General features: G+C 36.1%; 3 protein-coding genes and 1 long non-coding RNA gene across 5 annotated transcripts in view; 2 read left to right on the forward strand and 2 right to left on the reverse strand.

Moving 5' to 3' along the window:
* The window catches only part of PRRG1 (proline rich and Gla domain 1), a 13,575-nt gene extending 11,230 nt beyond the window's left edge, over nt 1-2,345 (reverse strand). Inside the window, exons 1-2 of one of the 2 annotated variants that reach the window (XM_039329580.1) lie at nt 1,788-2,345; nt 765-885 (exon numbers count right to left, since the gene is read on the reverse strand). The gene's annotated coding sequence lies outside the window, so the exon portion shown is untranslated. The remainder of the gene's footprint in view (nt 1-764; nt 886-1,787) is intronic. The other variant, XM_039329579.1, reaches the window with a different exon arrangement.
* Nucleotides 2,346-20,276: 17,931 nt separating this feature from the next.
* On the forward strand, nt 20,277-36,137 carry LOC120301867 (cilia- and flagella-associated protein 47-like). The gene is made up of 7 exons (XM_039329588.1): nt 20,277-20,338; nt 21,103-21,479; nt 28,941-29,092; nt 30,175-30,290; nt 34,166-34,304; nt 35,013-35,241; nt 35,982-36,137. Exons 2-7 carry the CDS (start codon nt 21,294-21,296, stop codon nt 36,135-36,137), a joined length of 978 nt encoding a protein of 325 aa, XP_039185522.1. The 5' UTR covers nt 20,277-20,338; nt 21,103-21,293.
* A 30-nt stretch (nt 36,138-36,167) lies between these two features.
* On the forward strand, nt 36,168-220,585 carry CFAP47 (cilia and flagella associated protein 47). The gene is made up of 59 exons (XM_039329589.1): nt 36,168-36,206; nt 37,537-37,666; nt 42,754-42,986; nt 43,918-44,110; nt 46,890-47,100; nt 47,423-47,575; nt 50,084-50,267; nt 52,292-52,388; nt 53,364-53,580; nt 57,118-57,362; nt 58,364-58,494; nt 62,976-63,098; nt 63,239-63,370; nt 64,151-64,228; nt 64,904-65,042; nt 66,685-66,779; nt 73,203-73,371; nt 76,982-77,082; nt 81,801-81,960; nt 90,901-91,096; nt 94,984-95,217; nt 100,019-100,119; nt 100,854-100,985; nt 106,870-107,092; nt 108,276-108,482; nt 109,712-109,805; nt 110,337-110,444; nt 112,930-113,125; nt 120,293-120,390; nt 123,712-123,828; nt 126,751-126,885; nt 127,679-127,791; nt 129,896-130,046; nt 131,216-131,304; nt 133,343-133,429; nt 133,854-133,930; nt 134,149-134,294; nt 135,749-135,857; nt 138,096-138,322; nt 139,011-139,185; nt 143,888-144,081; nt 144,733-144,876; nt 146,365-146,538; nt 149,676-149,787; nt 152,139-152,276; nt 155,254-155,351; nt 164,006-164,184; nt 165,941-166,048; nt 170,111-170,222; nt 171,430-171,534; nt 175,906-176,062; nt 184,163-184,255; nt 191,560-191,719; nt 192,493-192,590; nt 197,957-198,124; nt 204,078-204,249; nt 205,473-205,634; nt 212,143-212,311; nt 219,938-220,585. The coding sequence occupies exons 1-59, from the start codon at nt 36,168-36,170 to the stop codon at nt 220,145-220,147; spliced, it is 8,598 nt and encodes a 2,865-aa protein (XP_039185523.1). The 3' UTR covers nt 220,148-220,585.
* A 42,710-nt stretch (nt 220,586-263,295) lies between these two features.
* LOC120301869 lies at nt 263,296-267,313 on the reverse strand. Its single transcript, XR_005555053.1, has 2 exons — nt 267,027-267,313; nt 263,296-265,553 (listed from the first exon to the last, which is right to left on the reverse strand). It is a non-coding gene; the product is annotated as an uncharacterized LOC120301869 (long non-coding RNA).
* Between the last annotated feature and the right edge of the window lie 19,260 nt (nt 267,314-286,573).

Below are 286,573 nucleotides of genomic sequence, written 5' to 3' on the forward strand. Positions count from 1 at the left end.
ATTTCCAATACAAGATCAGTACCACCATATAATTTGTGCCAACTGAATTATTACTGGCATTAGATTACAGGCATGGAAATTTTTTGGATCCTGTCATTCTTTGGCTGTCATGGCACATTCTCTCTGAGAGTGACTAGTTCAAAGTCATCCAATAAGTTTGCCCCAAAAGGATAGACTTCATCCCAATACATCTAAACCACTACACCATGGTTTGAGTGTACATAAATTGTATACAATGAGTATATGTGAAGAGAATAAAATATAAATAATGCTGACAGTACAAGTGTAACTTTGATTTACAATAGCCAGTTTCTCATAATATGGAACTGACTGGATTTCCAAATTATTTCTAGGAATTTATTATGTAAAACCACTATTTTTTGCAACAGAAATGTAATACCTATTTCAAAAATCTGTTTAAAAGATTTTTTAAAAATGTCTATATATGATTGAATAGGCTTAAATGCTCAAAATGCAGAAAACTTCATAAAAATGCATTACAAGATATATACAGTACCTCCCTCTACTGTATATATTTGAGTCTGATGTATAGATATTGTCTCTTACATTTGCCCATATATTTAGTCCTGTTTCACACTACAAAACACAGATGCTTAAGCAAGTTTAACATGTTTCTTGAATTTTAAAAAGACACACATGCCCTTTGATTCAAAGTACAGATTGTACATGTGTACTGACATAAATAAATCAAATCATAGCTTGTAGCAACTACTGTCAATGACTACACCAACGTATTAACAAACCTGAAAATTAATTCTGAGACTGGTTTGAAGCATTTGATGTAGCCAGCAAAGATCCAATCTATTGTTGACAGACGCCACGAAGAACAATAACACCACCACCACGTATGACCTGGGGCAAACACTACAACAGAGAAAAACTAAAAGTGAAAAAGCTTTTCCCAGCAAATATTCTCCAGTTGGACTGCTATTCTCATCATCCTGAATCAACGCGGAAGCTGCGTGAAGAAACAAGAAGACATAATGGAGGAGAGTTTCCTGCTAAACTCGACAGGATTGGATTGCAACACGAGTGAGCGATTAACGCCGTGAAATTGAGAGAAGTTATTTTTTAAGGTCACTTCATTGGGATGAATGAAGTTCGAGGCCATCTCCACTAGAGAACGGATAACGTCTAGGCGTTCCCCTAAATTCTGCCGCGTCTGCTTTAAAATTAATCGTTATATTAAGATTAATTTACCACTAGATTAGCATGCACTTCCTGTCCCGAACGTTGTTTCAAATCCTCAAACTCCAACTTCTCGTCGCGGTTTTATGTGCCTGGCTTCCTAACATTTAACTTATTCCGGAAAAGGGCTGGAGTGCATTTTCACAACCAGGTTACCACTTTTGCAAAGAGCCGCTCACAGCAATACTGGGACTAGTTTCATACAAAGTATTAGTAAGAGGTGCCTTTGACAAGCAGCACAGGATCTTCTTCAATACCGAGAATCTCCGGACCTCAAGCTAAGATTGGGGGGGGGGGTACGCATACATATTGGACTATCCCATTAGGATCGCAAGCGAGTCCATCGACCCACCAAGGATCTCCAAGCACGGGAAGCCAAGCTGACCTTCCGTCCCTTGGCTCAGAACTGCTAATCCAAGCCTTCTTAAAACTTTCTTACGGCCGCTCCAAAGCAAAGCCCTCTTCCTGGGAACCCCGCCATGTAAGAACAATTTGTTTTCCGTAGATTGCAATACGCTCCTTCCCTCATCTGTCCACTCACCCGCCGACTGGGCGCCCGTTAATAACCCCGAACCCACCTTCTTTTTGCCTTTACAGGCGGCTTCGGGACTTCAACTAGTCCTTACAGCTGGAACACTTTGGAAAAGCACGCTCTGCGCAAGCGTCATTCCAAAAATCAACTCCACCCTATAATTCCTAATGGTGGAGAACGAAAGAAAGCCAAGCTGTATGGGAGGAAAAACTGTGCGAGAAGAGGCCGTAGCCCCGCCCCCGTTTATTCTGATTGTTTCAGTACAGTAACCCCTCCCCTGTTCTTTCCGTTCTCCCCATATAAGATAAGTTTGTGTTTCCAGTTCAGTTAAGGGTACAAGGCAGCGGGAATGGTTTCAGAGTTTAGGCAAAGAACTGAGTTACTTTCCCTACAAGATAGTTTTCCAAAAACTCAGCTAAAATACTAGCAAATACTTCCTCAGTTTTACTCCTGGAAAGTCTGCAGGACTCATGATAGGAATTGGTATATAAGTGATCTGACTGAGGGAAAGAATGTTTTAAGATACAGGTAGTCTTTGACTTACAACAGTTCCTTTAGTGGCCAAAGTTAAAATGACGTAAAAAAGTGACTTGACTTTTTCACACTTATGACCGTTGCAGCATCCCCATGATAACATGATCAAAATTCAGACACTTGGCAACTGGGTAATATTTATGATGGTTGCAGTGTCTGGGAGTCATGTGACCACCTTTTCCGACCTTCTGAAAAGCAAAGTCAATGGGGAAGCCAGATTCACTTAACAACCATGGTACTAACTTAATAACTGCAGTGATTCACTTAACAACTGTGGCAAGAAATGTCAGAAAATGGGGCAAAATCCATTTAACAACTGTTTTGCTTAGCAAATCCATTTTGGGCTCAATTGTGGTCATAAGTTGAGGATTACCTGTATTTTTTTCTGAACAGTACAGCCTCAATTATTCTTATGGCCAGCATTTTAAATAGTATCTCACTCAGGAAAAACCTTTAGGACAGTTTAATTGTTATGTAAGGCCAATTTTGTGAAACTAACAGCCCTTCTAAAGTTGATTAAAATTACCTAAAAACTTTACTTAGACATCAAACAATGCTTAGTTACACTAGAAAAATTTGGGTATATTATATATTTTGAGTGTTAATAGTTAAACCATTTTTTAGCTTACACTACAGCTTTAGCATGTTTTCTAAATAATTCCAAAGAAGGATACAATAGATCAATGAAATCATACAAAAATCAAGCTAAAACGATAAAAGACAATGGCAATACTTTTAAGGCTGTTCCCACTTTAACCTAATCACTGCAAAAACCTATCCTAGCAAATGTTGTTTTCTGAGGTGTCCCATTATATTGGAATTTATCTTGTCTCAGCCCATGAATAACAAAGTTTAAATTGTTCTTAGTCTGTTAATCATTTCCCACTTTTTCTGACACCACTTAAGGGCAGCCTCAACATGTTCAACATCTGTTTGTCATTCATTCCTCAGATGGAAGTCAGGTGACTGGCAGTGACAAGAAAGAGGTGTATAGGGATCAGCTATAGAGACAGCAAATTACATGCCCTATAGTTTTCTGGGCACTTAAGGATGGGTGGAGAATGCTATACCTTAATTGTGGGGAAAGGCCCCATATGACACACTATCTTAGTTGAATCAAGGTAGTGTGATCAGTTAACTAAATCTGTGCTAATGGTAAATAGACAGGAATTGTGTAACCTGGAGGTTTGCATCACATATGAACTCATAAGATGCTGCATAGTCGATGTATGGCAGGTGATACATGTTGATTTTTAATTCTGGTCATGCAAAAAGTTTGTGTGACTCAGAATGATCCAGATCCATGGAAATAAGGCTTTATATTTTATGACAAACATCTTGAATTTGGCTTAGTAACACTGAGGTAGCAGATGGGTTTTTAAAATGTTTGCAAAAATCACCCTAGTAAATTTTTGGCATTTTATTGTTAATGAGCTTCACATTTTTCTTGACCTGGGCTTACCAGCATGGCCCTCAGTGGCTGTTTTAGTTCTTTATACTCTAAGCCCATATTTGGAATACCAGTGACAGTATCTATACAGCCTGTATTTTGCTGGCTTTTCCCCCCTTTGTCTTCATTATTCCAAATGTCAGGGTCTTTTTTGAATGATGTGTCCAAGATACCATACAAAGTTCTAAATGAATAATTTATAATAAAAATTCTGCTTCAGGAATGGCACCACACAGCCTCCCTGCTGCATAGTGAGGCCAAGGGGAGGATTGCTTGCTCTCCTTCCCAAATTTCTTGGGTTTGGGGAGGAGGGTGTGTGTGTGAGGGGGGGAGGATGTGCTTCAAGGAGTAGGATAGGTCCTGAGAAACTCAGGCCAGAGATGTGTGAGATGAGAAGGTGCTACACTGTCTGGGCCTGTGTTAAGCTTCCCCATCCCTGAGGCACCTCATGCTCCACTTAGCAACCCATGCAGTTGCTTAACAGTTTCCACAGGGAGAGCAGGGATTGGGATCATTAAGCAAGATGATCATATGGGCACCTCACTTAATAAATGTCATTACTTGTGGCTGTAATGGGCAGGCTCCTTTACGGTTATTAGTTGAGGACTACTTGTAAGTGCTACAGAACAAAAAACAAGGAAGAGGACGTGCAAATGAATAGCAAGATCTATCTGGCAACATGGACGTAGGAGACTCAGGTGGTTCTTCCCCAATCTTCCTCTCTGCAGTATAGGCTGAAATAAAACACCTGAATCAAAGAAGTATTAAGTAATTAGTAGTTTTGTTAGGTAGAATGTATTTGCCTTCCCATATTTTCATTAGAGTCCCATTTTCTAAATAAACTACTTCTTACATCTTAAGGCTTGGTTTGACTGCTTTTAGAAATTAATTTCTCATTAAAACTTTCCAAGCCTATGTGGTTACACAGCCACCTCAAAAACACATTTCTTTTTAGATTTCCTAAAGTTCAGCTGAAGGGTGAAGTCCAGCCTATAAAGCTTAAGAACTCTTCAGCCGAACAGAAAAGGAGTGTAAGGCAACCTTTTGTAATTATTGTATTATGGGGAAACTTTGCACAAAGAGGTCCGCCAGGGAAGTTTTCAACTTTTAAAGCGTCAATTTAAAATTTCTCCAGTAAGAATTGTAAGACAGTCCAGAAGATTTAAGCTCAAAAGACAGCAATAAAACTATACTTCCAAATTAACAACAACAAACGTACCCTACAGAATAGAAAAGTAATAGAGTAAAGATGAATGGGAAGGTTCTAGAAAAGTTTAAAATTTTCTATTCAGCAACAGGCTCACTGAGCATGTGCAAGAAAACCTGAGTACGTGCCTGGAACTAAGTAAAGAATGTCCGCATGTAGAGAACAAAAGAATACCCATATATGGTAAGGTAGGAGGTAAGATAGAATAATTGTGTCGTCTGATAGGTTTGTGACCTGCCACGTCAGGAATAGCTGACGTAGGTATAGGAGGAGATAGGGAGGGGTATAACTGCTGTTACGCTTCTGTAGGAGGTGTGGCTTTTCCCTGCAACTCTTGGGAGTGCATGGTTAAGTTTCACCACGCTTTGCAAACCGTTTTCTTTTACTAAACTCAACTTTGATAATAAAAGAAACTTTATTCTGCTACTCCGAACCTCGTCTCTGAATTTCTTTCAAGGAATTCTACAAACAAATTGGGGGCTCGACCGGGATCCAATCTGCGCTGGGACTCTGAGGGGTCCTCCTTAGGTGCACCCCTTTCCTTTTGAAAGGAGGGGAACCACCCAGAGGACTGCGGAGCTCTTGGAAAACCCGTAAAATTTTAATAAAGACGAGTATTAGGAGAAGGGTGAATAAAGTGCGGAACAGCCTGAAGACAGACCGGGTAACATCTGCGCGCAGACCCTGGTGAGTACTGGTTTGAAAACACCAGAACACAAGAGTCCAGGGCGGTCGGGATAGAGTGTGTGGATGTGAGAACTGGCAACGGGGCCGGGTGGAAGTCCTTTTGAGGGACCTCGGGGAGGTCTGCAGGACGGAGTGAGTGAAGGGGATATTATTGAATATCCGGAGACGGTGACGTGTGGAATTGAGAAGGAGTTGCTGGGAGGGACATAGGCACACATACTCAAGATAGGCTGAGCACCCATAAAAGAAATGGGGGGCAATACAGGGTCGACCAATCCGGGGAAAAAGTGTGTTAAAAGGATCCGTAAAAACCCCAAACTTAAAATCGACCCGAATGGCCCTTTGGGCAAAATATTGGCTGGATGGGGATCCCCGCCCTATAACCGGGAGATTTTGAGGTTGGGGTTGAATAAAGAAGATATGGTCAATTTATGTTGTTTTGTTTGGTGGGAGGACGATAATGTGGAGTGGCCAAGGAATGGCTCCACAGATTATTTTCAGTGTCACAATTTATATAACTATGTGAAGAAAAATAAATGTAAGAGTTTAGATAATGAATTAGATTATGCGCTAATTTGGGTGACAGATGATGGTAGCAACAGAACAGCAAGTAATGAAGCAGGAAAAACCTCCTAGAAGAGAGTTTGGGGATAAGAAGAGTCCCTTTGAGACAAGATATAGGGGGGATGAAAGGAACCAGTATGTTAATGGGAGTAGAGGAAGGGGATTTGGAGGATTTCAAGGTGGATACCAGAATAAGGAGACAACGTGCTTTGGATGTGGAATGAAGGGCCACTTTAAAAAAAAAAAAAAAAAATTGCCCTAAACGCGCGAGAGAACAGCAAGTTTACTCAGTGTGGGAAGAAGAGGATAGTTTTTACTAGGGGAGGGAAAGGAGCTCATTGGCTTTTGAACAGCTCCTTGAAATAATAATAATAGTTATTGATTTGTCAAGAGAAAGTATGAAATGAAATATCCCTATATGAAAGTGTTTATACAAGCAGTTTGAATGGAAGTGAATGTATGGATATGCTGATCCTGTCTCTCTCTCTCTCTCTCTGTGTGTGTGTGTGTGTGAGTGAGTTTCTCCCCCATTTAAACTGCAGGTTTTATTGTTTTAGCAAGTGTTTGCATGAGAAGAGTTCCATGGAGAATGTGAGAGAATTTATGGCAAATTCATGTGAAGGAGAGAAAGCTATTCCTCCCCCTTCGTTTTCAGCTGGCTGTGTTGCTTTAAGAGTGAGAGACAGAAAGAAAAGGGGGGGGGCTGCTCATTTTAACTTTTTTTCTCCGCTTGGAATTCTGCTTTGGGAGGAAGGTGGGGTGGATGTGAAATTTAATACCCATTCTTATAGTAATGAAATATGAGAAGAACTTGAATACACCTATACTGTAGTTTTATTTTTATGTTTTTATGTCTGTGTGCAGGACACACTGATAAAAACATAATATCTAGGAGACCTGAAGGAATGGTAATTCAACCCTTGTTTAAAACGAAGGAGTTGAGAAAATTTTGGGATTATAAATGAGCTATGTTTTGAATAAAGATTTGTATGCAAACAAACTCAAGCAGAGTTGGTGAGCGCTCCTTTGTTGGCTCTTTACTAAGCAATGTGTTTGTAAATACGGATAAAAGAAATGGCTAGGGGAGGGATAATTGATACTTTTCTATGGTTAATATATGGTTGGTTATATGATATGTAGACAAATACATAAAATGCTCTATAACATCTAATGGTGAGGCTATTTCAATGCATTCAAGTTGATTTTAAATCATCTCAAGTAGGAAATTCCACAATATGAAAACTAATGACATGTTTATAAAGAATTAGATACTGGGGCTGTTTTCTGCTTTGTCTTATCTCAGGAAACAAGGCTTGCTGATCTAAACACCCCCTTTGAAATTTCCTGTCCACAAGTTTGAGGTGGGACAGTGGATCCTGATCCGAACGTGAAAGGAGGAAAAACTGCAACCTAAGTGGGAAGGACCATTCCAGTGTTGCTGACCTCTGAAACAGCAGTCTGGACGAAAGAAAAAGGGTGGACCCACTACACACGAGTGAAGGGACCAGTAGCTGAACCAAAAGAACAGTGGACCTGTGTTCCAAATCCAGAACCTTTAAAGCGACAGTAATCGAATGTCCAAACCAGATCTATGACTGGAGAACGATATAGGAGAGCAACAAAAACAGAAGGATGTGAAGCCTGCATTACGAATGCCACCAAAGGAAACGCAGTAATTAAAACCTTGGTATATTATACCCCAGCACCTAGGGGATGTATATTTCAATCTATGTGTCAATTAAATAACACACAATATTCAGTTTGTAAGGGAGAAGACAAGAAGATACAATGTTATGATCCATCAATGCCAACATATTTCAATTTTAGTATATATGTAGGTCTAGCTAAAACAGGAGCAAGACAGAGACCTGAAAATGAATGGAAAGATTAAAACTATGTTAACGAAATTATATTTGGAAACAGGAATGAATTGGATGAAAACTTTGCCTATAGCCCTGTTTAGAATAAGAACACAACCTAGGAGGGATGTTGGGATTTCACCTTATGAGATGTTATTTGGCATGCCACTAAGAAATGCTGGTATACAAATGGGGAATCTACCTAGTAAAGATAAGGGACTGATTCAATACTTGCAAATACTGTCCCAGACTTTTGATTCTTTCAGAAAAACTGGCTATTTGATACAAACTCCTCCTCTAAGCTTCAAAGTCCACTCCATAGAAGTCGGAGACCAAGTGTGGATAAAGACGTGGAAAGATGATTCCCTCAAACCGAAGTGGGATGGACCGTTCTTGGTGTTATTGACCACAGACACTGCCATTCGAACACAAGAAAAGGGTTGGACTCATTATACCCGAGTAAAGAAGGCTAATCTTGAGGAGTCGGAAACATGGAAAGCATTTCAAAAAGAACCATTGAAACTGGTGTTAAAAAGACAATGACTTATATCCTTTTGAATATGACAATAGTGGCGATTGGGGGAGAATTATGGATTGAGCCGCCTAGAATCTTTGAACCTAATGGAACTTGGACACGAATTCGATGTTATAATGACAAAGAGAGTGAACACTGTCCCATGAATTGGATCTTTAACCCAAAATTTGGTGGTGTGAATCTAAGTTGCAACCAAACTGGCAGCAAGTAGGTCAGGAAAAAAAAAGCTGGGTAACGCAAAATAAAGGGGGTAAGTGTCAAAATACTCTATATTTACAAGTAACCAGGGAGACTATAGGTAAATATACCTGTACCATGTGGGAAGGGAAAACTTATTTGACTAGTCACTCTTTAGTGGCTTCTCCAGACTCCTTTGAATTTCCTCCTATTCCCTTGTGGATATGGACAGCTTCGGCTATGAGGAGACACTTTCTGCGGAGAGAAAAGAGAGCAACTAGTACTATTATCTGTCTAAAAGGTGGGTGACATCAAAAGGGAGAGTTCCAATACTGGAAAACTACTCAATATGGATGTAATCTGACTCTGGAAGTAACACCAAGGCAAACCCAGAGAGATCCAGCTTGGACTTGTAAAAATCAAAGTAGAGAGTGGATGAGTGGAATTACCCAGATGTGTGAAAATGCAACCAGGGGAGACCCAAGGTGCCATTGGATAGGGAAGGCCTTGTGGTACAGTGGTTGTGGCACAGAAGGGGAAAGCACTGATTATCTCTACTTTCTATGTAACAATACTAGGAGTCAGTATTTACAACCTGAATGGGAAGGGCTGTGTGAAGTATTATGGGAAGAACTTGTTCAGACTCATCAGCCTGTCCATTCCTTATCCCCTCCTGTTAGAAAGATGAGAACTACTGTTACTACAAAACAGACCACAACGAAGTTCGGACCCTGCCAAGAGTGCACAGAATGTATTAAAAAGACTAAGCCAGGGAATATAGTTACTAGTACCTTATTATATCACACTCTAAGACCAGAGTGTAATGCTACTAAAGTGCAACCTTGTGTGTGTAATCAAACTCAATATTTTAGGTGTTATACAGCCCAAGGGATGCAGTGCTATGAACCAAAAGCAGTAGGTCCAATTACTGCTAACATTTATGTATATGGATATAAAGGGGGAGTTACTGGAACAGAAGGGTTATTTGCTATAGCCCAAACTAAGGGAGGATACGTTGCCCACAATACCACAAGAGGAAATACCAAGCTGTCTGTGTGTTTTGACACTTGTAAAGCTATAAGGATAGGACAAGGACATGATAATAGACAAGGAATGAAGTGTGGTAACTTTGAGTGGGAAAAAGATTATATGAGGGAAGAAAAATATTTATTCCAAGTTGCTATGCCCGCTGCGAATACAGGCCAGGTGGCTTTTGCTCCAAGTCACACTTATTGGTATACCACTAAGACCCCTTGGGAATGGAGGAAAGGACCCCAGGGGTTCAACTTGTCTATGGCCTCAGTATCAACAGATTGTAAGCCAGAACAGTGTACACGGATTTGCTTACAAATCAAGGCATCTGAAACCCCCTCTACTAATTTTTATTATTTTGGTATTGGTATAAGTGGAAGAGGAAGAGATCCATATGGGTATATTATAGTAAAAGTGAGTTCAACAAAGTTAACTTCAGAGCCAGTAAAAGTATATTGGGAATATCAGGAAGAGATTGCAAAATTTAATAGTCTCCCTGTTCCACCAAAGGCTAAAAATATGTTTATCGCTTTAGCCCAAGAGGTTGCTCAGAAGTTAATGCTGAAAAATTGCTTCGTGTGTGGGGGAACCAATATGGGAGATGAATGGCCATGGCATGCTAGAGAAGCTAATTATACTGAAATTGAGAAATGGAAAGGAAATTTCACTTACCAGAACACCTATAATGAAACTTGGAGGATGTCCATTAACCTGGTGGGCAATATATGTTACTCGAGGAGTAACCATAGTGGGAGAACTAAACCTATGGGGTTCATGCGCTGTTTGAATACCTGGGAAAACAATACTTGGATATCACAAACGAATCAAAGTGTCCCTAACAACTCTTTATCTTTAATTCCCGAGCTTGCCTTCCTAAAAGATCCTGAAAACGATACCCTCCTCTGGACCACTCCTGATGGGTTATATTGGATCTGCGGAGCATTTGCATATAATATTCTCCCTGCTGGATGGTTTGGGTCTTGTATTCTGGGTGCTATACAACCCTCTTTCTTCCTCTTGCCATTACAAAGAAGACAATTATTGGGTGTCCCTGCCTATGAACATGTGGGAAACTTGGTAAGGCGGTCTGTGGCTAAAGTGGGAGAAGGGTTAAAAATTGGGAATTGGAAAGATGATGAATGGCCACCCGAACGAATAATTGCTTATTATGATCCAGCTACTTGGGCCCAAGATGGAAGTTGGGGGTATAGGACCCCAATTTATATGTTAAACAGAATTATCCGATTACAAGCAGTAGTAGAAATTATAACCAATAGAACAGCTGAGGCTTTAACTAAGTTGGCTAAAGAAAGTGTTTTGTCCAGAACATATATTATGCAAAACCGCTTGGCTTTAGATTATTTGTTGGCTAAGGAAGGAGGTGTCTGTGGAAAATTTAATTTAACAAATTGCTGTATACAAATTGACGATTCAGGCATGGTAATTAACCAGATAACGAAAGACATGGTTAGAATTGCACATGTACCTGTACAAACTTGGACAGGGATATTGGATGATGAAGGGTTCTTGGGAGGAATATTCAGAAATTGGAAACAGGCTCTGTTTATGGTATGTATTATATTCATTGGAATAATGATGTTACCTTGTCTGATTCCAGTAATAAAGAACCTAGTAAACAGTTCAGTCCACGGTATATTACAAGCCCAACAAAATGCTAAGTCCATAATGGTATTAAAAGAAATTGAGGACCAAATCCAGTTGTTGGAAAATATGAATACTTCACATCCAATGAAAACTACCAAAGAAGAAACTAGTAGGTTAAATGAAATAAAAGAAAATATTAAACTAGTGACCAAATAAGAAATGGGGGAATTGAATGGGAAGGTTCTAGAAAAGTTTAAAATTTTCTATTCAGCAACAGGCTCACTGAGCATGTGCAAGAAAACCTGAGTACGTGCCTGGAACTAAGTAAAGAATGTCCGCATGTAGAGAACAAAAGAATACCCATATATGGTAAGGTAGGAGGTAAGATAGAATAATTGTGTCGTCTGATAGGTTTGTGACCTGCCACGTCAGGAATAGCTGACGTAGGTATAGGAGGAGATAGGGAGGGGTATAACTGCTGTTACGCTTCTGTAGGAGGTGTGGCTTTTCCCTGCAGCTCTTGTGAGTGCATGGTTAAGTTTCACCACGCTTTGCAAACCGTTTTCTTTTACTAAACTCAACTTTGATAATAAAAGAAACTTTATTCTGCTACTCCGAACCTCGTCTCTGAATTTCTTTCAAGGAATTCTACAAACAAAGATAAGCAATATAAAACATATCTGGAAACACAAAAGGCAAGATGCATACCAGAATGTGGTATGTTTAAAAATTGAGGAATTCATAGTTCTTATGAACAGTTACCACTGTTGACAACGGACTGAGAAGGGTTTAGCAGATTTTGAAATCTTCATATGCAGACTTTATCAACTAATTTAAATTGGTTATTTATTTATTTGTATCCCGCCATTATTATTTTTACAAATAACTCAAGGCAGTAAACATATACAACACACCTTCCTCCTCCTCTTTTCCCTACAACAATAATCCTGTAAGGTGGGTTTTGCTGAGAAAGAGTAACTGGCCCAAAGCCACCAAGTTGGCTTTCATAACTAAGGTGGGACTTGAAAGCACACTCTCCCACTTTGTAGCTTGGTGCCTTAATTACTACACCAAACTAGCTCTCACAACCAGCTATAACTGGTTGTAACTCCTTTTCCCCTCAACAGAATTATTTCATTGCTTCAAGAACTGTGGAACATCTACACAGAATCATAAGCTATTGGGATATTTGAAATAGAAGTTCTTTGAAACTAATCTATTACTCCAAGCTGTAGTCTGTCAACTGAGACTTATACATCAACAAATAATAACTTTAAAATAGATTGATGATCTACAAAAATGCAAAATAGAGAGTCTGAGCTCCAGATGATTCCATTTTTCTCCCAGAAGAGGCCATCAGAATGATTCATTTCTGGAATAAAAGAACCCTAGCCTAGAACATTCAGCCTGACTCTTTGTAAAGATTGAACACTGTAGTAGAAAAAAATTCCAAAGCTGATTTACTCCAATTTGCCTATAAGCGTTAATCTCCCATCAGAATTGAAAGGAATAAATGTAATAATGTGGCAAGCTTTTGCTAATAGAGAAAATGGGGTTACTATCAGTTTTATTGCAATGCTCAGTATTTGAATTATAAACAAGTTACACACTCATCCTCCATAATACGAAGTTTTCCTTGCCAGGTCACCTCTGCGCTGTTTCTCTCCCTCATATAAGACTCCAAGTTATTGTAAAATCAATAAAGCAATGAAATAAATCCATTTAACAGCCAACTGCTACTGGAATTTTTTTCACTAAGAGCCAGTCCAACAGATCTAGTTGCAACTGCTATAGCTACAGTCAATAATCACTTGGCTTTTATACAAATAGCAAAATGGGACAGAGAAAGTTTTTACTCAACTCTTAATATAAACAGACAAGATAGTCATGTAATGTCTAAATAAATAAATTTAATTAATTAATTAAATAAAAATGTGTTTTTCTGTATATTTGCCAGTGTGATGCAGCTGCCAAAAAAGCCAACGCGGTCTTTTAGATTCCATCAAGAGAGAGAGAGAGTTTAAAGATTACGTGAAGTGATAGTACTGCTTTATATTGCACTAGTGAGACCACACTTGGTATACTGCATCCAATTCTGCTCATGACAATACAAAAAAGATATTAGATTCTAGAACAGTGGTTCTCAACCTGTGGGTCGGGACCCCATTTGGGGTCGAATGACCATTTCACGGGGGTCGCCAAACAACGCAGTCCGCCATTTTTTCCCCCTTTTCCTTAGCTGTGCTACTCCCTTTTATTCTATTGGCTTTTGAAAGCCAATAGAATAGACTCTCTTGAATAGAGTCTAATTCTATTGGCTTTCAAAAGCCAATAGGAATTGTCCAGGCTGTCTCTGCCCTGCTGAGCCCGCCAAAAGTCACATTCTGCAAATGGTGCTACACCAGTTGAGTAGTCCTCGATTTACGACCGGTTGAGTAGTCCTCGACTTACGACCGGTTGGGGGTCACGGCATTAAAAAGGTTGAGAACCACTGTTCTAGAAGAATGCAGAGAAGAGGAACAAAGATGATAAGAGGTCTGGAGGCTGAACCATATAATGAAGAATTGAGGGATCTAGGTAAGTCTAGTCTAAGGAAGAGAAGGGCTGGGGTAATATGAGAGCAGTACTTGAGGGGCTGTCAGAGAAAAAAGGGAGTCAACTTATTCTCCAAAGCACTGAGAGCAGAAGAAGTGATAAGTAGATCATTAAAGAGCTTTTCAGCCTTGAACTAAGGAGAAGTTTCCTGATAAGAACAATTAATTAGTGGAATACCTTGCCTTTGGAAATTGTGGGCACTCCATCACTGGAGGTCTTCAAGAAGAGACTGGACAGTCATTTGTCAAGAATGGTATAGGGTCTACTGTTATGGGCAGGGGTTGGACTAGAAGACCTCCAAGATCCCTTTCAATTCAATTATTCTATGTTCTAATCTTATTTCTACAATTTTTAATTGAATTTGACCATTAAACTAAACTTCTAAATTGACACAAGCTCAACTGAGATCTTGTTTTCAAAAAATGAGAGTTTATTGTTTGTAGATCTATGTTATGATCTGTGAATCTCCAAGGCTGAACAGACAGATCAGACAGGCCACTAGTCTGAACTGGTGGTCAGTCTGATCTGTGGTTAAGCAGACATCTGTGCCATCTCTGCAAGACTCTGAGCAGACTCAATGAAGGGCCTGATTCTGGTAGGAGTCTAAGCCCTCATGTTGGCAGCTATAAAGGGTAGAGCAAAATGACTCATCAAGCTATGTAACAATGTTCCTGTTTCTTCCATTGTTTGGGAACAATGACTCTGGGCTCATATTCGTTGCCCTTTAGTCAGACATTCAGACTGGCTTATGCAATTCTCTGGTGCTGCTATATATACCCTGAACTGTTACAGACAATGCTTTTACTTCCGCCTTTGTCTTGTTAGTAAAAAACTGCTGCCTCATATTTGGAAGCAAATCATAGTGCTCTCTAGCTAATTGTCCTGGCTACTCTCAGTAAGTTTAGGGAAAGACAATTGTGCCTTTCCACTTACAGAATAACAGAATAACATACATTTGCCTGGTTTTTGGTTTTACATCATTTGGCTCCAGCCTCCAACAAACATAAGCTAGGTGGGAAAAGAAATTACTCAAAAAATCTAAATGATGGTTGAATGGTGTACAGGTAGTCCTCGACTTACAACAGTTCATTTAGTGACCATTCAAAGTTACAACATCACTGAAAACAGTAACTTATGACCATTTTTCACACTTATGACCATTGAAGTAACCCCATGGTCACATGATCAATATTCAGACAGTTGGCAACTCAAGTTTATGACAGTTGCAGTTTCCCAAGATCATATGATCACCCTTTAAAACCTTCTGACAAGCAAAGTCAATGGGGGAAACCAGATTCACTTAACAACTATGTAGTGCATTGATTCACTTAACAACTGTGGCAAGAAAGGTCATAAAATGGGGCAAAATACACTTAACAAATGTCTCACTTAGCAACATAAATTTTGGGCTCAATTGGTTGTAAGTCGAGGACTATCTGTATTTAATTTATATATCCTACTAGATAATGGTATCCTTCCCCTTTTAGTTAATGTGAAAATAAACATTTAGATAACTAGGAGCAATCTTTTTCCTCATTAGATAATCTGTTCTAATGAAAGGACTTTTCCTTCAGCCTATAAAATATTTGTTTCTAGTTCCTCTTTTTTCTGGTTCTCTCTTATGGATTACTTCGGCGGGCAAAAGTCTGAAGAAGAGATCAAGTTGCATCATAACTCTGATGTAGATTGCAAAGGCACAGATTTCAAGAGAGGTCATTCTGAAGAATAAAGGGGGAAGTGGGATATGGATATGGCAAAGATGAGCTTAGAAACAAAAATCTGTCTGAGGTAAAGAACACTTTGCTGAACATTAGAATCGTGTCTTTAAACAACCCTCTTTTATGAGACAGTAGTGGTCAGTGCAGTAAAATTAACAACAAATTTGTGATAAAGATTAGGAAAACCCACTATCTGTTGTACATTACAGATAGTGTGAAGCTGTATGGTTTCCCAAGAGAGAATTTGATTTTTTGTGGGAATCCATTGGATTCTTTCAAAGGAAATATGACAGTCACCTTACTCCAGCTTGGCAAAAAGTTTGTACCTATGAAATGCTTGAAGAACTGCCTGAACTTGTTCAGTGTGAATTGTTGGTGTTTTTGAGTAAATCAGCAAATGAACTTGTTTACCCTACTGTGAAAAATTGATTCATAAATCTTATACATAAATCTTTACCCAGACCAAATTGCAATCTCAGGAATAACGTTTGTAGCAATTGCAGAATGAGTGGGAAGAGAATAGAAGTAAAATAAAATGAAAAGTAGAATAAAAAGATTTTTAGGAGGAATGCATTGTAACATTACCTTCTTGCCTGCCATTATATTGAAAGACCTGAAGTGTAATAGGAATTACTTCAATGTTTATTACTATGTTAAGATCTAATCTTAATATTGGATGTTCTCCAGTCGTGTTCTCTCTATTAATATTTTTTAGGCTTCTGAGCTGAGCAAATTACTGCCATTTGTTTCCCCATGAAATGGTTATGAAATTAACAAAAATAAATTATATTATTTTTCTCATGCATAAAAGTACTCCTTTTGTGGTATCAAATAATGACAGTATCTCACAAAAAAAATTCCACACTGTTGTTTTACACAATAGGCAATTCCAAACTGAATCCTTGGTTCACAAACAATTACAAATTGTTGTATTACACTCAGGATATGCCCACTTTAATTACCCTCAGCTTAAGAACCACTGTTGTTGCAATAGATTGGCTGTTTTAACCTTTTGTTGTGAATATGTATTTGAGAAATACACCTGTCATGGTTCCGAGTAGAAGTTTTCAAAGAACTTTGAGACATTGTTTTCCTTAAAAAATCTTTTTAATTACTACATAGCTTCAGCACGTACATAGTGAAGCCAAAATCTGAATTCTCCTCCCCCCAATCACTCGTAACAAAGCATAACTCACTCCTTCATTTAACAGTCATCAGTCATGTTCTCCAATTAGTTTGAAGTGTGAACTTTCCCTCCCGTATCTCTTCTGGTTACAACTAACCTTGAAAAATACTGTACTGAAATATTCTTATGGCTAACTATTCCCCAAGTACATCCTTTCCCCCCTCCCTTCCAACACTATCTAACTTTAACTCTAGAGCAGTGGTTCTCAACCTTTTTATACGGCGACCCTGGACATAAGCAGGCGGCACGCATGCGTGGCACCGCCCCTGCACAGCACGCATGTGCGGCGGCACCCCCTGCATGGCACGCATGCGCGGCGCCACCCCCATGCACCGCCCCCTGTGTGGCGCGTATGTGCGGCGGCGCCCCCTGCACCGGCTGACAAAAAATGGCGGATCGCGTTGTTTGGCGACCCCCGTGAAATGGTCAATCAACCCCAAATGGGGTCGCGACCCACAGGTTGAGAACCGCTGCTCTAAAGTAATACACAGGTTAAATAGGGAATGTCTGCTTCTTCATATATTGTCAAGCAAGAACATTCGATGTTAGCAGCCTTGACAATACCACAATAAAAATAGTTACAGTTGCATTTATAATATCTATAAAATCTTTGCCTTTGTTAATGTTACATAATCACCAATTAAAACTGACATAAAATATTATTGCTTTTTTAAAAATTTTATTGAGAAATTTTACTTGAATGAAAGAAAAGTAAGAAATATATAAAAAGAAAAAAGAAAAACCACAGGAAACAATACAAAGAAAACAAAGAAAAACAGATAAAGAAGTATCTTCTTCATAGCAGTTACAATCAAAATTATTATCCCTCCTTCTTAAACACATCCATAATTTCTTTGTCCCCTTATTCATCACTTTTCGATTGACTAATCTAAAATTCATTATTTTAGCTCTTTCTATTTGGAGCAAAAGGTTCATAAAAATTTCAGTATTGTGCAAAAATACTTGTTATTTTATCTTCTATTGTATTTCAATATATCACCATATTATGGAACAATAATCTTAATAGCTGACAAAATAATGATTAATACAAACTAAAATAAAAAATAAAAATAGTTACAAAAAAGAAAGAAAAGGTAGAGAAAAAGTAAAGAAGGAAAACAATTAGTAAAGAAAAAGAAAATGAAGAAACGACTTAAGAAACTTTAGAATCTTATGACTTCCTCATAAAATAATGCATGAGGAAAACCCTTTGGGAATGAAATCCACTTAAGGTTGGCATTAGGTCCATATGAAAGAAGTTAGTCAGAGCAATGTGACAGAAGGTTTTGGAGATTCTTTTTATGGTTATTGGGGCTCTTAGTTTTCCCTGTTTCCATATATTATTCTTCTGGCAGAATGCATGGAAAACCACCTAAGATTAAGTTAGGTCCCCATTTACTCAGTGAGTAAATCCAACATGACAGAGAGGTTCAGATAAGCAGTTCATGGTTAGTTGGCCTCTTACATTTCTGTTCTATCTCATATTATGTTTTTTGGGCAGGGGATATATATGGAAATCTGTTATAGAAATCTAGCTAACTAGGTTAGTCCCTCATGAAATCAGTTAGAAAAAGCAAGATGGGAGAAATATTTGGGGGGGGGGGGTGAGAGAAACTATATCTGGTGAAGCAAGGGGAATTGACTCCTACACTTTCCATAAGTATGGATACCTGATTTTTATGAGCAGGAAAGAGAAACCATCATTTTTACATCCACTTTCAATCACTTGTGGGTCGCCAGTTCCATCATACAATGAGTTTTAAATGCAGTCTTTGAAGGACTCATGGTTTGACTAAATCTCATCCTTTCAATCACTTTATAATTTTATTTATTAGTTTTTTATGATAAAAAAACCTTTAAAACCACAAGTCTATAATGGGTGGGATTCTGTTCAATTTGTTTAAAAAGAAGCAAAATTATGCCCTTTCAACATCATAAGAGCTTTATTTTTTGCTATTTCTAGCTCCATACAGCAAAGATGTGATTTCCGGTTTGTTTATGGAACACTTTATAAATGCTAAGGATTTATGAAATTGACCTAAAGAATGTATAAGTAGAAAGAGCCTCATGTGGGAAAAATCTGTCTTATTTACATATGGATTGCAAACAAGACTTTGAATGTCAATTACTAGAGCACATAGTGGCTGTTTTAAAGGAAATGTTTAATTTATGAGTTGCTGAAGTACTCAAGCTTTTTAACTCTTTACTGAAACCAACAATTATTACTGAAGATGAGCAAATTCCTCTGGATATAATTGTAATTGATTTTAAGGCTTATTTAAAAATTACAAATGAAAGATGTGGAAATATTGAATGTACAATTAGATGATAACTTAAAAACTGTAAAAGATATACAAATAATGTATCAAAAATAGCAATGTGGTCTACCCACTAAAATTGAAATATAAGAGATTTTCTGGAGCTACCTCAGGGAAATTACAAGTGAACCTCAATAAAGGTAAGAATGTTGAAAGAAGAGGTAAAGATGATCGAAGGAAAGAGGAGTTAGCATTTTGTTTATTGGGAGGAAGAAGCAAAAAATTAAACTGATTTATCTGATCATGGTTTAAAGAAAGAGTTCCTGTTTCTGGGGTGCTTTGTGATTATCTGGATTGAATAGTTTTTCTTTTGCAAAAGTTAAAATTGTAATGGATTTTTTATTATATTATTTTTGACATTTAAATAAGGGCTTATTATTTTGGTAATGTTAAACGGTTTTTCTTTTTCTGCAATGTTTATGTGAGATTTTTTTGCACATAAAAGGGTCCTGGATGAAATGGATTATCTGGACCCTTTCCGTTAAGATTCAGGTCTGGATATGGATTAAAATGGTATTGGTTGCACTTTTCAATTATTTCTGGCAAATGCTATTTGGATGGAAATTCAGCTAGGATTAGGCTCCTGTGAATTTAGTGAGAAAAAATGAACATCACAGTTATATGGGGAGACACATTTTATTGATTATGGGGCTGTTACATATGCAGCTAGTTACATTTTAGTATCTTGGCAAAATGCATGGGAAATCCCTTTTGGCTATAAAAACAATTCATAGAAATTAATGTTTAACATGTTTATATTTAAGCTTCCATGAAATCATTGAGGAAAACCAAAATTATTAATTATGAGGGCCCCTTTATGTTTCTTTTATTTCTGTTGTGCCTAGTTTTAATAGCTTGGTAAATAGATTAGGAGATCCTATTTGGTTGGAGATTCATGTAAGGTTAGGATTAGGCTTCAATGAAATTGAGAGAAAGCAACATCACTAGTATGGAGAAGCCATGTATATGTAGTGGGTGACCAACATTTCTGTTCTTCCACTTTTAATTCGTAGGCAAAGCACACTGGAAATCCTTTTTGGGATGGAAATTCATAAGGCTACAGAACCAGAAAATGTATATAGACAACAGAGTGAACATGAGCTGGTCACTGTCTCAGCCTTAGGAAAAAGGTAATAACAGAGCTTCTGAAAATGTTACCAGGAATCTAAAAAACATGGATTAAGAAAAAATATGTAAGATTGCTCTCTCTTCCTCTTATAATTATTAATGTATTATGTTGTACAGGTAGTCCTCAACCTACCACCACAATTGAGCCCAAAATTTCTGTTGCTAAGTGAAATATTTGTGAAGTGAGTTTTACTCCATTTTACAACCTTTATCAGTTGTTAAATGAATCACTGCAGTTATTAAGTTAGTAATAGTTAAGTAAATCTGTTTTTCCCATTTCTCATTTTATAACCCAGCAGCTTATAAAAGGTGATCGCATGACTCCAGGACACTGCAACCGTCATAAAATGAGTCAGTTGCCAAGTGTCTTAATTTTGATTACAGGGTGTTTCAGTGGTCCTAAGTGTGAAAAATTGTTGTCACTTTTTTTTCAGTGCCATTGTAATTTTGATCGGTTACTAAATGAACTGTTGTAAGTCGAAGATTACCTGTAGTTGGTTGTTATATCTCATCTATCACTGAATCATATATTCAATACTTCTGTGATTAAGAGAAAGCCATCGGGATCACTGAGCAGAAATTCCAGTTGGTCAGATTCTTGTCCTTACTTTATAGTACATGATTGTGCCTTCAGAGATGCCTTTGTTTCTAGAACATAAAACGGCGGGAGTAACAAACACCAAAATAAAGCTCCCCCCCCCCAATCACTCATGTGCAGCGTTTCTGCTTAGCTTGTTATTGAACAGCCGAATCTTTCTCTTTGCAGGACAAGGATTCCCTTCTATTAGAAGCTCCGCGTTCACGGGCGGAGTTTCAGTTTGAAGCCTTAGTCGCCAATCAGAATACGGATTCCGGTTGCGGGGCAACAGCTCTCCAGCCGCTGTGTGCAAAAGAAGCTTGCGTCTCCTTGGAGACACGGACTCGCGGTGCACGAAGCTGGCTCGCTTAGAGGCCGCCATGAGCTCCCGCGGAGGCGAGCAGGGAAGCTGCGGATCCATGGACGTCGACGGAGTGCGCATTACGCCGCCCGAGCTACGTTTCGTGGATGCGATGCCAGGCAGTTGTTACAGAGCGCTGCTCAGCGTCCAAAACCTGCAGACACGCAGCTGTTCGCTTCATTTACTACCTCCGGAACGGCCTCAGGTGGGACGGGAACAAGGCAGTCTCAGCCAAGGGAGTGGAGCGAAGAAGTTAGAAATCTTAGTCAGGACCTGACTGAGGCTTGGGAATGCCCTGCTGCTTTACCGTGAAATTAGCTATTTCTGTAAGCTCCGGACAAACTCTTTTTTTAGCCGGTATCATATTGGACGGAGTTAGTTTTGTTTCGGCAGCATCAAACCTAATGAGTCTTAATGAGAAACCTCTTTGGCAACAAACCTTTAATTTGGTGTCCATCTTTGGGAAAGAAGCCTACTTAAAGGGGGGGGGGGGAAGAATACTGAGTGGGTTACTGGAATTAATATAATAATAGTAATAATAATAATAAAAAATAAGATATACAACTGTTCTCATTTGGAAACCAGGTATCTCTTCCTCAGGAAGAACAAAACCCTCTAACTAAAGAAACAAAAGAACTGAAATGAAGAATAACTGAGCATCTGGAACAGCACAAAAACAACAGAATAAGGCTGCCTGCACTGAAGCTTGTTCCAAAGAAACAGCTAGCGCAAGCATTAAAAGATGCAAATATTGCACTATCAAGTATAAGCACCAATTTACTGCAAGAAACAAACCAACTAATGTACAGCACAGCTGCAGTTATAACTGAATACCTGGGATGCAAAATCAACAAAGAAGAAAAACAAACTGCACCAGAAAAATGGAAGGTTAGACTAGAAAATAAGATCAGCAAGTTAAGATCACAAGCAAGCAAGCTAGAACAGATGACAGAAAAGAAGCTGAAGAACAAGAAGACCAAAGAATACCTAATCAAGAAATACCACTTAGAAACAAGGAAGATCAAGGAAGCACTGGAAATAATAAAGCAACAAATAACAGCTATAGCCAGGAAAATCAATAGATATGAAGCTCGAATTGCAAACTATAGGCAGAACCTCCAACTTCAATCCAATCAGAAACGTTTCTATCAATCCATCAATGGAGAAACTGCAAGGAATCAGTCAGTACCTGACAAGGAAGAAACAGTGCAGTTCTGGAAGCAGATATGGGATAACCCAAAGAAATACAACAAGGATGCAGCTTGGTTAAAAGAGGTGGATGCAAATAAAACAGAAGTTGAAATGAAAGAACTAGTAATAACAACAAAAATGATAGAAAAAAAAGCAAGGAAAATCAAAAATTGGTCAGCACCAGGTGAAGATGAACTGCATGGGTTTTGGCTGAAACATCTAACTGTTATACACCCACTCATTGCCAAGCAGTTCAACAATATACTACAAGGAGGAGAAATTGAAAAGTTGCTAACAACTGGGAAAGCCTACCTAATAATGAAAAATCCAACAAAAGGGGCAACACCAGGCAACTACAGGCCAATTACCTGCTTACCAACAACTTTCAAATTACTAACTGGTGTAGTAGCTGATGCAGTACAACAGCATCTAGTAGAAAACAATCTCTTTCCACCTGAGCAGAAAGGAAACCGCCCCAATAGCAGAGGAACAAAAGATCAACTTCTAATAGACAAAATGATCTTGGAAAACTGCAAGAAAAAGACCAACCTGAATGTGGCATGGATTGACTACAAAAAGGTATTTGACTCTCTGCCACATGACTGGATAATCAAGTGCCTAGAAATAACAGGAGTCAGTAGAAACATCAGAAAATTTGTGCAAATATCGATGGCACAATGGAAGACACAGTTGCAGATCAATGGTGAGAGGCTGGGAGAAGTTAATATCAAGAGAGGAATATTTCAAGGAGATTCATTATCACCATTACTATTTGTTATTGCACTGTTTCCTCTGTCAACAATACTGAATAACTCAGGACATGGCTATCAAACATCAAAAACATCTACCAGACTATCACATCTCCTTTACATGGATGATCTGAAGCTGTATGGAAAAACATCATCTGAAATAGAATCGCTGCTCGCTGTATGGGAAAACATCATCTGAAATAGAATCGCTGCTATATGCACTGTCCGTATATATAGCCAAGATATTGTTATGGAGTTTGGCTTGGACAAATGTACCACACTTACTATCAAACAAGGAAAAGTAGTGAAAACTGAAGGAATCAAGATGCCCCACGAAAATAACATTAAGAGTCTGGATGAGGAAGATTACTACAAATACTTGGGTATCCTTCAAGCTGACAGCATCAAGCACACTGAAGTCAAGAAAAAGATTAGAGGTGAATACATCAAGAGAGTGAAGAAGATCTTAAAGTCCAAACTCAATGGAGGAAATACCATAAAGGCAATCAACACCTGGGCAATTCCAGTCATTAGGTACACAGCTGGAATAGTGGACTGGACTCAAGCAGAACTAAAAGCAATGGATAGGAAGACCAGAAAAATAATGACAATGAATCATGCCTTTCATCCATGCAGTGACATTGACAGACTTTATCTACCAAGGCAAATAGGTGGGTGTGGAATGCTACAAGTACATCAGATGGTTGAAGAAGAAAAAATGGCTTTGGAACAATATCTGAAGAACAATGATGAAGATGCACTGAAATTAGTATATCAGGAAGGCTTACTGACTACTGGAGAGACAAACTGGCCTACAAGAAAGACCAAATGAAGAACAGAATAGAGGCATGGGAAGACAAAGCACTACATGGCCAATACATTAAAAAAATAGCTGGGAAAGCAGATAATAATCAAACCTGGCAATGGCTGAGAGCAGGAAAATTGAAGAAAGAAACCGACCTGGCTGCACAAGACCAAGCCTTAAGGACAAATGCATACAAAGTCAAAATTGAGAAGACAGCAACAGACAGTAAGTGCCGCCTATGCAAAGAAGCTGAAGAAACAGTGGACCACCGGGTAAGCTGTTGCAAGAAGATTGCACAGACTGATTACAAGCAGCGGCATGACAAAGTAGCAACAATGGTGCACTGGAAGATCTGCAAAAAATATCATTTGCCTGTAAGCAAAAACTGGTGGGATCATAAAATAGAGAAAGTCATAGAAAATGATAAAATTAAACTGCTCTGGGACTTCAGAATTCAAACAGACAAGCACCTGCAACATAACACCCCAGACTTAACAATTGTCGATAAGAAAGACAAAAAAGTCTGGATAGTGGACGTGGCAGTGCCTGGAGACAGCAGAATTGACGAGAAAGAACTGGAGAAGATAACAAAATACAAAGACCTACAAACAGAAATAGAAAGACTGTGGCAAAAGCAAGCAAGGATAGTACCAATAGTCAAAGGCGCCTTGGGTGCAATCCCAAAACAACTGGAGCACCACTTGAACACCATTGGTATTGACAAATTCGCTATTAGTCAATTGCAAAAGGTGGCCTTACTAGGAACTGCTTCCATCCTGTGACGATACCTGTAATACCATCAAACATCCATATCTGCCTATCCCAGGTCCTGGGTAAGGACTCGATTGATAGACAAAATGCCAAATCCAGTCTAAACGTCTGGCTGACTGTGCGATGATCCATAACAACAACAACAACAACAATAATAATAACAACAATATAAAGTTGGAAGGGGCCCTGGAGGTCATCTAGTCCAACCCCCTGCTCAGGGAGGAAACCCTATACCATTTCAGACAAATGGCTGTCCAGTCTGTTCTTAAAAACTTCCAGTGTTGGAGCATTCACCACTTCTGGAGGCAGGTTGTTCCACTGGTTAATTGTTCTAACTGTCAGGAAGTTTCTCCTTAGTTCTAGGTTGCTTCTCTCCTTGATTAGTTTCCTTCCGTTGCTTCTTGTCCTGCCTTCAGGAGCCTTGGAAAATAGCTTGACTGCCTCTTCTTTGTGGCAGCCCCTGAGATATTGGAATACTGCTATCATGTCCCCCCTCGTGCTTCTCTTCATTAAACTAGACATACCCAATTCCAGCAGCCTTTCCTTATATGCTTTAGCCTCCAGTCCCCTAATCATCTTTGTTGCTCTTCTCTGTACTCTTTCTAGAATCTCAACATCTTTTTTACATCGTGGTGACCAAAACTGGATGTAGTATTCCAAGTGTGGCCTTACCAAGGCATCGTAAAGTGGTATTAATACTTCACGTGATCTTTTTTTTATTTTGAAAATATTTTATTGGTTTTTTAATTTCTAAGAAAAAGTACTCAGGACACACTGTGGTATTTGGGCAATCAGACACTTCAGAATAAAAACATGAATAAACAACTCAACTCAATACATTCACAATCTCCTTTCCATTTCCCTCAAATAACATAATACATTCAAAACATTCCATTTCTAAACCAAATCTCCATCACTACTAAACCTGTTCTAAAACTTTATCAGTTTACAATTACCAAAATCAAATTTCACTTTAACTCAACAAGTTGTCAATTCAGGTATCCCTTCCAGATATATTCTAGTTCTTAATTTCTCTCATCCCTCTTTTTATCACCAATCTCATTTATGTCTTCTTCCATTATACAATAGCTATCTTAATTAAAAAATAATGTTAATTCACTTCAATTCATTTCAGAAACTTCAAATTTCATCCAATTAATTGTGATACCTTATCACATCTATGTTATTGTACAAAAAAATCATCTAAGTTAAAACACTCCATTAATTATTAAAACCATCCCAATCTAAAAAATAAACATTTTTTCAATTCCAACACATAATTTTTATCAAATAAATCTGTTATTCCAAAAAGTATTCTTAAGCTATTTAAAATATCTTTTCTAAAAGTCACCCTCATATATATATGTTTATATTTTTTCTTGCTTCTAACTCTAAATCATAATCCTTAAAACAATCCATAAATCAAACATTGCCTTTAAATCCATTACACACTTTTAAATTTCTCTTTTCAGTCTAATTCTGGCTATTTTCCTGTGCCAAGCAGGTTTCCATAGGGACACTTCCCTTTCAGCCAGTAGATCTGTCTTTGTTGCTTGCTGTAGCCTTTGCAGTAATAACAATCACATCCTCTGCATTAGACGTCTGTATGTCTCCTCCTTGAAGGGTCGTTGCTTTGTAGTTTGAAATCTCAGTTTTTGCTTCTTCAGTTCCTCAGAGTTGCAGATGGAAGGTTTGTAAGATAGAATAAGTTCCTCTTTTATCTCTCTTAATTCCTCTTCTAATATATTTTGATTTATACCATAGTCAGATATAGCCTGGACGTCCATTTGAACATTTGAAGTGAAATCCCTAGATCTTAGTTCTGTAGTAAACTTTTTCATTGTAGCACATATTTCTGCGGTAGCCTCATAGATCTTTTCCAATATAAGTGTACAGTTTAAATGTGACTGAGGTTTCTCCATTTTGATAGTAATTAAAAAGAGTCTCTTTTTTCTTTTTTTGTGGAGGCTATATTTAATATAATTTAGGCAATATCCACCCCCACAGTTCCCACAGTTACCCAGCTTATCTTTCCTCTTCAAAAGGAAGGTCAGTTGTCTTCAGACCAAGTAACCAGAGGCTGCAGTATTAAATTTTCGCCACTAGATGTCCTCCGTAAGTTAAAAAAGGTCTTTTCCAAATGCCATTTCCCTTTTTCTTTCTTTTAAAGTATAATGTGAAAAATAATCTTCCAGCATAGGATGATAGTACAGTTCTTAGAAAAAGAGGAAAAGAACAGAATTTTTTTTTTCTGTACCCCCAAAAATATAAAAGTAAATATAGTCTTTAGAATTTTGTTCTATTTTTATAGAACGCCTTTCTTCCCAGAAAAATGTAGAAGCTGCCTTTTCAAGCCAGGGAAATAATTCCGAAAAGGCTCTTTCAGGTAGCAAAAACAAAATAGAATAGAGAGAATCTCACCCGGATTTACCACGGGGGGTTCTTATAGCTTAGATGTTCTTTGACTTGCGGTTTGAAGCAGCAGAGTGATCGGCCATTTTACTGGCCAATCTTCTCCGTCAGCCCTCAGAGATGTCTCGGACAGCTGAGAGAGCCGCCGCTCCTCAGCTGCCGAGCAGAGCCTCCTCGACAGAAGTCGCGCCCTCCAGGGCGACTTTGGACCCGCATAAGGGTCTGCCGGCGGAGGGAAAGCTAGCCGACGAGGAGACGAGTCTCCCCGTGCGACTAGAGATGCCGCGAACCGGAACCGGAAGTCAATCCTTCATGTGATCTTGATTCTATCCCTCTGTTAATGAAGCCCAGCACTGTGTTGACCTTTTTGGCAGCTGCAGCATACTGCTGGCTCATATTTAAGTGATTGTCCACTAGGACTCCGAAGTCCCTCTCACAGTTACTACTATTGAGCAAGGTACCCCCTATATTATACCTGTACATTTGATTTTTCATGCCTAAATGTAGAACCTTACTTTTCGTTTTGTTAGATAGCGCCCAGTGTTCAAGTCTGGCCAGATCCTCCTGTATCAGCCTGTCTTCTGGAGTGTTGGCTATTCCTGCCAGTTTGGTGTCGTCTGCAAATTTGATGATTTCCCCATCTATCCCCTCGTCCAAATCGTTGATGAAGATGTTGAAGAGCACTGGGCCCAGAACAGAGCCTTGGGGCACCCCACTACACACTTCCCTCCATGTAGATGCGGTTCCATTGAGGACCACACACTGAGTACGGCTGGTCAGCCAGCTACGGATCCATCTGGTGGTGATGCTGTCTAATCCACATTTTTCTATCTTATCAAGTAGTAGGTTGTGATCTACTTTATCAAATGCCTTACTGAAGTCCAAGTAAATTATATCCACAGCATTCCTCTGATCCACTAATTTTGTCACTTGGTCAAAGAATGCAGTAAGATTTGTCTGGCATGATCTGTTTTTGACAAACCCATGTTGGCTTTTAGTAATTCACGAATTGTTTTTGAAGAGCCATGATTATTATTTCTTGCACTAAGATTAGTATATGAAGGGGGAATAGTTTTCGTTCCCCCAGTTATTTATAGGTTAGAAACATGTCTACAATCTCGAACAAAGGTAGTTCAATGGTTAGATGAAATAAGAATTCAGTCAATAAAAAGTTAAAATTCAAAGGTAGGAAATACATAACTTTGCATCAGCACAATATTGTCTAGTAATGCAGGTTTATTATACAATTTTTGAATCTGGTGCTAGATCTATTACTATGCCATCACCAGTCTAATACAGGCATAAAACTCAGTGGCTGGAAAAGATACAAGATATCTGCAGGGTGTAAGTTTGGGAAAGAATCTTACAAGATATTACAGGGTAAATAGTTCAAAGAGAATAAGAGGCATGAATGAGATTACAGTCCCTTTAAAAAAGCAGGTGATCTTCCTAATTGGTACTTCCTCTTTCATTTTTGTTGTATGTTTCCTATGTTTATGATAGTTTCACACTCCTTACCACAGTACTTTCTCTTGCAGTATTGTTTCCTATATCTGTCTGTCCATCCATCCTGTTTTGCACTAGTTGTTGCCAGAATACATCATGTAACTAAAAGAAAAATGTTCCGTTTAAAAAATCTTTATTTGCACTATAATTTGCTGAGTGATAGTTGTATGGTGGTGAAGATCCTCATGTTCAGATAACATTTGTAAAATTGAATGGTTTATTAATTTTGCAGTTTAAACTAATTGTGGAAAATCCAAAGAAACCTGTTGCTTCTGGCCTTTACATAACAGCCACTGTGGAATATCATCCGGACAGTGAGGAAGACCTTCATGATAGGCTCCTCCTTCATGTAGAAAAAAAAGTAATTGAAATTCCTCTGATTGGGTATGGCATTTCAACATAAAACTATACTGTTGGTTAAATATTTGGCAAGCATTTGCACACTAAACCCTAACAAATGAGCAAAACTTTAGCTTAGTTTATTGTGATGATTAGTTTGTTTTAAAACAGGAAGTTCTTAAACTTTGTGGCTCTGCAGAGCTCTAAAATAATGTTTTGTGACTTCCAGCTAAACCTAATTATCTAATTAGAGTAGCATTGGATGAGAAAAAAATACACCGCATTTAATAATTAAAATTTTAATCTATATATTTCAGGGGGTCTCAATCTTCGTTGTTCTGAAGCAGTCCATTGGTCTTGCACTAATGTGGAACAAAGCTTGTTCTGACTGTTCCTCCATTTTGTCTGTGCAAGGCCAATCAGGTGGAAAAAAAACATTAACCTTACTTATAAGTGCTTGTGACTGCTAACATGCAGTTTCAGGTTCTTAATTTAATGTGCTTTGTTTAATCTGCTTTGTTATGTGTGAAATATGGCAGTGTCTCTTATACCAAGTACTGTGAGTTTATGTAATACTGAATTAATTTACAGTGGTACTTTTGGTACCCATTGTTAATCAGAAGGCACAATGAGAACCAAATACAAGTACCAAACAAATTTTTCCCATAAGGAATAATGTAGTGAGTCACAAGGCAGCTGACATCAACAAGTTCTAGTTTGTACATTGAGCACCAAACAAACGATGAATATTGGGGTAAAATTTTCGCATCAAAATGCATTGAGTAGCAAATTTGATGTGTTTCAAAGCAGTTGAGTACTGAGGTCCCACTGTAATAGTACCAAAACGATGGTGATATTTCAGGTATTAATTGTGTACTAAATTATTATCTTGAATAGAAATAGGCAATAAGTATTAAATATTTTGACATACAAAAATTTCAAGCTAAATAAAATATAGTTGCAAATTAATATGATTTCATTGTGCTTACAATACTTAAAAACATAGCAACATAAGTAGTTAGTGTATCTGTTGAAAAAATCCCAAAATACTTTATTTCCCTTGAAATGTATTTAAAAATTAAATCAATAAAATGATATAAAACCAATAAAATACATTTTTTTTGCAGATTACGTCCATGTTGTTTCTTAGAAATTGAACCTGAGATAAATTTTGGAACAGTGATTGCGAACAGTAAAATAATACATGCAGTAACTAAAATTACAAACTATGGATCATCCCCAGGTAAATATTTTTATAGAGTTTAGTGTATTTAGCTAGCTGTACACGTAGACAAATCATAATGTAATTTATTTTTGGTTCACCATGAAATATGAACCCATCAAAGCAAAAACAAATGACAATATGACATAGCTCAATGGCTGGACATAGCTTTGGTTATCTCATGCGACATAATAAACCATATTGTACTTTTATTTAGGATATTAACTAGATTTGAACTGTGGCATACATTATGTAAAGACTAAGTGCTTAGTCAAAATATGAAACTGGTTTATTTTATGATAGTGTATCTCAACCATCAATATATTATCAAATCTTGAATCTGCTGTTTATCCCTGGCAAATGCTTTTATGAATGATTGCACAGTGAAATCTCTGTAGCAACAATGTTCTAGTGCAGGGCTTTTCAACCAGTGGTACGGGTACCACCTGTGGTACATTGGCACCTGGCAGGTGGTATGCGACCATCCTAGAAAAGTGGTAGAGGGGGAGGGGAATGAGTTGAACCAGTGGCAGCACCGCACAACCCTGAGCGAGAAATGGCTGGAACTGCAGGGCTGTCAGGGCTCAGCAAAAGCGCCAAGATCAGTGCCAGGCTCCAGCTGGAGCTCGGCACTGATCCTGGTGCTTTTGCTGAGCCCTGAAGAAGCACCAATCAGCTGGAATGTTGCAGCATCTCCAGAGTCTTGTGATTTACATTCAGATGCTTGGCAACTGATTCATATTTATGATGATCACAGTGTCCCAGGATCATGTGAAGTGACCAAAACCTGCTGCAACCACCCAGCAGATGGGAATAAAAACCAAACACTCCCCCCACCCCACCCCCGCTGCCAATCCTCAACAGAAATGTTCACAACAATGCAAACCTTGGACAGGAGGAAGAGCGTGGCCGGGCGGGCAGGCAGGTGTCTCGCTTGGCTGTGGCTTGGGGGGCACTTTTTCAGTGCCATTGTAATTTCGAACAGTCACTAAGAGAACTGTTGTAAGTCGAGGACTACCTGTACTTTATCACTTTTTTCCTTTTTTTGGGGGGGGGTCATCAAGTTTTTGACACCTTGCTAGGCAACTGGTGGTACTCGGATGTTGCCATATCATAAAAGTGGTACAATGGGTGAAAAGGTTGAAAAGCCCTGTTCTAGTGCATGAGCCACTTTTTATACTTTTTTAAATACTTTTCCCCATCATGCAGTCCATAGCCATAAATAGGTGCCCCAGTTGAAGAAAAATGAAGAATTGAAAAATGACAGATTAGTCACTTAACCCAGGTTAATGTTGTATGACCCAATGAATGATGTAAATATATATAAAGAGAATATGATTAAAAAGTTAATTTCTATATAATCTCTCTATATTAATTACATTGGTGATTTTCCTTTGATCCTTAGTGAAAGAAGTTTCATGTAAGTTTAAGAAATTAAAGAAAAAAACTCTTATTTGGAAATAAGCAGCAAAAAGGAGATTAGAAGCTTGATTATGAAAAGTTTTGAAATGGACTAAGGGCCAGATTGACTGGAAATAAAATTATGAAATAATTTTAAAAATATTTCCTGTGGTTTGTTCAGAATGTTATCAAAATATAGAAAGAATCTGAATTTAAGTGTAAGAAATCTTTTCACTGGGAAAATGTGGAGTAGAGAAAAACATGATAAAAGGAGACTTTGGCGGCAGGTTATTAAAAGCAACCATGACTCAAGATTTAAATTAAAGAAGATGTCACACTAATATAGAATGGAGAAAAGTATTTTAACTCTGGGAGAATTCAAGGATTTTTGTCAACAAGGTACTCAGAACTTCCTTTTCAGATTGTATAATAATGGGCTCAAAAGAGGAGATAGAAGATGATACAACTGAGAATCGGGCTGTTTTGGATATGGATTTAAAACTGACAGATTACAAGAATGATGTGAAAGATATACTGAATTTATAAATAAAAGTGGCTGATATTTTAATAGTTTACACAAATAATCAGAAAAATGACTTAGAAGTGTGGATGTCAAGAAAGTTGTCGAAATAAGTCTTTTATTTTGGAATTACAAAAGAGATAGGTTATACTTCTGAAGAAGGTCCTGAGAAAAGAAGCAAGAATGAAAAGATATCGACTTCAGACAGATGATTTTAAAGGAGTAAACATCAAGATTTCAAAAGTAAAAAAAAAAAGATTTATAAAATTGGATTATTCAACCAAAATTAAAATGTGTATTTTTTTCTAGCAGCTTTTTCTTTTTAAAATAAGGACTGAAAGATGAGACTTTAAATATTTGTTTATAGATAAGATATGAAAATAAAAGATTTTTTGTTGTAGTTTTAGAGAAGAAAAGTGTTATATTTGCAAAGGAGTTTCTGAGGAGAGATGAAGAGAAAATGATAAGAAATTTCTGGGATATTATTTGAAAGGATTAAATTTCAGTATGTTGTTTCTGGTAGCTCTTGATCTTTTCTGATTCCTTGAACGGTCAGGGTTTAAATATTTGCTTATAGATACAAAATATGGAACATTTTTTTTTGTATTTTTAGAGAAAATTAGGTTAAGTCACATCAAAGTAATATGAAATTTATTTATTTCTTAGATAGATACATAGATAGATAGGATGAAAGGTTAGGTTAAAATATTAGCGAAGTCATTGTTCTAACATTGCTAATTTACTGAAAATGTATTTGTGTTGATGAAGAGAGAAGTATTTTTTAATATTTTCCACTCTCTTTTACATATTTCTTCCAGCCTTCCCACATTCTTTTTTCTCTTTGCACTTTTTGCTTTTTTGTTTTTTGTATTTTTCTTAATTTGCATTAGTTTTTTATCTTTGTATTTTTAAATTTCAATAAAAATCATTGAAAATGATTTTTACTTATGCATGAATTATAAGTAGCTAATGCTAAATGGCTTACAGGTAAAAATAATAAAAATAGTAAAAACATGTTCAGATGCATCATAGAACCTGATAATTTTTGTTAAAATGACAAAAATAGAGTGACAGCACAATGACGTTTTTGTTTGTACATTCAACTCACAATGGATGTACAAAAGGGCTGGCACTTGTGATGGTTTGACATTGGTCTTTTGTCCTCTTATGAATGAAAAATTAAGATATATTACATCATGCAAATGATATCAAATGATAAACTCCCATAAGCAGCAATTTCCAGTTAACTAGCATCCTCTGCCTTGAAAGCTTATTGGAAAAGCAGTCTTCACTGCTGTCCAAAGTGTAAGCAGGGAATAGAGTATTCCAGAGTAAGGACAATATCATTATTTTGGCATTTCCTCTCCTGTAATATCTTGGAAGGGGGATTTGCAAACTGCCATTACAAATAGGGTAGAAGGAATGGACAGGCTTAAATGTTTAGTTTTCATATAAAGTTAAAGCATAGCAATAGTACTTAGACTTATATATCACTGCATAGTGCTTTACAGCGCTCTCTGAGCAATTTACATTGTCAGCATATTGCCTCCAACAATCTGGGTCCTCATTTTACTGCCCTTGAAAGGATGGAAGGCTGAATCAACCTTGAATTTGTCTGGATTGAACTCCTGGCTGTGGGCAGAATTAGCCTGCAGTACTACATTCTTGAGTTGTGTGATTACTTGGGATTAACATTTATTGTTAGCTTTACCTCAGAGGAATGTATAAGTATACATTAACAGTATCTGAAGAAAGATTGTACTTTTTATAAACTTAGAATGATGTCTTACAATATGACTGAGGAGAAATAGCTGAGGAAGATAGACAACCTTGATGAGATCTCTTGATGATGATGCATCTTATTATGCTGTTATTGTGATCCTTTTATCATTGGAGGCAAAAAGATTAGTACATAATTTTATGTGTATTGACTAGATGGTTTTGTTTTTAATTTATTTAATTTTTATATTTTAAGGTACATTTGACATAAAATACAGAGGAAATGTTCCTATTATTATTGCACCAATCAGTGGCGTGATAGAACCAAAAACAATGAAATTGATTAAAGTGGAGATATGTACCGATGTACCAAAAATAATTAATCAACTAGCCACGTAAGTGCAGTATATTTAAATTGCAGTGTTGTCTCTTTTGATTTACTTCTTGAATTAAACTTTATGATACATATAAATAAATAGAAGCATATGCCTTATTCTGTAGTGTTCTTTGCCCTTTCACTGCATAGATATGTTTAGTTACTTGAGTCATTGAAGTAAGTAAAAGTATTGCCAATTCAAGTGCAGTCTATGTAATAAGAACAATTTGAGTGAATGATAGAATCTTTTTGTTGCATACTACTCAATTTCCTATCTAAAGAATGGATGGCTGTTACTTCAATAAATTATATGACAGCTCAGTACATTGGGTATTACAGTTTAATTAAATCAGACTGTTTAATTTTATTTAGGTAGAATGCAACGGTAAACTCCAATTCTAAGTAAAATCTAATTTGAAGCCTCATTTAAAAATCCTTCTTATATTGAAATTTGGTGTTTCCTTTATTATTCCAAATTGGGGATAATGAAGAATTAATTCAGTTATAACTCTTCTAATATTATGTAATATTAAGAGCACTTACTATTCTGATAAGAAACATTGAATGTTACAAATAGGCAACTGTTATAAGTATAAGTTATAAATGTGTGTGTGTGTGAAAAATGCTAATACAATCTTAAATTCCAAATGATTAATATGGCATTATTAATCTTAAACTGTGATTGTCCTGAAGCTCACAATTCCGTTTTATCTATTGTTATCCAAAGTGTGGAGTTGCAGGGAGGACCCACTGCTGAGATAAAAATCAAAGCCAATATTGTGGAACAAGTTCTTGAGGTTTTAGGTGTGCCTCACTCAAATACTATTCAGTGTGTTAATTTTGGATGTGTCTACTTTGGAACTTCCAAGATGGAAGAAGTTATTCTTCACAATAAAAGTCCAGAGCCTGTGGATTGGGTGGCAGTCTTGATGGATAATGCTGTTGGTGGAGAGATGGTAAGTAAACTCTTGATTTTAGGCCTGCTTTTAAACACCTATCTTTTTTTCAGCAGAATTCCCTTTCTTCTCTGTCATACTTAGAAGCTATCAAAGGACAAACAAAGTTTGTTACTTTTTACATTTTGGCTATTATTTGTATATAAATGAGAGTTCCTATTATTCTTGCCCTTGATAATGTGAAAAGGTAAGAGTATAACTATAGGCCAGATTTGGGCTTGTTGTATTTTTAAACACAGTTCATATAAGCGTTCAAAAGCCATTTCAAAAGGCAGATTTAGATTTCATTCCAGTAATGTCCACAAATTTACTTCTGACATCTCCCACAAATAAGTGAATGGTATGAACATGGACAATATGTTAAAGTAGAACTAAAACTTACCCATTGCTTTGATATTATATGACTTTATTATTTACTTTTAAGGTTTCATGAGAAAGCTGTAGGGATCTTATACACCAGATGAATGTTGTAATAGTTTGGGTATTTCTGAAGTGCATGCCTGTCATATCAATGGACATTTGTTGATGAATAATAATTGTAGACATTTATTACTTTTAAAATAATATACTAGCCATTTTTTAAAGGAAAGTTTAGTGGGGTCTAGACTTGGTGACAAGTTTTGTTCACATTTTTATAACTGTTACCTTTTCAGCAAGTTTATTGATCTTATATATGAGACATCCATGTAAATACATGGAGTAATTAATTTTTAGCATACTCATTTTATGTTTTCTTAAAGGGCACAGATATTCAGCAGAGTTCAAATGCTGCTTTGAAAGATTATCCTGAAAATCAAGGAACAGATGTTTCAACTTTGATTACTTGCATTCCTAATGAAGGAACACTGCAACCTTATCAGAAGACTGTGGTTTTTCTTTCTTTTAGTCCAAAGTAAGTAATTTTGTAAACTGAAGTAATGAGCACAATGAAAATGATAAAAGTTGTAGTGCGTGTATATATGTACGTAGGTCTATATACATGTATACGTACACACAAAACCCATGTATGTATATTCCTAATTTCATTTAACAGAATTTATTTTCTTCACTATAGCAATAATCTGTATCTATTGTATTGTAATTAGCCTATTTTGATATCACCCCCACAATATAGAACATACCAAAATATAAATTCTATAGAATTTTAAAACTATTCTTTTTTAAGATGAACTGTAGTAATATAATTTTCCAAATCCGATTATGCTTTCCCTCTCTTATATCCATGTGAATTGGGGCGCTGGTGACTGGTTATGAAACATTTACACATACCTTCTTGTTTTGGGCTTAAGCAATGTTCTCCTCATTGCTTTGGTAAGAGATCTGTTCTTTGTCAAGGTCGAGGTGGCGCAGCAGTTGGAGTGCAGTACTGCAGGCCACTTTAGCTGACTGTGTTCAGCAGGTCAGCAGTTCAAATCTCACTGGCTCAAGGTTGACTCAGCCTTCCATCCTTCTGGGGTAGGTAAAATGAGGACCCAGATTGTTGGGGGCAATGTAAATATATATATATATACATTGCTTACTGGTGTACACCGCTTAAAGAGTGCTTGCACTTAAAGCGGTATATAAGTCTCATAAATAAATAAATAAATAAATAAATAAATAAATAAATAAATAAGGTCATCTTCCTTATTTTCTATATTAGGTGAAATGCTTTAATGAATTCCGTTTTCAAGAGGCAGTGAAAAATATGTATGGTTCTTCTTTTTATTCTTTCAGATAGGGGAAATAAGGTCTCTATCACTTGTTTTCATTTCTTGCTGAGGTGAGAGTTTTTTTAGTACAAAAAGATGATTGTTCTTACTGTTAAAGGATTATTGAACTATGCAAGCTCAAGGTGCCCCAATAGTAGAGGCTAGTATAATTAGGCAACACAGCATCAGAAATTATAAAAAGGGGTGGAAATGCCAAATACTGTATATGCATATGTGTTCAATGATTTAGAATTTGGTAAATTGAAATTTTAATATGAAAATAATGTCATTGTCAAAGATGGCAAGACAGTTTTGAAATATTCATTATTCTGAATTGTGAATAACATAATCTAATGTAAGTATTACATGTGGCCTTATGATTAACAAATGAGAATATTTATTGTGAAAAGATTCTGTTGAAATTACATAGAACATTTCAATTCTACATATCCTGATTTTGGATAAGTTAAATTTACAGCCTGTGGTTCCTTAAAATTATGGTATCTGATGCCCTTTTATTTTACTATGTAGTTTGATATCAGCAGTTACAAATCAGTAATCTGAATGATAGAAATGTAAATGTAATTTTAAATTTTATATGCAGCTGCAAATTGACAGAGACTTTGACAGAACTCCATCACGAAAAGATTATGCTGTCTTTTTGAAATTTGAAGCTGTAGGAAGCAAAGATGATTTCTTACACACAATGCTTGGTGCTGAAATACCCATCCAAGGTATGGTATGGGTAAATACTGAATTAAGTGTAAAATAAATGTATTTTCTAGGAAAAGTAATGAAATCAATGTATGTATTGTTAAAAAAACATAAAATTAATTTCTTGATGAGCATCTAATAAAAACAAGTTCTTCTTTCTAATGTTCTGTGTAAGATAAAGATTTTTTGAAGTTTGTAATGCTATAATGCTGATCTCATGGAATTATTTATATATTTCATTAGATAACATTATAACCATAATATTGATCACAATTATTGCATCCTATGGAATTTCTTGAAAGTACATTAATTCATATTCACAAAATAACATTTCTAATAAATTATGCAGCTTTTGAGAGGCCTTATTTTGTTAGCCTTTCTGAAATTATAAATTCTGGTTCTAGATGGGACTGCCAAACATCACAGTTTGGGCTTTAAGATACTTATTATTGAATGTAATGATGAACATTTTCACTAGAATAAAATTTGAAAATTATAGCAATAGAGTATATGTAGAGTTGTTTAAGATTGTTTGAAACTATAGTTTTTACATAGATTATTATAGGATACTGAGAATCTTGAATGTTTGAACTATATTTGGAAATCACAGTTATTTGATACTGCTTAGTTCCAGAATATAAATCTTTTTGTAGTCTTCATGGCAAGAGTCAGGGATATTGTACTGGCCATTATTTCCTGTCCATTTTAACCAAGAACTCTAACTCATTAAATCAAAGCATTCATGAGCTATGTATTGGTTTATGCAACCTCATTACTTGTTTTAATGAATGAACGTTTTAATATAGGTAATTTGATATTACAACTGAGTTTAGGAATATTGATCATTTAACCCAAATAAGATAGATTTGTTAAGTCATTTTAAGCTAGAATTTTTTTGAAGAATCCTGGATTGTTTTAATATGGCAAACTGTAACTCCACCTTCAGACATCACACTAAGTTAATTATCCTCATTTGTGTTTTTGTTCCTAGGAGCAGATAAAATCAGCTTATGAACAGGCTATTTGAACTATCGCATAGTTTATGCCCAAAGATACAAACAATATATGATTATGGCTATCTTCTTTGTTTTGATGAATTATTTATTTATTTATTTATTTATTTATTTATTTATGAGACTTATATACCGCTTTAAGTGCAAGCACTCTCTAAGCAGTGTACACCAGTAAGCAATGTATATATATATTTACATTGCCCCCAACAATCTGGGTCCTCATTGTACCTACCCCGGAAGGATGGAAGGCTGAGTCAACCTTGAGCCGGTGAGATTTGAACCGCTGACCTGCTGAACACAGTCAGCTAAAGTGGCCTGCAGTACTGCACTCTAACTGCTGCGCCACCTCTGCTCATGTAATTCTTAAATAATTACAGAAAGATCTCATTTCATGCTATGCAGAGGATGCTAGACATTAATATAAACAAGTGACATCAATTTCCTTGTTATCTATAGTCAAGGTTAATCTGATAGGGAAGATTAAGGTACTGCTAGTCCATCCACTCCCAACTTGCCCCTCTCCTTCATTTAATTATTTCTGTTAATTCAGCAGACTTTAAAAAGTCACCTACAGTTGATGTATTTAATAATACCTGGGCTTTCCTTTAGGAGTTTTCACTTAAGGCAGCAACTGCATAGCTTTACCATTTGAGTGCAACCATTTGTTTTCAAGAATGCTTTATTATTCATGTGTACTGTTCTTTGTCCCCTTCATGGATTACTGCCTTGTCGTGGCGAAGGGGCTTTGTGTAACTCAATGAAGCTATAAGCTATGCCGTGCAGGGCCACCCAAGACGGACAGGTCATCTAGCAGAGAGTTCTGACAAAATGTGATCCACTGGAGAAGGAAATGGCAAACCACTCCAGTATCTTTGCCATGAAAACCCCATGGACAGTACTAAAAGGCAAAAAGATATGACGCTGGAAGATGAGCCCCTCAGGTCGGAAGGTGTCCAATATGCTACTGGGGAAGAGCAGAGGGCTAGTACTAGTAGCGCCAGAAAGAATGAAGCGACTGGGCCAAAGCCGAAAGGACGCTCAGCTGTGGATATATCTGGTGGTGAAAGGAAAGTCCGATGCTGTAAAGATTTTTTCTCCATAGGAACCTGGAATGTAAGATCCATGAATCAAGGCAAGCTAGACGGAGTCAAAAAAGAGATGACAAGATTGAACATCGACATCTTAGGAATCAGCGAACTAAAGTGGACAGGAATGGGTGAATTTAACTCAGATGACCATCAGATATACTACTGTGGGCAAGAATTCCTCAGAAGAAATGGAGTAGCCTTCATAGTCAATAAAAGAATAGGAAAAGTAATACTGGGATACAATCCCCAAAATGACAGAATGATCTCAATTCGAATCCAAGGCAAACCATTCAATATCACAATAGTCCAAATCTATGCCCCAACCACTGGTGCTGAAGAGGATGAAATTGACCGGTTCTATGAAGCCCTACAGCACCTTATAGAATTAACACCAAAAATGATGTCCTTATCATCATGGGGGATTGGAATGCTAAGGTAGGAAGCCAAAAGATAACCGGAATAACAGGCAAGTTTGGCCTTGGAGTACAAAATGAAGCAGGGCACAGGCTGATAGAATTTTGTCAAGAGAATACGATGGTCATAACAAACACTCTTTTCCAACAACCCAAGAGACGGCTCTACACATGGACATCACCAGACGGTCAACATAGAAATCAGATTGACTATGTGCTCTGCAGCCAAAGATGGAGAAGCTCTATACAGTCAGTAAAAACAAGACCAGGAGCTGACTGTGGCTCAGATCATGAGCTTCTCGTTGCAAAATTTAGGCTTAAATTGAAAAAAGTAGGGAAAAGCACTAGGCCACTCAGGTATGAACTAAATCATATTCCTGATGAATATACAGTAGAGGTGACAAATAGATTTAAGGAATTAGATCTGATAGACAGAGTGCCTGAAGAACTATGGATGGAAGTTCGCAACATTGTACAAGAGGTAGCAACTAAAACCATCCCAAAGAAAAAGAAATGCAAGAAAGCAAAATGGCTGTCTGAGGAAGCTTTGCAAATAGCTGAGGAAAGAAGGGAAGCGAAAGGCAACGGAGAAAGAGAAAGATACACCCAATTGAATGCAGAATTCCAGAGAATATCTAGAAGAGATAAGAATGCCTTCTTAAATGAACAGTGCAAAGAAATAGAAGAAAACAACAGAATAGGGAGGACCAGAGATCTCTTCAAGAAAATTGGAGATATGAAGGGAACGTTTCATGCAAAGATGGGCATGATAAAGGACCAAAATGGCAGGGACCTAACAGAGGCAGAAGAGATTAAGAAGAGATGGCAAAACTACACAGAAGAACTATACAAGAATGAGCTTAACGTCCCAGATAACCACAATGAGATGGTCACTGACCTCAAACCAGACATCCTAGAATGTGAAGTGAAATGGGCCTTAGAAAATCTGAGCAACAACAAAGCTAGTGGAGGTGACAGTATTCCAGCTGAGCTATTCAAAATCTTAAAAGACGATGCAGTAAAAGTGCTACACTCAATTTGCCAGCAAATTTGGAAAACTCAACAGTGGCCACAGGATTGGAAAAGGTCAGTTTACATTCCAATTCCAAAGAAAGGCAATGCCAAAGAATGTTCAAACTATCGCACCATTGCACTCATTTCACATGCTAGTAAAGTTATGCTTAAAATCCTACAAGCTAGACTCCAGCAGTATGTGGATCGAGAACTACCAGAAGTACAGGCAGGATTTCGAAGAGGCAGAGGAACTAGAGATCAAATTGCCAACATACGCTGGATCATGGAGAAAGCTAGGGAGTTCCAGAAAAACATCTACTTCTGCTTCATTGACTATGCTAAAGCCTTTGATTGTGTGGATCACAACAAATTGTGGCAAGTTCTTAAAGAGATGGGAATACCAGACCATCTTATTTGTCTCTTGAGAAACCTATATGCGGGTCAAGAAGCAACAGTGAGAACTGAACACGGAACCACTGATTGGTTCAAAATTGGAAAAGGAGTCCGGCAAGGCTGTATACTGTCGCCCTGCCTATTTAACTTATATGCAGAGCACATCATGAGAAAGGCAGGGCTAGATGAATCAAAAGTTGGAATTAAGATTGCCGGGAGAAATATCAACAACCTAAGATATGCAGATGATACCACTCTAATGGCAGAAAGTGAAGAGGAACTAAAGAGCCTCTTGATGCGGGTGAAGAAGGAGAGTGCAAAAGTTGGCTTGAAACTCAACATTAAGAAAACCAAAATCATGGCATCCGGCCCTCTCAATTCCTGGCAAATAGATGGGGAAGAAATGGAGGTAGTGACAGATTTTATTTTTCTGGGCTCCAAGATCACCTCAGATGGGGACTGCAGCCAAGAAATTAAAAGACGCTTGCTCCTGGGGAGGAAAGCTATGGCAAATCTAGGCAGCATACTTAGAAGCAGAGACATCACCCTGCCAACAAAAGTGCGTATAGTCCAGGCCATGGTTTTCCCAGTTGCAATGTATGGCTGTGAAAGTTGGACCATAAGAAAGGCTGAGCGCCAGAGAATTGAGGCCTTTGAACTATGGTGCTGGAGAAGACTCCTGCGAGTCCCTTGGACTGGAAGACGTTCAAACCGGTCAGTCCTAGAAGAGATCAACCCCGACTGCTCTTTAGAAGGCCAGATCCTGAAGTTGAAACTCAAATACTTTGGCCACCTAATGAGAAGGAAGGACTCACTGGAGAAGGGCCTAATGCCGGGAAAGATTGAGGGCAGTAGAAGAACGGGACGACAGAGAATGAGATGGCTGGATGGAGTCACTGAAGCAGTAGGTATGAACTTAAATGGACTCCAGAAGATGGTAGAGGACAGGAAGACCTGGAGGAACATTGTCCATGGGGTCGCGATGGGTCGGACGCGACTTCGCAATTAACAACAACAACAACTGTTCTTTGTAGAACATATTTTTGTTGTTATTATCTATAAGTTTTTTTGGGTGCATTAGAGAACAATATTTATATTTGTAATGCATCATTTGCTCCTTTATAGCAGTATATCTTATGAATACTTACTGGTATACTGTTACTCTCCATCTCAATGTCTTTTTCAGGGAATCCCCACTGTGTTGAATTAGGATTGATAGGCTCAGGACTTCCAGTCATGTTGACATTCACCCCAGGACCAGTTGTCAGTTTCAAAGATTGTTACGTTGGTGAACACACAGATCTTGTTTGCACGCTCCAAAATGAAAGTGATGGTCTTCCAGTGACATTTGTTTTTCATAAGATTGCACATTATAATATTTGCCCTGAAAAGGGAAAAATAAAAGGAAAGTCTGCAAAGGTATTAGCATATTTTCTTTCATTCTTTATACACTATATATTTAATTTTTAAGATATTTCATGTTAGAGTGTTGCATTACATAATATTTAGGGCAGAGAAGGTAGCAGAAAGCTATAGATGATGTTTGGAGATGAAAGAACTGCTACTTTTCTGTACTTTTTTTTTTTCAAACATGGCAAAGAAGAGAATGTAACAATCTCACATATCACCACTTTCCATTCTTAGCATTAAATCTTTTTTCTCTTCTTCAGTTTTTGGTTAAACTACATTAGCCATTTTATTGCTTCCATTTGCTGCTTCTCTCATTATTGTTCACATTATTTTAACTGTAAATCATTTTCTCCTATGTAGTATTACTATTATTTTCTTTATATTTATCTCTTAGATACTTCATCAATTACAAGTTTATACTCAATTCTAAATTATGTTTTCTTGTCTTGCATCTTCCTTATTTCCTCTTTTCTTTCTATCCTGCTCAGCTGTATTTTGCTGGTGTTCATTCACATCCTCATTTTTTCTTCAGCTGCTAAGTGGAATGCTCTCTTCTTCTTTTCTTTCCTGGTGAGATTCACTTTTTTAGAATATTTTATTATATAAGCAACATGTACCTAATTCCTAATTTACTTCTCTCATTTTATTTTATCATTATTTGTTTGGCACCCTCAATTTCTCTCTTTCATTATCCATTTGTATATTTAAATGTTATGTCTATTTTGTATGTGAATGAGAACATAATATATCATTCAATTCTGTTGCATCATTTCAATTAGACAATTTTTATGATTTTATTTTTTAAATATAAGGAACAAATGAAATTAAAGTTTTAAGTAAATAAGAGTAAGCATAATGTAACAAATTGAACTTTTTATAACTTGTATTAGCGTTTGGTTTCCTTTTCCTATGCTTAATACTTTTATCCTTTTATTTTCAGGATGTGATATTTTCATTTATCCCACGACATATAGGAACCTTCACAGTGAGGCAGAAAGTAGATATTATAGGACCAGTACCAAAGAAAGATGACTTTCGGGTTTTAGAGATGAAACCATTTCATCAAATACATTTAGTTTTTTCTGGCCTCTGCAAGTCGGTATCCACTAATGTTGTGCTGAAAAGCAACCCTGGTATGTTATTAATTAAAAAGTGCTAAGTTTTTACTGAGTTAGAAATATGTTTCTTTCTGAGAAACAATTTAGCCATTTTCCCAAGATAGAAGTGATCTATTTATCACTTGAAATGGTAGAATTTAGACATGCTGTCCTTGTGAAGAAGTAACTGATTTAAATGCATTATTAATTTTGAAAATTGTCTGGAGGTCCATGCTGCTTAACATAAATCTCTTTTGAAATGAATTTTAGTTTTCAGTTAAGCTTATTTGTAAGCATTGATTTCATTCCTCTGTGACTAATATTCCTTTTAAGATAAGTAGGATACCATATATCTCGAAGATTCTAAATAGATCATGGAAAGATGGGAAAGTCTGGACAAGCTAGCTGTTTTTCCTGTGATTTTTTAAAAAAACTAAATAGAAAATTTTAATGTCTCAATTACATTTCTAAACACGTGGATTTAATTTCCTATGTGGGTGGGAATTGTTGATTTTAATTTTAGCCTTTTACTTTCTCTTTTACAATTTATAATAAGCTTAGCACTTAGACTTATATACCGGTTCATAGTGCTTTACAGTCCTCTTTAAGTGGTTTACAGAGTCAGCATATTGCCCCCAACAATCTTGGTCCTCATTTTAACGACCTCAGAAGAATGGAAGCCTGAGTCAATCTTGAGCCAGTCAGGATCGAACTCCTGGCAGTGAGCAGTGAATTAGCTTACAATACTGCATTCTAACCACTGCACCACATGTCTGTAATCTGCTATTATAATCTGCTTTTTGTGTGTGAGGGATTGGATATGAAAAATATGCCATGATGTTTTCTTTCCATTTGAAATCTACGAGAACAGCTAGTTCAATTTTCTTCAGATTAAATTTAAAAAAGATGTGTTATTTACCTAAAAGTGATAAGTGTTAAAACCCCTAGTTATTTAGAAAAAAGATATATGGGAAATGGAAAGGCCAGATGCCTTTTTCATCTTCCAGGAAACTGTTTGCTTCTACCCTTTCTGGCCCCAGGAAAAACCTTGCTGCCTTGAAGATATATATATATAGCAAACTATTATAAGTTAGCATAAATTGGTTGGAAGTTAATTTGAGAGGGAGGTGTACTCAAGCTACAATTTTGTTCATAGAAATCAAAGGTGTTAACTTATATGGACACTGTTAAATATTCTTCTCCTGGTTTTGGAGCTCTCTAAAGTTATGTTTTCCAGTAAAGGATGATTGTGATTGTCCTAAGTTAGTGTCATATCAGATCATTCAAATCAACACTTACTGGGGCAAAAATAATAATGTAATATTAAACAATATGACAAGTCTGTAAGTTACAGATAGTTTTTAACTTAACATCTGTAATTGACCCCAAAACTACCAATTTTACAATCGTTTCTGTGGGAGTCATTAAGCCAAAACAGTGATTGTTAAGTGAACCTGTTTTAGCCAATTGATTTTTTTTTTTTGCTGAAAAACGGAAATAAATATTGCTTTTCAACAAAAAATATCAATTGTGGTCATGTGACTATGAGATGCTGCAAATGGCTGTAAATGCAGCCCGGTTGCCAAGCATCCAAAATGTGTTTGTGTGATCACGGGGAAGGGGCGTTGGAGTCACAAAATCAGGTCCTAAGTATTTTTTGAAGGGTCCAATGTAACTTTGAATGATTGTTAAGTGATAGGTCGTAAGTTGAGAACTACCTGTACTCTTTTGGAATGGAAAACTAGGATTGCTAGAGCGTTTTGGAATTTCAGATTTCTAACCGCAGTTCAGAGGAGCTCTACTCCATGTACACGGTTTCCTGAAAGTCTCCCCTGGATTGTTCAAGGCATGCAATGCTGATTTTGCATTAAAAAAAATATTTTACTTAAATGTCAAGCTGAATAGCTGTGGGTATATGGAGCATTACTAGTAAGCTAATAAATGAGTAACTCAGATTATTCAGGTACTTATAATGTGTAGAATGCGTGCGGATGCTTTCGATTCTAATTGGTGACAAGCAGAAACCATAGCTGGTTTCCTATATTTCAAAATGATGTTCCTTATTTCCATAGTTCTTTTTTAGTACAAGAATACCTTTTTTATATAGTTCCTGATATTTGTTTGGAAGTGAGCTATAATTTAGTCCTGGAGCTTAATATTTTATAAGGAAAAGTGCATTTTGCAACAGGATCTTCACAACCTTTAGTTAGTGTACTCAACTAAAAAAATACTAGCTCTTTGGGATATTTTTGTAATTATTGAATGACTTCAGTTAATTTTTATTTTTTATTTTGATTTATTTATTAGTATCTGCTCTCACCTTATCTGTGAAAAGATTGAAGCCTTTGATCATTATAGAAATATAACATATGAACAGATACACACGCACAGAATGATTTAATTAAATCTCTTTTTGGTGTTTTATATTTGCCTGGTTTTAGGAATAAGAAATGGAATTAATTTATGCATAAATTCTGAAACATATTACCATAAAATAGAAATCAAATATGTGATACTAACTAGTATATTTTGAAATTTAAGTTGTGTGTAATATCTTAGTTTAGCTCTTTGAATGATGCAGTTTATTTATTTATTTTCTTTGTGTTTGTTTTCTTCAATCAGTTTTACTGAAACTCATTTTAGATTTTAAAAGGCTCCGTCTGAAAATTGTTACATTATAAGAGGTTAGGTGTGGATATGATCCTTAATTGAATAAAATGTTACTGTGAATTTAATATTGTAGAATTTGTGGGAATAAAGTACATTAATTTATTTTTTTGTTTTCTTGTCCTTTTTATTTAAATCCTGACCCAAGGTTTAACACCATTGATTTCCAATGCTACGGGGATATTTATAGCTAACAAGGGGGATCAACTGAGTGATGTTGCACCAGTAGCATTACTTAAATCAGATAAGACACAATTACATGCTCACCGGATTAATAGGAACTTAAGCAATGTACTAGTAGCTCTTCCCAATGATCGTCCAGCCAGCATAAGACCCGCTGAGTTACATAAGGATTACAGGTAATATAAATAATGATGATCTTAAGACAGATTATGTTTATTATTTTATATGATTGTTTTGCCATAATGAATATTACATTTATACTGGAAATTATTTTCTTCTGTAAGTGATTATTATTTGTCCAGAAGTATGTGTGCTGTTAATATTTTCTTAAAACAAATTCCAATTATGTTGTCCTTACTTTTGTGCTCGCCAGATGAAATGATTAGTGGAATAATAGGATATAAAAATATATAGTAAAAGCAATAATATTTTGATTCTTCAATGTATATTTAAATATTACATGTACTGATGAAGTTGTATGTCATTGTTCTGACTTAGGACTATTTTCACAAAAGTTCCCAGATATTGTTATATAGATCCAGAGTTCTCTTACACAGTATATGAAGAACTGGAAAAGCAAATGAATAAAGACTACTATGCAGACTACATTCACAATTTAAGAAAAGTCCGTTTAAATAAAAAAGAAGCTCAGTAAGTTGCTTCTAGATGAAATACCCAAATCTATAATACTGATTATATATCTTTACTTATTCTAATGTCTTTAAATCTCTACTTATTCTACTAAGCCTTTGGAAAACAATACTTCAAAGAATATGGAGGCAGAAACAGCCTGCATATTTTAAAAGTAACTGTGCCTTTTCCTGAAATAATTTATACAAGGTTTCTCAACTGGACTTCTGTGAAACCCTAAGGTTTCATAAAAATCATCAGATGTTTCCCAGGAGATCTTGATTTATTTTTAGAAAGCAGAGACCAAACACAAATCCTATAAACTCCAACATGGGGTTGGCCTGCTAGATGGGGGGTGGGGAATTGCTGAGGAAAAAAGACAAGTAGCGGATGCAGCCTTTTTGCAAGTGCAGTGGCTGGGAGAGCACTGACTCAGCGTAGGAGATCCAGGACTAGGCTAGCCTGGGCACCAATGGTAGCAAGTGCCACCACGAAGGGGGGGGAGGGGAAGGAGGCAAGGGAAGAGGAAGAGAAAATGGTGGTGGAGGCTTTGGCATTAGATTTCAGGAGAGGTTGAAGAGTCCAAATACAATGGTACCTTGATACTCATCATTAATTGGTTCTGGGAGGTGCAGTAAGTACCAAAAACCAGTACCAAACAGATTTTTCCCATAAGGAATAATGTAGTGCAGGGGTGTCAAACTCAATTTCATTGAGGGCCACATCAGCATTGCGGTTGCCCTCGGGGGGCCAGGTGGGTGTGGCTTACTGGGTGGGTGTGGATGGAGTGGGTGTGGCCTACTGGGTGGGCATGGCCAGCTCTACATCGTTCGCGTCAAGAGTGCCTGTGGGTGCCTGGGCAGGAGTGGGACAGATCTGAGAGTCTCTGGCAGAAGGGGGTGGGACTGGGACATTCCTCACAAAGGGTGACACCTCCCCAGCATGCATCCAGGGGGCTGGGTGGACACGGCAGGGGCTGGTTCCTTGCTGTTTCTAGGCGGCTTTGTGGAGCTAAGTCTGAATGTGTTTCAGCATAGATGGCCACCACAAAATTGTACATTGGCTCCTGGCCGGCCTGGGCCAGGGCCAAAGCCGTGGCGGCCATTCCCTCACTGTTTCCAGGATGGCTTCGTGGGCCACATAAAACCACTTCGTGGGCCGCATCTGGCCCCCGGGCCTTGTGTTTGACATGTCTGATGTAGTGAGTTACAAGTCAGCTGACATCAACAAGTTCTAGTTTGTTCGTTGAGTATTGAACAAACAATGAGTACTAGGACAAAATTTTTGTGTCAAAATGCATTGAGCACCAAAGTTTGTGAGTTTCAAAGCAGTTGAGTATTAAGGGGACGGTATTGGAAGTTGCAAGATATATCCCCCTTCTAGTTTTGTAATGGGGTCTTTGGGACAAGGAAGGGTAAATTAGATTTGGGGAACAAGCTTCATGAAATGAATTTAATAATTTTATAACTTCTGGTCTATATTTGAGCCTGTATATGCAGGAATTCCCTATTGCATGAAAAATGTTTCAAGGGCTCCTCCAGGCTTAAAAGGTTGAGAAAGGCTGATTCAGCAGCTACAATGGGAAAAGATAAGACTGCTTCAAAGAAGCTGCAGATGGCTGATCCCAAATATTCCAAATTTTGGGGTATTATTCAAAATTATTTCAAAAAGACTTTGAAGTTCTGTTTTCTGATCAATTTTTGTAAAATGTTTCTTAAATGCTGAAATAATTCTGTGTAGCTGAATATTAGAATATAGAACTCTATGTACATTCCAGCTTTACTTGCTTTATCCAGGTATCAGTTCTGATCCTAACTACTTACAAATTGATTTCACATTTGTGGTGTCACATTAAGCTGTATTAGAATTTTAAACATGTTGTGCTGTTAATACATAGAATTGTAAAATACAAATTAAATAAGCGAGGGAATGTCTATTTAAATATCCACCAAATCAGTAGTTTAAAAATCCTCAGATTCCTGCTGTATCAGAATTGATTGTTGTGAACTGAAATAACTGTCTCTCATTACTTTTGAAATGCTTGCTATTACATAGGGTTTAGACTTCTGGAGGACTCACATGATTATTTGTTATTATAAACGAGGCAAGAAAACATTGGTTCAGTGGTCTTGATAAAGATTTCAAACAGGTGTACCTGGCAGTTCTGAGGCTGATGAGCCAAAGAGGAAGAAAATGCCACTGGTTTGGAGTGGCCTAATTTGGAGATTTCACTGAAAGGACATAGGGTAGCAATGACATTGTTAAGAGAATTTTACTTTCATAATCACTTTATAGAAAGTTGCCTTTGGAAAATAAGCAATAATTGCTTTTGAAGAAAAAGTTGAAAGGTAGCTGGGGAAACTGGATATCAATCAGAAGTTTGAATAACAGTTTGGCAAGACATTTTTTTGTAAGAAAATGCATTCAGTTAATAAAATCCAGCAAATAAGTTAAATCAAAGTTTTGCAAAACTGTGTAATATATGGGCTAGATAGTTGAATGACATTTTTCTTTATTCTGACACAATAGGATCTTCAAAATGCTTAATAATCCTGTGGACATAGGATTAAAGCCAGCATCAGGGCTAAAATCCCCTATGCTCAGAATTTTAAAGCATGATAACATGGAGAAAGAAACTGCTTGTGTAAACAGAAATAGCCTGTTAACTAGTAAACAGCTAGGAAAAATTGAATCTAGATCTATACAAAAAGAGGTATGTTTACTATTGATGATTATAGTCTATCTTTTAGCGTCTCATAATATACTTGATTTACACTGTTTATCCCTGCTCTGTTAACTGTTTAAAGTACTTTTCATATTCTTTGTATTTACTTTTCATATTCTGTGTATTTGCTCTGAAGTCCCATTAAAACTAATAGGATTTATTCCTAGAAAAGAATAAATTATTTGCAGTCTATTGCATCGACCTGAAACCCCTTTCTCCAAAATCTAGTACCTTCTAGTAAATGTGCTCATGCAAGGTTCTTCTCTATATTCAGTGACAGCCAATGAGAGTCTGAGCTTTAGTCAACATTCAGGAGGGAGAGTTTGTCATAATCCGATACACCAATCCTCCCTCTCCTGGATAGGTAAACTCTTCATTTTTTTTAAGAACTAGAAGCAGAAACCTGGGGAAGCTGTGTGATATGATTGAGTGAAGGAGCAAGCTACTATTGATTCCTCCAATGTCTGATTAAAATGAATTACCAGGGAAATGGCATTTTCAGTTAGCAGAGCCTATAGCACTGGGGAAAAGTTTTAGTTAGAAACAGTACTGTTATATTTATAACACTCTGTTTTGCTATAATCTACGTAGAGACGTTTGTATTGGAGAGGGGGTGTTATAAAAATTATAAAATAAACTTGAAATGTCAAGTTTGTTTTACCATACTTGAGATTGGCAGGAATATATTAGATTTATTTGGAATATTTTTGTAGTCTATGTTATACTGTAGCATTGCATCTTTCACAAAGGAGATTGTACCATTTGTAGTGAACCAGTGCCATCCTGTGGCCAACTATTATATATTACTAAATTAGGGCATCTCTATAATTCATTTTCTGCAGTTTGGCATGTGGATATTTAAAATTAAAATATTTTTTTAACCTCCCCTCTTTTAAATAAGCTTTGATTTTTTTAGAAACCTTGTGAGTTATTTTATCTCTTAGAGGGAGAAAGGGGGCTCAAACCTCTAGTCATATGCCTATACTCCATAGGTTCAGGAAATTATAATGTAGCAATTATTTCAATTTTTGTACCACATTTACTTTTTTATTTGCCAGGAGGGCACCATATCTGTCTTTCTCATGGGCTGAGGATAGCAGGAGAATGCCAGGTGAAAGCAGTTGAAGAAGTTGCTGTCCAATAGTTAGACTAAGGAATGTATGTTTATACATTGATTCGTAGTAATTGCAGACATAGTTTTTTCTACATGACACATTTATCTTGATCCAGTATTGTTTTTATTAATTTTAATATTAATAAATTGAGGTGTATGTGTGAAGGAGAGGTATTAAAGTAAATGAGTATTACATGGGAACAGATAGCCCCTTCTCTAAATAAAAATAGGATAACAACTTATGGATTGAATTTAAGAAGATGAAGAATGTGGATTCATTGTAGGAATGCAAAAATAAAGGTGAACAGGAGGAGATTGTTGGCATGAGAAACTAAATAGGAATGCTTACAAAACTAATATATTCCTGAGCAAGAGCACACTATTTGAGCAGGGCCTGTTGTTTATCTGTGAGAAAGCAATGAGCCTGAATACCAATCACTTGCTTCACAGCTTTTACCCATCAACGACCTAATGATTTCTCAGAATTGCTAGAACAAGTAGCTGTTTGGCTCTGTTGTTGTTGCTTTTTGCAAAGGAGGTAATCCATGAAACCTTGAAGAGTTGTTTCTCCAGTGGAAAATTGGCTCTTAGGAGATGGTGGAGCTTGCAATCCTGGGTACCTCTTTAGTGGGGATGACATTTCTTTAAGGGAGGTAGTGAGTCTTCAACAGTTCTTGGAAATGGGAAAAAAACAGTGAAGGCAGGAACTCTGTCAGCCTGCCAGATTTTCTGAAGCATTTTAATTTAGGAGTCACAAAAGCACAATTTTTTTGAATTCAGTCTTTAGGACTTTCATATATCATCAGACAAGAAAATAGGTGCAATACTTTTGTATCTAAACAAATTAAGCTCTTTTAATAATGTGTGGTGTGGTGTTGGCTTTTTTTTTTTTTAATAGGTGAATGGTTGTCTTAATCCCGAACCATTGTCTCAGCAAGAAATTGAAGATTGCAGTCTAGTTTTGACACCAAAACAGCTTCACAAAATAGTCATTGGTAAGATAGTGATTTGCTAAAACATATTTTCCTACCTTAAATTATCAACTATTATATAGATGAATGGAAAATTGGAGAGAGATAGAATAATTCTAGAAGAGCATAGAGATTAAATGCTCCTGAGATTATTGCTCTCTTTTTCTCTCAAACCAACTTTGACCAGTTGATTTGTGGAAACCATTCTTGATCATATGTACAATAGTATTTGGGTATGTTTGCCAAAAAAGAATTACATTTTCCTCTTAACTTGTACAAGCTGAACTTTTGTTTGAGCAAATCTATTGTCATTAATCCCTTATCTGCAGAATGAGAAAGGAAAACCACAATTGCAATTGTATTATCATGTTTTCAGTTTTTAAAAATGTAATTTTCAAAATAGTTATAATAAATTCAATAAAATATAGGAATATATAAATCCTCTGAAACACTACAAAATAATAGACCACCACAAATAGTAAACAGACAATAGCTGAAAAGTTAATAAAAAAGCCAATACTATAACTAAGCTAAATAAATATTTTAATTAAATTAAATATTTTTAACTTCCATACAAACACTTCACAGTAAGGACATGTTTAAAATCTGTGGGAAATTTATATCACTAGCTGGGCCTCATTACAGGGAATACCCCTCTACTACAACTGAGTGAATATAAATAATGTGGTAGTCAGTAGTGCATCCTGTCGTAGAAAGCTTGAATAAATGAACTAGTTATAAAACTATATAAAAACTCTTTGAAAATGTCTTAGTAGTTAACTGACAGATGGTACTGTATAATTAGGGGTTTCACTGAATAACCTAAATACATATTTTGCCTTGGATGTGGTCCTTGCACAGCTTGAAGGGGAGTTCTAACACAAGTGTGTAGTCTGAAAAATGAATTGTATATGGAATATTGTACATATATAGGTGTGTGCTATGATTTATGAGTATATTCCCTTTATAAAACTATTATGCCTTTTCTATTCCTTCCAGGTCCTTCCACTATTGACTTTGGAGAAGTCTGTGTGCATTCTACAACTATCAGAAAAATGCATATCATAAACAACCTACCTGTGCATATATGGATACAAATAGAAATGAAAAGTGAAGAACTGCAACGGACTAATTCTTTGTCGCATGTCATAACACCTTTTATGAAAACTTGTATTCCTGTGGTGTTTGAGAGGGACACATTAGGCAACTTTAAAAAGTAAAACTAATTTCTTTATATAATAATTTGGTAGTCGAGAAATAATTCTTCAGTAATAACACTCTGAGATGAAAGGCAGATAGGATTCTTGTTGGAAAGGAGTTGTAAAAAATAATTAAAAATTAAGTATTCTTTTGTAAGGAGATTTCATATATGTTGTCCTAACCAAATTAAATTGTAAGAATTATGTTTAGAGAGTGTATGAGCTTAGCACAGTGGTGGCGAACCTATGGCACGCGTGCCAGAGGCGGCACTCAGAGCCCTCTCTGTGGGCACGTGCACCATGTCCTGGAGATGGCAACCGTCCATCTTCAACTAGCTGCCCACTAACTCACTGAGCTCCCATGTGGCCGAATGCATCCCAGCATGGCTGGTTTCCCTCCCTTCCCCCATCCCATCCCTCCTGGCTCGCATGCTCTCCTTTTCCTGGACACGACCCACTGCATTGCCTTCTCAGCTGTCGGCCAGCTGTCCAGCTCAGAGGCAGCTTCTCTGAACTGCTGGCGGTGGGCTGTGGAACCCCAGAGTGCGCCAGTTGAGGGGCAGCAGGCTGTGGCTGTTGACGGACATTGTCGGTCCCCACGCACTTGCTGCCCCGGCCCCTGCCTCGCCTTGCCCTGCGGCAATGGCACCTCTGCTCTGCCTTGCCTCAACCTGCAGGATGAGCCTCCTGCCCACCGCCCCACCTGCCAGAGACCCGCTAGATCTACCCTAACCCTGTCCGGGCCCCATAAGTGTCCCTCCCCATAAGCAACATCAAGGTGACTATGCCCACCTTGGCCACACCCACCCAGTCTGCCATGACCACAGCCATGACCACCCAGTGGGCCACGCCAACCCGGCACCTGGCGATAAATAAGTGGGCTTTGGGTTGCAGTTGGGCACTCGGGCTCTAAAAGGTTTGCCATCACGGGCTTAGCAAGTCTAAGTCAATTTCAATATTCCTAAATTAAATATAATCAATGGCACAGTTTTACCATTGGTGCTGCTTGATGGCATGGTAATAATAATATTTCCATCTGTCAGTTACAAAAGGATACACTGCTTGGATCTGCACATATATCAGTGATGGCGAACTTTTAGAGACCAAGTGCCCAAACTGCAACCCAAAACCCACTTATGTATCGTCGGGTGCTGGGTGGGTGTGGCCCATTGGCTGGGTGTCGCCAAATGGGGGTGTGACCCATTGGGTGGGCATGGTTGCAGTGGTAACGGCAGACTGGGTGGGACTAAAAAGTTCAATCAATCAATTCCAACTTTGTGAGATTTTTTTTCCCCCGCAAGAAGTTGAAATTGACTGATTGATTGAACCTTTTTTTTTTGCACACGGCAGCGGAGGCCTAAAGCGAAAAGGTTTTATAAAACCCAGCTGAAGGACTAGGACTGGGGCGATGGCGCACGTGCCCACAGAAAGGGCTCTGAGTGCCGCCTCTGGCACCCATGCCATAGGTCCGCCATTACAATATCCAAGGTTCTTGAGAGGAGCCCAGTGTGCTTGAAAACCTGAAAACCCACCAGCTAAAGAACTGGTAGCTAAATAAAATATAGGTAGCATGTAACATACAAAGTTAGTCTAAAATCTATAAAAGCTAAAGCAAATCTAAAGTTTTCTCTAACTATAGAAACCTACTGCTGCCTATTGTCTATAAATGTTTTATGCTTTTGGATAGTTTCTGAGCAGAATTTTGCCATTAAGTTGGAATGTTAGGTAAGCCATCCTTCAGTAGAAAATGAGGGCCGAATTTTGTAGCTTTCCCATCCAATTTCTTATGGAGTGGAATCATTTTCCATCTGCAGGCTTGCTCATAAATAGAAAAGTTTAGAAGGGTGTTTGCTATAGATTCTATTTCTCTTTATCTGTAAGATCAGACTCTTTCAAAATAAGAAGTCTTGTGATATTTGTCCTCTGTTGCTGCAGAAGGATATAAATTAATGTGTACACTAACATTTGTGTTTATAAAAGGTTAAATTATATAGATATTTAATAGGAAGTCCTGGAGAGACTTTCTGAGACTTTTGACAAATCTTTGTAGGATTCTTTTTTGGCTATCCTTAATTTGACTATATTAACAGCATCTTCACAGCTTATGTGATGTAGAAATTCAAATGAGAATCTATATGTCTAACTTTTCCCCCCAGTTTAATTGCCAAGTTTCTTTGTACTTATCTAGTAATAACAGATTAATAAGACACTAACGTGGGTTAACTATTCTTAACCAGGCTTGAGATTTAACATTAAACATTTCTGTTTCTAGCCTTAATGTTGTATTGAACACACCTATATTGGCTTTGGTGCACCTATAATGGCCTTAAGGAAGATGGCATGATAATTATGTTTTCTTAGCAAGTGTTTGGCTATGTGTAATTGCACCAGCAACAATAAGGGACCTCAATATCACAATAAGCATACATAAATTGAGGAAAAATAATTATCTGTTCCAACTCTAAAACTGTAAGCACAATTGAAAAAAAAATGCAATTATAAAGCAAAATCAAATTCTAAAGTTAAAATTTTTAAACATGTGCTATATTCAGACACTATGCTAGAATTTGACTTCCTTTTTATGACATTAAACAAGGTATCTTATAATAATTTATATATTGAAAAAATACTCAATTGGTTTTTAAAGGGATCAATGTAAATTTTTTTTTATAAATGTCAAAAATTGTCAGAAATTTTCAAGATGCTGCAAATATCATCTTTATCAAAAACAAGGACAAATTTAAATTTGAACTCAGGCTTCCTTTGTGTGTGTGTGTGTGTGTGTGTGTGTGTAGGAGAGAGATAATGAATTATTTGCACTCGCACCTTGTCAAAATGAGCAATCTCCCACCTTGTCAAAATAGAATTGCTAATTCCAGGTGAAATTAGTGTTAAAGCTGCTTCTCCAATCCAAAAATGTACTATATGTGGGTGCAGTATGTAGGTGTGCATGTATACCTGCCAAAAGCCACACTCCAAAGAAATGCAGAGTCAAGACAAATGAATTTATATTAATTTAATAGACTATTTAAATTACTAATTTAAAATAATTGCCTTTAAAATAAGATATTCCACTTTCAAAATTAATTTCCATCTACATAAACTAACCATACTTTCTCTCAGGCAGAGCACACTCATATATCCAGAAATACCGATCGATTTTCCTTTCTACTTCTAGCAAAAATAATAACAAGACAAGGGAGAAGTGGGGTAAGAGAGGGAGTAACTGCAATGGGAAAGGAAAAGAAAATTGGATCTGACTTGGCTAGAAATGTGATGAAGCAAAGAGACTGCTGAGTAAGAAAAGAATTTTGCCCTGTGACTACGTGGATCTTCTGTTGGGTTTCTTTGGCAACACAGGAAATTGATTTATCTTCTTTCAAAGGTTTCTTTTCTTTTACAGTCCAGCCTGCAGCCCTGGGATTTTCCAGTGGTCTTATCCTGAGTAGCACTTTTTCCCTCAGCTCAGTCAGCTACAGCTAGGAGCTTCTATATTATTGCATATATGATACCTTAAATGAAGCATCTGATGAAGAATTTTTTTTGTGTTACAGGTCTTTCGTGTATTCAATAAACCAACACCATGTTGGACATATTTTAGTGATAGCAAAAATTGTGCCAGTTGCTTTGGAGCTATCTACGAGGGAATTGACTTTAAATCCTGCTTTTAGCTTTCTAGCAAAAACTGGATTTAGAACAACAGTTACTCTATATAATAAAAAAAACTACCCTGCACAATTTACTTGGAAGCCTGTCATCACGGATAACACAATGGGATTTTCCATCTGTCCAGAAAAGGGTGATGCATAATGTGCTTTTTTTTTTCAATCAAACAGCAATTTTCAATCAAATATATAATGAGAGAATATTAATTTAAACCTGAGGGGACAAATCACATGTAGCTAGCTTTTCTTGAAAACACACTGGTAATAATTTTGTTGTTCAAAATATTTATAGTTATTCAAGGTTGGTTATGTTTCATCACTTTCTTAGCCAGCCTAGCTGCTATGCATGGTCCATGTTTATTGCAACCTAATCTCTTAAATTATTATATTAAAACCTTTTTGGAGAAGAATTGATCCCTGGTTTTTGAACACTTATATTATTGATGCTGTACTAGCTAATAGCAGTTCTATTGCACAGTTTATATCAAAACTAAGAGTTATTGAAGTTATTCACTTATTGAAACAATTTATCAATAGATTAAACAACTTTATGTGTAACATCAATATTTCTTAATAATGTTTCCATGTGTTGGATTGGTAAAAAATATGGAGAATTGTAAATGAAGACAAATGAAGAATGGCTTATAACATAATATAAAAGAACCACCCTAATCTGGATACATGATTTTGTGTTGTTGTCTTGTAATGTTTAGTTGTCTAATTGTATATTATGTCAATGATTAGCAATCATGTTTTTATAAATATATTCTCCCTGTTTATGTATGCTGAACTTTGAGTAGGAAAGGGAAATCATTGTTTTTCAGTACTCACCTGAATTAAAATTAGATCTTCCATATGGCAGGGTTTTTTTAGGGATGGCATGGAAATAGGAAATAGCACTACTGGCTGCAAACAAACCTACACTAGATAATTATTTGAAATTCAGTAAATTAATTTTGGGATATTTCAGATTAATTAAAAATACAGCTGTAATTAATATGGACAACTTTATCAAGTAATTCTGTGAAATGACTGAATATTGCAATGCATTAAAATTAGTTTTCAAATTACTATTCATCTTTCATAATAGTTATATTTTTAACAGCTGTAATGTTTTCTCTCCTTTTATATTTAGGTATAGTAGAAGCAAGCAAAGATCTAGAATGTGAAGTTGTTTGGCATCCAAGTTTCTCTTCTTCAGCAACTGGAGAATTTGATTTGTGTGTGCATGAAGGAAAAACACTTAGATTAAAATGTTTTGCAAAGGTATTAGTATATTTTTTTGCCTACATAGTTAGCATTTCTTTTATTTGTAATAATGATACCTATGTGTGTAATATGTAAAATTCTAAAGAAATAAAAAATGCCAGTACATTGAGTAAATGTTAAAGAAACATTCTCTCTTCACTAAATTCAAAGCTATCAGGAGAAATGTTTGCCACAGTGGTACTTATATGTACCGATAGTCCTCAACTTAACATTTGTTCATATAATGATGATTCAAAGTTATGATGGCCTTGGAAAAAGTGATTTATGACCTCACCTTAAAGTTATGACCATTGCATCATCCCGGGAGACACAAGATCATAATTTGGCCACTTGGCAACTGACTTGCATTTAAGACCAGTTATAGTATCCTGTGGTCGCACAATTGTGATTTGCAATATTCCCAGCCATTTTCTGTCAGGCTGCAAAAACCATATTGTGATTCTTCTGAACAAATTTCTTTATTGTTCCTCGTCTAAAGACAGAAACTTGCCAAACTAAAGCAGATTACCAGTAACATAAAGCATATACTCTGGGAACTATCAGGGAGGATCTGGCTTTACCTTCTTTGTTTCACATAAACCGTCTGAACAAAGTTGTCTCTTGCTCTTCTGGAATGGACTCCTTCCTCCTGGGAATCCAGACTACATGTCATCACAATTTCCAACAAACATTCAGTTGGGGAAGTCTGAATTTGCTTGGCAACCATGACATTCAGTTAAAAACTGCAGTAAAAATGGTCATAAAATTGGGTTAGGTCACATGATGATTTGTTTAACGGTCACACTGCTTAGCAACTGAAATTCCAATCCCAACTGTGATCCTAACTTATGATCACAGTTGGGATTGGAATTTCAGTTGCTAAGCGATGTGAACATTAAACAAGTCATGTGACCTAACCCAATTTTATGACCATTTTTACTGCAGTTTTTAATTACCTGTATGCTAGCATAGAGATAAGTAATATTGAAAGAGGTGCTTTGCAATAATCAGAGTACAAATGTACTACTCTTTAAATAATTACAATAACTATCTTTTTCCAGGTGTACATAACTGCTTAGTAAGCTGCTACATATGCACATTCATGCATAGCCAGTTTATTTAATTTCCTTAGCAACAAAATAATACCGCCTCAATAGTAGTAACTGTGAGGGATCTCACAATAATAATCAAATTTATCATGTTTAAGTGATTTTCTGCTAGATCCATTTCACAGTAGTAACTGTGAAAAGTATCTAGTGGACAATCACTTACAGTAAATATGAGTTATTACAGTTATTACAGTAAATATTAACAGAGGGATGGAATCAAGATCACATAAAGTACCACTTTATAATGCTTTGGTAAGATCATGCTTGGACTACTGCATCCAGATTTGGTTGTCACAGTGTAAAAAAAATGTTGAGACTTTAGAAAGAGTACAGAGAAGAGCAACAAAAATAATTAGGGGACTGGAGGCTAAAACATATAAAGAACAGTTGTTGGAATTGTGTATGTCTAGTTTAATGAAAAAAAGGACCCGGGATGACCTAATAGCCGTGTTCCAATATCTAAGGGACTGCCATAAAGAAGAGGGCATCAAGTATTTTTCAAAGCAACAGAAGGCAGGACAAGAAACAAAGGATGGAGACTAATCAAGAAGAGAACCAATCAAGAACTAAGAAGAAGTGTCCTGACAATTTCTTAGAACAATTAATCAGTGGAACAACTTGCCTCCAGAAGTTGTGAATGCTCCAACACTAGAGTTTTTAAAGAAGAGATTGGACAACCATTTGTCTGAAATGGTATAGTATTTCCTGCTTGAGCAGTGGGTTGGACTAGAAGATCTCCAAGGTCCCTTCTAATTCTGCTATTCTGTTAATGCTGATCCACTAACAAACAGTCAGAAATACTTTCCAAAGCAGTTGCCTGAGGCTGAATAAAATGTTGACTCTTGTTCCATTTTTTTTTGTCCAACATTTTTATTTGCCCACCAGTAAATTTTGGGCAGCAATCAATTGCATCTGCTTATTTCAACTGTCTTACATTTTCCCCCACCAAATGAGTTATGGTTAGGGTTATCGATTAATGTTGACAGTTACCTCTATGAATATATGTTATGACAAATAACTTATATTGTGTAATCTGCTGTAATCACAATAACATCACACCAATCAATGATATTCATGGCAGACAAACACTTTTTGGATATGAGATTTTAACACTAGTGGTGGGCAAATAAATATTGTCTATTCAATGCTTAAAAGAGATGCTTAATATGAATCCTCATATATTGCTAAGAACCTCTTCCAAAGGATGTTCAAGTTCTAGTAAATAAGGCAAAATCATGATAAGGATTAAGATAGGCACAGTAGAATCTGATTTTGATAGGATTAGAACTGGTTGATTAGCCTATGGATAGGGAACTATTTTATCAACAAAATTCATAGACATTCTACTACTTTAAGGACATTGGCCAGTTCAGTTCTGCTGAATGTGCCTCTTTAGAGAGTTCTTGTGCCTTAATGGATTGCTGTCTGGATTTGAGTTTGATCTCTTTGATGTGAGTGGTAAATTTAAGGTATCTGTTAAATGAATACTTACTTTTGGGCTAGAAGCACAGCATTTTCACTAACAGAAATGTAATGCATTCCCCAATTTCTGAGATCAAGCTGTTTCATTTCAGAAGGTGAAATTTCAGACAGCAGCTGAGGTTTCACTGATAGCTGCTGACCTATCACGAGGAAGGAGCAACTATCCCCACCTATTTTTATTCTCTGATGATAGTAATAGGTTTGGGCCCACATAATAGAATTGAAGTGGACTGTCCAGATAGAATTAGTCATCTTGCAAGACAGAAAGTAAAGAAATAAGGATAGAAGGACATTCTGTTATATTTATAATTTTAGTTCTTGCTTTGTACTACAGATATTTATTCAGTCCTTTTTCACACCAACAATTTTAATTTCTAAAATGATCTGTAGAAATATTTCACATTTTGACACTAATATGGAAAACCCTAGTTTCATTGGATTTTCTCTAATATACAGTATATAGCTTGATACTGGTCAGCTTTTTTTCTAAACAGCATACTTTTTTTGTCCTGTTATTCTACTAATCCATCAGTTTTCTTTTCCATATGCAACTAAGAATCAATTTCTCTCATGGATTTTTCCTTCTGAAAATAAACACTGATAGCAGTGTTCCAAATCTCAGGGGTTGCCACAAAGAAGAGGGAATCAAGCTATTCTCCAAAGCACCTGAAGGCAGGCCAAGAAGCAGTCTAGAACTAAGGAGAAAATTCCTGACAGAACAATTAATCACTGGAACAACCTGCCTCCAGAAGCTGTGAATGCTCCCACACTGGAAGTTTTTAAGAAGAGACTGGACAGCCATTTGTCTGAAATGGTATAGGGTTTCCTGCCTGAGCAGGGGGTTGGATTAGAAGACCTCCAAGGTCCCTCCCAACTCCATTACTACTACTACTACTACTACTACTACTACTACTACTACTACTACTACTATCCTTAAAGGAATAAAATTCCAAAGAGAAGAAGAAAACAACAATCTACTCTTTCTGGTTATCCTTATTAGCAGAGGAAATTATGTGTGTGTGTGCGTGTGTATATGTATATGTATATGTATGTATGTTTCACATTTCTTAACTGCCTATCTTTCTCGGAAATGAGGGCAAATTAGAAACACAAGTCTATCTTAAAACATCCTCACTACTGAGGGCTCTATTACCCAAATAACAACCCAGCTTCCCACAAGAAGAATTATGTAAGAACATTATTCAGAAAGGCACAAACATACTCTAGCAACCCCAATACATCAGAAAAAGAAAACAGACTAGCTATATAGTATCTTCCAGCAAAATGGATACCCAAATACTCAACCCACTACAATCGATCCAACGCTATTTATTCATGTTGCCTTTTCATTCTTTTGAAGCATAATGTCTGAGGGATAGTGCAGTATATAGCATCTCAAAAGAATGAGACATATTCCTTGATTGTTTTTAGAAAAAAACCACAATTGTTTCAAAGGATATTTGGTTCATAATGTTGCTGAATTCAATGCCAAAAAGTTTTTAAAAAGCTGTAGAAAAGTTTATGGCTTTATTTTTGTTAATTAACACCTGGATTGTTTTAAGTTTTGCCAGTTTACCATACAGTAAATGAATGATTTGTCAATGCCTTTGTCACTGTTGGCGGTTCTGCATTAGAAGTAAAAAATGTATTAATAGAAATTAATTTTTTTACTATTGATTTACTGGCAATGATTAAACATATTTTTAAGAATGCTAGGATGTGTTTAATGGTTTTATATATTTATAATGCAATTAAGATATGCTTCTGTTTTTATAATTTTAATTTCTCAAAAAGAAAACAAAATTTTACATTGTTTCTGTAGTGTACTCACATTATTGTGAAGTGAAAGAAAATTTGTCTGCAGAAAAATAGACATTTGATACATTTTTTCCTTTTTCACAATATTAGCTTGGCTCTACCAGTGTTCAGTTTAAGGAACAAAGGATTACAGTTAATAATGCTCCTCTCCATTTAACCACTTGCAAAACAGCTATTCTTCGAAATTTGGGACATAACCATGCGTATTTCCAGGTAAGGTATATTCACAATCGATATTGGGGTGTATATATCTAGCTTTACCAGGGATACTCCAGCATGTTTGGTGATAGAATACTTCTAAGATAGTGGGAAAAAAAGGACTTTTATAATACTGTACTTGCTTTTATTGGCAGGTCCTTGATGTCAATCCAGTTCCTGGAATGATTATAACTCCTTTTCAGGGTGTAATTCCTGTGGGAGGCTGTACTGAAATTAAAATTTATTTCAGACCCAATGCATTAATGAAATTTGACAGCAGAGTAGAGGTATTTGATTTGTTCAAAAGCTTTTATTAACTTGGATAATAAATATAGTTTTCAAAATATATGCATATTTTATTGTTTTATTCTGTGAAACTTGTGATTAACCATGTTTAGTTGAATTTCTATAGCAACATAAAATGTATATTAATATTCTGTTTGCTGAAGGGATAAAGTGGCAGCAGACATATTGGTTGATTTTTGCTTTTGTGAGATTCAGTTGAAACTTCTCATACTACAGTGGTACTTCAGTATTCAAGTACTTCAAAACTTGTCAAATTTGGTACTCGACGCATTTTGATGAGAAAATGTTGTCCTGATATGCATGGATTCTTTGGCATTTGGCACATTGTAAAAGGAAGAGGGGGATGGCCACGGAGGGTGGGCAGGAAATTGGCCATGCTGGGAAGGTTGCTGCAAAAGGAAGGGTGGGAAGGCTGTAGATGTTGGCAGGAAGTTGGCCATGCTGGCAAGGTCACGGACATAGGAAAAGAGACAGACAGAAAGTTTTTCCTTGCTAAAACAAAGGGTCACGAGGTAAGTCACTTAGCTTATTTGGCACTTGTAATTTTAGTATTCATTGTGCCTTCCAGAACCAATTAATGTCGAATACCGAGATACCATTGCACTTTTGAAGCAAGGACTTGAACACAGAAAGGAAATTGAATACTACAAAGTTGACAATGAAGAATCTTAGCAGGAAATGCAAAGAATACGTAAATAAAGTAGAAATGAAACTGAAAATGAGAAATTAGGAAATCACTGTTTTTCCCTCTTGTTATTTAGATAGCAATACGCAATGCAAAATCTTTGGAACTTAGGATTGGTGGATCTGTAGAGGTTCCTGACATATATATCAGTGTGGTAAATATGTAACATTTTGTGCATCCTTTAGGTTCTAAGATTTATAGTACTGAATATTATGCATTTATTCATAAGAAAGTCTCCATTTTAATGAAAGATATGATAAGATTTAAAATGCTGTGTGGTGCTAAATGCTCTATGTGTGTAGGCGTGTCCTCAATCTCAAATATGTTTACCTGAGATAATGTTATTACAGAAATCAATATTTTTGCTCTGTCAAATAATAACACATCCCTTTCATAAAAAAGCAGTAGCTGATAACTCCAAAGACTTAATTATTCACATTCTGTTTCTAGAATGTTTATTAGGTCCTGAGCATGTTTAAAATTGTTACTTCTTAGCTCATGGCAAACTATTCTTTAAGATAATTACACATCTTTGTCATGATCTTTATGGTGATGCAAATTCTTTGGAACAGTTTTTGTAATATGCAGGACAGTATATGAGGCACCTGCCTTCAAATTATTAAAGCAGATTTATTGTTTTTCCATATTGATGTAGCTGTTTCATAAGCTGTCCCATAATAATGCCACATATTCACAACAATAATATTGTTATATCTCCATATGCATGTAGACATCCTATCTGTACAGCTTCTTCAACAGAATTGTTTGTAATTTTGTTTCTTATCATTACCTTGGTCACTCAAATGATTATTTATTGTTTTCTTTAAAGTGCTCTTTTATCTTCCCTGGTGTTTATGTTGATTCTACTCAAGAAATTCCATTTTCTATTGAGAACAAAGGAAAGTCATATGCTAAAGTGACAATAGATTTGTCTGAACATGATGACTTTACTCTACATTTTCAGCCAGGTATTTCTTAATTTAAAATTGTAATTGTCTAGAAAAATCTTTTTTGTTTTTTTTAAAAGGAAAGGCTGTTATATTTATCTTAAAATCTAAACTTTTAGAATGAATTAAATATTTTCTATTTAAATACAGACATGTATGTATTTATTCAGAGAGTTCCATTTAGTAATTCTATTAAAACTTTCTGTGATAAATGAGATGAAGATTAGTTGTAAGCCTGCACATATTCTTTTGATGTTCCTACATCCTATAATAAAGTAATATCAACCTGAAAACTATATAGGATATATATTTGTGTAAAAATATGGAAACCATCTCCAGCACCTTCCTCCAAAAGTGAAAACTGGATAAAAATTATCCAGAATGGTTCAGTTTGGGGGGGGGGGAGGGATGGGAGGAAGCTAAAATAGATGTGGCTGAGTTTATAGCTGCCAGAACTCTGTCCAGGCTCCAACTCTTCACTTTATCAGGAACAAACTCAGTCATTTCCACAGGATTTGCTTCTAAGCTAAATTCCAATTTAGTGTGAATCTGATCAACTTCCTCCCTTAGATTGCTAGCTTATTCCTTACAATGACCTTGTTGATGAACCTCTGAACTATCCCCTCCCAGGAGGGCTTGGGTTATCTAAAACAAGGCTGCTAGACAGCTAGTTATTATGTAGATAGTAAGAGCCAGGTATATTGACATTTGATTGCCATTATCACCAAGGGATAAGCCCTAATAATGGCTCTAACTCATGTTAGGTAAAATTTGCTCCAGTTGTTTCTTTAACCAATTTATCTCTCTCAGCTCCTATAAAAGAAGGATAATTCTGGGATTCCCGAGAAAGGAAAGGCTTCTTGGACAAAATCTGATTCAGACACCAACTTTTTAGTGGTTGAGGCCACTGTGGTTTCAGTTGGATCATGTAGCATACCCTCATAAGCAACTCTGTTTGCTTTAGAACTCAACTGGGTCCATCTGTTACTTAATAAATATGACTGATACTCATATATTGAGGTCTGGTCTCTAATCAGTTTCAGATAATTGTTACTTAATGCATGTGCCAAAGGGGTGGCAGCTTATCTTCTTCTCTTAGCTATTCACCAAAAAAGCCACTCCATGAGGAATTTGAAGAGGACAGTCGGGATTAAAGATGAATGTTAAGATAGAAATATATGTTATTTTAGAACAAGTATTGTATATAAAACTTAGATTTATATGTAGAGATGAAGAATTGATTGTAAAAAATGGAATAATCTGATAAGAATGTATATACTGGAATTTCATGTTAAATCCGATGTTTGTTTTTAATTGTATTATAAATAAAATTTGTTAAAAAAAAAAAAAAGAAAGCCACTCCATGTTCACTACATCGGTTTTACTGGGAGTAAGATGCAAGGGGAATGTGGGCAATGCTAGGGTCCATGAGTGTGACTGGGAGATCACTGCAACCAGATCTTCTTAAATCTTTGAATGCTAATGCTATCTGCAGACTGTGACAAGCTCTTGTTTGTACTATTGGATATAATTGCTACCTGCAGATTGCTTATAGCTTTTTGCGTTCACCATAAGCAGGATTTAAATATATAGAATAGAAATATACTATTATAAAATTGAAAGTACAAATAATTGATAAAATTATTTTTATATTTTCTGATAGATATGTATAATACATCAGAGGCCTCTCGAGTATATCGTATGACTATAGAAGCCAATACTATTATGGAATGTTCTCTGAATTTCACACCAAAAGAAGTAAGTTTATGTTATAGTGAATATTAATCTATTTATATTGTTTTAAAATGTTATTTCCCATCTTCCCTGCCCAAGTTCTTTTAGGCTGCCTCATCATGGCAGTGTGTGTGTGTGTGTGTGTGTGTGTGTGTGTGTGTATGTGTATGGTGGGGGTAGTGGGAGGGGTGCTCCTGGGAGGGATGAGTGAGGATATGCCAAGATTATATATTCCCACTAGAGTTACCCACCATGTAAAGATCATCCCACCTGCTCAGCTAAAGTAAATAGGCACCCATATTGTCCAGCAGCAGTATAGGAAAATAATGGAGTGACAATTGCAAAGTTGTCAATTATTGTATGGGAGAAAGGGAAAGTAAACCACACCTATATTTTTTATCAATAAAACCACATGGATAGAAAATATAAAATGATTAATGATATTACACAACATCTGTAAAGACATTGAAGTTGGAACCAAACAAGGAAATACAAGGAAAGTCTTTTAAAAGATTTCTGAATTCAAGTTCCAATCTTGAATTGGGCATACTAAAGAAATCCAGTGGACAGGTCATAACCAATTTAAAGGTTATCAAACAAAAATAGAAATAGTATATTGAAATACTATATAATAGAAATATCAACATTTAAGATTCCTTAAAAGATATTTCTACATGAACCTCTGGTACTAGATGATGAAGTTAGATCAGCATCCTGATCATTAACCAAATCAAAGGGCTACAGGAATCAATGGAATACCCACTGATATACAGCAGCCAAAAGAACAAGGTTGGTTAAGGTTTGGTTAAAGTTCCAGTCAAACTATGCCAGCAAATCTGGAGAATGACACAGTGGGCACAGATTGGAAGAGATGAGTCTACATTCCAGTATGTAATAAAGGAGTGTGCAAATGAAGCATTCGGGTCCAACTGACCCCTTTTCATGTCTGCATTTATTGTATCTTGCATCTTTGCTTCGGCCTTCCATGTGGTCACTTGCCATCTATATTAAAGTGGAAGGAAAAGCAGACAATGGCATGGAGTGCTGCTCGTAGAACACGCCCATATCACTATTTTTAAAATGTATGTATGTATAAGAACTCATTATTTCTAAGAACTCAATATTCAGGATTTATCTATTTGATAACCTAGTGTCATTTCTTCATACATTAGTAGCTCATCTCTTCGCCCCACAGTAAACTCTGTTATCAAGTTTCATCAGTAGAATAGTGAAATTATTATATTTTTAATATATTTTATTGATTTTTTACAATAGCAATCTTTAGTGCTTAGTAAACAGTGTATGGTCTGGGTTCATATATTTAAAAAAAAATAATTAATTTCTATAATTCCATAATCAGTATATTAATTAATTATATATTTCCCTGATCTTCTCTTCTTCCAATAGTATTCTCCTTTGTCAACATTAAACAAATATAATTCTTAATACTTTTGATACATACAAGGTTGGATATAAACATTTTTCTTTTATTTGTACAAATAACAATAACATCAACATATAACATCTTTTCTGATCGGCTTATATTTCAATTGTATTTGTAAAAGTCATCTTATTAAGTCGCTGTGTGTCCTGTTTTCAAGATTCTTTAAGCTTGTTTTCCCCTCAGTATTCAAACCATTCTTATCAGTCATAATTTTCTCAAAATTAATTACCTTTAAATATCCAAACTTTTCATTCACATAACCATCCCAATATTTTTACATTTCATACTACTTATACTATATTACTTATACATCTTATCCCTCTTATTGTAGGGCCCCTTTATATCCAAAATTTATCTATTCTTTTAACCCTATTCAGAAAAGTGTTTAATCATATAATATTCCATCTGGTAATTCGAATCAAATCTCTTGAATCTAACTCTAGCCTTCTGCTTTTGCCAAGGAACTTTCCGAGCAGTATGTTCCGCTTGCTAGGGGATTCTTCATGTATTTTTGTGAGTGTTGTTGGGAATGGGAAAGACAAATTAAGTAGGATGTATGTTTTTTCTCTCCCAAACTCCAATGATTCTCCTGGCAGCTCTATAATCCATTTTGTTAGATCTTCTTTCTTATCCTCAAATTTGTTTTGAAGTCCTGAAAGATAAAATAATTTTTCCATTTTCATTGTTGTGGCAAAATCTTGTAGATTTTCTTTTGTTTGTATTAAGCTGTAGTTCTCTTCATTGGTAGCTTCCCTATTTGGGTCACTTTCCTCTGGTTTATGTTCTGTTATCTGATTTGTTTGTTCATTATTTATTGTCGTTTTCTGACTTTTTTAATTGTAACTTTAGGTTGAAGATATGCTCATTTATGTCATCAAAGTTGTTTTTAATCTCATCATAGTTTGTAACAATTGTCATTTGAATTTGTCGCAGCATTGCATACATTTCCTCCTGGAAAGTATTTGCCTTGTCTTGGAGTGTTGGTCCTGCAGATCTCTGATGTTCCAGGTTGGGGCCTTCAGAAGGGAATATTAGGTGTGATTTCCTGTCACTTTTAGATAGGTATGCAACATCCATTTTGTCTCTCCCCTCCATATAGTCTTTCACCGGTACCATAGTCTCTATGATTAGTCTAATCAAACTAGCCAATCTTAAAATCCAAACAACCAAATCTTATATAGTTCTTACCTTTATATATGGTTTTTGTAATCCAGTGCATTTCCAATTGTCAAATCAGCATTGAAAGCAGTGTTTTATAACAGTTCTTCTGTTCAGAGGTCTTACGATTATCAACCAGCCAAAACTGCAGTCCAGAATGTTTAGCCACTTAAGAGTTTTCCAGTAAATTCCTCCTAGAAGATTAGCCAAAAGTTGAAGTTTTTCTTTCTCTGCAAACAATTCTTGAGCTTAAAAATCACAGTTTAGTAAGTATTTTAATCCCAGAAGGTCAATAGTTTTTAAAACAAATGTGGTTCTCACTCTGTAGTAGATGGCCCTGTATATTTTCTTTCCTCTGTTCCCAGCTGTTCTTTATTTGGCTAAAAGTCTCTGAGGTTCAAAATAACAAGTTTTCTCTATTTCTGGGTGTCTTGCCAATCTGAGTCAATGCAGCTGTAATTTTATGTTCTAATCCTCCACCAGATGTCAGTAGCAATTCATTTTCCAACTTTTAAGACAGAGAATTATTTTCTTATAATTTCATCAATACTCTCTCAGATATGGAATCTTTAACAGTTTTCATAATTTTCAGATTTATCCAGACTCTAGTATTATTAACTTCATTTCAATATATTTCTGTCCCCCATAAACATTAATTCGCTGTTTCTATCTATGGAAGAGTGGGGGTATAGTCCCCTTCTCACTTTCAAAGGATTTTTTGCTTCTTGGGGATCTTTTCCAGGAAATCAGTTATGAAATAGGAGAGAGAAGATCGATATTCTCACCTAATTCCAAGTATGCTGTTCACAGTTGTTCTGGTTAGCGCTTTTGGACTTTGGCTGCTGGTAGCTTGGGCTAATCAGCAAGGCGTGGCTAGCCTTTCTCTTGCCGAGTTGGAGGGCTTACCCCTGATCAAATGGACCAACCGCCATCATTCTGTGATCAGCAGGAGACCTCTCCTTCATTGCCTCTCTAGGGCGACTTTAGACCCATTTAGGGTCCCCTGGCAGGGCAAAACCAGCCGTGGGGTGCGGAGCCCCACAATCCATCGGCTGTGGAGCTACAACGCAAGACCAGAAGTCTCAGAATAGTGGAATTATTGTTTCTTAGAAAATACATTGTACTCTTGCCATTTTTTTTTAGTTAGAATCAATTACAACAGCAGCCTTTTAGGGCAATCACCTATGAATTTTCTCAGTCATTGTTCATTCTTAAGGAAGATTGTCTTGTTTCCTCTCCCTTCTTTTCTCACTCTTTGATGGATATTCCTAAATGAGAGCTGATTTTCCTAGGATGATAGAAATAACTCTAATCTATCTGATTTTATTTTGCCAGTAGTAACAGTTCTCAAGGTATTGATAAAAGCTGAAGTGGATGGATAACTTGAGGTGTGAGGTCACTTCACCTCCTCCCTGCTGCAATCATTTTTCTCAATGCCACATTCTAATGATCCTCAGGAAGATGAATTTTGGTTATGGTGGTGGAGATCTGAAGCACCAACTTTCATCATGATTAAAAAAACAAGTCTGAGAATTATTATTTGTTACATTAATCAGTTAATTGCTAGCTGGCTAGAATAATGCAGTCCTTCATAGCCTCCTGACCTATTGTTCTTCTGGCTGGGCATTCAATCGGGGTGATGGTATATAGTTAATCTCAGAAAGAAAGTGGCTAGTGGTGGGATGGTGATGACTAATAACTCTCATGGTTCTTGTGTGAAGGTTAGATTGAGCAAGCTCTGAAATGAAGGGCTTTGAATCTGCTTTGTTTGACATCTGGTATCTTAAAAAAATGATTTGATTGAGAGTTATACCTTTGCATCTGTCCTGCTTGTGAGTCATCTACTTCCAGGATTGGACTTGATGAAGCCTGACACCTATGTTCACTCCTGAATATAAAGGCTTAACAATTTTGCTTTAAGGAAGGGTTTATTTACAGCTGAAATGCAATCTATAATTTTTAACTAGAAATGCAAGTGTAGTTATAATATATCATTATTTAAACTGTTTGCTGAAGATAGATAATCCCATTAAAAAAAAAAAGGTGGCATGCAGCTCTTATTTTCTTAATGGCATTATTTAAATCTGCACTGATATTTAGTTCTTCACTCTTAGCAGAAGCACATTTAACTAAAACAGCTGCACATCAAAATTACATTCCCTTTTCTAAGTGTTATTTTTTATCCTTTTTTGCTTTAGGTTAAGATTCTCCAATTGAGATTTGTTTAGATTCTATTATTTATATAATTTGATTTTAATATAACTTGAACTTTCAAATCATTATAATCTTAGACACTTAAAAGATGATTGGATGCTCACTCATAATTATCCCAGCAAATGGTTTTGATTTCCTTCCTATCACTATTGTACATCAAACCCACTATAGGCCATCTGGACATTTGTTATAATTGATACAATTAATTCTGGTAATTAATGAATCATTGGGGAGAGAGAGTGAGAGAGGGCTGCTTTTTAAAAAGAAAAATTACATTTCTTTTATTGGTGAGTCTGCAGTAATAGGGCACTGTTTAGTTTTTTTTCTTTTTTTGCTGATAAAATATTTTTATGTGTGATGCATCTACTTTTTCTCCTTTTAAATTTGGTTATATATGTCAACTGAGTCTGCTTTAATTTTTATGGCAAATTATCCCTGAGGATAAATAGAATGTTTTTCTATACAGTAGCTTTTGATATTTTGCTAAGCCAGATTTCTTGTTTCATTATCTCAGCTCTACTATTATTTTGAATTGGTTTCACTCCACTTCGTTTTTTGTAGAAAACAGTTCTAAGAAAATTATCCCTGGAACTCCATGTTCAACTGTGTTCAAAATGTTATATCTGCCATATTAGGATGTATATTCATCTATTTAAAGATAAATTGTCTGAAGCTATAGGTTTGGTATCATCAGTGTACGAATAAATACAATACAGAACAAATAATTAGTACAACATAACACCACAATACCACTGATATTTAACCTATACTTCTTTAACTCTACTGGCCCTGCTATTACTATTTGTAACTTGCTTCTGGAAGCAGGGATAGGTAGAAGACAATGAACAAATTGAAACTGAATGCAGATAGGTTGTCGTTCTTTAATATAAGAGCAGTTTTATATTTCCAATATACTCAATCAGATGCTACTGTTAAAAAAACAGAGGTTAGGAATGTGGTGTTTCAGTTGCATTTGATGCATTGTCTTCTTTCCTCTACTGAGATTCAACCTTGAACTGTTATTTCAGATTCAAAAGAATAAAACTTTAGAAAATTAACTTCTTAAGAAGAATAAATCCTAAACTTCTAGAAATGCAACAATGGTAAAGTGCAACATACGTTCTGAGGGCTATCCTCAAATATTGTTTGAAAACTAACACTTTGGGCAGAATGTGACAGTGGATCTAGTTCTTTTGCAATACCTGCTTATAAACTTCCAAGTTCTATTTAAAGTGCTATTAATTTAACTCCTTTCATTGCATGGAATGATAATTCATGGAGTACATAATGTTTTATACTATTCACTTGCTTTTGAGATAATTTTCATAGTACTTCCTCTTAAAATTATCTATATAGGTCAGGTTGCAAGAAGTTCTTTGTATATTTGGCGGAACGAAGGCCACAAATTTAGTTTTTCACCAAACAATAGTTTTTTTCTAATTTTTAGAACTATATTTCCATTTACAGTCTTTTTAATCTTAATTTCATTTCTTTGTGGAGTGACTTTTCTTTCTTAGTATTTTGGGAATATGAATTGACTACTGCCTGAATACAAACTTTGCTGGTTTCTGGTATTGAAACATTTGTATTGTTAGCAATAAGAAAATTATAAATTTATATTCATCCTCTAGGTGGCAGCCTATGACTTTATTCTTCCAATAAAAATTAATGCTGATGAAGCTCAGTGTTCCACAAATACTTCAAAAAAGTTAAATTCTGCTAGTTCAGCAAAGCATATGGTTGTTCCTCGACCTCAATCATTGACTATACCTACTCAAGAATGCAAAGTTCAAGCAACTGGTATGTAAGCCTCAGAGGTAAATATAGATGTGTACAGTGCTTTTTTTGTTAAAAAAAAAAAAGGTGCCGGAACTCACACACATTATACAACCCGCCTTGCCCACCCTACAAAGTTCCATCCAAAAAAGGTGCCGGAACTCCGTTCTGGGTGTTCTATGACAAAAAAAAAAGCCCTGGACATCCTTTAATAATTTTTAAATGTGATAAAATGGACAAATCAGCTGACAAGAACAGATGTCTAAATTAAGATATTTTTTTAGGAATTTATTTATTCACATTTTTGAATTGCCCATCCCCCTCAGAGAGGGGCTCTGGGTGTTGTACAATAAAATATAAAAATAATGTATAAGAATTTAAAAAAAAAAATAAAAAAATAGAATTTAAAAGGAGGCAAGGATGATTGTACCTTGTTAAAAATTAGTTAAAAAGGTGAAGAGAGGGCTCCCAGGGCACAGTCCAACCTGTGTGCTTCTCTTGGCTTCGCAGATGAGGCCACAGAGCTTTGTTTTAACTCTTTTTCAGAAGGCCAGGAGAGTGGTGTGCGCCTTTCCTCCAGGGGGAGAATATTCCACAGGGTCGAGGTGACAGCAAAGAAGGCTCTCTTTCTAGACCCCACCAGTCAAAATTATTTAGCTGATGGTATCTGCAACATATCTTCCTTGCCTGACTGGGTGGAATGAGCCAATGTAATGAGATAAAGATGTTTCCAAAGGTAGCCTGAGCACATACCATGTAGGGTTTTTTAGATCACAACCAATATCTTGAATTGGATCTGGAATCAAGCTATCCATTGTAGTTCTCAGAGCAAAAGTGTTACATGCACCCTTTTGGGGGCATCTAGAATTGTTCCTGTGGCTGCATTCTGCACTAGCTGAAGTTTCTCGATACTTTTCAAGGGCAGTCCCATATGAAGCTCATTGCAGTTGTTCAGACAGGAGATAACCAGGGCCTGGGTGAAAATGTCTGTATTATCTAGATACTTTCTGTGTGGATTCAGACTTGAAATGTTCTTGATTACCAGATGAATGATCTGAACTGAGAGACAAAAGCAAGAGAAGTGTGACCCAGATGATATTTATGGGTCTTTTAAATGATCATTGACTATGTTATACAATAATTTCAAGGAGCTTAGAGAAGGAATACCTTGTAGTGGTTCCACCTTTATCACTCTAGCAGAAGTATTATTGAGATATCTACTCAGATATTTTTATTTTCTATATCATATGCTGCTACATTTCACAAGGACCTATGATTGTGTACAGTATAATAAAATGACATAATAAATCAATAAACCAAGTAACATACCCTAAATAGTAGTTTTGAAGATCACATCTTCCATAATACAATAAAGCTGATAATGATATAGACATGCTGTGACCAATTATCACCCCCCCCCAAACACCCTGTTTTCCTAGCCTTCCTGAAGTTCACAAATGAAGATGTCATCCTGGTCTGCAGTGGGAGGATGGTCTAGAGCAGGGGTGTTAAACTGCCGGCCCATGGGCCGGATGTGTTGTGGTGAAATTGCGCCCACCCTATTGCCGGCAATGGAAAAAAAGTCACAATATGTCACAACACGTTATGTGACGTTGCAAGTTTGACGCCCCTGGTCTAGAGAGTGGGCCTTGTTACCCCAAAGCAGTCATTCCTTTCTGTCTCCTGAATTTATGATGGGAGAGGAACTATTAGTATATTTATTTAGGATGAATACATTAGACAGATAAGACCTCTTTGAAATCAACTGTCCTGTAGCTACTGGAGTACCAAATTTTGTTGAGCTTTGTAAGTCAGAATGAGTATTCATTCCTTTTTTATATATTTATTTATTTTTCATGCTTCTATGCTGCTTTAGACATGAGACTCTACGCAACTTAATGCAAAGCATTCAATATATACATAAAACATTAGCAAAATGATCAAATGTATCAATAATAGTAATAATAAATACAACTAAATATAAATTCAACATAATGCTATTATTATTCTAAAAATAATGCACCTTTTAATACCAAAGCAGACAGTTTTATCCCAATGCACATACAACTTCCATTCTTATCTCAGCCCTCAAAGATGTATTTAAAAATTAAAAAAATCAATAAAATATATTACAAAAAAAGATGTACTTAAAAAAACCATCCTGAATATTAGAAGAGAAAGGAATACTTAGGAAGGAGCAGAATCACTCTCACACTCTGTACTGTCCTGTAGAGATACAATGAAATCAAACATTGCTGAGAGATCTAAAAAGATAAAGAGGTACGCATCCATATTCTCACACAGGATCTCACCCAACACTATAACCAGTATGGTTTCTGTTTCATGCTTAGGCCTGAATTCTGGATGAAAAAAAATCCAGATAAACTGCATTCTATAGGGTGGGTTTGCAAGTGATTGGACACTGGATGTTAGTTGTCTAGCATGTCTAAATCCAGAGATGTCTTCTTCATGATGGAGTATACCATTGCCTCTTTCAGGTCAGAGAGCACCATCCTTTTCCACAATGAGGCATTGACCATTTTCCTGATCCATCCATTGCCTCCCCTACCTGCTCCCAAGATCCACAAGATTTTATAGTTTCACTTTTAGAACAAATCAATGTACCATAACCGAGTAATCAAACATTTTAGCCTGTACCAAAAATATTTGGGCTCAAAGTCTGAATGGACACAGTGACATTATCAGGATCAAATTTAACAACCTGCTTTTTGGAGAATTTGTGAGTTGTTTTACAACAAAAATAGATATGGATGCTTTAAATTGGGATTTATTTAATCTTTTTATGATTTTGAGAATCTAAGAACCTTCTTAGAAATATGTATTTAAATGCATAAAATTAAATACATAGGTATAGATTGTATTACAAGGGAAACCAATTGTACTCAAACATAGTTTTATTAAAAATACATAACAGGATAGTACACTAATATATATGATTGTTAATCCATAAATCATTAACAAAAGAATACCCTTTGTTGGGCATAATAATTTTAGATACTGAGATTTACAAGTTAGCAAATAATTTTGGAATTTAGATGTCATAAATTACTTTCTTGCCTATATACATTATTGAATGAAAAGCTAAATTTCAATTATAAGTTGTTGAAAATAAAGTTTTAATTTTTTCCCATCCATCTTCCTAAAATCTCTTCATAGACCTTTCATCAAGAATACCTACTTTAAATTATTGCATACGTTTTCATGTTAATTTTGCTGTGCTCAGCTACAATTCCAGACCCAGAACCCTATTTGTAATGTTATGAGGTAATGTTACGAGAATTTTCTATCTTGAATGCTAACTTAATTTGGCAAACCTATACAGGTCTGGATAGAGTTTCAATTTTATCTCCCCATCAGGGTACCCTGAAGTTTTCTCTATATAGTAAGCTGAGGAAAGATATATTCAGTTTTGTTCATGTACTGAGTGTATTTCTTACCATTTCAAATCAATCAAACTTTTGAAATCTAGATTCTTTATTGAGTTTTGTTTAATTTGAAGATTTTCCAATTCTGGTCAAAATTACTGATTTCATCCAGATTTAATCCATGTGTAGTTTAATAAATCTATGTTCCTGAAGTTAAAATAGTTGTCTATGTTTGTTTGTTTCTACAGTGTTACAGCCGCCACTGCATATTTATCCTTTAGAGCTCACCTTTCAACATAGTGTAAAATGTATCAACATGGGTGTTATAAGTGACAGCAGTAATATAAAGGTTGGTACATATTATAGGGAAGTGTGGATACTTCTAATTGGGCCACACTGTTGTTCTGAAGTTCTGTTTATGCAGTGTTTTCAAACAAGAATTAATAATTCAAATGCTGGTAATTTTTGTTCACACGATTTCTGTATATTTTCTTTTAGATTCTATATCTTCTTTTGATTTCCTGTATGATGGCAGAATAAAAACATACCACACACAAACATACACAGATACATATATACACTAAAAAATATAGTGCTTCTTTATATCTAAAATAAATCAAATATACGTTACAGAATATATAGTATAGGATTAATCTACTTGCAGATTAAAATTTGAACTGAAAGACCTCACTGAAACATAAGGCTAAGCTACTAATCAAATTTATAAGCCTTAAGTCATGCCTTAGATTCAGTCCTCTGATGTCGCCAAAGATAGGAGAAAAGTTTTATTACCCCTTTCTCTCTTTTTTCCTATTAAGCACAGTTTAGGATTATTTCAAATTAATGCTGAATAGTGGTCATTTTTTCCATGAAAAATGTATATTTATTGCATTTACATCTGTTTTTTTTCCCTTGAATAAAATTTTATTTTATTCAGAAAATTAAGGTAAAATAAAAACTCAAAAAAGACAGAGAAAGAGAGAGAAAGAAATGTTATAAAAACAAACAAGGTTGAACAAAATATTAGATAGGAAAGAAAAAATGTACATTAAAAAAGAGAAAAGTAAAAAAAAGCATAGTAGTTAATGGGAACAAATGGCAAAGTTAAAATTCAGAGCCATTTTTTAACAATCTATTATTGTATTTAACTTGTAGAAAGTCTACAACAGCTTCTTATCTATCATAAATCACTGCAATCATTGTCTCTGATCTGGCTGGGATCAAAGATCATTCTTTGATTTTTAATTATAAAAATTTTCCTTAAGATTTTGGTTGAGAACTTTTCCAACAATTGTATCTTTTCTCCCTAAATCATAAACCTCTGTTGTCGATCCATTTTTTCAAAAAAGTCCAATTGAAATTATTTTCCAGTTAGATATAGTAAGTCCATTCCCCAATTACCATCATTCTTCTTTAGAAAGTCCAGTTCATCACTCGATTCTGTTAACTCCAATTCTAGAATAGAATAATACCTTTATTGTTACTCTGAATGTACACTAATTGGCATACATTAAAATGAAATTTTGTTGCTACAGCTCTCAAATGCTCACTACCTCCTACATAAATATGTCAAAAATAAATAAATACAGAATTATGCATATACCCACCCATATTATATGATACAGAGAAACAACAGTTTAGTTCGGGTTATGTATGTGCATGGTGAGAAAAACGAATCTTGAGAGTTTACCAGACAGATGGCATAGGGAACAAAGCTATTACAGAATCAGGTAGCCCTGCTAGAAATATTTCAAAACCTCCTCCCAGAGGGGAGCAACAGAAACAGACCATGAAGTGTGTATGAGTGGTCTCTAACAATGCTTTGAGCTTTAATAATAATAATAATAATAATAATAATAATAAGTTGGAAGGGACCTTGGAGGTTATCTAGTCCAACTCCCTGCTCAGGCAGGAAACCCTATACCATTTCAGACAAATGGCTGTCCAGTCTCTTCTTAAAAACTTCCAGTGTTGGAGCATTCACCACTTCTGGAGGCAGGTTGTTCCACTGGTTAATTGTTCTAACTGTCAGGAAGTTTCTCCTTAGTTCTAGGTTGCTTCTCTCCTTGATTAGTTTCCACCCGTTGCTTCTTGTCCTGCCTTCAGGGCACTTTGGAAAATAGCTTGACTTCCCTCTTCTTTGTGGCAGCCCCTGAGATATTGGAACACTGCTGTCATGTCCCCCCTCGTCCTTCTCTTCGTTAAACTAGACATACCCAATTCCAGCAACCGTTCCTTATATGTTTTAGCCTCCAGTCCCCTAATCATCTTTGTTGCTCTTCTCTATACTCTTTCTAGAGTCTCAACATCTTTTTTACATCGTGGTGACCAAAACTGGATGCAGTATTCCAAGTGTGGCCTTACCAAGGCATTGTAAAGTGGTATTAATACTTCACGTGTTCTTGATTCTATCCCTCTGTTAATGCAGCCCAGCACTGTGTTGGCCTTTTTGACAGCTGCAACACACTGCTGGCTCATATTTAAGTGATTGTCTACTAGGACTCTAAGGTCCCTCTCACAATTACTGCTATTGAGCAAGGTACCCCCTATACTATACTTGTACATTTGGTTTTTCTTGCCTAAATGTAGAACCTTACTTTTTTCACCATTGAATTTCATTTTGTTAGATAGCGCCCAGTGTTCAAGTCTGTCCAGATCCTCCTGTATCCTAAGCCTGTCTTCTGGAGTTTTGGCTATTTCTGCCAGATTGGTGTCGTCTGCAAATTTGATGATTTCCCCATCTATCCCCTTGTCCAAATCATTGATGAAGATGTTGAAGAGCACTGTTCCCAGAACAGAGTCCTGGGGCACCCCACTACACACTTCCCTCCATGTAGATGCAGTTCCATTGAGGACCACACACTGAGTACGGCCTTATAAGCAGCATCCTGAATACCAGGAAACAAGCTTCCTATGATCTCGGCTGTCCTTACCATTCTCTGTATGGACTTTCTTTTTCCTTTTTTATTAAAAGTTTTACAAATTCAATACATTATAACCCAAACCCCTCCCACCCCTTCCCCCCCTCCCCCACTTCCCAGAGCTGATTACAGGGTAAAAAAATATGTGTATGTTTGTCTGTATGGACTTTCTATCTGCTGCCATCAAACCAGACAGAGATGCAGTTTGTTAAAATGCTCTCAATTGCGCCTTTGTAAAAAGTGGCCAGGACAGAAGGAGAAAGATGTGCTCTCCTCATCCGACGCAGGAAATGCAGAGGCTGGTTTGCCTGCTTCACTAAGGATGACGTGTGGAGAGACTAATTCATATTGTTAGTTATCTGCACCCCCAGATACTTAATACTGTTGACCACCTCTACAGCTGCATTCTTTATACTAAATGGAGTATGACTATGCCGGCTCTTTCTAAAATCTACAATGATCTCCTTTGTTTTATCAACATTTAGAACCAGGTTACTTTTATATTCATCTCTTCCCTATAAGCATCTTCATTGTCATCCCAGATAAGACCCACCACTGCCGTGTCTGCATACTTCATAATATGTTTTGTAGCAGATTTGGCACCGCAGTCATGGGTCATCAAGGTGAACAGTAGCAGACTCAGGACACAGCCGTGTGGAGAACCTATACTCAAGGAGATGGAATTGGAAACTTTCTTTCCAACTCACAATAAGGAAATCAAGTGTCTGTAGAATCTGTAGAAGCCATATCCCCTTCAGCCTTCTCCAACAAACCTACAGTTTCCAAACCAAGCTTCTTCTCCTTTAAATCTGCCAACAGCAGTTTAGATTCCAATCTATCCACTTGTGAGCTTGGTTTGGCTGTAGTTGATTGTGTCTGAATATCCTGTTTAGATAGATTTAAAACCATTGTTATGTTATCAAACTTTTTACCAAAGTCTTCAGTTTAAACGTACAGGTTAAAGGGTAATTTTTTCCCCTAAAGGCTTCCCAGAGGGCTTTATCTTTAAGTTGGTACATTGTTTTCATTTTTAATATAGTCCTGTAACTGGGCATTCATAAATAGACATAAACGATTCCTTTCAAAGATGGGAGTAAGATATATTGTAACAAAGTAATATATATATATATATGAAGGGAAGAACTAGGGTGACATGATAGTAGTGTTCCAATATCTCGGGTTGTCACAAAAAAGAGGGAGTCAAGCTTTTCTCAAAAGCACCTGAAGGTAGGACAAGAAGCAAAGGATGGAAACTAATCAAGGAAACACCCAACATAGAACTAAGAAGAAATTTCCTGACAGTTGTAACAATTAATCAGTGGAACAAATGGCCTCCAGAAGTTGTGAATGCTCCAACACTGGAAGTTTTTAAGAAGAGACTGGGCAACCATTTGTCTGAAATAGTGTAGGGCTTGCTGCCTGAGCAGGGGGTTGGATTAGAAGACTTCCAAGTTCCCCTCCAACTCCATTATTATTATTATTGTTGTTGTTTTTGCCATTGTCATCATCAAAATCTTGGGCCATTTTTAGCTGCCCATTCAGATCTAGGAACCCACTTTGGTGACAAAATCAACTGTTTATCGACAGGGGAAACAGATTGCCCTTCACTCAGCATGCCATCTTGGAGGAAATCCAACAGTAGAATGAAACAATTCAATTCTCACAACTGCCATAGAGATAGGAAAAGCCTTCTCTTTGGGCATTATTGTTTCAAAAGTGACCTGATCAGTGCTCCTTCAGTAAAGTTGAAGTATCTTTTGTATCAGAAATGAGTCTGAAATATCTTTTGTTTGGATTTCTAAAACCTTGATTCTGAGCATAGCATTTTTTTTATATTTATTACATGCGTATCAAATGAGTAATTTGTTCGTACAGCTCAAAATTCATGCAGAAACATCTTTTGCATTTGTCACTTTTACATCACTTTTACATCACTCATTTTAATTAGCTATCAGAACACCCCACTACTATTTTGCACAATATTATAACACTAGTATTTTTCAGTAACAGTCATAATTTGGAAATAATATGCCTGAAATTTGGAGGACACACATAAATCTTTTGAAGATAGGTCTTTTTGGTGTCATTAATTATTCATAAAGTAGCCCATCTTATATCATGTGGCTTACCTCATGTCTTTCTGCAGAAACTGTATTTGAAAAACATCTCAAAGAAACAGCTTACTTGGCGATTTGATCTTGATGGAGCAGGCAAAGCCGTAGATGATGGTATTTTCAAATTTAGTTTACATACTGGAATTCTCTATCCGGGACAAAATACAGCTGTTACCATATGCTTCTGCCCATGTAAGAATTTGTTTTCCTGTCTACTCTGTATATGTTTAAACCAATTCTACATTTGAAATGCTTTATAGATACTTTCTTACTTATTTTTCTAAATTTGACAAGTTAGTTATTTTGTTTAAAACTATAAATATATATTCTGAGGTTTTCGCGGGTGTTTGTATGTAGGTCTTTGGTTATTCGGGTTTTCTCCCGCATCAGATTTTAAGTGTCTTGGCGATGTTTCGAGGAAGTCCCATTCGTCATCTTCAGGCTGGTGTTTTCGGCTTCGTACTTCTAGGAACAATGTGTGATCGTAGCTGTTTCTTCCTTTTAACTGCTAGTGGGGGTATGAACTGATTGGATGAGAGCTTGACTATGTTCTGATTGGGTGGAGGTGTGTTCTGATTTGTTAGGGGCTTGGCTGTGCTCTGGAGGGGGGTTGGCTGTGCTCTGATTGGTTGGGGGAGTGTTCTGTTTCGGTGGGTGCTTTGTTGTGCTTGGGTTAGTCTGAGTTGCAGGGGGGAGTGAGATGGTGAGCTGTGTTGCTGTTGTTTGGCTTTGCGTTCGTGGTCGTGCCTCATCTTCATGGTGGGTGTCAGTTTGCTTCATATATGGATTGGAGGAGTTTAAAGTGGCTAATGATGCAGCTGTAGTCTGGCTTCTGGTTTGTGGTCGTGCCTCATCATCGGTGTGGGTTTGTTTGTTTTTGCATGGATGTGTGGTGGTGACATCCTGTGTGGTTTTCGTGAGTATGGGTCTGGTGTCATTCTTTGTATTAGGGACTCATTCATCAATAAGGGCGGGTTTCCAAATGGCTGGTAGGCGGGAGGTATCATCTCGCTTGTTCATGCTGTGTGGGCGTTTTTCTATCTCGATGGCTTCTCTGATTATTCTGTTATTAAAATGTTCACTTTTGGCAATCGTTCTGGTATTTTTAAAGTCAATTTCATGTCCTGTGGCTTTAAGGTGTTGGACCAGGGAAGAAGTTGGTTCCTCTTTTTTGACTGAGTTCTTATGTTCCTCAATGCATGCACTTATTCTTCTGTTGGTTTGTCCGATGTATATGGTAGGACAAGCAGTGCATGGGATTTCATATACTCCTTGATTTTCTAACCCAAAGACATACATACAAACACACACATACATTATGTATAGTGTATATATATATAATTTATACACACATATTCATACACACACACACAAACCCACAAACAATAATATACTGTATAGAAACATACAAAGTATATACAGTATTCTTGTACATTTACTTCATTTGCTAGGCTTGAATGAGCAATAGAAGAAAACCTTCGTAAAGATATATTTCCCATGGGTTCTATTGTTAATTTAATGATTTGAAGGAAGAGATGCTTTTGTTTGGAAAGTTTCAAAGAAAATCAGTTTTCCACCTCTTCATTTAGTTGGAAGGTGACTGAAAATTACCATTGTAGGGGTGATATGACTTGTCTCAAATCATCTCAAACAACATGCAAAGCTGCACAATCACATAGTATACATTATAGGTTAGCCTTTTAACTTTTCAATTAGTAAATGATTATGGTTCTTTCTAAAGATGAAGACTACCAGACTTTTTCTATACAGTAAATATTCCACCTAACCATAAACATGTGCACTGTCTTCCTCTGGAAAAAGACATACAGCAGCTTTTATTTTTGAATATTTATGTCCTGCAGCACCGATTTTAAGTCAGTTGAAACCATTGCACTTAATCACTTATAACTGAAAATATTAGTGCAGTACTCTTTGTACCTTAATTTTCTGTTGGTTTTTTTTAATGAGAATCTTTACACCATTCCAAAATACCTTGTTTGGTCTAATCATTTTAGCACTAGAAATTTATAATGTATTTTACCTTCTCTGAAGATGTATTATGAATCTTCAGTCACCAAGACTAATTTAATGACATATTAAAATACATATTGTAGTATAATTACTTACAAAAGTCTTTAGAACTGATACTGTATCTGCAAAATAAGTAATGAATAAGTATAATCAATATATATTGAGATGCTACAGCTGCAAACTATTTTCTATACAGTAATGGAACTTTTTAAAGATATCAGCTGTGAATGAAGATTTTAATGCAGATATGTATATGATTCCTGGAGGTACCACATATTAATTACTGTATATTCATATTATGATTCACATAATTAAGCAAGATGAAATTTTACAGAACTTATGTTAAGGAAGCCAAACAGTTTGGAAACTGAACTATAAAGATATTACTACTGAAATTAGAAGCTGACATCTAAATATTTTACTTTTAACTCCTTCAGCCATAAATTAAAATATTACTTTTCCAACTTCTCTTTGACTATTTTTGTTTCATATGTGGAGATCACTTTCTTAATCTGTGGTATTGGTTTTCTTCAAGACTGAAAAGCATGCACAAAACTGTTCCTAAGTTTTCTATTAGAGTGATTGCTCTTTTTGTGAGTTGTTAAAGTTATATTGAACTCTTGCCCCTTCCACTGTACAGAGAGACTTAATTTTCATTTCCTTATGTACTGAACAAAGTAGCAGAGGATTTTGACAACTTTAGTAATAGGATAGGATAGGATAGGATAGGATAGGATAGGATAGGATAGGATAGATAGATAGATAGATAGATAGATAGATAGATAGATAGATAGATAGATAGATAGATAGATAGATAGATAACCCTTACTGTGTTTTCTTTTTACTGTGGGCACAATGGCACACATTAAAAATGAAATTTAGTTGCTTGCTTTCAGAGTGTATACATACATAACACACATTTAAACATACCATATACAACATACAGTATGTATAGACCTACACCCTTACATAAAAGTAACATATAAAATTGTGGGCTTGTTAATATATATTTCTTTTTTTGATGATTTAACAATTTAATAATTTAATAATTATAGATGACTTAGATGAGGGAATTGGAGAACTCATTAAATTTGCAGATGACACCAAACTGACAGGTGTGGCCAACACCCCCGAAGACAAACTCAGGATCCAAAAACATCTTGACAAACTTGAACAATGGGCCCTATCCAACAAAATGAGTTTCACTGTGGAGAAAAGCAAAGTCTTACATCTAGGCAGGAAAAACCAAAGGTGCAAATACAGATTGGACGAGACGTGGCTTAAAAGCAGCAACTGTGAGAGAGACTTTGGAGTCCTAGTGGACAATCACTTGACTATGAGCCAGCAATGTGCAACAGCAACCAAAAAAGCTGACACAATCCTGGGTTGTATAAATAGAGGCATAGAATCAAGATCATATGAAGTATTGTTACCGCTTTATAAAATCCTAGTAAGACCACACCTGGAATACTGCAGCCAATTTTGGTTACCATATCACAAAAAAGATGTTGAGAGTTTGGAAAAAATTCAGAGAAAAGCAACTAAGATGATCAAAGGCCTGGAGAATAAAACATATGAAAACAGCTATGGGACTTGGATTTGGCTAGTCTAAAGAAAAGAAGAAATAGGGGAGACATGATAGCAGCATTCCAGTATCTGAAAGGCTGCCATAAAGCAGAGGGGGCCAGTTGTTCATCAAAGCAGCAGAGGGAAGGACAAGAAACAATGGTTGGAAACTGATCAAAGAGAGAAGCTACTTGGAATTAAGGAGAAACTTCCTAACAGTGAGGACAATCAACTAGTGGAACAGCTTACCCTCAGAAATCGTGGGCACTCCATCACTGGAAATTTTTAAGAAGAGACTGGACATTCACCTGTCTGAGACAGTATAGGTTCTCCTGCTTGAGCAGAGGGCTAGACTAGAAGACCTCCAAAGTCCCTTCCAGTTCTATTCTATTCTATTCTATTCTATTCTATTCTATTCTATTCTATTCTATTCTATTCTATTCTATTCTATTCTATTCTATTCTATTCACAAGAAATTAACACTTTCCATAAAAACATATAATCCATTCAAAAGACCTCACTTTAAATGATAGATTTCATGTGATGTTCCACATTAAGTTACTTGAATTTGGCAGTGGAGATCATCAAAATACAAGATAGGATGATTTGTAAAACTGTATGTTTTGAGACTGTGTGTATATGCTAAGAATTGCTGTTTATCCAATGTGATTGATTGAATTATTATTTCCCAATAAGAAACAAAGGCTTGTTTTTTGGAATGAGTTTACTAAACAAATGAACAAGGACAGCTAACAAGAATTTGGTGATGGAGTTCAAACAGGAGATTCTCAAAAAAAATTTTCTAAGTCAACAATGTGCTTGGCTAATATGAGAGCTGGGATGGGAACAAGAAATAAAAACATTTCTATTTGTGGTGCCTTGAGAAGCAGAGGTGAACATAAATGGACATGACAAGGCAATAATGACTTGCAGTACTTGTGGCATGTTTTTGTTCTTGCTTGAAAACAATTTGGTATATATTTGCAGCATACAGTTTTGTAATGGTACTTGAAGAAAAAAACAGGTTTGCAGCAGTGAGAGGCCATATTTCAGCTTTTCAAAAAGATTTATTACACAAAACAACAACAACAAAAAGTCATTACCAAAGGAGTTGACAGAATAAATTTCTACAAGGAGAAGAAAACAGGAAAGAGAGCAAGTCCAGTGGATAAAAATGTCAACTAAAAGAAGAGACCTGGACTGTTAAAAGCATTCAAAAGAGCTGCTTTATAAACCATTTAAAGTTGCCCCATCATGGGGAGGCTCACTAACATTTCCTATGCATGTATGGACAGCAATTTTATTTTTATAATATTGGAAGTGTTTGTACACAAGCAAAGGGTTGTAGTACTTGATGAATGTGATAGAACATTTGCAAGACTGAGCACTTCTTCCTTATTCAATGCAGAGAGATGATAGTATTAAGAACACATCACCTTGGCCCTAGAAAGAAGCTGAAGAACTTGGACCTATCCTTTTCTTCCCTGAAATATTAAAGCAGCTGGATCCTTTTGAAAAGTTTATGTGTGTGCATTGAAATTCTGACACTCGAAGGTTCAAGTATTTTGAGTACATGGAGGCTGATAAATTAGGTTTCCTGAATAGAAATAGTGATATAATAGTTATCCAGAGTTTATTGTTTTGTTATTAGACCCAGGTTTTTTATGGCAATCATCAGTAATACAATTGGAAACAGTAGTTGGTAACCACCATGTATTTTGTACACTAGTACAAAATAATATCAGATTTTAACAAGAATAGTACCTTAGAAAGTGTCTTGACAGAATTTTAAAGTAGCATCTTCATTACTTTTTTGTTTTGATTCAACTGTAGGTCCTTGTGTTAATTATTCAAGTCTACTCGTATCTTAAATCATTAAAAGTCTGTCTTCATATCTAAAGTCATCTATTGATGGTCTTCAGATCGTGTACAATTGGAACAGATTATGATTTGAGTGTGATTGTAAATGTGCCCACCTTAAAACTTATGGAACTGCTGCTGGAGATGACCATCTGCTATATAGTCTGTTGTATTTTTAGGAAACATAAACCTCTTTAATCTCTCAGGCTTTATATTATTCTATTTTTTTATTCTCTTTCTCCTCCTCCTTCTGATTAAACTTAAAAAATAAATGTCATGGAATCTTTTATGAGGTGGAATAAATATTTTCCCCTGAGTAATGAAACTACAGTTGGCCAGCTAGTACCCCTGGCACTTATAAAGGCTTCCACATGTCCCATTCTCAATTATACAGGTCTGAATGATGTGAACTAAAAATTCTGGGGAATACTTCACTGAAATGTCAGTTACATGCTCTTGGTGCCACCTGGCTGCATTTAATACAGTATTCTAGACTGAAAGTCTTCATGAGATTACTTTGTATCATCAATAAAGTTAAATTCAGCATCTTACAAGCACCACCCTATTCTCCTGAATTTCACCAAAGCCAGCAATCTGAAACTTGACTGCTATGTAATAATAGTCTGCTAGACAGAAGAGGTTTTGTAAAGTGATATTTAGTCTGAACATTTTCCCTGCTTACTCTTAAGATTTTCTATTACTTTTTGCTGGAAAGGTCAGAATGAAAGGGCTAGGGATAAAAGGGAAGATGACATCAAAAGTATAAATGGGTCAGATTTGCAGAGGTGTTTGCCCCAGGATCTGAATTGTATGTATCAAGATGAATGTAAATGATTAAAAGAAAATTATACTATTTTTTCTTCTTTTTAAATACATTGCCAGATAATACATATTAATATTAGTAAGTTGTAACTTATAAATGAACAAAACATGAACTTCTGTGATACTTTTCTGTAAAAAAATGGAGGGATTTTTTCATTTATCATAAGTCACTATGAGCAATTATGTTCAAACCTGTCAGTTATAACTGATTATAAATGATACGCATTGAACATTAATATATATAAGAAATGTAAAAACATGTACAATATTGGTGATGTTAATATATCTTATACCTTTGTATACTATTATACCTTCATTAATATCTTATAAGAAAATAAGGTATATGCTCAAATATATCACATTTTAAATTGGCCAAATTTGAACTGGCTGCACAAAAATAAATCTTGTATATTATAAAATCAATTTATTAATGGCAGCCTTTGGCATCTTCATAAAATGAGTGATAATGTAATTTTTAAAAATGTATAAACATTGATCTGAGAATGGAGTTTCAATTTCTGTTTTCTATCTACGATTAATCTGTTAGGATAATGGGTTCTATACTATTTGTGTCCTTTCGAGTTAAAATATTTTTATTCTGTTTTTTCATTCTGTTAGAGAGCCACACCATGGAAAAGCATTTAGGATATATTAAAGGATCATTACTGGCAAAATGTCACTGCATTATCAAATAGATACAGCTCCAGCAACATTAGATGAGTTTGCATTCTAAAATTAACTGTATAGATGCTTCATATCTGGCTTAATAATCTGATTTAGTGGAGAAGAAAAACAAAAGAATTTTAAAGCAGAAATACTATTTAGGTGCTTCTGACCAAATAAGATGCAGTTGCCTCTACTATAGGTTCTTCTTCTGGAAATCATTGTATTTCCTTTTTTTTAAATTTATTTATTTTTTTTTATTGAAAATTTTTATTTTTTAAAACATACAATCATTTATAAAAATACAATAAAATTTTAAAATAGAGAACCCCCCCTTACCCTCCCTCCCACCCCACCCCCCCTCCCTTCACTTCCCAGAGCAGAATACAGGGTTAAGAAAAAAAAAGAAAAAGAAAATTATAATAATTAAGAAAAAAGAAAAAAAAAGAGAGAAAGAAAAAAAAAATCATAATTAACCTTTAACTCCATAACTTATAAAACAATTCTCTATAATATTTGATATTCATTCATAAAATAAATAAAACTTTTTAATTCCATATTTTTTCTGAATATAATCTATCCACCTTCCCCATACAGTAATATATCTTTCTTGTGTATGATCCTTTAAATAAGCAGAAATTTTTGCCATTTCTGCAAAACTAGATACTTTAAATATCCATTCTTCTAAAGTAGGCAAAGAATCTTTCTTCCAATATAGACCTACTAGTAACCTTGCTGCAGTTAATAAATTCAACATCAAAGTAGTTTCTTTTTCATTTAAGTCAACAAAAATACCAAGTAAAAATAGTTGAGGAGTAAACTTTATCTTCTTTCTAAAAATCTTTTGAATGTTCCACCAAATCATAATCCAAAAAGCCTTTACTTTTTTACAATTCCACCAAATATGAAAGTATGTCGCATCATTATTGCCACATCTCCAACATTTGGGCTGTATGTTGGAATACATACAAGATAATTTTTTAGGATCTAAATGCCATCTATAAAACATTTTATAAAAATTTTCTCTCAAATTTTGAGCTTGTGTAAATTTAACATTTCTTATCCAAATTATCTCCCATAAATCCAATGAGATCGGCTCCTGTATATTCTGAGCCCATTTAATCATACAATCTTTAACCAATTCTGTTTCCGAATCTAACTCTAATAAAACATTATATATTCTTTTTATATGAGCCGGACCTTGGTTTTTAATCTGAATAACCAATTGTCTATCTTCTAGTGTTATTCCCTCTTTCTTGTCTACAGTCCATCTATCCATTATTTGTAAATATTGAAACCATGACTGTAGAATATTTTGCTGCCTTAATACATCTAGGGATTTCAAATGCCAATTCGAACCAGAACAAATTAACAATTCTTTATATGAAATTTTATCAAAATTTGTCCCCTTAGAGGTTCCCTCAATTGCATGTCTGGGAATCCCCCAGATAGGTATTTTATAATTTAATCTATAATAATACTTCTTCCAAACACGAAGTAAGGCATTCCTCAAAATATGTGATTTAAAAGTCCGATCAACTTTCTTATTAAAAATTAAATATGCATGCCAACCATATATTAAATCCCAACCTTCCAAAAAAAGAATATCCATATTTGTTAAATTAAGCCAATCACTTAACCAAGTTAGGGCGGCTGCATCATAATATAATTTCAAATTGGGTGCCTTAAGTCCCCCTCTTTCTCGAGCATCCTGTAATATCTTAAATTTAACCCTTGGTTTCTTCCCGGCCCATATAAAATTATTGATACCCTTTTGCCATTCCTCCAAATTTGCCTCTTTTTTAAGAATAGGTATCATCTGAAACAAAAAAAGAAACTTTGGTAGAACATTCATTTTTACAGCTGAAATTCTCCCCAACAATGACAATTGCAATTTTTTCCAATCTATTAAATCCTTTTGGACTTTTGCCCATAGTGGTTCATAATTGTTCTTGTACAATTTTCCATTTGAAGCAGTTAAATTTAATACATTGATGGATTTTATCATTAATACATTCATAGCAATTCATACATAACTTTTTTGTAGAAAGAAGTTAATACAGATCAGAAATTCCAGTCCTGTATTATGTCCTCATGCTTTCATTTGGTAATAGGATTTTATAACATTAATTTGGCCTGTTACATAAAGAACTGCACACATTGCCAATTGCACTTTTTCCCCCCCTTCAGATTGGCCTGGAATATATACCGCTCAGCTGCCTGCATTTTTGAATGATGAGCTACTTGTTTATAGAACAATCACATTATCTGGAGTTGTGAAATCAAATAAAATCAACTTTAAACCTCAGCTTTTGATATTGATGCCTGTTCCTCTCAATGTTAAAACAGGAGCAGATGTCTGTATAATTCCCCAGGATTATTTAAGGTAACTAACAATTCAAATTTTGACTTCATTAGGTGTTATTGTTTATTGTCTCTATATAGTTTCAGATGGTGAATCTATGCAATTAATAACAAAAACAATAACTAGCAAGTAATGAATTTCAACTAATTTAAACCTTTTCTCATCATCTTACAAAAATATATGTGGATATTTAAAATTATTCATATTATTTGCCATTTGAAATATTAACATGCAAACGTATGGGATGCTAAACATTGTGATTTTTTAAAATTATTGGTTGGGTCAGTTGTTCCTTGTTACTTTTAGCACTAATCATTATTAGATGAACTTCATTACATTCACCGTCAAGTAAATTAAACAACTGATTTTATAATAAAAAAGTGGAGGGAGCCATAATGTAGGAAAGAAAACATAAACCAAAATATTGTCAACTTCTAAACAACTCTGCCTGAGGCCATTCACTTTCATTTCTCAGTTGCCACAGAAATGGGGGGTGGGGGGAGGATTGTTTTAGCTACACTGTGCCAGACACAACAGAAGACAGCTCTCATGGGAACCAAGGTCATCCACAGGTGTTTGGTGACAACAGAAGCAAAGTTGAGCCCACCAATTGCATTAATTGGTCAGTGTGATCTATGACACTTGGGGGGAAGGGAAGCATTTATTCTTTTAATTATGCAATGTAAAGGAATTTATTTAGAGTTGGTTTTGAACTAAGCCTGCTGATATGATGTACCCAATAAAGGAAGACAGGAAACATCAAGCTTCGGAATCCTGATTGATTGGGTTCATTATTCAGAACCTTAACAAATATTTTGTTGTTAATCAAATTCATCATCTTGTTCTTTTTTTAGTTTGTGATCTGCACTATCTTACATTTTTTATTTTGTTTGTTACATTGTGAGCTGCTTGAAGTCATTATGGAGTTGGGTGGGATCACGTCTAATAAATCAAATAATTAAATGGGAAGACCATTAAAAAGCCTCAAATTTAAAACACTTCTAAGACATTAACAGGAATGCATATGACCTTAGTATAGTACAGTAGAGAGTCAGCTTGGCATTGTAGTTAGGGGATCAAGCTAGAAACCAGGAGACTGAAGGCACAAAGCCAGGTAGGTGACTTTGGGCCAAGCACTCTCTTAGCCCTAAGAAGAAAGAAATAGCAAACCACGTCTGAAAAACCTTGCTAGAAATTGTCCAAGCAACTGCCAGGAGTCAACATTGATTCAAAAGGCACCAAAAAGCAACGACAGCACAGTAAGTAGAAGTAACAGGATATTAAAAGTGATAAGAACAAAATTACTGAATAATAGTAATTTAAGAATGAATACTAAAATTATAGTGAATTGAGTGAATATATAGACAACGTGAATTTGTGTGTATGTAAATGTGTAAAAGCAAAATCATATTGATCAGTGATATTTGCGGCAAGAGAAAAAACTTAAATGTAAGAAACTTGAAAAAAATAAAATTGTACATGGCTGATGAGAGAAATTTTACAAATTTCCTAGTGATTTTAATGTTGTGTGACAAGAAACAATTGAGATTGTTCTCAAGGCAAAAAGGAGCTTTGTTTGCGAGTGGCTATAAAAAGATGGGGTATAAATTACTGCAAAAGAATCCCAAAAATATGTGGGCTGAGGTCTCAGGGAAGAAACACAAAGTACATGGGAAATTTTGCTCTGAAAAAGGAATGTTATAGTTTCCAATAATGTAAAAGGCAAGACATTAGCGTGTAAAGAAAAAATATAAAGAAAGTTCTGCATAGTGATGGGCAGGTGATGTTCACTACATAGTTAAGATCTCCTGCATGTATACTGCCAGTTAAAATTGTTACTAATCGTTGGTATAACCCAAACTGTAGTCCAGTATTGATATGCACAGACATTTAAGGAAAGAATTAGGTGTAGCCAGAATGGACACTTGATGTGTTAAAATTCTTTTTGAAAAATCCATAGATCTGTTATTGTCTTATGTAAATTTCATAAGCTGCACTATATTCTGAGGCAACATTTTAACTGAGGGACAAATATTTTCTTTTACTGATAGTAGATTCTCAGCTGCTATAAATTGTCCTCCATTCTACCTCCAGTGCACAAGGTGGCCTGTCTTAAATAATGTAATATTGTAGGCATCTTAAAATCATTGGCATCTTCAAAAGTTGTAGTAATTGTTTGGGCTTTAGTGAATGATCATATCCCCAGGTGACATTTTGGAAACTGTAATTACCATCTTGGGTCAATGAAACAAAAAAAATCTGTTAGGCAATTATAGAGCCGTGGTGGCTCAGTGGTTAGAATGAAGTACTGCAGGCTACTTCTGCTGACTGCCGGCCGCCAGCAGTTTGGCAGTTCAATTCTCACCAGCTAGGTTGACTCAGCCTTCCATTCTTCCGAGGTCAGTAAAATGAGGACCCTGATTGTTAGGGGCAATAGGCTGACTTTGTAAACCGCTTAGAGAGGGCTATAAAGCACAGTGCTATTGCTATTGCTATTGTTAGGATGTCCAATACAACAATATTTGTTAAGCTTATTCCTTTTCTGCCTCCTTTATAAAAAGTATTATAAATGTGACAAAATAAACGGTTGAGGTTTGGGTTAACCCCTTCAATCTCTTTTTTTCTTATTTTACTTTGCCACATTGTTACTTATTTCCTAATAAGTGTTATCAGTTGACTTAAATTGACATTTTATAATGAGGCTTCTTAAATAATTTAGCAATACATATATTATTAATGTCTTAGTATTTTCCTTAACATCAAATAACAATTATTTTAAAATCTATAACAGACTGTCAGTGCCATTCTTTTACTTCGATCATAGTACTGAATTTAAATTTGCTTTAGTGGACACCCAAGGAAAATTATCTAGATAGCTTTTATTCATTAAATGACACTGATTTATTTATTGGATTTAGATGCCATCCAATTCCAGAATATCTCTGGTTGACTTACCATAAGAAATAGAAAACAGTAAAAAGAAAATACTATATACTGTATTTGGACAAATCTACTCTCTATAAGATAAAACAGAACCAAAAGGGAGAACAGCCAATTTCTTAAATACTTCCAGGATATCATGGTGGAAACCAAATGGATCTCTAGAAATGGTTGGGATATTCTACAGGGCAGGAACCATGACAGAGGAAGTATATTTCCTGTGTCCCAATGGATGACTTTGTTTGATTGAGGGGACCAAAAGTGATTCAATTCTGCCTGATTTTTCTTGGAGGGGTAAATGCCATGGGAAAGAGGTGATCCTTCCAAAAATCTGACCCTATGTATTCCCCCCCCCCCGTTTTTACATATTTAGGTCAATTACAGCATTTCTTAGATATTGGTGATAGAAGGTATTCAAAGAACAATTCAGCATTGCATTGCATTGCTGAATCATTCTGCACTGTTTTTCAGACTTTGAACCTAAATTTCATAAATCATGTGGAATTGAACCATTCAAAAAGGAGGAAAACAAATCCACTGAATGTGACCTTGCTACACCAGAGATTATTTAGCCCAAACATTGAATACAATTCCAAACTAATTTAAGATAATTGGCATTAGAACTCAATAAAGGAAAATTAGTGCATTATTATATTATACCATGTAGGCTACTTCACTTTATATTTTACTGCTTAGGAAGCTAGAAATATAAAAGTATAATTAAAAATGTGTAAAGTTAAATATAATTTTCAGTAATTTCCCTTTAGATCTAGCTATTTTAACAAACCATCTTTATTGATAACTTTTCACTGTGTGTTTTTCCTTTGAAAATTACTATTTTAGCCTAACAATGAGATACTGTAGATGTCAAATAAATTAACAAAATAAATTAACTAAATATTAAATAAATAACTATTTTAAGTCCTGTTATTTTGAAATTTCATGTCTTACTCTCTTGGTTTTAACAGGCCATCAGTTTTACAAGCTGAAATTCCAGAACTTGATTCTGGAGATTATGAGGGTGGTGGTGATATTAGTGCTCAACAGAGACATCCCTTAACAGTGGACTTTCCAGAAGGCAATAGAATTGAAATAACACCAGAAGGAAACTGTATTGGATTCAGCTGCCGCATCAATTTCATTTCTTCAAAGCCATTGTCTTTTTTGAAGAATCTATTCTTTGTTGATGAAGAAAGAAACAGGTAGCTGCAATATGATTTTTTAGATACTTAAGTAACTTAAGACATTTCAAGGCTCAGCGTTATTTTACTTATATGATATTACATGCATAATTTGAAATGCTTTATGTACCCATATCTTATTGCTAAAATATTAACAATTTTTGGCTAGTATAAAAGAAATAGTTTAATATTACTTATTTTAGAAGAGAGTCAGCAAAGACCATCTGTTATGGGCTCTTGTTCAAAAGTTAGTATATAGAAATAAATACATGACGGGAATTGTTCATTCTGTCTGTGATATAACAAACTTGAGTTGGAAATGAAATGGCAGCAGTGGCCTATGTAAAAACTCTATTTCAGTTTTGAACTGAAAGATTAGAGCAATAACACTTTATCATTACAGTTATCCAAGATCAAAAGTATATATGAGACGAAGTCTCATTCGTCATCTTCAGGCTGGTGCTTTCAGCTTCGTGCTCCTAGAAGCAATGTGTGGTTGTAGCTGTTTCTTCCTTTTAACTGTCAGTGGGAGTATGAACTGATTGGGTGGGAGCTTGGCTGTACTCTGATTGGATGGGGGTTGGCTGTGCTCTGATTGGCTGGGGGAGTGTTCTGTTTGGGTGGGGGCTTTGTTGTGCTCAGTTTAGTCTGAGTTGCAGTGGGAGTGAGATGGTGAGCTGCATTGCTATTGTTTGGCTTCGCATTTGTGGTCGTGTCTCATCTTCATGGTGGGTATCAGTTTGCTTCATGTATGGATTGAAGGGGTTTAAAGTGGCTAATGATGCAGCTGTGGTCTGGCTTCTGGTTTGTGGTCATGCCTCATCATCGGTGTGGGTTTGGGTTTGCTTTTTGGGTGGATTTGTGGTGGTGACATCCTGTGTGGTTTTCGTGAGTGTGGGTCTAGTGTCATTCTTTGTGTTAGGGACTCAATAAGGGCGGGTTTCCAAATGGCTGGTAGGCGGGAGGTATCATCTCATTTGTTCATGCTGTGTGGGCGTTTTTCTATCTTGATGGCTTCTCTGATTATTCTGTTATTAAAGATAGGATCCTCACCAAAGCCAAAACCAATGTCGTTTCCAAAAGATTCAACTTTGCAGTCGCTCCCAAACACATCCTCACTGAAACCATTATATGCGGAGTTAAAACCAGACTGACCAAAATCAACCCCGACGATGCTAACAGAATCAGACTCGACATCACCAACATCCTCTGCACCAGCAAGCCACCCAAAAGCAACTTACCCAAAGAGGAACAGACAGCACTACTTAACCTGAAAGAAGACACCAACATAATAATCCTACCAGCAGACAAAGGCAATGCCACGGTGGTTATGAACACATCTGACTACCAAAACAAACTAACCAACCTACTCCAAGACTCTACATACAAACCCCTAAACACAGATCCCATCACCTACCTCATTCCCAGAGAGAAATCATCCAGATGCCCTAAGCTCTATGGTCTCCCCAAGATACACAAAGAAGGAACCCCACTTAGACCCATAGTCAGCTCCATAGGCTCACATCTACAAAACCTAGCCAAATTTCTCGCCAATGCAGAATCCATCACCTCACACGTAAAAAACTCATTCCATTTCTTAGAGATTATAAAGAAACAAAACTTACAGCCCAGCGACCTACTTGTGAGCTTCGATGTCATATCCCTCTTCACCCAAGTGCCTATCAAAGAAGCCTTGACAGCTATCCAAAACAAATATAGCCCCCCTAAACACATCCTAGATCTGACCAACCACTGCCTATCCAACACATACTTCATCTATAACAGACAAAAATACAAACAAATAGAAGGAGCACCCATGGGATCACCCCTCTCACCTGTCATTGCCAACCTCTACATGGAACACTTTGAAACCCAAGCTCTAGAAAAATCTGATCCCAAACCCAAACTCTGGCTCAGATACGTAGACAACACCTTCATAATCTGGCCACATGGGAAAGAAAAACTGGACAACTTCCTCACACACCTCAATAGCCTACACTCCAAAATACAGTTCACCATGGAAACAGAAGCTAATAACCAACTTCCCTTCCTGGATGTCTTAGTCTACAAGAAATCCAATGGCTCCCTAGGACACACCATCTACCAGAAGAAAACACACACAAACCGCTATCTGCACGCTCTCTCACACCATCGCCCAGCACAGATCAACTCCGTAGCCAAGACACTCATCTCTAGAACAAAATGCTTAGCTGATGAACAACACCTAAAAACTGAACTACACACTCTCACTAATGTACTAACATCCAAAGGATTCCAAAGAAATAAGATTACCAACTAATCCAAAAAGAAACCCCCACTAAAATCCAAGACAGAGAACAAGAAAACGGCAAAGTCCTCCTCCCATACATAAAAGGCACCACAGACAGAATCAGCAAGATCCTCCACAAACACAACATCAAGACAGCATTCTGCACAAACAGAAAAATATGCACCATCCTAAGAAACTCCAAAGATAAAATTGAGTTAGAAAATCAAGGAGTATATGAAGTCCCATGCACCGCTTGTCCCACCACATACATCGGACAAACCAACAGAAGAATAAGTGCATGCATTGAAGAATATAAGAACTCAGTCAAAAAAGAGGAACCAACTTCTTCCCTGGTCCAACACCTTAAAGCCACAGGACATGAAATTGACTTTAAAAAGACCAGAACTATCGCCAAAACTGAACACTTTAATAACAGAATAGTCAGAGAAGCCAGCGAGATAGAAAAACGCTCACACAGCATGAACAAACGAGATGATACCTCCCACCTACCAGCCATTTGGAAACCCGTCCTTATTGACAAACGAGTCCCTAATACAATTGCCCGGGGAGGGGGGAAGGCTCTGGCGGAGAGCCTGGTGAAGAGCCAAGTGGCAGGACATCCGGGGCCTCGGAAGCTGCACGGAGGATCCGTGCGCCTTGGAGCCACTGGCTGCCCTTTCACACATGCCAAGGGATGTAGATAGAGATGGAAGGAAGGAAGGAAGGAAGATTGAAGGGGAAAGGAAGGAGATGGAAAAGGAAGGAAGATTGAAGAGGAAAGGAAGGAGATGGAGAAGGAAGGAGATTGAAGGGGGGGCGCTGCCAAGGACGCACAAGCAGCTCCGCACAATTGTCCGGGGAGGGGGGGAGGCTCTGGCGAGAGCCTGGTGGAGAGCCAAGTGGCAGCACATCTGGGGCCACGGAAGCTGCGTGGAGGATCCACGCACCTCAGAGCCGCCAGCTGCCCTCTCACACACCCCAACCTGGAGCCCCCATCCTCATCCCAGCACCTCTTGCTCTCTCCCAGCCATCCCCGGGACCTGCCTGCCCCTCCAGCCTCCTGAGTGCCATCACAGCAGTGGGGTCACGGGAGCCCCTTTTCATGCCACGCAGCCCATCGCACAGAAGAGGGGCGCAGCCAGAGCGCCAGCTCCCGCTCAGAAGGCTCTGCTTCTCCCCTCCTGGCCCGGCCGGCTGGCCTCCGACGCACATGCGGGCATCGCTGCCACCTTGCCCCCACCCCCTGGCCGCTTCCGAGGCCCAGAGCCTGGTGAGCTGGGAAGGAGCCGCTCTTGCCTGGCAGCCCCATGGCCGCGCCGGGCACCAGAGGGCCGAGGCGGCCTCCGACAGCGAGAGAGGCTGGCCAGGCGGCGCAGGGGAGGCTCCCGCATGGGGCAGAGGGCGGCTGGGGGTGGAGCGCGGCTGGGCAACCAGGAAGCGTGGAGACCGGCTCGGTGGTGCAGCTCAGCTCAGCCGGCAGTGGCGGCAGTGACAGAGCAGCCCAGCGGCAGCGCCAGCAGTGGCCCACACCCGGCTCGGCTCGGACCAGCCGCTGAGCCAGTCCAGGGTGGCGTTGGGGGTGTGCGTGATGGTGCTGCAGCAGCAGGAATAGGCGCAGTTGGAGGAGGGCGCCCTGGAGGCGGAGGAGCCGGCGGAAGAGGAGGAGAAGGGTGGCGGTGGCTGGATAGAGGAGCGGTGTCTCGGTTTCTAAAACCATCGGAAATATGTGTTTTCTGATGGTCTTAGGCGACCCCTGTGAAAGCATCGTTTGAACCGCACAAGGGTCGTGACCCACAGGTTGAGAACCGTAGGTTTAGAAAGTCGTCTTATACGCTGGAAAATACGGTATTTTCTGGCGCATAAGACGACTGGGCATATAAGATGACCCCCGACTTTTGAGACGATTTTCATGGTTTAGAAAGTCGTCTTATATGCCGGAAAATACAGTATATCTATATCTATATCTATATATCTATATCTATATCTATTTATCTATATCTATATCTATCTATACATACATACATACATACATACATACATACATACATATATATATGTTTGTCAAGATTTGTCACTATTATTGCTGTACATGAATTGAACTGGGGTAAACAATCTCATAAACTGTAACTGTAGTTATTATTACAAGGAAAACAGTATCATGGGGGCAGAGATAAATATATTTGAAAGAGATTTGATCAAAATAGGCAGTGCCACATAATATTCCAGGTTTTTTTTAATAAATACATTTAACCTAAGATACTGTGAAAAGCAGTTTTGGTTTCCCAGCTTCCAGTTATTCAACTAATTTACAATCCTCTAATAACTTTACATTGCACAGTGAACAGTTCTCCTTCCTAGAATGACAATATGTTTTAAAAGTAATAGTGACAAGCCTGTTTTATTTATTTGGAAGCATTTTCTATACATAATGCAATGTTTGTACTTTTGCATAGATGCCAGAACAGTGAGAAAATTGAGAATTTAATTATAAAATTCTGCTAATAGCAGGGAAATATTCAACTATATTTTTAATGAAAGTTATTCTATTTTTAGATTCTCACTTCAAGTGTCTGCAACAGCAGAGAATTGCCTTCTTACAGTGTATCCCTACTTGGCCTGCCACCTTACTAACCAACAAATTGTCTTGGAAAGTGGTGAGTAGTTTCTGATTTGTTTTTATATTATTCTGATTAGTGTTGCTTCAAACATTTGACAAATTTAATGTGTTATATCAAGATTCTAGTTTTTTTTTATTGTTATGGGTCACCAAAAGCTTGGATGGGTGAGATACTACTGAAAGTAATACAAGAACATTTGAAGAGTTATACATGACTGAGTATGCTAAAATAAGGCTGGTAGACATGAAACAGTGGGATGAAATAAGAAATAAATAAGATTGATGTACACAAAGTTTAGAATGGATATTAAAATTAAGCTTTCTAGTTCCAAAAACAATTGATTAATCTAAGTTTTCTAAAATGCTAAAACATAATGCAGTAATATAAAATAAGAGTTAATAATTTGTTTAAATGAAATGAATTTGATGTAACTTAATAATTTTAAGTGTTTCACAGCTAATTATATCCTAATGCTTTAGCATTAGTATTTAAAGAATTTTCATTAATTGAAATTGTTTTTTAATTCTTAATTACTTAGAACATTTATATTCTTTCAAAAATTCCGAATTATTTTCTTAGCAATTTAAAAGTCTTTACTTCCCTGACCTGCTTAGAGGTTAAGAATTTGTAATGAATGTGATGGATTAGCATTAGCTTTTGCTAGTTTGAATTCATGATATATTTGTACCTACTATAGAGTTAAATATTTTAGAATGTACTTTTAGAATGAACTGCATGATAGCTTTTGTGTGTGTTTTCATCATACTTAGATTCTAGTAAGATAATTTACAGCACTGGAGATACTTTACAACATCCCTGCTACATTCCTGGAACATGTATACAATCTTCTTCCAGTATTTTTGATCCAGTTGCCAACTCGGATTATGAAAATTCTGTTTCAGGTATAATTTACAAATGATCTCTAAAATGAAGGAATGATTGAGAAATATGGTTGAGCTTTTCAAAAGTTATTTGGAGATAGTAAATTTTGTGCTCTTTTCTAAGACTTGCAGCTGACTATAATTGGCCCAGTTGTTGAACAAATGGGATATCTATTTGGGAAGCCTGATTTATATAGCAAAGAAAAGTTCATTAATCAGATTTTAATTTGCTCAGTTTTCAAATATATACTTAAGAACTAATATCAAATAGTTCTATCTTTGGAACTAAAAATGCTAAATAACTTTTCAGTGAGTAGTTTTGATTGTGATATACCAAAATAGTATAATATAATTTTGCACTGTGGATGTTAAAAATTACATTGAAAGTACCAGTTGTCATTTTGTCTTATTAATACTAATATCTGGAAGAACAATGCAAAATGGTTTCTTTGGAAGATTTCTGCAAAAAAAATTATACGAAGGAAAATACTGTTCAGGTACCATCTGCTTTATTTAATTCAAAACTAGTTCTCTGAACCTTGCTTGAGAATTATTAATCAGCCAGTGGAACTGCTACAAAGAAAAAGAAGTTTAGTTGTTTTTTGTAATAGTTTCAAAGGAGATCAATATAGATTTAATTATAATCAAGACAATTAAGACATGGTTCATCATAGCAAAATCAGAACATTTCATAAAATATTATCAAATCTTATTTTGTGCCAAAGATCTTCTGGCAAGAAACAAATTGCTAGGCCTTTCGCTAGATCTAAGAATACTTCATAGTGAAGGATCAGAGTGAATATAAACACTTCTAATACCAGCTGAAGATCCAAACTGAGATCATTGCTAATTGAACAAAATGGTTGCCAAAAGCCAGATTACTAGAAGCCAGCATGGCCTTTTTAAAAATAGGACATGCCAAACAAACTTTATTACCTACTTTGATAATGTGACTAAATTAATGGGCAAAGGAAATGTTGTGACTATAGTATATTATAGGCTTTAGTAAGGCATTTGATAAAATAGGTCACAACCTACTTCTCAGAAGAGAACAATGTAGGACAGACAATATCATCACCAGATGGATTTGCAGTTGGTACTCAACATGTAGTCCTCAATGGAACTATATCTATGTGGAAGGAAGCAAGCAATGAGTACTTCAAGGTTCTGTTTTGGACCCAGTTTTCTTCAACATCTTCATAAATAAGCTAGATCAGGGAATTGAAGGGGTCCTCATCAAATTTGCAGAAGACACTAAGTTGGGGGGAATTGCTAACACTCTGAGTGATAGACTCAAGATTCAAAAGGATAGATAACTTTTATTGTCATTTTTTACTGTGGGCACAATGGCACACATTAATGAAATCTAGTTGTCGCTCTCGAAGTGTACACATACATAACACATACTTAAACATACTATATACAACATACTATATAAGGATCAGACTTGAGCATTGGGCCAACCAACAAGATGCAGTTGTTAGATAGTGTGAAGAAAAGTAAGGACCTATACTTGGGAAGCAAAAACTAGATGTCCAGGTATAGGATAGGCAGTTCTTGGCTCAACAGTAGTACCTATGAGAGGGATCTAAATGTCCTGATAGACCACCATTTAAGTATGAGCTAGCAGTGTGCTGCAGCTACCAAAACAACAACAACAACAACAACAACAACGCAGCTGCATTAACAGAAATAGCATCAAGGACATCTAGCCTGGAAATAAGGAGGAATTTCCTGACAGTCAGAACAATTAATCAGTGGAACAACTTGCCTCCTGGATTTGTGGATGCTCCATTGCTGGAGATTTTCAAGAAAAGATTGGACAAACATTTATCCAGGATAGTATAAGGCCTCCTCCCTTAGGAAGGAAGTTGGACTGGAAAACTCCCAATGTCCCTTCCAGCCCTCCGCTTTTAAGATTCTATGAAATACTACTACAATACCCAAACTTCATTTCAATATAATAATGTTTATCCATCCTATTTCCAACACTAATCCACCCCTATTTTCACAACAGAATCAAAACATTTTTTTCAGATAAGTTTATCAACAGGCATAGGGTACAGTAACTAATCCTCATCTCTTAATTAGTCAACTTCTAGACAGTTAGATTGCAACCCCTCTTTCATCCTTTCATCCATAAGAGCCGAGGTGGTGCAGCAGTTAGAGTGCAGTACTGCAGGCCACTTTAGCTGACTGTGTTCAGCAGGTCAGCGGTTCAAATCTCACCGGCTCAAGGTTGACTCAGCCTTCCATCCTTCCGAGGTAGATAAAATGAGGACCCAGATTGTTAGGGGCAATGTAAAATATATCTACATTGCTTACTGGTGTACACCGCTTAGAGAGTGCTTGCACTTAAAGCGGTATATAAGTCTCATAAATAAATAATAAATAAATAAATCCTCCCCCCTAATTAAGACATTAAAACAAAACTTTAGGGGATAACATGGAAAAACATGCAACTCCCCCCATATATTGGCTGGACATATTTTTATAATATTAATTTGCTGATTTTACAAATGAGTATTTAAAAAGCAACGTGATGACTGGGTTAATCAATAGTTCAATAGCGTACATAAGTCTTTAGTATAAATCTCATGTTACAACATTAGATATTTCCTCTCTTTTTCCCTTACTATCTACTATCTCATATTGGGCTAGTATAGTTCTTATTATCAACTAAATAAAAAGATCTTTGTTACAATTATCAATAATTTTTAGCTTATACATACCTTAATTGCATTTGCATTCGATCCTTATATACAATCAATGTCCTGTTATTGCTTTTTTCCCCAAGCTTTCATTTCCCATCAATATTCAAATTGACATTTGTTATTTATGATTTCCAAATATTTTATATTTAGGTGATCAAAGTTTCCCTTATCTCAACTTCTTCCTTTTTCCCTTTTCATAACAAAGTCTAATATTCTAGATACACATCTTATTTATTTGATTATAGTCTTGTTCTGTTTTCTAAAAGTTATATATTTTCCATCATGTTAAACCATCTAATTCAGTGGTTCTCAATCTGTGGGTCGGGACCCCATTTGGGGTCAAACGACCATTTCACAGGGGTTGCCAAACAACGCAGTCTGCCATTTTTTCCCTCTTTTCCTTAGCTGTGCTACTCCCTTTCATTCTATTGGCTTTTGAAAGCCAATAGAATAGACTCTCTTGAATAGAGTCTAATTCTATTGGCTTTCTAAAGCCAATAGGAATTGTCCAGGCTGTCTCTGCCCTGCTGAGCCCGCCAAAAGTCCCATTCTGCAAACAGTGCTGCACCAGTTGAGTAGTCCTCGACTTACGACCAGTTGAGTAGTCCTCAACTTACGACCAGTTGAGTAGTCCTCGACTTACGACCTGTTGGGGGTCGCGGCATTAAAAAGGTTGAGAACCACTGATCTAATTAATAATACAGTATCCCCTCTAATAAGTCAAAACCATTATATGTTTTTTCTAGGTTAACCAATAATTTAGTAATATACATATTTTTTTTAGTTTAGGTCTAATATTGGAAGCTCAAATACTCTCTCTCTTTTTCTAGTAATATCTGTATCTCATATTGGGCAAACAGAATTCTTATTTTCAACTAAGTAAAAACATTCTTGTTACATTTATCAATACTATTTAGCCTATACACAAACTTTAATTTCCCATCAATATAAAAAAAAGAAAGGGAAAAAAACTATTATTTATGATTTCCAAATATTTTATGTTAGGTGACCAAAAGTTTCCCTTATCTCAACTTTTCCCTTTTCATACCAAAGTCTAATAGTCTAGTTCCATATCTTAGAATGTTACTCTATTTTCTAAAAGTTATCTATTTTCCACCATATTCAACCCCCTAAGTAATATAAAATTCCCTCTGATAAATCAAAACCATTATTTTCTTCAGCCTTACCTTGGCTTTCTTACTTTGCCAATTAACCTTCCATGTCAATGCCTTTGAATCATCAAATATTCTTCCTCTATTATTACATATATTATTTGGAATAAGAAAGACCATTTGTTGAAGTTTTTTTGGAAGAACGAGCCCATTTGTATCCATTAAATCGCCTCCCTATTACTCCAATTTCCCACAATTGTCCTGATAGGTTTATCTTCCATTCAGTCTGTTCTTCTTCCTTTTCCTCAAATTTCTTCTGATTTTTGTAAAAAGTCTTTTCCAGTTTCAATGTTGTCACTCCATTTTCTGATTTTTTTCGTTGGCTGGGTCTGTTGGTCAATTGGGTCCTCTATCTTTAGAAAAGAATTTTCCTTTTTCTGCATTGTTAGTTCTTTGGTTGTAGTCAAGATCTGGGTTTGTATATTTAAGTTGGCACCTTGTTTCTTTATGTTGCTTTTTATTTTGTCACAAGCTGAAAGGATGATTTTTGTGTATTGATTTCAGAATGAAAAGGATTTTTTCCTGATCTTCATCAATATTCTCTTGATAGTATGTTAAGTTGGCTGGACATTTTTATAGGGGTTGCTTAATGTATGCGGGATTAAAGTAGGGTATAAATTACAACACATAAATAAATGAGTAAATTGTGCCAATAAATAGTTATTTCTGAGGGCTCACATGGAAGGAAGAAAAAAGAAAAAAGAGAAAAAGTTAAAAGTTAAAATGTAATAAAGAAAAAGACATATATGAAGAAGTGATTTCAATCTTAATCACAACAAACGTAAATAAATTAAGTGACTATCTCTTCTAATTTTATAAACAATTATTTCTTTATTCCGTATTTATTTATTTACTAAATTTATATTCCACCCATTGACTCTGGGCAGCTTAAAGTAGTATAAAAACCCTAGATATAAAAACATTAAAAGCATTACAACTAAGATTAACAATTAAATTCCCTTATCTATAGACAAAACCATAAAGCATCATCTTCTGAAGCTTGGCTTCAGCAGAATTCCATAAAAGATTGCCAAAAGTAACAACATATCTTCTTTTAACCATGAACAACTAAATCTACTTTATATTCCTTTTTTTACTTTATCTAAAGTTTTAATTTTCATTCATTCATATAATTTCATTTTTCTTCTTTGTCTCATTGTACAGGGTTTTTCAAGACTTTAACAAGCTTCTTTTGTAAATTCCATAAAAAATTGTGCAGGTCACTCTCTTGGTTTATCATTTGTATTTGCCCCTTTGAATTTTAAAACAGCAATAAAATCCTTTCCTGGATCTTGTAAAACATTCTTTTCCAAGTCATATGCCTGTCAATTTTAAATGTATTTTTGATACCATCTCTATCTTGTGGGCTAAAATGTATTATTTCATTTCAATACATCTTTTGAATAATAATCTATCCATAGAAGGAGACATCATTTCTGATATTGTTAATATTATTCTGATTCCATTCTTCAAAAGTCTCCTTCAGTATTTTCATTGTTACCGTATTTTCTGGTGTATAAGATGACTAGGCGTATAAGATGACCCCCGACTTTTGAGAAGATTTTCATGGTTAGAAAGTCGTCTTATACGCCGGAAAATACGGTATTTTCCAGTGTATAAGATGACTGGGCGTATAAGATGACCCCTGACTTTTGAGAAGTTTTTCATGGTTTAGAAAGTCATCTTATACGCCGGAAAATACGGTACTATACCTGTATAGTAATTCAGTTTCGTAGAAACTGTGATTGAATGATTAGGTACACCATCAATTTTATCAAACAAATAATGGCATATTCATAATCAGTGTAACCCATCCAATATGAAGCTATGAATTTTATTTTATTGGATAACTACTTATATTTCCAAAGTAAGAAATGGATACATTACTGATTATTGGCTCATAATCACCTATATTTGATCTTGTGTTCAACAAAAACTGAATATTAAATAACTAAATAAAGTTTAATTGTTTGCTAGAAAGTGGTACAATGATAACCAAATTACTGTATTTTTATGCAGAACTGGAAAAGATCCTTGAAAATGAAAAGATAAAGAAATGGGAGGCTATCATTCAAAGTAAATGGGTTAGGAGGAATACATGTGATGAATTAGTTTTTCCTGCAGAAGAGACAGCAAAACATACCTTTTTCCAGAAAATTGTAATGGCAGTTCAGAACTGGTTTACTCTTTTTGGCTGGTCTAAAGGGCCAAATCCAATTTCAATTCCATATACTCTAAGACGGTAAGAGCAGATTGTTATCATATCATATTTTTTTAAAAAATGAATGATTTATTAAACTTAGGAGATATTTTAGTATGAGTTGAAAGAAAGAACAGTGATTTATATTTATAATTGTAAACTAGACAACCCTTGATTTATTGGAGCATTGTTTCGCTGATATTTCCTTACCAGATTTCTCAGTGTTTTCAACAATGGCAAAGCATCTAATGTATTGTCTTCACTGGAAAAGTCCCTAAAAATTCAGAAAGATGTTCAGAAATTTATCTTGAAAACAGCCCATGTTGAATGCATAGCAGTCAACATCAGGAACCAATTACAGGAGTGTTTTACTCCATTTTGTATTATGTCATAAAACATCGTATAAATTTGCCATATTTCAATTCCATGAGAGTCATGAATTCTGCATTGTGAATGTGTCCTGTATTAGGACCCCAAAACTGTGCGTTTTCTATAGCAGTATCCACCCTTTGGAATGAGGTTCTCCCTGAAATCTGCATATCTGTTTAAAAGGCCTTGAAGACCTGGCTCTTTGCCCAGGCCTTTGGTGAGATGGATGAAGCCCCCTTGCTTCCTTTTTTGGGCCTTATTGTTTATACCATCTTTTATTTTTCATTCATTACTAAATCTGTTCTTATTTAGTTTTTGTATGCTATCTAGACTTGTTGGTAGTAAGACAGTATACACAAATAATAAATGCAGCTAGTCCTCGACTTACAACAGTTAATTTAGTTACCGTTCAAAGTTACAATGGCACTGAAAGAAGTGACTGATGACCATTTTTCATACTTATGACTGTTGCAGCATCCCCATGGTCACATGATCAATATTCAGATGCTTAGCAAATGACTTATATTTAGGAAGATTGTAGTGTCCTGGGAAAACGTGATCTCTTTTTGTGACCTTCTGACCAGCAAAGTCAATAAAGAAGCCAGATTCATCTAACAACCATGTGACTAACTTAACAATAGCAGTGATTCACTTAAGAACTGTGGCCAGAAAGATCATAAAACAGGGCAAAATTCACTTAACGAATGTTTTACTTAGCATCAGAAATGCTGGGCTCAATTGTGGTCATAGGTCAAGGACGACTTGTACCAGAAAATAACAAAATAAACTAGTAGGAGGTTCTTTAATTTACCTTACTTTTAATAATAAAACAGATTTCTTTCTATCCTCTATCTAGTGATATTTGTAAAATTCAAATGACTTCATCAGATGAAAAACTCAAGCTAAATCTTGGTAAAGACACCAAGACAATTTATGACTTGTTGCTTCATTTAAGTGGACAATTATTGCCTGGAATTAGTTCAAGTCAAGTTTTGCCTTTTGATCCCATCCAACGAGTAGTGCAACTTCACTGGCAACATTCTACAATGATCGCTTTTCTCAAGTATGTGCTTTGAAAGTACTAGTATGATTTGCATGTAGTTTCAAAAGTTTTCCAGATCTGTACATTTTTACTGAAGTACTAATATGCTAGACCAGTGGTTCTCAACCTGTGGGTCGGGACCCCATTTGGGGTCGAACGACCATTTCATGGGGGTCGCCAAACAATGCAGTCCACCATTTCCCCCCCCCCTTTTTCTTAGCTGTGCTACTCCCTTTTATTCTATTGGCTTTTGAAAGCCAATAGAATAGACTCTCTTGAATAGAGTCTAATTCTATTGGCTTTCAAAGCCAATAGGAATTGTCCAGGCTGTCTCTGCCCTGCTGAGCCCGCCAAAAATCCCATTCTGCAAACGGTGCTGCACCAGTTGAGTAGTCCTCAACTTACGACCGGTTGAGTAGTCCTCGACTTACGACCGGTTGGGGGTCGCGGCATTAAAAAGGTTGAGAACCACTGTGCTAGACCATCCTGAAATACAATGATATTAATTTTAAACTGACCTCAAAAATCACAACACACACACACACACACACACACACACACACACACACATATATATATTATAGATGACTGGCCAGAGACCACATTCGATAAATGAGCAAGGTAAGGGCAAAAATATAATATCAAGATCAGTTCAATTAAAAGGTGTTAACTTACTTCACAGGCAAATAGATTTAAAAATCTAATTTTTAAAATCAATAAAGTATATGAAAGTACATATATTAACCCTCATTTTCTCCCTCCTTTCCATCAAATGCAGTAAACAAGAAGATGGTAATAAAATGAAAGGAGAAAGGACAGAACTGGGAAGAGATGAGAAAGGGAGTTACAATTTGGGTAGGAGAAGAAGAAAAGAAAATAGCTGTTTGCAATAAGCTGAACAAGCTTTCATGTGCATTTTGCAATCATAAACCTATGTATACTTATCCTATAGAAAATTCTATTGAGTTCAATGGTTTTTATTCCCAGTATTGTTAGGATTCCTATTCTTTGGTTGTGAAATCCTGCAATAATCTACTCCTCTATTCAAGAGGATAAATGTTCTTGTGAGAAAAAGTAATCTGTTAATTATCTCTTTTGGAGGATGTCATATTTATAAGATTTCATATTTATGGCTATGGATAAAACCTCTTGAAGTGAGTGCATTCACAGGTAGTTGAAGAAAGGGTCATTCTTTTCCAATATTTTGCATTGTTTTCTATTTTTTAATTTTGCTTTGATGTTGACTTTAGAAGTCAAGGAGCATCTCTTTCCCACATTATGCCTCAGTTTCTTCTTGACTTTGAAGATTATATGATTTGGTCCCATTTACAACTTATACTAAAGGTAATTTACCTAGCTAAACTTTGTGTTTTTAATCTTCATGTTAATATATTGTAATAATTGAAAATATGTTTTCTTCTGGTTGTATGAATAATAGTATAATTTTATTTTGTTGTGGGTTATTTACAAGCTATGGCCAGAATGTAGTGCTTCAATGAAACTTACATCAAGAAGAAAATGTACAGATTTGTACAAGGATGTTTGCTGGAAATATAACATACTTTTTTTCTCTTTCCTGCATGGCAATATATTAACAGCTCACTGAAGCCTATTTATTTGAAAGCATAACAAGTTACCAAATAAATATTGGTATGACTAATATCATTTTTATAGTATTAATAGAATTTTGGACACAGTATTTTCTGCATCCACAGATTTATTGCTACTACTAATTTATGAGACTTCAGTGTCATCCAAATGTGCAGAACATTTAATAATAATTTTATTTCAGGTAATAGTTAATATTAGTTCATTGTGGTAGATAATGAAAGAAAACCAACATGTAAATCAGAATTATTTTATCTTTATTTAAAGTTTCAAAAATCTGATGAAGATGACAATTATATTTATGTTTTGGATGACTCTATCTTTGAGACTGTGAGTAAGCGAGCCTGGACTGATGTGCTACTTCAAATATACAAGGTGAGATGAATGTCTTTATTCACATAACGTGATTGACATAATGTAAAAGAATTGTTTGTTTTAGCTTTATATATGCAAATAGGTATTGGAGTCTATGAATTTGGTTGTATGGGCAAGGAACATATTGTACAAATCATGACTAAAAATTAACTTCACATTATCATATCAATCTGAAAACTGATTGGATAGCTTAAAAGCAATTTTGTACTTAAAGAAAAATAAGATTCCTGCTGAAGAATGTAGACTGAATCTGGACACTTGAAATCTTTAGTGAATTCTCTGAAACATTGGAAAAAGACATCCTGTCTGATAAAAAAAAAAAACTATCACAAGAGATGCTGTGTAAGAACATTATTCAGATGAGTACAAACATTCTACAGCCCCCCAAAACACCAGACTACGTCTACAATATCATCCAACAGAATGGCTTCCAATGCAATTTATCAATTGCCTGACCATTCAGCCTAGTATAGCACAATAAGCACAAGCTATGGAAAGGTTAACGCTGCCATATTTCAAAAACATCTCAGAAAGAACAGACAAACTATTATAACTGCACTCATCAGTCTAGCACACAAATCAACTAAGCTCTCCAAAACATTTTACTGTAGGTTAATCAAAAGACCCAGTACCCAAGAAGAAAAAAATAGGAGTTACTTACAACATAGATGTAAAGACTGTAACAACTACTTTGTAGGACAGACAGAAGATTGAATACCAACTAGCAGTCAGAAGACATGATGAAAATTCCTTAACCTCACAACACATGGACAGTTCAGCCATAGTTTCAACTGGGAAACATCCTAGATTAGGTTAAATCCAGAAATGCTAGGGAATTTCTGGAAATTTGGAATGAGCCATTGATAGATACATAAACCACATTTACACACCATTCAAAAGAGACAATAAAAAACAAGGAAACAAAAGACCAGAATACATCCTCTCCACAGCCAACACTCAGATGAACTTGGATTAACAACAACAATCAATCAATCCAATCAATCAATCAATCAACAATTAAGGAACTACCAAAGAAAACTACATCCCCCACCAAAACTGGCAGGTAAAACTCCTCTCTTTATAAAGTGAGCATAAGCTACATTCACTCTCATTATTTAGTTGGGTAATGAAATGTCTGTAAACAAACAACTATGCTCAGTGAGCAAGAAAAATGTCATAGTTTGCTTGATCATCGAGATCTTCAAAAGGTAAGTGAGGTGGGTCAGGATGGGGGGGGGGAAGCATGAAATATCTCAGTGGGCTGAGGGAGGCCTTGGGTGATCGGAGGCACTAGGTCTCCCAGGGTCTTCCCCACCCTGAGATACCTCATGTGCAATTAATGACCTGCGTGTTGATTAGCAAATGCATTGGGTAAATCAGGGAGGGATCATGTACATTTATTGTTATCCGATTAACAAATCCCTAGGGTTACAAATGTAATTGGTAGGCTTTATTACATTCACAAGTTGACAACTACCTATACTTCATGTATTGATTTATATATGCACTAGATCAGTGGTGGCAAACCTATGGCACAGGTGCCAGAGGTGGTACTCAGAGCTCTCTCTGTGGGCATGTGCGCCATCGCCCCAGTCCTAGGCCTTTAGCTGGGTTTTATAAAACCTTTTCGTTTTAGGTCTCCGCCGCTGTGCAAAAATTAAAAAAAGATTCAATCAGTCAATCAATTTCAACTTCTCGTGGGAAAAAAAAGATCTTGCAAAGTTGGAACTGATTGATTGAACTTTTTAGTTCCACTCAGTCTGCCGTTACCACCACAGCCACGCACACCTAATGGGCCACGCCCACCCAATGGGCCATGCCCAGCCAATGGACCATACCCACCCGGCACTCAACGATGCATAAGTGGTTTTGGGGTTGTAGTTTGGGCACTCAGTCTCTAAAAGGTTCACCATCACTGCACTAGATAGCAGCAGAAAGATACAGGAAAAAGTTGCCATCTAGTGGTTATCTAGATTTCCACAGCTCAGATTTGGTAGCCCTTAATCTTTAATCCAAAACCGAAACATTGAAAGATAGTGATATAGGTTGATTTGCTATAACTGGCGTGAGGGGGAAGGAATGGAATGTGCCATAAACAGGGTCCATCCTATAATAGTATTACCATGCAACCACTGAAATTACTGGCATTTTGGGCCCTGGATAAGAGTGGAAAGATTTATAGCTCCAGTGGACATAATTTGTACATTGTAGATTGCTATTGTAGCAAAGAATCAATTTTATTTTTCAAAAACATAAACTTTCATTTACTTAGGTTTGTTTCTAACACTGATAGGGACTCATAAGCCCATGTGTCGCATTCAGCAAAGATAAATATGAAATGTGAATATTTCTATAGTAGCATTATAGTTATAAAATTTAACTGTTGCATAAGTAGAAAGACCACAATATTAAAGTTCATTTAATAGGATTTTACATAAATGTACAATTGGTTATTGGTAAGAATCATTATAGCTTGCTCTTTCAGATTCTGATTCTCCAGCGAGTTTCTGTTCTTGAGGACACTAACCAGACCAATATGGAAGACACAGAACACCTTCCAAAAATAAGCATTGATCCTTTGTCAAGTAATATATATTCTTCATCTGAAAGAATTCTTCTTATTTGGATGAACAGACATTTTGAGAAGACACGAAAAATTGTGTGGAAAAATTGCAAGAAAGGTGGGGAAACTCACTGAATTCATTAAATGTTTTTATAGATTCCCCCCCCCCCCGCTGTACAGGAAAGAAGTTCATCTTATACTAGTGCTATACAGTAATTTCCTAGTTTAGTTTTACAATTTTAGAGTTAGTGTACATTATTATAAGTTTCTCAAATATACTGCATTACTAAGTTCAGAAATATAATTTCTCCTCTGAACAAAATTTTCATTTACACACTTTTTTTACAGCAGTTGTCCCTTGACTCTCCCTTGTCTTAATAACTTCCATTCATTGGTAGATTGTTGTTGGGAATGCAGGAAGAAAAGATCATATTTTATCATTCTTCTTGTCAGATGAGTTCCAAGGAGAAACTACCAGAACTCTTGTCAATAGTATCTGGGATGAAGAAAAAAAGTCCACCATTTTTTAAGGTGATAGGTTCCTTTCAAAAGGGGCAGGCAGTCTAACAGACCAGAATGAAATGACTACGAAAGCTTGTGATCAGGGATTACAAGAGAGAGGCACTCTTATTATAGCACAGAGTAGCCAACTAGTTTATTACGTCACTGAAAATATGGTAACTATAATGATAAAACAATTTTGGGGTATTGATTGCAGATGCAATGCAGAATTTCAGTTTGATGAACATTAATATTTAAAATAACCTGCAAAATATTCTTTTAGTTGAATTATTTGAAATACATTTTTGCTTATTTAAATATATATTATATGGCTCATGATACAAACGTATAGTATACATATACATAGGGCATGACCGTATGTATATCTTGAAAAACATTTTGAAAGAAATCCTCTGGACTTGCACAAGCATAAATTCGTGATACTCATTAAAGCACACGTAATTTTTAAAAAGTTATTCATCCTAATATAGTAGTTACAGGTATTAATCAGTCCAAAAATACTATAAATACAATTTTTGTAAAAGAATAACAGAAACAACAAAAACAAATTGCAAAGCAGATAGCTGTTGATGCTATACATTGACTTTATGTTTACTGCTATAAATATAATTGAATTGTTTTTAACAGCCATGCTATTTTGTATTTTTAGTATATATTTTTACAGTTGACTAAGGTATTTTAATATATAGATAGATAAAGAGTGAATAGGTGAAGTACTTTTAGATCTAACATCTAGATTAGGGGTGTCAAACTGCCAACCCACGAGCCGGATGCATCATAGCGAAACTCCAATATTTGTATCACTGCCAGGTTGTGCATACCAATTTATGTTTTCTTACTAGTCTCGATAATTATTTTATGACATGAAAGATTGCTAAATTTGGGGCAGGAGCTTGTAAAAAGTTAATTAGATGCAACAAAATCCTTACACATTTGCACAGTTATGGTGTTGTTTGCTACATGCCTGGTTATTTGTAGTCATTTATTTATTTAATTATTTAATTTCTATACAGCATTTGCCCATTTCAGGAAAGTAATTGTGGGCAGTGATCAATCATAAAACAATTACAATATTATATATATATATATATATATAGGTCTTTGGTTGTTCGGGTTTTCTCCCGCGTAAAATTGGAAGTGTCTTGGCAACGTTTCGACGAAGTCACATTCGTCATCTTCAGGCTGGTGTTAATGTGACTTCGTCGAAACGTTGCCAAGACACTTCCAATTTTACGCGGGAGAAAACCCGAACAACCAAAGACCTATATACAAATACCCGCGAAAACCTCAGAAAACAAATATATATATATATATATATATATATATATATATATATATATTCAATAATGATGGTGAAAATGCGACTCCCGGGCATAATTATAAATGAAATGAATAAAGCGCGTTCACCAGGAGAGTTTAAAGTTAAAATACTTTAATTAAAGTATTTTACTATATTAAAAGGTTGCCAAGCTTTCGTTGGGAAAACTCCCCAACATCTTCAGGGCTGAGAGACCGTTTCTAACAAGGTGATTCAAACGGGTTCCATAGACGTCTGCGCGTGGTTCCTAGACTGTGCTAGCATTCCCTGCTGAACAGCTGATAGGTGGGAGGGGGAATCGGAGTAAAGATTTCTTCCGTCGTTCTCTCGAGCACTTTTGTTCACATTTCCGTCGACCTCAGGGGGTATTGTTAAAGTTATGTTCCGCCCTCTCCCGCAGTACTGGCTCTCGTTGCAGTGGGGGGATTTAGTTTGATGTCATTGTGTATCCTACCATGGAGGCGGGGCTTCATCGGCTGCAATTTAACATCTTTCCTCTGCTGCGTGCTCCCGTATTTATCTTCGCTCGCATGTACAAGCATCAACTGGATGTGGTATTTTTCAATGTTTGAATCATCCTCCTCCATCATGGTGTCCCCCATGCTCATCTTCCCTCGTAGGTTAATATTCAAGTTAAATCCCCCCCCCATTTCTGTGAGCAAAAGTCTGTTGGTATTTGGGCAGATTCCCCGCTCATGTTACTTTCCCTTTTATCAAGCGAACGGGTCGTCATCACATGTTTTTTCTCCCCTCTTGTATGGGATATCCACCTTCATTATTATTATGGGTAGTGCTAAATTTAGTGGTTCTATCCTCAAATTTCTTAAGCGCTCCAATGTCATTATTGTTGTTTTCTCCAATTAAAGGGGGTGTGGTTTCCCCTTGATATTGTTGGGAGGTTTCTGGGTAGTCTATATCAGATTGTTTCTGGTAGGGAGGAGGTGTAGCTCCTGGTTTAGAATGTTGTGGATGTTGATTGTAAGGTTTGTGATATAAAGGATGATGGTTTGAGTTCCATTTTCGTAGCGCTTGTTGTGCTGGGTGCAAGTCAATGTGACGATTGATTGAGTTGTTATTCGAGAACCAGGCTTCTTTTAGCAGCCGACCTCCCTTCGTGGCATCACTGGCTATGATAAGGGTGTTATTGAAGTCAAACTGATGGCCTTGTTGTGCCATATGCATCCAAAGTTGTGAGTGTGGTTCGCCTCGTTTTATGGCCAGTTTGTGTTCGTGGAGGCGAGTTTTCAAGCGTTTGGCTGTTTCTCCCACATAGTTGCCTTCGCAGTTTTTGCAGTTGATCTTATAAACAATAGCAGATTTCTCCATGGTAGGTAGGGGGTCCTTTGGACGCATAATTTTTGATCGTAGGGTTTGGTTAGGTTTGTGAGCTACTTCTATACCATGGGGTGCTAGTAGTCTGGCTGTGGCCTCTGAGATGTTACTTATGTATGGGAGGGAGATGCGTGTTTTTTGTAGGGGGGAATCCCTTCTTCGTTGGGTGGTCTGGTGCTGGAAAGTTGTACAATGTCATTTGATAAATTTTAATGGATAACCGTTGTATATGCACGTACGGAAGAGGTGTCTCCTCTCTTCTTTCTTATATTCATCCGTGCTGCAGTGGGAGTCAACGCGTTTAAATATCGTTTTTATGCAGCTGATTTTATGGGAAACAGGATGATTACTCTGGTAATGGAGGATTCTATCCGTGTAGGTTGGTTTACGGAATACCTTCGTATGTAGGTATCCATCTGGTTGATGGTGGATGGAAACATCTAAGAAGGCAAGAGAATTGTGTCTTTCTTCTTCTACAGTAAACTTTATGTCAGAGTAGATGAAATTTAATATTCCCATAAATGTAGTTACATGTTGTCTTTTGACAATGGCAAATGTATCGTCCACGTATCGAACCCAAAATTTGGGTTGGTATAAAGTCATAGCCTTATGTTCAAGCTGTTGAAGGACTACCTCAGCTATAATACTGGAGATGGGGGAGCCCATCGGGGTTCCTTTTATTTGTTCATAGATGGTACCTTGGAATGTGAAATAAGTCTGGAGACATATTTCTATCAATTTCACGAGGTCTTCCATCTGAAGGGAATCTTGGTGATGACTTTCACTCATAGATGTCAAACGTTCTTTCAGGACAGAGATGGCTAAGTCCTGGGGAATGGAGGTGAAGAGAGAGGTGACGTCGAACGACACCATCATCTCATCATCCTCCACCCTAAGGGTCTTAATTCTAGTTAAAAATTCTTCTGCAGATCTGACCATGGTGTTACTGCCATCTACGAGGTGGTTGATGCGGGTACTAAGCCATTTAGCTAGTCCTGAGATGGGGGTGCCCCTGAATGATACAATGGGGTGAAGGGGGGTACCTTCTTTGTGGATCTTTGGTAGACCGTAAAAACGGGCAAGGGCCGTGTCACAGGGACGTATCCTCTTTAGGGTGTCATCTCCGATCTTCTTACAACGCTTAAAGTTGTCTAGCAGTTTGTTGATTTTATTTTTGAGCGTTATTGAGGGGTCTTTTTTAATTACTCTATAGGCCAACTTATCATTCAAGAGTTCAAGTGCTTTAGCTGTTACAGTGTTCTATCCATAATAACAGTCACCCTACCTTTCTCTGCAGGAAGTATGACAATAGTATCATCTCTTTTAAGTTGTGTAAGAGCTCCAGTTTCTTCTCTAGATAGGGTGTGATGGTACCTGTGGTTAGTAAGTAGCCATGTGATCTGTTGTCTAATGGAATTTCTGGTGTCTTCATCTGTCCCCATATGATGCATAGCAGGCTCCAGTGCAGATACAAAATCTAAAGGGTAGGCATCCATAAGGTTATGATTAGTATCACGTTGCAGTAGGGTGAGTTGTGAGTTGGTCAGAGGTTTGGAAGACAGATTACAAACCACTCTATTGGTAAAATTACTATATTGGGACTTACGTATGGCATTCATCTTACGTTGGAGGTGTGCTGTTGTTTCTTGGTTCGTTTTTCTAGCTACCATTTGGATGTGATGACTCAGTGCTTGGAAGTGGTGTTCTAATAAAGTCAAGTTACAATGTCTTTGAAGTTCAAGAGCCCATTTTTTTAAATTTTCTACACGTCTGTGCTGGTCGTTAATAAGGGCTTTAACCATCTGGCGTTGAAACCGATGGAGGGCTTGTATGCATTCATTTGTATCAATAACAGGTTTCCTTCTTAACATCTTGGGTGGGAGGTCCTCTCGAGCGCAGGTGTGTAGGAACGCTATTCTGCGGTAAGCTGCTGAGATGCGTCTTGTCAATTTCTCCCATTTTCTGGCTGTGAGCAGTACTGCTCAATCATAAAAGAAACAATCTGATATAGACTACCCAGAAACCTCCCAACAATATCAAGGGGAAACCACACCCCCTTTAATTGGAGAAAACAACAATAATGACATTGGAGCGCTTAAGAAATTTGAGGATAGAACCACTAAATTTAGCACTACCCATAATAATAATAAAGGTGGATATCCCATACAGAGAGGGGAGAAAAAACATGTGATGACGACCCGTTCGCTTGATAAAAGGGAAAGTAACATGAGCGGGGAATCTGCCCAAATACCAACAGACTTTTGCTCACAGAAATGGGGGGGATTTAACTTGAATATTAACCTACGAGGGAAGATGAGCATGGGGGACACCATGATGGAGGAGGATGATTCAAACATTGAAAAATACCACATCCAGTTGATGCTTGTACATGCGAGCGAAGATAAATACGGGAGCACGCAGCAGAGGAAAGATGTTAAATTGCAGCCGATGAAGCCCCGCCTCCATGGTAGGATACACAATGACATCAAACTAAATCCCCCCACTGCAACGAGAGCCAGTACTGCCGGGAGAGGGCGGAACATAACTTTAACAATACCCCCTGAGGTCGACGGAAATGTGAACAAAAGTGCTCGAGAGAACGACGGAAGAAATCTTTACTCCGATTCCCCCTCCCACCTATCAGCTGTTCAGCAGGGAATGCTAGCACAGTCTAGGAACCACGCGCAGACGTCTATGGAACCCGTTTGAATCACCTTGTTAGAAACGGTCTCTCAGCCCTGAAGATGTTGGGGAGTTTTCCAACGAAAGCTTGGCAACCTTTTAATATAGTAAAATACTTTAATTAAAGTATTTTTACTTTAAACTCATATATATATATATATATATATTAACTCCAGTTGGTTTTAACACCTCTCAGAGTGTTAATGACTGGCTGCTATAAAGAGTATAAATCTTTCATTCACCATCAGTTAGAACTGAAGAAGCTTGTTAGATGAAAAGCAAAATGTCTTCAAGAAAAATGAAGTAAGTCCAGTTGTTTTTAACGCATCTTTGGGATAGCCATGACTTGGATGACTGAGAGCATCCTTAGACATGTGGCAGCTGAGAAAAATTTTCAAGATAGATATCTATATAGCCAGGAAATAGAATCTTTTACACACTCAAGATCCCATATCCACACACATAACCAGGTCTTCAAGGACTTATGAAAGGCCAATAAGGTTGGAATCATTCTAATCTTTAAGGGAGAATGTTCCAGAAGGCAGAATTATAGTGGAGAAAGAATGTCTCCTAGTCTCTGCCAATTGACATTCCTTGGCTGACAGGACCCTTAACATGAGCAACCTGTTGGACTCATTATGACCTATACTCTATTGTTATTCTTTTATTTTTATTTTCATAAAACATTTTATTTTTTTCATATTTTGGATTTATTATATACAATTTAATTGTTTTTATAGCAATTTTCAACTCATATACTATATTAAAACATATTAAATATATTTTAGTATTAATATAATTGATCTTTACATTATTTACAGACTTTAGTTTTCCTTGTTTCTGTGCTATTAATTTTAATCCTTTATATACATTCCTCATAATCTATAGAGATTGTAAAATTTTAGTTTTAGGCTAGTTTATGCTGTTCTGTGGCCAAAAGAACTAACTATAAGAAAACAAATGACCTTATGGAAATGATCTTATGCCCCAGGATGTGGTACCTCTTCTGCTCCATTCTCAAGCAGCTAATAAGATTTTGGGCAGATGTTCTACATTGGGAGTCGGGACCAATTCCTAAGAAGAAAGAGCACATTCTGGGTGCCACAGTGTCTTGGAGCTGTAATCCTAAAGACAAATTAGAAAATGAAGCAGCAAGAAAGAAAATTACTCGCTGTTTCTCTTAGTGTACCTATTGTATGTATAAGATTTTTTTCTGCCTCAGCTTGCATCAGTATGATCCTTGTCTAGCAGATATATGGAGAAGTTGGAAGCCTAATATAATTCAATGAGGGAGTGATAATTTATAATAGTTGTAAGAAGAGTTAGGTTTAACAGATACATTGCAACGTCTTTCCTATAAAGAGCAAACACAGCATTTTTATAAGTCCACAAAATTTGCATTGTGAAATTCTAAAATCTCATTTCAAATAGGGGACATACCTCCAACAAGATGGATAGTTAACTTCGATAGAGATCTTCATGATGGCCTTGTTCTTGCTGCACAATTGGCAAGCTATTGTCCCTATTTGGTAAGAAAGATTTAAAAAACTTTTTGATAGAAACGTTATTTAATGTTTGTTTATAATATATCTTAGCATATTAATGGAAAGAGCTAATGTGGTACTTTCACGAAGTTTGAACCAAACAAAAAAAATACAAATTTAATTATTTTATAACTATATAAGCTGTTTCTTTAATATTGTTATATTGTACATTTTATGTCTCCTCTTCTAAGTATATTACTTTTTAAACTATATTCAAACTCATTGCCAAACCTTCTCTTTTATCTGAGTTTCTCACTCCAGTATTGAATCTTATTTATTTTATTCAATTTGATGCCACCTCACTCTAAAACAAATATGGACAGCTAATAGCACAGTGAATAGATTTTTTTTTAAAAAAACCTAGATAAATAAAACAAGATAATACAGAACAAGAAGCACTGGAAAAGGGAAGAGAAGAACACAGTGGGAAACTGGCTGAGAACACCAGAGCATATTTAACCTGCACCCAAGGGGTTCCAGATGCCTTGACTCAAGGCCTGTAGAATAGTCAGGTTCTTAAAGACCTCTGGAATGCCATGAGAGCGAGAACCACCCAGATCTCAGGGAGAACTTCATTTCAGAGAGCAGGCACCACAGTAGAGGAGGCACACTAAGTCCTGATAGAAGACACTGATCACAGGAAAGTGTGCCAGCATTAATTTTTTTTCTGTTGAACATGCTATTTCCTGTGTTTGAATTCAACTGTTTTCTTTACCTAAAAGACTGCCTCTCTTCCTCACTTGGGTGTCCACTGAACAGCAAATAATTAATGTGTGTGACAATACAAATGCCACGACTTAAGTAGTTGTATCAGGTGTCAAGGCACAAGTATGTAATTGGAACATTCATGTCATGAGATCCCTTTTTATCTATTGTTGTTTTGGTACCATTGCAGCTTGCTGCAAATGCTTCTGCTTCCTCATAGCTGTTCTAAAGACTCTCTTGCCTAATGTAGCTTTTCTTGAATCATCATATAGTTATACCGTTTTGTAATTCTGTCTCAGTGTCAGCAGCCATATTCCCAATTGTTTCATTACAGCAAAGTTACATTCTCTCTTTGTTGAGTCTCAAGTAGTTTAGATATCCTGTCAACAGGATGGCTAAATAATTTTACAGTGGAACTGTTCTTGTTTTACTATGGTGGCTTTGAATTTAGTTCAGGTAGTTTCAAGGGAGGCATTGGTTGAACCACTGAGTACACTTGAAATCAGAGGAATGATTGAAGATTTGGTTAGGGAAGCAAGGGATGAAAAGAGCAAAAGAAAGATAGGTAATATTTATTGTAATATAATTTTGTCCTGAAGAAACTAGAAAAGAAAAAATTAAGAGTAATTTTAGTAAAGCACATATTTTTATATAGTTTCTGAATAAATCTACCAGGGAACTGTTCTTGGAATGATCTTTGTACTGAAATATTCGAGAGTTGCTGCCTGACAAAAGTAAGTAAAGATAGTCCTTGACTTACTATCAGTTGCTTAGCGACCGTTTGAAGCTACAACGGATCCTCCAAAAGGTGCTTACAACTCAAAGTTCTGCTCTCTGGGCCCCTCTCATGGCCACATGATTGCATTTTGGATGCTTGGGATCTGGTCATTGGCCATTTGCAGCATCTTGATATCGTAACCATGATTTACTGATTCACATTTTTTGCTGAAAATTGGATTTACGAGGGCAATTTGGAAATAAACCTCCGTTTGGTTATCAATGACAGACACTCACTGATACAGAACTTTTATTATACACATTAGAAAACTACAACATTACATTACTTTTTGACATAATCACCATTCAAATTGAGGCACTTGTCATAATGTCTTACAAGGTTTGAAATTTCTTGGTAGTAGTCTCTCAGTGCCAAATCTGTGCTATGGAGGGAGTGATCAAAAACTTCCCAGCAGAACTGCTTCAAAAGTTCTTGGGTGTGTCTAGTGGTGGGTGGGTGAGCATTATTGTGAACCAACACCACATCAGAAGTGGTATCATAGAAAATCCTGCCAAATGTGAAAATCCCAAAGGAGTACTGGTAGTGAAGTTCATGGAGTGTGGTTCGACCATCAGTTCAGAAGTCTACTGTGAAACGTTACAAAAACTCAAACGAGCCATCCATAACAAGCATTGGGGCATGCTGACTTCTGGTGTAGTGTTGGTTCACGATAATGCTCGCCCACACACTGCTAGACACATCCAAGAACTTTTTAAGCAGTTCTGTTGGAATGTTTTTGATCATGCCCTCCCATAGCCGAAATTTGGTGCCAAACGACTACTTCTAAGGAATTTCAAACCTTGTAAGACGTTATGACAAGTGCCTCAATTTGAATGGCGATTATGTCAAAAAGTAATGTAATGTTGTAGTTTTCTAATGTGTATAATAAAAGTTCTGTACCTGCAAGTGTCTGTCATTGATAACCAAACAGAAGTTTATTTCCGAATTGCCCTCATACTTCCAGTTTATAGTAAAAAATCCCCATTGCAAAGAATAGATTCACTTAATGAACATGTGTTTATTTAATGACTGCCACAAAAAAGATAAAATTGGCTGTGGTTGTGTGGTGATGTAAAAGTGGCATGACTTACAACCATAATTCTGGGCTTAATTATAATCTTCATTGACTACTTGTATACCATTGGCCAAACTTGGTGTAAGGAGAATTTAAGTATTTAAGAGGGGAACAGTTGATTCATGAAGGGCTAAGAGGTAACCAAATATGGATTATTACTATACAGATACAGAAGTGCCCTAATCAGGTAAGATGTTATCAAAATGAGTTGCAGTTTTCAAAAGAAAGAGAGGGATTGAGGGAGGGAGGGAGAGGGAGGGAGAGAGAGAGAGAGAGAGAGAGAGAGAGAGAGAGAGAGAGAGAGAGAGAGAGAGAGAGAGAGATATTTATAGGAGTGGAACAGATATAATATTCAGGATTGGTCAAATAGGGTTGCCAATAAAACACTTAGATCAATCTATTTTCCAAAGTCCCTGAAGGCAGGATAAGAAGCAGCGGATGGAAACTAATCAAGGAGATACCCAACCTAGAACTAAGGAGAAATTTTTTGATAGTCAGAACAATTAATCAGTGGAACTTCTTGCCTCTGGAAGTTGTGGGTGCTCCAGCGTTAGAGGTTTTTAAGAAGATACTGGACAGCTATTTATCTAAAATGGTATAGGTTTCCTGCTTGAACAGAGTTTTGGACTAGAAGGCCTCCAAGGTCCTGTCCAACTCTGTTATTCTATTATTCTTATTCTGTTATTCTTCACCTGTAACTATTCAATAAATTCACTCAGAAAAACTTTCATTTTCATTTTGGTTGCAGATTTCAACCCACTTTGTGAATATGTACACTCATCCCACAAGTTCTGAACAGTATTTGCACAATGCCTTGATACTTGTGAATGCTTTTCATGCAATAAATCTTGACATAGATATAGTGGTAAGTGGTCCTATATTACGAATACTCTAGGAGTAATTATATTCTTTCAGTTATATTATTTTATATTCCTATTTTTAAAGTATGCACATAGGTAGTTAAATTAATTATTATAATTCCCATTATAATTGGTATAAAACTATCTAGTTAGCTTATTTTAACCTTTTGTAAGAATAAAAAAGGGATTAAGAACTTTAACTTTATGGTGGTTTGTAATGTTTCAAAATAGGGAGGATTTGAATTAATTATGCATGAATTTATTTGGCTTATATCTTGCCTTTATTTGTTATATCAAGTCAGTGTACATATAACTTCCTCCTCATATTCTTACCACAACAACAGTGCTATGGGGTCAATTAGACTTAAGAGAAAGAAATAGATCCAACATCTCTCAGTCAGCTTCCATCACTAAGGAAGAAGTAGAATTTACAGATTTCTGGTTTCTAGGCCAGCATCTTAACCATCACATCAGATTTTAATACGTATGGATAGGAAATTTGCTTTTCAGAAAAGTAACCACTAATGCTATCCATGTTGTAAATCCAACTAAAAAATGGCAATTGTTAGAGGAGGTTAGGATGAATCACAATTTTGCTCTGCTATCATATTTTGAGTACAATTAAGTTATCATATTTTGAATACAATTAACAAAGATTTAGCTATCTGGAGAAGTTTATAATTTTGGGAAAGGCGCAAGGAAAAAAAAATGAGGATGGCAGCAGCAAGATGGACAGTTACAGCATCAATGAGTGTACCATAGAAAAATTTGAAGAATTAGGTTGGGGACAGGATGTCCTGAAGAAAATTTATTTTATGTGATCACTTGGAGTCAATGCCAGTTAGATATTGGATAATCATCATTAAAATGCAAACTTTTTTTAAAATGAGTATGCAATACAATAGGCTAGAGCTGTATGCATCATATTCAAACCCAAACCAAGGGTAAGTCAGTACCAATAATACTGGCCCAGTTCCCGATTATTGTCCAAACAGTGAACAGGGTAGCTCCTAACCTTTGGAGTTGGGAGAGATTTAAATTCAGCACTTATCCTGTTATTCTAATTGTCAGCTCAGCCTGGTCTTGGATTTTGTTTTACCAAGAATTGGGTTGTGGATATCTTTCTCTTAAAGAGTTTGCTCTTGCTGCTTATGTTAAACATTTGCTGCAAAAGAATATTGTTTTTTAAAAGTAGGAAAATGTTTTATTTATTTAGTTCACGATGTATAATACTTTTAAGGTATTTTTAAACGGCTTTGTATGTGTTTGATTTCCTAGTCCAGCTTTCCTTTCCTGCACTCCCATCCAATTACTAATTAAACCATATTATACATAGCTTTTTGAAATCTATTAATAGAGTAAGCAAATGATTAAGTGAAGCAGTACATAAAGAAGTAATAAAATATTACTTGAAGTTTTATTTTTGGCTTGAAAATTGTGTTTTTATTATTTTTTTACATATAAATTTTTCTTCTGTTAGTTTTCTTTCTTGAATGATAGTTCCTTTATAGGAAATATGTGATAATCTGAATAAATAGATATTTTGTATTTTATATGTGTAAAGAGAAAGTGTTATCCTTCTCTGTAAATTTCACTTCCTTCACTTGTGGAAGGAAGTGAAATTTACAGAGAAGGATAACACTTAGTAATCTAGTGGAAAGTTTATTAGAAATAGGAAGACAATCATATCTCATCCTTCACCGTTCAGAATATAATTACCTTTTTGTCTTTTGCCTTTAACATACTGATTTCAAGAAGCTGTATAATATACTGTATTTATTACTGCTAAATATCATACTGGTAGTAATTGATGCTGTTATTACTACTGAGAAACCTAAAAGCACATTATCATGAAATAGTTTTTCATTGATTATTGTTCATTTCATCAAATAAATGTTATACTAAGATAGCAATAAATACAAACCTGGGAGTTGGTATAAAACTATAAACAATGAATTTTGCAGAAAATAAAATTTGTAAAGTACAAAAAGTAATGCTCCAGAGTATTAAATATTATTTCTGTATACTGTATATTTATGAATATTAATCAGTTATTTTGAACAGTCAATCTTGTTGCTTTAGTGAAAAACTTTGAAGTAAAACCACAGTAATAAAGGAGTGAATATATCCTCATTATGATTGTTCCCTCATCTTGATTATATGCCATCAATCATTGTTGATTCTTAGCAACCACATACAGTAGATAGATTTTTCTTCATGACAATTTGTCTGTAACCAGGTCTTTCAAATCTTTCAATGGTGCACACATTGCCACTGTAACTGAGTACATTCACCTTGCTGATGATTATCATTTTCTCTTTCCTTCCTCCTTTCCCAGCATTAGAGCCATGGCCAGACAGCTAGGTCTGCGTAATATGTCTGAAGTAGAATAATTTGACCCTGGTCATTTGTACTTCAAATGAGAACTCTGGGTTGATTTATTCAATGTTTTCTTGAATGGTATTTCCAGGATTCTTTTTTCAAAACCAAAGTTTCTACCTTAGAGAAACACATAACTGAATTTCAGTAAGCTGTTTTAAAAGTGTATTTTAAGGTTTTATTGGTATACTAAATGTAAACAACCAGTCACTATAAATATATTTGTATGAAAAGAGTTGTGAAAATTTAATATTTTCTGTATTATTTACTTAATTAATACTTAAATATTTCTGTAAATTTCCCCTTGTTTGTAACACAATATACTCAAAGGGTTTGTTTCTCAGATAACTGCTTTTATCTACTTCTTTATGTTGATGTTTGAAATAAAATTGGTTTTAGTTCCTACGTTTTACTTTCTGTTTTGTACTGGCTTTATATATGGAATATCATTAGTTAAGAAGATAACTAAAATTATAATATCTTAACATTTTTTAAAGATTTTATCTATAGCATCAATTTACACTGCCTTATTTTTAATGTAAAATTAGGCTGCTGACATTTGTGATCCAAATCCAGTCATGATGCTTATGCTTTGTGTCTATTTATATGAGCGGCTTCCTCAGTATTTACCTAAGAAAACACTTGTGTTTGCTGGCCAACTTCATGCTACTATTCTTAGAAAGGTATTTGTATATAAAGATTTTAAGTAATTATTGATAGAATTGAAAATAGGCCTGGAGATTTCTGCTACTAATAGTGGAAGAAATGAACCTTTATAAATTAGTAGATACTGGAAGATAAGCTATAACATGAAGGAAAAAGAACCTGAACCTACTGATTCATAGCTAGAGGGCTGGTTTCCGAATTTTAACCTTAATAGGCAGTCATGCCATATCAAATATTAGGTTATTATCTGCAGATCTGAAAAATGTTTTCACATTGTTATCCAGATGTTTTACACTTCAGTTTCCACAATACTTATGATTACTGGTAATTAAATTCTTCTAACACTCAAGATAAAGATTGTCTCATCTTTCACTATACTTTAACACTTTTACTATTTGAAGTGTTTTTGATAATGAGGCAATTTATTTGATTGTTTTCATTTCTTTTTTCATCAATTTTTATTTAGCATACTTTTTCTATGGTTTTGAATGTCCCTGTTTTGTTACTAGAGCTATCATTCAATAAAAGATGTAATTTAAAGTCTCAATACAACACACTATCTTTTAGCTTTTCTTTCATCTGTAATATATGAATTATAATTCTGTCCTTTTTAGTGATATGCCTCTACAAAAAAGCATATAATATATAGCTTGCTGCTTCCCCCAACATCTTGTTGCATTTACTGAAATGGAAAAAAAGTAATATCACTTGTCATACTTTTTCTGCACAGTTTTATGTAAGCCTTTGGGGGTTGCTCTGAAAAGTAGAGAAAAAAGATTTAATAAATGAAATATTGTATTTTTGCAACAGATACAGTTGAAAAACCCCAGCATAAGGCCCTTGGTATACAATGCTACAATTTTAGGAAAAGAATCCTCTACCTTTTCATTACCTAAGGGAAATACTGTCACAATTTCCCCAAAGTAAGTAAAGTTCTATTTGGTTTATGATTGTAATTAAACTTTTCATTTACTTTGATTTATGAGTATTAGTTAAAACATGTTGGTTTTATGTGACTTGGAATTCATTTATGGCAGAATTCTTGAAATTAGGGCTAGATCAATACAATCTTGTTATCTATCCTGAAATTTACATTTTTATTGCTTTTTTTTTTGGGGGGGGGGGAATTGCCTTTCAAATTGTTTTCCTTGTCTTTAGCAGCCATGTATTTTTATTTCCTTTGCCATTGTAAAGTAGCTTGACTACTTCAAGTAGGAAAATAAGGCTTTCTTTCTTTCTTTCTTTTTAAAAGTAATTTTATTATCATTTCTGAGATTGGTGATCATATGGTGACTAGGGTGATGCTATGGAATTTATTGCATTTCTATTTTTCTGTTTGATAGTAAGATAAAGTTGCATCTCATGTGCTAGGGTGGGGCCTGGAAAATGTCTGTAACGATACATATTTGTTATTTTACCAAGTATAGACCAAAGAAATAAGATGGACTTATACTATTGAAAACCCAGAGGAACTCTAGGAGAGGTACTTTGAGAACTCACTCCAACCTTTCACTAAATGGCTTGAACCCTCATATTACATATTTATTGAATTATACTTAAAATATTTTTTTCAAAACACCATTCTTTAATGTTTGTAATTATTGCACTTTTAATTATCATTTGAAAAAATGACCAAACATTTAAATAATACTATAAACCACTGGTTGGAAAAAGAAATAATTTTCTCAAATTCATTATGTAGACCCTATCTGAAAGTCTAGGTTGAAACACAAAAAATATCTCAGTTTAGTATAATTGGATGTATATCTGAATACAACAGCCAACAATGCAAGTACAATACTAAGTGAGCAAAACTGGCTACTCTTCGGGACATTAGAGAAGTTATGTGAACTAAAAGGAGGAGAACGTTCCTTCTGATTTAGCAGATTAGGCCAAATAAAAAAAGAGCATTATAGAAAAACATGTGAAATGGTTTGAAGTCCTTGGGTCCAGAAGTGTTACTCAATATTTTTTCCAGTAAATGGAGAGCAAAGCATTGCACTTGGTAAATGTGAAAGCTTTTTTTATGAGATGGACATAAACTAATGGCTAAATAGACAATTGCAGAATAGTCTTCCAATTAAACTCATCCCTTACAAAAAGATATTTGTGCTCAGATTTTTCTGAATATCATTCCTGATATTGCATCTGAGCCAATGAGGCTTGAGTAGGGTTACATAGTAAGGTTACATAGACTATAGCATTTTATGTCCATATCTATGCCTTTCTTAAATACAGATAAATAATTATTCTGTAAGATCACTGAAGAGAGGGAACTATCAGTAAATACTAATTTACGCCATTTGAGGCATCAGAGTTCTTAAATTGTAAAGATTTTTCCAGAAATAAAAAAAATGTTGCAAGTACAGTTGGGGACTCACAATAAGGCTTTAAAAAATTTATACTGGATTATAGAAACCTTAAGTATGATGATTGTATATATGTGTACCATATAACAGATGGCTAATTAACTTTGCTCTGTGACTGGTGCATAATTGTTGCCATTACAGCTGGCATAACATAAAATGGCATTTGCAGGTATGTAGGTCTAGACAGAAACAGCAATTGGTAGTTCTTTCCAGAGTGCTTGCTTGATAATGAAAGACAATGTACAAGAGTTTAAAATCCTAATTTATCCACTAGAGAATTATTAATTTTCTGAAAATTTCATTGTGAAATACCAGTTTTCAAATGTCCATAGTTTTTAATGATTTTGTAGACTTGATAGATGGCAAGACTTGACTAATGCAGGTCCATTTGGACCTTTTTAGGTGTTAGACTTCCAGGGAATATCAGAGCTATAGGTTAAATCTGGAATTAAAAAAATGTCCTGAAATGTAGCCATGGGAAACCCCTTCTATACTGTTGCTTAGACAACTTCATGGATATGTCCATTAATTCACAAGAAGTTAAGACTGTTCCTTTCAGTTTGTTTTAGCAAAAGATATTCAGTATCAGGTGTATAAAGGTGTTGTACTTTGCCTGCCGTAATTGCATTAGAAGATATCTTATTATTCCCCAATTCAGGAATCAAGTAAAAGTTAATGTGGAATTTACTAGCCGTTTCCTGTATCCTGCTGAAGCTGTACTTTTGCTTGTTTCAAAAGCTTTAACCGGAGTAGGAGGCTTTACAATGGCTTTTTCTTTGAAGACAAAAATTAACTCTGTCAAACCTAGTGTAAGTATATATTTTGAGGAAATCTAGAAAATATGTAGTTTATTATAATTAATCCATCTGTAATACTCAATAAAATTAAGAGCACTTACAGTTTAAACAGAGAAAGAAGAAACTCACTCATGCATGTAAAAAAATAACATTTTATTTATAGATGGATACCTGGAAAGAGGAAGAAGATACTTGGCAAAGAAAACTATTTGATCAGTAACATATTCATTTGAATTATTAATTTCCTCTTCCTCCCTTCTTGCTGAATTATATGGTTCATTCCTATAACCAGCAAAAAGGATACAATAGCCTTGTTCTATTTTCCTGCTTCTCTCATTTCTTCATAGGCTCCTTCTTTCTGAATTCAAAGTTTTCTTCAATCTATGTTTGGACACATTTAAGAACATGTTATTGGAAATATATTTCAAATTATCATTGTGCAGTAAAATATAAAAATCAGAAAAATGAAATTTAGATTCTTTGTAAATCACTCTAGGATTTTGTTACACTTTTTTTAAAAAAACTCAAAGCAGCAAACAAACATAATCTTTCTTCTTCTTCCTATTTTCAGCAAAACAATTTGGTGAAGTATTGGGTTGGGAGAGAGTGACTGGCCTAAGGTCACCTAGTTGGCTTTCTATTTATTCTTTTCTATCAAAATGCCTAGGATTATTAGACAACCTGATATTTTCTGGAAGTTTTGGAGTTCCACACCTTTTTAACATTCCCACAAAGCAATGAAGGAAACTATACAACACGGGTGTCAAACTCACTGCGTCATGTGACGTGTTGCGATGTATCGCAAATTTTTTCGCATTGCTGGAGCAGGGGTGGGCGTGGCCTCCGCATGATGCAACCGGCCCGTGGGCTGGCAGTTTGACACCCCTGTTATACAATGTCTGGCAGGCACTTGGTTGCCTTCTTCAATTGCAAAGTAAGTTAATTCCCATACCTTAAAATTTCATAGACATTTATGCCTCCATCTAAATCAGCAGAACCTGTTCTACACTTTTCATTGAGAAGATTTTCTGAAAACCTGGTCCATTTGTACTGGTCATGCCTAAAAGCTGAAAGAGATTTTTTTTTGTTTGTTTACAAAATAGCAATTTAACAACTGTGTTTTTATTTCATAAGCTATGATGTGAATTCCCAAGCTAATACAAGTTTCTATTTATCTAAAGGGCATGTTAAAATGCAAATCCTCATGTTATGAGTTGAAAAAATATAATCTACAGGTTACTAGTCCATTCAGAACTGAAGGGCCATTCAGGTATGCATTTGTAATAAAAAATGTAATTCATTCTGAAAGTAAAATTACTGAATCCTTCTTCCCCCCCCTCTATCCCCCTCTTGTTTTATAAAACCTGACAGGAGATATGGCATGTTGTAATTGAGGGGAGGAGCTGTTGATGTTTTAGATCATAAGCACTCCACATTTTCATCTGTGCTTCAAAGACTGGGGAAAAACAAACAGTCCAGATCTAAATAATTTAGTTCCATTTATTTTCAATGGAAAGGAAATTTATTTTAAAAAATCAGAAAATAGCAGGTGCAAATAATCTTTCTGTCCACATTTCCATCATATTAGTATTAGGCTGCCAGCATATTCAGTTTGCTCGATCAGTTTGCTTTATAATTCAAGACATGGAAGAATCCATGAATTGCTAATAATTATTTTCAAATATATGTTAGGATATATGGTATTATACACTTTAAACTTTTCCTTTAGCTTTTCTTCTCCGAACAAATTCATTTGATTTTAAGCATTTAACATTTTTGGCTGCAAATATTATATTCTTTCATTTATTTATACTAAAAAAGAAATTATTAGATTGAGGATCACAGATTGATAAATGATGGTTTCCCCCCCCACCATGTACACAGATAAATATATTGCATTTTATATATATAAAAAATGTTTTCTGAGGTTTTCGCGGGTGTTTGTATGGAGGTCTTTGGTTATTCGGGTTTTCTCCCGCGTCAAATTGGAAGTGTTTTGGCGACGTTTCGATGAAGTCTCATTCGTCATCAACCGAAAACACCAGCCTGAAGATGATGAATGAGACTTCGTCGAAACATCGCCAAGACACTTCCAATTTGACGCGGGAGAAAACCCGAATAACCAAAGACCTACCTACATACATACATACATATATATTAAGAATTAAACTAAAAACCGAAGAGTGTCGATTCCTGGGTATATACATACTTGACAGATAAAAGACGACCACCAGGAAGTAAAAGCAATCAAGTATTTAATAAATAAATAACTGAGCTTTCGATGGCTGTATCACTGCCATCATCGTCAGGGTGTAAAAGCCAGAGGGTGGGGAAGCTCACTTAGGAGCGCAACCGGGCCCTCATTCGGCTCATAGACCTCGTGACGGGCCCGGTCGGTTGATCCTTGCATTACTCATGTAAGACGTGCTTTTAAATTCAAAACCATAGGAGCACAGAATTTGAAAGCACATCTTACATGAGTAATGCAAGGATCAACCGACCGGGCCCCGTCACGAGGTCTATGAGCCGAATGCGGGCGCAGTTTCGCTCATAAGCGAGCTTCCCCACCCTCTGGCTTTTACACCCTGACGATGATGGCAGTGATACAGTCATCGAAAGCTCGGGTATTTATTTATTAAATACTTGATTGCTTTTACTTCCTGGTGGTCATCTTTTATCTGTCAAATATATATATATATATATATATATATATATATATATATATATATATATATATATATATGTGTGTGTGTGTGTGTGTGTGTGTGTGTGTGTGTGTGTGTGTGTGTTCTCCAGATCCAGATAGTTTTTTGAACCATAAACACAAATAAAGGGTAAAATAGAACATCTGGTGTAGATATAAAAAACACTGTTACTTTCAAGGAGCATTAAGATACATAGGTCTAAATTCTAAGCATGACATCAAATATTATGGGAGTTACCAGGACCTTAGCAAACTACTACACTGGGATTTGAGTAACCCATATGAAAAAAATGGATTATAATGATATTGATGGGATGTTGGGGGAAAAGAAAGATGGGACAAAATTTTGGGGTAGTTCTCATTAACCCTCATGCCATAACATTGGCTACACAGGAAGATTGGCCATCTATTCATGCAATATTTTTGCAAAATTTGGATGGGACAAGAAGTCTGCTGATAAGTTGTTTTCATAACTTTCCTTCTATCAGTACCAAATTAGATATCATCCTGGAAAGCATTATTGTGTTCTGGTTTTGTAAAATATTTTTATTTTATTATTTTTGAAAACTATAGACTTTCTGATAATTTAGATTTCTTTTTGCAGTGTCATTTTAATTGAATCAACAAATTGCATCATGGATCCTGAGACACTTGATCACATCAGCAAAATAAGGCAAGGAAAAAATAAAAGGTAAGTCTTTACTAGGATTATACTCATAGTACAGTTTGTCAGGCTGGTGTTGAAGTTTAAAACAAGTTGGCTACTTGAATGTGTAACTGAAAGATGCTGTGTTCATGGTCATGCCCAAAGCATTATTGAGATTATGCTTCTCAGTAATTTCTATTTAGTAATGTTTTATTTATTTATGAATTCATTTGCCTCCTCAATCCAGATTTTAGGCAGTGTACACATCCTAATTTTAAAGCATACACAGCCCTGGTATTTAATCTTATACTATATTGTACATATTTCTTATGATATGTAACTTTGTTTTAAATCAAATCTGTTCTATGTCAAAAAAACTAAAATGCAATTTAATGTTAAAATCAAATTGGCTTTTACAATTGGAATCTTAAGTTATTTCATTGTTTCACTTCTGTTTCTTTTGGCTTAGTTCTGAAACAGATTTCCTAAAGGATGCACAAGATGTGATAGATGTATGTGGATTATATAATCAGGAGGGAAATGCTGGTAAATGTTCTTTTTTTTGGTTTCTAACTAGCTTTCTAAAATATGCATGAATTTTTTTACAAATTGCTCTTTTTAACAAATAAGACTTCCCATCCGATTAATTGGTATTAATTACATTGCATATTTTAGTTCTCAAAAACATTGCAACGTTTCAGATATCTGCCAGTCATTTCTTAATTTTCATATTGCATATAAACCTTTCTATTATCTTCTGACAGCTAATGAGTCCAATTGCTTGCAAGAGTTCTTTAGTCCATTGGATACAGTATTTGTGGACCAAGATAATTCTATCAGTCTTGATCTCCACTATCTTCCTTTTAAGATGGGAAAACGTTATTGTGTGATTATTTTCATCAATGAGCAGGTAAATTTTATTATAATGCTGAAATGGATTAAAGTCACCATGGTGACAATTAGAATGAACAAAATAATATGGTGCAACTTAAACTTAATTTCAGTGAAATTGAATAGTAATGTCAAGAATAATAGCATTAAATATGCTGTATATATAAAGATAATATATGTTTTCTGAGGTTTTCGCGGGTATTTGTATGTAGGTCTTTGGTTATTTGGGTTTTTCCCCCCGTCAAATTGGAAGTGTCTTGGCGACGTTTCGACAAAGTCCCATTCGTCATCTTTAGGCTGGTGTTTTCGGCTTCATGCTTCTAGGAGCAATGTGTGATCATAGCTGTTTCTTCCTTTTAACTGCTAGTGGGGATATGAACTGATTGGATGGGAGCTTGGCTGTGTTCTGATTGGGTGGAGGTGTGTTCTGATTGGTTAGGGGCTTGGCTGTGCTCTGATTGGATGGGGGGTTGGCTGTGCTCTTATTGGATGGGGGAGTGTTCTGTTTGGGTGGGGGCTTTGTTGTGCTTGGGTTAATCTGAGTTGCAGGGGGATTTCGGATGGTGAGCTGCATTGCTGTTGTTTGGCTTCGCGTTCGTGGTCGTGCCTCATCTTCATGATGGGTGTCAGTTTGCTTCATGTATGGATTGGAGGGGTTTAAAGTGGCTAATGATGTAGCTGTGGTCTGGCTTCTGGTTTGTGATCGTGCCTCATCATCGGTGTGGGTTTGGGTTTGCTTTTTGCGTGGATGTGTGGTGGTGACATCCTGTGTGGTTTTCGTGAGTGTGGGTCTGGTGTCATTCTTTGTGTTAGGAACTCATTTGTCACTAAGGGTGGGTTTCCAAATGTCTGTTAGGCGGGAGGTATCATCTCGTTTATTCATGCTGTGTGGGCATTTTTCTATCTCGATGGCTTCTCTGATTATTCTGTTATTAAAGTGTTCAGTTTTGATAATATAGTATATAATGTTTGACTATAATTTTCTTACTGTTTATTTTGGGACTGTGGTTTGTTTTTTCATCAAAAGAAAATATTGCCATACTTTTACTAGTAGAATTTTGTTGTAAATTTGTGATTTTTTTCAATGTGATATACAAATTGACAAATAAGAAAAAATAAAATAGAAATAAACCACAAATGCTTCTGCTTCTGCTTAAATCAATTTCATAATTCAGCAAATGAAGCCATACTAACAAATGAACAGCCCCATATTGTCATATGTTCATCCTTGAATCTGCTGTAGCATTTAAAAAATAGCTCACATGAGAATGACATCATATAGGTATTCAAAATATTGAATACTGTACCAAATAGATGTCCAGTTATTTTTTTTCTAAACTTGAATTTAATAAGGGACACTCTATAAATAAGGGTCACCTTATAATCATTATGAACTAGGTAATCTAAGAAATTTCTAATTTATTCTGAGGAATTGTTTCCAAGAAATGATTTGCATATATTCTTGTGTTTCAGATTGGGGAATTTTTGTATTTGGTGGAGGGTATATGTGATTTGCCATTACCTTCAAGCCTAATTCAAATGGACAGCTCAAATATTTTGTACATTAACAGCACATGTGAAGGTAAGGGGCAGACTTTAAATTTTGAGGTGCAATGAAGTTTTTACAGTAGCAAGAAGAGTTGCTGTTTGATGTGTGTGTGTGTGTGTGTGTGTGTGTTCTTCAGCTAAGGTACTTTAATTGTAAGGTACTTACTACCATATGAGAACTTTGTGCTCGTGCTAATATCTAATAACCAGATATTGTTTCAATATTTCATATCATTTTTCTTTTTACTAGTTATAGTCTCTTTTCTAGCTGTCTCAGCATAGCCATATTTGGTCATGAAAATTAGTGCAAGTAGTAAAAGCTATTTGTGACTATTATATAAGTGAATGGTCTGAAACTTGGAAACATTTCGGAAATGTGTCTTGTTCAAGCTACCTGAAATAATTTTGAAGTAAAAAAAAGCTAAAAAAATATTATTCTTAGAAAATAAAAAGGTGAAATACTTTTAAATATATTTGTATTAGACTGAAATTTAATTTGGTTTATCAAAATTAAATTGGCTTTGTTCAATTGAACTTTTCTAAGAATGCTGCCACAGTATTTATTGGTGGTTGATATGACCACAAACTGGTATCCATAGAAGAAATAGCCAGAGAGAAAGAAAGGTTACTAAACAGAAATTGTAATTCTCAAAGATAATGACTTGTATAGCCTTCATTCCCTTTGCATGGATTCATGCAACAAATTGTCTTGAAAGAACTACAATTACTGCCCAAGAGACTTTTCTGTCATGAATTTTGATTCAGACATAGTTTTGTATGCCAATTTAATGAAGGCTAAACAATCTTGTCAGTAAGAGACTGATAATCATGGAGTTACTGTGTACTAGGTTTCTCCAAAAAAAGGCTTACTGTACATTGACACAGTTGTAGCAAAGAGAAATATATCTACAGATCTGAGTACAATTGATTTAAAGACATATAGCATTGCCAACAGGATATGCAGTGCCTCTTAACAGTTTACAGTACTTGACCTGTCTCTCTTTAATACATCAATTCTTTTACAGTCCGAATTTACTTTGTTTTCATAGGTTTGAATAGCTGTTTCAGTTGTAATCCTGAAAGTGACTTTGTCAACTGCATACCTACATGATCTTTGGTCTATGTATGTCATGCATCAATCACTACACATTTTTCATAGTTTTGCTCTGTTTTTATGTTTTGAAATGATTACATCAAAATATACATGACTTCATTTTGACACATTTAAAGTGTACTTATTTGTTGTGGTGGAAAGTATATTTTATTCTTTTTTATTTTGTATTTAAAAGTTCTTCACACCCCTCTTTCACATCCTTACTCAATCTTAAAAGCACTCACTTTTTTGTTTAAACGTTTTAAATCAGTTTTCTCAAACTGATGTTCAATTGAATAATTAAAGTGTGTATTATAAGTGAAAATTGTCAACTTTTTTCAATGGCATTTATTAATCTGTTTCATGAATCTGCTATTTCACATTTTAACTATTATGGAAAACTTCACATTTATACACTACTAAAACATTCATGTTTGTCTGTATGTAATCGTTAACTTGAAAAATAGCGCATCGCATGACAGTTTTTGAACCAAGGTACCTCAAGTGGGCTAACTTACAGAATGCATCCAAAATCCAGGACCCATGATTCTCATGAAATTGAAATTTGACAAATTTTATAAAACATTTTATGACATAAATATTATCATAAAACGTTTTGACATAGTAAAGTTAAAAATGTCATAAAACTTTTCCTATGATCAATTTCTGGTGTTTGAATGTGCTGTACAATTCAATATGGGCTATTTTTAAGGCAAGTGCATCTCTGAAATTTTCCTTCAAATTTTAAGAGTTTTCTAGTGAAGGCAGTACATTAGAGGCTCTGCCATTATTGAAGATATTGAGGAATCGGGTAAGGAAATATCTCTGAAAGGATGACCCAAGGTTTCCTATTTGGTCTTTAAGGGAACAGAAGCCTTGTTAAAAGTCTGCAACATTGGTTGTTGACTATACTGAACCTGTCCATTATTTCCAACTTTATGTTAAAGAAGCAAAAAAAAAGTTAGTGCTATTCTAAATTTAATACTGGCACATGCAAATTAACTTGCACAAACAGAATTTTACTGGGTAGTTTATGATGCTGCTTCACTTTCCTACCAGCATTAGAGCAACAGAGAGGAGGCACAGCATGACTTTATAGTGATGAATCTTTCTTGCTTGCTCGCCGTCTCCTCTGTGAGTTGTGAATAAAAGGGCAGATGACAAATGATTTCATTACAGGTCAGAGAGAAATGCCACCAGTTCTTTATCTGAAGTGTCACCTTACTGATATACTTAGAGAAAAGCTGAAGATCCCTTTGATCAATGAAGCTAGAGAGAAAGCATTGGCTATTGCAGCACAGCAACGTATGTCTGCTCTGGAATATGAGCGAAGAAGGGCCACAGGAACACTTGAGAGCAGTAGCGTTCGAGTTGCAGTTGCAGCTTTGGGATTGTCAAGAGTTGAGGTGAAAATGCTAATTATTTAAAATACGACTGTAATTTTGCTTCGTACATTACCTTTAAAACTGCTAGCTAAGCAGATTTTTATTGCACATAAAACAGACCGAAAAGGGACCTTATCCTCCTTTTGCACCTCTTATCTATCTTTTGGACTCTAGTTTTCTTTCTTCTGTTACAAAATCACGAAAGCTTTAAAAAGATTGGATTTCTTTTAACCATAATGCTGCAAAATGGAACATTTATGACTTTTTCTTATACTGCTATTTCAGAAAAGTCTTAAAAAGAATTAAAGAACGTGTTGCTGTCATATGTGCAATTTCATGGCATATGTATCTTAGCCAAAACAAGTCTGATTGAATTGGATTTACTAATGAAGTCTAGTGGATAATAATGTTTAGGCCCCCTTTGGAATAATTTATAAATAATAATATATTAAAATTAATATACTTGTCTCTCCTGAGTTTAAATGGGCTATGGTTTTGATAATTTTCTAAGTTTGTAAGAAATTCTGTATTCATTTATTCTAACTTTTTGATATATCATCCAATGGGGGATGTTTAAACAAGATATTCAAGATTTCTCAGCCATTAATTTCTGCTATTCAAAGGTGTATTCTTAACATAATCACATATTTTTCTTTGAATCTTGTTTCTAAAAATTCTTTTACATCATTATTAAATCTATGTTTTACAGAAAGATGCTCTGCACAACTATCCTTTATTCTCTGAAAAATGTATTGAATATAATGTTGAAGCGAGCATGCCTGAGTGTTTTGAAATTCCTTCAAAAATATATATACCCGTGTTAGCCTCAAGCAGAGTTAATTCCTCAAAAGCTAGAAAACAAGACCATTGGCTTGATAAAGCAGGTAAGAAGCATCAAATTAGTTCAACTAAAAATTAACATTTAGGTGCCATCTGATCCAGGAACAAAATTTATCTAACATTACTTAAAGGTGCCACCTACTGTACTGCAATTTTTTATCCTAAGCTTTGTATAGCAAAGAGATACCCCGTGAGTAGTACATATCCAGTACTGGACAGAAAGAAATCAGTTTGGAGTTGTTTATGAGTCATTAGGACTAATGTAGGCTACAAGATAGTTATCTAATTTTCCACCAAAATCTCCCCAGTTCTGGGATAATAACCCATACTAGTGCTTGATTAATTTTATTTCAGATTAGACAGATGGGGATGTCATAATCATTATGTAATTGTTATCTTTTCACAAGTATCAGCAAGGTACAGGCATTCCTTGACATACAACTGCAATGATTCTGCCTATTATGGTTGCCTTGCTTAACCACCCCCTACCCCATGCTCTCCTTGATGTGGCTGATAAATGAATGTGAGAGTTGTAAAGTGGAGCACAGGTACCTCAGTGGTGGGAGAGGCACATGGAGGTCCAGTGCAGACCCAGGCCTGCTACCATAGGCCTCCTAAGGCCTCCTCAGCTCTCAAGATACCCCATATTCTACTTCCCACCCCTTGGCAGGCCTTCCCAGTCTGCAAACCTTCTCCTCCCATTGATTCACCATAGGTCTTTCCCTCCTCCAATGGTTCTATGTAGGCTTTATTTCCCCTACTATGTCCCTGTAGGCATTTTCCCCCTCCTACTGGGTCGCAGTAGGTCTCTCTTTCTCACACCAGGTCTCTGCAGGCCTTTTTCACCTCCCCCTGGTTCCTCACAGGCTTTTATCTCCCCCACTGGGTCCCCATAGGCCTTAGGCCTAATTTCTCACCCCATCAGGCCCCATGCTCTCCTCACTTATCTTTTGAAGAGCTCCAGGGCCTACAACACTGGAATGGATTGCTTCATTGCACAGACTTTGGAAGTGGTCACTATGTTCCCAGCTACCAGAGTTCATTTGACAGCTGGGAACATGGTAGTCACGTCTGGAATTATGTTGCATGCAACAAAAAGCATTAAGTCCTATTAAAAATGAATCCTTTTAAAAAAAAACTTTGGGAGAAAAATAAAATAAAAAATGGGGTAGAAGAGTTGTATTAAACTTAGATAAAGATGTATCCTCTATAAATTATTAATGAACTTTATTTACTTCAACATATTAACTGTGTCAAAAATTGCTCATATAGTTAGATAAATTAAGAGTGCATTGTATTAAAAAAGTTCTTATATTGAAGTATTAGCATTTGTTTTAATTTGGATGTTTTCTGTGCTCCTGTTTAAACAAAAAGAGACAGTTATAACCTTATTCAAGCAAAATTTATTTATGAGCCAGGAATATGGATATTAGTTGTACTGCTTCTCTAATTGACAAATCTGAGTATTTTTGTGAGAGATAGCCAGTGAGGATAATAACTTGATGAAAAAAATAGAAACAAGGTAATTCATGAATTAGCAGGTCATAATCTTACCTTTAGGAGACAAGAAGCTGATTTTTTTCTGATAAATTTGAACCTTAGGTGCAATCTGTAATCTGATAGCTAGTGATAGCATGATAGTAACGTTGGAGACATAATATAATGGTGTATTATTCTCCTTAAATAATAGTTCACTGAGGGAAACTATTAAATACAAAAACGATTATATCCACTAGCTTGCACATGTCTGCTGTAAAAATCTTAACTTGTGACTGAATTTTAATTTGAAAAGGTCCATTTACCAGTGAAGATATTATAAGAAATTATTCTAATCACAAATTAGCAATGAAAATTGTGCAACAAAGTAGTAGACCAACAAGAAGGAGCAATTTACTGTATAAAGCTGATCAAACTCATGAGCAAAGTAAAAAAGATTAAAAACAATATGAGAACTAGCAATGGTAAGGTGTATATTATATATACATTTGTATATATAATATACAGGTGTATATATATATATATACATATATATATATATATATATATATATATATATATATATATATATGAGAACTAGCAATGGTAAGGTGTATATTATATATACATTTGTATATATAATATACAGGTGTATATATATACATATATACAAGATTTGCTCCTAGAAGCAAGAAGCCGAAAACACCAGCCTGAAGATGACGAATGGGATTTTGTCGAATTGTTGCCAAGACACTTCCAATTTGACGTGGGAGAAAACCCGAATAACCAAAGACCTATGTACAAACACCCACGAAAACCTCAGAAAAACATACACACACACACACACACACACACGCACACACATGTATATGTATGTAGGTCTTTGGTTATTCGGGTTATTCAAAAAACAAATATATATGTATCATTATATATACCATATACTAAGATTTATTTTTTCAACGTATAAGTTGCCCCAATTCTCCACATATCTCTAGGTGTTGTATAACAAGGAATAAAACTCCAGTATTAGTGTAGAGGCATATACTCTCCTATCCTGAGGTCTGTTTAAAAGCCCACTATTAGGGCTTCCCTAAATTAAAACAATCAAGGCCATGTGGTCTTTAGGCCATTAGGCAAAGACAGCCACAGAAATGACACATTTTTGAGGCCCCAAAATTTATATAACGGTGAGACATGGAACATGCTCCTTCTAAGTTTAGAACAATGGTGCAGGAATCCAGCCTTGGTTTTTTCCCAATAGATTGTCATGTTGAGGGAGAAAATGCTAACTTTTCCTACGTTTACTCAGTCTAATAAACTTGTTTCTGATTCACAGAACAAATATAAAAATGGCTCATCTTTATATTTGTCTTCTGGATGGAAATAATTGTTAAAGGAAATGTGTACTTTAACATCTTCTTTCCAATGAACAAATTTATTATAATTTGCTTATATCGATCAATAATTTTTTTTAATACAGGTTTTCCATATAACATTAATATCACTTGTTAGCTGTCATGGTTCTGATAGATGAAACCCATCAAAAGAACTTCAAGGCAAAATTCTTCCTTAAAGAACATTTTATTCAGGAAACAAAGTATCAGCACTACATAGCTGAATCCCAAAAATAAATTCCCTTCCCCCCCCCCCCCCCCCCGATACAGAGTAACAAAGTGCAATTCCCACCTCCAATAAACTGTCATAAATCACATTCCCCAATTAGTTAAAAGCGTGGGTTTTCTCCTCAGCCCACCAAAACATTATCAGTTTGTCCTTGGGTTCCCACGGCAACGTTATTATCATGACTAGCTGAGCTTTTATCCCAACCCCCCTGCTGCACCTATTTCTTAAAGGAAGAAAAAGCATAGTAAAGGAGAAGAGAAAATGGCTGCATTTTCAACAGTTGTCAGATGGGAACATCCAATGTTAGCAGCGTTAACATTAGCTTTTTTCTATGTTGTAATGCTGCTATCTCCATGTTATATTACATCATTTCAAGTCAAGTTCCTAAGTCAGGGGTCTTCAAACTTGGCCCTTTTATGACTTGTGGACTTCAACTCCCAGAATTCCTCAGCCAGCGTGCCTGGCTGAGGAATTCTGGGAGCTGAAGTCCACAAGTCATAAAAGGACCAAGTTTGAAGACCCCTGTCCTAAGTTATTGGCTTTTTTTGGTAAGTGAGGCCACTTTCACAAAAGCATTTGAAGTCATTGTTTATATTTTTGTAATTGGACAATTGTACATTGAACTGCACAGTGCTGAGATCCTAATTTTTTCATGGTCTTAATAGAAATCCCATTAATGTATGCTGTTAACCAAACTTTTCAGTCCCAAAGTTCATATAAATTGCTTGTTACATTTTGGCAGTTTTGTATATACATCCTACCTCTAGAGTAGCACTCTTATAAACACCAGAACTTAATTACTGAAACCATATCATCTGTGTCTCCCTCTTCTTCCCAGCTATTGTGATTTCTACCTTTGGATCACCACTGTCATTTCTGAAGCAGGAATCCAGTGGTATGTTTCCCACTGATTAGGTCATTGTGCTGGTATTTGACTGATATTCAGGGAAATTGGTCAAATGTGCTTTATGCAAACCATCTCTTTTTGTGTTCAAATATTGATTAGGATTGCTCTAAACAATATTATTGTACTAGCCTCGGTCTACAACAAGTAACTTATACAGATAGTCCTTGACTTACAACTGTAATTATGGTTTGAAGTTACAGTGGCTTCAGAACTTTCTTATGACACATTCTGGAAGTTACAGTTGTTTCACCACCACACATGATTGCAATTTGGATGCTTGGCAACTAGCTCAGGTTTATGACAATTGCAGTGTCTTGTGGTCAGGTGATCATCATTTGCAACCTTCTCAGCCACTTTCCAACAAGCAAAGTCAATTGAGGAAGCCAGCTTAGCTTAACAACCACCTGATTTGGTAAACTACCGTAGTAAATTCTAGTCCCAGTTATGGTAGTAAGTTGAAGAATGCTCGTAACAATAAACATGAATGAGCATCGGAAGACAACAGTAACAGCTATTAAGACTGACTCCTGTTGCTAATTTCAACAGTCTTCTGCATATTCAAATTGTCAAATTGACTAAATCAATTTCTAATCAAATTTTGTTTTCATTTTCATATATTCTAGCCAGATGCATAAAGTGCACTTTCTAATTAGCTTCTGAAAAGTTTCATGCATCCCAGAAATGTTTATAATGCTTAAGTATGGAATTTAACTTTAAACTTTAACTTTTTCCCTCTACAGAAGATGATGCAATTGAACTTCCTCTAATATTTAAGCCTCAGTATGCTGGCCGATATCCTTGCCATATCCTTCTGGAATCTAAATATGACATCCGCCTCTTTAAGATAGAATGTGTGGTGAACACAGATACCTACGAGGCTGAACTAGAGTTTGTAACTCCAGCATATCAAGCAGTGATACAGGACATCCCAATAGTATGTCTTTTTTTACTTTATAAAAGTTAAATATGACATATTAAATAAATTAAATATTACTATAGTCAAGATGCTATTCTGAAAACTAACAAACTAAAATACAATTATGCAAAAAATATCAACCCTTTTTTCTATAATTAGTATTTAATTAAGGGAGTAAGTTCATATTCATGGTAGCAGCAGGAAGAAACAGAAGATTTTTATCCCTTCTCTTTATTGCATTCAAAACATCTGTCTGATTTCAACTAAACTATGAAATCATTCTAGCAATATAATGATATATTTACTGTACAACTCAATCCAATATAGGTTTATTCGAACCATATATTTTCTACAAGTTTAAACTTGAATTCTCATTCATGTTGTTTCTAGCAACATTTCAGCACATTAACTACAATATTTTATATCAGGTCCTCTCTCTTCGCTCTCTTCTGTCAATATTAGCTGAAAGATGTTAATCTTTCATAGTAAATATTTTTTGTTATTTTACCAATTACAGCAATAATTTGGCAGTTTATGTAAAGATCAAAATATCTAAAATCATAGTATCTTGTTATTGCAATACTGAATTGAGATTTTTTTCTGTGCTGTTCCTTAATAGTTCTTATATGTCTTGCACCTCATAAAATATCAACTGCTTTCATATTTTAGACTAATCTGAGTCAACAAAATTGGAAACTTAAAGCAGATTTAAAAGGATACTGTTTTTATGGTCCTCCTGTTATATATGTAGTTCCTGGTGAAACAACTCTGTATCCTCTCATGTTCAAGCCAACTGCTGAATGTTTAACTATGGTAAGAAATTAAAGCATTGCTTGTGTGTGGTTTTTTGGTCCTTTGGCATGATATTCGCTTGCACTTATGACAAGAGTATTTTAATCATATATGCATCATATGCTAATAGTGACTATAAACCAGACTAAAGTAGCATGCAATTTGTAAATATATGTAAGCACATATAAAATAAAATCTAAACCCAGAGCTTATAAAATGTTTTCTATAGCCATCTCTATTTCAGTTTATCTTTTGATCATTCACTAAATTATTAACTCTTTGATTACATTAACACAGAGAGATAATCCAGAATTTCAGGAATCAGCATATAGTATTGACAAGCTATGTGCTGATATAGCACATATGTTAATATCCACTTGCTGCTCCCATTCTTAGGTGCAGCTAAAATAACCAGAAATTCAGAAATTCATTTTTTGTGGTGTCTGGCCTTTGGACCCTTATCCTTCCCAGATATTAGATTGGATCCCAACATTATCTCTTTTTTTAAGGGCTTAAAGATGTGGTTTTATTATCAAGTTTGGAGATCCAGGTGTTTGGTATAGCTTATGTAGTAACTTAATTGCTGTTGTGATATTTGTAACTTGTCTGCTGACTGTACTTGTATAGTTTTTATATAATGTTTAATTCCTGCTAGATGCTAAGAATCATGAATTTGAGATGGGCAGCAGCCATATAAATTGAAATAATTAATAAAGGCGCTTATCTGCTCCTGACAATACCAAGGAAGTCCTTCTTGGGTGTAGTATTACCTGGACAGTCTAGGTTTATAGGCTAGGTTGTATGGATGTGTCCGTAATAATAAGAAGGTTGGTGAGCATATTCATAATATAAGGAGAAAAGAACAGAATGCATACGTGAAAGTACAGTTTCTTTTCTCGCTCTCTGTTCTGAAGCAAGGTCTCCCCAAAATCCAAATGGGTCTCTCCTTGATAGCCTTCTGAAAGGACTTGGAAGCCTGATTGTTCTCCTAAGCCTCGGGATGTGTGGATGGATTCCAGTTTTAGAGAGCCATTTGTATGTTACTGGGACTGCCATCTTATAACTACCTTGGACAAAGTAGTTCTCTATTTACCACCATTCCTTTAGCAACTGTTCAAACTTACAGTGACGTTGCAAAAAGTGTCTTATGACAGCTCCTCACACTTTAAACCATCACAGGATCCCCATGATCAAGTGATCAAAATTTGGGCAAACGAAATCAGTGGGGGAAACTGAATTTGCTTAACCATCATATAATTCACTTAACAACTGGGGTGATTTACTTAATAACCATGGCAAAAAAAGTTTGTAAAATCAAGCACAACTTATTTAATAATCACCTCGGTTAGCAACAGAAGTCCTGGTCTCAACTGTGGTTGTTAATAGATGACTATCTGTAATTTTTTTTGGGGGGGGGAGTGTTAATTTTTATTCTTATTGCTTTTTTTGTTTTGCAAAAATGTATTTTGCCCTGATAATAAATGTTCCATTTCTTTTCTATAATCATAGGGGCAGCTTACTTTACAAAATGAAGCAGATGGTACGGACCATATCTTTCTCTTGAAAGGAATTGCAACAAAACCATTGGCACTGGATCATATTAAGATAGATTGCCAAGTTAGACAAATTATACAGAAAGTCATAATGGTGCCAAATTTTACCAAGAATGAATTGATATACAAGGTATATATGTCAGCTGGAATGAGACTGTATAATTGCTTTACAGAATGTTCAGTCTAATAAATATACAATGAAACCTCACGTAACGGACCCTCTTTTAGCAGACTTTGGATGTAGAAACTAAATTGCTCCACAGACATCCCCCTGAAATAATAGACAAGTCTATTGCTTGTGACATAATCTAAATGACTCTGGTAAATTTAAACTGGTTTTATATCATTCAAGCTGATTTGTATCATATTATTTGCAAATGATGCAAATAACTTCATTTCTGATGATCTGTGCAATGATGTCAGTGATATAATATATGAAGCACTGGGCTTTCAGAAATAAAAGGTATTCTATTCATCCAACTAGTTTGAGATTCCTTGATCTTTATTATTAATTAAGTCATCTTCCATCTTGTGATCCTTTATATGCTCAGAGTAGTAAAATAATAGAAATAAAATTTAATATTTTTCTCTCTTTTCATAACATCTTCTCAAAAATCAGAAGATTTGTCTTCAAAACCAAAAATAAGAAATGGCTCAATTGTGTATTTGTGTTTGTTTATTTTTAATATTTTAATACAGTATTAAATGCAGGAACTAGTTTGTTTTGGTGGTTAAGGCATCAGGCTAGAAACCAGGAGACCGTAAGTTCTAATCCCACCTTAGACACAAAGCCAACTAAGTAAGCTTGGACCAGTCACTCTCTCTCAGCCCTAGGAAGTAGATATTGACAAATCAGTTCTAGAATTTTTCCAAGAGAACTTGTGGGGATTTTTCCAGGCAATCACGAAGAATCAACATCGACTTGAGGGTGTTCACGAACACACACACACACACACACACCACCACCACCACCACCACCAAACCCAAAACTTATTCAATGCATGTTTAATAAAATGTTTATATTCTTCCAACCTCCCAACTAGTGAACAATTTTAACATACTTACTTTCTATAAACTTACACAATTCTCAATTAGATATAATTTTAGACATTTTAAAGATGCTAGTATGTTCGAAAGATTAAATAATTGCAGGGCATAGCCACCACCTTTAGAATGTACAGAATATATGTCCTTTTCATCTGCTGTTAATTATCAATCTGGTATATGACACAGAATTTGGTCCTTGGCATAAGATAGCCCAGAACCTTAAATTCAATGAAATTGCCTTCAGATTGTCTTGTTATCGCTTCTATTCCATGTTTATATTTTTACCTGCAATCCCACTCAAGTAGCTGACCTTAAAGATTTTGTTAACTATGAAGGAAAGTTTTAAACCATTGGATACAAGTTGGGTGGCAAATAAATTTCATAAATAATAAAGATAAATCAATATTTATGTTCTGCACAATGATTAAGCAGGAAAAAAACTGTCAAATATCAGGACAGTACAATGTTTTAAGTGCAATAGAAGAGGTTTGCTCAAATTTGCCTTGTTGCTGGCTTATAAGAACATTGTGTATAGTATGTTTATTTGGTGGAATAGCTTTTTTAGTGCAAAGTATACTTATTGCAATAACAAAAGCAAGTACCAGGGGGACTTATGATAAGTAATAGTCAACTGCTGCAATTATCTGGTTTTTCACATGCACCTGTAATGATATTAAAAGAAATTTAACTACTATTAATCTTTTAGCTTAGAAATTATTGCAGAACGCTGCAAATATATATTTTCCAAGCAAATTTTTCTGAATATACAGCTTAGACCAGTGATGGGGAAAAGATTCTGTGTTGTCAATAGCTTAGTCTTTGGCAAAGCCTGGGAAGATTGGTCTGCTTTCCTTATTGCCAAAGGCTCCTGTTAATTGGTGAAAAACTGACATCCAGAAATACTTAGTCTCTTTCATTACCGTATTAGAAAAATGAAAAATCTATTCGACTTTTATACTTTAAATTATTATTTTTATATTATAATCTGACATTGGTCTCAATTCCAGCCATAAATAGGTTTAGATCTGAGGTTATTGATATTAAGGATATAATTTTTCTAGTGCAAGAGTTGCCTTTGATTTTTGAGTGCTATGCTCGGGGCCTGCATTAGAAGAAAGATAATACAGTTAAAGCAAATTAAATCAGATTTATTTCATTTTAATTTATACTTAATTATCTAGTTAAAATATTTCTCCTAGTCATATATTCAATAATTTTTCTCATTCTTAAACAATTAAAATTTTAACTTTTGTAGATCTTTAGGATGTGTATTTTTAGGAGCTTTCAAGAGCTGCATGATGTCTTGAGGTTTTAGGCTGCCTACCTCTAGTTTACATTATTTTATTTGTATCAATTACGCATGTTATCTATCCCCTGAGAAAACAGTTTTTAACACTAGAGTGGAAAGAAGAAAAATATTCTTTTAACATAATGAATACACACATACACACACACTTAACATACATACACACATACCTCTAAAGTATCACTTCGTAATTTTTTTGTGACAAATGTCAATTAAAATGATGTTTGTATGTATGTTTACATTATGCATATAGAAGTATATAGAGTATTTCTTGCTTTTTAAATTTATTGTATGATTTTAAAGTGTTAGAAAAAAATCTTGATCTTGCAAGCTTTACTTTGTCAGAATATTTCAAAAGTTATTACAGTGGTACCTCGGTACTTATTGTTAATTGGTTCCAGGAGGTGTGATGATACCAAAAATGATGAGTACCAAACAATTTTTTTTCCCATAAGGAATAATATAGTGAGTCACAAAGTAGCTGACACCAACAAGTTCTAGCTTATGCATTTAGTACCAAACAAACAATGAGTGTCGGGACAAAATGTTCACATTGAAATGCCTTAAGTATCAAATTCAGTGAGTTTCAAAGCAGCTGTGTACCAAGGTACCACTGTATATCTAAATGTGATAGATTTGAAATGACACCCTAGAAATTCTTTCCTTCATACAATAATCAATTAAGTTGGAGTACAAGATCTAGATGATTACTAGATTGCAGCAAAATGATCAAGGTGATAGCAGCAACAAGCTACCTTTGCAATGTAGTTATTTGCCCTTTTATAGTAAAAGACCTGGTAGTTCTTATTAAACATGGTAGAAAAATACTGGCATTTGAACTCATTTTAAGAGCAAAATTTTCTATATTATTTCAGGAAAATTGTAATGGAGCTTTTTTTTCCTGGTCCTATTAGGTATCTTCAGATCTTTCCATAGTGAGTGGTGAAATGACTTTGAAGGTAGAACCTGAGGATACAGCTGCCTATACGCTGAATATATTTCCAAGGAAACGGGGAAAATTTAATGGTATGTTTTAAATTTAACCTAGTGTTAGATTACAACTATGGGATAATTAACAAGGAATGCTAACTACTCATTACATTATCTGATCTCTAACCTGTTCTGTTTTTCAAAAAATCAATTACAAAAGCTTTTCCTTTTTCCTGTTTTAAAGCCCATTAAATATAATTCTAATCTAGAACATATGTTTCCCAGAGTTTAGAAAAACTATTTTTCATTTCTTTTATCCAGCCCATTGTCTCTTCTGGCCTGTTGCTTTTCATCATGTTGAACTTGGTTTGTATCATTTACCGTATGTCTCTTGTGATTTGATTACTTCTTTCATAGACGTTTTTCTGCTATATTTGTCACAGCGGTTCTTAGCGCTAAAGAGGGTAATCATTTTTTAAATAAAATAGCAACCTTCTTGATGAGTAGCAATATCTGTAGAAAAAGCCATTACTTGTCTTCTGAGATTCTCGTGATTTCCTTACCAGTAATGTCAGTTATTTTGAGCAAAACTGACCATACTTATCAAAATATATATACCCTTTTAAAGTTATGTCATAATACTTCGCCATACTTTAAAACACTGACTGATGTTGATTACTCAAAAGAAGGAAATCTTTAGTTTACCATTCAAATATTTACCCATTCTGCAAATGGGAAATAACAAACTTCAAAAACATTGTAATGTTTTATTGGGCTTATAGTCTCAGTCAGACACTGGAACATTTTTAAAATATGACTTTTTTGCATGTGAAAATAAGTAATGGGTTAGTTGTCTAGTTTTCCATCCTCTTTCCATTGCAGCCATTATATTTTTCTTCTCCTCTCCTTTTTAACTGAAAGTGCAAAATGAGAAATTGGACTGATGCTTTGTCGCTGTCTCCTTTATATTTCTGCAAACCTATGTTTCCTTTTCTTTTTATATTTATACTTGACCTGTTTTTAACTGGTCTGAGTGCTCCTAGCACCTAATTGATAAGAAATGATTTTATTTTTTCCCCTGAGAAGATGAATTTGAAAAAGGTTTTTTTTTTTTTTACTTTAATTCCCAGAATTCTTCTTCACAATCACTATAATGTCTTTAAGGGAAAAAAATCCTCCATGGTGGCTCACTGGGACATCTACAGCAGAGAAATTATTCCATTCCCCCTCTTTTCTTACTGCAGAAGAAAATATGTTTAGTGTTAATTGCTAAAAAAATTGGCAGGAGAACAGTTTTCCTCTGGGAACTGGGAATTCCTCTAGGATTTCTAATTTATTGTTAACCAACCTTAAAAAGTTGTTGAAGAGGCATTTCGTATTAATGCAGATAGCTTTGGACAGCTAGCAACAAATTTCTGTTGCTATATATTTTTTCCAATTCTAATTACCAAAATGGATAGTTCATTTTCTAAAATCTGTTTGATATGTAATGAGCAGATCATTATTTCATATCTGATGGTGATGTTGCAAAATTCAACAGTTCTAGAAATTGACTCATACTGGAATGAAACAACTTTTGCCACAATGAAATAAATCTTAAAAAGTGAATCCAATTTTCACCTTCTATATTTTTTTAAAACTTTACTGTACCATATATTCCTTACATTTTTACTAAGTTAATTTTGTAAATGTTAATTGTTTCAAGGTTATTATGTGGTTTTTCTGGAAAAGCTGTTAGCAAAACATCTCATAACTGAAGGTTATTCATGTTAGCTAGATTAACAAATAATAAACCTTTCTTAAGTTCATATAGTCCTTAATGACTTGTTGAAGAACAAAAACCTGTTCTCCACATTACCTACCTGGCATAATGTCACATTACACTTCCCAGGTTTTGTTCATTATCACCTCCTGTATTATTTCAGTCAGAATTCTATCAAATGCGTCTGTAAGTTTACCTTACAAACTAATTACCCTGTATTTTTTGCATTCATTCTTGGTACACATTCCTCTGCATAGTCTCTGCCTTTTACAACTCTTAACTATTCCTTGCTCTGTAACTACATCCTTTTTTATACATATACATTATAAAATATTTTCATGTCTTTTTCGCAGCATTTGTTTTCTTACATGGCTTTCCCTCCTTATCCACAGTCTGTTTAACTTCATCCACCAAGTATTATTTGTCTTATATTCCATTCTATGTATTTCTGTGGAATTTTATTTTTCCCAAGCAAATGTGTGTAATGGGCAGAGGAATAACCTTGAATAACTGGATAGCAACCAAGACAATGGTCAGACAAAAGAAATATCAAAACTCAATTTGAATTAAAATTTTGGATATTCTTCTGTAATTAAGCACAATATCAGCATTGAGATGAAGATAGCAATTGATCTTATGAAACAGATTCTTTCGTTAATAGAACATCTGGTAACTATTTGCTTAGGTATAATTGTATTTGTTGCTGAAGAGAGAGAACATCAGCAGTATCAACAAAACTCCTTACTGGAGGAGCCAGATGGTGTTCAGTACTCTCAGAAATCATCAACAGAGAAGCTTGAAACAGGCAATGGGGCAAACAGTGGTAGGTTTCTTTAATAGTCGTTTTATTAGTCTGCTTAAATGTTCTATCATCAGTCATTTTGCATTGAAATACTTATTTTATATGTCAAATCAGATTCTCCTTAAATAATGCATTTTGCCTGATTCTACGACAAATATCTATTTGTTGTGCAGAAAACTTGTTTATTTTTCAATGTATAATCAGATTGTATAATCAGTTTTTTTCTAGTGTTATAAAATTAGCATTTCTTTTCATTAAGAATATTGAATATGAGCATAAGTTTCAAAGGTTTCTTTGGATATTAACTGAAATGTTTATATGGTCAGTATATACAAATATAAATTAGCATTCTAGTACAAATAAACTGGGAATGCTTCTTGGACAGTAAATATTGTATGGCATGAATATTAACTATTTTGTTATTTTTCAATTTTAATATGCAGTCTTTGTTTGCATTTAACATTTATGGCTCATAATCAATATAGGAGTCTTGGGATAATCCTGAGCCACATTCTCATCTTAAATAGAAGGATATTATTTAACAGAAACTCCTTTATCTTCTGCACTTGAGGAAACTGTAGAAATTTTAAGAAACATACCTTCAGGACCATATAGAGTCCAGCTTATTTTACCAACCAAAAACCTCATGTGATTTCCCCCCCTCTTTCTAACCGTCGTCCTAGTATTCTCTCCTGATTATTTCGAAGAGTTTGAAATGGAAAATGTGCTTTATTGTAACCTTGGGACTTGGGCCTAGCTGGAATTGTAACACTTCATTAAGATCTTCTGACATCTATTTAGCCATGCAAGAATATATTCTGGCTTAATGTCAGACCTGCCTTAATTTGAACCTTTAAGCAAGAACAACCTTTAACTCCATTTGTTGAGAAAGGTCAAATGAAATACAGTAGAGTAAAGCCAGAACTGAAAAGTGCACCCCAAAATTCCCAAGTGTAACTTCCCCCACTTTAAGTCCATCCCCCTGCTGGTCCCCATTGTCTAATCAAATTCAAAGCGATTGTTTTTGGAATGGTTGATTCACACATGGGCTGGAATATAGCTGGGGTCTGTTTTCAGCTGTCTGACCTTGAAGTCACATCTCTGGGTGAAAAGAGTGAACTCTTCCTTACCTCTGAATCCTCCCCCCTCCTAGCGGGAGTTCATGGCAGACTGCATCAAGCGATAGCAGAGAACAAGTGTGAGATGGCAGTTCTGACAGAGATGGGTGGAATGGTTGGGAGCTGTAGTATTAAATAATGAATATCAAGAAATAAATTTTGAGACAAGCAAAAATGGTTATATATAAGAGCATCCTTCGCCCTCCTTTTTGTATTGAAGTAAGAATTGAGGATGTCAAAAAATCATAAAAGTAGTTTGAATGGAGTGCTCATGGGAAACTAACTGTGTATGAAAAAAAAGGAACAATATGGACAATGCAGAATGAATGCAGAATGCAAAATGAATGACTGCTCATTATGAAGAAAGTATGTTAAAGTAATTTCATTCTACAGAAAAAATAAGGATCAGGTAATATTAAGTGACTTGGGGAGAATTGCTAACATTCTGGAAGATAGATTCAAGATTCAGAAGGATCTTGACAGACTTGAGCATTGGGTCCTATGCCAAAAGATGCAGTTTCAATGGCTAGAAAATTAGTATCTTGCATTTAGACAGGAAAAAACAGATGCACAGGTACAGGCTAGAGCCAGGCAGTACTGGCTCAGTAATGCCTATGAGAAGAATGTAGGGTCCTGGTAGACCACTGCTTAAGTATGAAGTAGGAATATGCTGCAACTGCTCAAAAAAACCCATAGTCTTGGGCTGCATCAACAGAGGTAGAGTATCAAGATCAAAGTAAGTAATGGTACCACTCTATATTGCACCAATGAGGCCATAATTGGGATGCTGTATCCAGTTCTGGTCATCACAATATAAAAAAGATGCTGAAGCCCTGGAAAGAATGGAGAAAAGAGCACCAAAGATCATAAGAAGTATGGAGGCTAAATCCTATGATGAACAGCTAAAGAAACTAATTATGTTTAGCTTAACAAAGAGAAGACTGAAGGAAAACATGATTGCTGTCTTCCAATACTTGAATGGCTGCTACAGAGAAGATGGTATCAATTTATTTTCTATAACATCTGTGGACAGGATAAGAAGCAGTGGGTGAAAACTTGTCAGAGATAGCTCCAACTTGGAAATAAGGAGGAATTTTCTGACAGTGAGAACATTAAGCAGTGGAACAGGCTGCTTCTGAAGATGTGGGTGCTTCATTGTTGGAGGTTTTTAACAAAAGATTGTATAATTATTTGTCTGATATGGTATTAGGACTCTTGCTTTGAACAGAGAGTTGGACTAAAAGATCTTTAAGGTCCCTTCCAACTTTAGGATTGTTTGTTTCTATGGGTGAGCCTGCCATTATAAATATAAATCGGCTATATAAATCAAATAAATAAGGAAATACATTTGTGTTTGTGTATGTGTATGTGAGAGAAAGAGAGAGGGAGAGGGAGAGGGAGAGAGAGAGAGAGAGAGAGAGAGAGAGAGAGAGAGAGAGAGAAGGTGCTTCATTGTTTAAGACAGGGGTGTCAAATTGCCGGCACGTGAGCTGGTTGCATCAGGCAGAGGCCGCGCCCATCCCAGCTCTGGCAATGCGAAAAAAGTTGTGATACATCATGACACATCACGTGATGTGGTGAGTTTGACACCTGTGGTTTAAGGCATCTGATGTTCACCACTCAGATGACATATTGACTCTAGAAAGCACATAGTGGTTTAGGGCTTCCAGCCTATATTCCAGTGTGTATAATTTAATTAATATAGTGACTGGTACTGTCACAATCCTAAGAAAATAAATCTCTCAAATCATTCTATTCCTTGGCAGTGTATTTGAAATACTCAGGATACTTCAAAAAGAGCTATGATAATTTAAATACTAAAATGCTAAAATGTGCTTGAAATGCTTCAGCCAAAACTCAGGACCTTCCTTCCTTCCTAGAATACAAGTCATCATGCTGTAAAGTGTGGTTCTCCTTGGAAATACATAGTATGCCAGCACAGCCAGAAAAAACTCTGAAGGTTGAATGTGCAGTTTTGGTAAGTCAGCTTTCATTAATAATTCCGGGAAGTATATTTTAGTTGTATGGTGAATTGTGATTTTACTGATGAGGCAGGATTCCTATTTTCTGTCTTCCAGGAATCCCCTTATTTTAGAAAGATGTCAAATTACTGCTGTGTTTTATGGTGTAAAAAAAAAAAAAGGAAAAGTGCTTCGACAAGTGCCTTGATATTCTTTTATTATACAGTTTAAGTCTTTTCTTAAACCCCATCATCTAAGACTATAGAATAATTTACTGTAGTCTGAAGCTTCTTTATCCTTATTGTGGGATAATTCTGTAAAATGTTATATTTTCTAATCCATCATGAACTTTTTAAAGACAGTACAGTGAATATTACTTTAAAAAGTAAGAAAAATTATAGGATTGTGTGCACTTTCTATACATTCATCTATCCTTCAATGTATTGCTCGTTTTGAATCAATTTTTAATTTTAATATAATTTCTATATTGGCGCAGTGGTTAGAATGCAGTATTGCAGGATAACTCTGTCCACAGCCTGGATTTTGATCCTGATAGGCTCAATTTTGATTCGGCCTTCCATCTTTCTGAGCTTAGTAAAATGAGGACCCATATTGTTGGGGGCAATATGCTGATATTTGTAAACCGCTCAGAGATGGCTGAAAAGCACTATGAGGTGGTATATAAGTCTAAGTGTTATGGCTATAACTACTGATTATTCTATTTTGCAAATTATTGGGATTGAAGTCCAAATATCCACAGGACATCTGAGTTGTTGCTACAGTTGTTATATATGTTTTTACATTATATAGTTGTTATATATAATGTTTTTATTTCTAGATATGTTGGGCTTTTTAAACGTTCTATTATATAGTATATGATTCAGGACTGTTCACCAATAGATTTTTTTTCTGAAATAAATTTCAGAAAGGAGGTAAGAAATCTTGTGCCAGGATTACACAGAGGGATTAGCATAGAAATTTCATATATATAAGAAATGTCTTCTTATCATAAAAATGTCAGGCTCAGAAAAACTCAAAAAATCTTGCTATTTCATGAAAAATATAGAAACTGATAAGAAAATGTTAATGAGAATAAAATCAAATGAGAACTGATGGTTATTGTCAGAGGACAAGAAGGGACAGGAACTTCCTAGACAAGGCATACATCTCTTCTCTACTTACAGTGATAGTTAATACATATATTGTAGGAAAAGAGCCACATTAGAGCAGCAAAAAAAAATCAGAAAGAATAAAGTTTTGTGATTGCTTTCCATCATAATTCTTAAAGTACTTTTGTTTTTTGTTTAGCTGATGTAAGAATGTTAATGCTGAAAATGTTATTTTTATTACAATAAAATCTGTATAGAGAAACAACTGCATTAATTTATCTTGCCAGTTCATAAGAAGCAACTATCAAAAAGAGAAATACACCATCCCTAGAGAGAGAAAACTTTGATTAATACAGAATAACTGCTAAAGATTACTATAATCAGTTCTCTGATATATCACTTTAGGCCTAGCATTAATCAGTACATAATTATCTTCAAATGCAAGCTGAAAAGACCAAAAATATGGTAACTAGAATATATTATTCACTATATACCTTATATGGATATTTAAGAAAAGGAATTGCTTAATGTGCTATATGTATGTACACATATATGCAGATTTTTAATTTGCTTTTTAAATATAAAAATATTCTGTTGATTTTTTATTCTGAATACTATAAATAAATGAATAGTATAGTCTCAGTTTTTAAATTCATAGAGAAGAAGCTTGTTTTAAACACTTTCAAACACAAATCCATAATACTTGTTTTTTTCTGTATTAAATTGCTCCAATTAATAACTCATTACTGAATAAGAAGTTGGAATAGCTACAAGGTCTCCCCCCCCCCCCCCGTTTCAATATGCAGTAACTCTTGGTAACCAGAATAATATCAGACTTGATTTTGAGGACAGCTACATTAAATGCATCATCAGATTGAAAACATATTAATGATCACAAATATAAGGATTTGTTTTTTTAAAAAAATAATTTTGTTTGCTGAATAATGCAACAGACTTTCATCGTTAGTCATTCAGTCATGTCTGACCTTTGGCCACTCTATAGATCAGCACACTTCATGCCCCTCTGTCTCACATTGCCTCCTTCCTCTCCACTGTGGTCATCCAGGTGTCATTCTTTAGAGTGTCCAGCCAGTGGGTACTACAATGGCCCCTTCTCCTTTTTCCTCTGATCACTCCCAGCATGATTTGCTTTTCGAATGAATCAGCTCTCATGACATGACCAAAGTATGATAGCCTCTGTTTGGTGATCTTTTTGGCAATGTTTTTGGTGAGGGTCGGTCTAGGACAGTGGTTCTCAACCTGTGGGTCGGGACCCCATTTGGGGTCGGACGACCATTTCATGGGGGTCGCCAAACAATGCAATCCGCCATTTTCCCCCCTTTTCCTTAGCTGTGCTACTCCCTTTTATTCTGTTGGCTTTTGAAAGCCAATAGAATAGACTCTCTTGAATAGAGTCTAATTCATTCGAAAAGCAAATCATGCTGGGAGTGATCAGAGGAAAAAGGAGAAGGGGCCATTGTAGTACTGTAATGGAAGAAATGAATTTTGGTGAAAATATATTACAAGCCCTTAAGGTAATATATCAAAAACAAACAGCACAACTTATTGTTAATGGAGGTCTTTCGGAGGTTTTCACAATAGAGAAAGGTACTAGACAGGGGTGTCCTTTATCGCCATTGTTGTTTGTTTTAACATTGGAAATATTATTGATCAAAATTCGAGAGTCTCAGGAAATTAAAGGAATATATGTTAATAAAAAAGAATATAAGTTAAGAGCTTTTGCGGATGACTTGGTTGTTACTTTGTCGCAACCTGATTATTCTGTAGTAAACTTATTACAGTTGATTCATCATTATGGCTTGGTCTCGGGTTTTAAGATTAATGTAAATAAGACCAAAATTTTACCTAAAAATATGTCTAGTCAGGAGAAGCAGATTTTGACTAACCTGACGGGTTTTGAGATTGTTAATAAGGTAAAATATTTGGGGGTGATGTTGTCTGTTTCTAATGTAAAATTATTTAAAAATAATTATGAAAGGTTGTGGGTCAGGGTACAGAAGGACTTGAAGAACTGGGAAAAGTTGCAATTATCCCTCATGGGAAGAATTGCAGTGATAAAAATGAATATTTTACCCAAGTTTCTTTTTCTGTTTCAAATGTTACCAATTTTGAAAAATGAGATTAATTTAAATGAGTGGCAGAAGGGTCTTAATAAATTTATCTGGGCAGGGAAAAAGCCAAGGGTTAAGTTTAAAATTATGCAAGACTTCCGTGAGAGGGGTGGACTTAAGGTACCAAATTTGAAATTATATTATGATGCGGTGGTTTTAACACTAATCAGTGATTGGGTAAATTTGACAAATTCTGAGATACTTTATCTAGAGGGATGGGATTTACTTTATGGGTGGCATGCCTATTTAATATTCAATAAAAAAATGGATTGGGCTTTTAAATCTCATATCTTAAGAATTTCTTTACTTAGGATTTGGAGAAAATATTATAAAAGTGATTTCAAAGTACCATTATGGGCTATACCTTGGCATGCGATAGAAGCAATAAAAAGAGGGGTTAAAATGGATATGGTGTCTTACAGACAGTTACTTAAATGGGATGGACAAAACTGGCAATTAAAATCACGGGAAGAGTTAGCGCAAGAAAACTTTATTTATTCTTGGTTCCAATATAGGCAATTATTAGACAGATGGAAGATGGATTGTAAGGTGGGTTTTCTTAGAGAAGATGAAAATCTTATCAAGCAAGTGAAGGATTCAAGACAAACCCACATTAAGAGAATTTATGCGGTTTTAGTTGAATTGGATTCAGAAACGGAACTAATTAAAGATTGTATGATAAGATGGGCGCAGAATTTTGGTGAGCCAGTCTCATTGGACACCTGGGAAAATATTTGGGTGAGAAATGTCAAATTTACACAAGCACAGAACTTAAGGGAGAATTTTTATAAAATGTTTTATAGATGGCACCTTGATCCACAAAAAATGTCTTATATGTACCCTGACGTGCAACCCAAATGTTGGAGATGTGGTTATAAGGAGGCTTCCTATTATCATATTTGGTGGTCATGCAGAGAGATAAAAGCATTTTGGATCAAAATATGGTGGAATATCCAGAGAATTTTTAGAAGGAGGGTAAAATTTACTCCGCAATTATTTTTGTTAGGTATTGTTACAGATTGTGATACAAAGGAGGTTGTTTTGATGTTAAATTTGATTACAGCCGCTAGGCTGTTAGTAGGACAATATTGGAAGAAGGAATCTTTGCCTACATTGCAGGAATGGTTTCTTAAAGTAGCTTATCTGGCGGAAATGGCAAAGATTTCGGCTTTCTTAAAGCAACAAACGCAAGAGAAGTTTCTTGCTGTTTGGGATAAATGGATAAAATTTATACAATTTAGATTGGGTATACAAAAATATTATATAGTTTTTTCATAAGTTTTATTTTTATATATATTATAGATAATCTTTTTATATATATAAATATAAAGTTCTTAATTTAATTTTTATTTTTACTTCTTAAGCCTATATTCTGCTCTGGGAAGCTCAGGGGGGGGGGAAGGGAGGGGGGGGTTTTGGGAGGGGTGGGGGTTTTTTTTTTATATATATGTATTGTTTAGTTTTATTTTTTTGTATATGTTGTCTCTTGTTTTGTATTCTTTTTTCTTTTTTGTAAAATTTATAAAACTTTTAATAAAAAAAAAAAAAAAAAAAAAAAAAAAAAAGCCAATAGGAATTGTCCAGGCTGTCTCTCCCTGCTGAGCCCGCCAAAAGTCCCATTCTGCAAACGATGCTGCACCAGTTGAGTAGTCCTCGACTTACGACCAGTTGATTAGTCCTCAATTTACGACCGGTTGGGGGTCGCGGCATTAAAAAGGTTGAGAACCACTGGTCTAGGACTACTTTGTTATATTTGCAGTCCATGGCATGTGTAATAGTCTTCTCCAGTATCACAGTTCAAAGACATTTACCCTTTTCCTATCTTCCTTTTTCAGAGTCCAGGTTTCGTAGCCATAAGCAGCAATTGGAAAAATTATTGTGTTAACTAATCTACATTTGGTTGTGAGGCCAACGTTTTTACTCTTTCAGACGTTATTCATACCAGACATTGCCGTTCTTCCGAGTGCTATATGCCTTCTGATCTCAGGGATGCAGTCACCACTTTGGTTGATTTTAGAGCCCAGGAAGATGAATCCCTTTACTGTTCCGATGATGAAATAGGCCCCCAAGGCCTTGCTGACGCACTAAGATACCTCATGCTTCCCTCTCCCTTCCTGAAGTGCTGGACTCACTTACCTTGAAAAGATCTATCTCCTCTCTGCCGCGGTTTCTGCCTTTGAGGGAGAGGAGAGTCAATGGAAGCTCCTGGGTGCCCGTAATATCATGGGAGTCCAGGCACTGATCCTCTTTTGCACTGAATGGGAGCCTGAACTCTTGCAGTGTTTGCTCCTGCCCCCAACTCCTTTCTGCCACTGCCAGAACAATTTTTACCAGGATGGAGATTTTGGGGAAATTAGAAGCCTCGCTTTATGGCTCTGCTTTTGCCAGAAAAAGCTATTTCTCAAGCCCCTTCCTGGTGAAAATAGAGCCAAAGAGCAAGGTGTGCTTGCTCTGGAGGCTTGTTTTCATCAGGAAGGGGCTAGAGAAATGGCTTTTTCTGGCAAAAACAAGCCTGCGAGCCCTGATGCTGGCAGAGTGAGGTAGCGGTAGCCAGAGCAGACTCTTCCACATCTCTCCTCACTTCCCCAAAGCCTCCTTTCACTAACCTTTCCAGCTCCGTCTCCGCCACCAAGTGCAGAGCAACAAAAGAAGTTTGTAGGACTATGGGTAAATAAAAAATTCAATCAGACCTTCCAACTTTGTAAGATTTTTTTTTCCGCAAAAAGTTAGAAGGTAGGATTGATCTTTTTTTTTAGTCCTTTTGTTGCCCTGCACACGGAGAGTGGAGCTGGAAAAGAGGTTAGGGAAGGAATGTAGTTGCCCTGGGGTAGGGATTAGGATTTGGCATTGTGGATGCCCTGGGATGTGGTGGGGGTTAGGATTTGTTTTAGCACCTATGGAGTGCTTCCAAATGCAGGGACTGGCTGCATTTGGGAGTGCTGTATAGGCGCTGAAAGACTTTTTATCCCAACGGAGATCTGGCAGAGACTGCAAGCTCCGTATGCCTGGAATGGGGCACTTGAGAAACAGAGTGCTCCTTTCCATGCAGTCACACAAGGTGCTTCAAAATGCAGGGAATCCCTGCATTTTGAATAGCCCCACCAGAGCATAAACACTCCACAATCCATAATGCTAAATCCTATTCCCCCTCGCAGGAAAAAAAAAAAGATCTCGCAAAGTTGGAAGGCTTCTTTTGTTGCCCTGCACGCATTGGTGGAGAATGGAGTTGGAAAGGAGGTTAGTGAAGGGAGGCTTTGGGAAAGGGAGGGGAGAAGGAAGGATCTGCCCTGGCCACTGCTGCCTCAATCCGCCAGCATCAGGGCTTGAAGGCTTGTTTTCACTGGAAAAAGCCATTTTTTAAGCCCCTTCCTGATGAAAACAAGCTTCTGGAGCGAGCGTGTCTCGCTCTTTGGCTCCATTTTCACCAGGAAGAGGTTGAGAAATGGCTTTTTCTGGCTAAAACAGAGCCACAGAGTGAGGCGCTCTCGCTCCGGAGGCTTGTTTTTGCCAGGAAAAAGCCATTTCTCATGCCCCTTCCTGGTGAAAATGAAGCCAAAGTGCGCCTCACTCTTATTGAGAGAAATCCTGCTCTGCACCTCCATTTTCTTACACTCAGAGCAGACAAACTCAAGCCTGCCGCTCAAACACCTTTCATCTGAACGGAGACCTTCCAATCTCTCTCAGGTCTGCGTTTGGATAAAAAGTGTTTGAGTTTCTCCAGTCTGTCTCAAAGGAAGAAACCAGAGGTGCAGAGCAGGATTGCTTTCTAGAAGATGCAGGTGCTCTGCTCTGTGCCTCCGTTTCCTTTCACTTGGAGCAAAGAAACTTAAGCTGCTGCTGCTCAGTGAGTGAGGGAGGAGGAGGAGGAGAAGAGTGGTGAGGATTTGTGCTGGCCAGGCGAGGACTAGGTCAGACGGGGTGGATGGCTGGCTGAGGTGGAGTATCATGGCCGGTCAGGTGGTTGCCATTGCTGCCAGCTTGGATGCAGGTGCAAGGGACCTGGCCCCGCTCAGTTGAAGGCTTTGTTCCTGCCCTCACACTAAGGCTGGTGCACGTGAGTGAGCAGCGCACCCAGGCTGGTTCCTGCGCCTGGCTGACTCCAATTCCACGCTTTGCCCCATAGGAATGGAAGCTTCCGGGGGGCATGATCTCTTTTGCAGAAAATTTGTGCTTGAACTCATATGATATTATGGCACCCAGGAGCTTCCATTGTTGGCGCAAAAAGCATTTCAAGCCGACTGTCCTCTCCCTCAAAGAGAAAGAAACCGCAGCAAGCAGGAGACAGGTTTTGCAAGGTAAGTGAGATCTCCCCCCCCCCGAGAAGTTGGAATTGATTGATTGAACTTTTTTAGTCCCACTTCTTTTTTTTGTGGGACTGCAAATGGCAGAGGAGGACTGGGACCGCAGTAGAGGGATGAAAGAGCTGGTCTATAGTGTATAGTTTGGATCAGTATACACACACACACACACACACACAAAACTTTGGAAACAAATTCAACAGAGGACAACCAAAATGATCAGGAATCTCAAAATGCCTTTATTCTGCCTTTCATTGCAAGGAAATGGGTCTTATTTGATTAGTCTGTCCAGGTAACTAATGGAACTAATGGGGTTCTAAAGGGAGCTTTGAGTTGTTCTTGATGGTCTGCTGTAAGATCCAACTGAGGGCCTTGATTGCCACATGAAAAGAATGAGCAGTAGAGTATTTGGCTCAGATTGTATCGATGTAGCCCTTGCACAAATCTGGTCCTTTTCCTGCCATCTTGACTTTTCTTGATACTCCATGGGCGTCCCTGAGCAGATTTGTACACAAAGATTATTGATCCCAGCCAAAAATCAGCACTATGCATTGACCTGTAAAGAAATTAAAATAATTTTATTTTAAAATGATGTTTTTTATTTAAAAATGGCATCTGCCTTTTGCAGTAAAGTATCTTCTAAATCATCTAAAAGTTGGGAAATTAAGAGATCAGTGACAGCAGGGAGGACTGCCTACTCTAGGAAGAACTGGATGTACAACTGCAGATGTACAACTTGAAGTAGTTGGACTCCAAAACATTTTGTTTCTCATTTGAATAGTTTTTACATTTGTACATTACTTGAGTATTTTCATGCACAAGAGGTTATCCCTCATATCTGAAACATTTTGTTTGTTTGAGGCCATGTGAAATACAGAGTTTTCAAACCCCAAAAAACATTGCCTAAACTTTACCATTTGTTGCTTGCATTGTTATGTGGAGTTTTCCTTCTTTCTCTTTTGGATTCTTTGGGTGTATTTTCATCAGTAATGAGATACAGTCAGTAAAGGAACCTAAAAGATCCATACTATGTAGAGAATTGCAATACTGTTTCAAATAAACATTATTTCCCTGCCATTTTACTAAATTGTTTACTAAAGTTTGAAGATATCTTTTCTTTTGTCTCTCTTAGGATACTATTGACATTGGAATTCCAATAACTAATCCCACAGCTGATGTTCTGGAATTAGATGTAGAATTAATAGATGCTATTATACTTAGTGGTGAAAACAAGCTTGTTCTTGAATCAAAAGAAACACTGTTGTATGAAGTAAAATATTCTCCAGCTACCACTGGCCAGATGGACGGAAGGTATGTTCTGCTATTTTAGTTGATATATCTCACACATTTCTTGTCATTAAAAGTTTTCAGTTTACCTTCATTCTGTACTTTATTGTGAACTTTCATATTTAATAAAAGCGGCTTATTGCTCAGTGCATTTATCTTACGAATAAGTGACTTTTAGATTGCTTCAGTACTTGATTGTTTTTCTTTTTAATGTTGTTTTTTTAATGTTTTATGAATATTTCTCTTTCGGATACAACCTTCAAACTGATGGACTTTTTCCCTTGAAATACATTCCTGATTATGAACGACTTTTGTATCATACTTTCTGTGAACTTTATTTCAGTCAACTAAAAATAAGATACAATTTTTTTAAAAAATGGAAAGATAATGTTGATTATAGTTACATCTGATTACAATAACAGAGACTTGGCTCATCCAGTCAGAAAATATATATTTTTTCCAAAGACTACTTAGTTTTCCTGTTGACCTTTCTTGTGCTACTGAGAGGCTGTGCCATCTAGCTTTCAGAGGAACAAACAAAGCTCAACAAAGCTAATGGAAGAAACACAGTGGAAAAGGCAGTGATTGTTTTCTTCTGCCTTCACCACTGATTTTTTTCCTTTAGCTTCTTTTTTGTTAGACTGATCACTGTGATATGAGTTATGATGTAAACTTAAAAAGAAATAGAATATGTTAATCTATTTCAGATTGTCTCCATGAAATAATTAATTGATTATTAATTAATCAGACTATTTTTGGTGAAATTACCAAGAAATTTATCGGCATTCTTTTTATCACTGAATATCATTACACATTATAGATTTTGAAATTGTAGTTTTATCTAAATAATGGGAAATAATGAAAGGAACACAATTTATTGCAATTTTGGAGTATTTTTAGTCCTTTTAAAAGCAAAACTAGTTTTAGAGTGCAAAGATAGGATATACATATATTTATTTTGGCATATCCAAAATTCTGCAATATTTTAAGAAGAAATGTAATGCAATCTTACTTCTCTATATTCTTTGTGGATTAGATTCTTTTCTATGGTCTGACCTTTTTAGTTTTATTTATGATAGTCTTTATGTTTTTTAAACCTAATATTCTTTTTAATTCTACTAGTTAGCCTATTGCAGTGGTGGCGAACCTATGCATGCATGCCACAGGTGGCAACCAGAGCCCTCACTGTGGGCACCGTTGCCCCAATCCTAGGCCTTCAGCTGGGTTTTATAAAACCTTTTGGCTTTAGGCCTCCGCCATGTGCAAAAAAAAAGGTTCAATCAATCAATCAATTTCAACTTCTTGCGGGAAAATAAAAGATCTCGCAAAGTTGGAATTGATTGATTGAACTTTTTAGTCCCACCAAGGCCGCCGTTACCACGGCAGCCACGCCCACCCAATGGGCCATGCCCACCCAATGGGCCATGCCCACCCGGCACCCGATTATTACATAAGTGGGTTTTGGATTGCAATTTAGGCACTTGGTCTCTAAAAGGTTTGCCATCACTGTATGGCTATATAATGTATGCCTCATGATTTACTTTGTGCTAGTTCATATTATAGGAGGAGGAGGAGAAGGTGATCATGATGATAATGATTATGATAATTATGGTGTTGATGATGATATAGACATCTAATCTGTGATTAGATGTAAGAAATTAATTGAGGTATAACAGAAAAATGCATTTTGCTGACCCCCTTTATCATCTTCCTTTCCACTTTGTTGCTGTCTTTTATATAACAAGATATTTTACCAACAGATTTATAACTCTCATTTTAGTGTTATATTTACATCAGAGAAACTAGGAGAGTTTTGGTATGCGTTGAAACTGAAAGGACAGATGCCTCAACCAACAAGATTGCCTGAAGTAGAGTGTGAACTTGGAAAGTAAGCAATCCTACATTTAACCTGAATCATGGGTTTAACTATATAACAGTACACAAAATATTATTTTCTTTTGGCTAAATTGTTCTTTTGATATTGAGACAACTAACCATTAGTTCAGCTCTTGGCAGACTTGGCAGGTGATTATAGACCATTAGAATTTTTACTGCAGACAAAAATGAAGTTTTCAGCATAATAGTTCATTGCCTACTATACTATAAATATTTTCCTGAGACCTACAGAATACAGAATAACAGGACTTCCGGTTCTGGTACGTGGCGATGCTGGTCCAGTCCGGCTGGGTTTTCTGCATCGGTAGACCCCTCAGTGGGTTGAAAGTTGCCCTGGAGGGGCAACCACCGAGAAGGAGGCTTTCTGGTGACTGCGGGAGAGTGGCAGCTTCTCCCACAGCTCCAGCTATTTCCTTAGGGCCGATGGAGCAACTATCGTCCTGCAAGATGGCTGATTAATCTGCTGCACCAGTCGAAGTCACAATTATACCTAGCAATATTAGACCCACCATGGAGGATCCGGGTGAGACCCTTTTAGTCCCTCTCTTTCCCTTACTTGGTTTTTTTTTGCCTGAAAAAAACTTGGTTGGAATTATTTCCCTGTTTGGAAAAAGCAGCTTTTGTATGTGTGGGAAGACAGGCATTGAGAATAAAAATTTTCTAAAGACTACACTCTATTTTCAGTCATTTTGGGATACAGAAAAAAACGCTTTTTTGAATTGTATTAATAGCTAATATTGGAAGATTACTTCTTTCTCCATTCTTTCCTTTAAAAGAGAGAAAAAGGGGAAAAAATGGTGTCTGGAAAATATTTTTTATTTACTGAGGACATCTAGTGGTGAAAAGTCAATGTTGCAACTCTTCTTTGGATAGAAACCTGATCTTCAAAATATTCCTGGAAAAGATAAGCTGGTGCAGCTGTGGGAACTGAGGGGGTGGACACTGTTTAACTACAACCTTCATTAAAAAAATAACAATAATAACAAAGAAACGACTTTCTCTTGATCACTTTTAAAATGGAGAAATTCCACTCTCATTTAAATTGTAAGCTTATACTGGAAAAGATCTATGAGGTTTCTGAAAAAATATGTGCTATAAGGAAAAGGATTACTACAGAACGAAGAGTCAATGCTACCCCAAACTTTCAAACTGACTTTCAGATTACATATGTTTATTCTACAAAGCAAAACATACCAGTAGAGGAATTAAGGGAAATTAAAGAGGAATTTGTTACAATGAAAGAGGTCACCACAGAACTAAGAATCAGAGATTCTTCTTCAAATTTTAAAAGTGACTTTCACATTTCACCTGACTACTCTACAAACCAAAATACATTAAAAGATGACTTTATTGAAGATACAGAGGAACTTATTTCACCCTGCAAGCATCTTATCTATATTTTTGAGGACCAGAAAAAACAAAGATTGAGATTTGAACCTTTAATGCAACGAGGCTTCAAGAATAAGAGAAATGGAAGTCCAATCCAGATGACAGGAAGCTTATTACTGCCTCAAATAACATCACAAGCAAAGAAGAGAGAACTACTGGCTGAAAGGGAAGCGTTGTTATGGAAACCTGCTTGGCAGAAAAAAAAGCCTATAATTTAAAATTATATATATTGGATATAAGGCATTTTAGAACTATGGATTGATTTAAGAATTAAATTTTTGAGTAGAAATAAGAAAAAATGGGTGATTATTGTATGAAAATTATTATATAATGGAATGAAGAAAAATGAAGAGATGTTTTAGATCGGGATTGAATTAATAATTAATTGAATGTGATTTTAATGATGTGTTTTGTCTGATAATATGGATGATATTAAGTTTGATAATTAATTGGATGAAATCAGAACCTTGTCTAAGGGATTCAAATGATTTAAGGTTGATATTATTTTGTTAACTTTAAAAAAAAATGATTGATTGGTGGATTAGATATGTATAGGATAGATTAATATGTTATTTTAACTGGGAGATATTTGTGGAAGAAGGAATAAACAAGATTTATGATGAAATTAAAGAATTAGGACATATTTGGAAGGGATACCTGAACTTATAATGTGTATATTTAAAGTTAAATTTGATTATGGTCTTGTAATTGCATAAAGCTTTAAAACAGGTTTAGGATTAATAGAAATTTAAATTAGAAATAGACTATTTTAAATATATAAGCTATTTGAGGGAAATAGAGAGGGAATATTTGATGTACTCATTGAATCACTTATATATGTTTTGTTTCTGGATTTTTGATTACTTCAGCCCCACGGTGTGTCTCGAGCACTTTGTATTAATTAAAAAAACCAATAAAAATTATTTTTTTTTAAAAAAAGAATACAGAATAACAGAGTTGGAAGGGACCTTGGAGGTTTTCTAGTCCACACCCCTGCTCAAGTAGGAGACCATATACCATTCTGAACAAATGACTATTCAGTATCTTTTGAAAACATCCAGTAATAGCATACCCCCTGGCGGCAAGCCATTCCATTTATTAATTGTTCTCACTAGCAGGAAATTTCTCCTTAAATCTAGGTAGGATCTCTCTTTGATAAACTTCCATTTGTTACTACTTGTGCTGCCCTCAGATGCTTTGGAGAATAGGATGATCCCCTCTTCTCTGTCAGAAACCCTCAAATATTGGAAGACTGCTATCATATCACCCCCGGTCCTTCTCTTTGTTAGCCTAGACATACCAAAATAGAAATGATAGTTAACATAACTGGGAAAAACCTACCATTCATTTGACTAGAAAGCATAAACACAATCATCTTATTTTTTGTGTTCAGACTTCCAAGATAATCACCTCACATCTGGACTACTGCAACGTGCTCTACATGGGGCTACCCTTGAAAAGTATTCGGAGACTACAGTTGGTCCAGAATGCAGCCGCGCGAGTGATAGTGGGTGCTCCTTGGTACACCCACGTTACACCTATCCTCTGTGAGCTGCACTGGTTGCCTATTGGTCTCCGGGTCCAATTCAAACTCTATATGGCTCAGGGCCAGGTTATTTGCGAGACCGCCTACTACCTCATAGTTCCCTTCGTCCGGTTAGATCCCACAGGCTGGGCCTCCTTCAGGTCCCATCGGCCAAGTAATGCCATTTGGCGGGGCCGCGGGGGAGGGCTTTCTCTGTGATGGCACCCACGTCTTGGAATCAGCTCCCCCCGGAGATTAGGACTGCTCCCACCCTGTTGGTTTTCCGCAAGCTGCTTAAGACCTGGCTTTTTCGGCAGGCCTGGGGTTTATAAAATCTGACCCCTGGATGAATGTTATTGTATTGTTTGTTTTGTTATGTTAATGCTGTGTTTTTATTGTTAACCGCCCGGAGTCCTGTGGGAATAGGGCAGTCTATAAATTTTAATAAATAAATAAATAAATAATCAAGACATATAACAAATCTGCTATAATAAATGCTATTTTGAGGAGTTAATGAACGACAGGTTGCTCTTGGCAATTATTTGTATTGAAAGGAAATGCAGTTATTATCACTTACATTTTGATTGTTACTAATTTTGTCTGGTTTTTCTAAAGACAAATTTTTATGAAGTGTAGGTGTGTATATTACCTTTTTCTGGGTGCAAAATATTTTTTTCAAAAATATTTGTAATTGGTGCATAGCTAGCATGACCTATATAATATCTTTAAAAAATACCTAATTTGATCCTAAAGCTCTTAAATTTCATTTCTGAAAGCATTGTAATACTTTAGATTTTTTAATACATTATGCTTGCTGTGTTAATTCTATTAGGGTCTATTATTGATTTTTAAATATGGTCATGCTCTACCTTGAAGAGAATTGAAAGAATGCTTCTTTTCTTTGATCAGAGTTTCTGTCAATTCATAATGTCAAAATATGTTAAATCTTTGCCACAAAAGTAGGATAATCAGTATTAGCATTGGTAAAACATAATGAATAGTGCTGAAGATATTTGTTTGAATAACTTTTCAAAGAAAAGTAAGTGTTATATAAATAAAGTAACCAGCAGCAACATCAGAATTAGTCAAGTACTTTGTAATGATTAAATAACTGGATTTTTTTGTGATGCTTTGTTACAGATGGGTCCGCCAACATATTCCTCTGGTTAATCCTACAAATGAAATTCTGGAATTGGAATATGTGAACAGCAATCCAGGCCACTTTTCAATGGAAATTAACCCCAAAGCCCAGGTAGGTTTTACTGATAAACATTTGTATTTATGAAAATGTTTCATATGATTTTTACATAGTGGCACAAGCACAACATCACTTGAGAATGGAGAATGGAATAGAAATAATCCTACTAAACTGAAGAGGAAGTGGAACCAACAAAAAAAGGGAAAACGAATCATTTTTTCATTGGAAAGGTCATTCTTGTTACTAGAATTACAGTATCCAGCAAATGAACAAGAACAGATGAGGGCAACCTATTTCTCATTACCCTAAGGTCCCTTTCCTTAGTAGAACTATCTTCCAGATTGTTTCTAGCACATGAAATTATCAGTTTTATTGTAGTAGAGAATTGTTGTCTGTGGTTTTTATGTGTTAGTTTGACTGTAATAGTAATAATGTGCAAACATTCAGCCCAGACCTGGGCATTTTACAGCTCATGGGCCACATCCAGCCTTTTGGCTATCTCTGTCCCTGTCCATCCCAAACAGTTTAGAGGGATGTATTAAATCAGGCAACAATAAACTAACATCAAGCTTGAAACTGGATTGAAAATTATTTTATTTCTGAATGTGCATGTGATCCTTCCTTAAATGCTTTGAGCTTTATCACATCTTATAATGATTACATGGCCATTGCATGTAGTCATGAACCCATCTCTTTTAATTTAGAGTAAATAAGTCACAGCAGGATAGTTTCTTTATTCATATGAATGTGTATAACTATTGGAAGAGCATAGAGACACTGCAATTAAAAATAACCTGGATAATGCTCTTTAAAAATTGCATTTTAACTTTTTAAGATTGTGTCACATGTAAGACTTAAAAGTATCTGTGTGATGTGTAAAAAAAAAGGAAAAAGAAATTCGACAGCAGCTCTCTTTTCCCCCATATTTTAAAAGTAAAGCCAAATTCATTTTTGTGGTTAGCAACACATTTTTTTTTTTTTAGTTTCTAGGGAATAAGCATGCTGTGATTTCACTTAGTACTGTTTACTACAGTGTATTTTATCAGTTTTATCAGTATTTTATCAGATCCTGCATGCTGAGAGTTGGGAAGGCATATAGTAGAACACATTAATCATGTAAACATCAACAGTGTTGATACAAGGAACAAGGAAAGAACTGGATTGAAAAGAAAAGAAAGGAAAAAAAGAACACTGGAGTTTTTTGTTTGTTTGTTTACTTACTTGCTTTTCATCTCTCTCTTTGCTACCCATGTTTTTGCAGTTGACTGTTGCTCCTCATTCCACCACTGAAGTATCAGTTCTGTTTTGTCCATCTGCACTAGGAAGAACAAATCACGCTGCAAGCATAATTTTCAAATGTCCACAGGTAGGAATGTCCAATTACATTTAATGAATAAAAAAGTATCTAATATTAATACAAGTAATAATTAGGCTGACAATAAAAGCGAGTTTTTATAACATGGCTCAATTGTAATTCTCTTCCTCTTCCCTCCTTGCCCCTCCTCTCTCTATCCTCCTCCTCCTGTTGGACAACCCATTCCCTCCTTCTGTCTGACCAAGAGGATTTCTATATACTTGGAAATAAGTTGAGAATTTAGGTCCCAAAATGCACCTCCAAAATTGGGTTTGGCTTATCCATAGATGTGCTTATCCATCAGTATATATGGTATATAAAGATAAATAGTATCCTTCCTTCCTTCCTTCCTTCCTTCCTTCCTTCCTTCCTTCCTTCCTTCCTTCCTTCCTTCCTTCCTTTATTTTTCTGAATATAGTTTATATTGTAATTAAGATCTTTATTAAGAATTATGGGTGGGGGGGAGAACAGGTAGTCTTGGCTAAATGATGGTATTTGAGACCGTTATTTGCATTGCTAAGCAATGTAGCTATAAAACACAACATGTGGCCATATTAGTTAGCAACAGCAATTTCAGCAATCTCTGTTGCCATACTGAATGAGGATTGCAGGTCATTAAGCAACTTCCTGCTGGTTTTCCAAAAGCAAAGTCAATGGGAAAGCTGGTAGGAAGTCACAAGTCTCAGGTGGCTGATGGGCAGGTAAGGGGCTGCAGTGCAGTGCAGAGCAAATGTACTGTAGCTGGGCAGGGGATGGATGCTTTGGAGGGTAGAAGAATGCTGCTATAGACTGATACAAGCGCAGCTTGATGGGAATAGGTACTATGTAGTGCAGGAAGTATGAAAGTGGCAGAAATGACTGGCAATCTTCCCTAACTGCTTCCTCGTTGACTTTGATTTTGGGAAACCATCAGGAAGGTAGCAAATGAAGATCACATGACCATGGGATGCTTCCATTATCATAAGTGCAAGCTGGTTGCCAACTACCCAGATCCCGATCATGTGACTGGGGTTGCTGAGATGGCTTGAACTTTGAGGACTAGTTGGAAGTATTGAACACTGACATAACTTTGAATAGTTGCTGAACAGTTGGTTATTTACCAAAAATTACCTGTTATATTTTTCAAGGTACCCTATATCTTGTATAAGTCTGTTCACATTGTTAAATGCTACACTTACTAAAGAAATGAATGACTCTTGAAAGTAACATAGTGATATTTTTGATCTGGTTTTTATAGAAGACAAATCATAAAGATAGCAGGATGGCAAGTCCTGCTCTTTCCCCCACTGTTTTATTTGCTACCCCCCAGTAGGTTGATTGGAGTCTTTGATCTGTAAGCTCTTTGTACCTGCCAATATTAACCTGCTAGCAGGTTTCTATTTATAGACAATTCTCACTTAGCAACTATTTGTTCAATGACTGTTCAGATATGATGGTACCAAAAATAATTTTACAGTCCGGTTATAACCATTTACTGTCTTTGAATCATCTCTCAGTTACATAATCACTATTATAATCAGAACATGTTGTCCTTTGCCTAAAGTATGATTTTTCCCCCTCCCCTCTTCCCTTGCAAAGCACAGACTTTAGAGAGGAAAATATTGCAAGATAATAAGCTGTTTTGTCTTCTATACATCAACGGCAATGCAATTATGCCAGCAACCCAGACTGAAAATTGTAAGTGTGTTATTCAAGCTAGCTTGCGGTATTGTCTTGAAATCGTTTCCTTGCAATCTCTTTGTTCTGTGGAGGGGAGAAGGTTTGAGAAAAAAAGCAAGCAATTTCTGTAGGCAATTTTTCCTTTGCCTACCCCACCTTCAAGAGGAGAGATTGGAGAGAAAGAAATTTGAAGAGAGTAAGTTATTTGTGTAGTGTACCTGTGGTTCCCAGCCTGGCACTGTGGTCTGATTGCATTGCTTTTGATAGGAAGAAAATAGTTAGCAGGCACTGAATATTTCAAAGGACAGGGGAATGGTTAGGAGGCAAACAAAAGCCTTAGATGTGAAACTGAGTAGTTTTGTTTCTTTCCAGCCAGAAACACAATAGTGAACACATGATTTCTCACTTAGCAATCACTTTGCTTAGGAGTGAAATTGCTGATCTCAGTTAGGGTAATTATGGGAGGACTACATCTACTATTTTTAAAATAAGTTGGAAATAAGTTATTGGGACTTTGCAAATGTTTCACAAAAGGTTTCTTGCAATCCTTGTCTTTGCTGGGAAAAATCTGGGAAGCAAAGAGTCTAAGCAGGCACATGGATATGAGACAGCTGGGAGTATAGTAATTTACAAATCAGCTGTGGAAAATCTGGCAAAGGATTCCAAGAAAGATGCTTTACTCCCATGTGTTGAAAGATATGCGCAACCCTCATATTTGAACCTTTACACTTTTTACTCTTAATGTTTTTGCAATACTTTATAATTTTTACACCAAAAGTTAATTTCAAAAATAATGTAGATTATTTCTTTTTAAATTTTTATTTGGAGGAAGAGTTTAAAAAAGCAAGTACTACTATTTCTGGAATATATAGTTTAATAACTGACTCAAAGGTGGTTCAAAACAATAAAGTGATATTTTGTTTGAAACTATGAGAGTTCATTAAATGAAGAGGTTAATTCTTTATCAAAAGCTAAAGAAACAAAGTAATAATTTACTGAAAACTTTCTACTTCAAACTGAAACTTAAAAATTTTGTCAACTTTTGCTTCTGTCAAACAGTGATAAATTTCCAAGTTTTTATTTCAGCTGAACCTTTAATCAGTATCTTATTTTTATATTTGCCATGTCGTGCTACATTAACCTTTTCCATGATTTTTCCTTTAACACATATTATTTTTCTTTGCTCTTTTAATCTCAAAATCATTTAAAACCTTTGACTTCTTAACTGCATCTCCTAAGAAAAGGTACCAGTTTATTGTACTGAAAATATATTAGTAATTTGATTGTGCTGATTAAGTGCCCAGATTTTGTTGCAAGGCCCTTCAGAAGTTATTTTGATAATGTATCTAGAAAAGTTGGCAAAACTTCAATTAAAAAAATGATTCTCTTTTCTTGATTTACTGATTAAATTCTTCTGAATTTATACTTTAAGCCATCTCAAAGATAAATAGCTGATAATCTAAAATCAACTAATGACAGCACTTACAGGACAAGCAATAATCATATATGATTGTAATAAGTGAATTGAGAGAAGTTGCTATGGTTATTGGCTGCTTCTTTTCTAAATGTTTTGAGAAAAACTGTTGACAATAAAAATTTGAACCCGGTAATCATCTTGCTATTTTTTTAATCATTAAATTTAATTGAGTTGGGACAGTAGAATTGAAATACCAGCCTGGATGTAATAGTTAACATACTTGTATAACTAGCTCCCTTGACAAACCAGCAACATTCATTTAGAATGGAATGAGACTAAGTGCTTTTAGAGGTAAGAAGGATCTGTTATCAGGCCCTGCAAAATATTCTTTGTTTAGATTTATTATTTAATATGCTACTGTGACTATGCAGCTCCTGTAAATAAGCAGAACTCTTCAAAAATAACAAGTATAGGAACACAAAGCTTGTAAAAAGATTAAAATTATTTTAAAATTGGGTTTATTATCTTTCTTGTTTTGACTGAATATAATTTCTATTTAAGTGAAGCCTTTATTACAGTAGACTTTGTTGCTTTAATTTAATGACTTTAACTTTTTAAAATATTTTTCTGGAATGCTTTTAGAATTGTTATTTGTATAGTTGTACTATTGTTGATCCAATTGTCAAATATTGTGCTTAACAAAGTACTTGTTTCTATAAAAGTTGTTCTCTATAATAATTCTTTTCTGTGTAGAATGCCCAACTTATTTGCTCTCAGGGCAGTGATTTTTCATTTAATGTTTTTATAGTTTTTTTCACTGTTATCGAAATAGTGTAATAATTATTCATGGCAGAATTCTGATTCATAAGAGATTTGTCATGTTTTTGTTTTATAAAAATGCACAAATTAGGTCTCCATGAGAAGCCATTGTGCCATGTGCTATTTATATCAATGGTGATGAAGAAACTAGTCCACCATCACAAAGACAGGAATAACCAGTTTGCTAAGAATGAAAACTATCTTATAGGATTTCCCCAAATTGTAATGATTATAGTAATCATAATCAACAATGGCTTCAGTGGGAAAGCAGCAGAACACTCTCTTGTGGTAAAAGAGTATTTTGCTTACACTGTAGCTCTGAGTTTGTGTTATAATACTGTAAGCATAGGAGTACCAAAGCTACTTGACTGGTATGGAGTCAAATGTATTTATATATTTTTAACTGATATACATTTTATATATTTTATTTTAGAGTAAGCTAAAAGACTTGATCTGGTTAAAATATGAGCCTTTCTATCCATTTACAGCTTGAAGAATGGGTGTTTTATTTGTCGGGTATCGGTCGGATACCTCAACCAATGGAACCAGCTAGTGTTAGTTCTTGCCTTAATCACCATTCTTCTATCATTGTAAACTTCAAGAATCCTACATTTGAAGAAGTAGTGGTAAATATAATTTTAACAGGTATGACAGTGCCCTCATATTCGTCTATGACTGGGAAATTGGATTATCCATCTAAAGAAAGATTTAAAAAAATCTACTGTATACCATAGAATGATTTTTTTAAAAAAATATTTATATTACATAAAACTAATTTCTCCCAACAATGAAGATTGGGTTTCATAATAGGCCTTCTACCGCAGTAACTAGGATGCAATGTAAGGTTTTATTCTGCCAACCACTACCCAACTCTAGAGAAAATAGGTATGATACTGATAGATAAATAGCAAGTTGGACAGTACCTTTCTGGATCAGTTTGTTTTCTTGAGTAGCAAGAACAATATAACTTTGCAATAATTGATGCTGCATGATCATTGAAATTGACAACTTCTGTCAGCCATTTTAGAATCTTTACTTAGAAAGTCCATAAAACAGAATGAGAGATACAGGGTATAACTCTATTGTCTCTTTCCAACAAGAACCAATACAAGGAAGTTCTGAATCCATCCATGTATAATTGTATAGCAATAATTGTGCAATGCCATAACATAGCAATAGAACATTAATATTCTTTATTTTTATCTATAGGAATCTTGATTTTCATGTTAGCAGGCCCTCACTGGGGAAACAGCAGCTAACTTTTATGAAAATCAAGACAGAATTTTGCTGAACTAAAAGATTAATGCCTCTGTGCAATTACTAATGTTCTAGGTGGTAAATTTCATATTTTGGATCAAGTTATATCTATTGTGAATGCTTTTTAAATTTTAAACCAAACTCTGCAGAAATATTTGATATTGCATTTAATTGATATATTTTATTTCACAGACAATAGCTGTTTCACTTGCAGAGGGCATTGCTAAATTAAGAGCATTTGCATAACAAAATTGTAGACCATGCACCTCAGTCATTTCATTTCCATTGTGAAATTGCTGTTTTTCTGCTCCTCTGCTTCTTAGGGATACTATTATTTAGATAAAATATTTAGCAGTATTATATGCTGGATGCAATCTAATCCAAATTCATATTGTTGCTTATAGATATAGTAACTGGTATATTTTAAACTGTGAAAACTATTAAGTATATTAAGAACAAATTATTTTCACATTTATTTACATATGATAATGAAAATATTGATTTTGAGAACAGCTATAACTTTCATGTTAACTATATTATAGATTAACATGCATAGGTGGATATTCTGACAAATACAATTAGTAAGTTCAGTGGTAGTTTGGTAACTAGTAGCATAATTCCCTCTTCAAGCTGCTCCTGAGGGGTTTAGTTATGATATGTTTATGTTCTGCACTAAGTATGTGAAGTTAATGTGAACTGTATCCTGAGACAAATCACTCTATGATTGCCTTCTGGCTCACTGGTGTCAATCTCACCCATTCAGTTGGTCCATCCCAGGTGACTGTTGGATTCAATGGGGATCCAATTACCAATGGAATGTCTGGTTACTGTTTGTCCTTAGAGCAGTAAGATGTTGTTTCTAATTATATTTCTAGGCTCAGTATAGTTGCTTAAGAAATGTTTCTATTCTCATATTCATCCATTTTTTTCAGGTTTACTGTGTTGATGATGTAACTTTTGACTGGTTGCAGATTATAACAACGTAATCATTCAAATCATGCTATTCTTTAGAATCTTTTTTTTTGGTAAATTAATAGTAATATGTTGTTGTTGTTAATTGCGAAGTCGTGTCCGACCCATCGCGACCCCATGGACAACGCTCCTCCAGGTCTTCCTGTCCTCTACCATCTTCTGGAGTCCATTTAAATTCACACCTACTGCTTCAGTGACTCCATCCAGCCATCTCATTTTCTGTCGTCCCCTTCTTCTATTGCCCTCAATCTTTCCCAGCATTAGGCTCTTCTCCAGTGAATCTTTCCTTCTCATTAGGTGGCCAAAGTACTTGAGTTTCAGCTTCAGGATCTGGCCTTCTAAAGAGCAGTCGGGGTTGATCACTTCTAGGACCGACCGGTTTGAACGCCTTGCAGTCCAAGGGACTCGCAAGAGTCTTCTCCAGCACCATAGTTCAAAGGCCTCAATTCTTTTGCACTCAGCCTTTCTTATGGTCCAACTTTCACAGCCATACATTGCAACTGGGAAAACCATGGCCTGGACTATACGCACTTTTGTTGGCAGGGTGATGTCTCTGCTTTTTAGTATGCTGTCTAGATTTGCCATAGCTTTCCTCCCCAGGAGCAAGCGTCTTTTAATTTCTTGGCTGCAGTCCCCATCTGAGGTGATCTTGGAGCCCAGAAAAATAAAATCTGTCACTACCTCCATTTCTTCCCCATCTATTTGCCAGGAATTGAGAGGGCCGGATGCCATGATTTTGGTTTTCTTAATGTTGAGTTTCAAGCCAACTTTTGCACTCTCCTTCTTCACCCGCATCAAGAGGCTCTTTAGTTCCTCTTCACTTTCTGCCATTAGAGTGGTATCATCTGCATATCTTAGGTTGTTGATATTTCTCCCGGCAATCTTAATTCCAACTTTTGATTCATCTAGCCCTGCCTTTCTCATGATGTGCTCTGCATATAAGTTAAATAGGCAGGGCGACAGTATACAGCCTTGCCAGACTCCTTTTCCAATTTTGAACCAATCAGTGGTTCCGTGTTCGTTCTCACTGTTGCTTCTTGACCCGCATATAGGTTTCTCAAGAGACAAATGAGATGGTCTGGTACTCCCATCTCTTTAAGAACTTGCCACAATTTGTTGTGATCCACACAATCAAAGGCTTTTGCATAGTCAATGAAGCAGAAGTAGATGTTTTTCTGGAACTCCCTAGCTTTCTCCATGATCCAGCGTATGTTGGCAATTTGATCTCTAGTTCCTCTGCCTCTTCGAAATCCTGCCTGTACTTCTGGTAGTTCTCGATCCACATACTGCTGGAGTCTAGCTTGTAGGATTTTAAGCATAACTTTACTAGCATGTGAAATGAGTGCAATGGTGCGATAGTTTGAACATTCTTTGGCATTGCCTTTCTTTGGAATTGGAATGTAAACTGACCTTTTCCAATCCTGTGGCCACTGTTGAGTTTTCCAAATTTGCTGGCAAATTGAGTGTAGCACTTTTACTGCATCGTCTTTTAAGATTTTGAATAGCTCAGCTGGAATACTGTCACCTCCACTAGCTTTGTTGTTGCTCAGATTTTCTAAGGCCCATTTCACTTCACATTCTAGGATGTCTGGTTCGAGATCAATGACCATCTCATTGTGGTTATCTGGGATGTTAAGCTCATTCTTGTATAGTTCTTCTGTGTAGTTTTGCCATCTCTTCTTAATCTCTTCTGCCTCTGTTAGGTCTCTGCCATTTTGGTCCTTTATCATGCCCATCTTTGCATGAAACGTTCCCTTCATATCTCCAATTTTCTTGAAGAGATCTCTGGTCCTCCCTATTCTGTTGTTTTCTTCTATTTCTTTGCACTGTTCATTTAAGAAGGCATTCTTATCTCTTCTAGCTACTCTCTGGAATTCTGCATTAAATTGGGTGTATCTTTCTCTTTCTCCTTTGCCTTTCGCTTCCCTTCTTTCCTCAGCTATTTGCAAAGCTTCCGGAGACAGCCATTTTGCTTTCTTGCATTTCTTTTTCTTTGGGATGGTTTTAGTTGCTACCTCTTGTACAATGTTGCGAACTTCCATCCATAGTTCTTCAGGCATTCTGTCTATCAGATCCAGTTCCTTAAATCTATTTGTCACCTCTACTGTATATTCATCAGGAATATGATTTAGTTCATACCTGAGTGGCCTAGTGCTTTTCCCTACTTTTTTCAATTTAAGCCTAAATTTTGCAACGAGAAGCTCATGATCTGAGCCACAGTCAGCTCCTGGTCTTGTTTTTACTGACTGTATAGAGCTTCTCCATCTTTGGCTGCAGAGTACATAGTCAATCTGATTTCTATGTTGACCGTCTGGTGATGTCCATGTGTAGAGCCGTCTCTTGGGTTGTTGGAAAAGAGTGTTTGTTATGACCATCGTATTCTCTTGACAAAATTCTATTAGCCTGTGCCCTGCTTCATTTTGTTCTCCAAGGCCAAACTTGCCTGTTATTCCGGTTATCTTTTGGCTTCCTACCTTAGCATTCCAATCCCCCATGATGATAAGGACATCATTTTTTGGTGTTAATTCTATAAGGTGCTGTAGGGCTTCATAGAACCGGTCAATTTCATCCTCTTCAGCACCAGTGGTTGGGGCATAGATTTGGACTACTGTGATATTGAATGGTTTGCCTTGGATTCGAATTGAGATCATTCTGTCATTTTGGGGATTGTATCCCAGTATTGCTTTTCCTATTCTTTTATTGACTATGAAGGCTACTCCATTTCTTCTGAGGGATTCTTGCCCACAGTAGTATACCTGATGGTCATCTGAGTTAAATTCACCCATTCCTGTCCATTTTAGTTCGCTGATTCCTAAGATGTCGATGTTCATTCTTGTCATCTCTTTTTTGACTACGTCTAGCTTGCCTTGATTCATGGATCTTACATTCCAGGTTCCTATGGAGAAAAAATCTTTACAGCATCGGACTTTCCTTTCACCACCAGATATATCCACAGCTGAGCGTCCTTTCGGCTTTGGCCCAGTCGCTTCATTCTTTCTGGCGCTACTAGTACTAGCCCTCTGCTCTTCCCCAGTAGCATATTGGACACCTTCCGACCTGAGGGGCTCATCTTCCAGCGTCATATCTTTTTTCCTTTTAGTACTGTCCATGGGGTTTTCATGGCAAAGATACTGGAGTGGTTTGCCATTTCCTTCTCCAGTGGATCACATTTTGTCAGAACTCTCTGCTATAACCTGTCCGTCTTGGGTGGCCCTGCACGGCATAGCTTATAGCTTCATTGAGTTACGCAAGCCCCTTCGCCACAACAAGGCAGTAATCCATAAAGGGGAATAGTAATATAGGAGGGAGTAATTAAGCTCCATAACATTTGCACACTGCCAGCCAGGAGTACATAGATTACTACTGTGACATGAATTAAGTCTGTACCAGAACAATTGGACAAAATGACTCATGGCAGTTAGACTTTGTGCAGTAAACTGCTAGATGGTTTGATAGCACAGATGTAACATTGTTTTATTCTCCATAGTCTATCCATTTTTTTTGTAAAAAATTTTTATTTTCAATTTTACAATACATTACATTCATAAAAATACTTCAGATAAAAAATAAAACAAATTGATACACACAACTTTTGGTATTGCTCACCCATTTCCCCCCAAACCGCATCCACCCTCTAACCTACTTCCCCTCTTCTTCCTCTTCCTCACTCTCCCCCTCTCCTCCTTCTCCTCAACATCTTCTTCCCTTCTTCCCATCTTCTCGCTCTGGATGCGGTCCAGGGAAAATGCCCGAGCAATTCCTCTCTCCAAATTAAAACATCAATATTATATACAATAAAACTATTTCTACTTATCTGAGCTACTTAAACTTCAACCCATCCTCCCCCCACCCCCACCACCCTCCCCCGACTTCCCAGAGCCAAGTACAGGGTTATACAAACATATTAAACATAATCTATTTAAGTTTACTAATTATACAATAACCAAAATCATACTAGCCCTTAACTCTCTTCAAACTTTAACATCATAAGTTTATAAACAAATTCATTACTCATAAAATAAGTGAAACTTTGTAGTTCCATACTTCTTCTGAACATAGTCTATCCATTGATAGTAACATTTTTCTGTACATCATTTACCATAGCCAGTGCAGAGCTTTTGAAATCCATTATTCATTATACCATGCAAAAACTAACCCTACCATACAAAAAAGGGGTGTTGAAAATGACAGCCAGAATTCTCTAACCCCTAGGAATAGCAATAGCCCATAAACCCCCCAGTCACACTCTATCGGGAATTATCCAGAACAAAAAACAAGACACAGAAGGATGAAAGAAACAATGTAATCTACAAAATCAACTGTAACCATTGCAACCAATTTTACATGGGACAAACGTCACATCAATTAAAAACCAGGATTCATGAACACTGGCTAGCAATCAAACACCACTATCCCAAATCCTTAATCTCTACCGATACTAAACAGTACCAGTTCGATTGGAGCAATACAAAAATCATTGGCCATGCTATCAACTGTCATGCTTGTGAGTTCATCGAAGCCTGGCACTCCACAAGCAATTCCTTCAATGGACACACTGATCTGCAACCAGCCTATAAACCAGTCAGGATCTGAATCAACCACACAGCCAACCAGAGACCAACCCACGCAAGCCCCCCCCCAGCAGTTCACCTCCCAATGATCCTGACCTGATGTAACCTCTCCATCACAAGACCCATCACAAGACTCACTGATGACTCACACCTGGTCCATCACAAAACATACCACAGACCCCTCCACTTGACACACCCACACCTGAAGCCCTGATAAACAGAACACTGACATTGACATCCCCTAAACTCTGCTGAAGATATTACCTAGCTTGGTGATAAAACGTTCAGAAACCAACCCACAAGCTCAGAGAATGAATCTTCACCCTCATTCATTATACTTTTTATACATTTTCCATAAATGTCATCTTTACTAATTAGTTACCTATTTTTTCATATGCATTAACTATCTCAAGATAAATTTTTCAAAACAGATAAGATGAGTTAACAAACAATTATATGAACAATTTGTAATTATTAAATTATGAAAAGTAAATCTGTTTAGGTTATCATAAATCTTTGTATTCATGAAAAAAGATAAAAAACGTGATTGGTTTGCTCATAACTAGCTTATCTGAATATTCATCATAGAGGTCTTCCTGCTACCCATTTACTCTTATTGCAAATTGTATAGTTTTACTAAAGAAATATGTATTTCTTTCTCATTTCCTAGTGCTGGAATGGACAGTCTGTGGATCAGAAAACTTAGTTTGTTTTTTAAAATATTAATAAATCTGGTGCAGGATATTCATTTGACACTAATTAATATAAAATGTCAATAACTTTCAATAACTCTTTAGAGAGTCATGGTATTGCATATATTAACAATTCTTATGTTACATGTCTGCATACCAGTTATAAGTAGGGCCATTCCTTCTCCCTCCCTCCCTCCCTCCCTCCCTCCCTCCCTCCCTCCCTCCCTCCCTCTTCTACATTATTTTCCATTTCTTTTTCCTCCTCACAGTTCTGTCTCTCTGGCTTTGTCAAAACTCATACTCAAGAAACCACTGGGGAGTCTGCAGAATATAGTACTTCCAGAATTCTGAATTCATTACAAAGTTATATCATAGACAATATAATTCTAGGTCACATGTGTCCCTAGGGTTCCACATAGCTGACATTGGTTTGTTTAATCACCATATTCTAAGTGGGCATCTCCTATTTGATCAGAAGCTGCTCTTTCCAATATGAAATGTGTCTCTTTTGATTGTCATCCTGATTGTCATTTAATCTTTTAATCTATTTATTGTACTGGATTGAGCAAGAGCCAGTTGAAATAGCATGTACATCTGATAGATAGATAGATAGATAGATAGATAGATAGATAGATAGATAGATAGATAGATAGATAGATTATTCAACTATGTAAGCATATATAATCAGATTATCCATTATTTTCCTTTTTTATTTTTAACTAGTCTTATTTTTCTCTCTAAAGTAGCACTCATTGCTTTCTGCATTACAGCAGTAGCATTTATTCTTTCCTATTGTATTATTCTATTATATGATATTTAAGAAATGATTTTATTATCAAACACTATTCAGAGACTTGTTGAATCAAGAGAACACTATAAATCTTCAGAAAATGTATAGCAAATAAAATAAAATAAAGAATTACTAAAAGTAATTCTCATTGTGTTTTCATTGCAGATAATTTCTTTTAAACTATGTAAGCATTATTTTAAATAGCAAACATCTAACTCAACCCTTTTCCAAAATGGATATTTTTAGGGGAGGGTAGGAAAGAAATTATTTATACATTATTTCAAAGCATTTTAATACGTCTCCATGAATATTCATAGGGTTTTTTGGCATGTAATACATAAATTAAAATGCAAAAAGACCTTTTAACAAATTCAATTTCTGTTCCAAGGACTATTCTTTGATCATTTCAATCTTTAGCGAATTCTCCTCCTTGAATGTGACAAGATTTTTTTTTCTTCATTAGATCGAGATCATATCATGGACCATCCTCATGCAACTTCATGCCAGCATTCCACTAAAGACAGTATTTTCTGGCTTCCACTCAAGGAAACGCAAGGTAGTACTTTTATAGTTTAAGTTTCTATAAGATACCTTTATGTAACTGTGAAACTATATAGTTATGTAGCTCAAATTCACTTAATAGTTGTATGCAAGCATAACCATTTTACAGTAAAAAAAATTGATTGATGTAAGGAGAGTTTTAATATGAGGGATCACTTCCGCTTGGATTGAAAATAATCTGTTTGTATCAAAAGGATAAAATCTATAAGAAAAATGTGGAGTGTAAGCCAGTATTTAAAGATATATAACTAAACTCTACCTTCTGTTTTCATTAGATATATTTCTAGTCATATAAAAGCATTACAAACACAGTGGGTAACCCAAAGTAATATTTTAGGAAATTTATATTGAACAAGCTCTAGAGGGGCAAACTGAAAAAAGGACCTAGTTGTATTCCATACAGGAACTGTGCTTTAATGTTAAATAATTTGACAGCTGACTCATAATAACTCCTTTTGGTCTCTGCAAACATCATAGTTTTATTATAATTGATCTTTCTTATAATGCTGAATTGCAACATATAAAGCTCTTCTAAGAATCACTGCATCATCTGCATAGAGACAGATAGAGATGTACTTGTCTGCAACCTTAGGAGGATGAAAATTTATGCTACTTAAATGACCCACCACAACAGTGATATAAACATTAAACCAAAATGGAGAAAGTATGCAGTCTTGTTTGACTCCTAATGTGTTGAAACAGCATTTGATAAATCTCCCTGTGAGCTATAACTCATTTTCAGAGAGTGCTATTACAAAGTATCTGATTAAAAAACAGTAAGTAGAGATCAACTGAGGCAGCCAGTTTTGATTGCAGTATAACAGGAGATGGAATCAAATGCTGCTTCCAGATCAATAGAAACTGCTTATAAAGAGATTATGCCATCAAAGGATTAATTTTCCACAGGATGCTGAAGATACCTGGCATACATAGTAGTATTAAACAAACGAAAGTCCTATACATGGCAGGATCATCCCTATTAACTTTTTTGAAAATAAAGAAAATGACTGTGATTACCATGTTTAAAAATGTGGCCCCTTTTATCAGTACATATCAGTTTTCATTGATGCAGCATGGCTGAAATAGTATTCACCATTGATGATACTTTTTAATTAAATTAGGAGGAATTAAATAATCACCAGAGCCTTTTTTGCTCTCAAATGAGCGATCAAGTTCAAAATTGCAGAGACTTCCATTGGTGGCCTTTTGATAGGGGCCTTCATATCACAGCAGACTAGTACATTGGATATTTCATGGCTGCTGTACAGATGTCTGAAATGTTCTTCCAGACCTCGAAGGGAATGAAATGATCAAACTGAGATAGTCCTTTACAGCAAAAGAGGGCCAAGTGTTTGATATGAACTATTTGAATCTAATCTTCTTTCCTGGAAGTCTTATACCCTAGCAGTTCTTTGTGTATATTTCCTTCGACAAATTAATGCCAAAAGTCTGCATGACCCCTGTATCTCCCTTCTCTCTGGAGAAACATAATCCATAGAAAACTGCTGAATGGGCAAGAATTCTGATGGCAGAAGCTGTAAACTTTCCATTGTTTATTTATTATCATTCCTCATGCCATATTCTATAGGTATAATTTGTAGGAAACCCAGAGAAGATCAGATGTATTATAATAATGTTAGGAAGTCTTATTACTTTAATTATATTGTTTATCTTTTCCAAAACTCTAATAATATCAGAACTCTCATTCTAGACAAGTGCAGTTATTTAAATTGTTCACTGTAGCAAACGATTAATTCAATTAAAATGAATATATCTGCCCTGCTTCACCACTGTAATACTATTCTTTTTGAAAATATTTTTTAGAATGCTCTAAATCTTATTAAGGTAGAAATGATACATAATTCATTTCATATATACAAACCCATCCCTTGCCATTTGCATTTCCCCATTTTCTATTCTGAACAGTAGTATTTGAATTAGATAAAACTCATGCTGTTAAACTTGTCTGAGTTAATTTAAAAGGAATATTCTTTCATCACTTCAATTTACATTTAATTATTAATTCATTTTAAAGTATTATTTCTATTTCTCATGACTCCAATAAATGGAGCATAGGATTCAGTGCTCAAAAACATTAAAATATGATATGTGTTTAATATTCATTGTTTATTTTGCATATTAGATTTATATCCTGCCTTTGCTTTAGGTTGGGAAGATTATATTCATAGCACTTATCTTTTTAATTTTTTCTCATAACATCAAATGTGAAATAGGTCGAACTTGAGAAAGAAGGCCTACATCAGACATGTCAAACACAAGGCCCGGGGGCTGGATGAGGCCCGCAAAGTGGTTTCATGTGGCCCACGAAGCCATCCTGAAAATAGTGAGGGAACAGCCCCGCTGCCTTGGCCCTGGCCCAGGCCAACCGGGAGCCAATGTACAATTTTGTGGTGGCCATCTTGGCACTTGCCCCGATAGACCATGCCTTGGCACTTGCCCCAGTGGACCATGCCTTGGCACTTGTCCCGGTCCCACCCCCTTCTGCCAGAGACCCTCAGATCTATCCCACTCTTGCCCAGGCCTCCTCAGGCACCCTTGACGCGAACAATGTAGAACTGGCCATGCCCACCCAGTAGGCCATACCCACTCCATCCACGCCCACCCAGTAGGCTGCACCCACTCTGGCTACACACACACACACATACCCGAGGGCAACCGCAATGCTGGTGCGGCCCTCAGTGAAATTGAGTTTGACACCCCTGGCCTACATCAAGGAAAGGACATCTGTTGTGATCCCCTATATAAGCTTGTACAGTATAAGAATGCTTCTCCTAACTTGGCATTCTGTCCCCCTCCCCACTACAGATTTGTTGGAGTATAAAGTCTGTCATGCACAAACAGTTCATACAGGTGGGCTTAATACCTTAAGAGTTGCAGTCCAACTTACTTGAGGTCAGTAGATTGGAAAAGGCTGCCATAACAAATCACATAAAGGTATATGCAATTAAATAACATCTTTTATTGATCAAAAGATGGAAACAAATTTAATGTTTTTATTATGCTGAAAATACTTAAAATTCATTCGTTTTCACATGATTGTGATGACATTTGGAATAAGAATACACTGAAAAGGTCAGGACTGTGGGATATAATCAATTGGAGACTGCAGGAAATTTTCTTGCAATCATGGGAAATGTAATGGATACAGTAAATAAGGACATTCTAATGAGTGTAAAATGCTAATATTCTTTGGAACTTGAGTATAATTGGTATTCTAAGAGAATAACAGTTGGATTTTACCCTGTTTGCTTTCTGGGTTACCTTATTTTACTATCACATTTTTTGATAGTTGTATAGTTTTAGGTTTTTTTTTTTTTTTTGCAAAACAACCCAAAATTATTTGAAGTCAGGCAATGCAAAAAAAGTTATGCATTGTTTATATTTATTTATTTTAACCCTATGAAAACCAAAGAGAGTGTTCTCCAACATTTCATATGGTGGTCATCTTGCAAGCTGCTTGCAAAATGACCACCATATGAAGGTGTTTAACCTTATTGCTGTTAGAATGTCTCTAATGTCATCTTTGGTATCTAATGTCAATGCTGCAAATATTGTATATTCTTGCTTTTGACAATATGTAGAATTGTCTGGTAATTATGGGGTTAATACAGAGCAGAAGGGGGGTTGGGGGTAAAGCCCGGGAAGAAAGAAGAAGAAAACATTTGACCTTCACACTAATTGGATAATGTGAGATATGACGGCTAATTTAGGGAGGGAACATGCTGATAATTTAACTGCTCAGAGGAAGAGAACTTAGATCCTAGCATCCCTCCGTGGTGACTGTGCTGGCGTTTTGTAACAATAAAAGACTTTTAGAAAAATAATGCCTGGAAGTTCTTTGAAATGTTTCATTAGCTGGAATCATAACATCTAAAGCACCATGATGAACCATAATGAAGCACAATGGTAATTCCCCCCCCCCTCGGTTACTACTTGGGCTGATGCTCCTATCTCAATTGATTCAGTAACTCTTCCAAGTACATTCCAGTAATAATTTTGATCTTATCCATCCACCTCATATGGTATTTCTTTCCCCTCTTTACTTTCTTCACCTTTGCCAAGCATATTTTTTTTAGGCCATCATCCAGTCTGATCACATACCAAAAGTATGTGAGTTTTTCCTTGCTGACCAATGTCTTAAAAGATTACTAAGATTCTTCTTGCTATCCACAGTAGTCCTGATTGATTCTTATAATTCACAATAAAAACCATGTGCAATCTCATTAGTTGAAGCATGTAAATGCTTTAACTATTTTCTGTAACTATTCTTAACTTATTTGATATATAAATAACTTTATCTTTCATCAGAATAAATCTCTTTACTATTCACTTCTTCACTGTCAACTGTAGTGAATAGTGGTTGGCTTTACCTTTGTCTTCTTACTAGATCACAATAGACCAGATTTTCATTTTGTTTTTACTTTCATAATGAGCACTTCTCTACAAAATGCTATTACCTTCTTATCTCAGGTTTAAGTATTTAATCTCCCTTTCTGATTTTAGAAAATTCCCAAAGTATTGGATATACTATCAAATAAAATGAAGATAGTCATCAACAAATGGAGAAAATATGGCACAATAGTGACATTACCAAAAACTGAATTTCTCTCCACAATTGATGAAAAAGCAGAAAAAAAACCTAGTCCAAACAGTTACCAAGAGACCTACAGCAACTGCAGGAATGTCTGGCAATCATTGTTTGTGTACTACCACACAATCTCCCATATTCTTCATTTGTCTGGGCTGTAGGGTAGCATGGCAAGATAGAATCCAAGCCCAGCTACATTTTGCAAAAACCTACATCAAGTCTGACAGAAGCATGTGGGAGAATATGTTATGGTCTGATAAGTCCAAAGTTGAACTTTTTGGCCATAATGACAGAAAGTATGTTTGATGCAAAAACAACACTGCACCTTACCAAAAAATACACCATGCCCATGGTGAAGCATGGTGGCAGCATTATGCTTTGGGGCAGGTCTCTGCTAAAATGCTAAGGTTGAAGAGGAATTTTATCTTTCAGTGTCACAATGACTCAAAGCTTAGCTCCAAATCAATAAAAGAATAGCTTTGCCAGGAAAAGATCAAAGTTTTGGATTGGACCAGCCAGAGTCTGGACTTGGATCCAATTGAAAATCTGTGGGGTGACCTGAAGATGGCTGTGCACCGGAGATACCGTTGCTATCTGACAGTGCTTTTGCAAAGAAGAGTGGGCAAAGATTCCCAAGATTCCCAGGGCAAAATATGCCATGCTGTAGGCTCCTACACCAAAAGACTGAAGGCTATCATAAAATCAAATGTGCTTCAACAAAATATTAATTTTAGGGTGTTCACACTTATGCAATTATGTTATTGTAAGTTTTTTACTGTTATTTTTCCCCTGAAAGATTTCAGTTTGTTTTTCAGTTGAATTGTACAGCTTATATGTTATAATAAATATGGAAAAAATTCTGACGTGAGTTAGTCTGATTTTTTTTTACATCTCAAAAATCTGGCATTTAACAGGAGTTTGTAGACTTTCTATTTCACATTATGGCATATATCCTATTTGAAACTATTGCCTATCATATCCTAGTATCTAGTGCATGGGTGTCAAACTCACTGTATCACGTGACATGTCTTGACGTATTGCAACTTTTTTTGCATTGTCTCCGCATGATGCAATCGGCCCATGGGCCGGCAGTTTGACACCCCTGATCTAGTGGAATAGAATCTGAACATATTTTCTCTGCTAATGTTTTTGTCTTTCTATAATCTGCTTGTAAAGGATTTCAGTATAGTTTTCTGTCTTCCGCTTTTGTCTTTACTAGATTTCTTCTATGATCACTCTTAAGTATTTTAGTTTAAGTCTAAATTTTTTTGGTGGTTATCTTATATTTTAAAATAAACTATCATGATTGTATGCTCTGTTTGTTACTTAGATCTTTTACTCTTTACATATTTCATTTATGAACACATAAATGTAATATGCTGAACTATAATATAGCTTGCTGTTATATTGCTGAGTCCATCTTTTCCATATCAAATCGGGTATTAGTAATGTATGTTTTTTTTTTCAGAAAACTCTTTATTATATATCTCGTATATGATTGTATTTATCCAATCCAAATCAATCTGTTATTCCAGATTCCGCCATTTCTTCTATTTTTTGCACTCTGATCACATTATAGTAGTTTTACATTCTTTCTTGATGTTGCATTTAGCATTTCTTGCAAATTGTTGAGGAAGTAATTTCTGTACCTTGTATATTACCTACCTACCTATTAGATATTAATTCTAATACATATGATCTTGTCATTTATTAAGTTTTAGTCAAACATATATTTAGCACACTTTTAAAAACTAATAATAGTTGAACTCAGGTCTTTTTTTTTTGTTCCCATACCAAGGGTATTATATAATATGAGTTCATCCAAATTTACTTATTCCTAAAACACACTATTTAAAGAGCTTTCCCCCTCTGTGTCAAGACATGTTTTCCTGTACTGTAGTTCCTTTAAAAATAACTTTTTCCCATACTGACTGAAGCAAGGACCAGCATTTTGTGCTTTTGGTCTAGCCAACTCATAACCTGTAACATATCTATTCATGAAAATTCAACATTTATGCTCACATAATTAGAGGAGTGTTTTCTGAAGTGTAGATCTCATCATCTAGCATACAAACTTAAACAAATGTTTTAGGCTTGTCCTGTTGGCAACAATATTCAAATGATTTACCAGTATCTTTTAATGTTTGATTATAAAGTTATTTCTCCTAGAGTCATTTGGCTTTCACAAAAGTTCGTGTTCCCCTTATTGCTATTTGTGGAATATTCTTAGCTTCCCTGTCTCCATCCAGCTTTAAGAGTAACCCTTGGGGTAGCTTATTTTTCTGCCTGAATTGGTCTCAAGGTCCTAGAGCCAGGGATCATTTCACCAAGTCAGAGTGGTAAATCCTTTGGAAGACTAAAGGTCCATTAGAAATAGAGACAGCAATATATTTTGTCTAAATTAACCTAAGAGAGAGAGGAATAATCTCATTAAATTAAAGAAGCAAAAGTGTAGATTAGATAAACACCACTATTTAGATATCAAACACTTGTGGTAAACTGGTTACCTGTTTCTGAGAAATAATGGTTTCAATGTTGTTTATATATGACAATGGATTTTTTTTTAGTGGAAAGGGGTTCTTTATAAATAATTGTGTTTCCTTTTATACTGCATATTTTTAAAATATATAATTAAGAGTAAATTAGTAGACAAGCCAATTATTTATACTATTTAATTTTCTGCTTTTTAGGAATAATTTTACCTCAAAAAAGCAAGCTTGATATTCCTGTATTATTTGCCCCTCTTTCTATGAAACTCTATGAAACGTTTCTTGTTATTGAAGTTAAGAAGATACATGAAGAAAACTGGACTTATGATGACACATTTGAATTAATGGAAGCAGTAAACAGGTAAGTATTTTAATCATTAGATATCCATAACAAATATTGATTTAAATTTGAAATCATTATGTGAATTTAGTTGATAAATTTATTTAATAATTTATATAATTAAATAATTATTTAATAAATATAGAATATTTCACACTTGTTAAATTTGAACAAGTATAGGACATCTTAAGAGTTTCATACTATAAAACTTTAGATAATTCTGTACTGCCTGAAATTATTAGACTGTATAAGTATAACAAAGCCATCTTTGGTTACAACTCTTGGACAACTCTTTCATAAGATTTGTTAGCTACCCAAGAGGGGATGGATACTTTTCAGCCACTAAACTCAATGGAATGATGATTATATAAGATGAGCCAAATTGCCATCTTTGCTGATTAAAGCAAAGCAAATTAAATCTAATGATTAACTGGGGGAGTCAATATCTCTGTTATAAATAATGTAATATTGGTAGCTGTAAAAGAGGCTATAATGAGGTATATCATCAATGCATGTGTTGTTATTTCCTTTCTGTTTTGATGTTACATTAAGTTTTTGTACCAAAGCCACTTTAATTGCTTGGTGGAAGGCATATATTATGAAATGGCATCAGCCCTAGTACATGGCATAATTTTCTAAGAAGTACATTTTTAAACTAGACTTTGTATCAGATATATTATTGATACAAGAAATTTCAGACAAGTTTTAAATGGATAGATAAGGTCATGAAGTAATGATTGACTAGTTTTTTTTAAAGTGATAATGTTAATATTTAAGTTGCTTATATTTCTCAGCCAATCTGTAATAATAGAGGATGAAAAACTTAAAGGACTCCGTTGGATCTACCCAATTTATGGAATTTCTGAAGCTCCACCCAGTGAATTAGCTCCAGGTATCTATGAGCAATTACATTAAAATTGGGTAAAGTAAAATGAACATTCTCCAACTATAATCCAAGCTAAAATAAATGGAATAGTAGATAAAGTGAAATTAGCACAAACATTCAAATGACCAAGTAAATTACTATTGCTATTATAATCAATTAGTTCCTTCTTCTTGTGGTATAGTAAAGAAATGCATATCCCATTTGGTATGTAATAGGGCTTGACAAACTGCTATTTCCTGGAAAACTGGAAGATAGCTCAGGATTGACAAAGTAATTCCATACAGATTGAATTCTCTCCAACTATCATCACATCTACTACTTTTTCATCAGTTTGTTCTACACCAGTTTATGGAGAAAGGAAGAGAATAGCAGAACACACTTTCCCCTCTGTTTGGCATTTACTGTTTCAAAAAAAGAAAAAATAGCAGGTTAGAGAAGAGAAACTACTTCTCTTTCTCCCATTTAAAGTAGGTGAAATAACAATATACAAGGATAGAGGCTCATGAAAGCTAGCAAGTAGATAGAGGAAGTTATTTATTCTCTATTTTGAATTTAAATACCATCTGAAGAATAATTTATGCATAATATGAAAATCTGAGAATTTATAATTTGCCAAGCCACAGTTATGCATTCAGAATCTCCCATGCATAACAGTGACTGGAGATTTTAATATACTAGATTTAATGTAATCAGAGACTTGAAGCATAGCCAACACTATCTTGGATCATGGCTGCCATCTTATAACCTTAGAGTGTCAACTGAATTCTATCTTAGTATGAAAAAGCTGAACTAAGAATACTGAAGGTATTGTTTGATATGCTGTAGAGTGGTCATTAATTGCTTATTAAGACTATTGGTATTACCTCCCATTTTAATTTTAAGATTCGAATTGGAGGGGCAGCTCACTTTTTTAAAAAAATCAATTTTATGATTGACTTTATGCTAATTAAACAACTAAAACTTTTTTTGCTATTGAATACAGCTGTTACAGAAAGTTGTAAGGCAAAAAGGAAGAATTCAAAATTCTGGCAGCCTATGATAATTAGATCATGCAAGGGCAGAAGCAAAAGGTGAAATTTCACATTAAAGTTCTATTGACAGGTCTCATATAAAATTTATGATAGTATTTTGATCAGAAGATCTGCAATATGATGCTTTTCTGCAACAGAACCATCTAGATATGCATGCTAACTTCATAGCAAGGCTAAAAGCTTTCTTTGATATCTCTGCTACATGGGTAATAAGATGTGACATTTACAAGTTGAATACACAGTATGTGACTAATTTTCAGTTGTTGGATCAGGGTGTGCTTATTCATAGTTGACCAATTTAAAGAGGACCTATATGATGAAATATAGGATAAGCTCATTTAATTAATGAATTCAGAGAAAACATTAATGTTTGACTATAGATGCAAATCTTAAAGAACTGGCTCTTCAGGATATGAGAGTCCCAGTCTCAGAAGGCTCAGAAATACTTCCAAAATTAATTGGAAGTAACCACAGGAATATGGAAATGAACAGGCTGATTATCTATCATGCAAACCTAACCTCTTTGTTCCTTATGGTTCTTTCCTACCTGTCTGGTGACCTAAATATTTTACTCTCCCAGGTTCAATTTGCAAAACCACTGCAGCAGAAGAAAAACTTTTCTGGCTAAGCAATTTTGCACATAGACATATTTGACATATTGGGAGAATAATATTTTTAGCCTTTCCTCAATTTCTGAGATAGTCCATCTGGTTATTCACTGTGTTTTTTGACATCGAGGCATCCCTAATCATCTGAACTTTAATAGAGGTTGTCAATTCATGACCCATTTCTAATTTTTTTAAAAAGAGTCTTAAATGTTAAATATCATTTTTCCTCTCACCATTAATTGCAATCTGATAGTAAAACTTAGATGAATGCCTCATTGAAACAATGCTCTCATTGCTGGTTTAACCACAGATAGTCTATTCATTCAGTGATTGTTCAAAATTATCACAGCACTAAACAAATGGTACTTACAATCAGACCTCGGAGTTCTGGCCATTGCAACATAGTCACTTGGTATACAGCTCATGATTATGACATTGCAGTGAGCTGCAATCACATAATAGCAATTTCCAATGTTCCCTGCTGATTTCCCACATGCAGTCAATGGGGAAACCAGCAAGAAGTCATAAGTCACGATCATGTGAGTTTCATCCTCAAAGACTCACATGGTCCTTGCTTAATAATGGCAACTGGAATTGCCATCCCTAAGCAATGTGCTCATGTGATGCTGTGTTTTACAATTACTTCACTTAGTAATGGAATTTCTGGTCCTAATTGTTGTCGTTACATGAGGACTACCGGTACCAGCATGACAACCATCCTGATCATTTGCTTATACTGTAGTTAAGTTCGCTTATAATAATGATTTCATTCTTCTGCTTGACTGTCACTATTTCATACCTAATTGAGCTATTACTGCCTGTTCCTAACACTTCTATATCCTCCCCCCCCCCATTCTGGAGGCTCCTGCTTTCTCTAGGAATTCCAAGCAAGAGAACAAACTCCCAGAGAACAACTGAATCTTGCCAAATCTTCCCACAAACATTGCTGGCTGCCATTGCTAGGAAGTTCCCTTCACCATTCCTCTGGACAACTCTCTGGCATTCTACTGTAGTTCTTCCCCCCTACAACTTTCTCTATAAAGCTGGATGTCAAGTTTATTAAACCATTCCTTGTAATCACATATGCCAGTGGTCACTTTGTGGCCTGCACTATGTAGATGAAAATGGGAATAGAGGGAGGATGTGAATGCTAGATTTATTTCTTTGCTTATTTGTTTCTTTATTTGACCAATCACTTTCTCTCAAATGCATGACTCTCAGAAGACTAAATGAGTAAAAACAAGATACAAGTATCATAACAAAACAATAAATAACATATACAGTGGCCAAAACAAAAACCAACCAACACAATCAGTGTAACTAGGACACAGACTCAGTCACATACCCAGGACTTCAGACTTGGGAATAAAACACAGTCTCAATTTCTGGTGGAGTGCTATTCCAGAGGGCAAGATCAGAAGCTAGGGCCTGACCAAGCTAGTCTACTGCAGTAACAATATAGAGAATTACTATTCTTAGTTAGAAACAGATGGGTCTTGGACAACTATATCATTGTTGGTGTGGGAAAGGAACAAGAACTTTCTACATAAGTACACATACAGAGAAAGAAACAGTATAATTCTAAAAACTAAAATATTGTTTATTTTTAAAGTGCTAAGAAAATAATTTGGGTTTATTTCTAGTGTACACTGACTTTATTTTCACAGACTACTATATTAACATACATTTATATACAAAACATATTACAGTCTATTCACTGTCTCATTTCATTATTCAAATAAGTGTTAATTTTACTATTGCGAGAGGAGGAGGGAAAGAAGAATAACTCTTTTCATGAGCCTCTTGTCATATCTTCCTTCACTGAATTTTGGTCCATTTTTTCTAAGTTCAATTTTTTATGAGCCCAATTGCTTCTCTGAACTCCCTGTCTTGTTCTGCTTGTTCCTCCTGTGTCCTCAGCTACAGGTTCTTCCTAAAGGGATCCTCTCTCCAACTTCATACCTGCTTTATTCCAATGACTCTAGTCCTTGTGCCTTAGCACACATAGTATCTCTAATACACAGAACAACAATTTCTTTGTAGATGTTTTCATCAAAAGACATGTGGAAAATAAATGAATAAATAAAAATCCTCCACTTGGAACCAGATAGTAAGTCAGTCTCAGTCAGGGCAGCTCACCGTACCATCACTATATAGACAGGAGAAAGAGACATAAGATTACATCTTAGATCTGTATTGGATTTTCACAAAGGTGATTTTCTTCATACTACCAGCTTTTCCAGTATCTCTACTAAAGCCATCTTTTCAAGAGCTAATGTTTTTGAATCTCTATCTATAAGCCTTCTAATTGCAGTATCAGTCTGGGGGGAAGCCTAACATAGTCTGAGATATTCACCCAATATATTTGTTCAATGAATATTCTGTATATGGAAGGAAGTTTGGACTAATAAAGCATAAATCAGTACTATGAGTCATCAAGATCAACCTCAGGATAAGGGGAGAATTCTTCTCTTCAAAGCAATATCTCTGCTCATCTAGGGTCTGGATAGTATTATTCGGTTTTCTTGTTCATTTTTTTCTTGTTCCCTCTATTGTTCTGGCATAAAATGTGTTAAGTTGTACCTCTTTTAAATGCATCTGATTCATAGTGGGATTTGCAGAAGGAGCTGTTTTGAGTGTATGCAAAGCGGAAGCCTTTTCAATTTCTATATTCACTCTATATGCAGCTGATTACATTGGGATCAGGCCTTTCTTCTATATCTTCTTGCTTTTTAATTAAATAGGTGTTTCACAGCTTATTGGAGCTCTAAATCCTTATTGGATAATAGGAGATTCAGATGCCCCCTGAACTATACCTGAGAGTCACTTGCTTGGATTAAAATCTGCACTAAATAGCCCAATGTGTATGACCATGTATCTTGTATAGACAATATCTCTACATACTAATAGGCAGGAACTGAAAAGCAGTTTGTAGCTTCAGACTAAGATGAAAGAAGGCCAAGATTCATGAATGAATTAAAAGTTATTTTGGTCTATGTCAATATTGTTATAAAGGTCCTATATCAGTGATGGCGAAGCTTTTAGAGACCGAGTGCCCAAACCGCAACCCAAAACCCACTTATTTATCGCAAAGTGCCAGGGCCACATTAGCATTGTGGTGCCCTCGCCGGGGCAGCGGGGAGCATGGCTCACTGGATGGGTGTGGCTGCGATAGTCATGGCAGACTGGGTGGGTATGGCCGGGGTGGGCGTGACCACTTTGATGTTGCTTGTGGGGGTTGCCTGTGGGGGCTGGGCAGGATTGGGGGAGATCCAGAGGGTCTCTGGTGGGTGGGGTGGTGGGCAGGAGGCTTTTCCTGCAGGGTGAGGCAGGGGATAGGGCGGGGGTACCATTGCTGCAGGGCAAGGCAAGTTGAGACAGGGGTGGCTGCTGTCTGACCCCATCGGCCCCCGCACACAGAGGCCAGTGAGTGCATAGGGGCATGCTCTAACACCTCTACTTCAAGCTGTGCAAGATGCTGATGGCAGCAGCAGGCATGCCCACAGAGAGGGCTCTGAGTGCCACCTCTGGCATGTGTGCCATAAGTTTGCCATCACTGTCCTGTATTGTGATAGTGCTGTGATACTCAAGTAAGTATGAGAGACATATCCTTCAAATTAAGATGCCGACTGTTTTTGTAACAAATCTATTACATTTCAATGGCTCTTCATGTATAATATACTCTCGGATAAAGTTATGAAAACTAAAAAATATGTCACACATTTTTTCCTAGCTCTTGTATGCTGCCGTGCCCGCAGTAGATTGGAGGAAAACATAGAAGTGCTATTAACTGGTGTGGTTCCTGGGGCAACTGCTTCACAAATACCCCAAAATACTGCAATGTTAACCTTTTCTCAGAGCAAATCATCCCCAATTCATGATGAAGTTCAAGTTACTGACGGTAAGGAAAACATTTTAAAAAATTACTGGGTAAGGCAATAAGTACAGATAATTTTATAGCTGTCTTAAAACTATACAGTATATATTTAAGAACACGTTTTGAATGTTGATGAGGTTGCAACAGAATTCAAAGATTCCACATAAAAGTTGATTCATTCCATTCATTCCTTTTTTCTAATATTAATCCAAGCTTCTTGATTCTTGCTACTTGGATTAACTCCATTTTAATTGCAAGAAGGGAAATCTGATATTAATTCCAACAGTCTTTACTCCCTGTACAACACAACCTTGTTTTGAATGCTTAGACTTGGATTGTGGCAACTGATTCTCTTGCTTTGTTGTTGACTACAGTTGTTACAGATCACCACTACCTTACTCAAAGCTAAACTTGCCATGAGCCTAATACCACTGGCTACCATAGATAATTTTAGGAATCATTGTGCTTTATAGGGATTAGCAACTTTAGCTTCTATACCATTTCTATGACTATGAAATTAGCAGTTGCCCCAGAATTTGCAAGAACAGAAAGTTCCACCTTTTGTCTGGAATCCAAATTAACAATAACAAGAGTAAAGTAAGTATGCTTGCCTTTTGTTGGTTGAGGCAAATTTTATCCCAGTTGCTGCATTAGTTATATCATGGCACCTTGTAAGTTGGTCATGTGTACATCTATTTCTTTTTGGGGTTGCAACAATCTGGCTACCAGATATTAGTGATTAGTGCTATTATTAGTGTTATCATGTCACCCCTAGTCCTTCTCTTCATTAAACTAGACATACCCAATTCCAGCAACCTTTCTTTATATGTTTTAGCCTCCAGTCCCCTAATCATCTTTGTTGCTCTTCTCTGTACTCTTTCTAGAGTCTCAACATCTGTTTTACATCGTAGTGACCAAAACTGGATGCAGTATTCCAAGTGTAGCCTTACCAAGTCATTGTAAAGTGGTATTAACACTTCATGTGATCTTGATTCTATCCCTCCATTAATGCAGCCTAGCACTGTGTTGGATTTTTTGGCAGCTGCAGCACACTGTTGGTTCATATTTAAGTGATTGTCCACTAGTACTCTGAGATCCCTCACACAGTTAATACTATTGAGCAAGTTACACCTATACTGTACCTATGCATTTGGTTTTTCTTGCCTAAATGTAGAACCTTACTTTTTCACCATTGAATTTCACTTTGTTAGATAGTGCCCAATGTTCAAGTCTGTCAAGATCCTTCTGTATCTTAAGCCTATCTTCTGGAGTGTTGGTTATTCCTGCCAGCTTGGTGTCATCTGCAAATTTGATGAGTTCCCCATCTATCCCCACATCCAAATCATTGATGGAGACGTTGAAGAGCATTGGGCCCAGAACAGAGCCCTGGGGCATCCCACTACACACTTCCCTCCATGTAGATGCAGTTCCATTGAGGATCACACACTGATTATGGCTGGTCAGCCAGCTACGAATACATCTGGTGGTGATGCTATCTAACCCACACTTTTCTATCTTATCAAGTAGTAGGTTGTGGTCTACTTTATCAAATACCTTACTGCAGTCCAAGTAAATTATATCTACAGCATTCCTCTGATCCACTAATTTTGTTACCTGGGTCAAAGAATGTAATAAGATTTGTCTGGCATGGTCAGTTTTGACAAACCCATGTTGGCTTTTGCTAATGACTTTGTTTACCTCTAGGTGTTTGCTGATTCGTTGCTTGATTATCTTTTCCAGAATCTTCCTAGGTATTGAGGTCAGGCTGATAGGTCTGTAGTTTCCTGGATCCATTTTTTTTCTTTTTTGAAGATGGGAACTACATCAGCTCTTTTCCAGTCCTCTGACAGTTCCCCAATGCTCCAGAATCTTTGAAAGATATATTTCAGTGGTTCTGAAATCACATCTGCCAGTTCCCTGAGAACCTTGGGGTGTAATCCATCTGGTCCTGGTGATTTGAACTCGTCTAGGGTGGACAGGTGCTCACTTACCATTTTCTTGCCTATCTTAACTTGGATTTCTAATCTGTTTTTTATGGTACTGTTTTTGATAGGTTGAACTCTTCTTTTCCTTTGTGTAAAGAAAGATGCAAAAAACAAGTTAAGTAATTCTGCTTTCTCCCTGTTGCTTGTCACCTTCTTGCCACTTTCTCCCACTAATGGACCAATCATATCCTTAATTTTTTTCTTGTTTTTTTTTCATGTTGAAAGAAGCTTTTTTGTTATTTTTGACTTTTATTGCGAGCCTTATTCATTTTGAGCCTTAGGTTTCCTCACTTCATCTTTGCAGGCTTGGGCTATTTGCTGATATTGTGCCTTAGTTATGTGTCCCTCTTTCTACTTTTTACACTTATCCTATTAGTCTTTCAATTTATCAGAAAGTTCTTTATGCAGTCATGCTGGTTTCTTCTGAGAGCTGTTATTTTTTTTCTTTGTTGGTATTGTGCTAGCCTGGGCTTTTATAATCTCACTTTTCAAAATTTCCCAAGCTTCTTGAGTTGTTTTTCCCTTGAGATTCTCATCCATGGAATCCTTCCAATGGTATCTCTAAGTTTATTGAAATTCGCTCTCTTAAAGTCCAAGACTCTAGTTTGACTATGTTCTATTGCTTGTGCTTGCATAATCTTTATTTCTTAATGTTTAAATTTTATGTTAATGTTTAAATTTTTTCAATTTTTCCCCCAATTATTTTCTGAATTTTCTGAATTACTTTTAGTACTCCATCCTAGATTATGCCAACCAGACTACTAAAGACTACAAGTCTCCTTTGGTGCTGCTTATTTTTTTTATCCAGAGATTTATGTGTATAAATATAAATACAGGCTTACAAATTTCAATCAGTCATTCTCACCGATATACATCGAGCTTAAAATCTGATTAGTTTCCACATTTGTAGAATTACCCACATAGTAGGGTTGGTTCCCAAGAACAAGCATTCTCGTAAATTTTATAACTTCCAACAAGATTTACAAATCCATGAAAGCCTGTCCTGACCCACCTTGGTGGTTTCTTTTTTTGCATTCCTCCTGATAATGTTTCACTAGAATGCATTGCTTCTTTCATTTCACAAAAGAAATACTTTTTATTGAACCATCTTTATATCTTCATACTCTCTATTCTAATACTTTTCTGCATGGTGCAGGAGCTGAAATCTTCTCAAGCTTTTTGATCTGTCTCACATCCAACATCTTTCATGTACATCCATTCATGCTAATATACTGCATAAAGCTACATTATTTTTCTATCAATGCATTATATAATAAGTGGTTTGATGCTAGTGCTAATCTACTGACATTAATATACTGATATATTATTCATTATTTAAAATAGTTATTCATGATTAATATATTCAATAATGCATTTGGCAGAGACATAATATAGTTTATAAAATAGAGATTTCAACAAAAATAAACAGTGAATGACAGGAGATGGTGAGTATATATGGGAGAAACAAAACTAACTGTTTTTTTAAAAAAATGCATGGAAATGGAATATATACTACAATTATAACTTATAGTTCAGACCTTGACATCTGAACACCATGATTTTCAATAACCATTGTGTTTGCACAATAGAATGATTTGATTGCTGAAGGAAACATCTGCTTAGCAATATAATTTTTGTCTGTGTGGTAGGTTTCAAATGATGTCATTCTTCCTCTCTCCTATTCAGTTTATTTTTATGTTAGAATCTCTGCATGATGACATTTTATACGGTGTAATAATTATAAGTCTTCAGTGGTATCCTACTGTGAATGTACTACTTTAGTACATAATTAGTAACCAATCAATTTGACAAAGGTTGAAAATGGTATTCATACCTTAATGATAGAGTGTGCATATCTGCTAGAGGATATCATGATTTTATATATGACATAAATGAATAAGTTCTAATATTTTAACTCAAGAGCTCTCATACAGAATTTAATCTTTGTTTATGAACTTCCATCTTTGACATTATTTCTTATTGCAGTCCTGGTCCAATTTTCAATTACTGAAATATATTTACTGATTTTAACACACACAAATATATATATATATATATATATATATATATATATATATGTGTGTGTGTGTGTGTGTGTGTGTGTGTGTGTGTGTGTGTGTGTGTGTGTATGTATATGTATAATATTAAATGATTAGTGAGCAATCTCTGGTTCATAGGTCATATTAAACCTGGTTGGCACCTGTTTCTGATCTGTGCCCAGTGGAACTTCATTTAGGAGGTGGGAAAAAATTGTTTCCTGCCTAATCTTGCCCTGTTTTCTTTATTTCATAAGAGAGAAGACAAGAAAGGAGAATATTTGTAACTCAGGGTTGAAATGAGGGGTCTTTGGTGCTTTCTGAACTTGGTGTTTTCTTGCAGACTTTTATTACCTAAACTAGGTAACATCTATGTTCATTTGAGTAATGATTGCTGGTGGAGAGGTGCTTAAGTCTTTTTGTTCCCTTTTTGGCTTGTTGATTGTCTCTTTTGCATAGTTTTTAGATACTTTTATGTAAGGTGACCAACCGTCCTCCTTTAGGGAGGACAGTCTTCCTTTTGTAAGTTCTGTCCTCCCTGGAAAAGTGTCCTCCTACATGTCCTCCTTTTCCATATTTGAAGACTAAAAAAAGCAGGGCTTTTTTTCCCTCATAGAATGCTCAGAATGGCATTCTGGCACCTTTTTTGATGGTTTTTTTTTCAACTTTTGCATGAGCTGTGCTACTCCCACTATTGGCTTTCGAAAGCCAATAGGAGTTGCTGCTGAGAGCGCCAAAACACCCAACTAGCAAACTTTGCACATGCAAGTTGTCTGTATTATTGTTGCAATGAATAAAATGTTTCTTTTATTTATGATATTTTTTTCTTCAATTTATTTGTGTCCTCCTTTTCATTGTAAAAAAGTTGGTCACCTTATTTTATGTATATGTATCTATTGAGGGCTTCTTCACTTCTTCAAATCCATATACTGGAGCATCAACCAGCCTACAGAAAGTAAGATACCATGTTTCCCTGAAAGTAAAACCTACTCTGAAAATATGCCCTAGATTGATTTTTGGGGGTGGGCCTAGTATAAGCCCTACCCCAAAAATAAGCCCTAGTTTTGGGGCGAAATGCACACCTAAAAATCAAGCTAGGGCGGGGTTGGGGGGTGGAGCTGCTGCACGTGCCCCGCACTCACTTATCTTGCAGCCAGGCCTCTCCTCGCAGGCCCAATTCTTCTGTGGTGTCTTCTGCAGCCAGCCTTCATTTCGCAATCAGGCCTTTCCAGAAGGCCTCTGCAGTCAATGGATTAAATCCATTGCTCAGTTATCCGTTGCAGAGGCCTTCTAGAAAGGTCTGACTGTGAAATGCAGGCCCAAGCTCCATTCCGAGCTGCAGAATGAAGCTGCTTCTTCAGCTGCAGAAAAAGTGGACTGGCTGGACAGGGCTGTCAATGCTGGAGGTGAGTGGAAAAGCCCCCCCCCCAAAATAGGACCTGGTGCCTCTTTTGGAGGCAAAAAAAGAAGAAGTCTCAGTCTTTTTTTCTGGGAAACATGGTAATTCCTCAGCTTAATTTGACAGTTATAGAGAGTACTATAGACAAGCATTCAACTAAGCTATGATATCCTGGAAGAGATGTTTTTGTCAAATTCATTGACCTCCATGTGTAGATATGGATACAAATATTATCTTTTTCTGAAAATATAATATTTGAAAAAAGAATCTTTTCCTCTTTTCTCTTTTTGATAAATACAGTACTTTTATAGATGAGTATTGGATTTTTCAGTTTTGACATCTTCACACAAAAATTGTGTGAAGAAACCCAAAAGTGATGGGAATCAAATCTCTACATTGTTTGCAATGCAAGATTTGTTTGTGCTTAGCTATTCTTTGGGGAATTGACTCGTGTTTCTTGATTTTTTTTATTTTGGGCATTAAAATCTCTAACATTTCAAGCTGTTTAAAAAGCCAAATGCATTTATATTACATGGATAATTATCTTGATTTTACAGGATTCTCCACAACAGATGAATTTATGTATGAAATTCAATTTGAATCTGAAAGAATGAAATCTCAGCTGAAATCTGCAATAGCTATAAACTTGGTAAAGAAAGAGCGAGATCTAAAAACTGGAATCGTGACCTTGATCTTTAACATAATATTTACACCCTACAAACCAACAAGGTATATTTATGATAGTATCCACAATTTACTTACTAGAATTGAAACATGAATTTTCCTTTATATCTTGGATAAAATTAAAGAGTTTATTCTAATCCATTAATTCAATAATTTGGAGTCTGGCACATGCAAAATACTACTGTCTTGTAAACTCTGATTTAATAAGCTCTGGAAAATGTCACATAATTCACGTGTTCATGTTAAAAACCAAAAATTCTTGTTCATGTACTGAACTATCCCCTGTATCCTAAGGCAGGGCAATTAACAAAACATGAGGGCAGAATGCATGTCATTTTGGTATTGTCATGCTTAAAAACAGACTCCTGTGTCTCTAGTCATGGAATTCACTTGAATCCTAAACTGAAAAGAGGACTCTATGTAAGGAGTCTATTTAAATTTATCTGCTTTTTAAATGACCAATTTTAGCCATTTTGAGCCTAACTATTTGGAATTTCCACTGGATAACATAGTTTTTGCTGTGAACATTGATCTCAAAAGAATTTAAATATCCCATGAAATATATTGATCAATGATCAGAAGGAGTTACTGTTTATATTTCAGGTTGGATTTGAATTTGAATAGGTGAATTCAAACCCAGCTTCAGCCAAGATTTGACAAAAATGACTTCAGAAAGCTAATTGTCTCTCATTCTTTCTTCCACTGAATCTCCAATTGTTGTCAAGCTAACTTATATCTGAAAAACACTTTCAGTAGCTCAGTCCCTGGTTGTGCAAAAGAGGAATAGGAGGGAAGAGTTATCTTTTCTAACTATAGTTTCCTTAAGAATGAAATCTCACCTCTGATGGAATGTGGAACTTATGACAGAATGTTATATTACTTTTGGAACTTAAAATACAACTTAAAATACAGTTATTGGATATTATACTGTTGTCACATTGTAATTGTTTTCTCTTCACCAGACTACTATAGTATCTAAATATATTGTGATTTAAGGTGAATTAGATTGCATCAATTAGTTTTGGTTTTTCATTTCATAAAGAAACACATAGAAAAAATAATACAATATGTAGCTGTCAGCTGTTTCAAAGTAAGAAAAAATATACTATCCTGCCTAAACATAATATCTACAATCCAATTTAGAAAGAGCTGTGTAATGTATTACGTGTTAAGGAATATAAGCTTCCATTGTACCTTCATCATTGACTTGACTTGTGTTTCATTAAACGTTTAATGATAATGAATATTGTATGCTTATTTTTTTTCAGGAATCCAGCAACTTTGGTGCTACAGCATAGCACAGGAGGCATTTGGAAATTTCCAATATTGTTTGTTGTCACAGATCCAGAAGTAGATGATGTTATTGATATTGAAGCAATTGGTTTAAATAAGGAGTCTATAGTCAGCTTTAAGCTTACAAGCCAGACAAGGTATGAATATTCAAGGCAAAATGTCTTATCTATTTGTTTATTAGGGTGATATTTAGACCCTAGTGACTTTTTCATCATGATATAAGATAGATAGATAGGTAGATAGGTAGGTAGATAAATAGATAGATAGATAGATAGATAGATAGATAGATAGATAGATAGATAGATAGATAGATAACCTTTATTGTCATTTTTTACTGTGGGCAGATTGGCACACATTAAAAATGAAATTTAGTTGCTTGCTCTCAAAATGTACAAATACATTACAAACATTCAAACATGCTATATACAACATATATATAAACCTATACCCTTACATATAAATAACATATAAATATCCATCTTGAATACATAACGGAAAGAAGAAGCTTTAGAGTTCACAAGGTTAATACTGTATGGAACGAAACTATGACTGAATCTGGATGTTCTGCTTCGGATAATATCACAAAGCCTTCCTCCCTGAAGGTAACAAGGAAAACAGGTCGTGAAGAGAACGTGTAGTGTCCCAGACAATAAGTAGCAGAAGCGACAAAATTAATCAGTACAATGGTTCACTGAACATGTTCTTCAATTGTTCATATACAAGTAAGTCAGCATATAGGTGAAAAGAATATAGTATCCAAATAAAATTCTAAAGCAGATTAACAATTGCTGTAGCTGTTAAGTTATTGAATCTCTTCAGGATCCAATCCATGGTAGTTTTTAATTTTTAACTTACTATTAGATTTATGTTTTGCTTTTCTTAAGGAGGTCAAGCCAGGGCACAGAGAGTTTTTCCTTGTGTTATCTTCAAAACAACCACCTTGAAAACCTGGTGATTGTACATGAGCAAACTCTCCTCTCCAATTATTACACAAGAATGGGAGGGGATTGGGAAATTGCTATAATTCTTTCACTTCAGGGGGGAAGGAAAATGTCAAGAGCCCAAGAAGGGGTGGGCCAACAGAGAATGCTTGCCCTACCGGTCCAAATAAAATAGGACAAAATTGTATTTGTGTTATTTACTTTGGAGCAGTAAGATTCAAAGTAAATTGGCACATCAAGCAAGGTCCATCAAAAATTTCACAATATAACGTGTTTACAGGGGTTCAGTATCAGTTACATGAGTTTTTCCTCAAACTTGGCAATCCCAGAATTCCCCAGCCAGTATGAAATCCATACATCTTAAAGCTGCTAAGCCTGAGAAAGACTGCTTTAAAGACTTCTCTGACCTTTCAAAAGGCAGTGAGAACTTCAGTATAATAAGTAAGTATATGAAACAGACAGTCATGATGTTTACAATTTAACCAAATTATGATAAGGAAGCTGATATTTTCCTAAGCCAGTTTCTGGAGGGAAATAAAGACCAAAAATACTGTCTCAGAGAATAGGCAAGGTTTTTTTTATAACTTGAAATTATATCTAGGCTCAAGAATTACTAGTGTGGCTTTAGTTGCCACTGCCTTCACACGTCTCTAAAAATTCAGCCTATGGAATATTGTGCTGCCCAATTACACTATGTAGGGCTGAATTTGAAAAGCCGGGGAGTAAAGTTGCATAATGAGTAGAGTGTGTAAATTCCAGGGATTACATGGAATAATGGTTTTGAGATTTTCTGATTTTGTTTCACAAAACTGATTTGAAATATTCACAGCAAGTAATAAAATTAAAAGGCCACCTGTCTCTCCTGGAGCTTATCCCTACCCTACATTGATAAAGACACTTTCTGACTATCATATGAACTACAGAATATATTAATGTATGTAGGAATGAGGGGCAAAATTAGGAGCATACCCCCATGAAAGATTGATAAGACAAGCATGTGGCTCTCAGTAAAACTCTATCTTTGCAGTATCATTTTTCTATCCTTTGTTATTTCCTATCAATCTGGGCAAATGACTAAGGGAGGGAAGTTCTTAGAAAAGAGAGGAGAGAGATGAAATTTTACCATCATTACTTCCAAAGGATGCTCTTGGCTATAATTGATTTTCTGTGTAGAGTTGATTTCTTGCATCTGTGTATGTGAGAGGGACATTGTCACAGTTGTCTCTCTTGACTCATTGGAGAGGATTCTTCAAAACAAAGCAGAACTTTCTTTACAATTTCAAGATGTCCACTTCAGTGGAGTAGTCTAAAATGAAGCAATTGCCCTGTGAATGCTATAATCTACTGCTAATGGTTGATAGTGGTGAGAGATTTAATGTTCTCAGAAAAGGTATAATAAAATATTTATAAAAAGGGCTATGGTGGAACCTTGATTTTGCCATTGCATGTAAAATGAAATTAGAAAATAATCTTATTGCATTTGGAAAGTGTTTTCCCCATCCCTCCCTTTTAATTAGCCAATTGACATTTGTACTTTGTTATACTACTATAATAGGCCAGCATAGATAGATACACCAATATTTTTTCTTCATCTTGGAATAAAATTATTAATTTTGCTTTTTCAGTATTGAAAATAATTTTAGTTACATAGCTAAAAAACAGAAGTCAGATCATTTTACTTTCATTGCTAGGGTTGTGAATGCTTTGAAAATAATTTAGAATAAATGTTTCATATCTCCCTGATAGGAAATCAGTAGAACTTTTTCAGCAGCAGCACCTTATTTTCAGGTTTTCATGGAAGTAATAAGCAAGTAATTAAGAGAGTAAACAAGCAAATCAATTTCTCTTTAAAAGACTTCAAACATGGCTTAGACAAGATAAATATTTGCCAGATCTCGAGACCGCTCACACCAGCTAAGAACACTGTTTTGCAATCTCTTTGCAGAAAGAATCTGAAAGAAGTCAAACATGGGTTATCCTTGTCTTCTCCTTAATCTGGAGATGAGTTCCTAGCAGCTGATCTCTTCACTGGCTCCTATTTGGCCATGTTTGCCAGCTCTGCGAAAAGCAGAGTCACACCCAGTTTGCTGTGTTGTCCCAGAAATCCAGGACAGAAAAATTCTAAAAATGTACCAGAGTGATAAATGTGATATTTCGCGCTCTTTCAAAAACATGGTAAATTATGGTTGGTTTCTTTATGAAAACTCAAATTGAGTACTAGCAAAGAAGTTCTATAAACCAAGACATTTTCACTCCTAAAGTAGGAGTATGCAAAATACTTCAAGGCCAACTGTTTAAAGTTCAAAATTGATGCTTCTAGTGTGCTGTTCTCAGAGCAAAGCACCTGTGTTTTGAGAGTTTGTTTCAGAAATACTTGGACCAAAAAACCACCCATTTAAAATGACGCTTTTGGGGTGTTTTCTACTGCTCTGGGTGATTTGATTAGAATGTTGTTTTGAGTATAGCTATTTCTTTAAAATATTCCATCTTGGCCAGTTAGCAGCTGTTCTTGGCATGGCATTTGGCAGAGAGGAATGGTGGGATGGAATAAAGCATCCAAACTGGCATATACTGCAAACAGATTAGATCATTTATGAAGAGCCATTGGGGATTATACTGCTGCTGGTAAAGGCTGAGAGAGAGTAAGATCAGGAATTCTGCAAGAAACTTGTGACTGCATTGATCTCTGTATACCTATTGAGTCTTCTGTCAGAACTGGTGGTTTGAGTCAATCGTATTTTGGTTTAAGAGTGCTGCTTTGAATTTTGACTTTTAGGTTGAAAGCAGCATAATAAGATAGATGGTTAAAAGTGATGACTAAGAAGCAAAAGAAAAATGTCCCTTATTTTGTTTGTTTTTCAATTCAATCACTTTAAAATTTCAAATTTCTCCTCCCAAAAATCATTGCCTCCAAATAAGGCTAGTTTGTTTATTTAGATAAGTTAATGATCCTCACAAGGTCTTGGCTATTGGTATGGAAATAATGTTTACCTGTTTTCCTGATACATATATACTATATTAAATAGAGTTTAAATACTGTTTCCACTTTTAAAGATGTTATCCTCTCTTTAATCAGATTTAAGATTTTCCTACCTCTCCCGCAGTGTGAACTAGTGAATGGAATATTATGTTTAGGACATTGAATGTAGGACATTTTTATTGCTCCTTAGTTGCTGCCTCCTTACCTGTGCTGAATAAATGTTTTATGAAGGTTTTGCCAGAAGCTGTCACACTAAAAATATTCAGATGCCACAATCCATTTGCAGACCAGTACATGAGAAAAAGAACTGTTCAATTCTGTAACTCCAGAAGAACAGTTTAGCTTCTTCCTTTTACAATATGACTGAAAATTTTATTTCTTTGTTACTGTAGATATTATTTTCTATATGCCAACTGTCCCTAGGCCCACTCAACCAGTAAGTAAAAGATGAAAGACCTTGAACTATACAGCCAGTACAGTACAATTGAGAAATAAAATATGTCAATTTCAATTGAAACAATGGCACACATTTTCCATTTTAACTAAGTTCAGGTCTCTCATGCTAGTTAGTGGATCATTTATTTCAAGTGTAATAAAATCAGCCTAGAATTTCTGATTTATGTTAATTCTCAGTTTCTTGTCTGATATTTCAAAGCATATGAGAGCATTCTCTGAAGATAATGTGCTATCACAGATCACTTAAACAAAATAAATGGAGAGGAGGGATGCAATTAGAAAAGTTCTACATAAAAAGTATGGAGGAATCTAAATTTGCTAAAGAAAACCTGCCAATGGGTCTAACAGTGATGGATGTAGTTTCTATAATCCTCAATTCAAGTCTTCCTTCAGCCTCACTAAATTATCACATTTTCCATTTGACGTTGGCCATCTGCTTTCCTGGTTTCCACATTGCTAAACAATAATATGGCCAGTTTCTTTTTATTCAATTTGGTGTCCAAACTTACCCATTATTTCTCAGGCTTATTTGTTGAGGGTCATTTTAGTTTCTTCATCAGGTTAGGTTAAAAATCCTGGCTTGGTCCAGTGAGGGTTTTTCAATTTTATCAATCATACAAGAATGTTACAGGGAAAAACATGGGAAGAGGATTAATACAGGTAACCTTCGACTTAGGAGAAACGGTCATAAGTCACTTTTTTCAGTGCCATTATAACCTCGAATGATCACTAAACAAATGATTGTAAGTCAGTTTTTTGCATGTGTACATTTATTTTCTGTTTCCTGATACAATTCATTTGGCTCTGGATGGATTTCATGTGAATGCTAATCAACAAGCAACTGTGTTTTTATGTTATTAGATTTTATATAGAAGAGATTAGATATCTAGTTTGTTCAGAAGATATAATTAAAAATTGAAATATATTTTAACAATATATTCTTGAGAGTATTAGTACAGTGCATTTATATAATCTGGTAATAGAATGGGGGATAGAGTGAAATTTTAATTTATTAGACACCCATTTATCAGGTTTCAATTGCAAGTAGCCAAATTTCTAATATCCTTCCTAAATAGCAGAAACTTCTGTGGCTATCTGAATGGAGTGGAGAGCTTAAACATAGATTTTACCTTAATTTTAGGACACCTCTGACAATTTACATCATTTGCACTAAGGCAGGTGATGCAAATAAGGTCACTTTATTTCTTTTACATAATAACAGACAGACAGACCCAGTACATAATCTAGGAGTTCTTCTGCACTCACAACTCTTGCTTGAGGAGTAGGTGGCAGTCATGGCCAAGAGGGCCTTTGCACAACTGCAGCTTGTGCGCCAGTCATGCCCTTTCCTGGACCAACAATCCCTGCTTATAGTTACTCATGCTGTAATCACCTCCCATCTTGATTATTGCAATGTGCTATACATAGGGCTGTCCTTCAAATGTATCAAGAAGCTCCAATTGGTTCAAAATGCAGCAGCCCATGTGGTTTTATGCAGGCCTAAGTATGTACATGTGTCATCTCTCTCGCGGAAGCTGCTTTGGCCGTTGATTTGCTTCCAGGTTCAATTCAAGATGCTGGTTCTCACCTTTAAAGCCCTACATGGCTTGGGAACAGGTTATATGAAATCCCGTCCTCTCCCAGTCACATCTACCATACCTGCAGGGAAGCAGGTATGCTACGAGTCTGCTCTCCTAAGGAGTTATATTTAGTGGGACCGAGAAGAAGCCTTCTCTGTAGTAGCTCTCTGCCTTTGGAACATAATCCCTGCAAAAATAAGATTGGCCCCCTCTTTCGCAAAGCCCTGAAGACCTGCTTTTGCTAAAGGGCCTGGGGAACCCAGAGTGGGATGGAGCCCATGAAGTGGCTTATTTGACTTTGTTGTCATTGCTGGGGGCAGATGGGGGATTATCACTTCTTGTTATTTTATATATGAGATTTTTATTTTTATAAGCTGCCCGGAATCACTGAGAATCAGTTGTGCGGCCATATAAATTTTCTTAAATAAATATATAAAGATTTCATCATGCAAATGACATACTGCCATGATGTTGCACTTCCTTTTGCCAAAGCAGTCGTTCTCTTACTATTCCACAAATATTTCAGGAAAATCAGACATGGCGAAGAAAAACAAGGTGAATAACAGGATGCTATGTGATAGTATTAATATTTAATTGCTGATATCCTATAGCAGAACACAAATGACTTTGAATTATTATTGCATTATGCTAACTGTTGGGCAATTTATTTTTCTTTGCTGCTCACTAGGTACCCAGAACCTTACACAGCATACTTTCTACCAGGCAGTGATCCTGAATTCACTATATCTCCTCAAGCCGGGGAGCTTCTTCCACTTGACACAGCTGGAACCTGCATTACTGTTGGATTCAAGCCCAGTATGTACAGCAAAAAACACAAAGCAACTCTGGTAATACAGGTGAGTCCTAAAAATGAGATTCTTGATATCAGACTTGCAGATTTAAGCATATTTTTCCTCCCTGGTGAATATGAAGACAATATTTCTATACTTAAATTTTAATGCTTTACTATATAAAAGCAACCGAAAAAAGTTTTATTTTGTTGTTCCTAATTATATTCATTTTTCATGCTGTACTTGCAGAATTGTTTGTACGTTCATAAGAAAATAAATCAGTTTATGAAATGTAAATATATTTTTTTCATTGTATTATAAGAAAACCTACATGTTTGTTAAATGTCATTCTTACTAATGACATTTTTAATATACAAATGCAAATAACATTTGGGTCAATTTAAATAATTTGTGTACAGATAGTCCTCAACTTATAACCTTGTTTAGCAACCACTCAAAGTTACAACTGTGCTGAAAAACATGACTTATAACTGGTGCTCGCATTTACAACTGTTGCAGCATCCCTGCAGTGATGTGATCATGATTTTGGTGTTTGTCAACTGTTGCACATTTACAACTGTTGCAGCATCCCTGCAGTCATGTGATTACTATTTGCATCTTCCCCAGCCAGCTTTCAACAAGCAAAGTCAAAAGAGAAGCTAAGACAGAATGTTGCAAAATCATGGTCACATAATGCCTCATTTATGATAGCACCATTTAATAACAATTTTTACAAGTAGTCTTTACAAGAGGTCTCTGTTGTGGTCATTAACATTGCTCATTGCAAATTCCAATGCAAACTGGTGGAAATAGAATAAATTTAATGATGTAAATGTAAATACCTTCTCCAGACAACTTGAGATCTAGTGGACATTTAAAGAGCTATCAATATGGAAATTTGCCCATTTCATCCAAAATCCTATATTAATGGGGGTATATTAAACTGAGTTTTTACTTTATTTTAACAAGTGGTATATTCATAAGGGAATATTTGAAACCACAGCTTCCATGCATGCTGCTTTTTTTGTTGTTTTAATTATGTGAGGGTTTTTCTTCCATATGTCTTAAAATTGGAGAATGTTAGCTCAGCCTTTTTTTTTTTAAAATAAAGGTGACTCTTCTTTCATCAGCTGTGAAATTTTATTCCCTCAAAAGAAACCAATATCATAAACTGGTTGGAAGTTATTACATACACACACACAAAGACAAACCAGAATTATTACATAAACAAATCTTCCTTGAATTAGAAGAACAGAGAGGTGATTTAAGTTTTTTTCCTAATGAGGTTAAAAAAGAGCCATTAATAAAAGCATAGCAATATTAACATAATTAAAGTGACATTTTAAAACTGTACAGTACATAGATTCTGGGAGGAAGAACATCCTGAAACTAAAAGTTGTTTTAGTAAATCATATCTTCTAAGTCTGAAATATAGTTAGAACTGACTGTCTCATTTTAAAGATGCTTATTCATGCTGTTCCCTTTACTCCAGTATAACATAAGCTGTTTTTCAAATAAGACTGTATCTGTAAAATTTTGGTGATATTGATCATAGAATTAAATTTAATTGACTGATATTTCTTCCTATAGTCTTCTACTTAATATTAAAAAGCAAACTATGAGAATGATCCAATTTCTCTGTACAGTATGTAGAGTTCACATAAAATACAAAATTCACCAATAGTCAATATTATGATCTGACTTTCTTTTTCTGAGTAGTACTATTAGTGACACTTCAAAGAGGTCATTCATTTGTTTAAAAGTATTTGAAACCAGACACCTAAACATAACTATACAACATATAGCTAGAGAAGCATGAGGATCAAGAACACAGATCACCGCCTTTATAATTACGGAAACATAGTGGGATGAAACCCACAAATGGAACACACAGCTAGAAGGATTTAAATTATTTAGAAGAAACAGACAAAATAAAAGAGGAGGTGGAGTTGCTCTCTCTATAAGTAATAACTACATCTCTACAGAAATAGAGCACAACAATGATGAAAACTGTCTTGAATGAATTTGGGTCAATATAAAAGGGGGGGGGGAATGACTTTGCCTTAGGTGTATACTATAGGCCGCCCAACCAAACAGGAAATAGATGAACTTTTTGCTGGTCAGCTAACTAAGGTATGTAGGAAGCACATCACAATAGTAATGGGGGACTTTAATTACCCTGACATCAACTGGGAGGCAAAGTCTGCATCAAGTGGAAGATCAAACAGATTCCTGACAAACCTGGCAGACAACTTTGTCTCCCAAAAAGTAGAGAACAGAACTAGGGGATTAGCCATATTGGATCTAATCCTTACTAACAGAGATGAAATGATAGAAGGTATTGAAGCCACAGGAACCTTGGGAGAAAGTGATCATGCAATATTGGAATTCAACATTATGGAAGCACAAACAATAGAACACAGTCAAACTAGAGTCTTGAACTTTAAGAGAGCTAATTTCAATAAATATAGAAAGGACTTGGGAAGGATTCCATGGATGAGAATCCTGAAGGAGAAAACAACTCAAGAAGCTTGGAAATTTTGAAAAGTGAGATAATAAAAGTCCAGTCTAACACAATAACAACAAAGAGACCAGCATGGCTGCATAAAGAACTCTCTGATAAATTGAAAGATAAAAAGGACAATATAAAAAGTGGAAAAGGGGGCACATAACTAAGACAGAATATAAGCAAATAGCCCGAGCCTGCAAAGATGAAGTGAGGAATTTAAGGCTCAAAATAAACTAAGGCTTGCAACCAAAGTCAAAAATAACAAAAAAAAGCTTCTTTCAACATGTAAAAAACAAGACAAAAGTTAAGGAAATGATTGGGGAAATGGCAAGAAGGTGACAAGCAATAGGGAGAAAGCAGAACTACTTAACTCATTTTTTTGCACAAAGGGAAAAAACAATCCAACCTATCAAAAACAGTGCCATAAAAAACAGAATAGAAAATTAAGATAGGCAAGAAAATGGTAAGTGAGCACATGTCCAACCTAGACGAGTTGAAATCACCAGGACCAGATGGATTACACCTCAAAGTTCTCAAGGAACTGGCAGATGTGATCTCAGAACCACTGAAATATATTTTTCAAAGATCCTGGAGCACTGAGGAACTACCAGAGAACTGGAAAAGAGCTGATGTAGTTCCCATCTTCAAAAAAGAAAAAAAAAATGGATCCAGAAAATTTCAGACCTATCAGCCTGACCTCAATATCTGGGAATATTCTGGAAAAGATAATCAAACAATGAATCAGCGAACACCTAGAGGCAAACAAAGTCATTACTAAAAGCCAACATGGGTTTGTCATAAACAGATCATGCCAGACAAATCTTATTGCATTCTTTGACCAAATGACAAAATTAGTGGACCAGAGGAATCCTGTGGATATAATTTACTTGGACTTCAGTAAGGTATTTGATAAAGTAGATCACAACCTACTATATGATAAGATAGAAAAATGTGGGTTAGATAGCATCACCACCAGATGTATTCGTAGCTGGCTGACCGGCTGTACTCAGCGTGTGGTCCTCAATGGAACTGCATCTATATGGAGGGAAGTGTGTAGTGGAGTGCCCCAGGACTCTGTTCTAGGCCCAGTGCTCTTCAATATCTTCATCAATGATTTGGACAAGGGGATAGATGGTGAACTCATCATATGTGCACACGACACCAAGCTGGCAGGAATAGCCAATACTCCAGAAGATAGGCTTAAGATACAGGAGGATCTGGATAGACTTGAACACTGGGCACTATCTAACAAAATGAAATTCAATGGTGAAAAAAGTAAGGTTCTACATTTAGGCAACAAAACCCAAATGTACAGGTATAGTATAGGTGGTACCTTGCTCAATAGTAGTAACTATGAGAGGGATCTCGGACTCCTGATGGACAATCATTTAAATATGAACCAGCAGTGTGCTGCAGCTGCCAAAAAAGCCAACACAGTGCTAGGCTTCATTAACAGAGGGATAGAATCAAGGTCACGTGAAGTATTAATACCACTTTACAATGACTTGGTAAGGCTACACTTGGAATACTGCATCCAGTTTGGTCACCACAATGTAAAACAGATGTTGAGACTCTAGAAAGAGTATAGAGAAGAGCAACAAAGATGATTAGGGGACTGGAGGCTAAAACATATAAGGAACGGTTGCTGGAATTGGGTATGTCTAGTTTAATGAAGAGAAGGATGAGGGGGGACATGATAGCAGTGTTCCAATATCTCAGGGGCTACCACAAAGAAGAGGGAGTCAAGCTATTCTCCAAAGCAGGACAAGAAGCAACAGATGGAAACTAACCAAAGAGAGAAGCAACCTAGAACTAAGGAGAAACTTCCTGACAGTTAGAGCAATTAACCAGTGGAACAACCTGCCTCCAGAAGTGGTGAATGCTCCAACACTGGAAGTTTTTAAGAAGAGACTGGACAGCCATTTGTCTGAAATGGTATAGGCTTTCCTGCCTGAGCAGGGGGTTGGACTAGATGACCTCCAAGGTCCTTTCCAACTTTATTATTATTATTATAAATCATGGGAGGTATATTTGACCAAGCATAAGTTTTTCTGCTCTGTGCTACCTTTACAGCATCTACTCTTCCAAAGCTTCCTTAGATTGGCTTGAAGATTTTGTTTTTTTTCATCCATCCACTTTTACTTCCCACCTTTCACCCCTCCCACACACACATACTCATTTTTAATTTTTTTTTTAAGGAAGCAGTGCTCTGGCTATAAATGCCTGTAGAAAGACAGTGGCCAGAGTCAAAGATGAAAAAATGTAGAAGTGTACATATTTCGAAACAGCATGTAGAACATCAGAAATCCGGACTCCTACATTTCAGAATGTTTTCAGAATGATTTCAAAGGCCTGAATTGTATCTTGTCACTCAATACCATATACTGTACATTCATTTGTTTATTTGTATCTGGCTGCAATCCAAAGTGATTCTTGGCAGATATCCAAAAAAAACCCTTAGAACTTTATTAAATAATTATATTAAATTGTATTAAATATTAAATAATTTAAATAATAATATTAATGATTTGTAATATTATATTAAATAGTAAGACCCTGTGCTAACTATCAGTAAAATTATATTTATTTCAGAAGTAGCTTTTGTCTAAAATAGTTTAAAAATTTAGCCATCTCACATAATGTTTTAGTAAACTTCCTCACCCAATTATCTTTACATGTTTTAATAAAAAGACAACTCTTATAATTTTGTACATATACACAAATATATATGTCTAGGATTAAAAAGAAATACTGACCCTGGTAAACCATTGCAGTATACATGGCATTAACAGTGGTTGATAGCCAGCTACTAAAGCCAAACCCTACAGATTAAAATAGCAATGCCAACACAAAATTGGAGGCAAATGTTATTTATTTATTCAACTTATATGGTTTCCCATCTCAAACATATAACTTTGGGTAACAGTGAAGGAAACAGGCAAAAACTTCATAAATAACATTCAGCCAAAAAATAAAGGAGCTGAGATAAAATCAACAAATATCAACATAACCAAGATATGGTTTTAAGCACATAATCTGAGCCCCAGGCTCAGCCAGCCAGATTTTTAAGATGTCATGTAAAGCCAGTAGGATTGGACCAACTCTAAGATATTGTGGAATGATATTCCAGAGAGCAGGTACCACAGCAGAAAAAGATCTGAGAGTCTTTAATGCACTCTGAACTTGGTTGTTTTCTTGAGGACATTTCATTACCCAATTTAGGTAACATCATCAGTGCTAGTAAGGAGTTGGGTTTGCTTTCAGTTTATATTCTAGTGGCTTGCCCTGACAATGTTGGTATGGGTGATTTTAGAGATTCTTTGGTTGGCTGTGAACTGTTGGCTTGTTTGGCAGTTCCTTGATTGGGGGTATTATTTACTTGATTGTTGGTCTGATGACCTTGGAGTTAACTTATGCTCATCTGGGTGCTGATTCTGTGGAGAGGTGGTTAGGTTTTTTTGTTCCTTTTTGGGCTGGATGATAGTCTCTTTTGCATAGTCTATAGATATTAATGTCTATGTGTTTATTGATGGCTAATTTGTCAGAATGCCAGAGTTCTAGACATTTCCTGGCGTTTTTGTATGAGATGCCCCCAGCCACTGCCACCTCTCTGCTGCCCACCTCTGCTGCTGCTGTCCCCAACTGCTTTGATCTGGAGCTCCGCAGCAGTGGTGGCAGCAGTGGCAGTGGGATGTGTGAAAATGAGAAGTCCCTGGTTGCTGCCACCACTCTGGGTTCAAAGGAAAAGAAGAAAGAAATTGTGTCTATGTATGTGTGTGTGTGTGTGTACACTAGATTGTAAATTGCTGCAACTGATGAGATCTTTATTTGATATCCCAATCTCTAATCACTGTAATCCAAGTGTTAAAATGTACTTTAAATTTAATATATGAAATATAACTACTTTGCATACTACTTAGGATTAAGATTTCACTGGCACTGCTGCAGCTGCTTTTAATTTTTTTTTTTTATTCCTACCATCACTGTGAGACAATTGGATTCTGTATAGGTGCCAGATAAAATTCTTCCAAGTCTTTTGAATTATTGTGCTTAAATATGGATTGCTCTCTTATGATCTTCATACAAATGCTAAACAGTAAATGAAATGGGATGAACTCCATGGTATCTCATATTTCTTGGACGTTGGATAAAATCCAGTGTCTAAGAAATAATCAACAGCATTAGCTTCTGTGACCACCATTGGGGAGGAATGGAAACAATATAAATCTGGATCTCTTGCATTGATTGCAATTGGATATAATGGTAAATTACAATATAACATTATGAGACACAACTAGTACAGTGTTATGAAAAAAACTTGGAATCAGGCTACTCTTTGTTGCAAAACCACAGTGCTTTGCTTCTTTTTTAATAAAAGCTGGTTACAAAAGGTGATTCATCTTCTGATGATGTTTACATAAGATAACATTAAATGTTTATTAAATAATCTTGTTTCTACCAACTCTAATTAGTTACTTTAGCTTTTAGAAAACATTCCAAACTTGATGTGGTCTTGCACCTTGTTTTTATTTTAAATCTTATTTTAATGTTACAACATAACTACTCCACCTGTTCTTATAGTAAGAATCTTATGCAATGTGTACAAACACTGGAAAAAGCTGTTCAATCCTAATACAAACAACAATGCTCGCTCTTTGCCAGCTGTAGATTTTATATTGGTATAATATATCCATATGTCCCAAATACGGAAGTTTCCAGGATAAACTACTCGCCGTTTGCTTTTTCTATGCTATATTATGAGATAATTCATTAACCCAAACTAAGGTACTAAAGGTTTATGCTATTTCTTGTGCTTACCCCCAATAATCACTGGGATATAAATAAAGCCAGCACCTTATTTGTTGGTTTTGTGTACTTCCTACTGTGCAATTATCTCCTTGAAACAGAATTCCAAACTGTGGCACATTAACAAGTGCATAGATTACGTGGGGTGCTAGACAGTGTGCGTATTTGAACATGCTGCTCTTAGTACATAAAACAAAATATCCTTTCTTACTATGCATGGTAATGCTTTCTTTCCAGTATGGTGCAGTTTCAACAGTGTAGCACCCCCGCATGGAAAACACTGAAAGACCTAATTACAGGCATTGTGCCAGATAGCTGTGTGTGCTTCATGTAACAAATGATAAACTTTTATTGAAACTTTTCTTCTATGTTTTCAGACTGCAGCAATGCAATGGATGTATGAAATTAATGGTCTACTCCCAAAGACTATCCCACCCACTGCTTCAGCAAAAGTAATTTGCAGGAATACTTACATGACATCAGCAATAGTACAACAACGCAATTTTGTACGGGAAAACATGAAAATCTTATCCACCAGCGTGTCCTCCCCAATTAAAGGGGCACCTCTCATTTTAAAAACAAAATAAACTTTTATACAAAATAACTTTTTATCTTATGAAAAATGTAGAAAAAAATATTGATATATAGACAAATATACTACAGTTGTGTTAATCAGCAATTAAGGAAGAATTTCGTTTCATTAATTTGGAAAAGATGTGTAAATCTGTTGGATTTTCTATGTCCTTGGGATCTAGTGGCGATGGTGAAGAAGAGAGCCTTGCAATTTTCACAGTGCCTTAGTTTGGAACAATATAGTACTTCATCTATTTTTAGGGTAGAAACCAAATTCATTAAGTTAGCTAAGTATAAGACATTGCAAAGCACGATTTGGGCTGTTCATGCACATAAATAGGAGCATCAAAGTTATTATGGCATCCTTTATTAACAAGTACTATAAGTATTTTCTATTACCAGTGCTATACTGTTGATAATTAAACTACTATTTTATGCTGATTTCAATTTGATATCTGTTGATTTTTTTATGTTCATAAAAATACAAATTATAAAAAGTTGCAAGTACCTAGAATGTTTAGCAGCACATTTTAAGAAAAATTATAATATTGATGATATGAACTGGTAGAATCACAGATTTGCTATAGCTGCTGCATCAGCTTCATTAGCAGGAATAGAGTGAAATTTTATCAATAGCCCAAAAACTGAGGTTTTGGTTGAGTTCTGCTTGGCCAAATAAAAGAGAAAAATGCTCTAAGTTTAAAGATGCTTTAAACTTATTCAGTCATGAAGGTAATTGAGATCTCGGTCACCTGCTAACATATATGGGAACGCTGATGTAAGAACGTCCTGCTGATGTGTGAATTAAATAGACCACCAGGTACGTTGCAGTAGCCAACAAAGGTTTATTTTGCTATGTCGAAAACAAAATCAGCTCTGGAATACACGCCTTTCCAGCGTCCTAATAAACCCCATTACCACACCCACCGCGTCCGCCCCAATTACCCTAATTACCCCCGTAACTTGCAACCCCACCTGCACCACCCCCCTGTTGCCACATGTGTCGTCCCTCAGGTCCATTATGCGTTGGCGCATCTTCGCCTCCGCCCCGCCCTCTCATCCCAACAACCACCATCTGTCAGACCCAGCGTCATAGAGCAGCGCGGTCGTCCCACACAATGCCGGCCTATCCCATTTCCCCGTCCGACATGGTAATCAGCCACGTGGTCCGCCCGTCATAGTGAAGGCGTCGGCCTCAGTCCCAAGACGGCGCCATCGCTCGGCTCCGGCAAGGCTGGACGGAGTTCCGTTCGGAGGTACGGGCGCCGGTCAATGTCTGCCCATGGGTAAGACAAGCTGGGTCTGACAGCTGAATAAATCACATAATAAGATTTGTAAGCGCTATTGGAATGAATATAGATTACACTAATCAGAGTTGCATGGATTATGGCCCATTTTCATGAAAATGGGATTAATTCAAAACTGTTGCTGGCCCATCAAGTTTTTTTATTAAAGTTTTTGAATAAAACTTGTAAATTAATGAGAGTTTTTTTCAAAAGCTTCCCAGAGAGCTTTATCTCTTTTTATAGACATTGTGAAGGCAAATTGTTCCTTTCAAGGACAAGAGAAGCTGATATAACATAACAAAATGTCTACAGAAAGAAGTAAAGATAAAATTTCTCAAAATGTGATTTTAAAAAAGGTATTTTCCCATCAAAAGTTTTAAAAAAGACCAGAGTTTCTTTTAAAAAACTAAAAACAAAATCCTTATAGTAAAATCCAGTATAGATGTAAATCAATCAAATAGCTTTTGCTATGAAGAATTCTTTCACCACTGACTTCCTTGCAGCAAAAGTGAAAATGGTTCTAAAATAAACAGTAAGAAAATGAAAAAGTTTACAAAAATCCAGCAAGGGGTTATAGGATAGATCAGCATTGAACCAGTTGATTAAAGTGTAAACAAAGGTAAGAAAAGCTTTAAAAAATGCAGTTGAAACCCAGGTGTGCTTTAAAAAACCCCAAACAGCTGAGGGGAAAAGATAATAAAAGACCTGACCATCTCCTACAAAGAACTGAGGTCATCAAGATCCCTCTTCTTTGAAGATACACAGTCGTCTGATGCTTGACCTGGGTTGCTTCCTTTCAAATTTAGAGAGCATAAGCTGCCAAATAATCAGCTTTGGCAGCATAATCAGCTGTTTGTTGGTAGCAGAAAAAGGATTGTCCATGCTCAGCATGCCATCTTGGGGGAAACCTTCAAATAGGCTTTAATCTCAAACAACTTTAGATATATTAAAATAGAACTATAAGGGTATGAACACTCATACAAAAAGCTCTGTGTGACTTTTCTACAATGCATGCCTTGCATTCATAGAGAAATATCATGTCTACATTATGCAAAAATTGGTTTAAATAATTATCAAGGTTTTGAAGAATTAAGTTCTGGCAGAATTAAGGGCACACAGATAGCTGCTGAAAGGTCAGATTATATATGATAGAAAAGGATAATAGAAATTAGAAATGAAAAAGAAAGGTAAAAATAATTTCCTCTCTATTAATGGTCTTATTAGAAAACAATACAAAATGTTGATGTTAATCTCTAAATAGTAATGCTTACAAAATAATACTAAAGGATTTACAAGAAAAGTTAAACTATAATCCTAAAAATTGAAATAGCCATTGAATATGCAGAATAGAATGTAGTAGTATGCTCCTGGAATACCATACCTGGAATTAGAATAAAATTCCTGAAAAATAAAATAGGATTATGTGCAATGCTTCAAAGTCAATTTCAGCAAGGAGTCACACAAACCCAGGTAAAGACACAACCGCTATAAAAAGTTGTAGCCAAATGTGCTCCCATGCACTCCACAGTTACTTTTCTTAGTCATTTCTGAACAACTGTACAGCTCTCACTTCAGCTACTAAGGAAAAGAAAATATGCAATTTACATATGTGGGTCAGACATGATACAGTGGAAATTACTTGCCTTCAAAAATTGTGGGTGCTCCATCAATGGAGGTTTTATGAAAAGATTGGACAGCCATTTGTCTGAAATGGTCTAGGGCAGAGGTGTCAGACTTGCAACATCACGTGACATGTCGCGACATATCGCAACTTTTTCTCCATTGCCGGCAATGGGGTGGGCACGGTTTTGGCATGACACATCTGGCCTGTGGGCCAGCAGTTTGACACCTCTGGTCTAGGGTCTACTGCTTGAGAAGGAGGTTAGACTAGAAGACTTCCAAGGTCTCTTCTAACTCTGTTACTCTGTGTTACTTGTGTGATGACATCATAATGTGTATGTGATTATTCTGATGTGCCTGTTTTGTGTGAACATGGTTGTGGCTTATTCAACCAGTCACTAGTTAGTAGGATGCCAAATGATTACGTTTCTGATAAGCAGTTGATATGTTTGATTATCAAATTTGAATCAAATGTTTTTAGATGAGGTTTTTTTAAGCAAACATTTTACTACATAACATTGCTTTTCATTTGAAGGCTCTTATTTTACTGCCATACCTTCTGTGTCTTCTTCTCATCAGAAAATATATGAAACAAAGCTGGAATAATAACGGCTTTGAATTGATGTTAGGGACCACACATCTAAAAGCAATATATTTGATACTATACCATGATGCCACAGATGAGTGCAATTCAAAACCTTCCAGTATGGGATTGGCAATGTCACTTCCTGTATTCTAAATTTACAGACATACTAGAACCAGCCATTTTAGACTAAAATCTATTTCGCTTTTCAATATATTTTTGCAAGCAATATTTGAAAGCTAGCAAATAGTATGAACAGCAGTATGTTTTTTTCTGTAGGCTTCTAAAATATTTTAATACAACCTGTAAAGGAAAACAAATCAAAATCAGGCTGGATTGACTTCTGGTTTGCAATCGCGGTGCCACGGACACAGGAAGATGAGCTCCATCTTTTGCGTCTGAATTTGTTCCACTGGGGGACCCTGGAAAGGGTCGAACGACAAGCAAGGAGGGGATCCCCATTTGATCACAGGAGGGTGGCGGCCCTTCCGTTTGATCTGGGAAAGCCCTCCAAATCAGCGTGGGAAAGACCGGCCATACCAATATGGCCTGTCACTAAGCTGCTGACAGCCGAAGTCAAAATCATTACCAAGTACTGTTAAAGCAACGTGGATGAAACAGGTGAGATCTGATCCTTTCTTTAAGATTTTAAGTATTTTTTCCTGTAAAAGCTGTCCAAAGTATTTTTCCCCCTGTGAGAAGAGAGGGAAGGGAATTTCTACCCCATCCTCTAAGAAAAGCGGCGACTAACTATCCAGGGTAAACAGAGCAACTATAAGAACAATTTTAATCTAATTGAATATATATTCTTTTGAAACTTGAGGACTAAAAGTGTTCCTTTTCTCATTGAAGATGCTTGTTTTTTATCTAAAAAAAGAAATAAGACTTGAAAAACTATTATAAAAAATTTGGACTTAAAAAGCTTTAAATGGTGTCGGTGATATCTTGTGGTGAAGTATGGTATTACAATTTGTTATTGCCTAAAAGAGACTTGGCTTGAAGCCCAGACTCCAGAAAAAAATTCCTTGACCTTGACAGTTACCACCTGTGAAAAACCCAGCTGCAAAGAAGGAACTTCTGGGTGGCATATCTGGTCTGTTTGAACTATGAATGTAAACTTTTACTGACTTTCAGAGCTATATTTGGGGAATTGCTTTCCTATTTCTTTACATGAGAAGCATATGTTATTATATGAGATGATGCAATACTTTAGACTATAAACTCTTACTTGACAAACAATTTCTACTATAAAGACCACCTATAACATGTGAAATAGGTGTCACATACCCAGCTACAAAAGACAAAAAACTATTTTTAACGTTTGATTCTAAAATCTTCAACTTAACATACTGTTAAGAGAATATGGATGAAGATCAGGAAAAAAATCCTTTCCATGTTTAAATCAATACACGAAACCATCCTTTCAACTTGTGACAAAATAAGATGCAACATAAAGGAACAAGATGCCAGCTTAAATACACAAACCCAGATCTTGACTACAACCAAAGAACTAACAATGCAGAAAATGACAGGAAAATTGGAACAGCTAAACACTAAGACAGAGGACTCAATTGACCAACAGACCCAGCCAATGGAAAAATCAGAAAAGGGAGTGGCAACACTGAAACTGGAAAAGACTTTTTACAAAAATCAGAAGAAATTTGAGGAAAAGGAAGAAGAACAGATTGAATGGAAGATAAACCTATTAGGACAATTGTGGGAAATTGAAGTAATAGGGAGGCGATCTAATGAATACAAATGGGCTCGTTCTTCCCAAAAAACTTTAACCAAATGGTCTTTCTTATTCCAAATAATATATATAATAATAGAAGGAGATGATGATTCAAAAGTATTGACATGGAAGGTTAGTTGGCAAAGGAAGAAAGCCAGAATAAGGCTGAAGAAAATAATGGCTTTTATTTATTAGAGGGGATATTATATTACTAACTAAAGGGTTGAATACAGTGGAAAATAGATAATTTTTAGAAAATAAAGTAACATTGTAATAGAAAAGGTAAGATGTGTAACAAGACTATTAGACTTTGCTATGAAAAGAGAAAAAGGGAGAAGTTGAGATAAGGGAAACTTTGGTCACCTAACATAAAATATTTAGAAATTATAAATAACAGTGTTTTTCTTTTCTTTTTTTCTGCCCCCCCCTTTTTGAATATTGATGGGAAATTAAAGTTTATGTATAGGCTAAAAAGTATTGATAAATATAACAAGAATGTTTTTACTTAGTCAAAAATAAGAAGTCTGTTTGCCCAATATGAGATAACAGATATTACTAGAAAAAGAGAGGGAGTATTTGAGCTTCCAAAAATTAGACCTAAACTAAAAAAATTATGTATATTACTGATTTATTGGTTAACCCAGACAACACATATAATGGTTTTGACTTATTAGAGGGGATACTGTATTATTAATTAGATGGTTTAATATGGTGGACACTGGAGAAGGGCCTAATGCTGGGAAAGATTGAGGGCAATAGAAGAATGGGACGACAGAGAATGAGATGGCTGGATGGAGTCACTGAAGCAGTAGGTGAGAACTTAAATGGACTCCAGAAGATGGTAGAGGACAGGAAGACCTGGAGGAACATTGTCCATGGGGTCGTGATGGGTCGGACACGACTTCGCAATTAACAACAACAACAACAACAAATATGGTGGAAAATAGATAACTTTTAGAAAACTGAACAAGACTATATTCAAATAGATAAGAAGTGTAATTAGAATATTAGACAAGGGAAAAAGGAAGAAGTTGAGATAAGGGAAACTTTGGTTACCTAAATGTAAAATGCTTGGAAATCATAAATAACAAATGTTAATTTGAATATTGATGGGAAATTAAAGCTTGTGAAAAAAGCAATAACAGGACATTGATTGCATATGAGGATTGAATGCAAATGTAATTAAGATATGTATAAGCTAAAAATTATTGATAAATGTAAGAAAGATGTTTTTATTTAGTTGATAATAATAAGGACTGTATTAGCCTAATATGAGATAGTAAATATTAAGGGAAAAATAGAGAAAATATCTAATGTTGTAATTTGAGATTTATACTAAAGATTTATGTATGTTATTGAACTATTGATTAACCCAGTCACCACATTGCTTTTTAAATATTTAATTGTAAAATGAGAAAATTAATAAAATATTATAAAAAAAAAATCAGACTGGGTTAAAAAGAAAAGCCCATTTCCTTGTAAGATATATAAAAAATCTTGGTAATTCTATATTGCAAAGCATAAACATTCAAAATTACCAATGAAACAGAATGATATTAATTTGTTCTGTTTTAAAAGATAGCAATATTAACCATTTCATATAGACTTGAAGGTAGGAGCTGAATGTAAGTGCATTAACATGTTTTATTTATTTGTCACATTTATAAGTGATTCCATAGAGATGGCCTGATTCCAATCTTATTATTTTAGTTTAAACTGAGGTTATGACAATGTAGGAACATTTTAGTGAAAAAGGGTCAGCTTTTTTTCTCTTGGCAGTATGTTTTTAATATTAGCAAGTCTAAAAGAATATTTTCATAAGGTTATCATTTAAAACCCTAAAGCGCTTTAAAAAAATCTAGTTGGAATTGGTACTCATCTATCTATCTATCTATCTATCTATCTATCTATCTATCTATCTATCTATCTATCTATCTATCTATCTATCTATCTATATTCAACAACACAGCCTTCAATCTCCAGGAAAGGTATAAACCAGTTGTTTATTACTAAAAAGATATTTAAAAACAATAAAAACAACTATTTACAATGATAAAAGAAACAACTTAGCTTTCGCTGGTCCCCTGCCAGCGTCCTCAGAGTAAAGCGTACGGGGTGAGGAGATTGTTTTTATACACCTTGCTGGCCTAACTGTTTACTTGTTGCCCATGTCAGAGGGCCATCCTTCCTGGCTAACCGTAATTGCCTTGGTTGTCGATTAGCCAGGAAGGATGGTCCTATCATATGGGCAATGAGTAAGCAGTTAGGCCAGCAAGGTGTATAAAAAGAATCTCCCCACTCCCTAAGCTTTACTCTGAGGACGCTGGCAGGGGACCAGCGAAAGCTAAGTTGTTTCTTTTAACATTGTAAATAGTTGTTTTTGTTGTTTTTAAATATCTTTTTAGCAATAAACAACTGGTTTATACCTCTCCCGGAGATCGAAGGCTGTGTTATTGAACAAATACTCTCAGTTCTCTGGAATGAAAGGAGCACTATCAAAATTATCTGCTTGAAAAATGACAGTAGACAGCTTTAGAAGCACTCAAGGAAAAAAAACCCTTTTAATGAGAATAAACAACTTTTTGTTCTTGTTATGGTACAAGCACCTTTTTTTTTGATAATCAAAGCTGGAATGAGCCATTATCTCCTTGTTCTTTCCTCCATGTGGGTTAAATATATTTGAAGAGATGAAAATCTCTCCTTCCTTTCTAATTTCCAGGGAAGAGGAAAACAATCTAAGAAATGGATACTAAGGCTGCTGAGGGTAGAGCTGCCAGGCCCCTAAGTAAAAAGGTGCTAGAAACTGCAAGTTGTTTCTTTTCAATCTTCATTAAACAGCAGTTAAGAGCAAAGTAAGTGGAAATGCTGCTGTTGCTCAGCATCCTTGCCATTTTTACAATGAGTTGGCGGAAATGCAACCGTCAGCATGAAGCGCTTTGGTTTAGCTCACTCCAGCCATTTATTGTTTGAAGCTTTAGAAATGTAGAGGTCCAGAAGAAACATTCTTTTCTTTTCTTTTTTCTTTTTAACCCACAGCAGTAGATTGACAGTGATGAGCAGAAGTTAGGCCCTGGAGGAGTCAGTAAGTTGCAGCCATTGGTTAGGATGATTTTCACACACTTCAAAAAAGAACTAAAAACGTTGTTATGAGCCAAGAAAATGGAAACTCAGATCTTAGTTTCATGCAGAGCACTTCCTAAAAAATCATTGCTAGATGTCACTGGCTTAAAGACGATCTCCTGCCAAGCTTAAGTGAGGAAAATGTGATTACCTAAATGAACAAATTACAGTAGCTCTAGAGCCGTGAAGCAGGGGGCACAGCTTACCTTTTGCGCAATCTTTTTTTAGCCCTTCTCAACCATTCAGGAAGTCTGTGAATAAGTAATTCTGCAAACTTATACAATTGTATTGTGTTATACAAACAGCATAATCTGATGCATGTTTACTTCAAAGCCAGTTCCACTACAGGGATTGGAAATAGTTTTGTGGTGAAGGCCCTATTCCTTTATACTATACCATGTGCCAGTCATGAGAAATAAAGGCAAAAGGTAAGCAGAGCTGGCCGACTTACTTCTATATTCTTCTGTATTTAGTTAAATGTGCACACACATGCATACACATGCACGGACTCTCACACACACACACACAGACAGACACATACACACACACACACACACTTCTTGAATCTACTATATTTCTGACATCTTCTCTCTTTTTCTTACACAAACTTACACAAGTAGGTTAACAAGAACTTCTTGAAATTAGGCCAAAAACCATGTACTGTGTTTTAATGGCTATACTGTAAGTAGCTTATCTTTGTATTTTTACATTTGGTGCTGTTTAAATTCTTTGCAAATATATTCTAAGTCTGTAAGTGTAGCTTGTATGACAAGGTCAGCCCTTCAAGGTCATCCACACTATAAAAAAGAAGAACTTGCCTTGAGTTCTAACATCATCTTTACTGTAAGGCTAGAATAACAGAATCTTGCAAGTCTAAAAGCATTTCTTCCCTCCTTTACTTTTACTTTCCAGAAAACTAGGGAGGGTTCCATCTGAGACGCTTCCCATGGCCCTTCTGCTTCTGTAGACTGAAATATCTTTTGTATGATAAATTTCTATGCTGTGGCTCCCAAGGCATTCCGCGTATCAGTTTACGGTACAAGTTCATGCCTGATCTTTATGATTTCTATATTAGCCTGACTTTTGGATATTTTTAGAATTTTCCACATAGCAATTAGTAAATGGTGATTTCTTCATCCCACATTGAGGTGAGGTGAACAGATAGACCAGAAAGCAAATATATATGAACCCTCTGATTCCCAACAGTCACATGTTCTGCCTTAACCAAAGGAAACAGTGTACCAGAGTAATAAAAGACAGTTGCACATATCTTTTTCAAAGGTTCATTAGACAGTATAAGATTAAATGGTTTTACAGTCCAAACAATCATTCAATTAACAAATCAACCATTAATCAATCAATAAGAACCAACTTTAAATCTAATATTTATTTCCATGGATATTTCTAGCCCCATATAGACTCCAAAGCATTTCAGAAATAAAATGGTGGGTGACTACAGCTCAGTGTTTTGTTTGGAAGTATACTTTTTGGATCTGAAAGAAAAGAAATGAAACAAAATCTACAAAGCTAAACTGAAGTTGTAAAGAATATTGTGGGAGGCTAGAGAAGGCTGACAACAATTTTGCTTTCTGAGAAATCAGCATTTTGTGATTAACCATACCCACAATGACAATTGTTTTGACAGTATCAGTAAGTTCTCAAAAGTCTGAGTGTACCTATTACCCGCCCCCCCCAAAGTTGAATGATAGGAGCTTCCTAGATATACTGTCTTGTCATGTGTTTGTGCGTGTGCATGTCTATGTGTAAAACCTAAGCAACCACACAGTATCATGTTACATGTCATCTCTGAATTCATGAGTTTAATTGATTTTAACTATGGATTCTTGGTGATTGAGCACGGACGAGGCAGGGGGATAGGATATTGCAACACGTGTGTACGCTCGGGCATGAAGAGAGACTGGAGGAGATGGGATCGACAGGGGCAAACAGCAGAAGAGAAGAACAACAAATGGACATACTGGGGGATGAGGTAGAGGGTAACAATGGAAGGGCATCTATAATATCAGATCCAGATGCACAGCCCATGGTGACCATGGAGGGGGGGTGATTGGAAGATAGACCAGTGGTAGTAGCATCAGATGGCTGGGGGCAAGAAGGACAGGCGGGACAGATAGACATGCCAGGAGGGGGAACAAGGCAAGGAAAGGCAAGACTGACAGGAATAGGAAGGATAAAGGAACAATGGGAGGAAAGAATGTTGCAAAAATGGAATGCAAGTAAGGAGAAGCGGGACAATTGAGGCAATTACAGCCGGTTAGGATGGATGGCCCTATCACAAGATCAATGGGCAGGATACTTAGTCAGCAGGGCTTATAAGAAAACTCCCCACCTCCAACATTCACTCTGATGTCGCTGGCAGTAGACCAGCGAGAGCTAAGATTGTTTTAGATTTGTAAACAGTTGTTTTGTTGTTTTTCACTATTTTAACAATAAACAGCTGGTATATATAATCCCAGAGTTTGAGGATTTTATGTCACTGTATAGATATGCCTGGGATTCGTATTTTTGTAGTTATTAGGGATATATATATATATATATATATATATATATATATATATATATATATATATGGGACATATATATAGGGATATATATATTATTAGGGATATATATATATGGACATATATATATATATATATATATATATATATATATATATATTATATAATGGGACATATATATATATATATATATATATATATATATATATATATATATATATATATAAAACAGATTGCAAATTTTAAAAATAAAAATAGCAAGAATATTATATTCAATAAATATCAATAAATGTTATAATGGTTAATACTACCAGCTACCAGTGGGTGGCAACTGTCAAATTGATTTATTTCTTAACACAGAAAATCATAAAAAACTCATTGCTATCATCCATAAGTTGATCTCTGAGGGAGATGTGCAATTAAAAAAAATAAAATATAAATAAATAAAATCTAGATTATTCTATTGTGATAATAGGGGTTGAGAAATGGAATCAAAGTACATTTTTCCAGAAATAAAATTAATATGGTAATTATAGAAGGTACAGCAAAAATATCATAATTAAATAGTTTAATTAGTTGAAGGTATTATATCCAACATGCCCAAAGAACCCTGTATAAAAATCTGCACTAAATGGATAGGTAAACATATCCAAACTTTGGTATTACTCAGTAGAAATTTATAAACAGTTTATTGAGCTTTTGAAAATATTTTCCAGATAAATATAAATTTCAAATAAAATATATAGTATCCTTAAAACTGCATTCATTTTAAGAGTGTTTGTACTATCCCAGAGACTAAGACTAATGGGCCCATTAATCTTTATATACCTTATTCATATTCAGTGTAATTGTTGAAGAAATATTGCTTGTAATATTGCTAGATAATTGACAAATGTCCATATATGAAAATGACAATTAATTAATGCTTGACTGAACAACCCTTCACTTTTAGACATAACTTTTAACTTAGACCACTTAAGAGAAGGTCTCATTTTGAATAAAGGCATTAATCATATACATCAAAGCAGGAACCCATCCCACCAGGACAAGACTGTCCTACTTGTGCTGGGAGAGAGGGCCTACCATGGATAGCATCAGTCAAAGAACTCTGAGTTTCAGAATCCATAGGAAGAGCCTTCTCTGCCACTGTCTCTGCCCTTTGGAACATCCTACCCTTCAGGGTAAGATCTTCCCTCACCCTCCTATCCTTTTGTAGGAGCCTGAAGACCTAGGGACACAATGGGGGAGTTTCATGCTGAGCTAGCTTAGGGATTGATGACTGACTCCCCCTCCCCCCTCTGTCTGTGCTCTCCTCCCACCCATCTTTTGTTATCATATTGATATATTCTTGTTTTCTTGTTTATTTTATTATTCTATTATTTTACTTCTGTTTCATTTACACTTCTTTTCATTTTTTAAATTTTTATTATTGTAAGCCGTCTAGAGTTAGTCCCACGGTGAGATAGGCAGCAAATAAAAGAAATAAGTAAACTGAAATATGAGGTTCAGAGATAAAAAAAATAAACTATCACTAGCGTCTAGTACAACTTTGCATTCTGATAAGCTATGTAAAAATCCATGGATATTATAATCTTGCTAATAACACAGTCTCAAGATGTATTTTTCTGCCTGTTTGTTTATCCAGTTTGTTGTCTCTAACAAAGAGTTTCTGCTTTCTTCTACAGGATGTGTCCCCTCTTAAAACAAAAATACACACCCTTATACTGAATAAGATATATAGTATAAGACTGCAGAGTTGTAATAAAATGCTTCATCTTGCTTTCAGAGTTGCAAATTTATAGCTGAGAACTCTAGATTGAATACAGATTAGATGAAGAATCTAAGTCTATAAGCGTTCAGGAAAAAAACCCAGTAAAACAGAAAAAAAAAAACCCGTGATGAAACAGAAAAACAAAAGAGAAGCCTCTCAGTTAAAACAAGTTCATATAATAGCATGCTTAAACAAGAGGTAAAAAATGAACTCAATAAAACAAGCTGTAAGGCAGGAAAAAAGAATAGGATGGGGAAAAAAAGAAAAGAAGAAAAAAAAATCAGACACAGCATAATTTGGTAGCATAATCAGAGACCAGATAAATAAAGAAATAAACCAAAAGTTACGGCATAGTGACTACAGGAGTCCAGGAAGCAAGGCAAGAAAAGTGGGGAATCCAAAGATATTCACTTTAAATCTCATTTCAAAGTCCTCTATTGAAGAATCAACACATGAAGTGGATTTTAGCTTAATAGTGATATTGATAACAGTAAAGACAGTATTGATCTTCATTCCTTCAATAGCCGAGGATAGAATTAAGTAACTGAAAGAGCAGTGTTAGCTTTAACTCTCATTAAAAAAGTTTCATCTAAGGTTGGTGTTTGATGTTTTTATTTATCCCTGATGACTGACCCAAAATATAACAGTGAAGTGCCTAAGATATTGTAAATGTGGCAATTTAACAAGTTTCCTTGCCTTGAAAATATTTCTTCTTGATTCCTCCTCAAGATGGCATCCTGACTCAGCAGGGATTTTTTCCCCACACTGTCAAACAGCTGGTTTTGCTGCCAAAGCTGGCTCTTTTGGCAGCATGCTTCCCAGATTTAAATGGGAGCTACTAAGAATGACTCAAGATGACCCTTGGATGACTGTTGATGAGAAGAGGACCTAGAAGGTAGCAATTCTTAGTGGGGCAATTGGAAAGTCACTCACAATATATCATACAATGGAAGTACAATAACATGAAATTAAAAAGATGAGTGGAGAAGGATAAGGAAGCACAGGGGAGGGGTGGGGTCAGCGAGTTACACCAGTAGCCACCTTTAGTGATGTATTGGTCCGAGGCCAACTAGCAGAGTAAGTTCCTCGGCCCTTGTGTAAGAATAGGAAGATGGGACAAAGTTCACCCCAGGGGGCAGGATGTTCCAGAGGCTACACCAGGAAAAGCTCTTCTCCTGGATCCCATCAGTCAGAGCTGCTTGACAGACCGGATCCTCAGCAGGCCTCCTCTGCTGCCACAAGTAAGAGGAGCTTGTCTTAGCGGGTTGAGATGGTTCATCAAGTAGCCTGGACCTATGCCCTGGATGGCTTTTAAGATCATAACAAACATCTTGAACTGCACCTAGCAGCAAACTGGCAGTCAGTGCAGCTAGCAAAACAGTAGTGTAACATGGGCCATTTTACGGGTCCCAAAGACTGCTTGTGCTACTGTTGAAGCTTCCAAATGCATTTCAAGGATAGCCTTATGTAAAGCTCTTATTTCCCATAAGAGCAAGCTTGATCCATAATACATCTATGTTATTTGTATTATATTTCAAGAGATTTTTCATGGGCTTCATTTTGGAGAAGCCTGCAAAACCTGCTTCAAAATAAGCATTGCAACACTGCAATTCAAGCTCCACATATGTGCAATGTCACCAGCATGTACAAAATAGGCAATGCTTACCTGATATTCATGTTGTCATCTGCCTCCTCTTGGTTTCCTCTACAGATGCCCATGCCTACTTTGCTATTTTTCACAGTAATTCCTACACTCACTGTCACAGGTTTATTCAGGTAATGTGCTATTTTATTTCTTTTACTGCCTCTGACAGGTTGTTTCTTGCTTTCAGTATGCTCCTTTTTTGTAACCTAGGGTTTCTATGGTTTTTCTCCCCTCCTCACCTGACTTTACACATTACAGTAAATACGATCCTAAGAGCAAAGGTAGAACGGGTAAAAGGTGTTTTCCTGAGATGCTAACTAAGGAATTGAAAAAGGTTGAAGAGGTTAAAAAAAATATTACTCATGAGTGGCAGGAATTGGGGAAAATGACAACTTCAAATCATATGGCTTTTATGTGATTGTCTTTGAGGAAATTTATTCCACACATGTAGAAATTTTCCTGTGTGGTAGCTGAGCGCAAAAGACAAAACAGGTCCTTTCCGCACAACAGTTCTCAAGGAATGACTTTCTTAAAGTATAAACTCTGTTGCATATTCATTTCTGCCACCTAAACCTGTTCCTGAAGTTCTCTTGGGCCAAGGAAAATTAACTTTGCTTGCTTTCCCCAGATGTGCTCTGTGGGACCCAGTTCCTGAAATATTGTTTCCAAGCACTTGTGGAAAAAGGAAATATGAGTTTTCTCTCAGAGCACAATGTTTCTATGCAGATATGAAGGTAATATTTGCCCTCTGTCAAGCAAGTTCTCCTAATAGGATTTAAAGCCTCTAGCTGGGAGCAAAACTTCCATTATTACAAATAATTTACACATGCTACTGGCAAATATTAATGTTGAAACAATAAGAAAGAACACAACTTCTATTGTCTAAAAGATAGAATGAAGAATTACAGTAATCACATTTCTGGTCCTCCCTATATCCTTTCCTAACACTATATAATCTGGGCTCAAAATCAGTCAGATATGAATTTAGCTGCTCTGTGGGACATTTAATATCTGCTAACCCATTTATCTGAAGGCTATTTTTGTTGGAAAAGTTCTCACAACATGGCTTCACCTGCTTATTTTCTCACAGGCAGACTTTTTATGAAATAGTTTCTCTTGTCTTTGTGGATGAGTATCCTGCCAGAGAGGTTGCTAGTTTTGCGCCTTGTGAAACCAGCTCAGGACTCTGAAAAAAAAAAAAAAAGAACCTTCACCATTTGACTTTCAACATATGGCAGTAACATGGTGCGTTGTGGAGAACACCACAGATCTGATGAAAATGCATGTATGCAATCATGTCAGTTTACATGGAAATATTTTAAATTATATCTACCCATATTTACTTGTGAGGAGGTTGGGTTTTTTGCTATATACCCATAAACTATCTTTCTATGTATCCAAGGCCTATGCTTATTGTGCAGTTGCTTTGCTTAGCTGGAATATTCTCATCTTCTGAAAGGGTAATACTTGGCCTTCATCTCCTAATGCTAGTGACCGACAATTACAAAATGTGCATCTTTTTCAAATGGTGAAATGTTCTTTCGCCATTTCAAATTCATTATTAACGTGTGCCCTTATTTAATGATATTGAAAAGAAACCTAAACAAATCAATCAAACCACCTCAGTATAATTTTCTTCGTAATATGGCCCTGCCTCTTATTCTGGGGTAGTGGCTTAGTACCTCTCATTGCCAGCATATATTTAATAAGGAGAAAAGAACAATATAATCCTAGGACATCTTCAGTGCTGGAGATGCAGAGTTCGTTGTATAAAAAGAAATGAATATTTATACCCTTGCACAACACAGAAATCTAAACCAACAACCTGGCACAAATCTAAGGCTAAAAACTTATTAATAATTTTTATCAAAAGACAGTCCTTCTGTTTTTGCTTTTACTAAAATTTTCCTTTTCCAGACTTTAATGAGAAGCTGTGGGAGATGATAAATTCCACTTTTTCACTGCCTCAATCCAAAGGTCTTCTACGTTCTATCATGAGTGGAGAGAGTAGTTTGGTTATTTGTGTAGATGATCCCTACATACCCTTATGGATCCCTTTACCCTCATGTGGATTGAATTGTAGGCTTTAGCTTTTCATGCTGCTATCTGGTATGTAGTGACTACAACCACAAAGAATAAAAATGACTTAGATCCATGTATAAAGTAGTCGTTTTTAATATAATGCCTTAAATCTTGTTTGATACACTGCAATTTCTCTAAGATAAGCACACCCTTTGTTTAGTATAAAAACATGGCTCATTCACAGCCCAAAGTCAATTTCTTCAAATATTTTATTTAATGCTAAACACTACAAAACCATTAGCCTTCGAGATTTTTTAAAAAATACAATGGATTTCTGTCATTTATCGTGTTCAGTGAAGCATTTCATACAAACATTTACTTGGAATATATCCTGCTCTGTGAATTAGTTGGCTTTTCAACTTACCAATTGTGCTAGCTGTCACTGTCAAATTGAACTACAATGGTTCCTGTCTTGACAAAGTAAATTGGAAGGAGATGGTATGCAAAGGCTTTATTGAAAGTAACTTTAGAAAAATTAATTGATTCCTCCTCCAAAGAATACTTGAGGGTAAGTTGTTGTGTTAGATTTGATGTAGCAAAAACGTGCTTGATTAAATAGCTTCAAGTGAGTTAGGACTCCCATTTTCCAGAATTGGACTGCACTGGCTGGCAATCTGAGGTTTTATGTTTAAAGCATCTGGGCACCATCAGGGCAAGGAATACTGATAAACCTCAAGAGAATAAAGAATAATAATAAAAATACAAGTTCATATATATATTACATCATCATCACTTTTTAAAAAGACCACCCCCTTCTGAATATAATAATAATGCTTTCAATCTCATATTTATTTGATTTGAATAAGTATTGAATATTCTCTATCATTTAACTTTTTAGTGTAGAAGCCTTCCCCCTCTCCCCCCCCCAGCTCCTCACATTTGTACATATGGATTGATGCATAATATTCTGGGTTTCCATTACTTTCATAAGTTCCCATAACTTTCATATCATTATGGACAGTTTCATGTACAGATGACAAAACTGTAACCACAAAAAGTCCATGCCATAATAACAATTAAGTCACTGTTTAGATAGCACAGGACATTGCCATTTCGGGATCCAATCTGGGCCGGTCACTGGGACAAGAGGTTTTGTCTTCCTAACTTTTGGACTCATGCTGGAGCCCCCATCCTTGGGGAACTTCTCTCTAGTAGAAAGTGTGTGTGCCCTTTGTCATTCAACTGGAGTGATGATTTACCACCAGCCTATCAAGTACTTAGAAGGCGAGGACTGGGCAACACAAGCAAATGACAGCTAATGAGTTAAAAGCCAGCCATCAACACACCCCAATCAACTTCTAAAAAGCCATTTACAACAGGTACTATAAATACCACATACAGAACAGCACACACTTTCTGCTAGAGAGAAGTTCCCTGAATTTGGGCTCCAGCATGAGTTGGAAAGCTCGGACGACAAAACATCTGGTCCTGGCGACCGGCCCAGATTGGATCCTGCAACATTATTCTGGGACATATACATTACCATTTCAATTTGGGTTAAACATACATGTGATGTTCAGTTAGGTGAAGGTTATAGAACAGAGTGACAGAGAATGTTCTTATTTTAATCAAAGGCTATTTCATTCTCTTTTGCTAAAATCTGCCTGCCCAAGCTGCTTTTATGTGGAGAGTAAGTAGGGATATTATAATGGGGTTGCAAAAGTCTGACCATCATTAGGTTAGCAGCAAGGGAGTTATGTTATCTCTGTTGTCATCTAGTGCTCATTCAGATTTCTTTCAGCTCATAATTGGTAATCCTACATTAAGGGGAATATGGCTGCAAACCCAGGCTGAGAGTGTATGTTACATTGTACCCATGCATATTTTGTGAGATTGTGCCTTGCATTTTCTACTTACATGGCATAAATAAAGGCATGAGTAACTGCCCTGCTATTTGAAGAAAAGGTAAATGCCTCCCCATTCTTCTCTTTTTCATTTTTTTCAATATAATTTTAAATTATTTAATGCACTGAACCACATTTCTTCTTCTTGTAGCATAGTAGGATCACAAACTCTCAAAGCATGCTGTTGCTGTCATTCTTCACTCTCTTCATCTAAATTTGGAAAAAAAGCGAAGAAATCAAGAGCTATCCCCTCTCTCCAGTAATTAAACTATAGATGCTTATCTTTAAATTGCTAGTAGCCTATGTGATGAGTTTTCTCTCTTCTTTCTTCTAGAGCCAGGAAAACACTCTTGGTCATTTTATGGGTCTAGTTTTTCACCCCAGTTATCTCACTCCATTTCTTACATAGGGAGGAAGTGGTAGTTATATAATTATCAGTGGCTCTATGGCCAGGCTAGGATTCCTACTAAAGCTGAGGACCCTGAACTCTCCATGCAGTTGGTTTTCATTGTGATTATCCCAGAAAAAGTAAAATGCCAAAATTGCCAGATTTTCTTTTGCATATGACGTTAACAAGTGATACAATCCGCTGTAATAAAACTTTTATCAAGACTGTAAAAACTGCATGAGGTGCCCTCCTTAGAGGTTTATGAAGCTCCTTCAAGTCTGAATTCTTCTATTGTTTTGTATTCTGTACACATTTTCCAATTGCCGTTCCACCGAAAGAATGCATGAAAATGCTGCATGAGACTTCAGAAACATGCAGGAAGAAGAATACGGATATTTTGTTTGCTAGCTCTTACGTAAAAGCATTATTTATTCCCAAACAAGTCATTTAAGTTTTCTGTTCTTTTAGTTCTTTTGTCTTTACTTGTTGAGACTTTAGAACCAGAGTATTTTCTTCTGTAAAACAAATATTTTCAGTATTTTTTTTTAAAAAAACTCCTTAAATCTTATTCATTTCTTTCTTTTACTCGATACAAATCTGCTGTAATTTGTCAAAGGCTGCTGTGAACCTAGTCTTGCAATGGTGTCACAGCTTGGCAAAGTGGAAGTGTTTTAATTATCTGCTGTGGTTTCATAAAACTGCATATAAACCTATTTGCTATTCATGGCCACTACCTTGTTTCTTCCTGTATTTTTTATTCTCTCTGTTCAGGTGCCTCTTCTCTTGATGTCTTCTGAATATAACTAGTGCTGTGAAATCTCTTTGGCTGAAGTTTGCCTGCAAATGTTTTCAGTGAGGGCAATATTCTATAATAGCCCATGTACAAGGCTCAGAAATGAATAGCTCAGACACACTGAACTGCTGTCATAGCTACTGTCTGTAACTGTAGCTGAAGGCCCTCATAAATTCACTGCTACAGCAGAAATACTAGTCTGTCTTTTCAACTGAAAATTCATTGCCAGAAAGGAAGGGGGGGGGGACATAATGGTATGAAGTATTCCATGTGACAATTAATTGTGATGCACAAGGGACTCAAATGTGTGGAGGGTGATATAGGCAATAATAATCTACTAGACAACTTTCTGTTAAAAAACCTTTTCAGACATTGCTAAATCAGAAATCATATAAGAATACCAGGGGCCCAGCTGTATATATGCAAATATCATTGTGATTAAAGTTCTGAGGTGATTTATTTCTCATTTCCAAGTGTAATTTCCAAAATAGGAAATAAAAGGAAGAAATGCAACCTGATGCTAGTAACAAAGAGAGAGCCTAGATATGTTGTTTGTATGATTAGATACAAGCTATGGTGGTGCAATGGTTAGAATGCAGTATTGCAGGCTGACTCTGCCCATAGTCAGGACTTTGATCCTAACTGACTCAAGGTTGACTCATCCTTCCGAGATCGACAAAATGAGGACCCAGATTGTTTGGTGCAATGTATTGACTCTGTAAACTGCTCAGAGAGTACTATAAAGCAATATATAAGTCTAAGTGCTATTGCTAGATGCAAGTATTCATGAAAAATTCCATAAAAATGACATCTTATTACATGAGTTGTCAGCCATTGATCTATTAAAGTTTTTCATTGAAAATTCATGCAAATTTCACAGCACTTGGCATTGTTCAAAATTTTATGTCCTTATCTTCCTTATCTCCTTCTTCCACCATCCTTGCAAAATGTCTTTTTTTACCTTGATTCAATATGACGATAATACCATCACACTGGCAATTATATATCCTTTCCTTCCTTCCTCTTTTTCCTTCACTTCTTCCTCTTTTCCTCTTCCTCTTCATTATCTTCTTCATCCAGTCTTGAATTCGCTTCAATTGTGGCAGACATCTCAATGGTTCATTGTCTAGAAATCTACCTCAGGTTATGCTTGTTGTAACAGTGTGCCTTTCTCAGAATGCTTATTCCAGTTAAGTCTCCAAGTGGAGACTTTTTTCTTCTTTTTCTTTTCATGTGTTGCTGTAAGCAAGTCAGGCACATACAGCTATTCAAACCTATAAAGGAAAATATGCTATTCCTACTTTGCCAGCATTGTTAAACTATCAAAGTACTGTAAACAAAGAACACCTCTGATGATTTCTGTTCAACAGCTATCACAATGGGTATAGGCTTATACTGTTTGAACATTGTGAAGAAATGGATAAAATGCAAGACAACAGAAAGAGAGATTCTCAGGTTGCTACAACATATAGACTATATGTGTGATAGTGGCAACAAGAAACAGATTAAAAGCTGAATCAAGATTCAATAGAGTGTACATTTGGGCTTGATTTTGGTGCCACAGGTTAATTCTGGGTCATGTAAATAATAGTAAACATAGTATTAGAGCAGAGTACCGCCAATAGCAGTATAGTAAAAACACAAAAATGTAGTAAAAATGTGTGAGAAGAAACTGAATGTTTAGCAAGTGGTTCAACATTGATCCTGGAGAAAGACAAAGATATGTAATATTTTCTTGTTTGCTTAATATATTGATGGATTAATGTATAAAGAATGTTGGCATTGTGAGCTGATTGAGATTATAAAGAATGGAGATAAGCTAAGTGAGATGCTGAGTGTGTGCGCTTTTGTATGCTGATGATGCTGTTTTGTTGGCTGAGAATTTGAATGATTTTCTTGAATATTACATAGATTATACAACTAACAAGAAACATGGATCTAGACTTCTAGTTTGCGTCACAGCAAAATGGGATGCTCTGCCTTCTGCACCTGATCTCGCCCTGCTGGGGGCCCTAAAAAGGGCCTAAAGTCGCACTGAAGAGGCGATGAAGAGGAGGGATGCCTTGTTGATCATAGAGAGACAGCGATCTTTCCATTCAATCCAAAAAAAACCCTCCAAACCAGCAAGAGAAAGACCGGCTAAATTCCTGTGGCCGGCCATTAGCTGCTGACAACTGAAAAAGAAAAAAACACCAATTAATACATCATAAACAGCATGTTTAGAACTGGGCGAGAATATTGATCCTTTCTTAACTATTTTACAACTGAATTTCCTAGGAAAGGCTCCCAAGAAGCTAAAAACCTCTGAATGTAAATGGAAGTGGTGTTTTAATTTTATGGGGGACAGAAACATGCAATACTGAAGTGGAAGTAATATAAAGCTATAGTTTTGATAAATCTGAGAACTGAGATAACTGTTAAGATTTTCTCTTTGAAAAAAAAAACATTGAGGCAAAATATAAGAAATCAATCCTTTGTTTTAAGAGTGGAAAATGGACTTTGAATGACATATAGTGGTGGATTTGTGTATAACACTATAATTTGCTTCCTGGCTGCTTGTTGATTCCTAGCTTGGGACAACAGCTGGCAATAAAGGAAAATATTTTGGCATACTTATCACCCTGACCTTCTTGGATTACTGAGCTTGGACTTTTAACTTCAAGAGCCAGTGGGAGAGAAAGAAAAATTGACCGTGGACTACGCCTGGCTGAGAGAGACTTTTGAGCTGTTTTCAAAGAGATTGAGCATTTTGAACACTTCAAACATTGTGGATTACAACCTTGACTGATTGACAATGTTTGGATACTTGAGACAAAGGATCACTATAAAATATTGCTTTCAGGACTGAACCTATACTTTGGAATCTATTGGATTATAAAGGATACATATAAAGACCAGAAAACTAGAGGAAACTTTGATCTATTTTTACTGAGACTGGTAATACTAGAGGATCTCCAGGAATGATGCCTCAAGAAAAAACAAACACCTTCCAGAAAGAAATATATTCTATGCTACAACTAATTCACCAAACAATTGTTGAATGCAAAGAGGACATAAAAAGAAATTATAATAGACTAAAAACAACTTAGAAAATATAAACGAGCAAATCTCCAAATTAAATCTAGAACTAGAAAGTTCCTAGATAATGACTACAAAGTATGAACAAATAAACCAGAAATCAGAAGATGAAACAGAGGAAGCGGATTTAGAGATGGAAGAGATAAAAGAAGGGAAATATAAATGATTATATACAAACAAAATACTGCAAGACTTAGCTATAACAATGAAAATGCAAAAGACCTTTTACCTTTTAGGTCTGCAAAATATATCTGATGGCAAGGAAGAAGATTTAAAAAAAATGGAATATTGAGCTGTTAGGGGAAATGTCACATCTTGGGAGACGGAATGAAAAGAGAAATGGAGAGAGAAAGGAACTGGGAATTGTTTAAGGAATATAAATGGGTGGAATTTCCCCACCCCCAATACCCTATCTAAATTGTCTTCCTCATGCCAAGCAATTTTTACAAAAATAGAAAGAAAATTCTTGGGGGATGTAATTGCTCTGGCTTGGAAAGCTACTTGGCAAAGAAAGAAAGCAAGATTAAGATTTTAAAAACAGAAGATTTTACCTTTTAGAGGGGGCATTATTTGTTTAAATACTTGTTTGAATAAGATTAAAAGAACAGATGACCCTTAGATATAATTAGACTTTTATAATGAAAGATATGATTTAGAACTATGGGAAATATGAAGATAAGAGGATTGATATGAATAAAAATTTTAGCTACATAAATTTGTGTATTTTGATAGAAAGTTTACTAAATATTGAAAAATAGATAAATGATAAGATGTGCAAAGCTGGCAGAAACATCATAGTAGAATGCAGTCTATTACAAGGTGTGAATGTTAAAGGAAGTGAACATTGTTGTGTATAACAATGTGCTTCTGTATACAACTGTTATATATTTGGAAATCAGAGTTAGATATGTCAGGAAAAACCAAAGTAAGTCGAATTCAGTGGATTATTAAGATATCTGAGTGGTTAAAAAGAGAATTGGTTTAAGGGAGAATGGATGCTAAGTGAATTTTGATTGAAGTACCCAATATGAAAAAAATACACTGATGATTTAATCAGAGAAAGTCATAGTCTTCAATTTCAAAGGTTTATATATCAAAGATATATAAAGGAAGAGTAACTGGGCTATGAGAAAGTGGAAGACCAAGAAAATATTGGTTGTATGAAGAGATCCTTATAAAAAAGATGATTAATTTAAGAACAAGTCCAATGTAGGAAGAGTTTTATGGTAAATGGTGTTGATGTAATTAAATTTAGCCAAATTTCTTTTTCTTTTTCTTATTTCAAGTCATAATTTGATATTTCAAATTATTTTTGATGCTTTTTGTGGTGTATGTGTGTATGTGTCTCTCTTGTGTCTTCAGGTTATTCTTGACTCCTGTGACAGCTTGGGCAGGTACATCAAGTCTCCCAAGTTTTTATCTGGTGCCTTAAACTAGTACCGGTATATCAAACTGGCTCTCTTGTACTGTATTATTCCTCTTGACAAAATATAGGATGATGGCTTTGTGTATATGCCCTTAAGGATTTCAAGAAATATTTGAGTTCTAATAATTTTCTTTGTACAGATTAAACTTTTCCAACATCACCTAAATCATGCTAGCTGGGGAATTCTTGGAGTTGAAGGCCACACATCTTAAAACTGCTAAGATTTTGCTGATTCTAAGTTGATAAAGCATCACATCCAAATGCTAGCCCAGTGATTCAGCATGCTACCTACTGTTAGTTTTGGCTAAGAGCTAAAATTTAATGATTGTAGGTCAAGTATTATAATACTTCCTAGTAATAAATTAAACTAGCTTCTTAAGCTGAGAAACCTTGATGAACTCACTTTTAACATTTACATAAGACCAACATACTAAATAGAGTTCCCTAATAAAATAGCCCATTATGTAAGCTCTAAAATGTCTAGGCACAGATGATCAAAGCATGACACTTATTCCACCACACATTGGGGTCAAACTTTGCAAGGACTGTGTCCTCCTACCTTGATAAGGGTCTAACTCATGCACGTCAAACTTTTGCCTTACCTCAGCTGCACTGAGTGAAGAGGAATTGTTTTGGGCCACATATAAAATATATAATATAGTTAATGAATATAAACAACAAATTTCCCTTATTTTTTAAATATTTTATTATATCTTGTGGGGCTGCATTACTAGTTAGCCAGGGTTGCCTGCAGCCATGGATTGGACTAACTAGAGTAGACTAACTGGAATAGAATACTTCACATTTCCAAGCATTTTGACTTCAAAATACTTTGTTAAAATTTATGAGAGTTATGTATGATTTCAATTGCTCATTTCTGAAGATGATATAGATAAATATCCTAAATTGTACTCTGGGATTTTAGGAGTAAGGAATTACCATAATAATCTGATATTCTTCCAAATTGCTCCAGAGCCACAGGATAGCAACCTATGTATACATTACTCTTTAAAGGAGTATGTAAAGTTTTCTTCAAATTTTCACTAATGATCTCATTTGAAATATTCATGAATAAATGATGTAAACCACAGATTGTCACAGGCTTGTTTGTTTTGGCCTGCAGACCTCATCTAAGAAGATAAAAGAGATCTGTCAAGAACTGACAGACAAGTTGCTTGTTCAGTTACAAAGGTCAAATGAAAATTTTAAAATATTCAAAGAATATATACTTAAAGTGCTTTAAAATAAAGCCCAAAGTTGACTATGCATTATGCATGTTCTTGTCAATATATTGCTTATTATTTGCACCCATGTTTGTTTATAAGTCTCTCTTCATTTGGGAAGCCTGCTAGAATGACTTTTATGTCAATAAAACAAGACAATCTCTATCTTCAGGTTTAAAATGATATGGTAAAAAAAAGAACTATGGAGTGAAAAAAAGGAAAGAACAAAAATCAGGTCCGAGTTCTTAATATTACACAGGTGATTAAATGACTCAGCTGCAATGCATTAGTGCTTTAATGCTTTAATGACTTAATTTACAGAGATCTTTCCTATAGGTAAAAGTGGCTTGTCCCCTTAGCACTCAGTGTGATATGTTAATTATGCCAACTACCAATATCCATTGGCTTTCACTGAGATTACCCATTATTAACTTTTGGTGGATTGTAAAAACAAGATATTTAAAGCTACTGTATACATCTTTTACATTATTCATTCAGATGGATGTTCAGTGTCGCAGAAATCTTGTTTCATGTGGTAGAAATCCTCTTGAGGATTTCTTTTGTAGCAACAGCAGCTGAAGTAAGCAATCAAATAAGTACGTGTGTACAAATTGTAAAATATAAACATAATGGTCATTTTGCAGCCTCTATATGCCTTACTGTGGACTATCTATCTATCTATCTATCTATCTATCTATCTATCTATCTATCTATCTATCTATCTATCTATACACACACACACACACACACACACACAGTGTATCCTGATATATTATTGTGAAAGAATACATATTTAAAAGGTATTAGTTGGATCTTGGAAAAGGTCCATAGTATCATAGTAAAATATATACTGTAGAGGCTGCAAAATGACCATTTTGTTTACATTTGTACAATTCACATACACACACTAGAGCAGAGGTCCCAACCTTTCCACCTGGCAGCCCAGGGGTATGTGATCGGCAGGCGCAGATGCAAGCAGAAGGTGCTTGTGCTCATGCATGAAGCCCCACTTGTGTGAGGGGAGAATGCTCACGCATGAAGCTCTATTTGCATGAATGTAGCTTTGCATACAAGCACCCTCCACTTGCGCAAGGGGAGCTTCATGCATGCATGTGCGCACTTGCCCATTATTCATATGGCTGGTTTTGAACAGGTTGTGGCCCATAGTGAGCCACAGCCCAGGGATTGGGGACCACTAGAGTTAAGCAAAACTTTGCAGGCTTTAAACGAAGCACTCATAGTGCCTTAAAAGTACAAAATGGAACCCTCACCTATTGATTTTTAAATTCTAAAGAGGACAAGCAGTAATAATCCCTCTGACTGATAAATCTGGCTTTTGTGCATGTGCAAACAATTTGAGCAAAAGCAGCATGTTGAGTTTAAGGTCATCAAAGTGTCATGTTAAGGTGGGACACCTCATTAAAGCAGATTATCTTGATGCTGAGTGGTGAAGTAATTCCCCAAATTGAAGTGATGATGCTTCAAACACTTCTAAAATATAAAGTCTGTGTTGGCCTCTGTTAAGACACATGTTTATATACTTGTCTCTGTTCTTATCATCTTACCTACTCATCTATCTCTCTTTATGAATGAAGCCAAGAATCAGTACATTTATTATTAATTAGAATGTTTAAAGGCATGATGGTAATAATTTATACATAATCCGAGCAAGCAGCTGAAGGGAAAATAGATACTACAATACTGCTTTGACAAGATTTGATTGATATGACAACCACATGAATCATCTCCAATGTTCTTTCTTTCTCCCGAGGCAGCTTTTGAAACAAATGTAGAAGTGATTATTTCATCCTTTTCTTGAAATACAAGAACTTCAGAAACTGAAGATTTTGTATACATTATATGAACATATGCATTGCTAACACACTGTATTTGGAACTTCACAACAAATTAAAACATACTTAATGTAAAGATTTCAGCCCAAAAGGAAGAAAACCACTAATGCATTAAGTCATTGTAGTATTAGATATTTCATCACTTGCTTTCCTGTGAATACTTATGGGGCATCTAAGGGGGTCCAGAAGAAAGGAAATACCAAGAAAGCACCCTGAAATAAATTGGGTCTCTTGCGTACTTTCGATGCAATGGGGTGTACAGGTATGTAAGGGGTAAAACTTGTCTTGACAACATCTGACTGCAGATACGGACTCAGATACATACAGTCTGTCTCAAAAGTGAATCTCACTGTGTCCACTGGAGCTTACTGCTTGATAAATGGGTATAGGTTTTCAGATTTAATGACTAATTTTACTTAGTCTAGGAAACTTATTTCATTTCATTTCATATTTCATTTCATTCTTTTGCCTTTTACTCCAGTGTAGGATTGGTTCACCTTACAGTCTATATACATGTATTAATTTGATGTAGATAAGATGTTACTCTCACAAAATGTTCATTTGTTAGAAGAAATATTGCTCACTCTTCCAGGCCAACATAAAAATGATTTGTATTGCACAGTTTAATGATAGCTTCTGGGAATAGAAGTAGTGCAGTAGAACATACGTTTACCCTGAGGGATTTTATCAATATTTAGTCCCCCCCATAACATATCTCAACACCTGAGGTATGACAGTTCAACCTTCTGCAGAATAAGGATTAATAATCCTTGGACAAGTAACAAAAACCTGAAAGCCACGGGAAACAATAATGAAAGCAGAAGGGGAGGTGAAATTCCACAAGTGATAAAAATAATTTCTGTTCTAATGCTGATATAAAGCACTCAAGGAGTAATTTACACAATCTCTGGCATACTTGTACAGTTATCCAGCAAAAATGTACTTGTTTGTCTTCAGATATCACAAAGGAATTTCAGTACTCACAATGGGGAGTGTTAAACACCTGCAAACTGATAGAAACAGACATCTACTGTCTCCTTTCTGAAATTCAAGTTCAATAAATCAGATTTAGTTAAACCCCCAGGCTCAAATTACAGCAGCAAAAGAGATGCAGTACACCATCTGACCTCCGTGGATAGCCTCAGTACAGTAATAAATATTGTGTAAGGCAAAATGCTTTCTATTATTATCTGGGGATAGATAGAGTTCCCCCACCATTGATGTAGACTTATTAGCATGCCCAAAGAATTCAGAATCCTGGGTCTGAATTTAACCCAGGATTGTGCAAGAACAAATTAGAATGAAATCCAGGCCTGCTGCATGGAAAGAAGATGATTTATTTATTGCCAAAAACAAAGAGGTTCACTTTTGGGGATAACTACTGACAGAGGTACAAAAGATTATTTACTTTTACAGGGGCATTGGACCTTGTGTGGAGGGTATGGGGCATGGATGTGTATATGTCTCTCAAACTGCCCATGTAATTCTGCTGAGAGGCAGTCTTAACTGACCTTTCCTGGGTCTGCAGGCTTTTTTCTTTGTTGTACTGGTAAACTATTGTTGATAATCTATTGTTGGTTGGGTAAGTGTAAGTAGATGGCTTCTTCGTCTGTCTAATTACTCTTGCCATGGCAGTTGGTTTCTGTATTTATCAGGTGATATTTTTTTTAAGCAGAGGTGCAATTGAGCAATCTATTGTTACAACATATTCACCTTTGCAACATAATTTCTAGTTTCAGTGGATCTTGGATTTGTGTTATTGGTTAAGAGACAGCTGAGATTGTGAGAAAATGAAGTTAATTTGGAATAAAGAATCTCCTATGATTATTATAGATTATTAAAAAAATTTCCTATGAGCAAATTGACAATGATCTCATTATTTAGAAATATGAGTGCACACCACCAAGGCTGTGCTATGGGATAATATATTCCCAGTATTCCATTGCTTTATTGGCTATCTTTAAAGATAAAGGATAAACTATATGATAGACCAAAAATGTATAAGAGGGATCTATGTTACAACAGTACTAAATAATCTCCCAAGGTTCATGGGACTGTGTAAAAAGAATACAGAGTCAGAAACTGCTTAACATTTATTTCCCCTGCCCCACTAAGTGCTGAAGTATTATTGGCCCCAAAGGATGTATAGACTAAGGAGAAAGGTTTATGGTAGTAGTATGTTTCAGGGAGAATGTTTCCTGTGTTTATAGTAGGAAACTAACCACTATAAGTTTACCGTAGATATTCTGCCAGAGGAAATCAAGATACTTGTAATACTATGTATTGGCTTTATGCACACTTTCTCTGTGGATTAATATTTGGGTGAACTTGGCTTGCAGTCTATATAGCTTTGTTTACAACTTAGTTGGTTATGTGAATCCAGTTAGTAAATTATGTGGATTTACAAACCTTTTTTTTAACTCTCATTATAATTTAGCACAATATATAAATCTATTCTATAAGTGGTACTAACATTTATGTGATCTTGATTCTGTCCCTCTGTTAATGCAGCCTAGATATATATGTGTTGGCTTTTTTTTTTTTTTTTTGTGGCTGCAACATACTATTGGCTCGTATTTAAGTGGTTGTCCACTAGGCCTCTGAAATCCTTCTCACAGTTTCTATTATTGAGCCAGGTACCAGCTCTTCTATACCTGTGCTTTTGATTTTTCTTGCCTAACTGTAAAACCTCACTTTTCTTACTATCAAATTTCATTTTGTTGCCCGGTGTTCTAGTCTGTCAAGATATTTCTGTATCTTGAGTCTGTCTTCTGAGGGGTTGGCTATTCCTGCTAGCTTCAAGCAATCCAGACAAATGGAACCAGAAGCATTTCCTTCTAATATGAACATGTGGAATGGGAAGATCTACCTGGAGCAAACAGACCTGGAGAGTTTAAAGAACTGAACCATAAAGGACTCCCCCCCCAATAATGATCAGTATTTTGAATTACATCTGTAAACTTATTGGTAAACAATGCAGCTGTCTCAAAATAGGTATTATTCTGCTAAGCCAGAACACCCTGGTCTAGAGATGGCTGCATCTGGTATGCTAAACTAATATATTTTTTAATTGAAATAGAAACATTTTGGAATTACTTAATCTGACTGTTGTTCTTTAGACTTGTTGCTAGTTACAGTTAATTATACAACATATTACAAAGAAGACGAATTTTGGTTCTATCTTGCATGAATGCAGACATTGTATGGAATGCAGTAGTTAAAAGAGTAAGTTAAGAAGTCTTCAGGCCAATTTCCTCCTTACCCCTGTATTTAATCATCCTCCTGTCTGTCATCTTTCTGTTAATGTAATGTAATGTAATGTAATGGAATAGAATGGAATGGAATGGAATGGAATAGAATAGAATAGAACAGAACAGAACAGAACAGAACAGAACAGAATAGAATAGAATACAGCTGGAAGGGACCTTGGAGGTCTTCTAGTCCAGCCTCCTGCTCAAGCAGAAGAACCTACACCATCTCAGACAAGTGACTATCTAGTCTCTTCTTAAAAAATCTCCAGTGATGGAGCACCCATGATTTCTGAAGGCAAGCTGTTCCACTGGTTAATTGTCCTTGCTGTTAGGAAGTTTCTCCTTAATTCCAGGTTGCTTCACTCTTTGGTCAGTTTCCAACCATTGTTTCTTGTCCTGCCCTCTGCTACTTTGGAGAATAGTTTAATGCCTTCTTCTTTGTGACAGCCCCTCAAATACTGGAATACTGCTATCATATTGCCCCTGTTTCTTGTTTTCTTTAGACTAGCCAAACCCAAGTCCTGCAGCCGTTCTTCATATGTTTTAGTCTCCAGGCCTTTGACCATTTTAGTTGCTTTTCTCTGAACTTTTTCCAAGTCTCAACATCTTTTTTGTAGTATGGTGACCAAAATTGGTTGCAGTACTCCAGGTGTGGTCTTACTAGTGGTACTAATATTTTGTGTGATCTTGATTCTATGCCTCTGTTTATGCAACCCAGGATTGTATTAGCTTTTTTGGCTGCTGCTTCACACTGCTGGCTCATAGTTAAGTGATCGTCCACTAGGACGCCAAGGTCCCTCTCACAGTTGCTATTTTTGAGCCAGGTCTTGCCTAATCAAAACCTTTGGTTTTTCCTACCTAAATGTAAAACTGTGCTTTTCTCCACACTGAAATTCATTTTGTTGGATAGTGCCCATTGTTCAAGTTTGTCAATATATTTTTGGATCCTGAGCTTGTCTTATGGGGTGTTGACTATTTTTGCCAGTTTAGTGTCATCTGCAAATTTGATGAGTTCCACTTCTATTCCCTCATATAAGTCATTAATGAAGATATTGAAGAGTACTGAGCCTAAGACGGAGCATTGTGGTACCCCACTGCTTACTTCTCTCCATGTGGATGTAGTACCATTGAGGACTACTCGCTGAGTACGGTTTGTCAGCCAGCTATAGATCCATCTGGTGGTATTGTCGTCTATCCCACCTTTTTCTAGCTTACTAAGCAGCAGGTTGTGGTCTACTTTGTCAAATGCCTTAATGAAGTCTAAATACAGTGTACTATGTCCACAGCGATTCACTGGTCTACTATATTGGTCACTTTATCAAAGAATGAAATAAGATTGGTTTGGCATGATCTGTTTTTGACAAACCCATCTGGCTACAGATTATAACTTCGTTTGCTTTTAGTTGTTTGCAGATCTGTTTTTTGATTATTTTTTCCAAGATCTTCCCAGATATTGATGTTAGACTGATTGGTCTATAGTTTCCTGAGTCTGTTTTATTTTTCCTTTCTTGAAGGGGAAGCATGATGAATCATAGAATAGTTGTTCAGAGGATTATCAAGACATTTCCTGATTGAGCAATTAGGAAAATAGTTATTATGGAAACAAATCACTAAAATAAGTGAAAACAAGCAGAATGCTAGAGTCATATATATATATATATATATATATATATATATATATATATATATATATATATATATATATATATATATATATATAAATTCAAAATATTTTTGGCTTTCTCTAAATATGTTATGCCATATCTCTCATGATTGCTTTTATTTATAATTGAAATCTCCAAACTGGAATTTTTAAAAATATATTTAGTTTTTTGCTGGCCACAATGCTAAACAATGCATGGGCTGCAGATCGCCATAATTTTGTTATTATTTTAAATAATTCAGATGAACAGTATACATAGTGCTCAGAAATATTGGAATTCAAAATTATATTTGAGAATGGTACTTTCCTTTGCAGCATCCTAGTTATTTTAAATTAATTTACTCTGTAAAATAAAACAAAATACAATTAAGTTGGACAAGGAACCTTTGGGACCCTAAGTGAAGGAAGATGAACAGGAACATTTAAACTCACAGGCACCATGTTGGATCTTAAGGGAAACTTAGGCCAAACTATTTGTGAGCACCATGTTGCCTACCTTTGTAGCAAAAAGGCTACATACTATGAAACACCTCATAGTAAAAACAAAGCAAACACCTTGGTTGTTATTTAAGTACATCAGTGCATTTCACATTCATTATCTATCTTCCTGTTCCAATTAATACAGCACAAGATAATGATGTACAACAATAAACTTTAGGTCACCATTAATAATCTTTTGATTTCTGCCTACATCATATTCAACTTTTGCCTACACATTATTTAATATTAAACTTGTCCCTTTTGACTGATGTTTATAGACCACTGTTGGTAAATGAATTTTAAAAGTAATTGTTTCTTTTTGCAAACTTTGGCTATGATAGTAACAGATCCTGAAATCTTGAAATTCAAACTATCGGATTGCTAGACTTAAGCTCCCAGGCAAAATGTATCAGAAAGACCTCATATGTTTTACAAGGCAGTTATAAAATAGTTTTCATATTCAAAAATAGCTGACACATCTAAAATTCGTGTAATTTATGAGAGAATAGCAAAGCATAATTAAAACTCTTAATTAAGTACAGTCACACTTTGTCATTTATTCCCCAAAATCATTTTACATTTTCTCAGCATTATTTTACTATATTTTTAATTTTTAAAAATCTTTTTAGTTCCTAACCTTGATCAGAATCCAGTCCTAAGCTGTAGAATTCTTTTATAGAGAAACAGAAGTAAATCCTATTGATCAAAGGCTCCTATTCCACACACGAGAATGAAGAAATTAAATTTCACAGTGCAATTCTATAAATACCTATTCAGAGGTAAGCCCAGGAAGCATAAAGCAGCTTATATATAGACAAATGAGATTGCAACTTCCCTCACCTTTTATAGAAATTTACATAATAACTATGATTCTCCATTTTAAGAGTTGGTTTCAGTTAAGAGAGAGGCTGATTTTTTTAAAAAAAGAAATAAAAGATGGTCCTATTTATTGTCAAGATACAAGACTGTCAAATACAAGATTGGAGAAGGGGCTTAGGAGCATTGTGTCTGAAAGCTATTTAACCAGTCCAATACAATGGACAAGCTCTCTAACTGCATTCTCCAACTGTAGTGATGTGATCTGAAAAGACTTGGGGAGAGGCAGGGTGGGAGGGGTCAAAGAGTACTTTTGAAATTTAGAGTTTTCTTCCATTCTCTCCCCACCCTATATATATATATATATATATATATATATATATATATATATATATATATATATATATATATATTAGCATTCCATGTGGATGTATGTGAATTGGCTCATTCCATTTTGCATTACAACAGAAACTAAGAAACAACATATGATTAAAAATAGAAATATTGTTGAAAAGTACCAGTCTACAGCCTTTTCTTTGAGCCTTGTAAAAGGATTGGGAAATTATATTTAAAACCATTTATGTAATAGATTCTTCTATAGCTATATACATTCTGAAGATATCTCCTGATGGAAGTTGGTTGACAATTTTTTCCATATTTGCACTGAATCAGAACAGGACATGGAGGTATGATCGATGGTAAAATGTAGCTCAGGGGGGACCCTTTTAATTCAGCTAGGTCCACGAAGTGATGAGTTTTACCAAACAGAATTTATTTATTTAAAACATTTATTTGTAAGATTTGGATCATTTTTGTAGATATTCTCCACTTGAGTAACTTTATATACTGTATCATAAGCTCTACATAAGCAGATTAACTTGAAAACTGTCAAAACACTTTAAGCATATAGCACACCTTTGCTCTGTTTTCACAAAAGTCACTTTGGTTAATCAGACCATCAGCCTAGTATGCGTGTCTGGCATCACAGTGATAATTCATATCTCAGACTTTAAGAGTGCACATTCTAAAGTTTGTCATAACCTCTTCAGCTGAAGAACCTAGAAGCACATGACATAAAATATTAGGGTCTAGCTTCTGAAGACCATGCTTCTGTTAGAGAGATTGAAATTATTTACCTACCCAAAATGTCAGTATTACTTACATTTTTGAACCCTTCATCTTATTTAACCTAAACTACTTCCATGATTACAGAGTGACTTGTATATTACTTTTGTTTTCATACTCTCCTGCCCTCCTTTGAAGATTTGAATTTTGATTGATTGTTACTGTGAGAAAACACTTTTCTATAATTCATAAATAATGAATTTTAAAAAGATATTAAATGCAAGTTGAAATTAACTGTAATTTCAAATGTGGCTACATTTATGAAAATATTATATTTAACGTACCACAGAAAGAAAAGTCTATGATTAGAAGAAATGCTATGTATGTATGTATGTATGTATGTATGTATGTATGTATGTATGTATATATATATATATTAACAATACAAGTTGTTGGGTCGTCCCAACAACATTGAGGGAGGCTCGTATCCCCTTGGGGAGGAGGAAATAGCAATGAAAGGGTTGGAGCACCTGGGAGATTCGATGGTCGAATCCCTGGGCTTGGCACCACTCATGGCAATGAGAAGGAGCATCCCGTGTGGGGAGGGAAAAGGAGACATGGGATGACGACCCGTTCACTTAGTAAGAGGGAAGGTAATGTGGGTGGAAGGTGTGCTCAAATACCATCGGGCTCTTGCTGGCAGGAACAGAGGGGATTTGGTTTGAATGTTGTTTGGCGAGGGGAGATAGACATGGGGGACATCGTAGTAGAGGATGGAGATGCGAACGTTGGAATATGTCATACCCATATGGAGATCGCTCGTGCGGATGAGGAGAGGGGGGAGAGCACACAGCAGGAAGAGGGTGTTGGCTTGCAACCGGTGGAGCCTCACCCCTACGGTAGGACACAGGGAAACATTGGATTAAATCCCCCCGATGCGATGGGAATGAACACCACCAGGAGAGAGGGGGACATAGGACTGCCAATGACTCAGAAATCAGCAACAGAGAAATAGAGAGAAGAACCCGAAGGAATGACAAGAAAGAACATAACGTCAGAAATTCACTCCGACTATCAGCTGATCAATCAGGGCCAGTGACGCGGTCCAAGAGCCGTGTGCAGACGTCGACCAAACCCATTTAAACCACCTTTGTTAGAACGGCCTTTTAGCCCTGATGATGTTGGGGAGTTTTCCCAATGAAAGCTTGGCAACTTTTTTTTTTTTTTTTTTTAGCAAAGTAAAGTATTTTTTAGTAAAGTATTTTTACTTAAAACTCTCCCGGTGATCGAGTATTATTTATTCTATTTATAATTATGCAAAAATATCATATATTTTTGATTACAACTTCCTAATCTAGGAAAATATGGGACATATAGGCCAGTGTTCAGACTAGGGAAGGCTGCAGTATGTTCTTTTGAAAATGTGTTAAAATAGTTTGATTGATTTGATTGGCTGTTACAACTGTTATTAATTATTAACTTTGTGCTAGTAGAACATATGTAGCATCCCAAATGGTAGCTGGAATTTGAAATGAGGTAGGGAGTTGGCAAGGAAGGCACCATGGTTGGAATTGGAGAGGAGGAGGAGGAGGGGGAGGAGGAGGAAGAGGTCTGCAAATCCAGTTGGATTTTGACAGTTTTGACTGCTGAAGAAATGCTGATGTGTACCAAAGACAAATGAATACTATAAAGTTTCATAATGAGTGAAAGCTCATTAAAAATGGAGGATAGCTATGCTTTTTGAGTTCATGACTACCCAAAACAAAGAGAAGAGAGAAAAAAATGATCCAAAGATCGATATTATGCTAGCAAATTTTATAAGGAGCTCTTGATTTATTCTAAGGCAAACTTATATACCTAACAATACTAACTTCAGAAGAAGCATTACTTTTCAGGGAAATAATTAAAATGCTGAATGGAGAATAATTAGAATCATGAAGTGATTTACTGCTCTTGTTATTTGTAAAAGTTTATAAGGCAGTTCACCATAAAAAAGGATGATATGTATCTGAATTTTCTCCAGTCAGAGTCAGCCTGATCTCTTAGATTATCTTGAAAGAAACTCTTACTTTCTCACTTTTAGGAAAGCTAACAGTAGGAAGTACAGCTTTTTGAATATTGTTTTAATGATCCAGTGGTGGTCAGACTACTCTATTCCTTGGTATTATTTAGGGAGATGCTGAAAACCATGCTTTTCTTGACTGCACTCTATTTAAGATTGGGCCGTCTTTTATTTATTTTTTATTGTTAATCTGGATTCATAAAGTTCACTAGTATTTTAACTGACTTTCACTTTATACTTAATATGTTTTAATTTTTTCAAGAAAATGGCAAGACTTTTTAACTAAGTGGAATGGATGGATGAGAAAAGCCCTTTGGCGAAAGAAAAAGACTAAAATCAGATTCAAGGGATTAGAAGATTGGACCTATCAGAAGCAATTTTTAAAGATTAAGCATTTGTTTGAATATGGTTAAATGGTTAATATGGTTAAAATATAATATGGTCTGCTCAACCAGTGACTATTGAATGGAATAGAGTTAATATATATATATTTATATTATATAATTAAGATTGCCGGGAGAAATATCAACAACCTAAGATATGCAGATGATACCACTCTAATGGCAGAAAGTGAAGAGGAACTAAAGAGCCTCTTGATGCGGGTGAAGAAGGAGAGTGCAAAAGTTGGCTTGAAACTCAACATTAAGAAACCCAAAATCATGGCATCCGGCCCTCTCAATTCCTGGCAAATAGATGGGGAAGAAATGGAGGTAGTGACAGATTTTATTTTTCTGGGCTCCAAGATCACCTCAGATGGGGACTGCAGCCAAGAAATTAAAAGACGCTTGCTCCTGGTGAGGAAAGCTATGGCAAATCTAGGCAGCATTCTAAAAAGCAGAGACATCACCCTGCCAACAAAAGTGCGTATAGTCCAGGCCATGGTTTTCCCAGTTGCAATGTATGGCTGTGAAAGCTGGACCATAAGAAAGGCTGAGTGCCAAAGAATTGAGGCCTTTGAACTATGGTGCTGGAGAAGACTCCTGCGGGTCCCTTGGACTGCAAGGCGTTCAAACCGGTCAGTCCTAGAAGAGATCAACCCCGACTGCTCTTTAGAAGGCCAGATCCTGAAGTTGAAACTCAAGTACTTTGGCCACCTAATAAGAAGGAAGGATTCACTGGAGAAGAGCCTAATGCTGGGAAAGATTGAGGGCAATAGAAGAAGGGGACGACAGAGAATGAGATGGCTGGATGGAGTCACTGAAGCAGTAGGTGTGAATTTGAATGGACTCCAGAAGATGGTAGAGGACAGGAAGACCTGGAGGAACGTTGTCCATGGGGTCGCGATGGGTCAGACACGACTTCGCAATTAACAACAACAACAATTTTACGTGGGAGAAAACCCGAATAACCAAAGACCTACATATATATATATATATATATATATATATATATATATATATATATATATATAAAAATAAAAGTAAAAATATGACTCTTGGGAATATCCATACTATTAAAACAGTGATCACCAAGAGAATGCTTTAAGAGAATAAAATTTAATTAATCAACCAAGCTTTCGTCAAAATACATTTGACATCGTCAGGGTTAAAAAGCAAGTATAGGGAGTAGACTTATATACCATTATCAAGCATCCCGTTATCAAGTATCTGCTTCCGGCTCTTAGAGCGCATCATAGCCCCAGCTGTTTAGAATGTAACCCAAGCGTGTCTCCTTTAATACACATTCTTTTGTTCCTAGCTTGCATTCCCTCACACACCACCCAATCGGTAGCTTCGGAATTAAGTGGATTCAGGACTAAGGTCTTCTCCCCTCCCCCATGTGCAGCTCCTCTATCACCCTGCATACGATCGCACCTAAGGGGTGAGGGTGGGGGGTGGTGGTTTGGATTTACTCCAGTATCCCCCTGAGTCACAAATTCACCTCGGTCCTGCCCATTCGTCCCTTGGGGATACATTACAGATTCTTCTCCCCCCCACCCCATATTATTCTCCTTTCTGTCTTCCTTCCTGTGCACTATACTGAGGGGTCTGCTGTCTGTTCCAATCACCCTCCTCCCGCACATGCTCAAAGCATTCTTTGCTGTCATCTCATTGGGAGCGCTCCGTTATTCAGTCCGTTGTTGGTGGGCGTCACCTTCCTTCACCCCCAACTCCTGATCGTCACCTTTCTCAAGGCTCTTCTGCCTTGATCGTAGCTGTTGTTTAGTTACCAGACCTCGTGTCAAATGCACTGGAGGGGGGTGTCTTCTTTCATTTAGCCATGACCGAGTCACCATTGCATGTCTAACAATCCCATTGGGGGGAGGGGGTAGCTCATCTTCATCACCTTCCTCCAACTCCACTGTATCCCATCTACTCCTCGATCTCTCTGGTCCCAGGCTGTTATTCTGCGTACCAACTTTCCATTCCGAGGAGGGCTTGATTTCAACGGGTTGTGGCTGGTCCTGCGGGGGTTGTATGTTGGGGCTGATCTGTTGTTGGTCCAACGGCAATTGCCTTTCTAGTAAGTGGGGAGTACCATCCAAGAGTCCGCTAACGTGGTGGGACAGGGAGGGATTCCGAGTGGCATCCTTATTCTGGTCATACCGTTTGTAAGGAAGCTCCCTTTGGGCGTTAGTATGGTTGCCCACGCTCCATATTCTTAAGGCTTGATGTGCTGCACATAGATCCACGTGCCGGTTGATGGAATCAACTCCTGAATACCATACTTCCTTCAGCAGGTGGCCTCCCTTTGTAGCATCACTGGCCATGACTTGGGTGTTCTCAAAATCAAAACGGTGGTCGTACTCGGCCTTGTGAGCCCAAATCTGCAAGTATTGTTCGCCTCGTCTGATTGCCAATTTATGTTTGTGTAGGCGTGTTTTTAACCTCTTCGATGTCTCGCCTACATAATTACTCTGGCAATCCATACAATTGATCTTGTAGATTACTGTTGATCTCTCGGTGGTAGGGAGTTGATCCTTAGGGCGCATCACTTTTTCCCGCAGAGTCTGATTGGGCTTATGAGCCACCTTAATATTATGTGGTGCCAGCAACCTGGCCATGGCCTCAGACACATTACTAATATATGGTAAGGACACCCGTGTGGCCCGTGTCGAGGGTTCTTCATCCCGTTGTCTGTTTCGGGGTTCTGGTATCATACTATGCCGTTTGATGAATCTTGGGGGGTATCTATTCATCTGGCAAACATGGAATAGATGTTTCCTCTCCTCTGCCTTTGACTCAGCCATGCTGCAGTGCGAGTGCACCCGTTTGAACAGGGTCCTAATACAGCTGGCTTTATGGGGGGGCGGATGGTTGCTATAATAGTGGAGGATTCGATCTGTATGGGTGGGCTTCCAATAGACCTTGGTGTTCAAAGCTCCATCCATTGAGCACTGGACTAAAACATCCAGAAAGGCTATCGAGCCCTGGATCTCCTCCTCCACCGTGAACTTAATGTCCGGATATATAGAATTCAACACCCCCATAAAGCCGGCCTGATGACATTGTTTGATGACCACAAACATGTCATCAACATACCGTGCCCAAAATTTGGGCCGGTAGATGGTCATGGCCTCCCGTTCTAGTTGTTGGAGGACCGCTTCTGCTACCACGCTAAATATTGGGGAGCCCATGGGTGTGCCCTTTACTTGTTCATATATGACACCCTGAAAAGTAAAATATGTAGTTAGGCACAACTCTATAAGTTGTACTAAATCCTTGGTTTGCAGGGAATCTCGGTGGCCAGCTCCTCCCTGTTTTTCTAGCTGGTCTTTCAGGACTTTAACTGCTAGATCTTGGGGGATGGAAGTAAAGAGTGAGGTGATGTCAAAGGAGACCATCACCTCATCCTCCTCCACCCTAAGGGTCTTGATCCTTTCCAAGAATTCCTCTGCTGATCTAACTGTGGTAGGGCTGCCATTCATATATCCATATATATATATACTCTATTCCATTCAATAACTCTATTCCATTCCCGCCTACCAGCCATTTGGAAACCCGCCCTTATTGACAAACGACTCCCTAACACAAAAAATGATACGAGACCCACACTCACAAAAACCACACAGGATGTCACCTCCACACATCCACACAAAAAACAAACCCAAAGCCACACCGATGACGAGGCACGACCACAAACCAGAAGCCATACCACAGCTGCATCATTAGCCACTTTAAACCCCTCCAATCCATACATGAAGCAAACTGACACCCTCCATGAAGAGGAGGCACGACCACGAATGCGAAGCCAGAAAATAGCAAGGCAGCCCAAAATCTTAAACCCCTCTGCAACTCAGACTAACCTGAGCACAACCAAACAGAACACTCCCCCAGCCAATCAGAGCACAGCCAAGCCCCTAACCATTCAGAACACACCTCCACCCAATCAGAACACAGCCAAGCTCCCACCCAATCAGTTCATACCCCCACTGGCAGTTAAAAGGAATAAACAGCTAAGACCACACATTGCTGCTCGAAGCACGAAGCTGAAAACACCAGCCTGAAGATGACGAATGGGACTTCGTCGAAACGTCGCCAAGACACTTCCAATTTTACGCGGGAGAAAACCCGAACAACCAAAGACCTACATATATATATATATATATATATATATATATATATATATCTGCGAAAACCTCAGAAAACATATATATATATATATATATATATATATATATATATATATATATATAGATAGATAGATAGATAGATAGATAGATAGAGAGAGAGAGAGAGAGAGAGAGAGAGAGAAATAAAATGAACACCAGGGTAGTAAAACTATAAAAGTTTAATTAAAAAGCGCCAAGCTTTCGCCGTCCCTGCCGGCATCATCAGGGCTAGAGCGCCAGAAAGTGTGAGAGTTTTTTATAGGAAAGTCAGAGTCTGCGCCTGGCTCCTCGATCTCGTCACCGGGCCTAATTGATTCAACTGCGCTTGATTGGTTTGTTTCTTCCTATTCCTCTTAGTTACGTGTGTGTTGTCGTCTCTCCTCCTTTCTTTCGATTCTGGGATGGGTGGGATAACTCCCCTACCGTTCAAATTATCTCTGTTCTTCAACCCATCCTCCCCATCAGGTTTGAGTGGTAATGTACACTTCCCCTTCCTTTCCCAATCATCATCCGCTCGGCTGTTCTTTTTGCAATAGCCTTCTCTTTTAACTCCATCCTTCTTTCTCTTGGTCTTAAGGTGGGTGGGTGAATGTCTCTCTTAGAATAATGGGACGAAGGAGGGTTATAAAACAAACATGAAAGGTGTATTACTATCCGAACCCGGGGAGGAAAGATTAAAACGTAGGGACCACCATAATAAGAGAGACATTCACCCACCCACCTTAAGACCAAGAGAAAGAAGGATGGATGATGATAAACACGCAATTGAAATCAATAGGAAAGAACAAACCATTTGTGCGCAGTCATACCAATTGGGCCCGATGACGAGGCTGAGGAGTCGTGCGCAGACTTTGACACACCTTTAAAAGCGATTCTCACTCCCTGGCGCACTAGCCCTGAGGATGCCGGCAGGTGACGGCGAAAGCTAGGCGCTTTTTTAATAAATTTTATACTTTTGTTATCCTGGTGATCATTTTATTTTTTGCTATATATATATATATATATATATATATATATATATATATATATATGATAGGTGAAATGTAACTGTCTTATCAGATGCAATTTTTAAAGATAGTATTTGTTTGAATATGGCTAAAATATAACATGGATTACTTAATTAGTAAATATCAAATGGAATAGAGTTAAAAATGAAAAAAAATGGGGATATAAATGAATTTTAGTTTGAGAGAGATATCTTTTTCTTTTTCTTCTTATTCTGAGTAGTATTGTATTTTTTTATTTATGATAGAGAAATATAATTGTTGGGAGGATTATTTTGAGGGAAACAGCTTAGATATTTAACTGTAAATCAACTTTGAGAAAATCTTAACAGATAAAAATGATTTCAATTTTGTGGGGAAAAAGTCTAAATGAGAGGTCAGCATATATTCTCCCCTTATTAGAGAGCTTGCCAGAGAGGGCAGACAATTATTATGAAGGCTTTCTCCTCCAGGACTCAAACCCTTCTATCACGCATGCAGTGGCAAAATACTGTGTTGCAGCAATGTTCACAAGAGAAAAATTGGTTACAGATTTATAGCGATCAACTTGTGCCAATTTTTTGGAGATATCTCTAATAATTTTTGGAACATTATATTTACTCACACACTTATCGGCTTTCCATTCACGTAAACTAGAGAGTGACCCTAACATTTTGAGAACATGTATTTTCTTAACAGGGATGTTATTATTTACTATTAATGTCAGTACTATTTTTTTAATATAGTGTAAAAAGTGACGTCTATTGTTGGTCTATGACTGTAATAAAGTTATTTTATTTAGTCTAAATGAGAATGTTGAAAACAGGACATATAACGCAACCAGAAGGATTAACTAGAAAAGAAGTTCTATATTGATGCTATTACTAATTGGATAAATGTTAGAAAAATGTTTATATTTAACATCTTTGTTACTAAAATACTAAGAACTGTATTAACCTAATGTTTGCAAAAGAGAATAATATGGAAGAAGAGAAAATCAAGGAAAGCTGTTATGTAGAGTATGATATGATAGAAATTGACTATTATTGATTGTTGTGAAATGTGAACCCAAGCAACATACTGTTCACTAAGCACCAGGTTGTTAGTTTTTTAAAAAATAAATAAAATATATACTAAAATATGTTTTAATTTTTCATATCATGAAAACCACCAAAAGTTTATATGAATTGCATATGAATTATTTTAGCTACATGCTATCCTGTTATTAAAATAAAGATCTTCCAGAAACTGATATTTTTTCTCTCTCTTGCAATTGTGAGATGTAAAAACCTCAAATTTTGATACAATACGAAGACAAGTCTGGTTAACAAAACAAAGGTTTATTGGAAAATAACAGAAACAGAATAAAAGAGAAAAGAAAAAGAATAGAAGAGAGGAGCGTTTGCAAACGTGCCCCCTTGGATCCTTCCCTATGGATTGGATTCCAGGAGCACACTGGCCTGGTTTCAAGATCTGCATTTTATACCCCCACAATGCATGTCACATCTAAGCAGCTCTTTCATCTTTATAGATGTACTCTGAAGTTGTACTTTGTTAACCTGACCTCTTCCGTCCATCTGCTGTTATCTTGTTTATTTGTAATTCTCACCTTGGGTCAAAATCTCCCTCTTCGATAGTAAGATTTCTACTCAGTGTAAGTTCCTGTGTCCGGAGGATTTTTAGGCAGGGAATAGTAAACATTTGGTCATATATTGGTATTACATTTGTGTTACAGTGTTACATTTGTACTAAAGAGACAGTTTCATATAATGGCATTACATTTCTACAATTATTAAAAGAATAACTTTTATTTCCTTCAATCCTCCCTTTTTCTTTTCCACCTGAATTTATTCTTTTATACTTTTAACAGTTCATAACTTCCTATATTTTCTTTAGATTCCCGTGCAAGCAAGTTTTCATATTCTGAGTCTTCTTTCTCCAATGTTCCTTAAAGTATTGGGCCCATGGTCCTTCCTTCTACCAAAGAAGGTACTAAGGAAACAACAGTAGCAGAAGAAAAACTTTTCAACACATAGTCCAGATTCTAGGAATACGTCCAATCCATTGACGTTTTTCTCCCACTTAGATGGAAACAATTCAACAGGTGAGGCAGGTTGAAATTTCATTTTTAGGCTGTCCAGCTGCGGAGTTTATCACCGGAGAGGATATGATGGGACTTTCCTTGGACTCACGCCTTGATTCCTTAAATCAGGAGGACTTGGCATGGTTGAGACCACTCAGGACTGGTATTTCTAGGTGACAGTTCTTTTCACCTGAATCCACTCTCCAGGAGCAATGGCCAGAGACAGGTGGTAAGGCAGCCTGGGCCTGTACTGAGATAGAAGACAAAACCTGCACCACATTATGCAGATACTGAGTAACTTTCTTCTCTTCTTCATTGACATTCTTGAACCTTTACGTAACAAAAGCCTCCCATTTCAAAGAAACAAAAACAACTTTCCAGTTGAGGCCTATATTGACATGGTCTCACCACTAAATGTTATAAAGCTTTTTTTTTTAACTTGAATTTTATCACATGTTTTGTTTAACTAAAGTATAAATACAACCATCCTGTTTTAGAAAATATTAATCATCCCTTGCGACTCCCCTTCAGTGGCTGCTTCTGTGTTCTAGCCATTGTTTTATTGTTTTTTTTTCTTTTTTCTTTTCAACATCCCCCTCCCATCTTGCAACATCCACCTCCCATCTTTAGTACATTCTTGTTCCTTCAACATTCTAAGGCTTGTGTAAATGGCATACAATTCACATGTTTGGGCTGACCACGTTAATGGCAGTCTCTCTGCTTAATGCATGCAATTCACAAGTCTGTGCAAACCAACTTAAAACAACTTTCCTGTTTCTTTCTTCTATTATCCATTCCTTCCTTCCCTTCTGCCACTCTAGCATAACTTCTTTTTTTTTCTTCCTCCTGTATTCAAGACTCCATAAACATACTTGGAGTCAGTGTATATTTTTTCCTTCTCCCTTTGTCATTTTTACACATTGCTTAAATGACTCTAATGGTTGGATAGGTTTTAAGAGTATAATAAGAAAACCCCCAACAGACATACCACCTTGTAATGTTCCAATACATCTTCTAAGACTTAATATCATACTCTATCTCACACCCTGTGCACTGAACACAATTAATACAATGGGAGCAGCAACAACACCCACAAAGGTAGCCACAAAATCAGCACATGTGGGAGGTCTTGGTTTTCCTTTGGTTCTAGATAGAAAAAGATATATAAAGTTTAGTCCTTTTTCCTCTATTAACCCCCTTTCTGTCAGGAAGATTGACTATTAGTCCATGAAGTCCTTCGGAACTTTAGCTTCAGTGGATCTCCTTGGTGAGATTCCACCTTCCACTCCTCTGAGGCTGGCACAGGTCCTTTTACTCGGGAGTAATGGTCCAACCCTTTTCAGCTGTCCGGATAGCTGTCTCAGTGGTTAACAAGACGATGTAAAGTCCTTCCCAGGTTGGAGTTAGTTTTTCCTCTCTCCAAGCTTTTATCAACACCCACTGTCCTGCTTTGTATTGGTGTACTACAAAGTCCAAGGAGTTTGGGCAACAATGGCTTTCTGTCACAGGAGAGAAAAACATCTGGACAGTTCAAGTACATATTTTCTAATTATTTTATCTTTTAATTCAATTCTTGGTAATCTCTCCTTCCCCATCTACTATCATATCTTCATTGCGTCTCTCTTTTTCTTGTTCTTTTCTTTTCCCAACTACTTTGCTATGAACAAGTGTATACCTCCTTTAGGCTTCCTGATTAAAATTGTCCACACTTGATAAGAAATGCTAACCACCAAGATATCCCCAAATGTCAATTTTAGATAAAAATGCCACTGGCTGCCTTCCCCCCCCCCACTTCTGGGTCAAAACCTCCTCCAACCTTTGTCCTTGTTTATAAATAAATTACCTAAGCGAAGAGCCAACAAAGGAGAGCTCACCAAACCCTGTTTGCATTTGTTAACATAAGCTCTTTTTCTAACAGTTTTGCATACAAATCTTTAATCAAAACAGCATAGCTATTTATAATCCCAAAATTTTTCTCAACTTCTTTGTTTTAACTTCACAAAAAATAAACAAGTTAATAAGATATTCTGAGTTAATGAAATAGTTTTTTTCCCCCAAACTCTAGTATTGCTTTTAATATAAAGTTAGTCAAATTCCAATTTAATCAAATTCCATTCAGATGGAAACAAATTTCCATTAAATAGGGAAAACATTTATAAATCTAAGCAAAACAATTTAGAATCATTTCTTTTGGTTGATATTAAACAATTTAAACTCAAAAATTTCCAAAAAAAGTTGTCCAACAATTCCTGATCCCTCTTTTGAATAGAAAAAATTGCAAAAGTGGGCATTAAATTTTCCCAGCCACCTCACCTTTCTCAAACCTGAATTCTAAGCAGAGAAAAAGTTAAAAAAATCAACCCCCCCTTCTCCTTTCTCTCTCTCTCCCTCTCAAAGCAACACAGCCAGAAAAAAGCAGGGGGGAAAGGGGGGTTGTGTCTGTAGATAGAGTTTGAAAAGGCATTAACACACTTGCAAAAGGGAGAGAGCAGAATAGGCAAGAAAATGGTATAGGATTTCCTGCCTGAGCAGGTAACTTTGGGCTGTTCTTAAGAGGGAGAAAAAAAATAAGCAAACGAACAAACACATCTTTCTTCACTTTGTTTGTTGGCCAGACAAACAGAGTGAGGATATTTCTTTTGGTATCTTCTTTTCTTTTGAGGTTAGTAACAGTCATATTTACTTCACACACAAAGACTCTGACACACATATACGTACCAAGACAAGGAAAAGAGAACAGAAAACTGATTGGGAAAAAGATCTTCTCACTCACACACAGAGACAAACACACATGTCTCTCATTCCCCTTATTTCCCAAAACTTTCTTTTCTACCCTAGCTCCACATGGGCAGAGCCTGGGAAACCCATTCACAGACACAAGGCATCTGCTGCTAGCAAGATGGGTTTTCCTGTTTGAAGCTACTCAATTTTACAGTTATTTTTTTTTCTTTAGGTTTACAACAATGACTTACAACAACAACCCATCTTCTTAAGAGTTTTCCTGATTATGGTTCCCTGAGGTTCTCGATTTGATGGCCACTCAAAACTCTTAACACCAGTTTGCTTCCCTTCAGGCTGGCCTTCCCCCTTGCGGGAGTAAGGGATCTCAACCTTTCAGGTCCGCACTCCTCTGGACTTACCAGTGTTCCCAGAACACAGCCCATCACACTCATACAGCCGTTATCGCAGAAATCCTCCCACAATCGCTCTCCTGACTACCCAGGTACAATTGCATGCTTCCCTCCTTCGGGGCAAAAGTTTCTTACCTGGGCCAGTGCACTGGGTTACCTGGTCTAGGCTTCAGTGGTTGACTTTCTTCCTATTTCTTGTCCTTTGATTTTTGTAAACCAGAGTTGTCAATTTAGTTTGGCTCGGAGCCTGCAAAGGGAAACTAGATCTCAGATAACTCCAGGCAGTTGAAATCAACAGGCACGCTCCTGATTTTACTGAGAACAGTGTCCTCTAGAAGCTCTTAATGCCCGCATTCTTCACCAAGATTGTGAGATGTAAAAACCCCAAATTTTGATACTCACAATACGAAGACAAGTCTGGTTAACAAAACAAAGGTTTATTGGAGAATAACAGAAACAGAATAAAAGAGAAAAGAAAAAGAATAGAAGAGAGGAGCGTTTGCAAACACGGCCCCCTGGATCCTTCCCTATGGATTGGATTCCAGAAGCACACTGGCCTGGTTTCAAGATCTGCATTTTATACCCCTACAATGCATGTCACATCTAAGCAGCTCTTTCATCTTTATAGATGTACTCTGAAGTTGTACTTTGTTAACCTGACCTCTTCCGTCCATCTGCTGTTATCTTGTTTATTTGTAATTCTCACCTTGGGTCAAAATCCCCCTCTTCGATAGTAGGATTTCTACTCAAAGTGTAAGTTCCTGTGTCCGGAGGATTTTTAGGCAGGGAATAGTAAACATTTGGTCATATATTGGCATTGCATTGGTACATTTGTGTTACAGTGTTACATTTGTACTAAAGAGACAGTTTCATATAATGGCATTACATTTCTACAATTATTAAAAGAATAACTTTTATTTCCTTCACAATGTTATAAATATATACAAAAATTGAACAGTCTCACAAGATGGATCTCCCCACACATTTGATTCACATAAGCACATATCCCTGGACATAATATTTCAAAATGTTTCCTTTCAATACCCTTATACACATGACAGGGGAAAAAAAGGAAATGTTGTAAGTACAAACTTTACCAAGGTGAAAATAAACAGACTCCTTTATTGTAAAGGACTTTTCTCAAAATCACTCATCAAACTGACAAGAAGAAATAGCAATTTATGGCAGAGCATATCTATCTCTGAAACTGTCTTCTTTAAAAAAGCGTTGTAGATATTCTAAGTTCCAGTCAGTAAATTTTTCAAGGAAAAAAATTTGCATGCAAAAATAATTATGGCACAAGTTATGAAGGAAGAATTTACAGGACGTTCTGATCAGCTGACTCCAATCTCTCTCATTCAAAGCAGCAGTAGTTGAAGCCTAAAATCCAGTTATACATCGGGGACCTTGTCCCTTGTTTATTTCTGACATGGGGGAAAAAAAGCAAATTCCCCAAAGCTTACCACTCCTGTCTAATTTTCTGACACACCTTTTATGAGCACCTTGTTTTCCACTTCCACTGTTTAAAAATGGGTAATAAAGTGTTTGTGTGTTTGTGTGTGTATGTGTACATATATATAAAATTTAGAGATTGTTCATCTTTTCTTATCCTTTATAAGCATTTGGTTCTGTTTTAGAGTGAAGAAGTTTTCACAAAGAAAAGATCTCAAATTCAAAGACGTCTCTTTCTTTGTGAATAAAACTTTATTTCAAAGATAATGTAAGAATCTTCTGCTACCAGATACAGCAGTCCTGCAAAATATTTTGGAATGTCTGTTCTTGTTATAGTGTGAAATGACTGAGCTTCTGTTTGACAGCTTGTAAAATGGCATATAACAGAAATAAGTCTTGGGGCTTGAGAGTAGGGCTTCATTTGTGCTAACAGCTGATGTCTGACCTTTGCTTACTGGAATTTGAGTGTAATTGCTCTCCCATAGATATGTTATGGTTGGTATTCCAGTCATTTGTGATTACTGTTTAGGAAGCCAGTAGTAAAGTGAGAACAAATTACTAAATGTGATATTTTTTTTTAAAGTCAGGAGCTAGACTTTAGCCAAGAACAATTTAAAGAGAGAGAATTTTTATCTTTTGCATTATAAGTAGGCAAGGTATGTTGAAACAATTTTAAGAACCTCCTTATGCATTTTACTTTCTTGAAGACCTCTTTAGACCCAGAGTTAGCTTTGTTATTCCAGCATGTTTTGGAGTTTCCACCAAAAGCATAATATATCATATTAGTGTAACATTTGCCCAACCCAAAGCTCTCCAGAAATATCACACTAAAATTCCCATAATGCTCTTTTTTAACATTTTGACAGACAAGTATTTATTTATTTATTTATTTATTTATTTATTTATTTATTTATTTATTTATGAGACTTATATAACGCTTTAAGTGCAAGCACTCTCTAAGCGGTGTACACCAGTAAGCAATGTATATATATATTTACATTGCCCCCAACAATCTGGGTCCTCATTTTACCTACCTCGGAAGGATGGAAGGCTGAGTTAACCTTGAGCCGGCGAGATTTGAACCGCTGACCTGCTGAACACAGCCAGCTAAAGTGGCCTGCAGTACTGCACTCTAACTGCTGCGCCACCTCGGCTCCTAGAATAGTAGAATATTTAATTAATTGTTCACTATTTCCTCCTCACTGTTTTTTATATCAATGTAATTTTTACCCACATTTTGCCAACTGAAGTCAATGATCAGGTAAACAAGAGGAAACCCTGAATAGCAAAATGATACTTGAGATTACAATTTACATACTTTTATTGGCTTGAGTGAAAAGTACCAATCTAATTATTTCAAATACTGGTGCCCATAATTGCTCTTATTTCTACAGTACACGTCCACCTTGACCAAGATGACAGTGTAGAAGAGACATGAAAACAAACCAAATATATATTATAAATCTCAGGACTTAGCTTTTAGTTCCAAAAGATGTTCTGTGTAATTTAATGCTGCAACTTAGCCTGACAGAACACCTTTACTGATTTTTAATATTGTTTTATTTAAAAGATTTATATAGCTGCCCATCTTATGCAATGAAATCCTGAATAGTCACATTATAGGTACTATCTTTAACTATAGGTAAAAGGGACTCTTGCATTATAAAAAGAAATTGCCTGAAGTTGCATATCTCTATAGTGTGGCTGTCATTCAATTTTCTACCTTGTTATTTGGCAGTCAATAGTGCCAGCACAGAAAAAAATTCTTTTTTGCCTAGGTCCTCAACTTGTTATTAATGCTTACAAATCATCTCAATGTCTTTTTAATGAGTTTTTTTCCCCCTGTGGGTTGATGACCGCCTCACATCCAGTCTTCTGAATCATACTTCTTGAGCTGTCAACCACAACTGCTAATATACTGATAATATAAGCTAAGGGAAGACAGTTCTAATTCAGTTAGTATTTCTTTGGCATTTAGAAAACAGCACTTAGTCTCCACACAGTTAAATTGGTGTTGGAATTCCACTAACTGAAACTGGCTTTCTGCACATACAGACTTATTAACCACTAGGCCTGTAGAGATTGTTGGTAGAGGGATTTTGCACATCCATGTTTTCTCCTTTAAAGAACATGTCTCAATGTAACATATCTCTTATTAATTGGACTGAGATTTTCAAGCCTTTCATCATTTTCTTCCCCTCTCAGATCAGCTTTTTTTCCTCATCTGACCTGTGCAGTTCAGATTTTTCTTGACTCACCTTCTCTCCATAATGGAGGAGAACACCAGCTTAGCTGCATATTTAATAGTTTAGCCTTCTTATCCCTATATTATTTTCTAAATATATTTTATATTTATTTTATTCCATCCAAGCACCAGCCTGAAAAGTAGTTTCTCAGAAAAATTATATTAACTTTTTAAATATAATTAAATATAACATTTTTCTGTCTACACTTTATTTATGTTGCATCAAGCTATCTGTTGTCCACATTTTAAACCCTTGTTTTGTTTTAACCTCTTTAAATTCTTTGCCTATTAAATTGATCAGGTAGGAGGGACACTAGGAAGATTCTGCTTTTGGTAAACTCTCAGACTTTTCTGCCTTATTGGACCTGCATTTCCATATTCACTTCTACTCATTATTTAAGGCTCCACTGATGTCATCATTAGCATTTCATTCTTCTACTCTTTTTCCATTCTTCTTTAGTTCTCATGGGGAATTTGCCTCTGTGGTTTTGTGCTTGAAATAAAATAATGGGAACAGCATGAACTGTAGCGCTTCAATTAGGAAATGCCTGGAATAGCAGTGTTTGCTAGAAGTAGAGTCTTGGCCATAAAAAGCTTCCTACAAGTGAAAAATGTAAACCCTTTGGCACCTTTTTGTTAAATAGCATGAAAAGAAATAAAAGGACAGAATATGGATAAGGAAGTTGGAACACTGCTGAAAGACCTGGTTTAAATTACTCTGTATTGGCTGTTCTTAATAACAAGCACAACAATGGTTACTAAGATCTTCCTTGACAACTTTCACTGTTTTGTCTAATGTCTTTCTTTACAGGCACTTTAATTTTATATTCCAAACACTATCATGTGCGGAATATTTGTCTTGAGGCTTTTTGTTGACAAAGATAAATTATTCTGATTAATGATATGCTTATGGATTTATAGTTATATTGTGCTGTTGTGCCATCTGGTTAATGAGAAGAGAATTCTTGTAATATAATTCAGAGATTTTTAGAGTGGATTCATACTAAATAAATTTTGTGTGGTATTTTTTAAAGGATAGCTCAAGCATACAAGGTGATTATTTTCTTAGAAACATATTTAAAAGCCAGTTGAGTTTAAATGTATCAGATAAACTTTTCTGGGAAAAAAAACCTTAAATTGTCACCAAGATTGGTGTTTAATCCCTTACAATTTATTGCTGATTATTGTGAGCTTTATGATTGGATTTGCTAGCCAATCGATAACCTGTTTATAATGTTTCCTAATCTTGCGTATTTCTAATTACAACAGAAGAGAACAATCAAAAATTGCTGGGGCTGAAACTAGAGGTGATAATTCTTAGGTGACAATATATACATCAACTTCACTAACCAGGAAAAAACTCTTAAAGAAAGCAGACTATTCATCTTCAATCCATCACAAATCAAGCTTTTAAAAACCATGCTATTCAGAAATGAGAACTGACCCAAGAATTCGATTGTCCATTACTGCTTATTGAAAGCAACTGCGGGACAATGAAATTTTAGAAATGCCACTAGATTTCATACTATCTTTTGTTTTCATTACATATAACCAAATAAGCTCTGTAACAAAACTTCAGTATGAGTATTCTTACTTTGTATTCTATCTAGCCATGTCCATTTCATTAGGTATGTATTTAGTTTTTGAACTACCATTATCCTAATATATCAGGTAGCATTCTATTCCAACGGGCTATGTTCTTTCTCTCCTCCCCCCACCCCAAACAAGGATGTCCTACATAGAACAGGAAGTTAAAAGTGATGCTCTAAATGTCCCCTTCTGTTTTGTGTTTCAATGATTATGATATATGGATAACATCAGTTTGGTTACTAAATAATGTATTATAAAAACATTGATTTTGTTATTACTATATAATAAAAGAGTCCATAAGAATAATATCTCATTAAATCTAAACTGCATTATTACATTGATGAGGAGGATCCCTATTTTCAATTCTTCTTTTATTAAGCATACTATGTAAAATGTTCACTCAAGTTCTTGTACCTTTAACTGTGGTGGTTAACTATATGCTGACTCTGCTTTGTATATATTTTTTCTACTCTGTATCTCTTTCCCAAATTAACATTAGATGAGATTCCTAATTGTCCAATCTCTCTTTGGACAGCTCAAATATATAAAATATTTTCTATTCCATCAGTCAAATGCTATAGTGTTGCTTTTGTTTTGGAACATTCTGCAGTCCCCAGTCTTTATAAAATTCCAGAGTTACTAGCTGTTATTCCTTGTTAAGTGGTGGTTCTCCTCCATGGCTGATTTTGTTCATTTATAGAATGCCTCCTATCCAAAAATGGCCATTGATAGACTTCCAGATGTTTATTCATGCCTAAATAGTTCAGGATTTTAACAGGCATTAGCAAACTACTCTCATTCCAAAGTTCTTTTGAAATTGTTCTCTTGATGATACTGTACATGACATGTATACTTGAAAATATTTTACATTTAGTATCAGCAAATGTTATACCATTTTGCTGTTTTATTGGATGGATTTTACAGTAATGGAAAATGGATAGAAAGTACATTTTGAACAATGTTAGGAATATAAATTCTAATAACATTCTGCTGGATATAAAACTTGGCAGTTATCATTATTTAGTGATATTTAACATCTCACTAAATATATAAAAATCATATATACTGTATTGATAGTAGAATGGATAGTATTTTGAAACAGCATCTATAAATATTTGCTAATAAAAGTTTAAGCAGCTCATTCTTGTCTCTGCATTGCATAAGGATGTGAACAAGCCAGATGTTGCTGTAGAAAAAAAGTTGAAAATAAAAATAAAAGGAAAAGAAATTTATTTCACTACCAATCATACTGATTCTTATGAGGTTGCCCATGAACTTTTGAGATGAGACAATTCTGACAAATTAAGTTTTTATTTCTCTTTTTAAGGAAAGGAAAGAAAAATTATTGTTCTTCTTTCCCCTCTTTTTGTCAATACTTAAGATAATTCAAAGGTTAGGATAATATTGTATAAGATATTAGTAAATAATAATTAATGATAAAATATGTTATTTCAAATGGTGAAACAATGGACTTTCATGAGATAATATCTGTTCAACTCTCAGTTGCATACCATAAAATATTAATGGTGTATGCATTGAGCTTAGATTAATGATGGGCAAAGAAGAAATAGCTGCAAGCTCCTTTATAATCAGGACTGTTTTATGGGTTCTTAAGTTAGATTTGTTTGAGAAGCAAAAGAAACATTAGTATAAACTAACTTTTTAAAAATGGGTACATGTGACTAAGGACAGCCCTATGCAATGTTTCTCCTGGATTCCCTGTATAACTGTGGAATTTATGCCAACACATAGTTAATGTCATGTACTGGAATTTGTAGTTTATTAATTAAATAACTGAAAAAAGGCAGGAAAGGGAAGAATAGTTCATTATACTAACAAACTTCAAGTAATGAAGGTTGGAACATGCTTCTTCATGATCTCTAATGATGTGGTACCATCTTTAGTTGGTGATAAAGAACTTAATGCTCTCCAGATGTTTACATAATCCCTATCATCCCTTTGCATTGCTTTGTGACCTATGTCCATAGGACTGAAATCCAGTATATCTAGAAGGCCCCAAACCCTTTATTTTGAATTAAGTTTTATGAACCAACTTTTGTCTATTATATACAAATTCCCTCATTCACAGCAGCAAAAATGTTTAATAGCTCTTTTTTTTTCTTTTAAGAAGCGGTGACTTGGTCTTTCTGCTTGCAGTCAGAATACAACCCACTTCCTCTTTCATTTAATTTATCCTTGAATGCCTTTTCAGTTTTCTCTAAGTTTCTTAAACTACCATTTAACAGATTTATTAGCACCACCAAAAGTGTCCTATTAATCATAAAATGGATTGAGCAAGCATTATGTCTAATCACAGAAGAAGGATTAACTGAGTTTGATAATAAAACAAACATTCTGGAATAAAACCTTTGTCAATAACAGTATATTGAGGGAGGGGTGGGGACTTTGGATGGCCTTATATTTTATGTACCCCTTCTGAGATAATCATAATCAATCCTTTATGTCATTTAATTCCAAACTAGCTACCAGTAGGAAATCAGTCTCTAAAATTATACTGTCAGTTTTAAATACTTCTGATTCTTTTGTTAGTTTTTATTTTCTGTAAGAAAAATTCTAGGTATTCAAAGCAAGCCATTGTGAATGCTCAGAATTTATTAAGTCATGCATAGTTAATGCAACAGAAGGAATATTGACGTTAGTGCACAACCTTAAGTACATTATATGGCATAAAATAAGCAAATAGCTGAAAACAATATGAATTTGCAAATAAAGTTACTGCTATATGCTCTTGACTGCTTATATGTTCTATTTAACTCAGTGGAATATTATACTGAATGGATGTGGATAAGTTTGAATTAATGGTGATAGAAACAAAGAAAACAACGTTTAAATGAGCCTTTTAAATTATAGACATTTGCAACAAAAAGAAAACAAGTAGAATTCAACAATTATCTTTGTATTTGAATTAGGAAGTTGATGAAAAATGTGGCTTCATCAATGATCTAAGAGGTACTCTTCACTTAATATGCTAATTGAGACCAGAAATTCCAGAGTTAAGCTACACAGTCTTAAGTTGAAAAACCATGTGACCACATCACTTAGCAATGGCAGTTTTGGCAGTCCCAGTTGCTGCTATTAAAGGACATTTATCATTAACAGTCATTAAGTGAGATATTCACATAATTGCAACTTGATACTTCTGGTGGCTTCTCTATTGACTTTGTATGGCAGAAGCCAGCAGGAAAGGTCATATATGGCAATCACATAACCATGGGGTCTTGTGATGGCTATAAGTATAAGGACCAGTCATAACTAAAACATTTTCAGTACTGTTGTAAGTTCAAACAGTCATTAAATGTAGACCACCTTAAAGTAAAATAAGTAAAAATACTTAATATACTTCAACAACTCTATTCTTAAAACTCTTCTATAAATCATTATATTATGGTATAAGTATTGAAAATAGAACACAAATTTATGTTTGAAAAGCTTTTGTAAGTATGATTAGACTTGGTTCATTTCCCAATCATACTCGAATTATTGGCATTGAAAAAACAAATGACAAGAATATAGACAGCAGTTCATTGTTTTCTGTCTTGATTTTATTCTTTTTCCTCCTTTAATATGCAATAGAAATATATTTCTTTGTTTTCCTAATTTTGTTGAAAGAACCCACATTTATTTGGTGTTTTCCTTCATCTTTGCTCAGAAAGATTAGTTCAACCATTTATAAAACTACAAATATCCATTAAGTATTTCCCAGTTCATTGCAACTGCTCCCCAAATCTGCTTCTCCTCTAACACATGCTTTTAAAAATGATCTTCCATTTTTCTTTGTGGCAGAAAATATCCCTGCAGTTCTAGCCATAAACAGCCTATATAAAATCACTTGCATGTTTCTAAAAATATTTTTTAAAGGAGCTGCCTTAAAACTGAATTTTACATCAAGTTGGAATATGAGATTGGCTATAAACTTTCACACTTTTCACCCAATTAATTTCTGAAACCATTTAAAATAACTGAAAGAGATACACAATTGGAATTAATTTGCACAGCGTCAATGGAAAAATTGCAGAATTGTAAAAAAAAAAGGTCTTTCAATATAGAGTAGATGGATGAATTCATATTTTTTTAGTTGAGTAAGGGAATGATAACTCCTGGCCTTTCAAATTGATATAAAATGTCTTTCTCTAATCAGCCTGTTATCAGAAACCATGCAACACCAAGGAAACTAAGGATTATGACCTAATTACCAGGCAAACTTCATCTGAATCTTTTCTCTTAGCAACTATATTCAGCAAGAATTTAGAGCTGTATACATTCTGTACTTTTACACAATATAAAATACTTAAATATTAATCTGTTGATATTTGAATGTTATTTCATTAAGTGTATCAGTTATTCTTCCCAGGAATATCATCAAATATTTGCTTGGTAACATCAATTGAATTTTGATTAATTTAGTTATCTGCTGACATGATTAATTGAAGAGTGAAAGTTCAGAAATCTTTTCTCTGAGTTACATTTTTGTTATGGTGGTGATGTTGTTGTTGCAGATAGTATTAGAGTGTTTAAACAAGTACTTTTTCAAATTTTGAGAGTTTAGTCAGCATCCCATTGTCAAATATGTTTTATCCTGGTGGGGAAAAGGTTTTATCTATAAAAGTTCCTGCAGTTGCAAGTCCCCATATTTTTACCTGTAAATTAAGTTAGGATTAGAAGAAATCTTTGAGTCTTTCATGAAAAACATTCTTCCTTATCTTATTACAGCCATCTCAGGCTGAGTAAATTCCTGTTTTCAATCTTACTTCCTTGTCTCCAAAACATTTAGTTGGAGCATCAGCTTGTTATGATATCAATAATTATCAAGAGTTTGGCTTCCGGTTCCGGTTTGCGGCGGTGGGGTCGAGCCAAGGAAGTCGTTCCTTTGCCGATTGAGTTTCCCCTGCCAGTAGACTCCTTGGGTTGAAAAGAGGAGCATCTACCATTGAGGAGGCTTCTTGGACAGTTGCAGAGGAGCGGCAGCGTCCTCTGTGCACTGAGTATCTCCTTTGGGCCAACAGGGTAAAGATTGGCCAGTAAAATGGTCAATCATTTAGCTGCGCCAACCGCAAGCCACAAGATCAGCTAAGCAAACGGACTCACCATGGAGAAGTCGGTGAGACTTTCCTTTCACCTCTATTTCCTTTATGCCTGTGAAAAGTTTTTTTTCTTGGAATTATTCCCTTTTCTGGTGAAGTGGCTTTTTAAATGGGGGAAGATAAGCACAAAGGATTAAATTTATTTTTGTTTTAATGGTAGATTTTATTTTTGGATATTGGGAGCCTCAGAAAGTTTTTTATAATATTTGGAGAATATTTTTGCTTTTACCTTTATGGTGGCCGGAAGGATTGAACATCTGATTACTTTCTGGGGGACACTCTTTGACAAATTTATTCATTGCATTTGCTATCTTTTCTTTGCTGTAGAGGCTTTCATTTTGTACAAAGGAAAAAGATGAGGAAACTGGGAGGAGATGGATATTGTGATTGTTTTTTAAATATAGTCTCCTTCAAAAGGATAAGGATTTGAAATATAATAAAGATGGAGGAAACCGGTGTAGATCTTACTTATAAGTATATTTTGGACAAAATTTTGGAAATTATGGAGAAGATAATTGCTTGCTCAAAGGAGATTTCTTTGTTTTGACAAGGCAAAAGACAAGGACTAAGTGAAACATCAGTTTATACTCAAGAGGCTTGTGCTCCACTTACTGAGGTGGAAGAAGTAAACTCACAGTTGGATAATCAATTGATTTTGGAAAAAAGACTTGATATCAATGGACAAAGGACCTATGATAAGGAATTGGACAATCTCCCTTCAGAAGGACAAGTTGGCTTGCAGATGCCATTTGACTTTGAGATAGAGAAAAAAAACATGAGTAGAAGAGAAAAACATGATCAAAGAGGACGATATAAAAGAAAGGATTTTAATTTTAACATTCAATGTTAAAAGAAAGGGGAAATGATGTTCTGCTATGAGGCATTCAGATTAACTATAACTTTTACACTAATTTAACAAAATGCACAATGGGAGCTTTCTTTATGGAGTTTATAGTGTGGCAGGTGGAGGCCCGATTATGGAAACCTGTTTGGACTAGAAAGAAATCTAGAATAAGATATAAATATTAAATCTGATTATAGTAATGTGGTAAAAGTTTTATACTGATCTGGATTGATTTGGATTTAGATTTTGTTAAAAGGGCTTTATATGTTTTTAATATGTTTATATGTTTTTAATATGTTTTTAATATAAGAGATGGTATAATGAGAAAAGAGCTGAAATCTGGAAAATGATGGAATTAATTATTGGAGATTTGGAGAAACAGTGAAAAACAATAGAATATTGGTAAGAAAGAAAAGAATTTATTTTTGTGAGTTAATAATGTTTAAATAACAAAAACACTTGGGGTGCCTGAATAGTAAATGAATATGTTAGTTTAAGATTAAATAAACTAACATTAAATATGTTAGTTTAAGATTAAATATTTGCAAAATTAAGAAAGCATGATACAGGATTTTTGGGATGGATAATGAGTTTGTAAACTTTTATTGATTAATGAAATTTATATAGAGTGATATATCCAATGAAAATTTGTTTTAGAAATGTCTTAATGAGCTTATAACAATATAAATAGATAGAGAGTGTTAGTTTATTTTTAATTATATAACTTGGATGAAATGTTATATTAGTGAATGAATTGGTTTTAGAAAGATATTGATTATAATATTTTTAAATAAATGGAGAGTTCATTAAGCTTAAGTTTAAATATGTGAAGAAATATAGGTTTTTATAGATTAAAATTTTTCTATTTATTAACGCAGTTGATGGTTAGACATAGTAATGAATGAATTTATCTGAAAATGTATCAATTTGATTATAATATTCCATATAGATAAAGAGGGAAATTTTTAAGAAATAATGTCTATATATTTACTATGTTATTGTTTGTTTTTTAAAAAATTGATCACCATGTTTCCACGTGGGTTCTTAAGATGTGTTGGTGTAAAATGGAAAACTAATAAAAATTGTTTTGGAAGAATTAACAAGAGTTTCTTTCAACCAAGCATTGTGCAATTTCTATTCTGTACTACATTAATTGTGATTTGCTTTTGAGAATGGTTTGTAAACTATATGGAGTGCCTTTTCAGGCTACTATAGCAAGATAAAAATATTCTGAATGGACACATAAATAAATGTGTTATGTTTCGGGATCGGTGAGGCATTGACGAGGCAATTGGTGCAAACAACGTTTATTCAGTTAACAATAGAAGCAGCACTAACTGCTGCTTAACCTATATTTATACAGATAACTGCTAGGTGGCGGCCAATAGAATTAAAGCAGTATTTCCCACTTAAGCATAAGCTAACGAGTATGTAGACAGTCAATCTGCAGTTTGAATGGACACAGCCATTTGAGCATTTCCAACAGTTTGCAAGTAATTCATATCAATACATAATGAAATGAATATATTTTGAGATATTGTTTGGCACCTGTTTACAGCTGGCTTTTTCTCTGAATTGTATATACTTTATATACTAATTTTTACAAGACTACAAGTTGCTTCCTGAAATAGCTATCATTTTAAAGATATTAGTAATATTGTTGAGTAGTCATATTGAAAATTAGTGTTCTGAACCCCCTTATTCACCCCCAGATATTTCCTATCTGTTGCCTGGAAAACCTTCATGTGGAACATCCATTGTAAGGTACATTTCTTTTTTCTTATGCTATTTTTCTCCATTTCCATAATTTTCAAGAATACAAAACAATGAGGAAATAAGATAGGAGGCTCTTCCGCCTTCTAAAAGTTTGTATTTGATTATAGTACAGAACATCTATACTGGGATCATTGCAGCTTAAACTGATTCATTGATTTAGGATGTCATACACACAGACTAGTTTTAATACAGTGTAGATCAGTTTTCTTAATCTCAACAATTTTAAGACGTGTGGAGTTCAACTTCCAGAATTCCTCAGCCTGGAGAATTCTGGAAATGGAGTCACACATCTTAAAGTTACTGAGTTTAAGAAAAACTAATATAAATTATCAACTAGTTTAATTTTCAAAGTAGTTGAAAAAAATATGGATACAATAGCAACATATAGAATGCATTAAGTTTCCTTTCCAGTTTTTTCCTCTATATTTTGAGAAAGGGTGTGCATGAATTTCTCTGTGTCCCCCAAAGTCACACTTAAGGGAGGATTGGTGCTCTCTCTCTCTCTCTGTCCCTCCCTCCCTCTCTCTCCCCCCTCACAAACATACATACAAACATTCCCTCAGGCAGTTTTAAATCAGAAGGAGTCATGTTTCTTGCTGGAAAGGGCAGATCAGTAATTTGTCTTTAAAATTTAGCATAATGGTGCATTCTACTTACATAGCATATTGAGATAGTTGCAATAGCTGACAATGTGCAAAACACAACAAGGCAATGGGAAATAAAAAGGAAAGGTTATGCTGTAAATGGAACAAGTCATAATATAGAAGTCACTGTAATATTTTAACTCAGCTACTTGGTGTGCAATGAGCTCTAATAATTGAGGGAATCACAGACTTAAAATGGCATCAGCAATACACAGCTCAATGTAATCCCCAATTTTACTACCATCTTTAGGAAAGGTAGTGGCCCTACAATAGGGACAAAAATAATATGGCAGAAGATTAACAGACTGCACCCATGAACACTAACTAGTAGTCAGAAGACATGATGAAAACTCTTTAATTTTTACAAGAGAAGTCTTGCGGCAAGATGGGTGGCAAACAAATTTAATAATAAATAAATAAATAATTCACAATACATGATGGCACTCAGACAAATCAGCCATCAAGCACATAGAGATGAACGTTCAAAAGAGATAAAAAAGCCAAAACAAAAAGACCAAAACACCAAAACACCCCATCACAAAAAGCCAGAAGCAGAGATGAACACAAAGATTAGCACTAGACCAGCAATCAAGTAAACAAAGCCCCATTAAGGAACTATCAACTCAGACTTACAGAATGTGTCCAAAATCAGGGACCCATCACTCTTGAGGGAATGAAATATGGGAAGTTTTGGCTGCTTCAATGCTGCCATGTTGTTGCTGCCATGTGATTCTCCTTTTCAATATTTTTGTGAGGTTCCCAGGTGCTCTCCAAATCTCTTGCTTCCTCCCCGCCAGCAGACCTTTACTTCCCTCCTGGGAAGAGAAGGAAATCAAAGGAAAGGGATAGTGGAAGGAAAGGAGGAAAAGAGAAGAAGGAAGGGAGGGAGAGAGAGAAGGAAGGAAGGAAGGAAGGAAGGAAGGAAGGAAGGAAGGAAGGAAGGAAGGAAGGAAGGAAGGAAGGAAGGAAGGAAGGAAGGGACAGTTCTCTGCTGATATCACCCTTCTCATGTACTATCCCTGACCTGCAAAGCACCTCTTGGGCACTCCCAAGGCACCCTTCCTGTTATGTCCTGAGCCTGTGAAAGCAGGCTCGGGGCATTGCAACGGTCCTGGGCAGGTGCAAGCTGCCCAGGACCAGACTGGCTGTCGCCAGCACTCACGTGCATGCGCGGGTGCGAGCGTGCCAAATGTTGCAGTTTGGCCCAGGAATCGCCTATATAAGGAGCAGGGAGATTTGGGCGTTGTCGGCGTCTTGTAACCAGTATGCTGAACAGAAATAAAGAGTTCCTGAGAACTACAACTGCTTCTCGTGTCATTGCCATTTCGCGAAGGACTTAACACTGGCGACAAAGGTGGGATTGCCTTACATCGACTGAAGACAGGTGTAAGCTTACCCTAGAGTCCTGAGCAATAGGAACGGTGTTGACTCAGCAGCTGCCCGCCAATCCAGCGAGCATCGGGGGTAGGCTGGCTGATAGACCCTTCCTTTTCTACAAAAATGGCAAAAGTTGGAAGACTTTCAGAATTCGACGTCTCGCATCCGGAAAGATGGGAGTCCTACGTAGCCAGGGTGGAAAACTATCTTAAAGTCAATCAAGTAAGAGAAGATAGTTTAAAAGCCGCCACCCTGCTGTGCGTTTGCGGTCAAGACGCATTCGAAATCACTGAAAACATAGCAGCACCTGTACCTCTAGAATCTGTTAACTACACAGATCTCAAAAAACTACTAAAGGAACACTTCCAGCCCAAATTGTCCGTCATTGCTTGGCGCCACACCTTCGAACAGAGGGATCAGTGACCCAGAGAATCAGCCAAAGAATACATTGCCATGCTAAGAAAAGCCGCTAAACACTGCGAGTTCAAGGATCTAGGAGAACGGCTGAGAGACAGATTTGTATGCGGACTGAGGCATAGAGAATTGCAGCAGAGACTTTTTGCTAAAGAAGACTTATCATTCCAAGATGCCTTGAGAGAGGTTACTGCAGAAGAGGCAGCAGGCGGCGCCATCAAGAACATGAGGCCAATCAGAAGCACTCCAGAAGCTGTGTCCGTGCACCAGGAAGGAGTCCAAAGGAACCCAGAGGAGGATCCTGATGATGAAGTAGACCGTCTCTACCCCACAAAAGAAGGAAAACAGAAGGAAAGCTCTTCAGCTCTCCCCAAGTGCCTCAGTTGTGGAGGTCGCCACAAGAGGACCGACTGTAGATTCCGCTCCGCTATCTGCAGGGCATGCGGAAAACAGGGACACATTGCAGCTGTGTGTCTGGGCCATCAGAAGGTACAACCTCAGGAAGAATTGCGCCTGAAAGCTTTCTTACAGGCCAACATGATTCGTCATGCCACCTCTGCGCCTTTCCACCCGTCCACCAACGGTATGGCTGAATGCATGGTTCGCATCACCAAGGACGCCTTGAAGAAAATTACCTATGGAGACTGGCATCACAGGTTGGCTGACTTCCTCCTTTCTTATCGCACTACACCTTCTACTTCTACCGGGAGGAGTCCAGCTGAACTTCGTTGGGGGCGCAAACTGACTACCAAGCTTGACCGGTTGCACCCGGACAGACTACCTTCCACAATCACACACCCCAGGGCACCTAGACAACTGCTTGTGGGTGCCCCGGTTTGGACTCGTAACTACGGGCCTGGTCATTCATGGGTCCCTGCCACTGTGTCCAGGGTCACAGGTCCTTTGTCCTACGAGGTTTCCCTGGACGACGGTCGTGTCCTGCGACAACACATCGACCAGCTCCGCACTAGACGTGTTCTTCCCACTGAGACTCCTGGGTCTTTTCCAGGGGGGAGGGGGACCCCTTTGGGCAAAGGGAAGAGTGCGGGCTGCCACCTAGCATTAACGAAGGAGCTACAGACAGCTCATCCTGAGATTCCACGAGGGCTCCAAACAGGAATTTATGGAGCCCAACTAGAACTTAGGCACCAGTGCCTACTCCAGCCAGGGAGTCACCCCGGGGGCATAATCACTACTCACCCACATCACTCAGTACTCCAGCCAGGGAGGATATCCGGGAGCGTCCAAACAACCCACACCCTGCAAGAGAGCTGGCACACATTCCGTCTAGTTGGCCCAACACTACCCCTGTCCCTAGAAGGGGGCAAGCACACAGGGAGGTGGTCGAGGAACCGAACCCCAACTACAACATCTCTGGCATCACTCAGGGGACAACTGAGTTTTGGGACAGCACTGAAACCCCAACAAGCCCGGGTACAGAACGGGAACACGGGGAAAGACAACCTCTTGACAGGTCTAGGACAGACCTGGGAGGTTCTACAGAATTGCCCAACAGTGACAGTCATTTAAGAGGGCCAGAGAGCCTGCAGCCAGGCAGGACAACCAGGTCAAACAGAGAAAGAAGCCCTGGTCTGACGAGCCCGGTGGGCAAGCAAGCAGGCCAGGCATTGGAGCACAATCCTTGGGAATCACCAGGGCCTAGTAAGGGGGACAAGCATACATCACCCCTCAGTCAAGGGGTACTTGGAAGGTACCCAGAAGTCAGAGAGCTAGAAGATCTCCTAAGTATTTAGAAGATTTTGTAACCCTACTGGCAAAACAGAGTTAACAGAGAGTATTCCTGTACACATAGGAAATAGAACACTGGGAAACAATAGAAGCAAAGGGATAACTGGTACAAAGCTAGTATGGGCACCACACTCATATTGGGTTGTATATTATTATTTGTATGATCATAGTCTTAGCTGGGGGGGAAGGGGTGTTATGTCCTGAGCCTGTGAAAGCAGGCTCGGGGCATTGCAACGGTCCTGGGCAGGTGCAAGCTGCCCGGGCCAGACTGGCTGTCGCCAGCACTCGCACGCATGCGCGGGTGCGAGTGCGCCAAATGTTGCAGTTTGGCCCGGGAATCGCCTATATAAGGAGCAGGGAGATTTGGGCGTTGTCGGCGTCTTGTAACCAGTATGCTGAACAGAAATAAAGAGTTCCTGAGAACTACAACTGCTTCTTGTGTCATTGCCATTTCGCGAAGGACTTAACACTTCCCAACCCACATCCCACAAATTGTCCCGTAATTTATCCATATGGTACCTCTTATACACTTCTGCAACCTCTACACACCCTTCCTGACCTGTGCTTCCCCCTATTTATGCCTTCCCAGTGACTACTTGTGCAGCCCTGTGCACACTTCCTGACTCATACTGCCCACCTGTATGCCCTCCCTCATCCACGTGGCACATCTCATGCACCTTCATATGCCATTCCCAACCCAAGTTCTCATGCATCCCTTTGGTCCTTTCCCCACCCAAAAGTAACCACTTATCTGCTGCTAGCCTTGAACTTGCAATTTCCTGTTGGCTTCCCCACTGAGTGTTTCATTGTAAGATTCCTACAAGCAAAATATATGGGGAAGGCCTGCAGAAACTCAAGGAAGAAAGGGAGGGAGGGAGGGAGGGAGGGAGGGAGGAAGCAAGGAAGGAAGGAAGGAAGGGAGGGAGGGAGGGAGGAAGGAAGCAAGGGAGGGAGGGAGGGAGGAAGGAAGGAAGGAAGGAAGGAAGGAAGGAAGGAAGGAAGGAAGGAAGGAAGGAGGAAGGAAGGAAGATAGATTTCTGATACTCCATATCAGCTTCCCACAAGGAAACTCAGTTGGAAAGCCAGCAGGAAGCTGGAAATTGCTTCTACTCCTCTGCTTATTTTCCCACCAGTCATCTTCTTTTTCTCTGTTTAGGTAAGGAAATATCTCTGAAATGATGACCCAATGGAGCACAGGTTGTCTAGTTCTATACTAATTCTTTTAATGTCTGTTATAAACGTAATGGTGCTGAATATGGTTCTTAATGATGTGATGCTTTGCATTCTGCTCTCTCTCTGTGTGTGTGTGTGTGTGTGTGTGTGTGTGAGAGAGAGAGAGAGAGAGAGAGAGAGAGAGAGAGAGAGAATTCAGTCTGTCTTCATGTAACTTATCCCTCCATCAACATTAATGTCAAATGACATAATGACAATCATGAAACCAGTATCCAACAATTATATACGAATGCTTTCCCATCAAATTTATCTGCAGTACAGAAATTAATTAATCCTCAATTAGGTCATGGCACTGAATAAATTCCAGATTTTTCCTAGTGCTTTTTATAAATAATTAAAAATAAAATGAAAATAAAATCAAATATAAAATAAAATGGAACACTAAGGCAAACACATCTTTAATTCACTGTCACCACTGATGATGCTAGTCGATATCTTCTAATGCAAATGTATATGTTCACTGTATCCTTGCATTTCCAAATGTCAGAAGCTATGAAAACTTTCTAAATATCTCAACCAGCATAATTTGGATTTAAATTGATGGCATCAGCTGGTAATAACAGCTTTGTTCTTTTCCTGAACCATCATATTCTCTTACTTTCAATCCATTTTTTTAAGTGGTACACGTCTTTTCAAAACAGCCTAGGGATACACAGTTTCTGACTTGTGAATGCAATTGTTTTTATAGATCACATTTAGAAGAAAAAGCAAATGTTTTGCTGTATAGCAAATTAGGTATAATGACTATCCTGCAATAAGCAAGATTATTGATCCATATAAGAAAATAGAAAGTTGCCTTACAGCAGATCTAGCCATTTAGCAATTCAGTTCAGTATTGTCTATGCTGATGGCCAGCTGCTTTTCATCTGGTCATCCAGACAAAAGTATTGAATCAAGAGATCTTCAGCAAGTGGTGTGTTTGTGTCTGTGCTGGTGTGTGTGTGTATCTGATAATTCTGTTG

The sequence above is a fragment of the Crotalus tigris genome, unplaced genomic scaffold, assembly GCF_016545835.1.
Source record: "Crotalus tigris isolate CLP2741 ecotype Arizona unplaced genomic scaffold, ASM1654583v1 scf7180000024401.5802323, whole genome shotgun sequence".
In the NCBI taxonomy this organism is placed as follows: Eukaryota; Metazoa; Chordata; class Lepidosauria; order Squamata; family Viperidae; genus Crotalus; species Crotalus tigris.

Coding starts and splice junctions, on each gene's coding strand:
- LOC120301867 (XM_039329588.1), top strand. CDS start 21,294: ATGAGCTCCCGCGGAGGCGAGCAGGGAAGCTGCGGATCCATGGACGTC. Junction 29,093..30,174: donor ATTGAAATTCCTCTGATTGG/GTATGGCATTTC, acceptor TTTTTTTTGCAG/ATTACGTCCATGTTGTTTCT. Junction 30,291..34,165: donor AAACTATGGATCATCCCCAG/GTAAATATTTTT, acceptor TTATATTTTAAG/GTACATTTGACATAAAATAC.
- CFAP47 (XM_039329589.1), top strand. CDS start 36,168: ATGAAAATGATAAAAGTTGTAGTGCGTGTATATATGTAC. Junction 65,043..66,684: donor TACTCTACATTTTCAGCCAG/GTATTTCTTAAT, acceptor ATTTTCTGATAG/ATATGTATAATACATCAGAG. Junction 155,352..164,005: donor AGGTTGAATGTGCAGTTTTG/GTAAGTCAGCTT, acceptor TGTCTCTCTTAG/GATACTATTGACATTGGAAT.